Source organism: Miniopterus natalensis, chromosome 9, assembly GCF_054644295.1.
Source record: "Miniopterus natalensis isolate mMinNat1 chromosome 9, mMinNat1.hap1, whole genome shotgun sequence".
In the NCBI taxonomy this organism is placed as follows: Eukaryota; Metazoa; Chordata; class Mammalia; order Chiroptera; family Miniopteridae; genus Miniopterus; species Miniopterus natalensis.
In genome coordinates, this window is record NC_142089.1 from 16,019,371 (window position 1) to 16,288,624 (window position 269,254).

The 269,254-nt window shown below is 43.0% G+C and overlaps 5 protein-coding genes and 1 non-coding gene across 13 annotated transcripts; 2 read left to right on the forward strand and 4 right to left on the reverse strand.

Moving 5' to 3' along the window:
- The first annotated feature begins 5,984 nt into the window (after positions 1-5,984).
- Positions 5,985-32,326, forward strand: OPRD1 (opioid receptor delta 1). The gene is made up of 3 exons (XM_016219218.2): positions 5,985-6,240; positions 28,996-29,345; positions 31,788-32,326. The coding sequence occupies exons 1-3, from the start codon at positions 6,014-6,016 to the stop codon at positions 32,324-32,326; spliced, it is 1,116 nt and encodes a 371-aa protein (XP_016074704.2). The 5' UTR covers positions 5,985-6,013.
- Positions 32,327-68,806: 36,480 nt separating this feature from the next.
- On the forward strand, positions 68,807-186,111 carry EPB41 (erythrocyte membrane protein band 4.1). Of its 6 annotated transcripts, XM_087820253.1 has the most exons (23): positions 68,807-68,905; positions 113,065-113,542; positions 116,426-116,635; positions 118,915-119,019; positions 121,553-121,595; positions 126,723-126,798; positions 127,525-127,743; positions 133,378-133,465; positions 136,610-136,762; positions 138,793-138,890; positions 141,586-141,758; positions 145,320-145,525; positions 148,893-148,949; positions 149,114-149,155; positions 150,131-150,193; positions 154,779-154,955; positions 156,901-156,951; positions 176,115-176,564; positions 177,768-177,896; positions 179,519-179,620; positions 180,767-180,847; positions 183,708-183,812; positions 184,472-186,111. In XM_087820253.1, the coding sequence occupies exons 2-22, from the start codon at positions 113,072-113,074 to the stop codon at positions 183,804-183,806; spliced, it is 3,093 nt and encodes a 1,030-aa protein (XP_087676379.1). In that variant the 5' UTR covers positions 68,807-68,905; positions 113,065-113,071; the 3' UTR covers positions 183,807-183,812; positions 184,472-186,111. The 6 variants fall into 6 exon arrangements, with proteins under 6 accessions (XP_087676379.1, XP_087676380.1, XP_016072538.2 ...); XM_087820254.1 differs by lacking the exon at positions 156,901-156,951; XM_087820255.1 differs by lacking the exon at positions 176,115-176,564 and having other exon boundaries at positions 68,810-68,905.
- A 637-nt stretch (positions 186,112-186,748) lies between these two features.
- On the reverse strand, positions 186,749-189,108 carry TMEM200B (transmembrane protein 200B). The gene has a single exon (XM_016217094.2). It carries the CDS (start codon positions 189,106-189,108, stop codon positions 188,191-188,193), a length of 918 nt encoding a protein of 305 aa, XP_016072580.2. The 3' UTR covers positions 186,749-188,190.
- Positions 189,109-202,654: 13,546 nt separating this feature from the next.
- SRSF4 (serine and arginine rich splicing factor 4) lies at positions 202,655-230,081 on the reverse strand. 3 transcript variants are annotated; one of them, XR_015715016.1, is made up of 7 exons: positions 229,812-229,995; positions 213,571-213,713; positions 212,565-212,677; positions 210,602-210,816; positions 207,825-207,914; positions 206,431-207,574; positions 202,655-203,342 (listed from the first exon to the last, which is right to left on the reverse strand). XR_015715016.1 is itself a non-coding variant. In XM_016217105.2 (6 exons), exons 1-6 carry the CDS (start codon positions 229,916-229,918, stop codon positions 206,755-206,757), a joined length of 1,488 nt encoding a protein of 495 aa, XP_016072591.2. In that variant the 5' UTR covers positions 229,919-230,081; the 3' UTR covers positions 206,097-206,754. The 3 variants fall into 3 exon arrangements, 1 of the variants encoding a protein (XP_016072591.2); XR_015715017.1 differs by lacking the exon at positions 202,655-203,342 and adding an exon at positions 204,496-205,942; XM_016217105.2 differs by lacking the exon at positions 202,655-203,342 and having other exon boundaries at positions 206,097-207,574; positions 229,812-230,081.
- Positions 230,082-234,370: 4,289 nt separating this feature from the next.
- Positions 234,371-262,721, reverse strand: MECR (mitochondrial trans-2-enoyl-CoA reductase). The gene is made up of 10 exons (XM_016217116.2): positions 262,546-262,721; positions 249,666-249,763; positions 249,069-249,200; positions 244,322-244,465; positions 242,284-242,386; positions 241,140-241,242; positions 239,832-239,905; positions 238,527-238,587; positions 238,308-238,380; positions 234,371-236,935 (listed from the first exon to the last, which is right to left on the reverse strand). Exons 1-10 carry the CDS (start codon positions 262,719-262,721, stop codon positions 236,778-236,780), a joined length of 1,122 nt encoding a protein of 373 aa, XP_016072602.2. The 3' UTR covers positions 234,371-236,777.
- LOC148092372 (U6 spliceosomal RNA) lies at positions 261,081-261,184 on the reverse strand. The gene has a single exon (XR_015715130.1). It is a non-coding gene; the product is annotated as a U6 spliceosomal RNA (small nuclear RNA).
- Positions 262,722-269,254: the final 6,533 nt, after the last annotated feature.

A 269,254-nucleotide genomic window follows, 5' to 3' on the forward strand; every position in this document is an offset into this window, starting at 1 on the left:
ATTTCTCCACGTCACCTTCCTTTTTCGGAAGAGGGTGATTTCTTTCTTTCTTTTTTTTTTAATTCTCTTCTGAGGATATTTTTTCCATTGCTTTTCAGAGAGTGGAAGAGAGAGAGAAACATCGATGTGAGAGAGACACATCAATTGGTTGCCTCCCACACGTGCCCCAACCAAGGCCAGGGATCGAGCCTGCAACTGAGGTATGTGCCCTTGGTCAGAATTGAACCAGGACCCTTCAGTCCATGAGCAGATGCTCCAACCACTGAACCAAACTGGCCAGGGCTGAAGAGGGCGATTTTCATCTGTCTTTAGCTGATTCCTGGTCTGGGTCTCATGATGTTTCCTCCAACAGGTATATGCATTTACTCCATGAAACTCAGGTGCAAAAGCAATTTAAACATAAACAAACAAAACTGAACCCTGCCTCTGCCCACATCTGCCAGGGTAGGAAAATCCAGTGTCATTCACTGAACATGGGGTTGGGGTGGGTCTTGCCCTTCTCTTCCCTGGGGTTTGCATGACCCAGGAGATGTGGGGTGAAGACCTTTGGCATTTGATCCATCAAGGTCACCTCTGAGGTGCTTTTGTCCAAGTCCCAAGGGTCTATTAGAAAGTGGGAGACTATTTCTGTTCCCTTGACCCTGAACTTGTTGCAGAAAATTTCAGGCTCTTATGGCCCATCAAAGTCTTCACTCAAGGAACTTATAAGCTTCTCTGGCCTCCCCTTCTCAGGGAGCCCAAATTTCTGCTTTCCTCCTCAACTCCTTCCTCCTGACAGTCCCAGGTCTCCCAAGCAGCATCTGGGTGGGATGGTTTTCTAGGAACCCAGGACCTGACTGTGCTTCCAGGAGGGAGACATACCCTAAGAGAACAGACAATGTACGATAGAAACTAATCTGGGGGGGCAGGGGAAGAAGCAGCATCTCAGCTGAGACATGATGGTGGCATAGGAGTGGGGTAGGTGACAAAGGGGCTGGGGAGCCCGCAGTGGCATGTTCCAGGCAGAGGAGCCATCATCACAGTGACTGCTAATGCCTATTGAGCGCGGCCTGCAGGCCAGGTGCTATAAAGCAGATATTTCTGTTGTCCCCATTTTATGAAACTCAGAGAAGAAGTTTAGTAACTTGCCCAATGACGTATTGTAGAATTTTATTACCAGAAACCTGTTTAATTTTATTCACCAATGTCACCCCAATAAATTCAATAAACTTTTGAACAAAGCCAAAAAAAAAAAAGTAACTTGCCCAAGGTTGTGCAACCAGTAAGTGGCTGAGCTGGGATTTCAAATTCAACCAGTCTCACGCCAAAGCTCCCCCCTTACCCACTTAGATGAACCCAGAGGTGGCAGAAGCAGGTTAGTTTTTGGAGACCCATGAGGAGTTTGTTTTGGCTGGAACATGGTGTGTGAAGGGAAAAGTGGTATAGCAAGAGGGTAGCAAGATAGAAAGGGGTGAAAACCTGGAGCATCCTGCGGCCATGTTACTGCTGGAAGGCAGCAAGCCCGGCCACAGGGAGATCACTTCAGGGCTATTTCAGGAGTTTCAGCAAGAAAGGGTGGGGCATCCAACTGGAAGACGGTAGTAAGAATAAAGGACAATGGCAGGTTTCATGGGTTATCTGGGAAGAATGGACAGGACTTAAAGGTTGGTTAGAGGTGAGGGATTAGGGGGAAAGAGAGAGGGGAGTCAGGAATGACTCTCAGGTTTCTGGATTGAGCAACTAGATGGATGGTATCAATCCTATTTCTTTTCCCGATTTGCTGTGTATCCTTGGGGATCTCGCCCAGGCTCTCTAGATGTCTGTCTTCCTAGCTATGAAGCAAAAATAATGAAACCTGACCTTCCTATGTATCCAGATGGTGTCAAGATAAGATGAAGTCATCAATCTGGAAGTGCTTCGGAAAAGTCAAAAGTACTTTGCAAATGTAAGTGGTTATTATTTTATGGTTATTGTTAAGGTCTTCCCTCTCCTGGGGCTTGCAGATGGAGCCAGACTGAAAGGCGACCCAGGGGAGCTGCCTGCTTACTCAGAGGAGTCGCTGTGTTTTCCATCTATCTTTTTGGCAGATGGGAACCACATTCCCACGTACTAAATTGTTAATAGCTTCCCCAGGGAGTTCCTTTCTGCTCTGACTCCTTCTGTGATTTCTGTTTCTCCACCGCTGACACCTCCTGATGCCCCCAGTTGGCTCAGGATTTCCCATGCGTTTATGTTTTTGTTCTTTGCCCCTGGAGTTAAGGATGGGGAGGAGCCCCAAGCAAAACCTGGGTTACCATTCTATAAGCCAGCCGTGGAGGGCGGCGTCTACCCTGTGCTTAGCCAAGAGCAGTGGCGAACTCAAGGGGAAAACTCTGCCAAGCAGAGGCAGGAGCGATGAGTTCTTGTGTTTAATGGGGGTGACTTTCTAGTCTGCTCTGTGATGCAATGTGGTGTGGGAGTCAGGAGACTGGCTTCTGGAGTGGCGTCCCAGCTGTGGCTCGGGCAGGTAACCTAACCTCTGAAAAACGGCATAATAGTAGGAACTCACACCTCTGAGGCTGATGAGAATTAAAGGAGATAATCCACAGAGCACTTGGCCCAGTTCCTGGCACATCGCAAGCTCTCTCTAAATGGTAGGGTCATTGTGAGCTGTGACTACAGAAAAGAGATTGCCTTTTAAAGGTAAATAAACTAGAATGCGCACATCCAAGGGTTGATCTCTTCAAGGTACTCACTTTGGGAGGCTATTGGGGAATCTCCTTTAGATGTCTTTCAAATTTCCATTCTTACCATGTGTTCTTAACAGAGGCAATTCACATGCACTTGGCATGTGTTTTAATTCAGGCTGCTATACCAAAGTACCATAGACCAAGTGGCTTATAAACAACAGAAACTTATTTCTCGCCTGCCAGTGTGGCTCAGTGGTTGAGCACCGACCTATGATCCAGGAGATCTCGGTTCAAGTCCTGATCAGGGCACGTGCCCAGGTTGCGGGCTTGATCCCCAGCAGGGGGCATGCAGGAGGCAGCAGATCAATGACTCTCATCATTGATGTTTCTCTCTCTCTGAAGTCAATAAAGACTTTTTTTTTTTTTTTTTTAAAGACATTTATTTCTCACAGTTCTGGACACTGGAAGTCCAAGATCGGGGTGCCAAGTATAGATGGGTTCCAGTGTGGGCTTTCTTCTGGGTTGTAGATGGCTGACTTCTTGTGTCCAGAGCAGAGACAGCAAGCAAACTCTTGAAAGGGGCCGTCCATGCAGAGCATCAGCTGTTTTACCAGCTCCTCACCTAATCCTGTACCTCTTAACCTTATAGATGAGAAAACTGAGGATGAGAGAAGTGATGGGAATCTTTTTCTGTTTTTGCCTCCACCATAGCTACGGGTTTCCATCACAGCATCTCTGTACCCAGGAGGGACTCAAAGAAACATTGTGAAATGCAATTAAAAAAAATTCCCTTTAGCCCATTGTGGCTGAAGCATGCCATTGGGGTGGGGATAGGGGATGGAGTCAGAGAGGACAGCAATAAATCCCAGTTGGGGCCACACCTGGGAGAGCCCCAAATGCAAGATCAAGGAGTGAGGGTAGACTTGCTTGGTAATCGCCAAAAGCCAAGGGCGGGCATGGAGCTGGGATCTAGTATTTCAGTTCCAAGTAAGATGTAATTGCAGACTTTAAAGCAAAGGGTTTGAGTTGTTTAGAAAAATTCCTAGGTCTGTATTAAGCTCTGTTTGTCTGTTTCCCTCACCAAAATAAGAGCTCACCAAAGTTGGAATTGAACTTCCTGTTCACTCACTCACTGAGCACCAGGGACTGTACTGAGGTGGGGGTACAGGAGTGCACAAGACCTATTGTAACGGCGATGCACAAAAATCCAGTGACTGCATAAATAAATATGTGGGACATTCTGTAAAGAAGAGGCTATGAGAACAAATAACAAGGGGACCTGGTCTAGTTGGTGGGGTGGAGGGCAGTGAGTGAAATGATATTTAAGCTAAAACCTGAAGGATGAATAGCATTTAGCCTGTGGAGGTGGCTGAGCCTTCTGAGTAGAAAAAAACAGAATGTGCAAGTATCCTGGGGTAGGAAAAAGTTTGGCTTGTTGGAAGGGTGGGGAGGGGGCCAGAACTCCAACTGTCCCAGTTTCTTTCCCTCGGCACCAGAAAAGTCTGTGACTATCAGGCCCTGTAAGACAGGGGAGAGAGTTTTGGCAGCATATGTGACCACAGAGCAAAAATCACCTCTCTGATGAGTCCCTAGATGGTTAAGTGGGGAAGCCTTGGGGTGAGGAGTCTCCTGTAGCTGATCAAGGGGCCTGGACAGCAGCTGGGAGGGGCAAAGAGAATGGAGCAAAGAGGGTGAACTTGAGAATTCTGGCTTTGTTTTTTTTGGAAAGGGTATGAGCCTTGCAAATAGATGGATGACTTAAGCCAGAGAGTGATATGGATCCTTTCCCAGTCTCTCTCAGGGCCAAGAGCATCAACCCTAAGCCTAAGGCTCAGGAATCCAATATGGTCCCATTCCATTCCCCCTTGGGACCTTTACTTACCTAACCAGTATTTTCTGAGCACCCACTCTGACCCCAGCCCTCTACTGGGTGCAGAGATCAATCAGGCCTGGTGTCCCCAAGGAGGAAACAAACTCAGATAGAAATAATTGCCATATGGGATAATTTAGTGCCGTGCCTAGTCTTCTCGTCTGTGAAATGGGGACAATAATAATAGAACCTACTCTAAAGTGTTGATGCATGGATAAAGCGCTTATCACAGTGCCTGGTACAGAGTAATGGTTGGTAGAGAGAATGTTCTGGGAAGGACAGGAGCCCCAAGTAGGGTGGTTCTGGGTCTGGGAAGGTCAGGTTAGGGAAGGAGTATGAGAAATGCTCCCTTCCTGGTGGTCTTTGAGACCCTGCCTGCCACCTCATCCCATTCTCTCCGCGCTGGCTCCCTTGCCATCTCTTCCTGGACTCCTTTGAGACTCTCTGACCACTGTGTCTTTGCACATGCGGACATGTGGTTCCTTTGTCTGGAATGCTCTTTCCTGGTTTCTTCCCTAAGTTAGTTACTCCCCAAATTTCACATCTCACCTTAAGTATCCTTTCCTCAGGGAAGGTGTTCTGACCTCTGGGTTTTGTAGGCCCCACCAGAGGAAAGCATTGCTTTCCTTCACTTTCCTCCATCTGTAACCGTATCTTCATTGCTGTGATTTTAGGATTGATGTCTCTTCTCCACTGGACTGTAAGCCCCAGGAGGTAGGGGATGCATCTGGTTTTGTGCACTAGCAGATCCCCAATAGGACCTGGCTCTTACACTCAGCACTCCCCCACCCCAAAAATCTGTTGAGTGAATGAATGCGGTGAAAGAAACTACGCAGAGTAATGGTTATTTACGGAGCACTCACTGTGTGCGCTGCACTGAGCCAAGTTCTTTCTCGCATCATCTTAATTAACCCTGTGAGCCAGGTGGTGTGATTACCCTCATTTTACAGGCGAGCATAATGGAGCTGAGAGAGGTTAAGTCACTCGCTCAAGGTCACTGCTCATTAGTGCAGGAGTGAGCGGCAGGATTCACCTCCAGGTCCTTCTGGCTCCAAAGCAGCAAAGGGGTGTGAGTGTGCGTGTGTGCTGGGGGGTGTGGTGATCCCGGCTGGTGTGGGGTACACCCGAGCCCGCGGAGCATCTCTAGGGAGAGAGTGGGAAGCTTCCTCGGCCCGGCTCCAAGCCGGTGGTGCAGCTCCCGCCCCCGGTCGCGGGCGCAGACTGGAGGCGGCCTCGGGCCCACGTGGTGCGCGCGGCGGGCGCGTGGAGGAGCCCGCGGCGGCTCGCGGCGCAGAGCGCTCCGGGCGGAGAGAGCGGGCGGGCGGGCGCCCGGGGCGGGACCGGTGTGGGCGGCGAGGGGCGCGGGGAGGCGCGGAGAGAGCCGGCGACCGGTGCAGCGGCGGCGTCGGGGCCTCGGCCTCCGCCCTCGGCGCGCTCCTCGCCCATGGTCCCTGCGCCCAGGGCGCACGGTGGGGAGTAACCGGCGCCCGCCGCCATGGAACCGGCCCCGTCGGCGGACACCGAGCTGCAGCCCCTGCTCCTCGCCACCGCTTCGGACGCCTTTCCCAGCGCCTTCCCCAGCGCTGGCGCCAATGCGTCGGGGCCGCCGAGCGGCCGCAGCGCCTCGTCCCTCGCCCTGGCCATCGCCATCACCACGCTGTACTCACTGGTGTGCGCCGTGGGGCTGCTGGGCAACGTGCTGGTCATGTACGGCATCGTCCGGTGAGTCCGCCGCCGGCTGGCCCGCGGGCCGCGCCCGGCTGAGGGTGGGAACTGCGCTTGGGACCCTGGCCTCGGACACCGGACTCCCCGGGTCTCCCTACTTTTCTGCGTGGGGAGCATGGGGCCCGGCGGTAAATCACTTCCACTGAGAGCAGGACGCTGACATTTGATTCTCTGTGTGTGTGTGTGTGTGTGTGTGTGTGTGTGTAACTAAATAAACGTTTGCTCATCTGTTGGCATCCCCTTGCTCCTGCTTCAGGCTGTGTGGAACAGTTTGGCGACAGTTTGTGTATCTGCCAGTTTGTGGGTGGGTGATTCTGTGTTTGTGACAGTGCAAATGCACTGTACGTTTGGGCCTCTGAAACCCACCGGGGAGGGCAGAGATGTTTGAGGTGCCCTGGGCCTCTGGGGAAGCAGCCCTGGAGAGGCCGCCTGGGCAGGTGCGGGACAGGAGAGTGTGTGCGTGTCTGCACCGTGCCGATCACGGTTAGTGATCATCTGGTGAGGTTCCTGTGTTGGTGTGTGCCTGCCCCACACTGTCAGTTTGTGAATCTCCGTGTGAGAACGTGAAATGTGTTGTTCCTTGCCAAACTCCTGAAACCTCAGAGGGAGGGGAGCATCCAGAGCGCCCTTGGACACTCGTGTTTGTGCACTTGTGCGTGCATTTGCCAGCGGAGAGCCCATGGTTCCTGGATGCAGTGGGCGGCAGCGGTGGGCCAGCCAGTCAGCTCTTTGCTCCTGTCCCCAGTGGCCATCTGGTCAGGAGCTCTGGATGTGGTTTTGAGAGGCCTCAGATCCTCTTCACAAATGCCCTTCCCATTTTTCCCTCCTTTCCTCTAACAGTCTTTTTTTCCTGCTAAAGGCAGCAGTGGTTTCTTTGGGCCGGAGTTAGTGTTCTCACTTCAGAAGGTAAGGCTCTTCTTGGTACATGCGGACCCCTCAGAGAGTCCAAAACATCATTGGCCTGCCCCAGCAGCAAACCCCCAACCCAGCTCTACAAGTTCAGACATGGGCGAAGGATTGAAAGGAAACTCCTGTTCTTGTAACAACAAAGATGTCCTGGTTTTTATCGTTAGTTGAAAATAGGTCCTCTGTGCTGGTTGGCCAAGGGCACGGCCCCAAATCACCAGGCAGGGGGAGAGGGAGATTGTGGACTCAGAAGCTGGAGATGTGAACTGTGGTCTCAGCCCAGTTACCGATGCCCATCAGAGCAGGGAAAGAACCCCTCCCCCTGCCCCACCTCCCACCTGCCTTAGTTTCCCTGTCTGAAGGATAGAGACCCAGTCTCCTCGACTGGGAAGCATGGGGTTTCTGCAGGGCAGAGCGCAGTGCACTGTACAGTATTGGATGGGGGGTGTTGAGGGGGCTTTGGCATCGATGATCTCGGGGGGATCTTTGCTTCCCCAGGAAGAATGGAAGACACAAGAATTTCCTGTGTTTTCAATGGCTCATCACGAGCTACAGTGGAAACATTCCCCCAACATAGGTAGCACTGATCTTTGCTTTGTGCTTTGGTCAGTGATCCCCTCCACTTTGCCTTTGGAGACAGTGTGGGGTTTAGAGTTGGGCCAACCTGTGTGTGTCTTCATCTCAGCTCTGCCGTGAACTGGGACTTGGCTAAGTCACTGTCTCTTTGAGCCTCTCTTTCTTCATCTATAGAGTGAGGTCATAATAGGACCTTCCTCAACGGTTTTTGTAAGGTGTCGATGAGAGAGCATATATAATGCAGCTGGCCTGGTGCCTGGACCCAACAAATGGAAGCTCTCTCTGTGATGAAGGGGAGGAATTTTCCAGATCCTTTAGAACCCAGTGCCTATTAAAGAGGGGAGAGGGAGGGAGGCACTTGTCCTAAAGGGGGCCTGAGAGTAGCTACTGTTCTGAGAGTTCTGGGTTCCCGGCATCTACCCTTTCTTGGAGGGCCCTTGGTGCTCTAGTCTGGGAAAAGCTGAGCGCCAGTGTGTTCAGTCCCATTTCCAGCCTCTTCCCCAGGGTCTCTGGCTGGTGAACCTCACTGCCATTGAACTACGAGAAGGCCTGTCACCTCTGAGGGTCCACTCAGGGAAGGCCCTGGACTCTGCCTGCGAGGGGTGCTCCCAGCCAACCTTCCCCAAATCACTTTATCAGATGTGTCTTGATAGCAGGTAGCTAGCCCCCATAGGTCCCCACTTGGCTGAGACCATGGCCGAGTACCTGTGTGAGAACCGTATATCTGCGTCTGAACGATTTAATCCTTGCCGCCTCCCTGTCGGGTAAGCATTAGACTCCTTAACATCTCTATTTTACAGATTGAGGGGTCTGCGGTTCAGAGACAGGCAGGGTGACTTGTTTCCCTAAAGGCCCATGGCCAGCCTAGACCCGGAGCTGGAACCCTGGTCTCGTGACTCCCAGTCCAGAACTTTTTCCAGAGCTGCGTGGGATACGCGACAGTCAAACAAATGCATGAAAGGAGGGGGCAGAATCCTGTCCCTCCTCTTGCCCTAGAATCCTCAGAGAATGATGGAGACAAAAGGATTGTGATCCTACATGTTTTTCGGCCCATGTATTTTAGGCTGCTGTCCTTGGGGAGGGGGAATTAGGGAGGATTGAAGTTAGCCCTTCCCCAGTGGGAAACTAGGGACAGGGCGGCTGCCCAGGGCTTCACTTCTCCTGGCAAAGTCCCACCAGCAGTAGGGAGAGGGGAGCCCAGGACAGAGAAAAGCCTCTGCTCTGTCTGGCTCTCTGGCACCCCATGCAGGGCCTGGCACAACCAAACAGTTGATTGGTTGAATGAATGAATGAGTGAATGAATGAATTCTGCTTGTGAGTCTTGAGTTTATAAGAACAAGGGGAAGATTTGCAAGGGAAGATCCAGAGGACCCTTGGGGCAGGAAAGCAGGGTGATATAGTGGCAGAGCTGGGGCTCAGAAGCCAGACAGACCTAAGTTCAAATCCTGAGTTCAAAGCCACATCCTTGCTGTGTCTTTGGGCTTGTGACTTCACCTCTGAAGCTCATTTCTTTGCCTGTAAAGTGGGAATACAATGCATCCTGGGTTGTGAGGATGCATTAAATGTGATAGAGTGTTGTATCTGAGCCTTTTAAGCCCTTTGAGAACAGGGAGGGTCTCTGTGTGAAGGAATGAAAAGAATTAACTAATTCAAGAAAATTCTATGGATGCACTGTGCTAGATGCTGAGATGAAAGAAATGGCGAGGAAAAATCCGTGGCCCCTGCCCTTATGGAGCTTAGGGTCCGGTGAGAGAAATAGACATTCATTGGCTAGTCATCCAGCAAACTTAAATTTGTAGCTGTGGAAAATGTGGGGGCTTTGGTAGCTCACGATAGGGGGAGGGTCTCACCTGGGCAGGGAGCTCAGAGAAGGCCTCCGAGGAGCTAAAGGATGAGTGAGAGGCAGCTAAGTAAATAGCTGAGGGAGGAGCCTCTGATGGGAAGACTGACAGGGATAAGGGGCTGAAAAGAACAACACAGGGATCTCAGAACCTGACATCACGGAACACTCTCCGTTCCGTCTTCCCCCACATCCCGGGCCTCTCCCCACCTCATGGGCCTGCCTGAGAGGCCCACTCATCCTGCCGGGTGCAGAGGGGGGCCTCTGGGAATTGCACTTTTAGCAAACAGCCTGTGGTTCCTGAAGTGTGAACAGGATTTTTCGGGACATCTGGTCCCCAAGCAGGGCTGGCATCTCAGAGTTCCCTTTGGCAGCCCTCTGGGTAGGGTGGAGTGTGAAGAGCTTAGCGGGAGGCCCCCTCCCATCTCTGACAGGGGACTCCATCTTCCCTGTACCTGAATTTCCTGGCTTGCCTGCTCCAGAATCCAGGAAGGTGAATGGAGTTGGTGCGTTTCCACTTGGCTCTTGTCTGTTCCACAGCCCGCTCTGTCTCCCTGCCTCCACCTCTCCCTGCTCCTGGTTGTGGCAGATTTGCACCCTGCTATGTCTCTTACCACCCCCACTCCACCCTCGCCCTGCCCCCTGTCCCTCTTGATTCTCTCTTTTAGGCCGTGTGCTTCTCTGCCCCTTGATCTCTCCCTCAGCTCATGTCTCCTTGTATGAAATGCTGGCGCTGCCACCCACTCAGATCTTTAGCGAGTTGGATGGCCACTCTGCCTCTCAGTTTCTCCATTTGTAAAATGTGGGTCCTAGTGCCTGCCTCCTAGGCACCTTTGTCCTAAAGATAAGGTGATGTTGATAAAGCATGTGTTTCCCTTCCCATCCCAGGCGACTTTGGCACAGAGCTGGGAGGGGAGGTTGGGCCAGGCAGCAGGGGCTGGGGCAGATTGCATGGTCTGGTTGTCCCCTCTGTCTGCTACTGAGGTGCCAGGTGTTGCTGGGATAAGTGTTCAAGTGTCAACTTTGCAGGGTTGGAGCTCTGAGTCCCCATCTTGATTTTGGGGACCCAGCATGAGCTCCTTGGCTTTTGTCTCCCTCCTCTCTCTTGTGGCCTGGGTTGGGGTCCACAGACCCAGTACCCATAGGCCAGTACAGATCCCAGTGAGGTGGCACAATACAGTGGTAAAGGTCACAGCTCGGGTTCAGGTAGTGCCCCCAGTCTCAGTTCCAGCTCAACCACATCCTGGGCAAAGAGCCTAACTCCCCTGAGCCTCATTTCTGCATTTGTAAAATTAGGGTGATCGGTGTAGATTATTGGAAGGATTAGTGAGCTCACGCATGTGAAAGGCCACAGCCCGGCCCCTGGCGCATTGCAGGCCCTCAGTGCGGGCGAGCTGTGGTTGACCAGCGCCCCTGCAGCTGCTCGGGGCATGCACAGCTGGTGGCTGTGAGGCCTGACTGTCTGCACTTTCCACCTTGGGCCCTCTCCTGCTTGCTGCATCATCCACGCTTTTACTCACTCAACAAGCATTTGCTGATACTGGCCCCTGCCAGAGCCATCCAGCTCAGCTCCCACTGCCCAAACTCTCAGCTGAAGCCTCAGCCTGGCCATGCCCCTCAGGACCCTCGGTTAGTTACAGCTCCAGGGGCAAGTGCAGCTTGCGCGGCATTCCAGGCCAGGGAACAGCATGAGCAAAGAAAGGTTCAGCGATGTTCAAGAGCTGCAGAGGGCAGGAAAGTTCATCGTGGCTGAGCTGAGATTGCCAGGGCTGGGGTGGCTGTGATGACGGGGAGGCTGTAGGGACAAAAGCAGGAAAGGCCTTGCCAACAGGTGTCCTCCTCGCCGTGGTTGTCAAGGTGCCTGCTGTGTGTTGAGCTTTGGTCAGGCTTTGGAGCCAGTGATGAATCTACTAACTATGGCCTCTGCCTTCCAAAATTCCTGGTGAGGCCAAAATGTTAGAGGAACTCCGAGGATCAGCCCCAGGTAATCGGAGGGAGTCATTCTGGCAGGGAGGGGAGAGGGAGTCATTCCGGCAGGGCTGTGCTAGGAGCCAGAGGTCATACTGAGGCTCCAGTTTCAAATCCGGATAGCAGGAGCTGGGGCTGGACAGGTTCTCGGGTTCCACAGTAAGGTAGCCATGCTGGGAAATGAGGGAGATTTGGGTCACAGGCCACGGGGGAAAGGACTTTGGAGCAAACAGTCGGTCCAGAACGGTGTTCAAGAGGATGAGTTTGGTGTGGGTGGGTGTGAGATGGATTGGCCTGGGAGGGCCTCGATATGGGGAAACCAGAGAAGCCAGCGCAGGGTGATGGAAGAGAGTTGTGTGACCTTGGACTGGTCACCGAAACCCTGGCCTCGGTTGTCCCCTGAAGCGCTGTTGGACCTACAAGAAGGGAGGAGGCTGGGCCAGATGACCCGTGGTGAGGAAGGCAGGGAGAGTGAGTAGCAGCCCGGCTGGTGTTCCTGCTCTGCCTTCTGGCCTTGCCCCGAGCCAACACTTCCCAGGCCTTGGGTTCATTCCCTGGAGAGTGTGTGTGACTCAGACACAATCGACTGAGTCCAGAGGAGTCACAGAGGGCACTGAGGAGCCTCTCCTGAGCTTCGGCCACATGCCAGAGGCTACTCCAGGCCTCACGACGGCTCTGCAATGGGGCCGTAGATTCTCACTTATAGATGAGGGAGTAGGTGCCTCTCACAGCCAGACAGATGCAAACCCAGATCTTTCTGACTCCAAAACCACTCCACTTCGACTCTGCTACTGCTGTCCATGAGACACAAGAGGGATGGGGGTGAGAGCTGGGGGTATCTGTTGGAGAAGGGAGCAACAGGGCAGATTGTAAACCTCTGAGGCCTCTGCGTGGGGTAACAGCTGTTGAGAGCCTGGATATTGGAGCCAGATAACCTGGGATCACGTCCCAGCTGTGCCATCTACTAAGAGAGTAAGCTTGGGCCATATATACACAACCTCTCTGAGCCTCAGTTTTCTCATCTGTGAAGTGGGAGTAGTAATAGAGGGTGGTTATGAGAAGTTCATGAGGCATGATATGAAAGACTTCAGAACCAGGCATTTAGTAAGTAAATGTTTTCTATTTTTATGTCTTCTTAGAAGAGGAGTGAGACTCGCTTTTCATTCATTTGATTGATATTTATTGAGCCTCATAGGAACCAGAATTATTGGAGGGATACTACAGGGAAACTTTATCAGTTTAATATTATAAATGTTTTTTTACTATAAAGGGAACACAGTAGTTATTTCAGAGAAAAACTTTGCCATTTTGGTGTATTTCTTTCCCATCTCTCTCTTTTTTCTGCCTCTCTCCCCCCCTATGTTTTAATGACATGAGGATCACACTATGTTGAAATACTGATTACATCATATAAAATATTTTGTAAGCTGCCTTTTCACTTAACATTATGTCATGAGCACACTCTCATTGTATCAAACATTCTTTGAAAACGTGATTTTTTGATGGCCGTATTATATGACTGTTCTATTTGGGGTGACTTACATTATTTCTAGTATCATGCCAATCTAAATAATGCATCTGTGAACATTCTGGGACACTTATGTTTGTGCACATCTCGTATAATTTCTTTAAGAAATTTTGCAACTGTCAAAGCTCTCCAAGAAAGTATAGGCCACTGTGTAATGTAGGTAGCATTCCATCACTGAAGGTATGCAAGAGGACACGGGACAACCCCTGGCTGCAAGTTTGGCACTGCAGGTTTGGGTGGAGAAAAGATAAGACAAACAATTTCAGGCCCCTCTCACCATGGCTGAGATTGGAAGAATACTTCTCAGATGCTGTGATCTCAGATTGCCTTTCTCCCCTTCCTGGCAGATGATGCCTGGACTTTGAGAGGAAGGGGGCTATGCAAGGGCAAGGCATGATTTCATTAAGCTCAGAGTCCTGGGACCTCTAAATCCAATTGGCTACCCAGAACATCATACCATGCCCAGGAAGAGGGATAATCGTGGGGTGGGTAGAGCAGAAAGCCTGGCTTAAATGAGCAATTTAGACCCCATTACCAGCTGGGGGCATGGGGTGGGATGGGGCATCTGGGTTGTGCTCTGTTGATTTACAGCTCCCAGTGCAGCTGCAGAAATCAGCCGCTTTGTCTCTGGCCTGGGTGGGTGTGTATGGAGAGAATCATGTCTTTTGTCACTTTTAGAGTCATTCTTGATAAATGGAAAGAACTCAAACTTCAAAGTCCTTTGAGGCCCAAAAGCCCCATTCAATAAACACCACCCAGAGAGAGGTGGAAACAGCCTCGCTCATCTCCCTGCAGAAGTAACCTTTTTTCCAACATGGGATTTTGAATCATGGATGATGATTCCCTTTATTGAACACTTATTTTGTGCCAGATGCTCTGCTTAGAGATGTGCATATAGTATCCTGTTTAATCCTTATATCCTTATGAGGTGAGCCCCCATTTTACAGACGAGGAAAGGTGAGGCTCAGGGAAGTAGCAATGGCTCAAAGTCCCAGAGTCAGGTTGAAGTCAGGTCATTCCTATCTTAGAACCCATACTCATAACTACTGCCCTGGCTTCTGCCACCCTGTATGTCAAGTTCAGCCATCTGATGTACAAATGAGGAAACTGGGGCCTGGAGATGTTCTGTGTCTTTTGAACTAGTGGCCAAATCAGGATTGGAACCTGCCTTTCCAAATTCCTTGTCCCCTCATCTTGTATCTCTTTCCATGCTTGGAATTACCTGGCCTAGGGGAGAGCCAAGGGTAGCTAGAAACACTAGTACCTGGGAGCATGAGAAGTGGGTTCCTGCACAGGGCAGTCCAGCCTGGGTGCTAGTGACAACGCCTGATAGGCCCCACAGAACCCCACTTTTCCTGGGGCAGCGCCCATGGCTTGCCAGGCAGCCATATCCTTCAGAAGCAGAGAGATTGGGGTTCAAATCCAGGTCTGCTTCTTGCTGGCTGTTCACTCTTGGGCTTACCTCACTGAGCCTGTTTTTTCATCTGTGAAATGGGGGTGATAGAAAAACACTTGATGTAAATCAAGTGTGTTTGTCCAGAGCCTGTCACATAGAGAGAGGGAGACACACACAAAAATAGATGGTCATGAAATAGTGTTTTCTAATTGCGGTGTAATTGTTGCTGTGTGTGCCCTCCCTTTTATCCTGGCTGCTTCTGGAGGGCAGGAACCGTGTCCCATCTAATATCTTTCCTAGTTCTATCCCTGGCCCTAAGGAGCCATCACTAAGTATTTCTTAAATATCTAGTTGACATTTTGTTAATGAGATTCTCTCTCTTGAGTCCGGGTCCATAATAAAAATCCCCCAACTACCAGACAAGAGGGAAATAAAATGTGCAGGGACCGTAGGCCTCTTCTCTCTTGAATAACCCCTTCTCAGTTTAGGAAACCCTTCCTCCAGGGGACCTTCTCTACTCCCCCTCCTCTGTGTTCCCACAGTGCCCTATGTGGCCCCCATCACAGCAGGGACCACACACATTTTCAAAAACGTGATTGCGCATCTCTTTCTCTGCCCCCCAAAATGAGCAGATGTGGGGTGGGGGAGAATCCTTTGTTCAAAGCTGGAGCCCCAGCCTAGGGGCTGACACTCAGATGTCAGGTCAATAGGTGTTTGAGGAGAGACATGTCCTATCTCTAGACACCCATGGGTTGACAAGTCACATGTCAGGAACTCTGCTTTCTTGGGGCCTCCGTTGTGTCCGGCTGCCCCATCCCTTGGTCCAGCCATCCTTAAGCCAGAAGCAGAGCCAGGGTGATGGAGAAGAGCTTCTCTTCCCTGGTTTCTATGAGCATGTTGTGGTTCTTGAACTGAACTGGACAAGGAGTCTGCCCTGTTCATTGCTGACCAGGCCGCCTCCCTACTCATGTTCAACTCAGGGGCCCTGTATTTCCATATTCCAGCCCTTAATCTTCTCCTGTGACTCACTGGGTCTCATTATAATTAACCACCTTCCTTCCTCAGGGCTTTGCCAAAACTGAGACAGCTAATTAATTTCTGGCCACTCGCCATTACTGTTAAATGGTGGGCAGGGATGTAGCTCACAGCCCTTGCTGCTCAGCCACCTTGTTTTGCCAGTGGGAGGAGCAACCACCCTTTGTCTGCAAATAGAGGGAGCCCCCCCTGGACCCTGGCTGGCTGGCGGCTGCTTTATTTAAGCTGTTCCCAAAGGTGGGCAGAGCCTTTGTGATCGCTGCTGTAGCTGTGCCTTGGTTTCCTCATGTGTAAAACAAAGGGATTGAACCTGACTTGCTGAGAGAGAGAGAGAGAGAGAGAGAGAGAGATGAGAGTGTGGTAAAGATTAGAGGATGGGTTCTGGAGTCAGAGGGACTTTGGTGAGTAACTTTACTCCTCTGAGCCTCAACATTCCTCATCTGTAAAATGGGGCTACTAACGCTCGCCTCCTGTGGTAGTTGTGCAGATTCAGTGGGATAATGAACACACATGCAACTGGCACCTAGTAAGTGCTCAGTAAATACTCTCACCAGCCATCTTTCCTTTCAGTGCTAACATTCTATATTCCTGATGAAAAAAGCCTTTTTTTGGGTACAGATCTTGTGACCTAGAAACCCACACCCGAAACCTATATGTTCATGTTAACCATTGTTACCCCGATAAATTTAATAAAGTGAAAAAAAGAAAAAAGCCCTTTCGGTGGGAGACCTGGGGAATGGAGCAGTTTTAACAGACATTGCTTCTGTGTTTTAGGCCACGGCTGGGAAGATGGTAAACCCCTCTCTATTAGTTTTCTTGGGCTGCCATAACAAATTACCATAAACTGGGTGGCTTAAAGCAACAGTTTAGGAGGCTAGAGGTCCGAAACCAAGCAGGGCCATGCTCCCTTCGAAGGCTCTGGGGAAGAATCCTTCCTTCCGAGCTTCCGGTGCTCACTGGCAATCCTTGGCCTCCCTTGGGCTTGCAGCTGCGTCACTCCAGTTTTTGCCTGTTTTCACATGGCTGTGTTCCTTCTGTCTGTGTGTCTCTGTGTTTCCTTTTATAAGGACACCAGTCATATTGAATTTAGGGCCCACCCTAATCTGGTATGACTTCATCTTGATGAATTTAATCTGCAACCTCTTTCCAAATAAGGTGTTGCATTCTGAGGTTCCCGGTAGACGTGAATTTTGGGGGCACCCATTCAACCCAGTGCACTCTCCAAGGCTCCCTTTCCTGCTGTGTATGGGGGTAATAACAGTAGCAATTTCATAGGGTTGTTGGAGCGATTAAGCAAGATCATGTATGTAAACATCATGGTAGAATTCAGTAGACTGTCAGGACCGTGTAAGCACTGAGTCTGTGGCTGCTGTGATGGAGATGGTGGCAAAGATGAAGGCAGTGATGGGGACGGTTCTATCCATGGACCTACCCTACCTGGGTTAATCATTGGACATGGCACCTAGAACGTGGGCATCTACTAAGAGCCCAGGGCTGCTTCAGGAATTCTGATGCCTTGGACAGGATCCCCCTTTTCCTCTGGCCTCAGCTATCTTGACCCTCATCTGGGACTCAGCTTCTGGGAGAGCAGCTTGGAGAAGTAGAGCTTGGCCTTCCAGAAGTTAGGAGAACCAGTACTCTATGTAACCTTGTGCCTTACGTCTTTCCTTCTCTAGGCTTCAGTTTCCCCATCTGTAAAGTGGGAGAGGAGTTTTGAATTCACTGTGGCAGATCAGAACCTCTTCCAGTGCTGAAGTTCAGCCCAGGGCACTGTGTCCCACCCCAATGGGGGCAGGTTACCAAGGGCCAGCACAGGAGTGAAGTTCCTGGGACTCCCAGAGCAGCTCAGCAGGTGTTATTCTGGGCCCATTTTCCTCATCCGGACAAGAAGAGACGCTCCTGTTATATGAGTGCTCCTGCAGTGTGCTAGGACATCTAGGCATGAACTCACTCACCACTCACCACACCCTCATGTGGTAGGATCATTATATCCACTTCACAGAGGAGCAAACTGAGGCTCAGAGATGTTAGAACTCGCCCAAGGCCAGACTGTTAGTTAGAGGCAGAGCTGGGGCTTAAATCTAGTGTGTCTGTACTTCTCTCCGGTTTGCACCTTTACTATATTATGGGCTGCCATAACACATTACCACAAATTTGATGGCTTAGAACAACAGAAATGTATTTTTCTCAAGTTATGGAGGCCAGGTCCAAAAAATGTCTGCAGGGCTGCACTTCCTCTGAAAGCTCTTGGGGAGAATCTTCCCCTGCCCCTTCCGGCGTCTGGTGGCTCCAGGCATCCCTTGGCTTGTGGCTGTATCGCTCTGGTTTTCCTTCCGTCTTCCCATGGCCATCTCCTCTTCTCCCTGTGTGTCTCTTACAAGCACGCTTGTCATTGGAGTTAAGGTCCACCCAGATAATCCATCTGGGATCCTTAACTTAATTACATCTGTAAAGATCCTTTTTCCAAATAAGGCCACACTCACAGGTAGTGGGGGCTGGGATGTGGACTTGTCTCTTTCAGGGCTACTTTCAACCCACCACAGTTATTACAGCCTCGGTGGTAACAGCATCTGCTGAATCCCTGGCACACGACGTGGAGCTGCAGGGAGTGGGGAATTTCTGGAGTGGTTTAGAAGTAGAAGGAGATGAACAAAGTTGTGATTTGGGGACGCCGATCTGGGGGGCCATGTGTGACAGGGTGCTGTTTCAGCCGATGTTCTACTAGCAGTGATGCCAGTCAGGTAAGAAATACATGAAAACCACATCTGGGTATGGGTGGGTGCAGCCAGCCACGGGGCAGAAACCTGGAAACCTGTCCTCAGGAGCCACCTGTGCTAGCTGGGGCATGAGTCCACATGAGTGGATTGAGATTACAGATCCCACAGAAAAGGGATCTGGCCTCATTTTCTTGCCTAGAGAAATGCGAGAAGGCCAGGCCCCAGCACCATCTGTGTGCCTGCGATGTGATTTACCTGCATCATCTCGGGTCCTCCATTCACCTGAGAGGTGGTGTCATCTTCACTCATAATCACGTCAATGGATACCTGAGGACAAACCGCGACGGGGCTCCAAGAATGGCCACACAGCGCTGAGATGGCAGCTAACCGACCAGCCACAGCAGCTGACACATACCGAGCCCTTGTGTGAACTCAGGCCTCCCCAGAGCTGCATGAAGTGTGCACTGTTAATGGCGCCATTTTCCAACACGTGGAGGGGGAAGGGTTAGGTTTAGATTCTGTGATTCCATGGGCAGAACCAGGAAAACAGTGCTAAGAAGGGGCTAACAGTGGTAAGAAGGAGCTAGTCTTTATCCCCTGCCCCCCACCAGAAAAAAAAAAAAGAGAAAAAGAAAAGAAAGGACTTGCCTACCCTGTGAGTTGGCCCAACAATGGGCTGATCGTGCCTGCAGGTGGTGGGCTCCCTGTCTCGGACACACTCAAGTAGAAACTGCACAGCCATTTGACGGAGTGCCGCAGAGGGAAAGCCCTCACTGTGAAGTTTCCTTCTAGCTCAGATTCTAGGATTTTTCTCTAGACGACCATCAGAGAGCTGTGTGCATGAAGATGTTTGTCACAGCATTATTTACAATAACAAAAAGAGAAGAAACAACCTATATATCTTTCAACAGGGGATTTATTAAGTAACTTTATTTGGGAGCTTTAGTATCTATAAGTGAGACTAGATCTAACCTGAAGTCTGTTTTTGTGTGGTCCTTGAGCTAAAAATGGTTTTTATACTCTTAAAGCGTTGTTAGAAAGAAAGAAAGAAAGAAAGAAAAAAAGGTTATGCAACAGAGACCTTATGTGGCCTACAAAGCCTAAAATATTTGTTCTCTGAATCTACAGAAGGAAGTTTGTTGACCTCTGGACTAGAATAACAATCAGTTCGGTCACCAAAAACTATATTAATTTGTATCTATGGTTATAGAAAGATGGTCACAGCATAGTTTTGAGAGAAACAAACAGGTTATATAACAGTATCAGAGTAAGATCCCAATGATGTAAAACAGGATTTGTGTGCTTGCATGTGGTCTGTAATATTAGTGATGGTTTTTAAACATTCTTCATTAAATGATTCTGTATAGTTTGAACATTTTATAGTTAGCAGCTATTATTTTTGAGATCTCAAAAAGCATTTGGGATTAAAATTAATTCTAAATACTCCAGCAGTCCACACCGTGTGGGACCAAATGAGTTTTGATCTAGGCTGAAGCCATTTCGTTCGATTTGGTTCCTCAGGTACCACAAGGTTGATCAGACTGAGGGTGATGCTCTTATCTTATTGCTGTTGCTGTTATTGTTTTGGTTTTGAGGTCTCTTGCCCTGACTTTGATCCACATAGGCTTTTGTGCATAAATGGAAAAAAAAATTCCCCTCAGGTTAGTTGAAAACAAATGAGCTCCTTTGGATAAATGATCTGACAGTATTTCCCTTTGCTGCTGTGGAGCTGAGTCACTTCAGATTCAGGGCAAACTGGGCCAGGCCCAGATGTCCTTCAGGGAACCTGGGCTGGTCCAAGTGAGGACAGAAGGCAAACGGGGAGAAGGAAGGAGGGGGGGGGGGGAGATGTCCCAATTTAAGCTCTTCACCCCATGACTGGTTACTTCCAAGGGTCAGGGCACCTTGACTCCTCTGTCCACAGGGGGTCCTCCAGTGAACACTCTGTCCCCTCTGTGTAGCATGAAGGGGACACAGTTTCTGCCTGAAGGACGTCCCAGTCTAGTTTAGAAGACGGACTCATGGACATTCATTCGTTCACCGCGCGTTTGGAGCGCCTGCTTTGTGCTAGGCGCTGCTCTAAGTTCTAGACGCATAGTGGTGGCCAAGACAAACACCATGCTTTCGGGGAGCTTATGTTTTAATTGCCAAAGAGAGTATGTGAGGGGCGCACACAGTACTTTGGGTCCACAAGAGAGAAGCTGAAACTGAAATCAAAGGAAGGCACTGGGGTTTCAGGGAAGAGCACTGGGTTTGAATCTCTGCTCAGCCGCTTTCTGACTGCAACCTTGGGCACATTCTGTGTAACTTGGGAGTAACAAATACTGTCCACCCCGTAGGGGATCCTGGGAGGGTTAAATGATGCAGAACGCTTTCCCAGTGCCTGGTTCTTAGTCAGTGTCCAACAAATGTTTATCATCTGTTTAAAAAACAAAACAGCCCGGCCGGCCATGGCTCAGCGGTTGAGCGTGGACCTGGGATCCAGGCGATCGGGGTTCGATTCCCGGTCAGGGCACATGCCCGGGTTGCGGGCTCGATCAATGACTCTCTCATCATTGATGTTTCTGTCTCTCTCTCTCCCTCTCCTTTCCTCTCTCTGAAATCAATAAAGATATATTTAAAAAACAAAACAAACACAGGTTTAAGGAATGCATGCAACAATGCCTGAGAAGACCTTACAAATAGTTGTCCATAAATACTGGTTGCTGCCCCCTCGTGACCAGGGGTGTATGTGTTGTGCTGAATTGACCACTCCTCCTTGCCCATTGGGCCCCATCATTGTGCCTGTGATATTGTTCTGGTGTTTATATATCTGTCGCTCCCTGAACCCACCTGGATTGTGAGCGGATTGTCTCCACACCTCCGGACATAGCAGGGTTAAGGAATGTGTGAAAACCAGATGGATTCTATGGAGCCAGCCCAGCTCTGGACCAGTTTACTGCACTCAGTCCTGGCCTCGGATTGGGCCCCTCACCATGGCCAATATTTGATAAGGTAGTGCAGGTGACAAGGAGGCCAGGGGACAGGGAACAGCAAAGCACAGCCCCGAGGGGTTATGAGCGTGGGCTGTGGAGACCAGATGGAAGTTTGCATCCTGTCATGTCACTTCCCAGCCATGTGTCTTTGGGTGAGCCCTCTAACTTGGCTCATCTGTAGAATGAGCGTGGTATTGACACTCAGGGTTGCAGCGAGGGTGAAGTGAAATCATGCGTTTGCTGCTTTTGGCATAGTGCCCGGCACCTGAAAGAAAAGGCACTCAGAGAATATTGCAGAAAGGAAACAACCCATACGAAGCTGTCAGACCAGTCCCATCGAGGCCTTGCACAAAGGAGGGAATGTCTTAGCCTTCTTCTGGGCGCCGGGCATTAAGATGTCAGCCAGTCTCACCAACTGCCCTGGCTGTGCCTGGGGGAGAAAATTCTTACAAGGAGCTTACTTGTCATCTGAGAATTCCAGCTCTTCAGAGGCTCAGGAGGGTGTGTGGATTTAATGTGGCCCTGGCTGTGCTTCAGTCAAGAGCACGCCTCATCTCCTTCAAAGTGAAGGCAAATTAGTAGAGGCGAGGGTGATCTTCCCTGACAATGGGGCTGTTTGACAGAAGACAGGAGGGCTTTAGAGCTCAGGAAGCCCCGCTGAGGACTGAGATGTTTGGGAGCAAATTTCTAGCAGCTGCATAATTCAAGATGAGCTAATGGGATTTGACTTAGAAAGAAAGCAAAGGGTTTCCCAGTGCATCTCAGAGTCAACAGAGGTTCAGCCAGAGCTTACCGTCCTCACTCCCAGGGTTGGGTCCAATGCTGAGGATTGAATCCTGTGAGAAAAAAAGCAGAAAAATATCAAGAAAAAAATCCCCAAAGAGCTGACAGTTCTTGTCTATATGCTGACTAGTACGCTTGACATTTTCACATGTTTTTGGCTCCTAAAAAGCTTGATTGCACTGAAATTACCAATGAGAAAACAGGTTCAGAAAGGTGAAGTAATTTACGCAAGGTCACACAGCTAAGTGTGGCAAGGAGCCAAGATCTGAATGCCTCTAAAGGACTCCCTCACTGCACTCTCCAGCGTGGAAAATAGACTGCGGCAGCTCTGGATTATCCGCAGCCCTTTCCCCCCCCCATTGTGGTAAAATACACATAACATAAAATTTACCATCTTAACCCTTTTTAAGTGTGCAGCTCTGCGACATTAAGCACATTCACACAGTTGTGCAGCCGTCACCACCATCCATCCGTCTTCAGAACTCTTCTCATCTCTCCAAACCGAAGCTCTGTTCTCATTAAATAATAACTCCCCACTCCCCGCTCCCCCAGCTCCTGGCAGCGCCGTTCGACTTTCTGCCTCTGCATCGGACTCCTCTAGGTACCTCATGTGAGCGGAGTCACAGAGCATTTTCATTTTGTGAATCGCTTATTCCACTTGGCACAGCGTCCTAAGGTTCAGCCGCATTGTAGCATGTGTCAGGATTTCCTTCCTTTTTAAATCTGAATAATATTCCGTTGTACGGATATACCACATTTTGGTTACAGACACTTGGGTTGCTTCCAGCTTTTGGCTACTGTGAATATATGTTGTCTTGAACATGTGTGTACCGATATCCGAGATCCTACTTTTAATTCTTTTGGGCATATATCCAGAAGTGGAATTGCTGGATCATATGGCACTTCTACTTTCAGTATTTGAGGAATTGCCATACCGTTTTCCCCAGCATCTGCACCACTTTAGAGCACAGAGCACAAGGGTTTCAGTTTCTCCACATCCTTTCCAGTACTTGTTATTTTCTGTTGTTTTTTATAGTAGCCATCCTGGTAGGTATAAAGTGACATCTCATTGTGATTTTGATTTGCATTTCCCTAATGATTAATGATGTTGAGCATTTTTTCATGTGCTTATTGGCCGTTTGTATATCTTTAGAGAAATGTCTGTTCAAGGTCCTTTGCCCTTTTAAAAAATCTGATTTATTTATTTATTTTATTTAAAAATATATATCTTTATTGATTTCAGAGAGAGGAAAGGAGAGGGGGAGAGAGAGATAGAAACATCAACGATGAGAGAGTCACTGATCGAACCCGCAGCCCGGGCATGTGCCCTGACCGGGAATCAAACCCCGATCGCCTGGATCCCAGGTCGATGCTCAACCACTGAGCCACTCCCGGCCGGGCAAAAATCTGATTTTTTTAAATTGTTGAATTGTAGGAGTTTTTTATGTATTTTAGATATCAATCCCTTATCAGATATGTGATTTGCAGATATTTTCTCCCATCTGTGGGTGATCTTTTCACTCTGTTGACAGTGTCTTCTGAGAGTTTTATAGTTTCAGCTCTTTAACCCATTTTGAGTTAATTTTTTAATATGGTGTAAAGTAGGAGCCCAATGTTATACCCACAACTTTTTGAAATAGGAAAAAAGAAAAAAGAATTAGAAATCAACAGTAGGATTTTAGGGGGAGGGCAATAAGTACTTTATCTTTCTAGAAAGTTCAGTCTTTTGCCTACTCTTGCTCTGCCTTCCATCTAGCCTCCAGACAATAGTCAGAGTGACCTTTTAAGAAACACACATAAACCTGGCCAGCGTGACTCAGTGGTTGAGTGTTGACCTAGGATCCAGGAGATCGAGGTTTGACTCCCAGTCAGGGCACATGCCCAGGTTTTGGGCTCAATCCCCAGTAGGGGGCGTGCAGGAGGCAGCCGATCAATGATTCTCATCATTGATGTTTCTATCTCTCTCTCTCCCTTCCTCTCTCTGAAATCAATTAAAAAAAATACTTAAAAAAACCGAAGAAACACACATAAATCAGACCATATCACTTCTCTGCTTAAAATCTCCAGTGATTTCCCCTTGCACTCAGAATAAAATCCAAACTTCTTGTTATGGCCTGAAGGCTCCGGGTGATTTGACCCTGCTGACTTCTGCTGCCTCTCCTGTTTTTTCCGCTCTGGCTCACTACCCTTTAGTCGCACTTGATTTCTGATTATTCCTGCAGCTCGCCAAGCTCGCAGGGGATTGATTATCTATAGAGGGAGCAGTGAGACCCTCGCTCTTGGACCCTGCACAACCAGGTGACTACCCCTACTCTGCAGGAGGTCAAGGTTTTTTCCCTAGAGAAGTTAACCTGGAGAAACTCTGAACTCAGGGCCAGCAGACACAGAAAGGGTCAGAGTGAGATACTGAATGGAAAATGGAAGGGTCCCCAGATACCTTCTGTCTCTCTGCTACCGGAATCTTGACAGCCAGATGTGTGTTGCCAGGCAGGAGATAGGAGGATTCTTTTCTGAAAGCCCTAGAGAAGAGAATTTCAGACATTGATATTTAGCTGTCCCCCAGTGTAAAGCCAGATCTTTGCTCAGTCCCCCTACAGGCCCCCCCCCCCACACCTGTCAATTAGTTATTTAGCGCTTCACTGAAAGATGCACCGTTAGTCACATATCACCAGATATTTGAAGGAAGTCTCCAGGGTAGAAGAGAAAGGCCAATACAGGCAAATAAACAAAAAAGGTCTGAAGCAAAAAGACAATGCAGAGAGCAGAAGAAAATACAAAAAACAAAAACTATTATACCCTTAGAGAGATAAGAGAAGATATTGTATCCATGAAATAAGATGTTGTAAGAAGAAAAGGCACTGAGAAAATAAAACACAAGAGCTATAACTTAAAAAAAGTCAATATAAAAGTTGAGGGAAAATGAAAAGGAAATTTCCCAGAGGATGTACCAAAAAGACAGAGATGAAGATAAAAAAATTAGAGATCCATCCAGGAGGCCCGAAGTCTGACTAACGATTGTTCAGGGATTCCAGAAAAAGCAGAGAGAGAGGGGATGACCGACCTAGTAAACGATATGAGTACATTTCATACTGCAGGACATGAATCTCCAGACCGAGAGCGCCCAGCGAAATGAAAAAGAACCGCCCGAAGGTACATCATCACAAATGTCAGAATACTAGGGATAAAGAGACAATCCTAAAAGTTTCAGGGTAGGGGAGGACAGCTTACATATAAATCACTAGGAATCAGAATGGTTCAGATACCTCGGTGGCAACATGGAAGTTAGAAGATGAAGGAGCCAGGCCTTCAAAATTCTGATGGAAAATGATCTCCAACCTACTATTCCTTATACTGTCAAAGAAGTCATAAATAAGGATAGAAGAAAGACATTTTCAGACATGCAAGAGTGTAAAAATTTTACTTCTATGAAGTGTCCTTTCTTAGGAAGTGACTAAAGGATGTGCTCCACCAAAATGAGGGCATAAACCAAGATAAAAAAAGACTTGCAAACCAGGAAACAGGTGCTCTAACACAGCAGGATAGGCGTGCACCTGGCCTGGAAAGAAACCACTCACAGATTGAAAGGAGAGGAGGGCGGCTCCAGGAGATGGATCACTAGGAACACAAAAGGAACTGGTATATTATGTGACTGCATGGGAAAGGCATTTTACAGGTCCGCGGGAGTGTTTGAGGAGATTTAGCAATATATACACAGAACTAAGGAAATTTAAAAAAGGAGGCAATTATTAATTCCAGGAAAAACAAAAATCTGTAGAAAATAAATGTAATTATAGCATGCCATTTGGCTCAGCAGTGGACAATATCATAAGAATGTAAACCTTAAAAAAAAAAGGTAGAAACCTTGAATATCAATTTAGCTTAAAATTTAAAAATTGTGGTAAAACTATATTGGGAGAATGGACAGGGAGGTGGAGTTAGGTAGTGTAAGAGAGTTAATCATCCACCATAACAGGGAGTGGTGGGGGAATTTACTAACGCTCACTAATATATGGTTTCCCTGCTTCTAGGCACGTAAAAGACTGTACTCCTCAGCCCCTTGCGGTTGGCTAGGGCCACAGGAGTAGTTCTAGTCAGTGTTAGTGGAAGTGCTATGCTGCGGCTAGACCAGAGCTTAGACAACCCTATAGCTGTCTCTTCTCCTTCCCTCATGGTGAGCAAGGAGGCCTCAGGCAGAGCCACAAGGCTGCAGCAGGCTGGAATTACCTCGTGGAATATAGTCCTGGTGGCACTGAATGGACTCTGCAAGCGTGAGAAAGAAACCTTTACTGTGTTAAACCTCCGAGATTTGGGGATTATCGCTGCATAGCCTGGCTTAAGCAAATGCAAACTTCAGCAATGACCATCTAAAGTTGCTACATCAAGAAATAGCCATTTAAGCATATTGTTTAGAATTATGGAGATAATCACCATAAGAAGAACTAAAATGTGAAAGTGGTGGCCTCTGCAGAGCAGAACAGAGGAATGGGGAAGGGTCAGGCAGAGGGGCACCTATTTTCACGATAGTAACATGTAACTTTTTATACAATGTAATTGTATTACATTGGCAGAAATACAATTTTATAAAAAGCCATATGCATATATGTGGTTTGGAAGGATTCCCACCAAACCATTACAGTGGCTGTCTCTTAGGAGGAAGGGTACGCAAGATCGAATGTCTGTGGAACTACAGATGTGGCTGGACGTGGGAAAGGAGCCCGCGCAGATGGAATGTCCATTTGAGGAGGTTGGATTTTATCCAGGTGGCAGTGGGGAGCCACAGAAGGGTTGTAAGCAGAAGAGTTTCCTGAGCAAAACCTGCCTTTGATCGTGAGCACCCTGACCTATGGGGATGATGAGTTGTGGGGTGGAGAGGCTGCTGTGGTGGTCCCCGTGAGAGCTGATGAGGCCCGAACTAGACAACAAGTGTCTGTTGAAAGCTTGCTACTTGCCAGGCACTGTTGGTAGGGCCGATGATACAGCAGGGAACAAAAGACAAAGTGCCCTGTCTTTAGGGAGTTTACACGGCGAGAGAGGCGAATGGACAGAAAAGAAGATAAACGTTAAGTCAGGCAGTAGTTCGCGCTATAAAGAAAAATGAAGCAGTGTTAGGAGATAGAGAGTGACGGCGGGGAGAGAGTATTTTAGAAAGGGAGGTCAGGGCAGCCTCTCTGAGATGACATTCGAATCGAGTCCTCAGTTAAGGGAAGGAGCAAGCCATGCAAAATTGGGGGGGTCGAGGTTTCCGGGAAGAGAGTAGTCCAGAGGCCCTGAGGGGGCCGTGGGCTCGATGTGTCCAAAGAACAGGGAAGAGGCCAGGGGGTGGGGGACACCCATCACCGGGAAGGTTCTGGGAGCTGAGGCCCGAGAGGTGGTCTGGGCCAGTTTGTGGAACGTGGGGAGAACTTCGGGGCCTTGAGAGCAAGAGAGCAGCATGATTTGTCGGAGGAGGCCAACCCCACAGGGCGTGCGGCCCGTTAGCTGTGGGGTGGGGAGGCCTGTGAGGAGAGGAGCCCCTGGCGCTCCGCCGGCCATCAGCGCTGGGCCTCTCAGCCCTGCCTGGATCAGCTACAGCAGCTTCGTCACCCACTTCCCAGCATCTCAGCCCCCTCTGGGAATTGAAGGATCCTTCATAAATCAAAATAGCAGGCAAAGAACAGCCTCTAATTGTTCTGCGTAAAAGAAGCGAAATTAGACGAGTCAGCTGTGGGGTTGAGACTGCCTCCCACACAGCTGTGATCCCGCACCCCACTGAAGACAGACTTCCCAAGACTTGCAATTCTGCTGTCTTCGAGAAAACTTTTTGCTTCTCCAGCTGCAGGGCAACTGCCATCTATTTTGGGAGGGAGTGGGACAGATGCTGGCTCTGGAGGATGAGTGAGTCAATATTTTTTTTTAAACCAAATAGAACAGTGACTTCATGAAGGAACAGCCTTAGCTGGTAGTGTTCATTCAGTCGTTCAAAACACCTTGAGGGCACTCATCTGTCCAGGGGATTCCAGCCTAGAGGGGAAGAGGCAGAAGTGTGGTTCCACTGTGGGGCAGAGTGGAGAGAAAGCATTCTCCTGGGAGTCAGGAGGTCTAAATTCTTGACTTGGCTCTGCCATTGTGTGACCTTGGCTCAGTTTCCCCATCTCTCCTCAATAAGGGCTTTTTAGGCTACATAGTGTTTCTCAAACTTTAGGGTCCATAAGAATCACTGGCTGGGGGTGGGGGTGGGTTCTTGTTAAAGAAGATTTTCAGAGATCAAGATCTAGAAGGTCTGGGATGGGGTCCAAGAATCTGCATTTCTTACAGGTTCTTCCAATGATTCTGAGGGAAGTCCTTGGGCCACACTTTCATACAATCACTTCCCCTCAACCTCTCAGGGCTCTTCTGCTCTGAAATTTGTGGAGTCACTCATACAATTCTTCTCTGGGTTTCTCAGATCACTCCAGGTACATGAAAGCAGTCCCTACCCCTGCCTCAGTGTACCTGTCTGTTTCTATGATGATCACACTGAACTAGGACTGTTTCAGTGTATGCAGCCCAGAAGGCCAGGTCAGTGGCAGAGGGTCAGGTCACTCTGGTCTAGCCCCAGCTTCATTCTTTAGATATGAAGAGTAATAACAGCTATCATATACTGAGCAATTACCATGCTTTTGGCTTTGGGCTACGTGCTACATCATCTCATTAAATTTCATAACAAGCCTAGGAGGTTGGTAAAAGTATCACTCCAATTTTTATAGTTGTGGACACCAAAGCTTAGAGGGTTCAAGTTATTAGCCCAGAATCACTCAGCTGACAAATAGTATAGGCAGAATTAGAACCTAGACCTGTTTGCCCCTGGAGCCCAGCTTTATTTTTAAAAGGTAAGGGTTTTTCCTAAAATACCTTCTGCCAAAGTTACCCCCAGCCAAAGTGATGCTCTTTCATCTGTTAGAGTGGAAAGGAGTGATGCTGAATCAGATAGGTCAGGGTTCCAGTCCCTGAGTTTCAAGTGAAACTGAAATCTGTGAAATGAAACAGTTATATATGCTCTCCCTTTTAAGGTACACTAAGATGAAGACAGCCACCAACATCTACATCTTCAACTTGGCCTTGGCAGATGCCTTGGCCACCAGCACGCTGCCCTTCCAGAGCGCCAAGTACCTGATGGAGACATGGCCCTTTGGGGAACTGCTCTGCAAGGCTGTGCTCTCCATTGACTACTACAATATGTTCACCAGCATCTTCACACTCACCATGATGAGTGTCGACCGCTATATTGCTGTCTGCCACCCTGTCAAGGCCCTGGACTTCCGCACACCCGCCAAGGCCAAACTGATCAACATCTGCATCTGGGTCCTGGCCTCGGGTGTTGGTGTACCCATCATGATCATGGCTGTGACCCATCCCCGGGGTGAGTGACCACAGGAGACAGCACACAGGCCTCTCTGGGTTTACAGGCCACTTACTAGGGTGGAGGTATGAATTACTGATCAAGGAAAGTGTGGATGACTGGCCAGTGGGAGTATGGATAGTCAACCAATGGGAATGGGAATGGGAATGGCTGGCCAATGAGGAATGTGAATGGTTGACTGTAGTGAGGATGAGTGACCGGTCAGTGGTCATATGGGTTGCTGGCCAAAGGAAATTATCAATGGGATTATGGATGGCTGATCTATGAGCATGTAGCCGCTGGCCAGAAATATGTGGATGACTGACCTTTGAGGAGATAGGTGGATGCTCAGTGCGGTGAGGGTGTCACTGATCAGTGAGCAGTGGAGGCCACAAGATCTGCAGTCCCATCCCAAATTCCTTTCCACCCCAATTTGAAATCATTGGCCCAAATGACCAAAGCAATGCTTAGAGATTGGCCTTCAGAAAATGACAGATACGTGCATTTCCTCAGAGTAAAATGGTAATTATTAGTATAGCAACCGCCTGTATCAGTCAGGGTAGCTGCTCAGTGGCTTAACATAGTAGAGGCTTATTTCTCACTCATTACAGTTCAATGTGAGCAAGAAGAGGAGGGTCTTTATGCCACACAATCACTCAGGGACCCAGGCTCCACATGATGGTTTTGGAAACTCCCACTGCTGGCATCTGGCCAGCAGATAAATATGAAGGGGGAGTGGTGAGAAAGCACAACCACTGTTAAATGTTATGAGTGACAGCATTTCTTCCTAGTGATAGCTGGTCACTTGACTCCAGCTTGATGTAAAGAAGTGGGAAAAGTAGTTCAGCAGGATGCCAAAGACACTGGTCACTAACCTATCTGAACCACATGGGGTGTTGAGAAGATTAAATGAGGTTATACGTGTAAAATACTTAGGACAAGTCCTGGCTCATTCCCAAGGCCCAATAAATAGCAGTTATTAGAATGAGTAAGCCTATGAGATAGACAAGGCAGGGACTCCTACCTCCATGGTTTACTTAGGGTCACACAGCCAGACATTTGGTGGAATTTGGCCTAAAACCCAAGGCTCCTGCCCCTGTATCTGTTGCTCCCTTTGTACCCTGCTGTGAAGGTTTGCAGATCATCAGTGCTGTGGTGGAAGAGGGGAACAGGCTTGGTGGGAGGTTTCTTGGCCATCACTGACTCTTACAAGGGTGGAGCCCTTATAAAGTCTCTGAGCTATTGGTCTTGACTCAGCAGCTGGGCCCCATTCCTCACTGTCAGCCTTCAGTTTACGCGCCATTAACTGCAGCCCTGCTGGGGGCTGAGCCAGATGGGCCTCCTCGACCCACACACTCACACACAGACACACACACACGCACACCTACACACCACTTTCCCAGTGTGAGCTATTGGCACTTGTATGCCGCTTGCTGTGTAACCTTGGACAAATACTGTTCCTCTTTGGCCTGGTTCTGCCATCTGTACAATGAAGTCCTGGGACTCAGTCATCCCTGTGGATCCTGCCACCCTGATGTCCTGGCTTCACTCTGTCTACGGATCCCAAGCCCCCTTCTCACAACTCTGAGGCTCCAAGTCCACTGTGTAACTCCTCAAATTCCAGAATTCCAAAAGACCTTGGGAGTCTCCTGGTTCCAGCTGCAGCCCTGTATCTGTATCTCACAACATTCCGTAAGGTGCTCATCCAGCCCAAGCCCACATACTGTAAGAACAGGGGGCTCATTCCATCCTGGGTGCCCCTCTCATCTCTGGACAAGCCTGGCAGTCAGAGAGTTTTTGCCATTAAGCTGAGATTTGCCTCCCCAGCCCTAGCCCTGACCTTTGGACTCCCACAGGTATCTGCCCCTCTGCCCTGTGAGTGCCCAAAGAGCTTGAACCCCACTGTGCTAAGTGCTTTACATGCCTTGGCCCATGTAATCCTTACAACAATCCTATGAGGTTTAGGTACTGTTATTAGTCCCACTTTAGGGAAGCTATTGAATTCTGAATAATTTGCCCAAGGACACACCACACAGTTAGTAGAGTCCTGCTCTTAACTCACACTCTCTGTGTGTCAGTTTAGCAATATTGTCCCCACTGAAGCTGCTTTGGAAATGTGTGAGCTGTTCTGAGTTACAACAACTGGCATTTAGTGAGCTTGGGCTAAATTACATCATTATTGTTGCCCATGGACTAGAGGCTTATAAAGGGACTGGGAGAGAATATAGGAAGATGTTTTATATTAGGGCCAATCCTGCTGGGGTCTTGAAGGATGCGTAAGAGTTCACCACACGCGGAAGTGAAGGAAGACATTCCAGGTAGAGGAAACACCCTGCGCAAAGGCCAGGAGGAGGCAGTGGGGCTTGACCCAGCCGAGAAGGGTGGGGGGGCAGGCAGGCGGGGTCCCTCAGGCCCCTCAAGCCCTCTTACCCCGCCTGTCTGTCTTTGATTTCCTTGATCCAGACGGGGCAGTGGTGTGCACGCTGCAGTTCCCCAACCCCAGCTGGTACTGGGACACGGTGACGAAGATCTGCGTGTTCCTCTTCGCCTTCGTGGTGCCCATCCTGGTCATCACCGTGTGCTACGGCCTCATGCTGCTGCGCCTGCGCAGCGTGCGCCTGCTCTCGGGCTCGCGGGAGAAGGACCGCAGCCTGCGGCGCATCACGCGCATGGTGCTGGTGGTGGTGGGCGCCTTCGTGGTGTGCTGGGCGCCCATCCACATCTTCGTCATCGTCTGGACGCTGGTGGACATCGACCGCCGCGACCCGCTGGTGGTGGCCGCGCTGCACCTGTGCATCGCGCTGGGCTACGCCAACAGCAGCCTCAACCCGCTGCTCTACGCCTTCCTGGACGAGAACTTCAAGCGCTGCTTCCGCCAGCTCTGCAGCCCGCCCTGCGGCCGCGCGCAGCCCCGCAGCCTCGGCCGCGCGCGCGAAGCCACGGTCCGCGAGCGCGTCACCGCCTGCACCCCGTCCGACGGTCCCGGGGGCGCCGCCGCCTGACGCGCCCGGCCGGCCCGCCGCGCGCCCCTCCGGAGTGACCTGGGGGCGGGGGGTCACGCCGAGGTCAAAAGGGGGCGGGGCCACGACGGCGGAGGGGGGGTACAGGCAACCCCTGTTTTGGGGGGGGGGAAAATGGACCCAGGCTTGAGATGAGGCAGGGACGGAGAGATGGGGCGCCCCTGCTGTGGGTGGGCCTCTGGGCCCCGGCAGAGGGCAGCACGGGGCTGGGGTGGTGCCTCTGGACCGAGTCTGCGCTCAAGGGCTCCGGGTTGGGGGCGGGAGGAGAGGCTGCCCACGCCAAGGGAGTAGGACCCGTGGCTCTAGAACCGGGCGGGTACGTAGGGCCTCTGAGTGGAGCAGGGACTCCACCTCGGGACAAATTCAAGTTCTGCCCCTGAGCTGGGCTTGCCCGTGGAGATGCGGACTGAGACCTGAAGATCCCGGGCCCAGGAGGGGCAGTGGTGGGGACAGTGGCTTGAGAACTGAGCTGCAAGATTGGACCTCTGTGTAGAGAGGAGGGGGGGGTCTCTTCTCCCGCAAAAAGCAAAGGACAGGACAGTGAGGCACGGCTGCTGCTGCTCACAATTGGGCCTCAGAGAGAGGGCCTGTGTGCAGGGGATGGGGGCTCAACTTTGGGGTAGAGTCCCAGCCCTGAGTTCCAGTAGGAGGTGGGGCTCAAGGCTGGGCTTGTGAAAGTCCAGGTCCAACTTGCCATCTCTATAAATAAAAAGAAAATAGAGAGGAGAGAAAATAGATACCTTTTCACTCCTTGACAGTCATTTCCTTGGAATGGGCAGGGAAGTAGTGGCCCCAGCACTGCGTCTCAGTGAGGGTTGGGACAGGACCCTGGAGCAGGGCCCGGCTGCTCCAGGATGGGATAGCAGAGCAGGGCCTCAGTTGGGGTGACTCCTCAGCCCTGAGTCCCTAATGGGGCTCAAAAGAAAGGATTGAGGTCTCTGCTTCATTTCCAAAACCGAAGCTGCTGGTCAGCCTCTGTGCCAAAGGGGGGTGGTGGGTGGGCTGAGGCAGGAAGTGGGGGGTGGTTCTGCTTCCAGGTTAGGTCCTGAAGCCAGAGGGCAGGTGCTTTTGGGGGGTCCCCAGGACCCTGGCTTTTCTGGCCCAGGTGCTGGAGGGCAGAGGACCATGTGTTAGAGCTCCCTGGAGGGTAAGTGCCCCTGGGACTGGCTGGGGCATCAGAAGCACCAGTGCAGACTTCCCTGACCCTTGCTTGGCATCTAGGGCTCCTGAGAAGAACCTCCAAGAAATCTTCTTTCCCTTCCAACATCTGACTGCACCCAGTGTATCCAGTGAGCTGGAACTGCCCACATGGGGACCTGACACTGAAGGAACTGGGGGAAGAGGCTTTTATAACTATGATGCTACTGTCCCTGTGTGTTCTCTGCCTTCTCCCCGGGCTCCCAGGTCCCCCACCTGCTCTCGCTGCCCCCTTCAAGCTGCTGAGAGGTGGGTCCAGCAAGATCTAGGCATAGAAGTATTTGTTTTTATTTCTTGGGCATTTTATTCAGGCAGGCCCAGGTCTTTGCTTCCCCCAATATCAGGGTCTGTCCTTGGTCCCTGTGCCTCGCCATGCTTCATCTCCCCACCCCACCCCACCGCTTTGCCCTTCCTCACAGACGCAGCCTCAGTCATACACCCTGACTCCCTATTGAAGCAGTGTTCTGACATCCTTGTAAAAACAAATTTAATCTTCCCTTTTTGGGACAGATGGAAAGAAATTGACGTCTTTGTCTCAAGTGAAAAGAAAAAAAAAAGAAACAATATACTTGTTCTCCCTTTGACAGTCATTTCCTTGGAACAAAAGCCTTTCCTCTGGGAGGCTGTCACTCCAGCAGGGGCTGAACTGACATTCAGAGGGGTGGGGGCTTAGGCACCAGGATGGGCTTTGGGCAGGGATACCCTTAGTGGGCAAAGCATAGTCCCCTTTTCAGGATGAGGTCCCCAGAAGCTGCAGACCTGGGGATTTTCTTCCTCCAGGAAAGGCTCCTCTGGTGCCCTGGGGAGATGTGGGGCTGTGCTCAGCACTCAGATCTAGCCTGCTAAGCTATTCAGGCCTGGGGTCCCAGCTCACCCAGATCCCTGCCCCATCCAAATGGAGCCCATGACCATAGAGACCTCTGTGTCTGAACGGGGGTGGGTATAGCAAGGTGGGAACACTCCTGGACACTCATCACTTGCAACCCCTCCTGCAAATGCCTTGGGAAGATGTCAGAGGAAGCAGACAATTTAGGAACTAGGGAAGACTCCTGACGGAGGTGACGTTGGAACCAGGGCTGTTTATTTTCCTTGCAAGGACTGTATTCCCTTCAACCCCTCTAGATCAGGCTTGTCTCAAGGCTGCTCAGGGTCGGCTCACTGCCATTTTCTGTGGCTATAACAGACTGGCTTCCTTTTACCGCTTCTCATACATAAATTTGTCCTGGGGGTTGGCAGGTAAAGCAAATTTGTATTGAAATCTACTTCGTGCCAGTCTGTGTGCACGCTGGGTACTGGGACTCGGGAATGAGTCAGGTACAGCCCTGCCCTCAGAAAATTCGAACCTGTGCTGGGAGACAAAGCATACACAGATCATTGCATCTCCCTGTGATGGGTGCAGTGACAGGGAGCCCCAGGGAGGGTGTCACAGGGAAGCACCTTTTCTAAGCTTTTCACGGAAACATATTTGTAGCAATTCTGGAAGAGGTGGAAAAGTGTCAGAGGCCTTAATGGATGACTAAGAGTTGGCCACCAAGTGCTTGGCAAAGCTGAGAAGTTGTGTGCAGCTGGAGCATCGGGCTTAACTGAGTGACATCCCTGGGGGGACGTGGTAGGGGTGGTACCAGTACCTTTATTTTAGACAAGAGGTCAGGCTCAGAGAGGTCAAGCCACTCACCCCTAGAGAGCTTGTTAGTGGTAGCAGAACTCAGGTCAGTGGAACTCCAGGGTCCAAGTTTCCAGGAATTTAATGATGAATTCCAAACATAATTGTAGTAGAAGAGCTGTAGTAGCTGGAACCCTGGGGTGGGGTTTTTGAAGACTAAAAACCAAATAGAAAAACCTAAAGGAAAAGGGCAATTTTCCATGAACTTTCATTCCTCCTGGCACTCTCTAACTTCATGTTTTAAAATGTACTGCACATGATGCATTTTTAAAGCTCCAAATTGACAGTGTAATTCTAGAGCATCACAGGGCTCCCAAAACTAGAGTAGGTCTGACTTCACCCCAAATTTCCACTCTTTCTTCAGGAGGTGGGAGGGAAGAAAGTTTTTGCCTCTGGTTTCAAAATCTCCCACGATTTCATATCTCTTGCTGTAATAGTAGTAGTTGAGGCTGGAGTCAGATCTTGGCTTTCCCTCTCTGTGCCTCAGTTCCCTCATCTGTCAAATGAACTTCCTTCATGGGGCTGTGCGGATTTGACGAGTTAATGTACGGCAACTCCTCCCTTAACATCATTTATACTTTCTTGGAAAGTGCAACTTTAAGTGATAGGACATATAACAAAGCCATTTTACGTAGGCTAATTGACATAAGCAAAAGTTAAGTTCCTACGGGCTATTTCTGGCCTCAAAAACATCACACGGTTTCTAAATAAAGACCCAAAACACTTCTAATATTAAACATTAAAGTCAATGTGAGCTATACATACACCTAAGAAAGAGCAATAAAAACAAGTAAGATAATTATTTTCGAACTCCCTCATTCTAGTACAGGGTCGCAGGCGGCCAGAGCCTCTCCAGGCTCAGGGTGCAAGGCTGGACCCATCCAGGATGGGATGTTCTTCCATCACAGGCCGCACCACACACACACACACACACACACACACTCAGACAATGTAGACATGCTGATTCACCACACGTGCACATCTTTGGGATGTGGGGGGAAGCCGGAGTACCCAGAAAAAGTCCACACAGACATGGGGAGAGCATGCAAACCCCACGCAGACAGTGGCCTCAGCTGGGAATCAATCCCCCCCCCCCCCATCAACGTTATAATGAAACAAGGTTGAACAACAGGGCCCAGCGCATAAGTAAGCTCTTAGCATAGGGTGTGTCACTTCTTATCTAAAAGTGGAGCTGCAGTGCAGGTTCAGCTGGAGACCTAGATGAGTTTCCAGGGGCAGTAATGAGAGGAGAGACTGGGGACCTAGCCTAGGGATCCCTGTAGGCTCAGGAGCCACTGCGGAGAGAGAGAAGTTGCAGGAAGCTGGAGGAGGGTGGGGAGATGTGCTGCCATGGAAACTGGAGGAGGAGGGCGTTCCCAGGGGGAGGGAGTGATGGATAATGTCAAGTGTCATATAAGAGAGGTTGGGAGTGGGGAGGGCAGGAGGGTGATGGGAGTAAACCAGGGTCCTCAAGTTCAGTCTCCTGCATGGCCTGGGAAGCCCCGAATCTGCATTCAGATCTCAGCTCTGAAGCTGACTGTATGACCTAGGCAAGGAATTTGCCCTCTCTGGGCTTCTAAGTCTTCCTACATCTAAGTCCAAGGAATGGGTCGGTCTCTAATGTGAGGCTTAGTTTCATAAGAATCCTGGTTTTGCTGGATCTTGGCCACTTGCTGGCAGTGTGATCGTAGGCAAGTCACTTTACCTAAGATCCCCCTGGGGGCTAGAGAGAATGCAAGTGAGGTGCTTACCGAAGGGCCTGGCACAGAGCAGACCCCTAACACAGGGTTATTCTGTAGCCCAATGGGGGTGCCGGAGGCAGCTGTCTAAGGAGGTTTGCTTGGTTTGGAATTTGAAATGCTTCTCAAGGTGGAGAGAAGCGGCCAGCATCCTGAGAGGACTTGGAGGAGCAACAGCCCAGGCCGGGCACCTGCTGGGTCTCCCACCAAAGACCAGCCTTCTCTGCAGCAGCAGCTCCCTAGCAGGGGGTCTGGCCTCTCGCTGCCTTTCCTGCTTGGCAACTGCAGACCCACGTGGGAACCGGCTCCAGAGGCCCTAAAGCCCCCAGGAAGTGATGCCCCTGGGTGGAGGCCCCAGCACACACACACAGAACACACTTTTCTCTCATCATTTATTTATTCCTTTCATTTCTGGGCATGGAGCACATAGCGCTGGGAGCTGGGGGGAGTGATGGGAGAGAGCCAGGGCCTGGTCCTTCCACTCCGAGCTTGCAGATGTTGGGAGACAGGTGACTAGGACAGCTGGCTGTGTGGTTCTGCCAGCAGGCAGCTTGGGAGTTCAAAAAGGTACTGGTGAGGGCCTTTGAGATGGACATCCTGATGGAATGGAGTGCTAGGCCGGGGGTTGCTGGGGTCTGGCTCTGTCATCTCCACTGGCCATGAGCCCCACCTGGGGCCCAGCTCTTCCCGGAGTGCAGAGCGCTTTCACAGCCATCTCAGTGCGAATGAGCCCCTGTAATTAATAACAACAGGTAATACACAGCAGGTAGTGCTCACCATTGCTCTAAACACTTTACATGGGGTAATGCACTTAATCTTCACAGCTTGACTTTGAGGTAGGCATTATTATTATTATTACCCTGATTTTACAGAGTAAAATGAGAAAACTGAGACTCGGAGAGGGGAATGACTTGTTCAAGGCCACATGGCCTGTCAATAGCTGGGCCAGAGTGGTTGCCATCTTTGGTCTGTCAAGTCTCTTTCCTCTGCTTTCTTCCTCCTGTGTCCTGAGAGGAAGCTGTGATTACACAGAGGACACCAGGGAGACCTTGCATCCAGCTCGCCGGTGTGAACTGAGCCTTCCCAGTGCCAGGTTCCGTGCCTCATCACCTTGGCAGCAGAGCCACATGCCACCCACCCAAGAAACTGCTTTGACCCTGGCAGGTTCCTCTCACCATCCATTTCTCCCTGCCTTGGAAGACCTGCTGGTTCTGTAGTTTTTCGACTGCCTGCCATGACTTTGCTGTATGACCTTGGGCAAGTCACTTCACACAATCGTGGATGACAATGCTTACCTGTAAGAAGTTGTGAAGATTTAGAAAGAGGCTGTGAGTGAAGGACCTTGTCTCTTTTTGTCAAAAAAGTGTTCCCAGCAAATGGCACTGCGCACAGTACTTATTCAACCCAGTGGGTGAATAAAGTGCCTGGTGCATAGTAAGTGCTCAGCAAGTAGAGCTTTTTAATTTTATGCAGTGTTGTAGGTTACACATGTTCCGACCCATGTCTCTTAATGCTGTAGGTGGGTCAGGAGCAAAGGACTTCCTCTTTTAACCATCTCCTTAGGGTTCAGAAGGTGGGACAGAATGCATTGGAGAAGAAATTTTCAAGAGGATGTCTTCTCCCCAAGTACCTTCTACATAGCTGCCCCCCTTTGTTCTCACCAGGCTGCCCTCCCGAGGACCCAAGAGGTGAGCACAGCCTGGGAGGGAAGAAAGATCCCTGGGTGGCACTGCTTAGACCTTCTGGCCTGAACATTTGAGTCATGGGGATGGAGTCCTTTGGTAGGTGTCAGTGCAGGTGACATCCATCTGAAGGGACTCATCTCCTAGAATCTCCTCCAGGAATGAGTCCCAAGCCAGGAGACAGGGACTGTGGGTTTGACTCTCTGTCTTCCACTTCCTTGCTGTATGACTTTGGGCAGGTCTCTGTCCCTCTCTGGGCCTCTACACAATGGAGGGACATAGAAGTTGATGGGTTCTGGGGGTTCTACCATCCTGGGAGAGAACACATTTCCTTCCTGTTCCTTGACCCAATAAACAGACATCTATTGGTAAAATCCCCTGGGCATCTGCCCAGAGGCTGGGAAAAGGACGCCTGGGGGTCTGGTGTTTGTAATTGGAGCCACTCCGCTTTGGGGATGGGGGAAGCAAGCATGTCGCACATGAAGCTTGACTCAAACACCTGGCTTTTTGCCAATCCCAGGTCCCATCTTGGTACCAAGGCCCCAAACTTCTGTTTTCCCAATAAAGTGAACACTATTCCTAGTGTCCTCATTCCTGGCTGTTTCTTTTGCTCACCTTCTGTGATTTCCTTGTGTGCGGGGGACACACACACACACACACACACACACACACACACACACATGTAGTTTGGGAGACCTGCCTGCTCACACTGAGTGAAAAGTACAGTCCTACCCTCAGGACCTGTCTTGGGGGTAAATACAACACTGTCCCTTAAGAACCCTATCCGATGGAAGAGACAGACACACTAGCCAGCTGTAGCTAGTTTTAGAGCATGCCCCAAACCAAACTAGGCCTCTGGGCCTTCCTCCCCTCCCCTCCCTCCAAATTGGCTCCTCCTCTTCCCTTTGGCCCACCTCCCTAACCTAAGTCCCCTGTTCCCAAGAGCCCTGCCCACCCACATGCTTTTGGAGGCTCCCACTAACTCCCCGGTTCCCTCCACCCTCCTCTCACCTCCCTTTCATCCGGGTCCCACAGTGACCTTGCCTTTGGGCGTAGAAGCCCCAAACCTCTGTGCATTCAAGGCAGCTCTGGGGGTGGGAATTAGAGCCTGATTCTCCAAGAGACCCCATCTCCTCAGTGTTTTCCTTCTCAAATAGTTGTTGGCCCTGATGGTTAATAAGTAACTCTCTGGAAGGAAAACTTCCTGATCCGGGATCTGCCTCCCAACCACGTGTGACCAGGTCCTTAAAAGGGCACCAGGGCACAGAGCCCCTCTTCCTTTTCTGGGGCAACCTTCCTTCAGAGACCCAGAGCCTCAGCCAGAGGCTCCCTACCTGGGGCTGGGCTGGCCTGACCCAGACTGGGATCTCAGTCCCTCTCAGCTGCAGACTGTGTGGGCAGCGGCCTGGGCAGGGCTACCAGACTTCCCAGGGTGAGGGGCTGGGCTTGCCTGCTTGGCCTCGACCTACTCACAGAGAGGGACTCAGGTCAAGGAGACTTCACAGACGCCTGGCAGGTCCACCCAGAGGCAGCTCCACCCAAAGCCAGCTCCCACTGAAGCTGGGAAGAACATCCCTGAAGGCGAGAGAGTGTTTGCACAACATGCTCAAGAGCACCTGGGTGTTAATGTGAGTACACGTGTACGGGGGATTTCTTATTCCGCAAGAAAAAGCAAATGTTTGACCACTATGGGCATCACTTTCCTCTTTTGTAAAAACGGGTGACAATTATTATAACTAACTTACCAGGACTCTTCTGAGGACCCAACAAGACAACAGCTGTGCATGGTAACTAGGGTACACTATTGTCATTGGGGAAACACACTCTGCCTTTAGCCTTCAATAGCTGCTAGTTGTTTAAAAAAATCCAGATGACCTCTCATGCCCCTTCCCAGTGGGGAATTCTAGGATTCTAAATTCAGTCTTGCCTGCCTGTAACCTCAAACTCCCTAGGAGGGAGAGGGAGACCCTCTATGGAAGAGGACTGTGGAGGCCCAGCCCAAGGGCAGGCAGTTCCCAGAGAAGTGGAGTAGACAGGGCAGACTCCTGTCATGTGCTAACTTCATCACCCTTTTTGGTCAGCTTCTCTTCCTCTGCCTCCAGGAAGCCTTCTCTGATTGCTCTGCACTGACCCTTTGCCCTGGTTGGATGCACCACAGCTGCTTTCAGGGCTTCCCAACACTGAGCAAGACCTGCTCTTTCTCAGCTGGCTGCCAGACCCATGGGAGCTGCACCATACCTTAAGGGGAAAAGGAAAGACTGCCGGAGGAACAGTAGTTTTTTTCTTTAATAATGTTTATGGTTATTATATAATGCTCAATATAGAAACCTGATGAGCTTGAAAAGAAGGGGAGAAACCCATCGTTTCCCATTCCATTAACATTTGAGTGTACTCTCTTACCCAGGGGCATCCCTAGGGGGTCCACAGGTGATTCCAGAGCCGTCTGAAGTAGAGAATGCACTGCGTGTCACCATGTGCCTTGTTGCGGGATTCATTGGAGGTGCCAGGGTGGTCCACACAGTCACATGACACAGACTTACACTGACCCAGAGGCCACACACACACACACACACACACACACACACACACCTGACTGTGCATACAAACATCCTCCCCACACAGTTCTTCACATCATCAGGTACATTCTGTTCTCTCACCTAGACTCCTGGCATCTGTATACATATTGCTCATGTGTGTTCATATCATAGATATGCACATATATGCACATGCCCTTCTTTGTGCACACACCTCCTACCAGGGCAAACACTCATTCATACAACTATGTTCATGCACTGGAAGATAGCCAAATAGCTTGGCCTGGGAGAAATTTAGGTGAGGAGGCCTGAGGACAGGCTTATTTCACGGACGCTTCTGCCACCTACTGGCCATGCCTAGCATTAGCACCCTTATTTAATTCCTGCGCCTTTCTTCCCATCTGGTGTCCCCAGCTCACCCACCTGCCCTGCCCTCTTCTCATCCCTGGGAGCTGTGGACTGAACCGGGTTCCTGAAAGGGGGTCTTGAGTGAGGGAAGCATTCTGCTGGGAGACACTAGGTGAGAGTGGGCTGGAGTGGGTGGGGAACTATCACTGACTCACCACCATTATGTGTCAGGCAGTGTTGTATTTTACAGCTATTATCTCATTTATTCTCTCAATCCCATGTGCCTTATGCAATGCCTGGAACATGAAAAGTCATAATAACTATATCAACTGAATAATAAAAAACACTGTAGCCCTGGCTGGGCAGCTCAGTTGGTTAGATCATCGTCCCCATATGCCAAGGTTGCAGGTTCGAGCCCCTGTCAAGGGTGTATACAAGAATCAACCGATTAATGTATAAGTAAGTGAAACAACAAGCTGATGTTTCTCTCGCTTTCTCAAATCAGTTTTTAAAAATCCACTGTAAAGGGAGTATTTTTAACAAATGAGGAAATGGAGGCTCAGATAGGGGAAGTGACTTTCCCAGAGTCACAAAACAGCTTCCTCTGATAGGACATTGTTCTGAAGAGAAAGAGAAGGAAGACACAGAAAAGCTGAAAATCTTGAATAAGATCTGCAGGAAATCCAGCCCCGATCCCAGGAAGGAAAGTGCCCAGAGGTGGATAAGGTCAACCTGGAGGGATGGGATGATTTCCCCACCCAGGAAGGTTCCTCTACCCTAAGTTGCTGCTTTGAGTTCATTTATTCAGCTAACATATACTGAAAGCAGTGTGGCAGGCTCTGTGCTCAGGCTGAGGACAGCAGTGAATCAATAGACAAAAGCCCATTCTCTGCTCTAATTCCAGTGTGGGGACTCCAAAAGGGCCCCTTCTTTACTGTCCCACTCTCATGGACCCTGGGGACCCCTCTGAACTTCTCTTTGCCATTCTGTCTGTGTGGAATGGGTGGAGAGATAGGAGTCAAGGATGGGAAGAGTTGGTTCAGCCCCAACTGTCCAGTATTGAGGTTGAGCAGAGAGCCTCAAACCTGGAGTCAAGCAGATCTAGGTTTGAATCCAGCCTCAGCCCCTAACTTGTTTTGTGACCTTGATCACATCTCTTACCCTTGCTGGGTCTGTGTTAAAGCAAAGGGCTTAAACTTGAACAGTGATTCCAACTCATAGTCCCTTAGAAGGGCTGGGAGAGGCCAAGCAGTAGGTAGGACAGGGGGAGGCCAAGCACATGGACCTCCCCGCACCCCTACACATCCACAGCTTCCGTCTGTTTCCCACATTGGGCTTTTCAAAGAGTTTGACAATCACCTGGACTAGTTGATCTCTAAGTTATTCTTAACCCTAAAAGTTTAAAAATTCAGTCCATGTCTTACCTGACCACCAGACTGTGAGCTCGAGGAGGGCTGGGACTGAGTCTGAGTCCTCTCTCTGTCTTCCACTGCCCACCCCCGAGGCCTGGCTGCAAGAGGAAGGACTTGGAATGTGTCCATCTGGACTGGCTACATGTGGGCAACATCAGACTGATAGCACTGTAGGGACTCAGACAACAACTTTGTACTGATCAAGGGCCTCTGTGCCAAGCAGAGTGCTGGCACTGCCTAGGGAGGCAAAGGCAGTCAGAGAAGGCTTCCTGGGGCTTATGGGGTTGGACCTCAATCCTGGAAAGCAAAGGAGGGTTCAACTGGATGGAACAGAGGATCCCTGAGCAGTCCTGGCTAGAGCCTGTTAGGATGTGGCCGCACAGAAGCTATGGTGAGTATGGACTCAGTTCCAGGTGGGAAGCCCTGGAAGCTCTGAGTGGAAGGCATGCCTGTCAGAGGGGTGGGAGGGGTGGGGGTGGTTGGGAGACACGATCCCAGATCCTGCTCTGGTTTCAGAATTCTCAAATCTCCCATGGGGGACCTCATACTTGACTCCACCAAGCCTAGGGGCGAATTCACCATGAGGCTTATGTGTCAATCAAAGCCTCGTATTTGCATAGGCACTAGGAGGGACCCTGCCTTGTGTTCACAGAATCATGTGTTTCTTAAATTTGAAAAAGCAAAATACGTTCACTCCAATTGGTTAAGACCACTGTCTCTTTCCACTCTGACTTCCCCTCCTTCCCACTTGTGTCCTCCAGCTTGAGTGGCTATAGACACTTTGTGTTCTTAGCTTAGCTTTCTTTTTCTTAAAGAGGCCCCCAAATAAGCTTCCAGCTCCACAGTCCTGGATCTTACCATTGGGTCCTTGGTTTTCCCAGCTGCAAAGATTGCATGAAGGCTGTGAAGGGTCTTTGCAGGAGTAAAGACTCTCTTTTAATCCTTTCAAAGGCCCCAAGAGAAGAGTTGAAGAGCAAGGATAAGAGACTTGCCTGGGGTCTCACAAGTTGTGGTGAGCTGGAGTTGCAGTCCAGGACAGCCCCACTTGAGAGCACATCCTTTCACTATGACCCCCTGCCTCGGAGCTGACACACATGCACCCGAGGCAGCACCCCTCTCCCCGGGGTAGAGCCCCTGGCACAGCTCCCCTCAGGCAGCCTGGACTGTTGGGCTCTGCCATGATGCCCAAGTGTCTCTATGACCAAAAGGTGGCGGCAGACACCTTCTTTCCTTCTCCCTGGAGCCTGTTCCTTGCACGTTCCCTGGCCTCACAAAGCTAGAATCTTAGCTTTCTCTACACCTCCATCGACTCTTGCCAGCCCTCTCAGGAAATAGGGAGTGCTGCCTCCAATTCTGGCCTTGCCATTTACTGACTGGGCAATCGCCAGCAGATCACTTTGCCTCTCAAAGCCTCCTTTTACTCTTCCATAAAAGAGGGGTATCTGCCCAGCAGGGCGTGGCTCAGCGGTTGAGCATCGACCTAGGATCCAGGAGATTGGGGTTCGATTCCCGGTCAGGGCACATGCCTGGGTTGAGGGATGCAGCAGATCAATGACTCTCTCATCATTGATGTTTCTCTCTCTCTCTCTCCCTCTCCGTCTCCCTTCCTCTGTCTGAAATCAATAAAGATATATATATATTTTAAAGGAGGGTATCTGATGGGAACAGGTTAGTGGTACCTGACAGAAAAATAACAAGCCAATCTTTGGTACCCACTGCTGTTTTAACAGGGGCTTCTGGAGATGACACTCTCCCTGGGGAGGAATTCTCCTGGTGGGATTGGACACCTCTCCACATTGCAGCAAACTCAGAGGAACTCCTGGACAGTGGGGTCTTTCAGAGCCTTTAAATGTTCACTGATGGACACACTCTGTGCCCTTGCATGGGCCCCTCCCTGGACTGGGGCATCTGACTCAGTTTTTTCTCCATCCTTGCCAACACCCACCTCTCCTTTGAAGGGGGCTCTACAGCCTCTTGCCCATCTCAATGTTACCCTGCAGATCTGCCCCAGGCTTCAATAAGTTCTCCTGGGGAGGGGTCTCTCTGAACTGTCCACCAATTCTCCCTCTCCTCTCAGCTCCCTCTCCCCCCCCCCCCCATGACTGCCACACCCCAGCCAGAACATGGCTGTCTCTACCTCAGAGACTCCCTGGCTATTTCCAAATGTCAGTATCTCTCCCCACCCCACCTGCCCTTGTCTTAACCTGGCATTTAAGGCCTTCCACAATTTGCTCTCATGCTCCAAATATATTAGACCATTTTCTGCTCCAAGAGCACATACATCTTCACCATTCTACTTCCAGGCCTTAGTGCAGGCTAATCCTCTACCTGGGACACCGTCTTCCATTTTCATATAGTAAATTCTACCTTAAAAGTCTAGCTGGAAGGTCACCTCCTCCAGGCACTCTTCCCTAATGCCTCAGATGGGATCTTTTCCTCCCTCTGGGCTCTGGGCTCTGGGTGGAGTTGCTTTAGGGCCTTCTCACAATAGGAATGTCCATTAAGTATGGAGAGCAACTATCAGTTTACAAATGGCTTTCCCTTCTAGTATCCTGGAGTCAGAAAAGGCAGGCAGGGTGAGCACCATTATTACCTCATTTGACTGATGAGGAGGCTAGCTGGGAGAGAAATATGACTGGCCAGGTCACAGGCCTTGTAAATGGTGGGGTTTGAATCCATACCTGGTAACAGATTCCAGCCACACCCCCCGCCTCAGGCCTGAGCCCCCCCCCCCCCCAGTCTCCACCATTCCTTGTGGCCTGGTCTGGTGACTCTTCTCTCAATACTGAGCAAGGTGGTGGTCAGTTTTTAATCGTGTGCTCATTAAGTTTTGTTGGAGGAACAAGTGCTCCCATTTTGACCTCTTCCTCCTTGCACCCCCAGCTGGTCTCCAGGCCTCTTTATCACCCAACTCAAGACTCAGTCACCCAATCGAAGCTGGTGGCAGTGTCCAGGCTCTGGAAGGATAAGGATTTGGCTGAAGGCCCAGGCAACTCAGAAGAGGAGGAGGGGGAGACACAAACAGGTTCCTTTCCCTGCCCCCAAGCTTATCAGTTCCCCCACAGGCCCTAGGCAAACTGGTGCCCAGCTTAAGAGGAAGGCCTGCCTCCTGCCTGTCACATTCATGCCCACCGTTACTTAAGTGCCGTGTGACCTTGGGCTGTCACTTCTGTTCTTCGAGTCTCACTCTTCAGAACGCTTTTGGCTATAAGGATTTGGTGAGATCAAATGAGAGAATGCATGTAAAATAGTGATCACTAAATGTCAGTTGCCTCCTCTGGAGGTCTCCCTTCACAGAGAGCATCTCAGGTACCAAATTGCTCCTTATATTCTGGGGAGGGAGGTGGAGATTTCACAGGCAGAGGCAGTGGGCCAGGGGCAACGGCACCCCCACCCTCACCCTCATCAGAGACCAACAAGGCCACATTCACCCTTACAAGTACACAAGTCACCTCAGCAAGAAACAGGCTGTCTGGACAGAGAAGCCCCTGGGACAGGGCTGACCTCTCTAGGTCCTCAGGGCCTGGAAGGGGCGTGTGTGTGTGTGTGTGTGTGTGTGTGTGTGTGTGGAGGGGGTTGTTTATATGATACACAGAGAGACAGACACAAACAGAGTCACACCCTCTATGCCAACTCACCAACATATGGGCACACCCTCACATACACAGATGCACTCCCTTACACACACACACAAGAGAGACACACACAAGATCAAGGTCATGAACACACTCTCACAGGTACTCCTCACGCACAAACTCAGAAACAGAGCCTACCCTGGCCACCCCCAACACGCACGTTCACAGGCACACAGCCCTTATCGGGCCTCGCAGGCGCTGGCCCTGCTGAGTCACCCACAGCAGCTCCGCCCAACTGAGCCGCAGCCACGTGCCCGCCCCAATCAGGGGGAAGGCGGGGCCTGCAGCGGCTGCTTAGCGGAATCCCAGCCCCTCCAGGGATTCTCCGCGCCCCGCCCCTTCGATTGAACGCCAGAGTCAGAATGTGGGGAGCTGGAGAGGAAACCCCTGTGCTAAATTGAGGCATTCTCTCCTGGGTGCATGAATACATGTGGGAGCAATTAAAAAATAATACCGGATCCATTACTGGGTGTTTGCACATACATTTTCACATAACTAATTTTCGAAACAGCTCTATGTTGAGTTGGGGCTATAATTAGTCCTATTTTACCCCAGAGAGAAGGTGACTTGCCCAAAGGCACAAAACTGGTAAAATGCAGAGCCAAGACTCAACTGCCACCGAATCCCAAGCCCTTAACCACGGGGCAATGTCACCTGGTGGGCCAGTGAGAATGTGGGCAGGTGAAAGGTGTGTAAATATGCTTGGGAGTCTGGGTGTCTATGTCATCTTTCCCCAGGGTCCACAGGGCTAGGGGCTGAAAGGGTCTCAAGTGTCCAAATTTCTGGTTAAAGGACCTAAAGCTTCTCTGCTCATCCATTCATATCAGAAAGCATCCCTCAGATCAAGGGGCTCAGGCAGACCCTCCTCTGCAACACTGTGAGCTTCTTGAAGGCAGGGACCAGAGCCTAAAATAAGACCTGAGTCAGAGGAGGCTTCAGCAAATTGGGGGGAAGAAGGGGCTATACATGAATTTATGACCTTGATATAACATTAACATCAGTAATCATAATAAATGCAAACACTTTTTAGATGCTTACCCTGAGACTGGCACTATTCTCAGTACTTTACATGGATTATTTCATTTAATTTGCACAACAAACCTTGAGAGAAATTTTTTTTTAAAAAAGATTTTTTTATTGATTTTTAGAGGGAGAGGGAGAAACATCCTTGTGAGAGTGACACATTATCAGCTGCTTCCTGCACCTCCCCCACCAGGGATTGAACCCACACCCTGGGCATGTACCCTGATGGGGAATCAAACCAGCAGCCTCTTGGTGTCCGGAAGGACGCCCAACCAATTGAGCCAGGCGGGCCAGGGTGAAGAAATACTTTAACTCCATTTGACAGAGGAGGAAAGTGGCTTGGAGAGGGTTGGCTCACCCAAAATAACGCACAGCTAGTAAGTGGCAGTATTGAAGACTGAGACCCAGTCTACAGAAAGAGCACTGAACTCAGGAAGTTACTTGCCCACAGTGGGCCTCAGTTTTTCCAGTTTTCCCTCGAAAAGCGATTAGCTCTCATGGCCCTCAGACCTGAAACATCCTATGATTTTATGATTCTGTGATTCCTCTACACAGAAGAGGGATTACGTTTGTTCTCTACGGGCAGAACTCATAGAGGGCAGATTTGGCTTTAATTTTATTAAGAGCTTTTGAAGTCTCAGGATGGTTTTAAAATAAAAGAGGCCAGCCCAGGAGGTGGTGAGTTCCTGTTATTGGTGTTCCCTGAGCACAGGTCTGAAATGAGGTAGAGGTGACTTGGATCCCTGACTATGTAAGCACCTCCTAGCACTGAGACGGACCAGCAGGAGGCAACATGGGGATGAGAGGAACCTACTGTGTGACAGGCCTGTGCTTGCTGTATTGCTGATTCTCAGAAGACATGGTAAGATCTGTAGTTGAGGAAACTCAGATTCAGAGAAGTGACTTGCTCAAGGTCACATAGGACAAAATGGTGGGCAGGTAATCCAGGTGTCTCACCAGGGTCACTTTCCTAGGTCCCGTAAGACGACCTTACTTCCTCCCTTACTGCCCTCAGGGGCAGCACCACGTGGCAAATTGCATCATACTTTTGCCATATGACGTCAAAGACCATACTGGCCAAGCCAGGAGCTCCCTGCTCAACCCTCCCTTAAACCCCCGGGGTTAACACGCGGCTGCCTAGAACTAGGCGTCCCGGTCTGGCCGCACCTGCAGCCCCCGCCCCTTCCCGGTTACGACGCTCGCGGTCCCGGGCCCAGTCCTCCCCGCCGCCCCGCCGATTGGCAGTTGCCTGCGCCAATCAGAAGGCCTCCCGGGTCGGGGGCGGGGCCTCAGCCAGAGTTGCCCTTTCAGTGCAGGTGGAGGCCCCTAGCCGGGGAAAGTGGCAGGAACCTCTTAAAGGGAGAGAGCGGCGGACGGAGAGAACGCGGTCCGGCTCGGCCCGGCCCGGCCAGGTCCCCGCCCCGTCTGGCCCAGGTGAGCCTGTACCGCCCGCGGGAAGACCCCCGGGTCTTCGGGAGGGACGGGGTGAGGGACAGATGGACCCACCCCCAAGGGCCCGGGCCGTCCCGGTCCGGGAGACACCAGGGTCTAAGGGTCAGGGAAGTGGGGGTCTAGGGGCCCCGGGTTCTAAGTTCCGAACTGAGGACCCAGAGGGTCCTGGGCATCTCGAAGTTCAGGGTGCGGGGAGGGGCACCGGCGACCGGAGACGGGGACCGGGAGCTTGGGTCCGGAGCTGGACACTTGCCGCTGACGGTCCGGGGCCTGTCTGGGGCGGGGGTCCCGGGTTAGGCGCCCGCGGGCGGGTCTTTGCGGAGTGGTGCAGCCCAAGGTCCGCCCCCCCAACCCCGCCCTGTTCGCCCCGCACGCTCTGCCTGGTGATACGCAGCGCGGGCCGGAGCCAGCGGGCGGCGCGCAGCGGGAGGGGGCCCCCGGCCGGGAGCCCCGCGCCCCGCTCGGGTCCTTACGTAACTGACTTTGAGTTTCCGGACTGCGGGGACCCGCGAGCTGGGGCGCCGGCGCTGCCCCACACGCTGCCTCCCAGGCTTGGTGCCGGGGACTTCCCTCTGCCTCCGGTCTCTCCCGAGTCTCCGTCCGTCTCGGATTCCTGCGCGCTCTCTCATTCCCCGATCCCCTGTGCGTCTCCGGCCTCTGGGCTGTGTAGCCCAGTTTCTCCCTGCCCCTCTCCTCTGTCTTTCCCCTAGAGTTTTTTCTCGCCCTAACCTACACTTTCTGGCAGACCCCACCTCTTTAGAATAGAACAGTTCCTCCCTCCAACAAATTGGAGTCGGGGACCTGTCCAGAGAGACCCCAGCCCAAGTTTGCCCCAGAAGGGGGAGGGGAGGACTATCCTGGTAGGGGTGGGGGAGGTTATTGCTTGGCCCACAGCTTCACTTGGGAGGGCGTGGCTGGCCGGAGGCAGCCCCTTCTCGGTGTCTGGAGCCCTTTTCTCCAGAAGGAGGAAGCTTGGGGAGAGTCTGACGGGGGCTGGTGCTCAGGGCAGCTGGGAGTCCCTGTGAGAACTGCCTAGTGTCAGGTCAGGGTCAGATCCTCAGCTACGGAAGGCGGGAGGGCAGGGCCAGAGCACTGGCACAGGGCCCCTGAAGTTTCAGCAAGCTCCCCACCTTCACCCCAGTTACAGGCCTGGGGGCTGGTCTTGGCAGGAGGCTGGGGATGGGGAGATCAACTGGAAGAGGCCAGAGGGCTTTTGCATGGGGGGGGAAGGGGAGGGTGGAGATAGAAGTGACAGACTATAAGGTCTAAGGAGCACCTACTGGGATCGCCCCCTGCCTTCAAGGCCTTTCTGTGTATCAGAGTGACAGACAACTCAGAAATAACTCCTGCACCCTGCTGCTGTCTGGTGCATGTAAACAAGGTGTTATAGCAGCCATGAGATGGGAATTTTTAATTCTAACTAGGAATGGGGGAGGAGAGACTTTACAGAGAGAGGTGGAAGTTTTGGGAAGAAGGGGATCCAGAAGCTGTAGGAAGCAGAGAGGAGGAAGGGAAGGGGATATCCCATGCCCTGTAGGCTTTGCATGCAGCAGAACTGGGTTTGAATCCTGGCTCTGCCACTTCCCTGCTGTATGATGTTGTTGCATGAGTCATTTCACCTCTCTCAGTCCCAGGTTTCTCCTTAGTCAATAATACAGATCTCACAGGCATTAGCAGAATCAAATGAGGTAATGAGTGTGCAGTGACCAGAATGGTAGCTGGTCTGGAAGCAGGCCAGTGGGGGTGTTTTAAGAAGGGAATGGAGTGGAGAAGCTTGATGTTTCCTGTATGTATATGGGAGAGTAAGGCAGGGCCTGCCTGGTCTCAGCAATGTAGGATGCAAGTGGAGAGCCTGGGTGTGTGGCTGATACTCAGGTGAGGCAAGGAGGTACACACCCGTCTGTCTACTGATCAGCCCATCTCTGCATTGCCTAGACCAGACTGGCCTCCCTCCCGTAGGCCCCAGGTGCCAATAGAAGCTCTCAGGGCTCCCAGGCTGCCTCACCCTTAGGCAAGTGGGGGTGGGGCCCCTGGCAGGGCAGGGTTGGCGCCCCCTCTGCAGAGTGGATCTTGGCCAGGAGCCTGGCTGGCTGTGCTGGGCAGGAACATCCCAGCCTGGCTGGGAAGATGCTGACACTGTACAGGCCTCTGGAAGCCCAGAGCTCTGCTGGCTGGGGTCGGGCCCAGCTTATGGGACTTGGGCTGCAGGGTGAGGCTGAGGCTGGGGTGAGAGTGACAAAGGGAGATACAGGGACAAACCCCTGGAAGGGGAACCTGAGAAAGCTGTGGAACCAGAGAGGAACTTCATGGGGTTATGCCCTAAGCCTTTCCTGAGCACCTACTGTGTGCCATATGCAGGTTTGCTAGCCACAGAGCTGAACAGGATACCCATGAAGGGCTCAACATAGAGGTCATGGTGGACTGAGATTTGCTAGAGGTTTGCAGAGTGCGTCTTTATGGTAGCCCTTTGGGGGGGGTGCATTCAGAATTTCCTAAGGGCCTAAGATTCAGATGTTTATGAAAGGGGGCAGGATTTCACTTCCTTATAGTCTGTTGACCAGTCACTTTTCTCCCTGGGTTTCAGTTTCTCTTTCTGTGAAATGAGAAGGAGAGCTTAGAGTCTCTAAAAGTCTTCCAGCACCTACTGTTGTAGTCTCCAGGACCTGTTTTGGGACTTAGTCCACCCCCTACCTCACCCTACATGAGGGAGAGTGGACAGAATGGGGCAACGGCAAGGGCAAGGTCAAGGAGTTCAAGGAGGTGAATTGACTTGACCAAAGTCACATAGCTAGGAAGTGGCTGGGCTGGTATTTGAACCTAGGTCCGTCTGACTTCAAAGTCCAGATTCACTAAAAGGGGGATCCTCTACCCTATAGGTACTTCATGGGGCTATGCCCTAAGCCTTTCCTGAGCACCTACTGTGTGCCATATGCAGGTTTGCTAGCCACAGAGCTGAACAGGATACCCAAGAAGGGCTCAACATAGAGGTCCCCTTGTGCCCACAATGCACCCACATTGCCTACCTCTATGTGTGGAACCTGCCTGACCCCTGCTGGGTGAGCTCAGATATACAGGCTGAGGAGCTGGGGGTCAGGATATACCAGTGCCCACTGGGCCTGGTATGGGGGAAAAGGAGCAGAGGGACCAACCGCTGGGTCAGGGTCCCACCAGAAGTTTCCCCAGATGGTCAGCTGTACTTGACTATTGTTCAGGTGCAAGAGCTGGGCACTGGAAAGGCAACTTCGGTTATGTGGCTGACTTTGGATTTCAGTTTCTCCATCTGGAAAACTTGAATTTTATTATTTATTTATTTATCTATAATATGTTTTTATTGATTTTAGAGAGAGAGAGAGGAAGGGAGAGGGAGAGAGAAACATGGTGAGAGAGAACCATCAATCGGCTGCCTCCTGCATACCCCCTACTGGGGATTGAGCCTGCAACCTGGGCATGTACCCTGACTGGGAATCGAACTAGCAACCTCTTGGTGCATGGGACAATGCTCAACCAATTGAGCCATACTTGTCAGGGCTGTAAAACTTGAATTTTAATAGTTGAGTACAGACATTTCTTGGCCCATGAGTTGGTGGCTGAAGTCAACGATGGGGTAAAAGGTTAGAGGTGGGGTTAGGGTAGCAGTGCCTGAGCCTGTGAAGGAAGAGCTTGGGTCAGGAACAGCCTGGATCCTGGACTGGCTGTTTGACAGCTATTTCAGAGGAAGGGGCTGAGGCTGGAGAGGTTCAAAGGCTTGTCTGGGGCTGTGCAGCTAGTGTTGCAGAGGCTGAAAGGAAAAAAGCAAGGGAGGACCTGGAGAACAAAACCCAGGCAGATGCCAGTTGGAATCCTGCCTTGGCCGCTTAACTAGGCTTGGAGATATGAAGTGATGTGCCCAGAGACACACAGAGGAGTCCCTTCTCACTGTCCTCATCTGTAAAATGGGAATAGTAATACTTTCACCTTTGTCCACCTCCTGAGTTATTGTGAAAGTCAGAGGAGGTGCGACATTTGTAGAATCAGGTGAGAATGTGGGTGGTGGGTATTTTTCAGTCGAAAGCTGCAGCTCTAGGGGTGTGTTTGTGGAAAGAGGGCACTTCCAATGGTTCCCCTGCTGAGATGCATTACCCTGGTGATGTGTGGAGAACAGCCTTAAGAATGCCACCACCATTTGTTGAATAGTTACTATTTGCCAGACACTGGGCTCAGTCCTTCACCTCTCATTGTCTCCTTTAATCCCAACCTTGTCAGGGAGGTGGTGGCCTGACCCATACTAGGTCCCTTTAAAACCCATGTCTACAGGTCCCTATAATAATAGTAGCTAACACTAATGGACAATTTACTATGTGCCAAGCATTGTATAAGATGTTTTACATATATTCACTCATTTAATCTTCACAACAACCCTGGAGGTGGGTACTAATGTTATTCCCATTTTACAGATGAATAATTGAGGCACAGAGAAGTTAAGAAACGTGCCCAATGTCACAAAGCTAGTGAGTGGTAGGGCCAGTTCTTAAGTTTCCTCCTTGAAGCACTCATCACGGTTGTAATTCAGCTAGTATAATATGATTGCCTCCTCACTGCACTGTAGGCTCCACGAGGGCAGGGGCCATGTCTGTCTACTTCATACTGTATTCCCAACACCTGGCACATAGTAGGTGCTCAGTTTATGTTTGTCCACAGGGATCCTGCCGCCTCTAGTGGGCTGGGCCCTGGGAGGCCTGATGAGCTCAGGATAGATTATCAGATTATCAGATTGCTGACTAACAGGGTATCTGCCCCAGCAAAGTACCAGAGGCAGAGGGAAGGCAGAGTTTCACCCCCGGCCCAGGCCCAGGCTGAAGAGGGGCCCCAGAGAGCTTGTTTGTTGGTTGTGCTTGTGTCTCACTACTTTCCTTTGCTTCCATGTGCCACTGTGGTGATGGCTCCACGGCTTCTCCCTGATTGGCTGCGTGACCGATGGCTGCTTCTCGGTGAGTACTGGGTTGGCTAAATGACTGCCCTGTGGACTCGATTCTAATGCATGTCCTGTGGTTCTGGGGTCACTACGGGGTGTAAAGGGAGGGCCAGGGGCGGGGGTGGAAGAACTGAGAGAGTACTCTGTGAAGTCAGGATCTTACCACAACCAGCTGACTTCTCTCAGATGCTTAACATACTGATGTGATTTTTGGGTCACATGGTACAGTGTAAAGGTCTCTGGAACCAAACTGGTCTGGAATAAAGTCCTTATTCTGCCACTTGTAGCTGGGTGAATCTTTGCATCTCAGTTTCACATCTGTAAAATGGGAATATTAACACATACTTAACATAGGTATGTTTGTTCTTTTCTTCATATAATCCCCATGAAGGCAGGGATTTTTGTTTATCTGTTCACTGTTGTATCCGCAGCACCTAGGATATACTGGCATGTAGTAGATACTCAATGTTTCTGGACCTGTTTATTCATTCAGTATCACTATGCCCCATCAATGTACTTTGTATTGGATTAAATGGCTAATGGATATAAAGTGCCCAGCATCATAGGGGCTCGTGAATGTGGGTTTCCTCTTTGTTCACTAGAGTGTGCATTTCTGGGGCTTGGGGCAGGGCTCTGTTAAGTGAGCTCTGAGTCTTCTGAACTGAGTGTGAGGCCAAATACCAAGCACATCAATCAGGAGAGAGAGGCCTAGGCAACTAGATGCAGAGCCTCTGCGTAGAACTGGGGAGAGAGAGCCTCTAGGTTTCATCAGAAGGGAGGAGTGGCTGGGGAGGTCTGGGGCTGAAGGTGGGAAGGGTGAGGAAGGACTCGGCCTCCCAGTACTTCCACTTTCCCTTGTGCGACCTGAATCTTGGCGACCTCATCTTGACATTCGTATCTTAACACTTCCCCCACATGGACATGGGAAGGAGCCAAGGAGAAGTGCCCAGCCCAGGCCCCATATGATAATTGTTGGTTTCCTCCCAGCCCTGGGCTCCTTCTGGGCTGGGACCAAGTAAAGTGTCCCTCTTTTGGCTCCTTTCTCCTACTTTTAACTTCCTACCTAGCTGGGACTGGAATCTAGGAGTCAGAAGGCCCGGACTCCTCAGTAGCCTGGCCAGGGCCCTGGGATAAGGGCTGGGCTCTGCCCAGCGTAGAAGTAGCTCAGTGGAAGTCTCAGCTTGGCCATTCTTTTGGTGTGTGGCTTGATTTAATAACCCACCTTCTCTGGGCCATTGTTGCCTCACCTATAAAGTAGGGTTAATAAAGGACACTTCCATTGAAGAATTATTTAATGAGGAAATGGGTGGATTAGGCATTAACATTGCTATTACTATTTGGATCTGACTGAGGAGGCTCCAGGGAGGGCCCTGGAGAATTACATCCCATCTCAGCCTAGGATCCTGAGAATCTCTAGTCTCCATATGTATTATTGCCCCTCATTGGATATTTCTTATATGCTGGGCTGGTGGTTTATGCTACTTTAGATATATTATCTCATCTAGTCCTCCCAGTGACCCAGGCATGAGGGAACTGGTGCTGAGTAAATCAAGTGAGTTACCCAGAATCACATACTTATTTAGGGGTAGAGCTGGGGCTCACACTCAAGTCTACTCACCCCAAAGCCTAAATTCTTAGTGTGAAACTCTCTTATCTCCCCCAGGGAGATAGAGACTGTGTTTGAGTCATCTCTGTTCATCTCCAATGCCCAGCACAGAGCCAGTGGGAACTGAGCTGTTTGCTGAATGAACAAATTCTCTCACACACACACACACACACACACACACACACACACACACACACAGTACCTGCTCCCAGGCCTGCTGCTCTAAGAATTTTGAAGAGAGAAGACCACAGAAAGCTGGAGAAAACCAGACACTATAGTGTTTGAGAGTCAGACAGACCTGGCTTTGAATCCTGTATCTATTGCTTACTTATTCTGTGACCTTGGGCAAGATCTTTAACTTCTTGGCCTTAGTTTCCTTACCTGTAAAATGGGGATAATAAAAAAAACCTACCTACCTCCTACATCCTAGAGAATTCTTGAGAGGATTAAATAATGCATATGAGGCACATGGTGAGTAATCAATGATAGTAATTATTGTTATTATTATAGTTATAATTATGAGTGTTATTTTGGGATTACAAAGATATCCCTCTCAGGACAGTGGAGACCAGATCTGGGAGGGGTCTGCTGGAGACAGGCAGGTAGCAACCTAGTCTGACAGGTTCTGAAAATCACCTGTAAGGTGAAGGGAGGGAGGAGAACTCTTAGAAGGTCATCTAGTCACCTAGTCATCTGTTTTCACTATATCATCTGCTTTCACTAACACCTACTCTTTGACAGGGCATGGCACACAGAGATAAATCTGTGTTGTCTCTGCCCCCTACCTCCCCAGGAACTCAGAGTCTAATTTTGAGGAGAAAGACACGGAAACCACCAATTCCACCTTTGATCAGTGCACTGAAGCGTGAACTGTGACTATCTTCTCAGGCAAAGACTGGGAGAAAGGGCATTCCTAGCTGAAGGAACTGCTTTGCCAAGCTATAGAGCTGTGACCTACACTCAGGGGAATGGGATTGGAGAGACAGGCTCAGGAGAGTTAGGGGACTTGACCCAGAGGCAATGGGGAGCCATCAGATATTAAGCAGGGGAATGACATGGTCAGGCTTGTATTTTGGGAGGATCACTTGTTGTGGAAGACAAATGGCAGGGGAGGGGCAGAGGCAAGTCTCCAGGTGAGAGATGCTGAGATATAAAGCAAGGATTGAGTCATGGGATGGGGAACAGTGGGGTGGATGTGAGGTCTCTTTAGGAGGCAGAGCCAGCAGGGTGTGATAGTGGATTGCAGTGGGCAGGCAGGAGAGGAAAGAGATGAGAGAGAGAGGTCTGGGGTCTGGAGGGTGATGGGGCCTTCTGGGGTCTCTGGGTGAGGGACATACCTGGAAGGAGGAACCAGAGCTGGGTTGGGGGTAAAAACGCCATTTGTTTGCTCCTTGCCACCTTCTGCCTAGCTTCTGTATCTGAGCTGGACACTGGGCAAGGCCTCTGGTCACTAGGGCCCATGCCTCCCACTCCTGCCTTGGGGGTCCCTTGTGGTGACCCTGGCAGGTCTGGCAGCAAGGACAGCTCTCTGGGGTGGGGGTCAGGCAGAGGTGCCCTGGGTTCCAGTGCTACCAGTGTCACTGAATGTGTACGTGCCCCTGAAGTTGCTCTCTCTCTTGCCTTCCTTTTCCTTGCCTTGAGAACGGAGATAAGAAACCTGTTTTGCCTGCCTCAAAGATTCAGTGATAAAATGCAATCATTTATTGGGCACTGACTGTGTACTATGTTATAGAGGGCACAGAGATGATAGACAGGGTTCCTACTTCTTGGGAAGCATGAAGCATTTCTGAGCAAGCCCAGCTGAGTGGGTAGTTAACTCTTTCTAGGCATCAGGGGAAGAGATCAAATGGAATTTGAAGGATTAATAAGATCTCTCTAGGTGGGTAGTGGAAGGAACAGATTTCTAGGCATAGGGAACAGCATGTGTGAAGGCTCGTACCCATATAATGTGCTCAGAGCACATACGTACTGTAGTTTGGTATGGCCAGAGCATAACGGGAGAAAGAGGTGGTGATGGGAAGTGAGGTCGGTGGGGCCCAGACATGAAGGGCTTTGAAGATGGTCATTTTGCAGGTGACCCTTTGCTACCCTATCCTCACTGCACCTTCATAGTTGCCTGTTCTCACTGAGACTGCCAGGGCCCTTTCCACCCTGCTCCTTACCCACCTCTAACCTGGGTTCCCTACCAGCCTGCTACTTATAAGTAGTGTGGCGTGCAGTCACTTGTCCTCTCTGAACCTTTGTTTCCACCTCAGCGAAATGGGGACAGCAGGCCTTCCTCACAGAGAAGGGTGGAGGCTTCGATGAGATAATCCCCACAAATGGCCTTGCACAGGTAATGGACACCCATAGAAAGGATTAGATCATGATTTGGACTGCTCTGTCCCCTTGGTCCCACCCACTGTTTCCCCTGCTTCTCCTGGCAGCCTGATCTGGTCAACAAAGGAAGGAAAGGATTAAGAAACAAGCCCAAATCTCCAGAGGGGGCCTGGCCCACTGCCAGCTTGCCCCCTCCTGCCCCATGCTCCCCTTGGCCCCAGGCCCAAGGACACTCAGTCTTGAGGTCTGGGCTCCTCCCAACTCCCTACCCTAGAAGCTTCTCCCTGGCTAAAGGCCAAAGCCAGCAGCAGTCTTGAACAAGAGACAAATACTTTGAAAAAAAATGTACCTTTATTTTTTTCCTCCCTGAAAGCCGGTAATAAGGTCCTTTTTTCTGGGTGACTGGGAGAAGAGCAAGTGTGATATCCTATATCTGCAGGAGGCCCCATAGTCTGGGAAGAACTGGATCCCTGAGCCTCCTGGATTCTACGGCAGAGGCTGGTACCAAAAGAGTATTGATGCAGAAGCTCAAATCAGAGCAAGGTGGCTAGTGGTACAAGGCCATGCAGCAGAAACCTAGGTCTCTGAACCCTTTTCTATACCATCCTATGAATGGGTCTGATGTGATGACTGACTTTGGCTGTCACTGTATTTCCCTGGTCCTCAGTTTTCTCTGCTGTAGAAGGGGCTGATTTTACTGTCGAGGATTGGCAATAATGTAGACAAAACACTCACAGCCCAGTACTCAGCACTATCAGTCCTGAGTGGTAGGTAGCTAGTGTTACTGCTATTGTTAACTGCTGCCTTTAAGAACCTTCTCAGTCCTTCCTCTTTCCAGGCTAGGGACTTGGTGTTTTGATATAGTTTCTTGTTAAACAAATGACACCCAATAAAGCCATTTTAAAGCCAGAGGCTCAGCATCTCCCCCTGCTCCCGGCCCCCCCTCCACTTTCCCCTTTCCTGGTTGGCTGGAACACTCTAGCCTTACCCTCGGCCTGATTTTGGCCCCTGCCCCTACATGATCTCTGCCCTCCTGGCTCCAAGCCTGCATGGCCTGCATGGTCTCTCTTCCAGAAGTCACACAAGGACAGTTTCCCTCTGCAGCTTTCTCTGATTAAATGCCACTGCAATCACTTTGGAAAAGCAGAGTCAGGAGGGTCCTGTGCCACTTACACCTAGGCTGAGGAAACAGAGGTAGACTGTGAGCTCCCTGAAACTATCTTCAGGGAGCTAGGACAACACAGACTTTTGCAAAGGCCATGAAATAGGCCTAAAAGAGAAAACCTGGTCGACAGCCCCGAATGTGGTAGAGTGGCAGGAATACCAGACTGGGGGCTGGAGGGCTTCATCCCTCCCCCAGCTTTTTCTGCCCACTCTGAGCCTCTGCCTTCTGATTTATAAAAGGAAGGGGATGGATCGATGTCAGAGGTTTCGACTAATATTATAGGATTAAAAGAAGGGATTTGGGAGCCCAGACCTCGGTTTAAATCCCAGTCTCACCACTTGCCAGCTGGCGGACCTCTGCCAAGTTGTTTTACCTCAGTGAGCTTTTAGTTGTTTTCACTTATAATAAGGGGAAAATATTAGCACTTTCTCTTAGGATTACTTAAAGGCTAAACTAGATAATTTGGGGAAAGTTCTCTGTCTATAGCCTGGCACATTGGAATTATTGTTATTCATGATTGAGTAAAGACAAGAAGAAATCAGACAAGGCCAATCAGAAAACAGTTCCTCAAGAGGGTAGGGCTTGAGACACGTGCAGCTTCATTCATTCACTCAACAAATAATTTGAATTGGGATGGACAAGACACAGAAAAGGAGCCGGGAGGCTGGAGAAAGTTGGAGTTAAATAGGCCTGCCTATTCTAGCTGTTTGATGTGAGATCAATTACTTCTTTGGGTTTCAATCCCTCCTCTATAGAATGGTGAGAACAGTGAGCATAATCCTTACCTCTGGAATTGTCCTAAGGCTTAAAAGAGTTCAAGTACACAGTGGGTGATCAGTCTGCCAGATTTCTTTCCTCTCTCAGTTCTGTTAATGACTAGAAGTATGATTTCAGGCAAGTCCTTGAATATACTAGGCACACTTCTGCCCCAGGACCTTTGCACTTGCTGTCCTTTGGCCTGGAACACTCTACCCCCAAATACTTTCATGACTGTTCTCTCGTCTCCTTAATTTTTTTGTTTATGCCCCATTCTCAGTAGAGCCTTTTCTGACTATCCTATTTAATATTGTAACACCCTTTCCTGCTGCAACACCAACACTCCCTATCCTCCATCCTGGCTTATTTTCCCCCGTAGCACTTATCACTCTTTGACATAGTATATTTTATTGAATATTTATTTATTTTTTGCTCCCCTGACTGGAATGTAAGCTCAGTGGTAACAGTGACTTTTGTCTGTCTTGTTCAGTTTTATATTTCCTGTACCTAGAACAATGTGTGGTTCATAATAGGTGCTCAGTAAATATTTGTGGAGTGAATTAATGAATAAATAAAGCCTTTTTTCTCTGGGTCTAGCACTGTGCTGAGCACATAGTAGATTCTTAATAAATAATTGTATGAGTAGTCATCACTCTCTCCATTTGTCAGATAATACTTTGGGCTGGGTCAACCCTGAAGCCCTTTTGCTTTTGACATTTTCTGCCAGGGCATCAGTTTCAGTTAGAGTGCCCAAATCTTTTGTTCCTGAGCCTGAGCTATGCAGAATTTCTAGTTGAGGCTGTTTGGCTGTTGAGCCCACAATGGTTATTATGTCATTATTGGTAATTAGCACTTAGGCTCAGAGGATGAGCTTTTGTTTTTCAGCAGAAATCACAGCAGAGAGTTGTGCCAGCCACTGGGAACCAGGCCTAGAGCAGCTTCCTCTGTAACTCCCCCCTTCCCAGCTATGGGTCCATGGCTTAGGGAGCCCAAGATGGAGGTACCCACAGCTAGGGGCACCTGGGTGACCAGCTCAACAGCTGTCTTCCCCAAGCAGTATTTTGCAAAATTTCTTCCCCACACCCTTGATTCTCCATGTCTGGACAATATATGTACGGGTTCCTACACAGAGGGGGCTCCCCATGCCCCTGGGGGTGCTAGATATAGGGTTTCCCAATGTCCAGCAGTCAGGGGTATTTTCTGTTGCTCAGGTTTCAGGTAGTATGGGTGGAGGAAATAACCCTGGGTTCAAGACTTGAGCTTGGTTCAAGTCCTTGCTTAGCTGCTTTGTTGGGTCACCTTAGGCACACACATCATTTGCCTTTTGCTGGGCATCAGCTTTTTCATCTGCCAAATAGAGATAAAGGTACCTTCTTGGCTTCTGGAATCAGACACACCGGCTTCCCAACTATACCCCTTTCTAAATGTATGACATTAGGCAAATCAATTCACTTCTCTGACTTCAGTTCTGAAAGCTATAAAATAGTACCCACTCGATAAGGTTGTTGTGAGAGCTAAATAGGAGAGTGCAGGTCAAGTACCCAGGCACATAGCAAGTACTCTATACATCTTTGTTGGTAGTATTATAATGGCCATCATGGAAATGCAGGTAATCTGTAAACTGTAAGAATAGTACTAGCAATAAAACCAGGCAGATGTGAGTTTGAATTCTAACTCTGACACTTACTAAGTGGGTGATCTTGGGTAACTTCTTCTCTCCTTTCAGACTTTACTTCCTCATCTGTAAAATGGGAATTCTAGTCGTACCTTTGTCCAGGGGCTGTTGTGAAGGTTTTGACATGTTATATATAACGTACTACTTGATACAGGGGTTGACACATGCCATCTCCATTTTATAGATAAGTATGTATAAAATAGATATCTCAGTGGTGACGCTTTGACTTGAACCCTTGTTGGCCTGCCTCAAAAGTCCACCTTCTTTTTACCTCTTCTTGCCATCACCATATATGGGATGATGATGATTATTCTTATGGCTACTGGACTCATCTCATCATTCTGTGATCCCAGTGCCGATACAAAGGAGATGCTCAATAAATGTTTGTTGGATGAAGAAAGGGGTACCAGTGTGTCCTTACTTTTAAGGAGGCTTTTGCCTTGGGGTTGAAGAACTTTTTGGCTTGGTTGACAGCCGAACTAAAAAAATAAAAATAAAAATCATGCAGTGCAGGTGTGAGCTTTGTAATCTGTAGAACCGTTTGCACCCCTCACATAATTTGATCCTTCTTGCTACCCTGTGTGGCATCCTAGGTAGGTACTGCCACCTCTGTTTGACTGGTGAGGATATGGGAGCCCAGAGAGGGTGTTATGGGCTGAATGTTTAAGTCCCCCAGCCCAGTTCATATGTTGAAGCCTTAAACCTCACTGTGTTGGTATTTGGAGATGGGCCTTTGGGAGGTAATTAGGGTTTGATGAGGACATGAGGGAGGAGTTCTCATGATGGGATTAGTGCCCTTATAAGAAGAGACACCAGAGAACTCACTCTCTGCCACGTAAGGACACAGAGAGAAGGCAGCCACCCATAAGCTGGGAAGAGAGCCTTCACCAGAACCTGACCAGACTGGCATCCTGATCTCAGACTTTCAGCCTTCAGAACTGTGAGAAAGTAAATTTCTGTTGCTTAAGCCACCCAGTCTGTGGTATTTGTTATGGCAGCCTGATCTGACTAAGACAGAGGGTAGGTGACTTGCCTGGAGTCACACAGTGAACTTTTGGCAGAGCTAAGACTGGAAGTTATTCCCAGTCTCTGGAAGGCTTAGAAGCTAAGACGAGCTAAATGCTAGACAGGCAGCTCAGGGTCTGTTTTGCCACAGCAGCTTTGGAGGATCTTGTGGCAAGTCAAACCCGGGCCATTTCTGGGTGCTAAATCCCCCCTTCTTCCGTATAGCTCCTCCTCTGCCCTCTCCCAAGATGAGGGGTGGGCCAGGCTGACTTTACCGGTTTTAGAAGGGGCTCAACTAGCTGATGGCAATGAGCCTATCCCTGTGTTTCTTGGGAAATTCTCTAGCCTAGAGGGTTCCCTGCCCGAGGAAGAGAGAATTAGTGGGTTAAGCTTGAGTGAGCTTGAGGCTTTACTGGATCAAGGTCATTAGCCTCACTCCAGCTGGTGAGAGAAGGGGGTTGGGAGGGTCATGGAAGGCCAGATCCTTGGACCCCTCCTTGAATGTCTCAGGGCTACAATCAGAAGCACTCACAATAGCCTTTCCGTGGGGTCTTGGGACAGATGTTTTGTTTTGTTCTGATTTTTAGAGAGAGAGAGAGAGAGAAACATCAGTTTGTTGTTCTACTTACTAATGCATTCATTGGTTGATTCTTATGTGTGCTTTGACCTGAGATTGAACCTGCAACCTTGGTGTATTGGGGACAATGCTCTAACCAACTGAGCTACCCAGCCAGGGCTGGGACAGTTGGTAATGTTGTTCATTCATATAATTTCCAGACTTCTTTCTTGAGAGTGGTATGAAAGCAATATGGAGCAGAGGATAGTGGGATCATACAGACCTAGTTTAAGCTGTGTAACTTTAGGCAATCACCTGACATTTCTAGGCTGTAGTTTCTATAACTATAATTGAAGCTAATAATACCTTGCAGGGTTACTATAAGGCTGAATGCAATAGTGCATCTAAAGTACTTAGTATGGCCCTCGCCGGTTTGGCTCAGTGGCTAGATCGTCGGCCTGCGGACTAAAGGGTCCCCAGGTTTGATTCCGGCCAAGGGCACGTACCTTGGTTGCAGGCTCGATCCCGAGCTCCAGTCAGGGCAAGTGTGGGAGGCAACCAATCGATGTGTTTCTCTGACATTGATGCTTCTCTCTCCCTCTCTCTCCCCCTTCCACTCTCTCTGAAAAGCAATGAAAAAATATCCTCGGGTGAGGATTAAAAAAATAATAATAATTTAAAAAAAAGTAAAGTACTTAGTATGTGCCAGGCACAGAGTAAATACCTCATAAATGTAGCTGTCATTATTTTTATTTTTATTTATTTTTATTTATTTATTTATTTTTAAAAAAATATATCTTTATTGATTTCAGAGAGAGGAAAGGAGAGGGAGAGAGAGATAGAAACATCAATGATGAGGGAGTCATTGATTGGCTGCCTCCTGCACGCCCCCGGCTGGGAATCGAGCCCACAACCCGAGCATGTGCCCTGACCGGGAATCGAACCCCGATCACCTGGATCCTAGGTCGACACTCAACCGCTGAGCCACGCCCGGCCGGGCTGTCATTATTTTTAATAATAAATTATTTCTAAAGTCCCTTCCAGCTCAGACATTCCTAGGTTTTATGGCTGTAGAATTTAGCCTGGCCTCCAGCTTTGGAAGGGAAATGTAGCTGGACTTAGAAGAAGGCAGCAAACAGAATCCTGTTGTAGGGTTGGAAGACTTGGGTTCAAGTTTGGGCTCTGCCACCCCAATACTGTGTGACTTTGGGCAAGTCCTTTCTAGTTTCTGGATCCATTTCCCAAACTGTTTAAAAGTTAGCAGCTTGGGCTTGATGATCTCTAAGGTCCTATTCAGTCCTAACATTTTGTGAATCTAGGGGCCTAAAGGAATACCTTAGCACCTGTCCACCAGGTCTTCTTTTACAATTTCAACATCCATCCCTTCTGCTGATTTTTTGGAGCGTCTGCACAGCAGAAAGGACATAACTTGTCAACTTGAATACACTTATTTTACTTACACTTAGTTTTTTGCTTTTACTGTACACAGAAAACTCATTAAGACAGAGCTTAATGTAATTTTGTAAGCAAAATGCATTGTATCAAAGAGCTCAAAGCATACTCTGTGTTTTCAAATAGTCTTTCATTGCATCTGATTTTTTCTTTTTTTTTTGCTTTTATCTCAACCAGAACAGGTAGGCTTGCATGCTATAATTTAAAAAAAAAGGCTGCAGTCAGTGCATCCTAAAAAAATAATCATGGGTATGATTTAGATAAAAGGATGTTTTTCAGGTAGCGTATAAAAAAAAAAAAGGGGGGGATGGTGTGGGGGGAATAATCTAAATGTCCAACATTTAGCTTTAACTAAATTATGGTATATCCACTTAATAATAATAATAATAATAATAATAATAAAACAGGGCACTGTTAAAAATGGTGATGCAAATGTCATACTATATTGTTAGGTGAAAAAAGTTGGTTCCAAAACAATATGATCTAAATTTTAAAAAGCATATGCAATTTGCTGACATTTGACCATTTTTAACCTATAAAATCAGCAATTTCATATGACTTAATACATATAAAAAGAAAAAAGTGTATCTGTAAGAAATAGTACTTGAAGGAAGGTCTCCCACCAAAATATTGATGGTGGCTATTTCTGACTCGTGGCTTTATGGTGATTATAATTTTTCCTTTTAATTTAACTACATATTTTTTATGAACATTCAAGTCCTACTACTAAAAATAATCCCCTAGAAAGATATACCACTGTATGAACAGTAATTTTCCTGCGCTGTTATAACTTGCTTGATTTATCATTTGTGTTTAATAGATCTAAAATGACTACAATTTTATGACTATAGGCAGGATGGAAATCTCTACTCTTCATGTACTTTTGGTACCAGGACTGATTTTTATTCAATAGTTACTGTTCAGAACACTTTGCTGGTGGGCTCAGCTTTTCAAAGCCCTCTTCATCTCTTGCCACCTCCCCACAACAGACAAATGTTTTCCATGAGCCCTATCATTGGGGTGTTAGGCCAGCTGTGTCCCTAATCCGCCCATGTCCCAGATTTGGGAATGGCTCAGACTCCAACTGTGCCCCCACTCTACCCCTACTTTCTTTCAATCTCATCTCTTCCAGGTCATTGGAGGCCCCATCTACCCTCCCTGGCTTTCCCCACTGGTCACCACCTAATTTCACCATCTAATTTCACCCTGTTCCATGCAGCTGGTGTTTGCTTTTGCTGGAGCTCAGTTTGCAGTGGGGAAGGATTAGGACCCTTTCATGCTGCCTTTTTTTCTTTTTGTTTTTTTCCTTAGTGGCCTTGACTGCTCCTGGGGCTGACAGGCAGCCAGCAGGGCCTGTATTCCCTAGGAAGGAACAGGAGGGGTGGTGGGGGAGACAATGGTGGGCTCAGCTGGCAGGCGGGATAGAGATGGCCCCTAGAGATCCCATCCTGGGGCTTGGAGCATGGCACAGCCACCACCCAGATGTGAACATGGAGCAGGCAGGGCTGAGTTTCTGCCTAGATGATTAGCTTCAGAGATGGTGCTTGAGATCTTTACCCTTGGTACCCAGTGGCAACCATCACTCACCCTCACTCTGCGGGGTGAGTTGGGACTCAATGTGTGGTTTGCAGAGGCTTCTTTTGAGAGGACAGATGGGCATATGAGTAGGGGTAGTTTCTCTGCTTTCAGATTAGGCATTACTTACCTACCCCCTATCCCCAGTTATGTGTTGGGCCCAGCTATACTCAGGACTGGGCATTTAACATAAAAGGTGATGGCGTGCACCTAATTAATAACAAAAATTCCCCCTGTGTGGATGGTCCTTTACAGTTTACAAAGCTCTTTCATCTTCAGGCTAAAAGCCAGGACTAGAATTTAAGTCTTTCAAATTCTAAAGCCTGTGCCAACAGTTCTTGGTGTGCTGTTGCATGGCACTCTGAATTTAAGAGTGGTTTACACCTGCCTGTGTCTAGCCATTTTCTGCTAGCCTGAGACCCCTACTTTTTTCAGGGTAATGTTTATTAAATACTGTACACTCCATGCATCCAACCAAGCCTCTTTAATATGATATGCCATTGCATAGCACTTTACGGCATAGAGAATATTGTTTTTTATAAATCTGAATTTGGTGGTAGTGGTGAGCTCTCTTGTGGTTGATCTTTGGGATTTATCCTTCATGGTAGCAGATTTCCAGGTCTAGGTGTAGGAAGCCTCTGAGGCACAGGGGTGGTAGGTCTAGAGCTTCCCCAATCAAAAGCATGGCTCAACTGGAGGACCTAAGACAGGGGACCAGAGTATTCAAGAATAGGTGTTTCACCCCTAGTACACAGCATGATCTTGGCCAAGTCACCTGACCTTATAAGCCTCAGCTTCCTTATATAAAAAATAACTTGTTCATTAGATGAAAAAGAGGGACAAAGTCCCTGCCCACCTGAAGCTTGCAGTCTACTGGGTCTATACTGCAGCAATTTATTGAGAGGGACAACAAATAAATAGTACATATATAGTAGAGTCAGGTAGAAGTAAGTACTATGAAGCAAAATTAGAGCAGGGCAAGGGAATGTGAGTGGAGGCAGTTTTAGATAGGGTAGTCAGGTGGTCCTCTAGGGGTTCTCAGGATGTTTCAAATAGATAATTCATATAATGTGCTCAGTACAGGGCTGACAACAATTGAGTGCTTAACAAATATGTTATTATTATTTAAATATATCTTTATTGACTTCAGAGAGGAAGGGAGAGGGAGAGAGAGAGATGGAAACATCAATGATGAGAGAGTAGCCATTGATCAGCTGCCTCCTGCATGCCCCCAACTGGGGATTGAGGTTGCAACCCAGGCATGTGCCCTGATCAGGAATCGAACCACGGTCTTCTAGATCCTAGGTCGATGCTCAGCTGCTGGACCACGCCTGGCCAGGCAATACGTTATTATTATGTTAATCAGCTCCACATCTCTCAGTCCATGCTAGTCTCCAAATAGCAGTAATAATTAACACTTATGTAGCTCTTACTATGAGCTAGACACTGCTGTAACACCTTTACATATTTTAACTCATTTAATTCCTATAATAACTCTTATGAGGTAGAACTATTATCCCCTTTTATGGAGCCAAACAATTAGGGAGGGCTGGAGTTTGAGAATTGAACCTAGGTAGTCGATTTCTAGAGGCTGAGCTGAGATGTGAGAGGGCTATGATTAGATACTAAGGCAGTGTAGCTGGCATGTACAGGCTCTGATGTCAGATTGCCTGGCTTCTTATCCTGGCAGGTCTAAGCTTCTCTGCTTGGGCTTCTTATTCTCTAAAATGGGAATAGCAGAGCCTGTCTTACTTTATAGGGACCATGCTTAAAACAGAGCCTTCTTTCCTGCTCTGCGCGGCCCCAGCCTGTTCAGAAACCAACCTTTCAGGGAATGTGAAGGGTCAAGGGGCCTCTGAAACTTCCGAAAGGAAATAAAGGCATACAAGGCAGTTGTCAGAGCAACCCTAAGTTCATCTAGGTTTTTATGATTTTGAGGGTGCCAGGGCAGAATTAGATCATTAAACACAGAAGACAGCTGAAATCTTGGTGCGGCCACAACACTCAGCTTCCATTTCAGGCCTTACCCAGCTGTAAGGAGAGGTAAAGTCTAATGGAACGTCAGGATTAGAATGGCATCTAGAGATGGTCAACTTACTAGAAGGGGAAACTGAGGCCCAGAAAAGCTGAATGACTTAACCAAGGTCACTAGGTGCATTAGGGGGCAGTCAGCTGGAGGAGCCTGGCAGCAATTTCAGCTTTCCCTGAGGATTTCAAATCTCAGCCTCTTACCTGGCCCTCCTCCAGGTGGAAATGGCCTCACCTTCGTCCTGGGCACTAGTTGCCTCATTCCCCACGTGGGTGCTGCAGGGGCCGGAGCACCTGGACTTGCGAGCAGGTTCGACTCGCGCGTGCGCACTCGTGGCCAGCCCCTTGCCTTTTCCCCTCTTTTTTTCGCCCTCCCCATTCCTTACCGGCCTTGGGGAGTGGGGAACCAGTGGAGCCAGAACTTGGCCTCAGCCAATGGGCTGACGGGCCGCGGGCCCAGCCCCCTCCTTCCCTCCTGCGCCGTCCAATAGAAATTTACTACAATGTTGTGGCGACCAGAGGGGGAGGGGCGCGCGCGCGCGGGCGGGCTGGCTGCGGGCCGGGCCGGCCCTGCCTCACAGAGGAAAGGCGGGAGGGCGCGCGGCGGAGCCTCTTGCTCGCTCACTTGCTCCCTCCCTCCGCCGGTGGGTTAGTCAGTCAGTCCGCCTGCAGCTTGCGAGCCCGCGAGTCGCAGAGGGCCCGAGCCTCGGACGCCAGCGCCTCCTCCTGCCATTGTTCATCCGGCAGCTGCAGCGGCAGGCGAGGGACCCTGGTCCCGGTTGCCACCGGTGAGGCAAGGCGGCTGCGGCGTGCGAGCTGGGTTGCGGGAAGGCGGGGCGCGGAGCTGTCCCCGAGGGGACGGTCCTGGCGGCCGCGGTGGCGCCGCAGCCTCTTTGTCTCTAGCCCGCTGCAGGCCCCGGGCCCCGGGCTGGGGGCTCGGGCTCTATGGCCCCCGAACGCCGCGCCGGAGGCTGACGGGCTAGAGCCTGGACGCGGCGGGCCTGAGGGGAAAGAGGCGGGGGCTGATCTGGGGGAGCGTTTCAAAGTTCGGCTTGGGGTTTGTTTTTGACGCGGGGAAATCTGTACGGTCTGGTCCATCAATCATTGCAGGAGCCTTGGAAGGAAACCAAATGGGGGAGAATTGCACGTTTTGGGCGATGAAGGTGTTGGGTGCAGCTGCAGAGCTTTCTTCCCAACGAGGTAGCCGGCTGTCTGGAGAAGACGGCATGATCTGAGGGGTGGCGGGAACCCTGCGAGGACGTTGAGGCCTTCCCGCCATGCACGTCCGTATCATTAGAAAAATTCGCCAACACCGAGGGCTCAAATGCGCTCCCCCTTAGCCTTCTCGGTTCCCGTGCCCAAAGGGTTAAATCTGTTCTCTCAGCATCGTGACCTCCTTTTTCAGTTCGCGCATCTGTCGGCTTGGAAATATTTCCTCCTGCTCGCTGGGCTTTTTTTTTTTTTTTTAAATACCTGTGGAGAGACTAGATGGAGGCTCGTCCTCCAAGATTCGTCAGCAGGCTATTCTTCCTGATGAGGGTTTGCCAAAACTGGTTTATTCTTCCCAGGATCATGCATTCTCTGGAGAGAGAAAGTGATCTCACGTGAAACATTGCTGACGGATTGGTTTCTGGCCATATGATAGCGACTGTCATCCTGTTGTTTCTCTAACGTACCCTACCATAAATGACTAGTCTGTGGAGACTTGTCGGTTTTTGGCATGTATTGCTGATTAGGAGATAGTGGTGGCTTTTTTTTTTTTTTAAGAGATGCTGAGCTTTTTTTAGTAGTCTGGGTGATTTCACAGCTGCTATTTTGTTCTTTCTGTTTTTAGGGAAAATTGCAAGAAATGGTTATGTCTTGTATCTTGGATATTATTATAGTGGTGTTATACTCTCTTGAGGATATACTGTACTCAGTGCTGTTAATCATTACTGTTTTCAGCATTCTCAGTCCTGGCGAAAATTTTAGTTGGTTTGATCCTTTAAGTACACACACAAACACACACAGAATTTCTTACGTATATCTTCTTTGTATAATTCTTCTTATCCCAATTTTGTGAGTGTAACATTAACCTTTACTTTTTATGGAAACTTAACTATTCTTCACTTTCCTTTTCTGTAAATTGGAAACATACAAGTTCTTTGTCAGCTGTACAAGTTTTGGTTTTATAAAACAGTTTTTTTGGGGTGTTATTCATATAATCCATGTAGAATATATAGCAGAATATCTGGCACACAGGAAGGACTCAACAAATGACAGCTGATAACTGAACATCAGACTGCCTTGGAATGAAGGTGCTAATTCAGAGTGCTTTCTATAGGAAGGCTATAATTAAGGTAAAGATAGGCATTATTCATATCCCTGGGGAAACTGAAGTACAGTATCTTTGCCACCATTCAAAGTGAGCTCACTTGTAGACCCAAGCTCAGCATGCTAACCTTGCTCCTTTCTCTTCTAGTAACAAAACTACACTTTTTTCCTTGTATGGTTGAATTTAGGCTTAGAAATAAATGTTTCTAATCTTTAGGTCTCACCAAAATTCTCTCAACATTTATACTAGTGTTTTATACCAAATGCCTTATAGGTAAGTCCTTACACAATATGGCCCCAATCTACCTTTCCACCTTTATTCTTCTTCATTTTTTTTTTTTCAGCTGCTTAAAACAACATAAACTTATTTTCAGTTTCTGTAGGCATTCTCCTTATTTTATTTTCCAACCAAAAAGAACTGCTCAGTAATAATCCATATTTTCCCATCTCTGTACCTTTGGCCATGTAATTTCATCTATGCTTGTCATATATGTATATTCCTCATGACTATTTTCAGTTGTTTTACCTTAAAAATATTAACTATATTAGTAATTTGAAGTGTGGGGAAAAGTTCCCTATGTTGAAGGAACTTGATGGAATTTTTTGTTTTGTTTTGAATTTTCTTTGACTTTCATTAGTATGGCCAGCCAGTTGAATTTTCTTTAACTGGTGTTCATTAAAAGGTTTTGGGTCCTAAGTGCCACATAAATGTGTGCAGCCTTTATGATAGATAATGGATGATAGTAGATTAAGAAAAGCTCTTAGGCTTCCATTCTACTCAGAGCTAAGAATTCCAATTAATGCTTGGAAACTCTGGTGTCAGCAAATAGTTTAAGCCAGTAAAGAAAATTTTATCTTTTAGGTGGATCTCTGCTTGCTTTCTGCATCTCTTCTCTTTCTTGGTGGCCTAAGGGCCAACATTTCCTTAATGTTTGTTAAATACTCAAATCATATTTATTGCATTAAAGTACTAGATGTGAATAAACCTATGTTTTAAAGTAGGCTTATCCTCAATAGAATGTAGGAAATAACTGATATAATAATTTATATAATAGTAACAAAAAATACACAAATTTCCCTCTTTGTATATTTAAAAGTGTTTTCATTTCATCTCCTTTCTTTTTTTCTTTGAGAAACACTTCTAATATTTAAATCAACAAGTGATTAAAAAAATCCTCACCTAAGGATATTTTCATTGATTGATTGAGAAAGAGAGAGAGAGAGGGAGAAACGCTGATTGGTTGCCCTGATCTGACCAGGGGATTGAACCCACAACCTCCCCTACTTTTTTTTCCTGTTTTTTTTTTGGTGTACAGGACAATGTTCAACCAGCTGAGTCATCCGGCCAGGCTTAACAAGGGATTTTAAATGAATCCTTTCTCCTCTGAAAAAAATGGTTGTGGTATTTTGTTGAGATATGACCTATATATTTTTCCTGTTGTTTTCTTTTGTCAGGTTTGTGCTCCACATTTAAAGTTCACCAATGTGATGTTTTCTTGTGTGCAGCTTGAATTTAACATTTCTGGAAATTACAGAGCTAGCCTTCCATCTCATTCCTTAGTTTATGGTCTTGATTTTAAACAAATACATATTATGGGAGATAGTGTGCTTACAATGCTATTTGGTTTCCTTCCTCCTGTTCCTAAGAAAGCTTTCAGTTAAGCTTGTCAGAAGTGTTCCCCAGTAGCAGTCAAGGGATTCTTGAATTCTCTGCAGGTACTTTGATATGCTTACCAGTAGATTGTGATTTTAAATATGTAGTCTATAATTTGTGATATGAGTGATTTGGCTTGTTTATATTGTATTCTGAATGTTCAAATCCAATTTAATATTGGCAATATGATAACTTTAGAATATCAGTGACCATCATGGGCTGAATTTGGTTCTTAAATCAGTAGGAGTGTATGTTTAGACCACATACTCCTTCCGTGTTATCTAAGAAGCAGGCCAGCCCAAGTGCTGCCAGTGTATTTTTCTGAGAGTCTCATCAGATTCATGATTGGTCACATGCATATTCATATGCAGATTCATTGCTACCTCTAAAGGAGTTGTTTTCCCCCTATTGCTTGAGCATGGAATCACCTTATTTTGTTTGTGAGCTAAACAATAATAATTCTAACAACTTTTTTCTACTGAACAACTTTGGTTTTTTTCTGAATAATATCCCCAAAGATGAAACTTTAAAAAACTTTTAAAAGAGTTATCAAATTAACATGATGAATTCATCAGTTATGGGCCTTATTTATGTAGAGAATCTAGAATTATTGGAAGGTAATTGATTCATTGCATTTATAATAGGTTTTAGTTAGAGAAGAGCCAGATTCCAAATATATATGTTAATTTTTGTTGTCTATTTGAGTTTGTTGGTTTATCACTGGTGATTTACTATGTGTTGGTTTATCACTGGTGATTTACTATGTGTCCTTTTTATGAATGGGGTCGTGATTTGTTCAGTACAATGCAGTGTAACAAATACTGTGGTGGACACACTGGGTTAGATTAGTATTTGATACACTCTGCTGCTATTTAATGAATTCACCCTGAGAAGGATGAAGAGAACAGCTATAGTGATGAACAGTAGTGAGAAATTAGAGGCTTTAGAAAGGAGACCTTGATATTTTATTTTGAGTGCTGATCTTATTTAGAATTAACTACCCCACTGACATTACTTCAAATGTTCATTTTAGGAAAGTTTAGTGAGAGAATCTGATTATAATAAAAGTCTATTTACATTTATTTTTGCTAATTATTTTTATTTAAATGAGATTGTACTCATCTTGAAGTATTTGAAAATAAATTGGCTAGCTCTTTTTACCTTTAAAGAAAAGCAACATACCATGGGTGTGGCCAGTACAATCCAAGGAATGACTTGGAGAGATTTTAATACGCCCTACCCCTAATCTTCATCAGCTTTCCCTCAAAGTCATCTAAGTAAATATGCTACCCCTAAAAGTCCCTTTTATATAAAAATTCTAGAGTCATTCTGGCATCATGTTTTATTATTTATTATTTTATTGCATTTATTAATACTAGTTCTCATTTTGTAGCTATCTCTTATTATCTCCAAGATAAAGCCATATGGATTAAACTGTGATTGTTTATTAACTTGCTGCTCTCTCCCGTCCATGGCTGAAGACTCTTTGGGTCACTTCCACCTAGTTAATCTAGGGCCTCTTCTATCATTCTTTGTTTTCAGGGCAATCTCTATTTGCAGAAATTAAAATAGTTTCTGAGCTATGTGGAGTGGACCGTGGGTAGGGTTAAAGTAATCTCATAGAGTGGATAGGAAGAGGCAAGATTGTCTAATGAAATGAATAGGAACTATGACTAAATATTTATATTGATAAATAAGATTGGAAGAAGCAGTAGATGCTCTATTCATATCTATTCTATCTAAATTTAATATATATCTGTAGTTCTGTTTATTAATATTATCTATTAATAGGGATAGGAACACCTCACTGTCTTTGGAAATAGGTGGAAGTAGTAAGATAAAATAGGATATAATATATACTCATATATTTAATTGGGACTCATATATACTCATATATTTAATTGGGACATATACTCATATATTTAATTGGGACTTATAAATGCAACTTACCTGCTCTTTGTGCCTTCTAGCCTCTACAGAATTATCCTAATCCAAATCAACTTTTGGTAGGCCCTCTGTGTGTCTGAATTGTAGCACTGGACATAACATAGACTGAAGTTTAAATACTTTCTACATTAATGTTCACTTAGAAAACTTTTATATTATATTTTGATAATATCTGTATTGAACCATAAAAAAGTTATGTTTAAAAGTCTTGCGTGACATATGTGGAATATAATAAAATAAACTGATGAGCAAAATAGATCCAGAGACATAGAAGCATGGAACAAACCGAGGGGTCTCAGAGGGAAGGTGGGGGTGGGGGAGTGGGTGGGGAGAGATTAATCAAAGAACATACATGCTTATATGCATAACCTGGACACAGACATTGGTATGGGGAAGGCCTGAGGGTGAGGTGGATTTGGGGTAAAGAGGATCAATGGGGGGGGAAAAAGAACATCTGTAATACTTTCAACAATAAAGATAAAAAATAAATAAAAGTCTCGAGTGAGAAACTCTCAGTGATTTAACATTAAAGCATAGGGTTATTTTAAAATAGTTAAATTTAAGCCTGTGGCCCACAATGTAATAGAAATTTACACTTTTGGTAATTTGTGGATATATAGTACTATGCCAAGCTTCATTTGTGATTGCTATTTAGCCATTACTTAATGCTTACATAAATTAAGTAACCCTATTAGAATCATTTTATTTATTTATTTTTATTTAAAAAAATATATCTTTATTGATTTCAGAGAGAGGAAGGGAGAGGGAGAGAGACAGAAACATCAATGATGAGAGAGTCGCCATTGATCAGCTGCCTCTTGCATGCCCCTGACTGGGGATCGAGCCCACAACCCAGGCATGTGCCCTGACTAGGAATCGAACCTTGATTTCCTGGATCCTAGGTTGACGCTTAACCGCTGAGCTACGCTTGGCCAGGCTAGAATCATTTGAACACAATGCTAAATGCTATCTTATCAGTATATCTTTGAATACAAAAATAAAATATCATATAAAGAAGTGTTATTTTAATGATATGTCAAGTATGCATTTCAGTTTACCAATTTGATGTTCTACATATATTCAAGTGAAAACTGTTTCACCTTAATAATACACTTGGTACAGATTGTTGAAATTCATCTTCCGCCTACCCCCCCAATTTTGACCATATGGACACAGGCAGAACTGTCAAGAGCTCCAAAGATTTAAGCCCTCAAATTTTACCTGCCAACCATTTCAGTGTGCAACAGGGATGCATGGAAGGCAGTTTGAAGTGCAGGCTTTTTTTTTTTTTTTTTTGCTACCACCTACTTGCTCTTTCTTGCCCTTTTATCTTTTTAATGATTCAGAGAGTCGATACTGTTGCTAACTTACTACCTGCAGAGTCCTGCTAGTTTTGATGGTATTATGTAATTATATAAATCTTTGCATGGTGTCATATGATGTTGTATATATGTCCTCCCACACATGTGTCTTTAGAGTAATTTCTTTCCATCTGGTGTTGGAAATCAGCTCTTTGTGAGGTTATTTTTAAGTCTTCAAGCTTTCTGGCATCCTCAACGCTTGAAACAACACAATTGCTTCTGAAGGCAAGAATATTCAGATAGTATATTTAGCATTTTTCCCCCAGTGAAAATGTAAATAGTATTTTATTTTAAAAATCATAGCCTGTGTTCCAAACAGGCAAAACATATATTTTATGTTTAGATAGTCTCCAGATAATTTTGTTAGGTAGGAAATAACCAAGTAAGTTGTTGCCAAGTAAATAAAGGAGAAATACTTAAGGGAAAGGAGGCCAAGAATAAGAAACCTGTAAAAGGGAAGAGGTTTTAAAGATATTTTATCCTCTGAATGTTTATTGGTATCCTCTTCTGAACTCTTGCAGCATTTATTTGTGCTCTACCAGATTTGTCAAGTATTGTTTTATATTGCATATAAAATTTGTATTTCCCAATAAGGTTGTCAGCTTCTGGAGGGCAAAAGGTCAATGTCATGTCTTTCATTGGCTTCCCCATTCCCTCAAACACAAATATTGCTTAGTATAGTAGCTAGGTACATAACATAGGGGAGACACTAGACATGCAGAGGTATAGTGAGAATGTGAATTCAAGGATATATAATTAAGACTTAAGATTTGGGTTATAATTCTGACTCTGCTTCTGATTACCTCTCCCTGTATAAGTGTGTACATATGTCCTGTTTTTTTGGAAACTAAGGTACAGATATGATCCTTTACTCCTAAAACACTTCAGTATGCCTCTCCTAAGAATAAAGATGTTATCCTAGATACCCACAATACCATTATCCTACCTAAGAAAAGTAATATTTCCATAACCAATATCCAATTCATATTTTTTAAAAATTGATGTCATCTATTTAGCAAGATTTATCCAATAACTCTGTTTTCTCTGGATGCTATTTTTGTTGACTGATCCTTTCTAGTTGTATTATCTGTAATACGATTGTTAATGAACACTGGTTAACAAAAAATGTTCAATAGTTAATGTACTCCCTTTGGTGTTTTGTAAGATTAAAAAGACTTGCACTGTGTGAACGACTGCATAATGATTACAGCATCATATTTAAATAGATACACTAAAGAATATATCAGGTGACTAAAGGGCAAGGTGTGCTTTTTGTTTTTAAAAGATTTTTATTGTGCCTATTGAGATAGGCAGCCTTTAAGATGGCCCCAATGATGCCTTCCTCCTGTATTCATGTCCTTGTATAATCCTTTCCCTTGAGTTGTTGCCTGGACCTGGTGACTTACTTCTAATGAATAGAATACACCAGTGGTAGAATGTCACTTCCAAGATTAGGTTACAAAAGGCTGTGGCTTCTTTCTTGGGCACTCCCATCTTGGACACTCTCTGGCCCTCTCCCTGTCACTCAAATCACCAGCTGCCGTGTCCTGTGAATGTTCAGACAGCCTATGGAGAGGCTCACATGGCGAGAAACCAAGGTCTGTCAGTAACTATGTAAGAGCTTGGAGCAGATTTCCTGAGGCCTGACAACAGCCATGTGAGTGAGCTTGGAAGCAGATTATCCAGGCAGAGTAGAGTCTTGAGATGAATGCAAACCTGGTTGACTACTTGGCTCCAACTTCATGAGAGACCCTGAGCCAAAGGCACCAAGCTAAACTATGCCTGAATTTCTGACCAACAGAACTAAGATAATAGTTTGTTGTTTTAAGCCACTGAGTTTTGGGGTAATGTGTTATACAACAATAAATAACTAATACATCTACCATTTATTAATTTAATAACTATCGATTGTCTACTATTTACCAGGCACTGTCCTAAGTGCATTGGGACATGCAGTGAATAAAGTGTCTGATAATAAAATAAAGAATAGAATTATCTGTTCTCTGGGCTTACATTTTAGTGGGAGAGGACAAATAATAAACAAGTATACAAATCAGGGATAAAATATAAGATTTTAGTGAGGATCAGGGAAAGCAGGATAAGGGGACAAAGAGTGAGGGAGGTGGGGTGGGTATTTTAGATAGAGTGGTCAGAGACGACCTCTCTGGTGAGGTGACTCTTGAGCAGAGTCCTGAATGGTACCTGGAGGAGAGCATTTCAGGCAGAAGAACTACATGCACAAAGGTTAAGCATGTTTGGTGTGATTGAGAAACATTAAGTAAGCCAACATGGCGGGATTAAAATGATCTAGGGGAAAATGGTAGGACTTGAGCTCAGAAAGGAGAAAGAGCAGTTCATGTAGTACCTTGTTGGCTAAGCTACAGACTACATTTTTTTCTGAGATGGGACTTCTTGGGAGGATTTCGAGCAGAGGAATGGCATGATCATTCATTTAATACATATTATCCATATTATCCATAATGAGCAGGAGCCTGTGAGTGATTGTATGTTCTCACAAAAATATGGAAAGTATGACCCCTGTCTTAAGGAAGTTTAATGATCTAGTATTAGTAGAAATAACTGGGCATACACAAAATATTAGGAATAGAGGTACTGTGTCATAGAAAGACGTAGTTATGGGAAAAGCACAGGGTAAAACCTGGGTTTAAATTCTGGCTCTTCCCCTTGTTTTAATACATTTCAGCCTCTATGTACTGGGTAATATTATATGCCAGTAAAAATAAAAATGTTAGTGTTTATTGATATTTTATTATGAGCCAAACTCTGTGCTGTGTGTTTTATAGGTATGACATAGGTGTTGAAGGTGTGGACTCTAGGGCTAGAATGCCTGGTTTTAAGTTCTAGTTGTGTCACTCTTTATTTGGTGATCTTAGGCAAGTTACTTAACTTCTGTACCTCAGTTTACACATTATATAACATGGGGATGATAAAAAATAGTTACCTTTTAAGGTTGTTATGATGATTAAATGAATTAATATATGTGAAGTATTTAGAACAGTGACTGGCACCAGATAAATGTTAGACATTATTTTTTAAAATATGTTTTTATTGATTTTAGAGAGAGGAAGTAAGAGGGAGAGAGAGAGAGAGAGAAACATTGATCGGCTACCTCCTATTAGGAATTGAGTCTGCAACCCGGGCACGTGCTCTGAGTGGAAATCGAACCAGCAACCTTTTGGTGCGTGGGACAAGGCTCAACCAACTGAGCCAAACTGGCCAGGGTGATGTTAGCCATTATTTTTGCATTTAAGCCTCCCCACAACCCTATGAAGTAGGTGTGACTAATCTCATTTTACATTTTAAGTAGTACGTTAAAAGTTAAGTAATTTATCTGAAGCTACACAACTAGCAAGTGAAAATTGGCTTCAAAGCCACATTCTTTATTGCTCCACCTTTACTGAATATGTCCATGAGCAAGTGGGGAAGGAGAGATTTGGGTGCAGGACTTCTGTCAAAGCTAATGATTTCTTAGTGATTGTGATCTTGTGAAAGTACTTTTCTATGCCTCAGTTTCCTCTTCTGTAAAATGAGGATAATACCCTCATTACACAGAATACATAGTAATAACAAACAAAAATAAACTTTGCAGCACGCCTGTCACATACAGATACTCAATAAATAAATGTTAATTCCTTTTTCCCTTTGATAAAAATCTGACCTCATGGAGATGGGGAGAATAATCTTTGGTTAAGAAGAATAATTTTTGCATGTTGACCTATACCTTTTTCTACTTAAATTGGGTATTTATGCGTTTATATGATTATTATCTATAAACAGATATAGCTATATAGAAATATACTATTGGTTTTGTCTAGTGGCGATCTTTGGATTTGATTCAGACTTATACTGTAACATTTTTAAGCCTGCATGTCTAAAGACCCATTTCACAGCAACTCTGGCTTCACAGCTTCATTTCCGGGTTGGTAGGACATGGTCATGTGGTTGATGTCCCCATTGTTGCTTTTATCTTTCTCAGCAGATGTGAAAGTAAACATACAAGGTGAAAAACAGGAAGGGGTTTGGCTGATGTTCGTTGGGAAGGTATTTTTGCAGCGGAACTTGTATATAAGCCACCTGAAATTTGAAGTGCCTTGAATCTTTGTGACTTTTAACAGATACAGAAATATATTATACCTTATTGCCTTAAAGTAAATAAGAAAGCAAATGATTTTGCAGTTTAATGAATTCATGAATTTGCATGTATTTTTGCATTTAAACATATTGGAGAAGTGAGATAGTGTGTTCCCCTTTTTGTTTGAAAGAGAGAACTGATGTATAACTTTTATAGTTGCCACAGTTCTGGGTTCTTCTTACCTATAGAATATTTTTCAGTAAGGAAATGTGGAGTGTTTTGTTGTTGTTGGATATCTATTCTAATATCATTACACTTGAACTTTTTCAAAAGCTTAAACTTAAGACAGCATTTTTCTACACGGCTCTTGTATTTGTTCCTAAGAAAGGGAATTAATACATATCAAATGCTAGCTATAGATCAGGGACTTCTCTCTATATATGCTAAGTGCATATATTTAATTTAAATATTTCCATCTTTGACATTTAATCCACAATGAGTTTTTATGCTTTGCCGAAATCCCTCTCTTTCCTTTCTTTTCCCTTCCTCCCTCTCTTTCCACCTTCCACCTCCTTCTCCTCTTAAATAATTCTCTCCCATATTTTTGCTGAACAGTTTTCTATTTATAGTATTTCAGAGACAATGTGATGTAGCAGCCAATAAGAATACAGATTTGGAATCAAATAGGCCTGAGTTTACAGTCATGTTCATTTTTGATAGGAAAAAACTGCGTTCTATCTTAATAAATAAGAGTCAGGATGTTCCAGAATTGGCTTTAGAAGGAAATTCTGCACATGGTGTGGAATAATTGGAGTTCATAGCAAGGACTTTTGATCCCCTGGGGAATCCCTTGCTGACATTAGGGAGTGTTGTTTTCTCTTTAATTTTCTGTTCCAGAGGTGAGTCTTCTCTTAATACTCCTGTAGTACACAGCTGAGACCAGGCTGGAACATTTAGTACTTACTAAAGGCTCAGATATACAAAAAGGACATAAGCACAGAGTTACTGATACGCTTCTGTGCAATCTGACTCACAATCAAACTCTTCAATTTGTGGTCTTCTATTGGGATACCTGTTTCTTGACTGCAGCACATCTATCTGCCTTCCAGTGGCAGAAGCCATCTCTAACTCTTCTACCTGGGAGTGCCTCCAGCATATGCAGATTGTTGTAAACCCAGAGGAGAAGGCCCAGAGAAAAAAGGGGTTCTCGATCTTGCTAACCTATGGTTATATCTGAGAGAGGACCCACTTCTTGCTTGTGATCAACACCAGGTTGATCTCCCCCTTAGGGGAGACCACAGTTACCCATAGAATATCATTACTATTCACAGAAGAGAAACACAAACAGTAGAGGGGTTTTGGGGTAGATGTGTGTATGTTGAGGGGCTTCCTTTTAATCATTTACCTTAGACCATACAATCTCTGATTATAACTCAGTAACTTGGTGCAAAGTAGCTCTCAATAAATATTCCCTTCCCATTCTTTGATTCTTAACACCATTTGATACCTAAGGAGCTACCCTTTAGTTTGTTGTAATTCTATCTCAGAGTTTTGCTTGAGGAGATCCTAAGCACTTGGTCAGTCCAAAGTTTGGCTGAGGACAGTGGAGATAAACAGCCTGGTGTGGTCAAGATGGAACACTTGGTGCCTTGAGCAGGCTGAGTTTAAATGTTAAAGGAGGTGTCCGTTGTATCACAGACTGTTAATTATGGAAGGGTATAGAGAACCAGGCTCTTGATACGAGGTTCCTGGGCTTGTTTCTAAGGAAAAGAGTAATAAGGTCTAAGACCTTTGCAGTCACAGCTCTGGTTTAGAATCCTGGCTCTGATACTGATTAGCTGTGTGTATTTAGGCAAGTTACTTATCTTCCCTGTTTCTCAGTTTCTTCATCTGTTAAATTTATATAACATTTAACATCCTAAACTTACCTTTTAGAATTGCTGAAAAGATTAGAAATATATAATATGCTTAACATAGTACCTAGCACATAGTGGGCACTTAATGAATAAGAACTAATTATTTTAAATGATAGTTAAAATCCAGCTTGTACATATGTTCTGACCTTGGCTTTTTTTTTTATAGGTTTATTGAGATGTAATTAACATAGCATACAATTTACCCATTTAAAATGTACAATTCAGTGTTTTCTAGTATGTTCACAGGTTTTGCAGCCATCATCTCAATACAATTTTAGAACACTTTTGTCCCCCCAGAAGAAACCCCATATCCATTAGCAGTCAATCCCCATTTCCCACCCTGCAGCCCCAGCATTAGGCAACATTAACTACATCTTTGTAGATTTGCCTATTTTGGATATTTCATATAAGTGAAATAATATAATATGTGGCCTTTTGTGATTGGCTTATTTCACTTAGGATAGCATTTTCAGGGTTCATCCATGTGGTAGCATGTATTAATAGCTCATTCCTTTTTATTGCTGAATAATATTTTATTATATGGTTATATCACATTTTATTCATCCATTCATCAGCTGATGGACATTTGGGTTGCTTCCAGTTTTTGACAGTTATGAATAATGCTGCTGTGAACATTCATGCACAAATTTTTTGTGTGAACATGTTTTCATTCCTCCTGAGTATATGCCTAGGAGAGGAATTGTTGGATCAGATGGTGACTCTGTTAACATTTTGAGGAATTGTCCTTAGTTATTTTTTTAATCATTTTTTTCTCTTTGGTTCCATGGTCTCCTGTTTTCTGTCAGCCATCTTCACTGTTAGTTACCACCAGCTTCCTGAGTATTTTTGATTATGTTCTTACTGTTTAGCTGTATTTCATCTTGCCTAAATAAATAATATCACTGCAAATGAATCTGTTTTTCTATAAATGTACCACCTATCCACGAGATGTTCTTTTCCATTTCACGACCTTTTCATCACTATTATTTCTCTCTGGCTGAATATGATTTTAAGAAATAAAGGTCTGAATAAAATTCCACTGGAATTTGATCTGTTCCTTGGGAAATTGCACCTGGTTAAGCAGGTCTTTAATACAATGATATTAAAAGGATGAGGCAGGTTAAATTATTTCATCAATAGTCCAAATGCTTAGTAATAGGGGCTTTTTAAAAAAAGAAGAATACAAAATTATGAATACAAAGTTAGAGAAGAAAAATATTTAGAATGAGGAATCGCAACAAATTACATATTTTAAAAAGCTGGCCCTGGCCGGTGTGGCTCTGTTGGAGTATCATCCCATATACTGAAAGGTGGTGGGTTTGGTTCCCAGTCAGGGCACATACCCAGGTTGCTGGTTTGATCCCCAGTCGTGTCATGTATGGAAGGCTACCAATGGATGTTTCTCTCTCACATTGATGGTTCTCTCTCTAAAATCAATTAAAAAAAGAAAAGCTGAAAAATAGCACAAACATCACAGAATTCAGAAAAATAGCATAACATTTTTTATTAATTAACTGCCTGTTTCACTACTGTAATTTTTTCCCCTATTTTTTTTGGCTTTATACTCCTCTAAAGATTTGCATATTATGACTTTGTAATATAATTTTCTATAGAGACAATAGAATGATAATTCGGTCTTTCTTCTACCATATGGACTTGGCAATACAAATAAGGGCCCTGAAGCTTAAGTTTTTTTAGTTTCACAGTCAATCTACCTTTGCATAGTAAATAATCTTAAGATATTAACCAAGAGGTTATGTGCATATTCTGTATTCTAATCATTGATTGCAATTGTTTATTATAAGTTACTTCTTGTGAATCATTCTTTCTTGGATTGAATGTTCAATTTTAATTTTACTTGTGTACATTTCTATAATATCTTTTTTTCTAGGCGGGTGCAGTACTAATTAGTCATGCTTGACTGCCAAACGCTTTTTTTTCCCACCCTCTCTTCCCCCCAGTGCAGATATTTTTTTCCCCCAAGGAGTTTGTGTTAGTGTTAGTGTGGGGATAAAAAACAGACCAAGCCTGAGTTTGGTATAGCCATATATATTTTTAGCCTGAGATGTCTACTCTGTTCACTAAATAGTCTATTTTTTTAGGCCCTCAGTACATTTATTCTTTCATGTCACCTTTAATTCTGTTGATCTCTTCTCATATTAGTGTAAGTCAAATACAGTATTAAAAGACCATATGCTCTGCAAATCACTTAGAAGTAAATTTGCTTCATGAGAGTATGACCCTGGTATCTTATTAATATTATTGGTTATTTAGAGTTTTATTTTTGGAGTGACTTTTTGGAGGTCAAGGGTCTCCAAATAGGACAGAAAAATATGAGAAGTTAGTGACAGTAGAACTAAGCTTTTTCTCCAAGGCGTATACTCCTATTTTATAAACAAAAGTCTAGACATTTTGTTAGATTTTTAAATACCTTTTTTTGACAGTTTAAATATCGAGAGCACAATACAGTTAGATTTTGAGCTGAGTATATTTTGTATATTTACTTTTTATATAGTTGAGTATTTAATATTTTTCCAGTTTTTAAGAGCTACTGTATCTTCTAATCCAAATTTAATTTTGGTCTGGTAATTTACTTCTTAGGGCATTATTTTGCATAATATACCATATTTTAAAAATTAAATTTAAAAATTTTAGAAAGAAAATGAGTTCTACATCATATTGAAAATTATCTGATATGATGTGTCCCAGTTGAACATATGAGCTTTTTTGCTTTCTTTTGTTCTTTATGTTTTGTTTTATTTTAAACATTTGAGCCTTAATCAGTAAACGGCAGCACCAGAAAAACATTTTGGATCAAAACATATTTTCTGTATTCATTATATTTTGATGATGAATAGATGGCAACATGCGTCTTTGAGTCTGTCTTGTCCTGTTCAAAAAGAAGGGAAGAGGTAAAGAAGATTTATTGAGTATCCTGTACTAAGGACTTTACTTAATATTCTTACAGCAGTCCCATGAGTCAGGTGATGGTATTTTCCTTGAATAAAGTAGTGAACTGAGGCTAGGAGAGGTGAAATAACTTGTCTAAGGTCATGCAGCTAATAACTGGGGTACTAAGATTTAAACCCAGGTTTAGTTGACTTCAAAACTGGTTTATAGCATGATGATTAGATTTGGTACTCCTATTATGGGTGGGGTAGTGGTAAACTTTCATTTTCTCCTATTCTGATTTTCCCAAGTCATCATATATTACACTCTAAATTGTTGAACTTTTACTGTGGCTTTCTTACGCAACATTTTTGAGTAAAAGCATATTAACATTAATTATTCTCTATTTCAGTATTTCTTAACCCTTAATGTGCATACAGATCACCTGAGGATCATGTTTAAAAACAGATTCTGATACAGTGGGCTGGGATGGGGTCTGGGATTCTGCAGCATAACATGCCCTGGATGTGTTTGTTTTGATGGTGTGGGGGCCACACTGAGTAGGAAGGCCCTGATAGGTGGGAGAACAACTGTCTCCATTTTAAGATGATAGAAAGGAAGAGTGAGAGTCCAAGTATAGAACAGACAGATGGGACATCTTGTGTTTTCATATTTTTTGTAAGGATGGCACTGAAAGTCTACTGATGGCTTTGTTCTAACATTACTGGGCATTGGCACTTTTTGTATTTATGTATACGTAAGAAGAAGATGCAGTCTTACTGTAGTTAAGGAAGAATCCAGAGCACTTCCTGCTACATATCAGACCCTGCTTTGAGTGCTCTTCTTTGAGATTTTCATCATTGATTTACTTTTTGGAATAAATAAACTTTAAATAGTCAATTTTAACCAAATTATGACACTCTTTATGTATAGAATTGACTTTTGCCTACATACATCAGTATCTTCTGCTTGATGAAATACTTGACTAACTGAAATATCTATGCACATTCCTTTACCTATTCTAGAGGGAATTGTTACCATTAATATGTAGCAATTTAGTTTTCAAAATTGTGAGTGTTGGGAGCAAGGGCAGGGGGAGAGGAAACACTTTGTGATTAGATTTTTACAGTTATTTAATTTTGAGGTATAATTTGTGTGTGGTGACATGTACAAATCTTAAAGTGAACAGTGAGTGCTGCTAAGTGCATAAGACTTGTTTAACTCACATCTCTTATCAGATGTAGAACATAATATAGAAGAGTAGTTCTCAAACTCCAGTTTGCATTAGAATTACCAATATAGAAGCCTTGCAAAGATAGTACAGAAAGTTCTTATACCCTTTACTCAGCTTCTCATACTGTTAACATCTTTCATAATCTTTCATTATCAAAAATAAGAGATTAACATTGGCACAATATTATTAATAACTGTAGACTTTATTTCAGTTTCCTGTTTTTCCACTATTGTCTTTTCTTCTGTTCCAGGCAGAATTCATTATAGGATACCACATTGGATTTAGTGGTCAGGTCTTTCTTAGTCTCCTCCAATTTGTGATAGTTTCTCAGTCCCTCCTTGGCCTTTCATCACCTTGAAACTTTTAAAGAGTACTGGCCAGGTATTTTGTAGGATGTCTCAATTTTAGTTTGTCTGACTTTTTTCATGATTTGATAGGTTGTGCATTTTTGGGAAGAATATCACAGATGTGTGTCCTTATCACATGTCTGGATATATGATATCATTTTTATTATTGATTATATCCGTTTTACTAGCTATATCAATTATTATTGGTTAAGGGAGTATCTGCCAGGTTTCTCCACTATAAAGTTAATATTTTTTTCCTTTTCATATTTTTGTCCTAAAAGAAGCAAGTCACTAAGTTCAGCCTACATTCAAGGTAGAGGGAATCAAGCCTCATCTTCTGGAAAAGAGAATATGAAAGGATTAATGGATATATGTTAAAACCACCACAATAATTAATAAATATTTGGGGGAGATACTTCGAAAGTATGCAGATATCTTCTCTTTAATATTTCACAGACTACTTTAAAACTGATTATCCCTAGAGTTTCTGATTCAGTAGGTCTGAAGTGGGGCCTGAGAATTTGCACTTTTAACAGGTTCCCAATGATGTCAATAATGCAGGTCTGGGGATTTGAGAGCCACTGGTATAGAGTATTATCTTAATCTCAATAAGTTCCCTCACATTCCTTCCCAGTTAATCCCTGCCTACCGACACCCTTTCAGGACACAACCACTGTTCTTTTGATTTTTATATAATAACATTATAAATACACTGAATCTCTTTTTAGGAAAGCTTAATTTATGAAAATCCAAATTTTTAGATAGGTAAATTAGGGAGAATTGATTCTTGTCAAAAAAGAATTCCTTTTCCCTGGCCGGTATGGCTCAGTTGGTTGGAGCGTCATCCCGTACACCAGAAGGTGGTGGGTTGATTCCCAGTCAGGGCACATACCCAAGTTGTGGTTCAATCCCCGGTCAGGGTGTGAGTGGAGGCAACTGGTCGATGTTTCTCTCTCTTTCTCCCTCTCTTTATCTCCCTCAATCTCTTTCCTCTCTAAGATCAATTTTTTTAAAAAAAGAATTCCTTTTATTCTTTTCTGAAAACTTACATTTGTATGTGACATATCTTACACTGCCTTGTATCATTTTACCTGTACTGTATATGACATTTTCCCAGCTAGGTTATAAATTTAAGTGTGAGGATTTAGTCTTCTACTTTGTCATATTTCTTATGGCACCTAGAAATCTAGACATGGCCAATACATATAAATGATTAGTTAAAAAAAGATCTTTTTTGTTTGTTTCCCTTGCTCCTATTATTACTAAACTTTAAAATATCCAAATGGCCTGGCCGGGTGTGGCTCAGTGGTTGAGCATCCATCTAGGATCCAGGAGATCATGGTTTGATTCCTAGTCAGGGCACATGCCCAGGTTGTGGGCTCAATCCCTAGTTGGGGGCATGCAGGAAGGAGACAGCCAATCAATGACGACTCTCTCATCATTGATGTTTCTATCTCTCCCTCTCCCTCCTTTCTCTGAAATCAATAAAGATACATTAAAAAAAAAAATCCAAATTGTTTCTTATTTGTATTTCTCTTTTATTTTATTTTTAACCATATAGAAAAGCAGGTATGACAAGTGATAGATTACTGATTCTCATCAGAGATATGATATGCTAAAATTGTGACCAGGACAGACTGGTTTTACTTTAGTGTGTATATACATTGGGAAACTCTTTGTCTTTTTCTCTACATTTCATTTTCATTTCTCTAAGATTTTATTGATCTTTAGAGATTTTACTACTACCCGAAGCAGTTGAATCTAAGAATTACATTTTCTAACCCTGACACCCATGTTCCAGTCTGTCTTTTCACTGTCTGTGGGATAACTCCATTTGGATATTTTATGTCATCACCTCTCTTCACCTTTTGTTTATCCAATGTCTTATTCTTTGCTAGTCACTGTACTAGGAATAAGGATTTCAGAGATGGACAAGACACAATTCCTACCCTCAAGAAAACCACCCGTCAAAGTGGGAATAGCTCTGTAAGGAGATATGCACAGGGTATTGTGGGATTACAGAGAAGAAAAACCAAGGAAGGGAGGTAGAAGTGACTCTTTTCTTTTTTTAGAAGTGACTCTTGAGTAGGTTTTCAAAGGACACATAGGAATAAGCCAGTTCAGCTGGAAAGGAGTGTGTGTGAAAAGCTTTTCAGACAGAGGAAACTGTAAATAAAAAGGCATGAAAAGGTGAAACATGTTTGGAGAACTTTGAGTAATTCTCTATCCTAGAGTACATGATGTGGAGAGAGATGAAATGAGAAATCAGATCATGAAGAATCATGGAATGCCATTACTAAGGGGTTTAAACATTATTCTGAAACATGGTGAGCTATGAGCAGATTATATTATTGAAAGATTATTCTGGTAGTTTTGTGGATGACAAATGGGAGAGGACTGTAACTGGAGGCAGGAAAACTAAATATAAGTCTACTATGTTAAATAAACAAAAATTATTGGGGCCCGAATCTAGACAGTCACAGTGGAAGAGGTGAGAGATAAGAGATTTAGGCGTTAAGTTAAATTTCACTTGAGGATGCATTGACTGTGTGAAGTGAGGACAACTAGGTTTTTTGTTTGAGGGACAGGGCTTCTGATTAGGTTTGCTTGTTACGTAACCTTAGCATTCTGCACTTCTCTGTAATACTCAGTACCTTTGTAATTTCTTTTTTAATTTCACACTTCCTTGCTAGACTATAAGACTATGCGGGCAAGATCATATCTGTTTACTCATGTGACCACTTTGTACTGGGTAAATGAATGAATGAAGAAATAATGGTGTTGCCTTTAACCAGTACAGGTTAAATATAGGAGGAGGAATGTGTTTAAAGGAGGGGAAGAAGGGAGATATTCAGTAGGCATTCTAAGGCCAGCCTTACTTTTCCAGTCTTATCTTTCCTGTTTCATTGTTTGTTTGTTTTTTGTAATGGCAACAATATTTTCCCCTTTCCCAGGCTTGAAACATCTGTTTAATATTCCACTTCTTTATCTCCTTCACCCATCATATTTTCTTTGTTATCCAGTTCTGTTATGTCTTTCATTTTAATATGTCTTGTATTTGTCCTTATGTTTACATTCTCGCTGACAGAGCACTGACTCAGACCAGGGCTAAATTGTTGCATTAACTTTTTAAAAAATATGTGAACTTTTATCAGTTTTAGATATACAGGATTATTGTGAAGGTTATACAGAATGTTCCTCTTAAACCCCACACCCAGTTTCCCCTATTATTAATAATCTTATATTGCTATTAAACCAATATTGACACATTATTATTAACTAAAGCTCATACTTTATTCAGATTTCTTCAGTTCTTTTCCTATTGTCCTTTCTGTTCTAAGATTCCATCCAGAATACCACATTACATTTAGTAGCCATGTGTCCTTAGACTTCCCTTGGTTGTGACAGTTTCTCAGACTTTCCTTATTTTTTATGACCTTGACAGCTTTGAGTATTACTGGTCAGCTGTTTTGTAGAATGTACCTCAGTTGGGATTTGTTTGATGTTTTTCTCCTGATTAGACTTGGATAATGTGGTTTTGGGAGGAAACCGTAGAGGTAGAGTGCCATTCTCATTACATCCCAACAAAGGTACATATTGCCAATATGACTTATTACTGTTGATGTTAACCTTGATCTTGACTTGAAGCAGATCAGGTTTCTCTACTGTAAATTACTCTTTTTTACCCCCTTCCTTTCCATACTGTACTCTTGGAAGACAGGCATCATGCACAGCCCACGCTTAAGGAGTGGAGAATTATGCTTGCAGAAAAGTATTTACTTCAGTTATTTGGAATTCCACACCAGAGATTTGCCTGTTCTCCACCATTTATTTATTTTATTTATTTTTATTGATTTTAGAGAAAGGAAGGGAGAGGGGGAGAGAGAGAAACATTGATTGATTGCTTCCTGCATGCTTCCCTACCAGGGATTGAACCTGAAACCTGGGTCTGTGCCCTGACCAGGAATCGAACCATTGACCTTTTGGTGTCCAGGACCCATGCTCAACCAACTGAGCCCTACTGGCTAGGGCTCCCCCGTTTATTTATTCAAACATTTATATATATCAGTATAGATTCATATTGATATGGGTATTTATTTTATACTTTGGGTTATAATTCACACTATTTATTTTGTTGCTCAAATTGTTCCAGCTTTGGCCTTTGGAAGCTCTTTTAGTTGGCCTCTAGATTCATTTCACATGCCCTCATTATGCGTGTGTGAACACTTTCCGGCACCACAGTATGCTCTGTGCTTATCTTGCCCGGCCCTAGAATCAAGAACCAAGGAGCCCTGGTTCCTTTTATGGGAGAATAATATTGGGAACCAGGATCTGTGTATTAATTATTTAGTTGCTCTTCTTACCTTTAGTCTTTTTTCTTTCCACTCTATCCTGCCATATTTATCTTCCTTAAATAGAGCTTCCATGGAGTGAGTAATTTCTCTCCTTAAGAGTTATTGTAGTTCATTACTACTTTTCTGATCAAATATCCTTTGCTTAACTTTCTTGGCCACATCTAACTTAATTTTCTCATTATTAAATGGTTTATTTCTCTTTTATTTCCTTCTTAGGCTATTCTAAACTTAGCATGATTTGTCCTTTCTTCTCTAACATTCCAAGTCTAATTCCTACTTTCCTTATTCTTTTTTTTTTTTAATATATCTTTATTGATTTCAGAGAGAGGAAAGGAGATGGAGAGAGAGAGCTAGAAACATCAATGATGAGAGAGTCATTGATTGGCTGCAGCCCGCAACCCGGGCATGTGCCCTGACCAGGAATCGAACCCTGATCGCCTGGATCCTAGGTCGACGCTTAACCACTGAGCCACGCCCTGCCGGGCCCTACTTTCCTTATTCTTATCTTCGGGTGCTTTAGGGTTTTCAATTGTTAGACTTTTATGTTTATCATATTTGGTAAGTAATAGTCAAAATTAGAAGTTAAATCCAGAAGAGACTCCAGAAATCATTTGGCCCCTCTCCTCATATAGAGATCAGGAAACTGTGGCCCCCAAATTTGGAGTGACTTGACCAGTTCATGGCAGAGACAGAACTTGATCCTTGGCTTTCTACCTTGTACAGTATTCTTTTCACCATATACAACTGCTCTTTCCATATCCTTTTTGAAAGAATGAGATATAATTTACATAACATAAAATTTACTGTTTAAAAATGTAAAATTCAGTGGTTTTGAGTGTATTCACGTATCATGATTATTTTATTCTAGAACATTTTCATTACCCTAACAGGAAAGTTCTTATACATTAGCAGACTTTGGCAACTATTCTATTTTCTGTCTTTATGGGCTTGCATATTCTGGATGTTTCATATAGATGGAATTATATAATATATGTGGCCTTTTGTATTTGACTCCTTTTACTAAGTATAATGTTTTCAAGGTTCATCCATGTGCTAGCATGTATCAGTACCTCATTCCTTTTTATTGCCGAATAATATTCCACCATGTTGGTATACCACATTTTGTTGTCTGTTCATTAGCTAATGGATATTATATTTATACTTTTGACTATTATGAATAAAGCTGTTATTGATGTACAAGTTTTTGTTTGAATACCTGTTTTCAGTTCTCTTGGGTGTATACCTAGTGGTGGAATTGCTGGGTCATATGGTAATTCTATGTTTAACTTTCTGAGCCATTGCCACACTGTTTTCTACAGTGGTTGCACCACTTTACATTTCTACCAGCAATGTATAAGGGTATCACTTTCTCTACATCATCACTAACACTTGTTATTTTCCTTTTTTTAAAAAAAAACCTTAAAGCTGTCCTAGAGGGTGTGAAATCATATCATCCTGTGGTTTTAATTTGCATTTTCCTAATAACTAATGATGTTGACCATCTTCTCTAGTGCTTATTGGCAGTTTGTGTATCCTCTCTGGTGAAATATCTATTCAAGTTATTTGCCTCGTTTTAAATTAGGCTATTTGTCTTTTTATTGTTGAGTTATAATAGTTCTTTTTATAGTATTCTGGAGACTAGACCCTTATCAGATATATGACTTGCAAATATTTTCTCCCATTCTGTGGATTGTCTTTTCACTTTCTTGATTGTGTCCTTGGAAGCACAAAAGTGTTTAATTTTGGTTAAGTCCAATTAATCAAATTTTTTTCATTCTTGTGCTTTTAGTGCCATATCTGAGAAACCATTGCTTAATCTAAGGTCATGGATATTTACACTGATGGTTTCGTCTAAAAGCTTTATAGTTTTAACACTTAAATCATATCTTTGATCCATTTTGAGTTAATTTTTTATATGGTGTGAGGCAGAAGTCCAGGTTGATTCTTTCTCATGTCCCAGCACTGCTTTAGTTTGGTTAACAATTACGTTTAAGTTATTCTGGTCCTAAATAGGGAAACCAAAATATCCAGAGATTGGTATGTTGTGTAACCAAGAGAAAATGTTTACAACTGTCTGACGTGTGATTTGCCAAGAAATATGTATTAGGATATTCAATGTGTTGCTTGATAAGAAAATGAAAGCATGACATTTACTTTTCTTACTGGGGACTTTTCGTGTCTGAAGGTCTTTATGAGTTACCCATTACCCTGAAGTATGGGATATGAAAAGCACATAGAAAATCACTAGATGGTGATTTGGTTTTCAGGATGTATTTCACAGTTTTTGATAGAATACCAGATTATTGTAACATTTAGTGTGGAGTCAAATGATGAGGAAGAATGAGTTGTATGTGGTTATAAACAAGTCTGTTAGATGAGTATCCTTTGGAGAAAGAATTGTTCTTAATAGCCTATACTGAGTTGTAAGAGATACTTGTCAAAAATTACCTAAGTTGTGCTATTGATTTATCAGCAGAGATAGTTTTTCTGCAAAGAAGATCCATAGAAATAAATGACTTAAAATGCCTTTCACCCTGATTTTAAAAGTAATAGTTGTGGCCTGGCCAGGCATGGCTCAGTGGTTGAGCATCCACCTAGGATCCAGGAGATTGAGGTTCAATTCTTGGTCAGGGCACATGCCCGGATTGCAGGCTCAATCCCCAATTGGGGGGCGTGCAGGAAGCAGCCAATCAATGACGACTCATCATTGATGTTCTATCTCTCTCTCTCCCCTCTCCCTTCCTCTCTCTGAAATCAATAAAGATAGTTTAAAAATAAATAAATAAATAAATAAATAAATAAATAAATAAATAAATAAATAAATAAATGTAATAGTTGTGGAGTTTTGGAAAATTTGGGCAATAAAGAAAAGTATAAAGCCAAAACTAAAAATTACCCATAATTTTATCAAACAACAGTAACACTGTAAACATTTATGATACTTCTTTCTGAACTTTAAAACTTTTCATTTGATGAGGAAATATGGAGCTTTATGGATTTCATACCCCCACTCTGACTCCATATAGTTTTAGTTCTTTGTTCTTTTAATTCTAATAGGAACATTAACTCAGTTTATTGGAAGAAAAAGAAAAGAAAAATTCCTTTCTTATTATGTACGAGGAGTATAGGTTTCAAACCTGGTGGGTGGGACAAACAATCTGATGTTAGTTTGGTAAAAGCTTTCTATAAAAGCAGTTTCTTTGATTCTAAGGAATAAAGTCAAGATTTCAAAACTAAACTGAAAAAGCAGAATGTAATTCTATTTATAAGTTTACAAATTTGGGGGTAATAAAAATAGTTTTTATTAGTGATGATATAAACTAAATTGGCTCGGCTTATGCTATAGTTGACTTTGTGATTTTGTGACCATGTAGTCCCTCTTGTTACCTGGTTAGTTATCTGGTGATAATCGTATGCAGACAATTCTTGGATAATATGTGTACCTGAGGAAAACCACCTGGGACATAAAGCGTCTCTCTTTTTTTTTTTAAAGTCATATTGATAAAGATGATGTGTATGTCTTTTTAAGGATATGCCTGTCACATAATAGTTCAGTTAATGTTTGTTTATGATGGTGAATCCTTGGCTTCTGCAGTTTAGAAATTTTAAACTGATGATTTTTAAAGTACCTATATCACAACCCAAAATATTATAAATGAGAATAGATTTAAGAAGGTATCTTCTACATTGCAACATAGTATCACTCTAGAGTTTCATAACTCTAAAGGAAGGAAAGGTCTTGTAGACCAGTAGAATGTATCAGGTATATGTATTTAATGTTCTGTTTTTCTTTTATTGTCTTTAAATTAGAAAATGGGCTAAAGTTACTGGATTGATGTGCATTGTGAGGTTATTGTTAGAGTATATGTTAACATATCATTAGAATACTATATCTTTACATTTTAGTTGTCTGTTTTAGTATAGTTATTTAAATAGATTTGACAACAAAATTAGAAAGTAAATTTGCTTTCAATGATACAAATCCTGTTGGACTGGCTGAATTAGATTGACATCTAAAATTAGCGAGAAATGTTGTAGTAGTGTTGATTAATATAATCTGATTTTGTTAGATGGCCTCAGGCTGTGTTTATACTTGTAAATCAGTCAGAATGTCCATTGTGACTGTGACAGGAGAATGGATATGGTATGGTGTATGGAAAATCTATCTTTGAAGAAGATGAATTTGTCTTTCAAATAGATATTGTGAATGAATGTAAGAATAAAAATAGTGCTGACACAGATTTGGGTTGTTGATAATGTGTAATATTTTATTCCATTCATAAATGTTTGTAGCTTTTTACTAATGTATATAATTCTTTTATGCTTGAAATGAACCTTAAAGTTATCTATTTTAACTTCTTATTCGAAACAGAAATCTCCCCTGCTGTCTCACCTATCCATAGCCAGTTGAATTGAAACTTGGCAAAATGTGGACATTAACAATTCAGGATGGCTAGGCATTGATGTGAAAATTTTGGATATTGATATTTTAGAGCCCACTTTTTATTTTGGTCTGTTGATTTCCATTAGATGAAATTTTTGGAGTGTAATGTGTAAATAATTATAACTTGAATAATACTTGATCAGAATTTTACTTGCAATAATGGCTCCACTTTTCACTTCATTAAGGTAGCAACTGCATTTTGTTTCATGCCTATACTCCCTCCTCTCCCCAGTACCCAGCATGTAACTTTGAGCAATAAAAATAATGAAGAAGATATTTATCTGGTTTAAATCCTAGAGTTCTCTGGCCTACTTCATGCTATTCGATGTATTCAAGACATTTATAAGGATAAACAGCGTTCATGAATACTTCAGGTGTTTTGTGTTTTTAATGTGGAATGAAGTAAACTCGCACAAAAGGAGAGAGATAGAGAAGCCTACATCATGGCTGAAAGGAAAGATCCTGTGTATGGAGAGAATATGCAGAGTGTGCTGGGAAAACAAAAAGCAAGACGATGGAGGGTGAATAATTATTCAGGAATGGGAATGGAGCAGCTGTGGGTATGTGCAAAAAGGAAGGCCAAATTAATAGATAAGTGTAACTTTAAATTCTTTGCTTAATTATGAATCTTAAATAGGCCTCTTAATCCCTCGAGGATGAATGGCTCTTTTTTGTTAGATGCAACTAGGGACTTCCAGTGTTTGGATGCCATTTAAAATACAGTTATTTTAGATATCCTACAGAATAGGTTGGACATCTTAACACATTGTATGCGGGAAACGTGTTTATACGTTTTACTTTGACTGGTAGTAGAGCGCGCGATGAAAACTACCCGCAAACAATGTGTTAATGTTTAGCTTTAGGATATTTCATATTAATTCTTGTTAACTAGCAAAATTGTTTCAGTTATTTTAGTATAATGACTAAAATACACTTTGGATTGCTATAAATTGAAGTTAATAATTACAAATTTTTTCGTGTTCTCTTTAAGCATTCCCCTGATTCCTTATAAGACATACTTGTGGAAATTGTCACATCTTAGCTTTTATACTGTTCATACTGTAGAAATTATATTTTGTATGTCTCAAATCATAATAGAAATTTTATTTCTTCAAGAGAAATTTGACATGTACTCCAAGAGAAAAAAAACAAATCAACAGTTTTTGGAAAGCTGCTAAGGACAGCACTGTATTTACTTGTATTAAGGGGTAAGAATTGGTTATTGAAACTGAAGCAGCAACTATTTGAATGTAGCAAGAATGGAATTTCTTTTTTATTTATTTAAATCAGCATAGTATCCTTATACACTATTTTTATATGCTTATTTGACTTTTGATACATTAAAAGAGTATATAAAACATAAAATGTAATTTAGGAAGTATAATAAAAGAAATATCTATAATCCTACTGTTCATCATTAGGATTATCAATCCTAATGTCCAAAGAACTAGGACATTACCAGTACTATTAAATCTACCAGTGTTCCCCTCTCCCATCCATTTTCCTGCTTTCCTCTCAGGGATAACTGCTGCTATGCATTTTGTATTTTACATTTATTTAAAAAATAACTTTACTGTATACATGTATACATATATATGTATATCCTTAGAAATATATCATTTAATTTTGCATGTTTATGTTATTACATGTAATTATAGTCAGTTCACTTTTACTATGGTATAATATTTCATTGTGTAACTATTCCACAATTAATTTGTTCATTTTCCTGATGATAGACATTGCAGTGCTTCAGTGAACATTGCATTCTTGTATATGTCTACTTGTATGTGTGAGATGTCTCCGTGTGTGTGTGTGTGTGTGTTGGATATGTAGGCATGTATAACCACATCAAAGTTTCTCTAGGGTAGATATTTATGAGTAGGATTGCTGGGTCATAGAGTATACCTGTTCAACCTTACAAGATAATACCATGTATAGTACTAAGCATTAGAATTTAATAATCAGAACAACCCTAACTATGAACAGTTTAATAAAGAAACTGTGGCATAGAAATGTTAAGTGTCCAAGAAGCCACATAGGTAGCAAGTTGGCTGAACAGGTTTAGATTCGTGTTTAACTTTAGAACCAGACTCTTAATCAGTAAATTGTTTTCCCTTTCTTTGGTAACCAGATTTTAGATATAGTATAACTGGGATGCTTTTTAGTGTGAATGTTTAAGCCACACTATTTTAGAGAGTAAAATCTGTATGTATATTAAACAAAAACCTTTCAGAGTCCCATGAAATTAGGGAACTAATTTCATTCTAAATTATGTTCTGCCAGCCTTAACATATGGCTTCCATTTTGAAGGTCATAAGACTGCATACATCCCTGTGAGCCATCTGCGTTCTAGTCAAGGAGGCATTAGGGGGAAGGGTAGAAGGCCAGAGGGCAACGACTTCCATTTATAACCCACTGGCACACTCTTTATCTGTAAGGGTAGCTGGGAAATGTAGCCTTTTAGTTGGACACATTGTGCCCTTAATTTTATGGGGATTTTGTTAATAAGAAAAAGAGACATCTTTGGTAGGCACTGAGCAGTTTCTGCACATTTATATCAAGGCCAAGTGAAGAAAGTTGTACCTCTTCAATTTACTAAGGGTGGTGGTATAGTTGTTGGTTTTTAAGTATTGAGAAAATGCATTTATAAAAACCTACCTCTACCTCTACATGTAATTAATAATCATGTTGAACCTGGTATCAGTTTGAACATTAGGTTGAATCACGTGAAATTTTATTTTTACATTATCCCAATGTATTGGTGCTTAGAAATAGGGTAGGGACTGAGCAAAAAATATACTAAAAATGAAGTGATTTGATATATGTTGGAGGAACTGAAGCAGGAGACTGAAAGGAGTACAATAAGAGAGTAGAAACAAATCAGTTAGAAAAAATTTGAATGAGAGGATAACTTCTAAGGGGATTTGGTTTAGGCAGACAGAAGTTGTCTAGAAAAACACACACTAGTTTATGGATATTTCTTGAAACCAGGAGATTTCAAAGTAGGAAGTAATTTGAAGATTAATGTTATCTACCCTTTGAAGTAAACCTATGGAAAAATAAACAGAGGTGGCCTTGTCTCTTCACTGATGAGTACTCTTGAGAAAAAGATGTCTAGTTCATATTGGAGATACAAGCAAGGATAAGGGTAGAACAAAAACAAAATTATAGCCTGTATTAAGTTCGTCGAAATTGAATTGTGTAATGGGACCTGTAATTTGCTATATAATGTGGTGAGATAAATTTTCTTCTGACCCTGGAGTGGAGGGGCACTTTTTCTAAATCTTAGCTATCAAAGTGATACATGCTCATGGTAGTAAATCTGGAAAATACTGAAAAGGAGAAAGAAAGACATCCCTCCATAGAAAGATAACCACTGTTATCTTTAGTATACTTCTTAAATAGTATATTTTAAAATATACTATATCCATATAGTGGTGTTAGAGTATCAATTATGTATATTATGTACATTTTGGAGGATAAGTATTTCCAGACAAGGGCTGCTATCTTGAAGTTTTTCTCTTTTGCCAATTTCTTATTTTTTGAAATAAATTTCTGTGTAAATTGGGATGAAGATAAAGATTTAACTTGCCTTTTCATGGAAACATTGTGACAGATTTTATGCAGGACCTCAGCTGTGGTTCCTCTATCACCCCATTTAGGAAGAAGTTGAGAGCATGGCTCAAGGGAAGAAAGCATATGTATACACTGTAACCATTTAATAATGCCTTGGGCAGCTGAGGTCATCAGTGTAATTATCTGTACAGACCAAACACTGGGATGGTAAAATACTGGTCATATAATTCTTTTCTTAGAGAATTAAAAATAGTTGAGAAAACTGAGCAGCTCACAAGAATATACTTTAGCCATCTCTTTCCTTAAATTGCAAAGTACAGTATTTAGATTTGTGTTTTAACTCTAAAAGTATAAATAGGCTTATTTTGACTCTTTTCCTGATTTCAATATTTCAGGCAATCCATGGAACAAATCTTACTGTCACAGCTTTGCCAATCTCTTTGAACTTTATTTAATTTAAAACTTTATCATTGTGGATAACTTTAAACATATATGATAGAATAATTGACAGTATACTATAACGCACCCCAAGCACTCATCACTCAGCTTCAACAGTTAGCAACTCATGGCCAATCTTGTTTCTTCTCTATCATCTACCCGCTTTTCTTCCTCTTATGTTATTTTGAAGCTGATCCAAGACATATTTTATCTGTAATAACTTGGTATTTCTTTAAAGATAAGTATGCTTTAAACATAATTATAATACCATTATTGCACCTAAAAATTAGCAGCAATTATTTAATGCTAGATATCCATTTAGAGTTCAAATTTCCAATTGTCTGCAATACATTTAAAAAAAAATTTTGAGTTAGAATCCATTGCAAGTGATTGCTATGTCTCTTAAGTTTCTTTTAACCCATGGGTTCCTTTTTATCTCTCTCTCTTTTTCTTATAATTTGTTTTTTGAAGAAATCAGGTTGTTTATTCTGCAGAATTTCCACTTTGTGTGGATTTTGCCTATTTCACTTCCATCGTAGGGCTTAACAGGCTTCTTTGTTCTTCGTATTGTCTATAAATTGGTAGTTGTTCTAGACATCATTTAGTCTTAAAACAAAGAAAGAAAAACCATGTATTTTTTCCCCATCTCAAGATTTGCAATCAATAACTGACTTGAAAAACTCCTGCTACCCGGGACCAAATGAAGAATAGACAAAATAGCATGTTAACTGTGGATCTCTTGTCTAATGCTGGGCACATTTATGTTTAAAAAGGAAGCCTGATCCAAGAACTTGGCAAATTGAACCATTTTCTAATGAAAGTCACATTAGTGTTAATTTACTGATTCATTAAGACACACCACATTTTTTTAAATTAAAAAATGCTTTAAGTGTATTTGTATTAGTTAAATCTCATTTTCATCTTATGGAGTTAATGAAGAGGGCATGGACACCATGGTCTAAAGCAGAGGTTCTCAAACTTGAGCATACATCAAAGTAACTTGGAGGTCTTGTGAAAGCAGATTGCTGGGCATCATCTCTAGAGTTTCTGATTTAGTCAGGGGGGAGTCTGGGAATTTACATTTTTAACAAGTTCCTAGGTGATGTTGATGCTATGAATAAAGGGACCACACTTTGAGACCCTTTAGTTTCAAGTTTAACCAAAAGTCTGCATTAGAATTACCTTTGGAGCTTTTAAAGAGCAACAACAACAAAAAACCCAACACTCTTGAAGATACTCTGCTGGGGCTGGGCATCTATATATGTATATACACACATATATGTATTTTTATTTTTTTAAATTTTCACCTGAGGATATGTTTTTATTGATTTTAGAGAGAGAGGAAGGGGGAGAGAGAGGAACATCAATGTGAGAGAGAAACATCAATCAGTTGCCTCCAGTATGCCCCCTGACCAGGGATATAACCTGCAGCCTAGGTATGTACCCTGACCAGGAATCGAACCTGCAACCTTTTGGTGTATGGGACGACACTCCAACCAACCGAGCCACCTGGCCAGGGCTAGGCATCTATATTTAACATATTTCACAGTAATTCTGATGTGTACCCCCGATTGAGAACCGCTATTGTAATTGTTTAATTTATCCCTTTATATTTTCTATTATGTACCAACTAATGCTCATTCCTTTTCCATTTTATGTTATAGGCTTTTGATATTGTTATAAATGAGACAAATGATTAGGAAAGATTCATTGTTTTACACTGTGCTATTTATTGTCACAGTAGAAGGCAAAGTAAAAAAAGGCAAAAGTAAAAAACAAACCCGTTGGCACCTGTCCTTGACAAATCAGCATTGATGCTTTTGCTTGCTGCAAAGCATAACTATTATTTCGAGATGATTAATATTTCCCAAAGGGAGATTGAAAGTAGTTTGATCTGAGGGACCTCAAAGCAGGGAACCCCTCTGTTTAGCGTTAGATCCTGAACTTTTCATTAACCATTATGTGTGTGAGTCAATGATGAGTGATGACATCTCAATCACATTTAGAGTAGAATCTTACAGATTAGATATGCCAGTTAACTTGGTAAAAAAAATTTATTCTTGAGTAACATATTCTAAGGAGAGGCTGTAACTTCATACAATATATTTCTATTTTACACTACACAGGTTTAAAAATTTTAGGGTTTTAAAATCCTTTACCAACTTGAAAAACATGCAGAAGGGAGATTCAGACTCCCCCATGTTGAAGCCATGTTCAGGTTAGTTTAAAAGCACATTTATTTAGTAACTCCTATATGTTACTTGCTGGCAGCAAAAAGATGAGTTATATACAATTCCAATTCAAGGAGCCAAGCCTCATGAAGTGATTTTCAACCTTAAGGTTGAGATTTTCAACCTTCACTCATCTTTAATTTTCAGTCTCAATGAATAACCATCAGTTATATAGACTCCTTTTCAGGTAAAATATTTTAGTGGATCTTCATGTGATAGTAGCTATAATTTTAGTAATTATTAACAACAAAATACATGACAAAACTATTGTTGTTAAATGTTTTAAATATAGTTTGATTTTATTAATCATAGCAGCATCTACGTGCATTTGAAAAATAGTAATATATATGGGAACCATTATTTAGTCTACGGACAATATTGGTGCATATAGCTTTTTGGACCCTTTGTTATAAACTCCAAAGTCTCCATGCTTGGCCCTTACTTTCAATGAAGTAAGTTGGTCATTATAATTAATAGTAATAACACTTACTAACGCAAGCACATAGGTCAGTTACAACGGTTATTTGTACATGAGTGAAGGAATTTTCAAACATATTGCCATAGTGGAGAAGGGACAAGTCTTTTATCCCTACTTGAATTTTAGTTGTAAATTAAATGTTTAACAAATGAGTTGTCTTTTTCTTCAGTTTGATAATGTATTCTTTTACTTGACTCTCCTCCATTTACTGAAAGGATGTGTTGACAAGGTTAATGACAAGCTGTGGAGAAGACTGAGTGAAAGGTGATGCAGGGTGGGAGTCTGAGGAAACTGGACAGCAAAGGAAATGGGGAACAGTATCCAGAGCCTTCATATATATGCAGTCTGTCTGAGTATCTTAAGAAGCACTAATTAATTTGTCTGGCTGAAAACTATGACTTTATAGCAAAATCACAGTAAACTGTCATGTAACACACCACAATTTTGTAGTAATTATATACATATGTATATATATATAAATCTTTATTGATTTCAGAGGGAGGAAAGGAGAGGGAGAGAGAGAGAGAAACACCCATGATCGGGAATCGAACCTCGATCTCCTGGATCCTAGGTCGACGCTCAACCGCTGAGCCACACCCGGCCAGGCTGTAGTAATTTGTGAAAAAAAATTTCCTTGACAAATGTGGTTTACTTACTAAGGTCTGCTTTAGGACCTATATCCATAATTTTACGTAGTCTCAACTAGGTTGGTTCCCTTCTTGCAATTAGATTGTGTGTGCAGTAAGAGAAAGGATGAATCAATCTACAGTCAGTGTTGAGTCAATTGCAGCTGCCATGTAAAGTGCTCTCATTTAGCTATTGAAGGCTTGCATGTGTAAAATATTCCTAATTTGTTAGGAACACACATGGCTGTGTGTGTATACATGTCATTGTGCTGTAGGCTGTTCTTTATTAGAAAAATACAGGTCCCTGTGGGATGCTAATTATGGCTTTGGCTAGCAAGCTGCAGAAAGGCAAATAACAAAGGCAAGGGAAAGTATAGAGGAGGGGGGAGAGATCTGGGCTTTGCTGTTTTACACTTCTAGTATAAATACAGAAGACATGGTGTGAGTAAACACAGCTGTATGGAAAAGTTTGTTTCAAAGAATTGAAAGTAAGTAACTGCCACTCATTTAGCAGATCTACACTACAGGTCTCTAAGAACAAGAACTTTTTCTTGAGATTTATAGAAAGCTGTCACAGATTGAGCTGTTCATTTCTTGGAAAGTTGCTTGACAACTTTGTGTTGGGTTGCAATCAGTATTACTAATACTATCTTTATGCAACATATAACCACAAATAAACATTAGGAATTCCATGATTAGAGAATTACATTAGGAATTCCATGATTAGAGAATTGTATGTAAAGGTTTAATATTTACATTACTATAAAAATAACTCACAATAGGAATCATCTAGAATATTATTTATTGAGAACCTACTATTCAACTCTTATTAGGTCCTGTGGGAAATACAGACATTTAGGATATAAAACCTGCCTTCAAGAAGCTTGCAGTTTAGTAATACACATGAAATAATTGCAGAAGCAGTATTTAACGAAATACTAGGTAATGTGGTATAAACAAGCTCTCTAAATTTCAAGGAGACAAAGACAGATGATGGAGAGCTAGAGTTAAGGAAAGGCTTCCTGGAAGAGCTGCAACTTGAGCTTGGCCTTGAAATAGCAGTAAGAATTCTTTTTTTTTTTTTTAACTTTTAAAAAAATATATTGATTTCAGAGAGGGGAAAGGAGAGGGAGAGAGAGAGACAGAAACATCAATGATGAGAGTGTCATTGATCGAGCCCGAAACCCAGGCATGTGCCCTGACCGGGAATCGAACCCCGATCGCCTGGATCCCAGGTCGACGCTCAACTGCTGAGCCATGTCCGGCCAGACAGCAGTAAGAATTCTCTAGGCAAGACATGAAGAAAGCTTTGCTTAAGAAAGACTAAATAGTATATAGTGTGAAGAATGGATACAAGTGTGGTTGAATCTGGAGTAAGTCAACCTTTAAATAGGAAGCTTTTGCATTAAAGTTGGGTAGGCAGTGTATTCTATACGTATGGCTTACATCTGTCAGATCTGGTTTTGGCAGGATAGAACCACACTATATAGCAAAAGCCTTTTCCATGAGAGATACTATGTAGAGAAAGTTAGAGAACATTAGAAATAGTTTTTCGACATCTTCATGGGGATGTCCATTGATTTTGCTAATGACTGATTACTTCTAGATAATCCATTTTCCCTTCCCTATGTGGAGAGACTGTCAAAAAAAGAAAAAAAAGAAAAAAGAGAAAAGAATGCTCAATTTGCCAAACACAGCAGGAATATATGTTTTTTTCTCTCTCTCTCTCTAAAAAATAAAAAAAGAATTAAAAAAAAAGAATAGGTGTTAGTCTGGAGACTATCAAAGAGAAAGAAGAATGAATCAGATGTTGATATAGAATGAGTTAATAGTGTTTCTGGTATCTAGTTTGGTGCACGGTCCTCTTGGCAGTATTGAAACACAACCTTATTTTTTCAGAGCACATGTAAATGAAAAATGACCTAGAGGTTAGGTAGGAATGGCTAGGCCTACTTCTTTCTGTACTCAGACTCCTGGGAACTGACCTAGAACTGTGCACCCTGGGGAATCTAACGTTATTACCATTTGCATTGATTCTCATCACCCTGATTTCCTTTCAGTGTTACCTTTGTTAGAGACTATCTGGACTATACAAGAAAATATTTGGAGTAAGCTTGAGCATTTTCAAGGTCTTGGCATATTAATTTCCTTTTGTGGCTAGGCAACACAATAATTTAGCTGATTGTTTTATAATTAAATTACAAAAGCATTCTCCTTGTGAGTGAATGTTTTTCTTTAAAATAGTATTTATAAGTTTTAAAAAAGCTTTAGAAGAGTAACATAAAGTTTCTGATATTGATTATTGCCCATCATCAGTTTATTTGAAAAGGAGTTACAATATCCACATTTGAAGTCTCTGAATACCATCGATATATAAATAAGCCTTTTGTATTCTTGACTATGTCTGGACTCTGAATTTCTTTACCCTTCACTAAATGACTTGTGTACATCTTTTATCATGAGGAAAATAGTTTGGGGGTATTAAGCATATCAAGATCAGTTTCTTTTATTCATTGGCTCATTTATTTGTTCAAGTGATATTTATTGGTGCAGCATTCTAAGTGTCAGATATGAAGTAATGAACAAAACAGGCAAAATCCTTTACTTCAGTGGAGTTTACATTCTAGTGGGACAAACAGACAAATAAAATAAGGAAAAACTACATAGTATGTCATTAAAGAATAGTAAGTACTGCAGAGAAAATTAAAGGAAAAGGAAAAAAGTACAGTGGGGGCTCCAGTTCTAGGTAGGGCGGCCAAGAAAGTGATATTTGAATAAAGACCCCAAGGGAACAAGCCTTGTGGCTGTCTGGGAAACAGCCTTCAAGGCAGAGGGAACAGCAAATACAAAGGCCCAGATGGAGAGTGTGCCTGGCGAGTTTAAGGAAGGGTGAGGAGACCCATGTGGCTGCAGCAGGAGAGGTGGAAGAAAAGATTTTGGCTTTTATTCTGAGAATTCACTTCAGTTTTCAGTTCAGAATTAGGTTATACAATTGAATTCATATCAGAACTTTTCTGATTTCAATCACTTAGGAAAATGTATTTGATTCCAAGTATCACATATGAAAGAAAGATTCAGATACTCTGGAATCTGTTTGGAGAAGGGCTAAAATAGATTTCATAAAATCCATGTGTTGAAGTTATTCCAGTAAGGTGAGACATTGGCCTTACTCTTTCTTAGCACTTAACTCTTATTTTAGACACAGTTTTAACACAGTTGGCTATTAGCTTCCTAGTCAATGGTAGATTAGCAAATAGCAGATTAGAAGAGGAGATGTTGGAAGCTACTTGTTGGCAGGCCACCTTGACATCAGCAAGAAATGTGAGCTAATTTTGCAAATGGACAAACAGGAAAACTATTAAAGGCAGATACTAAAAAAAATAAAAAAAATAAATACTGTACTCAGGTATTCTCATGGCAGAACTTACTTTCCCTACAGACTTTAGTAGTCCTTGAGGACATTACTTCAACTGCATAGTAGTTGAAGTTCACACTGATGACTAAATGAGTAAAGGTTTAATTATGTTCTATAGGTTTTTAAAATGAAACAAGAAAGCATATAATTTATTTTGTAATGGTTTCTATTCAGAATGACTAAACTAACACATTTGACACTTAAAAGAAGTAAAACTCAGTTCTATGGAAAAAGTTTTTTTTTTTTGGTCTCATATCTTTCTGTGATGCCTAGTAATTATAGGGGTAGTATATTCTTCTGGGAGGGCCTGGGTGGGATTAGATTATGTCCATACATTGTCTCAGTACAAGCTTGAATTCTATAGAGATCTTTTTTTTTTTTTTTTTTTTTGGTCTTAGAAGGAAATGAGTAAGAGTTTGTTTATTTAAAAATATCTCTGGCCTGGCCGGGCGTGGCTCAGCGGTTGAGCGTCGACCTGGGATCCAGGCGATCGGGGTTCGATTCCCGGTCGGGGCACATGCCCGGGTTGTGGGCTGCAGCCGATCAATGACTCTCTCATCATTGATGTTTCTAGCTCTCTCTCTCCCTCTCCTTTCCTCTCTCTGAAATCAATAAAGATATATTTTAAAAAAATAAAAAATAAAAAAAAATTAAAATATCTCTGAATGAGTTGATTCAATGGTGTTAGTCACCATAGAAATGACTTAAATTAAAAAGCAAGTTGTTGAAAACAACATGTTCATGCTAAGTGACATTCTTGGTTCACCCAGTATCACAAGTATTCTTTATTTTATTTTTATTATTTTTTAAAATATATCTTTATTGATTTCAGAGAGAGGAAAGGAGAGGGAGAGAGAGATAGAAGCATCAATGATGAGCCCACAACCCGGGCATGTGCCCTGACTGTGAATCAAACCCAATCACCTGGATCCTAGGTCGATCGATGCTCAACTGCTGAGCCACTCCTGGCCGGGCACAAGTATTCTTTAAAAGTCTACATAAGGAGTAACTTAAGGTCCAAATAATTTTGGGAAGATAGAGGGAGAATCACAAAGAAACTTTTGTATATTTTAAATTACCATTTTTATCTGAAAACCATATAAGTGGTTATCCTATTTTTCTAGAAGTGCTAATTGTGTACTTAAATTGAATTATAAAAGAAAGACACTTTCCTGTGGTTTGGAAGGAATTGACTTTATCGGAGAACAAACTATTTTTTAGCATACTTTTTGAAAATTCAGTGTTTGAACATTTTTTTCTTTCTGTCTGAAAGAATGCCACTGGATTCTGTTGTCTGATTAGAGAAGCAAAAGGGACTTTTACACCACCTCCCCCATTACTTTTCTAACCTAAATGGCAATTCTGACTTTAAAATACAGCCTTTAAAAAACAAACTATTGCATCACTCGCGTAATGTCCCTTTTGTTTTAGTCCTTACTTTCCTTCCTATAAAATTTTAGCATTGGATGGACCCTTAGAGATCAGTTAATGTAATGAACCACTTCATGGAAGAACCCTTTCTCTGACATCCCTGACAGATCACCATTCAGCTTCTGAGTGAATATTTCCATTGATAATAAGCTCACTATTGTTCACTTAATTACTAGATATCTCTAATTATTTGGCATTTCTTTTATTTTATTGGGATGAAACCTGTGTCTGTAATTTCCACAGACTAATCTGAGTTCTGCCCTTAGTAATCACATAGAATTTGGCAACTCTTGAGATTTGTGAGGACAGCAAGTCCCTGCTTTGGATTCTCTTTTTAGGCTAAGCATTCCAATATGTTTCAATTATTTACCTTATTATTATGTGCTTTCAAGTTCCATCATCTTCTATCTCTTCTTCATACAGATTCTAGTTTCTTTTAAATAAACTACCTAGAACAGAATGTAAGTTTTAAGATATAATATAAATAATGAGAACTGAAGGATTGTTACTTTCCATGATCTTCTGCATGGACAGTGAAGCCCAGGAAGCCAGGGACTTTGTTTGTCTTTCTCACTGTTGTAGCCCCACTAACCATATTGTATAAAACATCATAATGTTCTCAGAAAATATATGTTGAAGAGTCAAATGAGTGCTCTGGTTACTATAAATCTGGAAATGCAGCTAAAGATTGTTAGCTGTTTTAGAATTTATCTCTGGAGCATGTTCAATCAAGACCTTAACATCCTTTTCTTGTGACCTATCATCAAATTGTATAACCTCCATCCTGTACATGTATAATTGATGTGGTTCAACCTAAATTATTCTTTTTCCTTATATTAATTAATTTACTGAACAGATACTTATTGAGTACCTACAGTGTTCTGTGCTAGGTACTAGGTATACTGTGGAAGGAAAAACAGATCTTCTGTCCCGGATATTACAGTGTAGATGGTAGTGGTGCAGTGGGGAAGACAGATATTACACAGGTAAGCAACAGGTATGTTCTTAGGCACTGAGAGAAGTTCTGTGAAGAAAATAAATAGGTTCTGGAATAGAAGACTGGGAAGTGACTTATATAGGTGTTAGGACGGTCAAGGAAGATTGTTTGAGGACTTATTCTAGCCGGAACTTGAAGTAAAAGAAGAAACCAGACTTGTTGCAGGGGAGGGGGTGCATTCCAGCCTAAGGAAATGGCATGCACCAATGTCTTAAGGCAGGAAAGCACTTGGCTAGCTTGATTAGAGTATAGAGGCTAGGGGGAAAGTAGAACATGGGGAGGTTGTTGAGATTGTTCAAGGACCTGTAGTAGTTCAGGTGAGAAGTGAAAGAAGCTTGCACAAATGTGGTAGCAGTAGAGAGAAGGGGAGAAGTGAACTTGTTCTAAATGTATTTTGGAGGAAGACTCTATAGGACTGACAAATGGATTTGACTGGGAAGGCAAATGGAGAAGACTGAGACAAGGATGGTGCTTGGGTATCTGGCCTGAGCTACTGGATGGTGTAATTGAACCACTTTCTGGGATAGGAAAAGAGAGACAATCAAGAGTTTAATTTTGGACATGTGTATTGAGATGCCTGTGAGATACCCATCTCTTTTCCCTTCTCTTTTCTATTTTGATTATATTGCTATACTTCTTTTATTAAGCCGTTTATCAGAGTGGGTCAAGGAAGGTATATTATAAAAATGACTTCAGGCTCAGATATGAAACTACCTGGGTTAACGAGAAGCATGCTAATGAGAATAAGCTAGAGAAACTAAGGTCGACAGTAGTTCTTAAGCTTTGGTTGCAAAGGCTTTTCAAATTTCTCTGCCCAGTATTGGTTTCAGCTTCCCTAGGGACTCCCATTGTGAATTTATTCACTGATAACCTGAATTTACCCAGCCATTTGCCGCATTTCTTTCTCTAACCTCTCCTGCCTTTGCTTTGTTTACCCACTTTACTGTTTAAAAACCTTCAGTGGTTCTCCACTGCCTTCAGGATAAAGTCCAAACTGTTAAGCATGTTATTCAAGTCCTTTTTAAATCTATCCTCTTTGCCTGTCTTTCCCTGTCTCCCCATTCCATCTTTACATACATTCTAAACATTTACAGGTGTTCAGTGAGCTAATTTGAAGAGTATTACCAATAAGTAAATCGTTAAACTTTATCCCTAAGTAGTGATTGTAAGGGAAATTTTCTTAGTGATGCCAAACTGTAGTGTTTTTACAAAGTTTTCCACCTAAGAAGCATTAATGGAGTACTGACTGTCCTAATGTTAGAGATAGAAAAAAGATGAAAGATAGCGTCCAGCACTTGCAATCTGCTCAGTATCAGGTTTTTAAAGATCTGATTTGCCTGCAGTCAACAGATGCACACTGTTAAAACAAGTGTATCTTTGATACCAGATGGGGTATAATTCCTAGGGTTTGGAGGATTAGGATTGAAATGGAATGGGAACTCATTACTTTGTCTTCAGTGCCATGCTGATTTTTTTTAAATCAAAAGACCTCTTTCAGACATTACATAAACAGATACCTCCTTTGGATTTTGTATCCAGAATGAAAAATAGTATTATTTACAGAGGAAGGGCCTATTTGTAGAGCATTTATCCTGTTTTTACTGTTTGACTTCTTTGTATATTTTCCTCTGGTTACCCATTCTATCATTTTAATGTGAAGCATTTGGCTGTATGTATAATAGATTTGTCAGGATGAGCTTTTAGTAAATGGCCCATAGAATTTTTCTTTTTGCTATTTTTAATTTTTAAAAAATTCTGATCAACCTCAGAGCTAACTGAAGATACTTGCCTGATTTTTGGTTTCATTTTACAATTTCTCTCCCCTACCCTACCTATCTACTAATAGATTGCTACCCATGTGCATAGCTGGAAATAATATACATAAAAACCATCCTTAAATAATTTATTTTTATCTACTTTTTCTTGCATAGATTGAATTGTAGCATTTCTGCCGAATACTTCATTGTCTGATTTCCTAATTGTTGTCTTCCATTTATGATATTACCTGAAGTTGGTTTCAGTATGTTGCAAAATAATTCTTTTGCCCTCTGCTTATGTAACTGTTCTTTATATTGTGTTGTCATCTGTTCTTATGTTCAGCTTGTTTTTTACATATGTCCAATTATGTGGCAAAATGTATTCTCAGATTCTTTGTTCATATGTCTTGATCATTTCTTCCTAAATGTGGCAAAGAGATCATATCAATGAAGATAAGAATACTGACTGGGCAAGTGTCATGGCTACATGTACAACTTGGAATTGTCACAGCTCTATGGTTAAAAATTTCAATTAACTTTTTATTAAGTATTAAATGAGTTCTAAAAAAAAAGTTAATGGTTTAGCTTCCACATTTACTAGTTGGTTGCATTCTTTGCTGTGTTCATTAATTCAGCAAGCATTTGTTGAGCATTTATTGATTGTGTCAAATATTTCTCATTGTTCATATCCTACTTTCTAAAAATAGCTTTTTACCATCTTTGTTTCTCAGGCATTTTGAGTATGTTCCCAAAGTAATAGTGGTTTTCTCTGTCTTGCTATTCAAAATATGGTCAGCGGGCCAGCAGCATTGGCAACATCCAGGAGCTTGTTGGGATCCTAGTCTCAGACCCTATTCCAGACCTGTATTCCAGAATGTGTATTTTAACAAGATTGATAGGTGATTTGATTCACATTAAAGTTTAGCAAGCACACATATAGCATATGGATTGTTACTAAAGTCATATCTGAAATCCATGAAATAGTGCTACATCCTCAGCCTGTCCTCTGTTTATTTTTGCAAAAGCAGTATGAAGAAATTGTTGCTCTCATATCATTACTCTTTTAGAATAACTGATGGTTTGATATCTAGATTTTCTTTCTGGGTCACAATTGATTACTTAGAGATGAAAGAAAAAGAATTTTGTAAAAATCAATTGTCTACACCTAATGTAAGGAGGAATTGAAGGTAATTTTATTTCTTTTATTTAAGTACAAGTATATTTCACTTAGGGTAACAAATTAAGAATGTATATTGGTTGGTAAATGTTTTAGTGGGGTTTATAAAGACTGGATTACATATTAGTGCAGAGTAAGTTTGATAACTTTAGTAAATGAGACTAGGAAATGTGCTTCTATAAATATTTTTATTATATTACTTAAAATATTTTTAACACTTAAAACAATTTGAGTAGATTAGCAGTAAGAGCCAACATAAAGGCTTTTTCTTTTAATATAATACCTTTATTTAGTTCAATATCACTTAAAGTGGTTCGTTTGTCTCCTACTAGCAGAATGACCTGGGGCAAGTTCCTTTCTGAGTTTCAGATTTCTTCAACTCTAAGATTAGGTGATTCTTCTTTCCCTTCCAGGTTTGTCGAAAGGCTTAATTGACATAACGTAGATAATGTCCCTGACATGGGATGCCTGGTACAGAAACAGTGCTCAACACCACTAGCTTCCTTCCCTTTTCACTGCTTTGGTTCCATTTATACACAATCATTTAGATTTTGCTTATATTGTAAATAAGATTTCTCTTGAATATTTTTCATATTGGTTAAAGTTGAATCAAGAATATAAACTCCATAATGACATAGACCTTATTTGTTTTGTTTTGTTTACTGTTGTATCCCCAGCACCTAGCATAGGACCTGTACTAGGTGCTTGATGAGGATTTGTTGATGAATGAATATAATGCATATGAAGCAAAGTTACTTGAATAAATTTAGAGAATGCCTTTGCAGTTTATATTTGTCAGGTATATTTAGTTGAAATTAATTAATTCAACAAACTTTTATGAAGGCCTATAATATGCCAGGTATTCTGTCTTCATGGAACTTACATTTTAGCTGAGGGGAGGGAAAAGGAGAGGACAAATAAGGTAACAGGATAATTGTAGATAATAATAAGTGCAATAGTGTGAAGCCATCTGGAGGAGTAAGGGCCACTACTTTAGACAGGATGTGTGTGGGAGGCCTTTCTAAGGAAGTGACATCTGAGCAGAGACGGTAATAATGAGAAGAGCACCAGCTTTGGAGAACGTCATAAGTAGAGAGAACAGCATGTGCCAAGGGCCTGAGGAGGGAATGAGCTAAATATAGTTAATTAACTGAGATTGTTAACATCCAAATAAAATTACTTCACATAAATAGTATGGAGCAGATGTAAAGACAACGTAAATGCAGCTTTTTGAATGGAGTACTTTCAGGTATGGCAGTGAATCAAAATGTAAGATCATCAGTAGTCAAGTTCATTGCCTTGTGTCTCAAAAGTTGCCTTGTGTGTCGCTTATTCTTTAGTAAACAAGGTGTGACAGTGCTTTTTAGCTGTTTTTGTGAGGCTTGATTAATAATACTGGGATTTCGAGATCAAGAGACTAGAAATATGTGAGGTCTACAGCCTACCTTCTCTTCCTCTTCTACAATTGAATTGTTTGCTTTCTAAATTTTTCTTCTCTATTTTGTTTCTTTATTTTTCTCTGTTATTTCCCTACATTGTAATAGTTTAACTGCCTACTCTTAAAAATGCTGAGCATTCAGAATCACATTTGTCAGAAGGAAGAAAAGGTCTTAAAGAACTTAAAGAGGGATACTTCTGCAAGAGCCTGTAATTTAGTATTGCAACATGAAAAACTAAGTTTTTTTGTGATTCTTTTAACTATACTTATCATTGCCATTGTCAAGTTTGATAAATGATCAGAATTCTGAATTTGGTGTTCTTAATAGAGAAGTCTATGCATTCTAAGAAATATAGGGAAAAAAGAACAATAGAGGGTTGGGGGACCTTTTAATCTCATCATCTTTTTGGAGTATAGAGGAGTAATTCCTGCAAACCTCGCATTTTCAGGTTGATGCCCTCAGAGGACATTAAACACATAAGATCCTTTTTTTAGTCAGGATAAAACTGTATTTGCTATGTACAGTTCTGAGCGTTGAATTTAAAATATACATTTCATAAGGCGACCTCAGGAGGTACTATTTTAAGCTAATTTCTCTATGTGCATATCTTTAGCAAGTCAAGGCATTAATAATTTATTCAGGATGTGTAGGTAAATATTTTTGTGCTTTAATGGAAAGCCTCGTATTTAATGGACTAGAGTACTGTCTGTCTGTTGGTGATTAAATACCTAAATATCTTAATTTTAGCACACTTGACCTGATTTAGGGCTTCGCCTACAGGAATGTGTTTTGCTTATAATAGCCTCTTTTTCCAACTTCATTTTAATAGCAACATCATGACAACAGAGAAGAGTTTAGTGGCTGAGGCTGAAAATTCACAGCACCAACAGCAGAAGGAAGAGGGTGAGGGAGCTACAAACTCAGGCCAACAAGAAACTCAGCTGGAAAAGGCTTCTGAAGCAGCAGCTGAGGGAGATAATCAATGTGAGCAGAAACTGACAACATCTAATGGAGACACTCCTACCCATGAAGACTTGACCAAGAACAAGGATCGGACGTCAGAGAACAGGGGCCTGTCACGGCTGTTCTCCTCATTTCTCAAAAGGCCTAAATCTCAGGTCTCTGAGGAAGAAGGCAAAGAAGTAGAGTCATCTAAAGAGAAAGGTGAAGGAGGTCAGAAAGATATAGAATTTGCAGCAAGTCTTGATGAAGAGATCATTTTAAAGGCCCCAATTGCAGCTCCTGAACCTGAACTCAAAACAGACCCATCTTTGGATCTTCACTCGTTAAGCAGTGCAGAAACACAGGTAGGGGTATGTGAATGTGTGGGAGGTGGGTGTAATGAGGCTAGGTTAGACACTTTATTTTTCATTTAAGAACATTTGGTTTTATTTGTTACTAGCCAGTTAACTTGGCATTGATAGTAGTAAGTAGCATGAAGTGTTGGAGTTTCTGCTCTAAAGAAATGAATGTAGTCATGGGGCTGTAAAGTACAGCAAAGAAAATATAGTCAATAATATTGTAATAACTATGTATGGTGCCAGGTGGGTACTTGAAATATTGGTGGCACTACTTTGCATAGTATATGATTATCTAACCACTATGCCATATACCCAAAACTAATACAAAATAATATTGAATGTAAAGTATAATTGAAAAATAAAATTTTTAAAAATAAATTAATGTAGTCAAGGGAAACTTGATTTTTAAAAGGATACTTATATGGCATAAATCAAAGAAAACAAAATGAAAGGAAAGAATTTTATCAAATGAATGTATGCAGCCTATATATCATTTTACTATAATAGTGGAACAAGCCCATAATATTTAATAAAAGGGAAAAAAGAATTCAGGTGGTTTAGAGTTTATTTTATTGGAATTATTAGGAGTGGGATAGTTAGCAGCAGACATGATTCTTTTATTGGAAATCTTATAAAAACCATGTGATTCAAGCCATCAAGATTGTTCAAATCATAGAGAAGTGACACTTTTGCTTCATCAGTTTCTTCCTCTGTACAATGAGGATAATAATATCTACCTCATTTGGCAATTATGAAGATTAAAAGAGGTAAACATGTGAAACCTTACTTAAGTCATTGCCTGTCATATAGTAAGCATTCAATCAACGTCAGTAATTGTTGCTCATTTAGTAAACATGAACGATAAAGGCAAAGAAACCCTACATATCTCAATATCATTACTTTTATTTTAAGAATACCAACAGTTAAATTATACCATCTTTCAGAAAGCCTGGTACTTTCAAGAGGTTTTTAACTGCTTTTTTTGTCCTCTGTGTTATGTAGGGAAGAATCCGTATCTCATTCTAGTTAACGTTTGAATCAGGGTGTTTATTTTGTCTAAAGGTCATAGTATTAGTACTGAAGTTGAAACAGGTGACAGACAGAATTAATTCTAGATTTAATCAAAATCTCAGTCATTGAAACTTCATTAATTCAGAAGTGGCATAAATTGTGTGCAGGTATTTATTTACATATAGAGAAAAGGAAACAAAGTAAATAATAATATTTCAAGGGGATATTGTTTAAAGGAGCACATTTTGGGGCTTTTTAGAAGCTAGTATTTTCAGTCACAACCTTGTGGGTCAGAACCTTGTGAATAAAGGTTTATGTGCTTAGTCATATTTCTTACATGTAGGAGAAATTCATTTTAGTGGTTCTTTTCTATCCGGGATTTTTAACAAAGTGAGGTTGCCTTATAGGACTGTACCAGTTTTCATCTAGAGTGCCTTAGATTTTTTTGGAAGCCATGTGTCAGTTTTAATATTTATTTATTCATTAAACAAATATTTATTGAAAACCTACTATGTGTACTAGGCCCTAAGCTGAATATACATTGGTAAATAAAAACTACAATGTGGTGAAGAGGTTTGAGATCATGAATTTTGGAGCTAGACTGACATGTGATTTATTAACTGTATGATCCTAAGCAAGTTACTTGAACTTTTCTGGCCTCAGTTTCTTATCTGTCAAATGGGGATAATAATAGTACCCTCCCCAGAGGTTATTATAAGGATAAAATGAGTTCATAGGAGTAATGCTTTTGCAGTAACTGGCCTGTTGTAATTGCTATGTAAATGTTTGCTTTATTTTTATAAAACAAACATCATCCCTACTCTTGATGACTTTATATTTTAATGGAGGAGACAAAAAAGTAGTAAATACAAAATAATTTATCATAATAAATGTTATGAAGGCAACACACAAGGTACTGATGTGATGTGAAGAATGGTATAGATAAGATAGCTAATGAAGGCCTTTCTAAAGAGGCTACATTTAAGAGGGTCATGAGGTTGGGAGGGAACCTTTTAGACCTCTTCTAATATGTAATGCAAGAGCTAAATAGTTAAATCCTTCCTAAATGTCAACCATGTATTCTTTTAAAAAGAAAGAATTATTGAGTTTTAGTTAAGAATCTTCCAGCAATTTTGTTGTGCTTGAAGTAAGAAAGTCTGCCAAAATATTGTTCCACTTACCTTTATCGCTTTAGGATGTAAATGTAAAATATATGAAGTTTCATTCTAAGATGGATAAAGATAAAAAATAACCTCATAACGGTTCAGGCCCTAGGAGACCCAGATTTCAATCTGTTTCTTGCTTCTTTGAATCTTTGCATTTATCATGATTGATACCTGGTATCAGTTAATTGGTCTTTACAGTTGTTAGCCTACTATATATGTTGCTTTATGCTCTAAAATTGGTCCTAAGAACCCCTCTTAGCTATTCATAAAATTTTGAATATGTGACAAATTACATCTCATTTTGCGGTTCACTGAGCAACCTTGCTAAAATTGAGCATGGCAGAGAGATGTTAAAGTTTTGATAGGCTTTAAAATTATATAATGGCATACATAGTCAGGAGGAACATATAATGCTGAAAGCAACAGATTGATGTCCTCTAGTATACCTGAAACCTTCATTTATTGATTTAAAAGATGGGATTCTACCTTCTATTATGAAGTTTTAAGAATAGTGGAGTCTGTAGATCTTTTGGGAGATTGTAGTATCTTTTATAGAAAGATAATTATTTAATCTTAGTATCACATATTTGTTTCAACAGTTTTTCTTCTTCAGTTAGTGCTTTTATTGGTAGCATTATTATAGGTAGAAGTGTATACTTCATGTTTTATGAAATGTCTTTAATACTGACTCGGTGATGTTATGCACATGTAGCCTGCTCAGGAAGAACGCAGAGAAGATCCAGATTTTGAAACTAAGGAAGGAGAAGTTGAAGAGTGCTCTAAAATAGAAGTGAAAGAAGAAAGTCCTGAATCAAAAGCAGAAAGTGAATTAAAAGCTTCCCAGAAATCAACCAGAAGACACAGAAACATGCATTGCAAGGTTTCTTTGTTGGATGACACAGTTTATGAATGTGTTGTGGAAGTAAGTGCATTTTAAGTTTCAGTAGTTTGCGACCTTGGGCATGTGCCCTAACTGGGAATCGAACCGGCAACATTTTGGTGCATGGCATGACACCCAACTAACTCAGCCACAACAGCCAGGGCCAAAACAATTTTGTTTAAAAAGAAAATAGGTTTGTTATTTATAGAGTGACCTTCCATGACTAAATTTCCTTAGATAGCCTCAATTTCTGACATTAGATCCAGCTATTCACATAATTGTATTTGTCCAAAAAAATTACTATCTGTTCATTTCTGCTCTCCTCTCTAAACCATCATAAGCTTTATTTTATTTAATGTATTTCTTTATCCCCATGAGATAGGATATAAATTATTTAAATCAAGGTAATGACATTTCTTAAAATTCTTTATTATTATCTGAAAGAATAAGAAATTGAATCAAGATTGAATAAAAATAGGAGTTACTCAGTTACTCTTTTGCTCCTTCAGGACAAGTTAAAATCCTTAAAAATCTATTAGCTGTTTTTTAAATCAGAGCAGTAATTGTCAATTATATGCTTGATTTAAAGCAATTGTTGTAATTACTAATAATTATTACTAATTATAGCTTTTATTAATAAAACAATTCATATATACTTGTATCTTAGGTTTGTAACAAATTATTTCTGAATTGAATTATTTATATGCAAATGCAAATATATCAAAGCTTAAATAAGTAGTCTAAAATATACTATATTTATTAATAGGTATTCCCTCTCCAAGTTTTAAAAAACAAATAAAGAAAAATATACTGTTGCACTTTGAAAATAGCTACTACACCTGATAACTGGAGGAGACCTAGGGTCTGCTCTTTCTGCTTCTCACCACTAGCTAGTTTAGTGATGAGGGAAGTTATTCTATACTCATTCTTCCCATTCAGACCAAGATCCAGATATGGGTCCCTTATATCTGAAACATTTGGGAACAGATGTGTTTCAGAATTCAGAATATTTTGGGTTTTAGAAAAGCAGTAAGTACATATTCTGCATATTTCATAACATACCCAGTAGGATGTGTAGCAGTCAGACATTTTGGTCAAACACATTATTTCTGTGGTAAAATATATGAAGATTCATTCTTAGATGGTTAAATAAAGATAAAAAAATAGCCCCATAACACTTCAGGCCAGAATTTGCCTCCAAATAAACTTTGACAAAAACAACCACCACTTAACTTCTAGATTTGGAATTATAAACAAGGGAGTAGGAACCTATACATTCCCAAATCATCTCTGAAGAATTCCCAAATCATCATTTAGAGTGAAAATATAGGTGAGAAAATGATGTAATATAAATAGTTAAGTCTGAAGGTGAATTAGTATCTATATGAATTACTAATAGTCATTAAAAATAACTCAGCTGATTGAGAGGACTTGTGATGTATGTGTCCCAAAAAATTATTTCTAACTTTTTTTGAAATTTAAAAAAATATATTTTATCAGAAGGCATTAACATGTTTGGTTTTCCCCCCAACTATTCTAGTCAATAGGTAGGACAGGTGTAAATACAAAAGCTAATGTTCAGAAAGAATGATTGAGTAGATTTGGGTTATTTAGCTAGTATATGGAGGAGTCAGGATTTTTTACTCTAAATCTCACCTTCCAAGTTAGGGCATTTCTTTCCTGTGAACGGGAATCAAGTACCCAAATTTGGCAGTGGTTTATTTTCTAGGTAAATAGACATTAAGAAAATGATTTGTAGCACAACTGAAAGAGTAACTGCAGTAGTTAATATATGCAGGGTATCTAGAATTTTACACTTAATCCATTTTTTCTGAAAGAGATTGAATGGACTTGAGATATAGTTTATTCTCTTGGGACATTTGGTCTGAGAATGATAGAGAGTCTAATGATTTCCATAGCCACTAATAACTATCAATGTCAACAGTTGGTTCAATTAATTCAGGTGGTCATGATGACTGACAGTAGCCCATAGCAAGCTTCAGGAAATATTGCACCAAAAAAATAAAGAATGTTATGTTTAGGATGGAAGTGAGGGGGTGGTGATAGATGGAGGGAAGCTGGAATTTTGCTTTGAATTGTAGCACTATTTCCAAGCCACTATAAGTGTGTTGCATATTTAAGTTGACAAATTATGAAGCAAGATTTTTGTAGCTCACATTGTTCTACTTATACTGTGTAACCATTTGAAAGTGTTAGTAACCAAGGATAAAAGAGGAAATTGGAAAATGACATTTTATTTTATTTGGTGATGAATACAGGAATAAAAGGAAACCTCAACTAAAGTATGTATATCTTTGCAGAAACATGCAAAAGGACAAGATTTGCTTAAACGAGTGTGTGAGCACCTTAATCTTTTGGAAGAAGACTACTTTGGTCTAGCCATTTGGGATAATGAAGCCTCCAAGGTAAGGAGACTGCTGGTACTGTAAGAAGCTGACCAAAAAAAATTGCTTTAATTCTTCTGTTGTTAATTAATGTATTTATGCCTGCCTCTCCAAGACACGGTGTACTTAGAGTTATTCTTGTTTCTCTAGAATGAACTTTTTTTTTTTTAAATATATCTTTATTGATTTCAGAGAGAGGAAAGGAGAGGGAGAGAGAGAGAGAGAAACATCAATGATGAGAGTCATTGCTCGGCTGCCTCCTGCACACCCCCGACTGGGGACTGAGCCCGCAACCCAGGCATGTGCCCTGACCGGGAATCAAACCCCGATTGCCTGGATCCCAGGTTGATGCTCAACCTCTGAGCCATGCCCGGCCAGACTAGAATGAACATTTTAAAGAAAAAAATCATTGCTATTGTGTTCTTTCATCATTGAGAGTATCTACTGTTTATTATTATTTTTAAAATATGTTTTTATTGATTTTTAGAGAGAGAGGAAGGGAGAGAGAGAGAGAGACAGAAAGAGATTGGCTGCCTCCACATGCCCCCACAGGGGATCCAGCCCGCAACCTGGGCATGTGCCCTCACCCAGAATTGAACCAGCAACCTTTTGGTGCATGGGTTGATGCTCAACCACTGAGCATTATAGGATAATTATAATATACAGAGGTTGACAAAAGTAGGCTTACAGTTGTGAGTACACAAAATAGTTTATTCTTGTATTATTATTTATTCATTATTGTATTATTTTCCATATGAACAACTGTAAACCTACTTTTGCCCACTCCTTTTTGCTTATAATTTGAGAGTAACATTATAAAAGAGAATAAAATCCCAATATTGTTGAAACACTTATACAATGAATTTGAGATTTTCTTCCGGCCTAAAAGAAAACCAGTAAAGTTAATTGAAGGAAGTAAAAGGAAGTGTGAGAAATGGAGGGGGGAAGAAAGATTAAAAGTCAAGTATTTACTTCAGAAAACTTGAATTGTTTCCTGGGCTAATTAACTGAATTGCTAATATCTAGCTCAGAAATGAATGATGAAAACTTTAGTTCAGCTCTGGGCCACTGAGGCCTGAGCTGAGGCCTGAAGGGTAGTAAAATGGGAAGTGAGTGGAAAGAGGGTGGCCTGGGGTTGAGAGAGTGGCGCTGGAGGAACTAGGAGCCATCCAGCCTAGCTAAACGTGGGGAGTGAGGAATAGAGTAATAGAGGAATGTAGAGCACTACACAGGGGCCAGGTTATGGAGAGAGAGTCTTCAGTATAATGTGTGTGAGCCATTTTAGTTGGTTCTTTTTCCAAGATGACTTACATTAAGAGAAGTTGAGGAGCAGCAGCCTTTAACAAACTGCAAACTGTCGATTGGGTTATTTGAGTTGGATAGTGCATCCTAGAAGACATGGAATTACCCTTTGCCTAAATAAGACCTATTTTGTAGAATACAGTGTTAGTAGTTACTTAGTAGTTTGCAACAATTTGTTCCTTCTGTGAATGACTTGATTCAAACAAAAGAAGTATGTCTACCAGCACTAGGTTAATACATTCTTTAAGGATTTAACCTTTACTTTGTCTCCTTAAAGGCCCAAGCCAAACTGTACTGAAACCTCTAATTTCCATTAGCAAGAAAAGATTGACGGTAACTAAAACACAAAACAGTACCCGCAGAGCTGCTAGAAAATTCTCCCAAGAATCAGGAAATACTCTGAAATGTATTTTATGTTATACTCAGATAAAATTGAATATTTTTATATTGGGGGGGCTAGGTTGATTTGAAAGTAATTAAAAAAGACTTGAATACTTTCTTGTTTAATATAACTGGAAATAAAATCTTTTAAGCAATTCAATTTGGAAATTTCTGTCTTTAAATGTTTCCTAAGGAGCTTATGAAAGAGGTTAAGGGTGAGGCTTTTTTCAAGTACCATTATTTTGCATGATCCACTGCAGTGGTGTGCAGATTCTAAGTGGGGTTGGAGAACAGTGAAGGGAGAGATTAGTGTGGACAAGAGTAGTCGGGGGAAACAAAATAGTTGTTCAGTGAACATTAACTGAGTACGAATCATGTACCAGATGCTGTGCTGACATAGAAAGCTGAACAAGACCAGAGGTCAGAGGTGGAGGGAAAAATAAGATCTGGGTGATATCAATAATCCTGGTTATAGATCTCTACTGGTCTTTATAATGTAATAAAAACAACAAGTGCTTATTTAGCATTTCTTGTTTACTAAGAGCTTTACGTATATTAATTCATTGAATCTTCACACTAACTCTGAGATAGGCCCTACTATTAATATCTCATTTTATAGATGAGGAAACTGAGGTACAAAGATGCCTAAAGACACTCAGCTAGGAAGTAGTGGAGCTAGGATTCCAGCCCAAATGTCTGGCTCCCTATTTCTCTGCTCAAAATTACCCTGCTATGTGAAATTAATACAAAGAATATTGGAAATGTAGGTTGACCTGGAGGCACTATTTGAAGATGGTCCGTAATCCTGCTTCTAGTACTCTCTTGTTTATGTTTTGGAAATCTGTGTGAATGCCTTTTCTTCTTTTTACAGACATGGCTGGACTCTGCCAAAGAAATAAAAAAGCAGGTTCGTGGTAAGTAAATATTGCCTTTTTTATAGTTCTTTCCTTTAGTAGGTCAGAGGATTTCCAACCATTTTCTGGCTGTGAGTCACTTTAGAATCCTGACGGTAGCAGATGGCTTTGAAATTGAGATAAAGCCTTCCCCTAGAAGGGGGAGATTCCATAACAGAAAGGTACAGCAACGGTGGATGCTGTGGAGATGTAGGTCAGATCTTGATTTTTTTGTTTTTTGTTTTTTACAACTAGGTAAAGTTGGGGAAGATAGGAATGGTTGAGAGAAACAAGGTGGAAAGGAACAAAGATGAAAAGAGAAAAAGGATATGGGAGTCAGTTCTCAAAAGGGGAGTGATTGAAACTGTAGTAGCAGCCTTCACTTAGGAGTATGCTGCCTGATTCTGTTCGTTTTAAATCGTTCTGGGCTATTGCATTCTAACCGTCTCCATGTTTCCTTCTCCATAGCTCTTTTTGTCCTTTTTTGACATTCCTCTTCCAAATTGAAGTATAAGAATAGATAATAAGAATTCCTTTCCAGTGACCCTTTTGACATTGTGGCTTTCTCCTAGTGTCGAACCCTCTAGAATATACTGCTGCTGCGCACCCTGCTCCAACTATTGTCTAGGAATAGATATTTCTAGGTAAAAAATATATATATATAGATTAGTATTTTCTAGCCCCAAGCCCAGTGGGCTGGCTAAAGGGCTGGCTAGATGTCCTTTTAGTTTAGTTTATTTTGAGGAAACTTCTAGGAACTGCAAAGATGTTATTCATCATGATTAGTAAGTTTTAACTTTACCACCTGAAAACAAATTTTATTTTTTATTTGTTTCTTAAAAGAAAACACTTTTATTATGGTGGACTGTTTACCTGTAGACCCTCTTTGTAATTTATATATTTTAAGACAGAGAAACAAAAGGCTCCTTTAAACTGGCAACTTTCCATATTTGCTCCCAGCCTTTATAAAATCTTGTTTTAAAATGCACATCAGTAAAAAGTGTTCAGCGTATTTGAAACATGACAAGAAAAACATAACTCCTAGCCCCTTTCAGTGAAAATACTTTTAATATTCAATTTTACTCAGGAACAAGTTATTATATAAGAAAAGTCTCTAGGAAGACGCATTAAAACAGTTTATAATGAATAGAGAAGACTATCTAGTAGATGATCTTTCTGGCTATAAAAAAAGTCTTTTGCTAAGAAATGAACTCTTGCCCGGCCGGGCGTGGCTCAGCGGTTGAGCGTTGACCTAGGATCCAGGCTATCAGGGTTCGATTCCCAGTCAGGTCACATGCCCAGGTTGTGGGCTGCAGCCGATCAATGACTCTCATCATTGACATTTCTGTCTGTCTCCCTCTCCTTCCCTCTCTCTGAAATCAATAAAGATATATTTAAAAAAAGAAAAAAAAAGAAATGAACTCTTAAGTGTCTTTTTTTAATCTTTTTTTAAAAAAATATATCTTTATTGATCTCAGAGAGAGGAAAGGGGAGGGAGGGAGAGAGATAGAAACATCAATGATGAGAAAGTCATTGACTGAGCCCACAACCCGGGCATGTGCCCTTACCGGGAATCGAACCCCGATCGCCTGGATCCTAGGTCGACGCTCAACCGCTGAGCTACGCCCGGCCGGGCTCATTTTTAATAAAATACAAAATAATAAAAATCTTTACTTCAACATAGGAAAGAAAAACTGTGTCCCTAACACAGACTTTAATAGGGAATCAAAGTATATGCATTTCATTAAGCCAAAGAGAGAAAAGACGTTTATCTATTGCACAAGTTTTTAAAAAATATTTTTCATTATACAACTAATATCTACTTATTATGAAAATTTAAACATTATGGAAGTAAATCATGGGAAAAAAATGAAAGACCTCTCTGTCCTCTAGATTTAAGCACAATTAAATTAGTATAATCTGCAAAATTTTTTTCTAGGCATATGTAGATTTTACCTTTCAAAAATACAATTATGCTCAGACTGGTGCAACCACTATGGAAAACAGTATGGAAGTTACTCAAAAAATTAAAAATGGAGCTGCCTTTTGACCTAGTGATCCTACTTCTAGGAATATATCCTAAGAATCCTGAAACACTAATCAGAAAGAATATATGCACCCCTATGTTCATAGCAGTGCAGTTTACAATAGCTAAGATCTGGAAACTGCCCAAGTGCCCATCAGTAGATGAGTGGATAAAAAAGCTGTGGGACATTCACACCATGGAATACTATGCAGCTATAAAGAAGAAGGCTCTCGTACCCTTTGGGACAGTATGGATGGACCTGGAGAATATTATGCTAAGTGAAATAAGCCAGGCAGAGAAAGACAAACATCACATGATCTCGCTTATATGTGGAATCTAAAGAACTTAATATGATGAACAGAATAGATTCAGTGACATGGGAGCATGGATCAGACTGACAAATCTCAGAGGGATGGAGGAGGGTGGGTGGGTGGAGGGGGAGAGATTAACCAAAGAATTTATATGCATATATGCACAACCTAAGGACATGGACAATGGTGTGGAGAGGGACAGGAGAGGGGGATGGGGTGGAATGGGTCATTGGGGAGAAAAAGGGACATTTGTAATATTTTAAACAGAACATAACCAAGAAATACAATTATGCTATACATTGTTATGTATTATGTATGCATTATGCTATATGTAGTTTTTAAAGTTAATTTTTTAAATAGGTGATATAAAATATATGGTATAAACTTGGTGTAAAATGGTATAAGATGCAAATGGAATAGTACAAGGTAAATCTCCCTTCTACCTCTGTTCTTTAATTGATTCCTTATGTTCTTCCCAGAGATGTTTTGAGTGTCTATAGACACACGCGCACACAAATGTATATTTTAATATAAATATGTATTTACATGTATGTGTTTTAATACAAATATGTGTTTAATGTGTATATTTTAATACAAGTATTTAATATGTATATATATTTAATACAAATATGCAACCAATCTTTTTTATGTAACAAAATTTGGAGTATTTTTTATATTAACATATATACATTTATTTCATTCCTTAAAATTTTTTAAATGATTATATAGTTGTGACATAATATATATAACCAGTATTAGTGATGGACATTTTGGGTTAATCTCAGTAGTTTGCTATGCAGTGAACATATATTTTATTTATATATATATATCTGCACTTATATGTGTCTGTAGATAAAATGTTAGAAGTAGAATTAAAAAGTATGAATATTTTTAATTGTAATAGGTATTCATCAACAAGACTGTCCATATTTCAAAAATATAGAAAAGTATGGAGGCTAATATAACAAATACCCATGTACTCATTACCCAGAATGAACATGTGTTAATATTTTTAATTTAAAGTAGAATCATACAGGTAAGGTTAACTCTAGTTTTCCTCCTATTCCCATCCCCATTTCTCCTGATGCATAGAAATCTATTCTGGTTTGGGGGTGATTCCTTTTAGTCTGTGTTTTTATGTTTTTCCTTTGTGTATACCCATATACAATATATAGTTATTACTCTGTTTGATTTTTTGAAATTTCCCTCTGACCCAACCGTACCACCTTCTGAGGTTTATCAGTCTCTCTCTCCTGGCTTAATTTTTAACTTTCTTTAATTCCCTTGGTTCTGAATAAGAGAGATCTCCCCTACTGAGTCAGGCTAGCACCTCTACACCTTTCTGTTATAGCACAGAACAAAGGTAAGAAGTCCTTAGAACTTCTGTCTATATAGTAAAACACCAATATATAATTTACAGAAATTATGTTTTAAAAAAGTCTATTGCCCAAGTATGCCCCTTCCTAGACACATCCTTCTTTCCTGCTCCTGCAGAGGTCACCACTGTCCTGAATTTTGTGTTAATGATTCCTTTGTATTTTTTTAAAAAATATATATCTATTGATTTCAGAGAGAGGAAGGGAGAGGGAGAGAGAGAGATAGAAACATCAATGATGAGAGAGTCATTGATCGAGCCCACAACCGGGGCATGTGCCCTGACCGGGAATCGAACCCTGATCTCCTGGATCCTGGGTCGGCGCTCAACCGCTGAGCCACTCCCGGCTGGGCTTCTTTGTATTTTTTAATGGTTTTTATTACCTATGAATGTATACTTAAAAATATTTTACCTTGCCCTGGCTGGTGTGGCTCAGTGATTAGAGCGTGGGCTCGAGGACTGAAGGGTCTCAGGTTAAATTCCCAGTCAAGGGCATGCACCTGGGTTGCAGATTCGATCCCCGATCCCCGCCCTGGTCAGGCCCTGTGGGAGGCAACCTATCCCTGTGTCTCTCTCACATGATCTTTCTCTTTCTCTCTCTCTCCCTCCCACTCTTCCTCTTGCTCTAAAAATCAGTGAAAGCCTGGGGAGGGGGCAGAAGCTGGGAGGAGGGGGTCAATGGGGGAAAAAGGGACATCTGTAATACTTTCAACAATACTGATAGAATTTAAAAAAATCAATGGAAAAATATCCTCGGGTGAAGATTAACAACAACAAAAAAGTTATGTTTATGCTATATTGTAGTCTATTAAGTGTGCAGTAGCACTATGGCTAAGAAAACAATGTACATACTTTAATTAAAAAATACTTTATTGCTAAAAAATGCGAACCATCATCTCAACCTGTTGGGAAAATGGTGCCAATAGACTTGCTCAATGGGGTTGCCACAAACCTTTAATTTGTAAAAAACAAAAAGCAAAAACCAAACTCCCACACAATATCTAAAAGTGCAATAAAGCAAAGTGCAATACCATGAGGTATGTCTGTATTGAGAGATATCACAAATAAATAATGCCAACACCAAAAGAGAACATTCGTAGATCATTCAAATGACTTCTGAAGACCCACAGTGGTATAGAGATCACATTTTGAAAACTATTGCTGTAAATATGTTGTCCTATAAGATGGTTTCCTTCACGTTATTTTGCCTATATAGCTTTAGTCTTTTATAAACAAAACTATATTAGGTTGGATAAAAATAAAAAAAAGAGATCCTCTAACTTTACCTCAAGTGGTATCTAAACAACTTTTAAAAATATACATTTAATTCAAAAAGCATGAAAATAAAACCTCAGGAAAAAAATGAATATTTTTAGGTATTTCTGACAATCAGAAACTTGCATAAGCATAAAATACTTTTGCGTTTATTTTTACAGGTATCCCTTGGAATTTCACATTTAATGTAAAGTTTTATCCACCTGACCCAGCACAGTTAACAGAAGATATAACAAGGTAAACAATTTATTAATAGTTAAATATGTAATAAATAATTCTCATTATCATAAACTCTGGGAATTTCTCTTCAGAATTGAAGAAAAATGATGAGCTATTAAACCTAAGGTAGAACGTTTCTGATCATATGCTAGTGAAAATGTATCAATAATGTCGTCTTTGAATATGAAGGACAATATCTACACATTTGGCAAAGCACAGTGATAGAAAAAGGCCCAATTTCAGAGACAAACAGCCTTATTACTATGTAACGTTGAGCAAGTTTACCTTTTGAGGCTGGTTCCTCATTTTATAATCTAGCAATGATTCCACCCTCACAAGTTTTTTTGTGAAGGTTAGGTGAGTTAATACATGTACATATGGTCCTTAGTGCACTCAACAAAACACTAGTTTCTTTACCTCCTTCAGACTTTTCCCAGCTTTTCCTCTTTTCTTTCTAAACTTCTTTCCAACCATGACTCCAACATAATTACAGGTTTTTTAAAAAAAAAAAAAAAACATGGAAAAATTTTAAACACACACAAAAGAACAAATAACATTGCAAAGAGCAACCATAAACCCACTACCTGGATTGAACAATTATTAATATTATCTCATATTTACTTAATCACTCTTTTTTTCCTCTCTCTTTCCTTCCTTCCTCTCTTTCCCCTCTACTTTCTTTTCTCTCTGCATTTTGTTATTGTTGTTGCTGACATGGTAACATCTTTTTTCTTTTGGTTATAGATACTATTTATGTCTTCAGCTTCGGCAGGACATAGTTGCAGGACGTCTGCCCTGTTCCTTTGCAACCTTAGCATTATTAGGTTCTTACACCATCCAGTCTGAGCTGGGCGATTATGACCCAGAACTCCATGGTGCGGATTATGTTAGTGACTTTAAACTGGCCCCAAATCAGACCAAGGAACTTGAAGAGAAAGTCATGGAACTGCATAAGTCATACAGGTAAAAATCTCTCCAGGGTTTGTTCTGTGTTTGTTTTGGCAATAAGTTTAAACCCTTGACCTGGAATTGATTCACTGTTTCCCTTAGTGGGAACTGGTGCCATAGAAAGAGTCAGCATGAGCTCAATTCCCTCAAAATTCATTGAGTAAGTCATTTAAGTCCTCTGAATCTCAGTTTTCTTATCAGAGAAATGGGGTGTTGCATTGTAGGAGAAAACTAAATGAGCTAATATATGTAAAGCACTAAGCACAGTGTCTTTGGCACATAGTAGATGCTCAATAAATGGTAGCTATTATTATTATTGCCTTACTTTGTTTTTTCAAATTTTAAACTGATGTTGTGTCGCGTGTCTTGAGATCCTTAGTGCAGGGTTTCTTAACTTGGGGTCTATATACATAGACTTCAGAGGGCCCATGAAACCCCTGGAGGTATTTTTTAAAGTCTTTATTAAAGTTACTGCTTTTTTTCATGGAAATAATTGGTAATGTTGGGAGGTGTCATAACACATTGATCAAGAGCAAGGGCTTACAGTCATACTGAGCTGGGTTACATTTTTGGTTCTGCTTGGTCCTGGCCTTGGGACTTTGGGTCATTCATTTAATCTCTCTGAGCCTCAGGTTTTTTATATGTCTGATAGAGATTATTTACCTTAGAGGACACAGGGTGGTTGTTAGGATTATAAAAGATAATGTGTGGAAAAACTTAATACAATGTTTTGCATAGTAAAAATTCAATAAATGTTAGCTAATACTCAAGTGCCAATATAATTTGTGTTTCTTCCTACCATACATCCCATTGTTATTTAACTTGTTATAACTAAATTTTGCAGGCTGCTTTAGCATACTAAGGTGAATGGCTGATCTTCGCCTTGAGTTAGTACCCTGACCTATGTTAGCATGAGTTAGATTACAATGTTCCAGAGGGTCACACTGCTGAGAAATTCAGAATAGTCTTATGGACTTTACATGGTAGTAACAAGTATTCTACTTAGCCATTGAGCAATCTTGTTTTCCTTGGAGTGGTTCCAGTAGGATTGCAGGGATTGAGATGCTTCAAGTAAGAAAGCTTTAACTCAAGGTGCCCCAATTCTGGCTGCCTTATTGCCCCTGTAGGTTCCACTATATCGGTCATGAGAACCATAGGGTTTTTAAGTCTACAACCTACATAGCAATAGCCTTGTAAGAATCACTCTACTCTAAGGGGGTCACACTATTTCCAAAGAGGATTCTGCAGTAATATCTAGGACCTACTAAATATACCATTTTCAATTTGTTGATGATTGTGACTTAAGGATGTTGCATTGTCCTTAAATACATTTTTAATACTTATATTCTGATTATGATTCTAGACAGTTATATATATAAGATATATATTCACACACATATATCCATACAAAAGCAAGTAGTAGAAACAGTTAAAATTATTTGATTTGTTAGAATGTCAGGATTGTAGGGGAATGCTCTTTTTAGTTCCTAATAATTTAAAAATAATTTTTTTATTTGTAGGATAGTCTTTGGGCAATCAGTAAAATAGTAAAAGAAAATAGTTTAACTTCTGCTATGTAGCCAAACAGCAGATGGTGTCAGATTATGGTAGATAACTTAAATCTGTCTCTGATGATTCTTTTAGTGGTTTTCTAATCATAATAGAATCTCAGATTTGGGAGGACTTTATAGTCTCTTATCCAATGCTTGACTCTCCTTTGTAGCATTGTTACACAATCATAATAATTATAAGCAGCTAATTATTATTTGTCTATGATTATGTGCCAGATACTGTGCTAAACACTTTATATACAATATCACATTTAATCTTTATAACCACCCTTTGAGTTAGGCCAGCCTGGTGGTCTTCAGTATTTTTTTGAGATCAAAATTATTTTCATAACAGTACTAAGATGCTATTTGCCTTTTTCACTAAGTTGAAATGGGTAGAGCACAGATCAAGGCAATGACACGAAACTGTAGTAGTCATCATTATATTCTTTACCGACATGCACTTTTATTTTTTAACTTGCAATTAAAAATAAGATTAAAAGGGCCAGATCACTTAGAAATTTTCTTGATGAGGCAGTAAAAAGTAATAATTTTATTAAATTGTAAATACATTTCTATGTAATATTTTGTGTGATTAAGTAGGAAAAATATAGAAAGCAGTTCTGCTGCATACTGAAGTACCACAGTTGTCTTGAGGAAAGCACCTGCGTAATTGTTTTGAGTTGTGAGCTGAATTAGCCACTTTTTTAATGAACACCATTTTTACTTGAAAAAATTACTATGATTATTCAGACTTGGTTATTTGGAAGACATGTCCTTAAAAATGAAGGGAGTCGGTACTTTTAGGGTTAGTAAACAACTGACAGTATTTGTTGCTAATGACAAAATTCAAGCTTTCAAGTGAAAGTTAGAATTTTGGAAAACTTGTATTTGCCACCATGATATTGACAAGTTCCAAATACTTAAAGGCTTTTCTGATGAAGTTGGGATGATTTAATGATTGTGATTATTTTTCTTATATTGTACAATGAAATGTGTCAACATTTGGAAGACTTGCGTTACTCACTGAACCAATGATTGTCAAATATGAAGTGCATGATGTAGATCATGCATGGGTAAAAAAGGTCCATTTAAAATGCAAGAGAGCCCTGCCAGGTGTGACTCAGCGGTTGAGCATCGACCTAGAATCCAGGAGATCCTGGTTCGATTCCTGGTCAGGGCACATGCCCGGGTGTGGGCTCGATCCCCAGTTGGGGGCATGCGGGAGGCAGCCGATCAATGACTCTCTCTCATCATTGATGTTTCTGTCTCTCTCTTTCTCCCTCTCCTTTCCTTTTTTGAAATCAATAAAGACACATTTAATAAATAAATAAATAAATAAATTTAAAGTTTGATAAGGAATAGGATATTCAAAAGGTTTCAAGCCAACTTTACCTCAGGAACTTTAATTAAAAAGAGTGGGGGGGAGGTTTCAAAATACATTCTCACAAAATGCTATTAATTACAAAGAGATAAAGAGGAATTTCATAGAGGAGAATCCTGGTAGACATCAGTGATCAAATGAACATCATCCATGAAGGGACAGATTGAAACTATATACTACCTGGTAGGATGTGGTGAGAACACAGGGTCACTTCTGTGATGTTCCTGTCACAGATACATAATCTGAATCAACTCATGGAGAAACAGGCCCAAAAGGAGGGGCATTTTATGGAATAACTGGCTATAATCTTCCAAAGGTTAAGATTACTGTTCCAGACCAAAGAAGACTAAAGAGACATGAACTAAATGAAACTTGTGATGCAAAACTGGATCCTTTGACTATACAGAACATTTTTGAAATGCTAAACTTGAATGGGGCCTGGGGGTTAGATGACAGTAATGTATTAATATTTCCTGGTTTTGACAGTTATATGGAGGTTATGTAGGAGAATGTCCTTGTTTGTAGGAATTATATACCAAAGTATTTGGAAGTGATGGGTCATCAGGTTGACAATTCTCATGCTTCAGGAAAAAATTACTTGTATTATAGGTAGCTTTAAAAAAATTATTTTTTAATTACAGTTTACATTCCACATTATTTTGTATTAGTTTTCACATAGGTAACTTTTAAGTTTAAGAGTGTTTTGAAAATTTTAAATTATATTATTTTAAACTAATAAGGAAAGTTATAGCTTTAAAGTTAAAAATCTCTTCTTACTACCTGCCCATAATGCAGTTGTAAAGCATGCTTACTCAGCAAAGCATTTAACCACATAGTTTGAGATTTAAATCTGTACTCAAATGGATGGAGCCTGTTATTTTCCCTTAGAGTTGGGGGAGTGAGGATAGGGAGGATTTTATCATAATTCTTTCATTTAATGTTTTAAAATTTGTCTTCAGATTCAAGTGGGCAAAACTTTTATGAGATGCATAAGATATATCACTGTATCATCAGAAACCTAAGGTTGTAATAATAATAAACATTTATCTTTTACAAAGCAGTTTCACAACCATTACCTCATTTTGTCCTACCAGTCACATTCATTCATTCAGCAAAGACAAAAAGTCGTTGCCTATCCTAGTGTCTGAAAGTAGGCATTATTTTGATTTTTACTTTATAGTTGGGGTATTGAAGGAGACACCAGGTCACCACTTTTAAGTGCAGGAGCCAGGATTCCGGTTCAAGCAATATAACTTGAATCCTGACTAAATCCTGCTGCCTTAACCAAGGGGCCATAACTCGACCACGACTATGATCCCTCAGGGCCTGTTTCTTCAGCAGCAGAATGAAAGTGTTGGACTCTGTAATCTTCAAGCTCCATTCCAGGTTTAAAATCCTAAAATTAAAGCCATTGATAATAGCAACAATGAAAACCATAAAATGACTTTTATAACTGTGAAAGTGTATTAACTTATGTGGGGGTGGAAAAACTACAAAACTTTCCTGAGGTGTTTTTAATGATTTGACTATACAGATTTTTAAATGTCTTAATTTTTCCTTTCTCCTTTTTTCTCCTTTTTGTTTGTGTTCAATTTCAGATCCATTAATAAATAGAATTCAGGTGTGATAGTGTAATGCTTGTGAAAAGCATTTATTCAGGGAGGCTGAACATTAACAAACTCTGCTGCTTCTTTCCTGAGATTTTTTGTTGTTGTTATTGTTCCAAGGAACCCTTTGTTCTTTTTAATGAGGGTAAAGACAGATGGGTTTGGAAGAAACGTTTTCTTCCAGTTAAATGAATAGGCCACTGGTGCTTTGTATAGCTTGAGGCGATCTTATGGGAAATTGGCTTTTCCATGGTTTTTCTATGGGGGTGTGGGTGCATTATTGTTACTGTGAAGTTATATTTGATTGGCCTGAATTGTGCAGCACTAGGAGTGATATCTTTCTCTTCAAAGATCAACATAATTGCTCATGAGCACTTTTCAAGAGAGCAAAGTTAAAAAGGGTAAAGAAAGACCATCACAGTGAGTGTTTAGGCTGTGAGACTGATTGTTTTCAAACAAATAGAATTCATTATATGCCTAGTAATGAAGACATCTTAATAACAGAGAAAGCAGCCCCATTATCTACATGCTTCTATTAACCAATTTATTTTGTTTAGATCAGTGGGCAGGAACACCATCTGTTCCCAGAAATTTTTTTTTCATCAAGCCTGCCCCCATTAAGAGTCTCCAGTTAAGTAACTTCAGCTGCCCTCCTGTTTAATTTCCATAATAACTCAATTCAGGGGTATGGAGAGAAAGAGGCAGCTAAGAGGATATTGTAAATTGTACCATGCCCTCAGAGGATTTAATTTGGTCACTCCCTAAGCAAGAAAAATTAATGGGAGGAGTTTATATGTGTGAGAGAAAAAGGCTGAGGAGAGGGAGGGGCAGAACTGATGGTGGATGAGGCCGATTAAAGAAATTGTTTAATAGGAAATTTTTTAAACTCTTTTTTCTGATAGCTTTTTTGGTGGACTTTTTGTTTCTCTAAGCTCTCTTATTTCAAGAGTCATTTTGCATAATATTCTTTCAGAACTATGAACTGTATGTATATATTGGTATACATATTTGTTTATGTGTTTATATAAAATACAATTATTATACAAATGTTATTGTAAATGTTGACACTGTGATACCGAAAGAGTTTTAAATTTGTATTCTATCAAAGGTCCATGACTCCAGCTCAAGCTGACCTGGAATTTCTTGAGAATGCCAAAAAATTGTCCATGTACGGTGTTGACCTTCATAAAGCAAAGGTAATAACTTTGGCCTTTATTAACATGCATGTGTCAGACCTGTGTCATGTAATCCTTTCACCAACCTTTACCCTAGGGTATTATTCTAAAACATTCTAAAGAGATAGGAATTCTTGTTAGAATTTTAAGTCTATCAATTGAATCAATGTATCAAGTATATAAATTAAATTGCCCCTTTGCAATTCCACCATCAGAATTCAAAGTTTCACATCTAGGCTACTGTATGGATCAAAAGATACACCATCTAGAGCAAAAGAAATTATGTTTTCCTAAAATGCAGATACATTTGAAAATGTAGAGTGTTATCAATGCATGTTTCACAGCCAACATCACGTATGTCAGAATCACTTGGAGCACTTATTAAATATGCAGATTTACCCCAAACTCCTCCCAGATTTACCAAATTATTTTAGAGGAGAGGCTGAATATCCAGATTTAATAAGTATCCTAAATGACTCATCTATGCTTGGATTTGAGAACCATTGGCCTAAAGGTAGCAGTTCTCAAAGTGTGGTCTCTGAACCAGCTTTTAGCATTATCTAGGAACTTGTTAGAAATGCACATTTCTGGCCCCACCCCAGAATTACTGAATTAGAAGCTTTGTGGGTAGAACCCAGCAATCTGCTTAACCAAGCTGTCTAGGTGATTCTGGTGCACATGGCATGAACAATAGTGGCTCATTTGAGAACCACTGGGTTATGAAATTGGAACCTTGAGCTTTAACCCTAGCTCTGCCTAATACAGCCTAACAATGAATACTTAAGGGAAGTTGCTTGACTTCTCTCATCTTCAGCTGCTAAAATGGTTGGGGGGTTGAGGAGTTTGTGAGGGAAAGAGCTTAAAGGAGGATCAGAGATTCATTTAGAGAAACTTAACTAGGATGCATGAGGAGGGGACTCAACTGTGTCCAATGAGAAACAAGCAAAGGAATAGGGATACTTAGCCCACAGAAGAGAAAGTTGGGGAAGACATAATGTCTGTCTTCATGCATTTAAAGGATTGGTGTGTGAAATAGAAATTTTACTATGGCTCCAAGATAGAAAACTAGAGCCAGTAAAATGGAAACTACAGGGAAATACTGTTCAGCTCAGTTTGACAAATTCTCTAACAGAGCTATTCACAGAAGGGATGGGCTACCTCATAAGATAATGAGCTCTCTATCCCTGGAGGTATTCCGTGATAGGCAGTATAGCCACTTGGGAGGAATTTAGAAAGGGACATTCAAATATATAGTGGATGATTGGACTAAAACGGCCTTTCAGTCTTCTCCCAATCTGAATATTTAACATCTGAAGTCTCTTCCTTATTTAAGTTACGTTAACTTTATTAGAATTTCATTGCACATTAGTGGTTTTTTTAAAGATGATGCTCCAGATCGTTCTGGGCTGGGGACTGTAACTTGAATCTATGTAATCTATGAATCTGTAAAGTAGATGGTAGGGAATGTCAGTACATCAGATCAGCTATATTTCCAGAACTGAAATTGTTTGGTTTTGTTTCTCAGTTCCTACTGGAAGCTGGTTGTTGATTCAATAATTATCTGGAATGGATGGAGGAGTCAGGTAGCATGTTCCTTTCCCAAATGTAAAGCAGATTGTTTCTCTGGAACATATAATTGAGAGATATAGTTGTACCCACAGGCATTAAGAACTTAAGAGGGCATCTTCTGGGAAATTCTGTTATATAGTCGTTTAATTGGAGCTGTATATAATTTCTGCTTGTGCTTGTACATACACATGTAGGCACTAATATGTTTCTCTATACTCAGTTTGGGAAAAGAAGTAGTCAAGAAGCATTTAACTCTAGGTTTTGATTACTTACCTAGATAAGTAATCATCTGTTGAGATTAACTCGAGTGAAATTTAGTTTCCTTGAATTGCAGATGTAGATGATTAACGTATATTTAATTTTTAAAATTTTCGCTAAGAAAAGAGGCATGTAAATATGACTGTATTTTATCTTACTGTTCTTCCTTGATTTGGGGATAATATTTATAATTTAATATACTTAACATAATAATTGTAAGAATCTGCAATTCTCTCACACTGAGTTTATATAGGAATAAAGTTAACTCCTTTACTTATCATGACTTAAGGGGATGACCACTTTATCATTAAAAAAGAAAGAATTTAAATTGTGCATAATGTTTGGTGGTATATATAACCCTAAGCTCTTGCCTCCAGGAAGTCATGTGGTCTGCTGACTTAAACATATATGTATAGGATATGCAGCTACCATAGCTACTGTAGTAATTATTTGTTGATTATGATAGTGATAGGTTTGAGTATTTTAGAACTCAGAGGGCAAAATGAGAACATCAGTGTTTACTAGAATTTTCATATACAGACAGGCATGGTAAAAGTAAATTAGTGTCTCTTTTTGGATTATTAAGGAAAACCTTTTTGAGAGCTGAGGCTCAAAAGGCAGATAGGGTGAAAGCCCCATGAATTTTTTACATACATGTGTTAATTTAGTGATATGTAAATGCTTTTTAAAGATAATACATGTTTATTATAATTGGAAAGTATAGAAAACCAAAATGAGAGGTTGCTCATAATTGTACCCCCTAAAGAATGCCATCATTAGCGTTTTGCTATGTTCATCTTACTTCTATGTATATGTTTTATATTGTTGGGGAAAATTGTATATGCAGCTTTAATCTGCTTTATTTCACTTCACATTACAACATAATTATTTTCCTATTTATCTCTCAAATTCTATGTAACCATTTTAATCGCCACATTGTATTTCACCAAAGGCTGGACAATAATTTAACCCTGGTGCTTGGGTACTTAGGTTGTATCTGTTTTTCCCTCTGATAACATTCTGAACACTTTCATGTATAAAGCATTTTATGTGATTTGAATTATTTTCTTGGAATAGATTACAGAAATAGAATTGTGTCTGATTTGGACATTTTAAAGATATTCGTGACAGGTAATACTGATTTTTTAAAAAATGTGGTGGAGTAACGTTTTTACATAGACCGAATTGTCTCATGGGCTATTATAGGTTAAGCTTTATTTTCCATTGTATGCTTTGTAACTGTTTTTGGTTGTTGATATCTTCAGATTATGTAGAAATAGTCAACAGCGTGTTGAGCACTTTGCTCAAGACTGAAATGCAAATGCTTTTCTTTTTCAGGACTTGGAGGGAGTGGATATCATCCTAGGTGTCTGCTCTAGTGGCCTTCTGGTTTACAAAGATAAGCTGAGAATTAACCGCTTTCCTTGGCCCAAAGTCCTGAAGATTTCTTATAAACGTAGCAGCTTTTTCATCAAGATTCGGCCTGGAGAGGTACTGAATTTGTCTTTTATCCTTCCTGAATCAAACACAGACCGTCTAAAACATCTCTTCTTTCCTTGTTATGTCACCTAAGAGGTCTCTGTTTTCTAAGTCAGTCCTGTAATGCTTCTTTTCCTCCTTACTACTGGTTTTCTGGGCATTTCTCTTTAAGTAAGTAAATATACTATAGTCAAAAGTGAAACTTGCATTGATAAACTTGTTTCTTGTTTACTCCAGGTAAAATCTTGATGGAAAATAGTTTTAAATTAAGTAGCATGAGATTTTTTAAATTGTGGGGTTAAGTTGCATTTTGTACCACCAATCTCTTACTCATTTAATTAAAACATATTTGTATGTGTAGCTTCTAGTAGTTACTGGGAATATATTCTAGGGTCAAGTTCTAGATTTTTAATAGAGTTGTTTAATTTTGTGTCAGATAATTCAGTTATAAGTTGCTGGGCAAGTTTCAGGATATACTAATGCTGACCAAATTTAACTTTTATATTAAAGAGCCATCAAGGCATAGCAGAAAATTGTTTAAGCAGGAATTAAATTTTTAAAAAAGTTCTAGCTCCTACTCTGCCACCTACTAAGTAAAAGACCCTGGAGAAATCTAAGGCTCAGCTTCTTTATCATTCAAAGCATGTATTACCTTCTCTGTTAGGGCTGATTTGAAGATCAAAGGAGAAGACAGCTGCAAAAGGTCTGAGCCGGGAAGCATCATGCTATTGTAAAGTGGCTTTTGTGTGTATATATCACCATCTGCTGGTGAAAATGGCTCATTATTTGAGCATGGAAATACTGGATGTGCAGCTTTAAAAATCTCAGGTGTTATCATTGAAGCATGTATTTAGTACCACAATTATTAACCTGTGCCTGTCACAGAGCAATCACCATCTTCCATTAAGGAGTTTCAAATCCAGGAGTCATTCAGTAGACAGATATTTATTGAGGGCATTCTTTGTGCCAGCCACTACCTTGGGGCTAGGAACAGTGAATAAAAGTCCATCCCTCAACAATCTTACATTTTAATGTGGGAAGGCAGGGGAGGGGAAGGGATATATATATATATATATATGTATGTATATATGTACACACACACATTTTAATAAGTTTGATAATTGAATTCCTTGGTTTCTTTAAATGTCAACTATATAATATATACTAAAAATACAGAAGGCAATCAGAAACAAAGTAGGATTTCAAAAAGTGTAGAAGTATGACTACAGTAGATGGTTTAGAAGTAGCATGGTTTAATGGAAACCATGGAATTCTGGTCCTGCCACTTGATAGCTGTGTGATCTCACTGAGAAGTGAGAAGTAACTTGTATGGCCTCAGTTTTTTCACGTGTAGTACTATATAGTCATAGCGTATTGGCAATAATAGGCACTAGAAATGAATGTCAGTTTCCTTTCCATTTTAAAAAGTGTGCTTAAGGCAGAAACTAAGAGGCAAGAGACTAGCAGGACAGTGTTTGTGGCGGCCCTGGCGGGATACGGTTTGCTTCCATCAAAGAAGTATCGCGATAAATAATGACCAGTCAAAGGAAAAAAAGAGAAGGCAATTAATAATTCAAGGATTGATTTGAGCCGAAATCTTTAATCTTGAGTTCCTGTTACTAAAAAAAAAAAAAAAAAAAAAAAAAAGGATTACATAACAATATTGATTGATTGGAGATTGAGTGGTCTAGTATCCCAAGTACAGATGATGACCAAGGAAGACCTGTGTCTGGACAACCAAAAGGTGACTTAATTATGACTCAGAAAAATGTACAGTGTATGTGTGTGTGTGTATGTGTGTTTCCGAACAAAATAAGATGCATAAATAATATAAGATGCATTCCCTGGCTTCCTTGTGGAAAAAGCCACCTCAGTGAGTAAATTTCTTTTTGTAAGTAGGAAACACATTTCAAATATTTTATGTCTTTAGGAATGTTCTTTTTATTCTTGATGATCTTTTCTGTAGCACTATATTTCTCTGGTCAGTGTATCACTGTAGTCAAATAGTCCTTTATGTTTTATGTTTATTTGTGTTTTTATAGCAAGAACAGTATGAAAGTACCATCGGATTCAAACTTCCCAGTTACCGAGCAGCTAAGAAATTATGGAAAGTCTGTGTAGAGCATCATACATTTTTCAGGTATTGTTCTCACTTAAGTATTTTTCAAGGATAAATTATTTATGCATGTTTCTATTTTAAGACTGCTGTTAAAATTCCCTTCTTTGTATGGCTGGCATTCTTTTGTTTAGCTCAGGTAAGATCATCTTAAGCAAGGCAAAATGAATCCAGTTCTCCTTTGGGTTGAAAAAGATGCCTCAACATTCCCAGAACACCTTTCTGTGTACGGTAGAAATTGGAGAGATGTGAGGAATAGGAACCTATGTTTACTAGGGGCTCTGTGATTGCCCTAACTGGAGCTGAAATCAGTCCTATTAGGAGAAGGTACCCTGACTACCTCCACATGCAATTTCTCTAAGCAGTGCTTAACTACTTTCTGTGGAACTTTTAACTGGAAGGTGAAAGGTACAGAGCTGATCATTATCTTGGCTCTAATCAACCCCAGAAAGGGAGCACAGACAACCATCTTTCAAGCCCACTTGTATCAGATGATCAGAGGACAGAAGAAAGTTTTCTCTCTTCTGGTTTTCTTTCTTTCTTTTCTTTCTTTCTTTCTTTCTTTCTTTCTTTCTTTCTTTCTTTCTTTCTTTCTTTCTTTCTTTCTTTCTTTCTTTCTTTCTTTCTTTCTTTCTTTCTTTCTTTTTTTTTAATATATCTTTATTGATTTCAAAGAGAGGAAGGGAGAGGGAGAGAGAACATCAATGATAAGAGAGTCATTGATCGGCTGCCTCCTGCATGCCCCCTGACTGAGGATAGAGCCCACAACCTGGGCATGTGCCCCAACCAGGAATTGAACCGTGATCTCCTGGATCCTAGGTCGATGCTCAACCACTGCTATGCCCAGCCGAGCTCCTCTGGTTTTCAAGGGACCATATCATTAACTCCCTGTACTCAATTACTAGGCATTTTTTCTGTGCTTACCCGATGTGTAGGTACTGTACTAGGCACTGAGACTATACCACAGGATACTACTAGTCCCTGTCCTGATGGAATGTACAGTCTAGCAGAGAATACAGACCTCAGACAAATTACTTGTATAGAAAGAAGAATCAGCTTGTGATTGTCAGCTTGTCCTTCAAAGAAAATTTCTTTATTATGGAAAATTGCATACATAACAACAGTAAGGAGAATAATATGATGAATTCACCTGGTACCTGTCACCCAGCTTCAATAATTATCACCCCAAGGCCAGTCTTGTTTTATCTATAGCCCCACCCAGTTTTCCCCATTACTTCCCAGATTATTTTGAAGCAAATCCAAGACCTCATGATACGTCATTCATAAATAAACTTGATTCTGTACAAAAGACTTTCAAGAGAGAGAATCATGATATCTTTTCCTTCTATTTGTATTTTCATATCATACTTAGCACTATAGCACAGTGGACAGGAAGAAAAGCAAGGGAAAATAACGTTTCAATTCTCATTGCAAAGTAAAACATGAGGGTACATTTTATACCCAGTTTAAGAATCTTAATTATTGGCATCAAGATATTTCTTTATGCTTTCATCATCCTCTTTAAAATCAAACCAAGAAAATAGAATTTTTAAAAGGGTAAGGAAAAGTGAAAAAAAGTTATTTTGAATGTTTAATATCTATGGTATTTCAGCTGTAGCCAATGTATTTACTTACAGGATAGCATATTTAAATCCATTGCATCAAAATAAGAGGCTATATTAACATGTAATGCTTCATTACATAAAAGAAAGTCAGTATTTGCTGAATTAAAATAAACTATCCCCAAGGAAAAAATACTCTTTTTTATAGTATTTGAGGTAATAACTTATCTATTTATTCAGTAAAACATTTATTTATTTTATTTTATTATTATTTTTAATATATCTTTATTGATTTCAGAGAGAGGAAAGGAGAGGGAGAGAGAGACAGAAACATCAATGATAAGAGAGTCATTGATCGGCTGCCTCCTGCACACCCCCGACTGGGGATCGAGCCTGCAACCTGGGCATGTGCCCTGACAGGGAATCGAACCCCGATCTCCTGGATCCTAGGTCGATGCTCAACTGCTGAGCCATGCCCGGGGCGGCCAAACATTTATTGAGTGCCAAATTCATGCCAGGGCTATGCCAGAAGTGGAAACACAAAGATGAATAAATGGAGACCAGCACAAATTATTTCAATTCAGTGTAGTAAATGCTGTGACAAATAGAGCACAGGGTACTGCATAAGAAGATGGGGTTCCTAACTGAGTTGAAAATACACCAAATAACCTATTAAATAGGTTACCAGGCATTAATTGAGTTTGGAATGCATTTGACAAAATTATTCTATTAGAGTGGAAAAAGAGCTCAGACTTGGACTCTGTTACTGCCCAACCTCTTAACAGCTATGTCACCTTAAGCAAGAAACTTCTTTTTTGAGGTTCAGTTTCTTGTATCTATAAAATGATGACAATATTATGGGGATGTAGTGAAAATATTACAGTGCTATAAAAGTGTTTTGAAGACTGTAAGGCCTACCTGTAGAGATATAAATACTATTATTAATATAGGCCACAAGTAAATTATACATGTTGCTTGGAGAAATGACATAGAATTAAAATAATGATTGCTTGATGTGAAATCTGTCTTAGTAGCTATAAGGAAACTTTGAGAATTTTGAAACTTTAAAAAATCTAGGTTTTGTCTTTAATCTCACAGTCTCGTTAGAGTGAGATAAAATATGTAATATATTATCATTATGGCTTTTTTTCCCTCAGACTGACATCTACAGACACCATTCCTAAAAGCAAATTTCTTGCACTGGGATCCAAATTTCGATACAGTGGCCGAACTCAAGCTCAGACCAGACAAGCTAGTGCTCTGATTGATAGGCCTGCGCCACACTTTGAGCGTACAGCAAGCAAACGGGCATCCCGGAGCCTTGATGGAGGTTTGTATTGAATTTTGATTTCCTATGAACCTAACTCTTTAGAGAAAGATAATGGAAGTAAAGGTATCTATAAGAGAGCCAAATTAAAGATCGAACCTGCAACGAGGTATGTGCCCTGGCAGGGAATTGAACCTGCAACCTTTTGGTGTACAGGACGGTGTTCCAAAGGAGCCACCTGGCCAGGGCCCTTTTGAATGTTTTTAAGTAGTTATTTTCTCAAATAGAAAAGAGGAAAAGGGTCTGCCTCACTAGAGCAATCAGTTAAAAAGTTTAGATCATTTGTCATGTGGCAATTATATGCAGAAAAAGTCCTATTATTGGAGTCTCCAAATTTTGTTTAAGTAAAATAGTGAGGAAATAAATAAGTTTCGTGACTGTGTATTCTGACAGATCTGTCTGAATTTTTCTAAGTTAGTCTCAAGAATTTGAGAGCATTACTGAAATGAAGTAACAAGCCATATTCAGTTCTTTATGCCGCTAAAAATAAGTGAAAGTTCAGAAGGCAGTAACCAAAGTAGGGTATTGTTATATCTGCTGCTCAGAGCATCTGTGTCACTAGCTGAAGAAACAAAACTGGTTCAGATCCAGTTTATACAATAGACTGTTAAATTACAAGGATAGTTAATAATGATGACAAGGATTCTTCAACATATTTTTGTTGCCTTTTTTGCTTTTCAAGTCATTTCCACTTTTTCCTATTTAGTACCACCAACCATTTAGTACCAAGAAGCATTTAGGAATTCTTGTTTTACTCATGAGGAAACTAGGGCACAAAAAAAAGTTATATAACTTGCTAGGGTCACACAACCAGGAAGTTCATCCATTCTGTGAGTAGTAGTTGCAATGATTCTTGCCAGGGGAATACATCTGTCATTTTCGGAGCTTTAAAACAAATGTCCAAGCCTCACCCTTAGATATCTTATCTGTTTGTGGTGAACCCGAGAATCAGGGTTTTGTTTTGTTTTTTAAGATTCACAGATGATTCATGTGGGGTCCCTCTGGTAATGGAACCACTGATCCATTGCATACCTGTTGTACCTGTACTATACTAGCAGAAGTTGTGCTAGTAAGTTATAGAGCTAGAACTGGAATTTAAGTCGCCTTTTACTCCACATGATGGTTTTGAGTTTTACTCTTTATTGCTGTAATACATAAATGTTTAACTTTCTGTTGTCAGATGGGAGCAATACAATACTGGAATTAATGGGCTCATAAGATTATCAGCACTCTTTAGAAATGGGTAATAATTGAAATTTTCAGGTTAAGTGTTTTCTATATATACATCAAAATCTTGTAATAGTTAACAAATGAATTCATAAAACTGAAGAGCCAAAACATTTTAAAAAGTATTTACTACCTTCAACACTGTGACTATACTAAAAACATTGAATTATGCACTCTAAATGAATGAACTGTATTGTGTGTGAATTATAGCTCAGCAACCACAGTCACTACCATGATTCTCTGTTGTGATTCATAGTTTGTAGTTTTCTTATTTAGAAGAGGAAAGAAATTTGTTTCTCTCCAGGGCTCCCAGGTTATACTTGAATTGCATATCCATGTATACATAATTAATTTCCCCCCACATGCTCTTGAAATAATATTTACCCATAACAAAAGAAATGCAAACACATTAGAAGTTATTAATATTTAGGGTTTATAAAGTATTTTTATAGCCATTGAATATGCCATCCCCAGCTATCCTGTAGAGTTAATATCTTCCACATTTTACAAATGATGCAACTTTCTGCCTCTGTCTCTATCTGCCAGTTTCCACAGTTATACCTACTTTTCCACATGCAGTACAGATGGCCAGCACTAGGAATGCTGAAGACGTAAATCATTTGGCTCTGCAATATTAGTATTGGATTAAAACCAAGCGCAAGTGGCAAAATAACACATGGTGAAAGCATGGGCTATGTTTCTGTGATGCCAGTCAGAGTTGAATTAATTCTTTGAGAGGAGGTGTGAATACACATGTATAATGATACTTTAACACAACTGTGAGCAAAATATTTTGTCACATTCCCCTGTGTTGTTAGATTTGGTCTGCCATCTGCCATTCTTGCATTGACTGGCTTAGAGCACTGGTGAGTAGCAGGGACTTGCAACAGGGCACAGAGTTTTCATTGAAAAATAAAGTAGATTCTTATGTGCCTGCTGTATTTCCTGTGCATCCTCTGAAGAATGATTTCTTCCCCTAGAGATCATTATAGGGTTACGAGCATTTCTTTCTTGGTGTTATCTGTATGAAGTAGCTGTGAATTTCAATTTTTTATCTGTTCTGATTCATGGAATTTCTTTGTTTTACCTAATCCTTGCTGTTTAAAAACCTAAATTTATCAGGATAAGTTAAGCTCCATATACTCAGTTTAAGAAGGCAGGAATGTGTGTAATAAAAATTGTATAGGTTTTCATGCAAAATAATTAAAATTTAAAAGTCTCAGTACATGGAAGGGTGAATTGTTATCAGAAATATTAAATCATGTGGAAACACACTACAAAATGTATAGATGTTTTCTTTTAGTCCCTGGAAGAAGGACGATAAAAATCATGAGTGTGATTGTTTTGAAGTAAGCAATCTGAACCTTAGATACCAAATAATCTGAACCAAAAATCTGTGAAAAGTTCAATCTTTTGTCATAAACCTACATTGAATAGTCTCTCTAACAGGCTTGTTAACCTCAGCAACTTTGGCCTGTACACACTGGATGCCAGTACCCCCTTCCACTTCTCTTCCCAGTTGTAACAACCAAAAATGTCTCCAGACATTGCCATGCGTTCTGCGGGAGGCAAAAAGTACCCCTGGTTGAGAACTGATGCCCTAAATATATTAGAGAATAGGAATTGTAATACAAATTGATAGGACTCGAGGAGATGGTAGGACAGAACTCAAAAGGTTGAGGGGTATTGTTTTTAAAGGACTAACAGCCAAAGATTTTGAATTCATAATTATTTTAATCAAATGAGTTATTAAAAAGGAAAGTGTTTGGTTCAAAGATTTACCCTTGAACAGCATCAAAAGCCTACATGTCTTAAAAGATCCACTTATCAACTTATTTCGTAATCATTCCAAGGAGGATTCACAGAAGAAATCAAACTTAATCCTTTTTCCTAGAGTATATTTTTAGGTTCCTGAAGTTACCTATAAATGAATAGGTCTTTATTTCAAAAAGGCTTCATGGAAGAAATAAGATTTACTTAACCCTCTTTTCCCCTTCCATAGACTGCATTACAGGTTCTTAAAACGAACAAACAGATAACAAGGTTATACAATCTTGGTAACTTTTTAATAAAATGAGTTTTTAATTCTTTTCTTATTTTGATGTCAACGCCTCCACCCCGACCGCCATCACGAACATGATCACCGGCACATTTTAGTTTTTTCTTATTGCCATCAGTTAATTGCCTGGCAGAGCATTGCCAATGATTTATTTCTGTACCTTCTGTGTGATAACCCACTTGACATTGTAGCACTCATGTGGTCACCTAGTGACTTTGAGGTGGTACAGTGACTCTTGACTTCACTTGTTCTTCTCTTTTCCTTTTTTAACATAACAGCGGCTGTTGATTCCACAGACCGAAGTCCTCGGCCCACTTCTGCACCAGCCATTGCTCAGAGTCAGGACGCAGAAGGCAGTGTGCCAGGTGCATCTGTCAAAAAAACAGCAGTTTCTAAAGCACAGAAGGAAACAGTGAAGGTTGAAGGGAAAAAGGAAGAAGTACCATCTGAGCAAGCTGAGCCAGAGCCCACAGAAGTGTGGAAGGTATGTCCTAAGACCAGGTATCTGGCGAATTTGCTTTCTGATTTAGAGGTGTTAACTCCTTGACCATGAAGGCTTTCAAAGCATTGATTCTTACAGAATCCTAACGAAGCTATTTCTTCATTATTCTTTCTGAAAGAAGGTATCTCCCATGAACCTGTAAAATGCTTTCACAGAATTATGTCATGAAGACTATAATCTATCCCAGAAGTATTCATGTGACCCAACTTTTACCCAAGTTTTATCTAAAAAAAAAAAAAAAGTCTATAAAACATGACAACACTGTGATAGTCTGCTTTTAAAAATAAGTTTTACTCATCCAGAAGGAATCTCCACATTCCTTTTTAAGAGTAAGCTATGCTAGTATGATGAAAATATAATTTGATTTCCCTAAGTTGGATATGTATGCAACGTAGCCAGAAAATATCCAAGTATTACGTAAAGCACATCTATGTGGTTGTTTAAGCCTTAAGTAGCTTTGCAAAAAGGGGAAGATCCATTATGTGGAAGAGGTTATACTACTGACTTGCTTACAGTTCTGAGTTGATTGTGTCCGTAGTCACTGAACCTTGTTGAAAAATTACCAGCTTAATTAGCCGATTTCCCAGGAGTAACAGTAACTGGACCAGTCTTTTATGTGTTGATGAGCTTTTTAAACACATTTAAGCGGTGACGGAGTTGAGGTACTAGTTCAGATTTATTGAAGTAAATACAAGTCTCACTGTTGACAACAGGAATTAATAGACACAGTCTTTATAAGAAAAATGACGTTTTCATATGTCTGTTTAGAAATCTAGGACCATATAAGACCTTAGTAAGTGCTCTCACCTTGGCAGATGGATTAATCCTGTTCTTTTGGAGCCGGTTCAACATCTGGTTTATCTGTGGAGCAGAGGCCAATCTGGCTCTGTTTTGACGATATTAAAAAGAAACTGTTCAATATGACATACAATTTTTACTGTCCTTTGAGACCAACTTGATTCCAGAGAGGAAAAAACACCTGAATGAATGGTGGGTGTTTGCATTTTTGTACCTAGCCAAATGTGCATGACGTTAGTCATCCAGTTCAGTGTTAACAGGACCTTTTTTTAAAAAAATATATCTTTATTGATTTCAGAGAGAGGGAAGGAGAGGGAGAGAGAGAGATAGAAACATCAATGATGAGAGAGTCACTGATCGAGCCCACAACCCAGGCATGTGCCCTGATCGGGCATCGAACCCCGATCCCCTGGATCCTAGGTCGACTCTCAACCACTGAGCCGCACCTGGCTGGGCAACAGTGCCTATTTAATGTTAGGCTACCCCAGTTTAATGTTAGGTTATCTCACCTGGCACCTCTGACTGTTACACTAACTGGAAAGTGTTGGATTACTGGAGTTGGCAAGGGAATCTTTTTGAGTGGCTAAGATTCCTTTGGCTCTCTGCTAACATACTTGTTCTTTAGCCTATAAGCAGACACAAGTATCTTCAAGAAAGGTTTCTTTTGCTCTTGGGACCTCAGCAGAGTGGAGAGAGCACTTTCTGGTATATACCCCTATTTAAGCACCTGTAGGGGGTCTTCTTGCCAGTTAATTCTGTATAATCTTGTTTTGAGATACTTGTATTAAAATCAGACTGACTGAAAGCCCCCTCTGATAACCACCTATTACCGTAATAGTAGTAACAGAATTAAGGATGACTCTGAGTTGATTTTATTTGTAGCAGTTAGAAAATAATTATGGACTTTACCTGAACCATATATATTATATAAAGCAATAATAGTAATAAAGTAGCCTTATAACTGTGTAAATTTAATTATCTAACACTAATTTGGTGCCAGATAGAGAGCTTTTTGGCATCTTGAGCCATTTGACAAGACCTGTTTTGCAGGTGTGCACATCTTTATCTCATTTAAGATTCTATGTAGGGGCATACACAGAACTGCTGTTGCTACTTGGCCTCCATTCTTAGACTGAAGTAGAGACTCTCAATTTCTTGTTATTGGATTGCTAAGAAAAAATCATTATTTATTTACACAAGTAACTTAAACGATACAAAATAATTAAAAGCTACCATTTGCTAAGCATTCACAACTCCTATGAAGATATTATTCCCACTTTATCAATAAAAAACTTAAACTCAGAGAGTTGAAATAATTTTCTAATGGCCACACAGCCAGTATACTGGAATTTAGAGTAGAACTGACCCAAATTGTTAATTAATTATCCCTGGTAGTTGAAAATGCTATTGCTGGATGTGCTTCTGATTTGACGGGGTCACAAGGTTTGGTATTATCTTATGTTCTTCACATTCAGTCCTAGAGAAAACAGCACAATGACATTGTACTCCAAAGTAATGCTGCCAAGTGTGACTAAAAAGAGTATGCAAAATCACTGATTGATTTGGTTCTATAAAGAAGTTAATGATACAAAGTGATTGAGTTGACCCATAATAAAAACAGTTTTCTAATTTTGAGATATCTAGTGCATTAGGCATTCTCATTTTATTATATTTCCTCTTAATAGTCTGTCTAGTTTTGTTTTTGTTTTTTCACTTATACTTACTCCATTTGGGGTATATAAAATGTCTATTACTAAAGGTATTTCAAAGTGAGGCAGGAGGCCTTACTTATTCTCTTACTAGTATTAAGGATGAATCTTACCCATTCACCAAACACATGGGCTCCAACTGCCTAGAGAGGAGATTACAGTGTGTTGAATATTGCAGCTGAGCCCTGTATCTGCTTATTTATAAACCAGCCTTTGTAATAATTGCATGCATCAGTAACAGTTTGGATTAAGTTTATTTTGATGTTTTGTTGTCTAATAAATTTGAGGGTAAAACTACCTCCTTAAATGTATTGGTCAACTAACAAAATGTTTTGTACCTGCTTGGTGTTATATGTAGTTTATTATATGTGTGCTTTAACTACAAAGTTTTTCTTTTTGTTTCTAACTATCATGTATGTCATACATTGATATCTTCACTTGTAAATTTGTTTTAAAATGTTATTTAAGGTACTTCTAGATCATCAAAAAGCAAAACAAAAACATGTGGCTTATTTAAACCTAATTATTATTTTTAATAAGTACTTTTTTATATAAATGAGTATAAAATGTTTTCTTCATCAGTAGGACAATTACCTTGATTTTCTTTTTTGCTCATTTGGCTGTCTATATTACCTCTTCAGCCTTGACGATGTGATGGTGAACTAACAGGTTGCTCTTGAGAGTAATGTCCTTCCCTATTACACCCCCTAACGCTGCATCGTGATGATTATGTATCAGCTTATTTCACAACCAGCTTAAAGATGCGGCTTTTTTGGAAGCAATGCTATTCATAGAAACCTACTAACCTAAAATGTTTTTGCCACTTTATTTCTTAAATGTAGGTGGAAAAAACCCACATCGAGGTCACAGTACCCACCTCAAATGGTGACCAAACACAGGTTTGTGCCAGTAGGCCGCTTGTTCCTTTTCCCTTCTCTCCTCAATTTTTTTTTCTCCCCACTACCCTCTCCTTAAAAATAAAAATTCAAATGAAGGTTCTAACAAACTTCAGTGAGCCAATATTTTATCATTTTTCTTTCTTTTTTTAATAATGGCAAAACAGAAGCTTGCAGAAAAAACTGAAGATCTGATAAGAATGAGGAAGGTTAGCCTTTTTTCATTTTCACAGAACTGCATTAGCATCACCCATGCTGACTTTACAGTGCATTAAAAAGACAGTGGTCCATTCTTTTCATTGATTTCTCTTAATCAGAAATTACTTTAAAATAGCAGAGATATATGTATATATATGCATATATGCACACACATATGCATACAAAAGACATTATAATCCTATAGTATATATTGAAAAATTTCATTAAAATAAACTTTCCAGTAGGAAAATAGCTTCTGAAACACAGTGGAATAATTAGTAAAGGCCAAACCTATCCTTATTAAACTTTGTAAGAAATATTTCACAATAGCACCATATTCTTGAAATCAACAGTATTTTATACATATTTATTATGGAAACCATCATAGCATCTCTCAGTATTGTTAATAACTTTGGATTTGGCTGCTCTGTGCCTCTTTATTCCCAACTACAGAGTGGGATGAATCAGTTTCTGCTGAATATAATATTGAATGATCGTATATAAAATGCCCATAGATCTTTCTTATGAGAAGTATTAGAGATGTACATACTGCAATATTACTATGTATGAAATATGTCAAAAAAAACCCTAAATAATGTTTTAAAGTATTTCTCTACTCCATGGAACATGGAGTTTCAAAGTTTCTTAAAATCATGAATTTTAAGATAACCCCTCAAACAGCTCAATTTCAAAAATTAAAATAAAACAACTTATTATATAAGAAGCCAATGAAGCCAGGAGCACTGTCTGTTTAAATAACATCATCACATCCTTCATCATTCATGAACAAGGTCATCCATTTTCCAGTGGTAATTGTGTTCTCTGTGTGTCCTTGTGTTTCTGTGACCATTTCATGTTGGCATATGCTGTGCTGTGGACATTTAATTTGAAATAATTTTTGGTTTGCCAATTTGCAGTTTTTTTCCCGCAAGAACAATGTTTTAATTTTTTATGCTTTTCTGTTTTCCCCTCTTTCATTTTCACAGAAAAAGAGAGAGAGACTAGATGGTGAAAACATTTATATCAGACATAGCAATTTAATGTTGGAGGTTTGTATGAACTTGAAGTTTATTTCAGTTGGTTGCCTGTAACTTTCTGCATTCTTTGCTGATGCCCCTTTCTTCTTTCTGTGCTGCGTTTGGTTTTGCATGCCATTGCATGGGAGAATTTTAGGTTTAAAATGCTTTTGCATGTTGGTAAACATGAAGATATATAACCATCTCACCTGACTCTTTTTAGTTTCCATCTCTCATACTTACCTAAAAAATATATGATTGGGACTACCTTTGCTTCTTGTGGTGCCATTGTTTTACCCACTTTTAGAAAATTCTACATCACTGTTTAAAAAATTCCTTGAATTTTCCAAGAGTATAAACTGCTATATGTCCCAAGCATCAAATTTTTTATCTTCTGAACTGAGTATGGAAAAGTAAAAGAAATTATCACAATTCAAAATGGGCTTAAAATTTTGGGGATACCAGAAAATGACAGGAGGACATTCAGGGGGAAAGTAAGTAAGATACAGGAAGGAAAGAAGGGAGCATAGCATTTAATGAGTAGTTAGTATGACATAAGATAGTTTAATCATAAAAACAGGTGTGTGGGTATGAGATTATTATTTTAAAGATGAGAAAATTGAGGCTTAGAGAAGTTAAGTAATTTCCCTATGGTCACAGGGCTGGTAAATTGGTAAAGCTAGGGTTTGAGGTAGGGCCTGTCTAACTCTATTAAACTACATTTTTTTTTCCCCATTAAGAAATAGCAATATAATGTCTGCTATAGGAATTGTAAGGTCGTTTTCCCATTATATTCCACATTGGTGAGATTTTTACCAGAGTTATGTTGTCTACTTTATCTATTTTGGGGCTCCATATTGGATAGAGAAATATAAAACTAATTAGAAGACTCAAGGAACTCTGAGGAAAAATTAAGGAAACTGGAATTATTCTGTGTGGACAAAAAACTGAGGCTATGTTAGTTTAAACATCAAAAAACTCATATTAAAGTTGATGACCAAATTATTTTACAGTTCCACTCAAGACAGCAAAGGAAACGAGTACAGACTCTGGTATTGGGGATTTAACTTAGCTCTAAAGGAAATATAAATATATAGGAAGATGGTAAACATGTTATCTGCCCTTAAGCTTACAGTGTGGGGAAGTGGAGAGGAAACAGTAAATAAGTAAACAAATAGCAATAAAATGATTACAAGTTGTTATAAAAGTGATGAAGGAAATAAACCATATGCTGCTGTGCTAATAAAAGGGATCTACTCTGAATAAGATGGACAGGAAAATTCTCTGTGAAGAGACATTTTAGTTGAGACTTGAAAGATGATGAATGAATATTAAATGTGGTCAATACTATTAATCTGGAAGTCTGAAGAAACTTTTAGATAGATCTCTGATTTAATATAATGGTCTCTAATAATTACGTAAGCTCATCTTATTCTTTATCAAAACATATATTTTGAGTGCCTGCTATGTATAAGGTACTTTGATGAAAGTAACACAGGTTATGACCAGCCTTCATTAATCATGTACTGTGTGGTGGGCACACTATCAAGTGCTCTACATCCATTTACCTCATGTAGCATGAGGTTTTCCAACATATTTCAAATGTGGCAACTAGATCTCTTTGCTTTAGCCTATAACTGAAACTAGACCTGAATGGTTTCTCTTTAGAGATTAGGAAAAATAACAGATGTCAGTTGATCTCCTTGAACACAGCAATAGAACGTCTCCCAATTCCAAACATGCCTATTTCTTGGCTAGTCCATTGTTAGTGCTTCCTCTTAACTGGAACCTGCAGTACCAATCATATATTTGTCATTTGTTTCATGAGGTGTGTTATGGCTTCTGGACTCATAAAGTCCCTGTGTGTGATGTGTTTTCCCCCAGCATTTCATTGACAGCCATGAGAGGGGATTTCTAATAAGTGTGTGTTTGAAAATTAAAACTACTAACTACCTTTTGAGAATATTTTATATTTAATGAAGTGTTTGGTTTGATTGCTGCTAAAATTATAATATGATAGGCATCAAAAAGTGTCTAATCTGAAAACAGCCAAAGTAATTCGGCTAACCATCATTCTCTAGGTATTGTAAAAGTTTGGGGTGGGTTTTTTTCTCCTAAGGAAGTTCTCTCAAATTATCTGTCACTCTACCAGGTTTTTTTAAGCATCCCTCCTTCCCCTACTCCTACCCCACCCCCACTAATGCTTTGTTCTGGCACAAATAAGGTCGAGCTCATTTTTAGATGTACTGCCTCCTCCTCCATCCCCCAGAGGGAACCTGTAACAAGTGTCTGTGACAAATTCTATTTGGAACAGGTCCCTTTGAGATCTTAATTTTACTCTGTGCCCCCACAGGTTTCCAACAGAGCCAGCTAAGAAGGATGGAGAAAGCTCCCTCAGAAGCTGCTGATGTTATTGAAACACTTATTTTCTCAGGTTCCAAGCCAGAGAAAAGCTAGGCAAGACGAGTAACAGATCTCTCATGTTAAAAGGCTAACCTAGAGAGTTATGGTTTTACCATAGCATCTCTCACTTATTTTTGTTTCACTCCATTCACCTCTTAACTCTCCCAAAACGGTTAAGTTGGTCCTGGCCCAAGCAGATTTAATTTCCAGGCAGAAGCTGGGTCACAGGGCCTTTCAAGCCTGCTGGGCCTCAGTTGCTCAGCCTACCTACTGAGTCTAACTGAGCTTGTTTGTGCCCTTTTTTTAGCTAGTAAACATGCTTTTCTTGCTTTCAGCTAGAACAAAAGTGCAAACTGTTGTTTCCCTATGGCGAAACCCATGTTCATGAGCTATACTCACACTTCACCCCAGAAAGCAAGAGATAGCCCTATGGGGGAGCTACAGGATTGCCCTTTTGGGGTTAGTTTTCTCTTTGAATGATCGCAAAGCAAATATACATGATTCATTCTTGCAAAAATAAAGACTAGACTAGTAAATGAATTTCCTGAATGAATATCTTCAGAATCAAAATTGTGTCATATGCCTCACTTATTCTTTTTTCCTATGCTGTTTTCACTATTTTCCCTTTGACATTGCTTTTGAAAGAAAATTTAATTTAGTTAAAGCCTAAATAGCTCCAGAAAAAACTTTTTAAACAAATTTTTTTATTTAAATGAGTTCCAATTTTTTTTTCTCTCCAAAATGAGGCTGTTCCCCACAGAGTCAAAAAGAAAAAAACAACAAAGCTAATCCCAAAATTCACATGGCATATTAGGAGATATATTTAGTGTTATGCTTTTCTTGGATACTGAGCTGCCTTGATATATAATAAACACAGAATTTTTAGTAGTCATCAAGTGACGGGCTCCCATATATTTTGATCTCAAGCATAGATTTTTTTTAGTTTTTTTCAGAGAAGTATTTTAGACAAAGAACATTTGAGTTTTTGTCTTCAAGTTGTATTTCTCAGATTATTTCTGGCAAAGCCTCCCTTTTGAAAATTGTTATATACTTCCTGTTACATAAGCCTAAATATTTCTTATTATTTCTAGCTTTATTGACTTTAGTTTTGATCATTTCTCTCTAGAATATGCCCCTTAAGATCTTACCCCTAGTTGTCCAGTATGCACATCTGCTGGAACAGTTGAGGTATTTTAAATCATCAAGAAGGTATATAAGCTATTTGATGAACTCTTGTTAAATCATCTCGATTCATTGAAGGTTAGTAGAAGAGAGTCCCTATCTTGTACTAAGGGATGAAGTGAAGCTGTCAGAGGCTGGAAAGCATAGGCCTTTTAGTTTGTGTGAATAGTATTGGCAAAGAGAAAAAGCCGTTATATTACATATCCCTGAGTAATTATTCAGAGATAGTAACAACCTGCTCTGGAGGCTCAAACCAGGAATTTCAGTTTTTTTGTTTGTTTGTTTATTTTTGTAATCTTGGAGCCAATCACTTTCTCCCAGAGAAATGTCTTTTTTTTTTAAAATTATAGTTGATATACAATATTATATTAGTTTCAGGTGTACAACATAGTGATTCGACACTTATATACCAGTAATAAATTCTTATATCAAGAAAGGACTACTCGTGTTTACCAAAAACCAACAGCCACTAAATTAATAGGGAAGCAAAACTATCTCTAGTAGAAATGGAGGGATACTGTACAGTTGCAACCTCACCAATGCGAGGCAGCCAGTGATGGAAGCTGAATCTTTCACCATGTCCTTCATTTAACAGTTTCTCCTTGTCTATTGCTATCTCCATCCTGCCTGAGCTGAGCCTGAATCAGTTTATGTCAAGCTGAGTCTAATTGAGTTGTGGGATTTCCTTCTTGGGATGAGGAACTGGAGATCTGGCACTGTGTCATAATGGGAAGAAGGGTTGTAAAATTGAGTGAGCTCCTTATGGGTTATATAACTGCTAAGAGCTATGGGGTTATGATGCTTCACTGCTTCCAAGAAAAGCACTTAGTTTTGTGGGGTTTTTTTTTTTAAAGCAAGGAATTATACCATGTTGTATATTTACAGTTTGAATGCAACTTATGGATTAGTTATTTATTTGTATCCCTGGATGTGGTGTATTTTCTACCAGTGCCCATAGTTTGTGATGGGCTTCCCTTGTTGTCTTTTTTTTCTGAGTATTTATTGTTTTGCACCTTTGCCCTTTCAACTATAGGATTTAGACAAAAGTCAAGAAGAGATCAAAAAACATCATGCCAGCATCAGTGAGCTGAAAAAGAACTTCATGGAGTCTGTACCAGAGCCACGGCCTAGTGAATGGGATAAACGCTTATCCACTCACTCCCCGTTCCGAACACTTAACATCAATGGCCAAATCCCCACAGGAGAAGGAGTGAGTACTTTGTCCATGTGCCCTTACTATGAGAATGAGTGAAATAAATGTTTTTGTATATTCATATTCTGTATCTGAGAGAAAGTTTAGAGTTGAAATTTAGCTTTGGTGCCTCACCAGTTCATTGCAGCTTTAAAGCATTCATAATCAAACACTTGTTTTTTAAGTCATATGGGCTACCCAGTCTAATTATGGGAGCCACTTAGAACTACCAGTAGATGATTAGGGTCTGAGTACTCTCTTTCTAGCTGCATGCTTCTGGCTAGTGTGTGTTTACATATTGACCATAAGCCAACGGAACTTTATGTTCAAACTCTGCCTTCAAGGACCAGAGAGTTTACTAAATTTAGTAAGGTCAAAATTGGAAAGGAATAAGCATTTTTTAGAAACTTTATTTGAACATTTGCACAACTTAGAAATGTCTGGAATGGTTGACCACAATTATATAATAAACCTAGGAGGCCCCTAAGCCAGAGAATGCAGAATACCAAGTATTAATGATTGTATTTCAATTTTAGAAAAACTATTGATGATTTATTTTATCTTTATGAGTAATATCAAACTTCTAATACACTGTTTTATAATATAGTCACAATTAGAGGAAACCAGAGATACTTTTCAGGGACTGTTCTTCTTTAATTATTATTCTCATTATCTATTGTAGAAATTCTACACCTAAACAAATGAATCTGTGTAATGAAAATGTTTTAAAAGTTATCTTGAGCATAGATTCAAAAATTCTTTACTTAATCTTTAGCCAATCAGGCTAAATATTTATATAAATAGCCACAGTGACTCAATGAATGATTGTAATGATTTTGATTTTTATTTATTATTATTATTATTATTTTAAACATATCTTTATTGATTTCAGAGAGGAAAGGAAGGGGGAGAGAGAGAGATAAAAACATCAATGATGAGAGAGTCATTGATCAGCTGCCTAGCCTGCAACCCGGGCATGTGCTCTGACCAGGAATCGAACCCACATCTCCTGGATCCTAGGTCAATGCTCAATCACTGAATCACGCCCGGCCGGGCTGTAATGATTTTTAAATTATATGTTGTTTTCCCCCAAAAGCAATAGCGATTCTAGTTAAGAAAAGTAAACTGATATATCAGAATTTATGATAAACTATCCAACTTATTTAGTTTCTGGAATTGGAGAAGATAATAAAAGTTGGTTGACAAAGGATACTTTTTATATTTTTAAAAATGTGATTAAAATTGGCTAATGATTCTCTAAATTGAGTCAAATCTGTTTTACTGAGTAAGGGTGGAGAATTCCTGAGTGATGGGCCGCTAAATAGAGTTACCAGGGATGATAGGATGCAGTTGTACCTATTCACTGTCCTCTCGGCCTCCATGCCCTGATATACACGGACATTAGTTTTGTTTTCTAAATCTAGCGAATATCCCCTAAACTGACTTTTTTCTCGTGGAGAAAATGATCTGTTACTCTATCTCCTGGTATCTGCATATTTTCTAGAAGTTTTCTTTTTGACTCTGTGAAAATAATAAAAGATGCTCAACTACTTTGGAAAAGTAACAGTATTCTCTTGGATAAATTTGAATCAGTCTCCATTTCCAGAAAATATCTTATAGCTTAACAGAAAGCCTTCAGAAACTATCTCAGGGCAGTTTGGGGAATGTCTATGTCATTCTGTGGACTTTAAAGAAGTGACTGTTTATAAATTAAATTAGGTCAGTGGGGATGCTTGAGCAGCTTTAGCTTTATGCTTGTTTATATTACCCTCTAAATTAATAGTGGAATAAATAAGACTGTACTGTGATAATAGTTTATATAGGATAATTCCACTTTCTGGCATATCTTACTGTTTCTTTAATAATTAGGACAGTATTTCTGTTCTCTGGGGATACCTCTTCTACCTTTGACAGCATTGCTGTTGCAAAGCAACTGAATTTTATATAATTTGTGTATGACCAGGTGAAGAAAACCTCTATCCTTCCCTCGGAAAGAAAGGTTGGTGGGCCAGAGGTAAAGCTGCTGTTACGACTTGTGCTTCTCAACCACAGTTTGCTCTTGTCATGGCACTAAGCAGATAATCCCCCCAGAATCGAACAGCAGCTGCTGAGTAATTTTTTCTTTTCTTTTGGCTATACTAGTAAATTCACACCCACCGCCTTTTGACCTAACACATAACATTTCCACTGCTGCAGCTTTTGCAGCTTTCAATTTGCTTTTGTTGGCGCATGGCTGTTTGAAAAGCTGCATGCAGATGTAAATATGTATTCAGAGAGAAAATGAATTTAATTGTACCCTGTTCTTTTTATGTTGTCTTTCTTCACCCCTTTATTTTCTTTTAAAAATCATTATTATAATTTTGCATCCTTTCTTTTCCTATTTTCTTTTTTGCTGACCAGTCCCCCAGCTACTTTCTCCCTGATACATATCACTTAGGGGTGTGCAAAGAACCAGTGTCGAATTTTCAAACTGATCCAAGAAGGCTGGCTCAGCTGAGAGAACTTAGAGCCAAGTTTTTCCTTTCATAGATAATATGTGTCTTGACTAGATGGCAGAGGACAGAAATTGTGTGTCTGTGGGGGGGAACTTCACAATTGTACAATTGTAAAAAGATAACTTTTCTTAAAAGTGTCAAAAGTGTTTGCTTAATGTGATGTGTAAACCTTTGTGGTGTTCATTATTGTTAGTTTTCATCACAATTCCAAGAGAGAGGGGAAGGAAGTTTACAATTAAGATTTGTGGGACTTTTGTTTGTGGGGTTTTTGGAGGCACATATAAACTTTTATACATTTTTTCTTTGCAATCTTTAAAATGTATAGGATTAAGGTTTTTATTCCCTTGAGCAAAAGCTAATTGCCATGTTGAATGATTCTTAAAATCTATATGAAGAGATATGAGGATAAATTCATATTCTACCATTCTATTTGTAATAAGGTATCTTTTCTGATGGCAAAAAGAATGCTTCATTATTAGCTTTGCCCAATTGATCTAAGAGAAATTGGCAGCACCAAAGCAATGAAAAACGACCCAAAATTCTTTTGTGAATATCTTCGAAGGAGGAATAAATACTATAAGGAAGTCCATTGATTCCTTGAACTTTCTGGACTTCTAGTGTTCATTCATTCAAAAAAGTTATCTATTGAGTACTGTGTTATAAAAACTTTGCTGGGATAAATTTTCAAAGTAAAGTAAAATAGAGTGTCCAAAAGATCTTCCGAAATCCTTTGCACATCCCCAAGTATCATTTTTAAGCATTTTCCATCTGTCATTTTGTTCATCTTTCTCTGTCTTTCTTGATCTTCTACCGTGAAAGCAGACACAGGAACGTGCTCTGTTAGTGCAGGATGAAGAGAAAATTAAAAGGCAAGAGAGATCTACTGAAAGAGCTTTGCCCCAGCAAGAAAATGAAGAAATTCTTCCCAAGGTTTCTATTCCAATCCCTGAGGATCACAAGTCTTTCAAAAAGTGCCACCTCTACTCTAGTACTTTTCCATCTCCTCGTATTCCTTTCATGATGTCTTTTCTCGTGGTTCTTGCATTGGCTGTTTGGTGGTTGGTCTTTCTGTGATCGGAAAACAGGGTGCTCACCTGACATGTCAAGACTAAAACTGTTGAACTTTTGTCGTTGGCTTCTACTGTGTTATCTCCCGTATGATGCCCTCCGATCTTGATAGTTCACTGTCCTAGGGGAGCTCTTGTGATCATTTTTCTGTCAATAAAATGTTACTCTTTGTAGAATATGTGCCATGGGGTACAAAGTTGTAGGAGTGGATGGCCTAAGCCAGCTTTCCTCACTGAAGTGAGCAAGTTTAGACAAATCAGATTTAAGCATGTGGCAGGTTGGTACTTTCTCCAAAAGCTTTTGCTCTTTTATCCCGCATGTTTTAATTGTCTGTTGTTGCTATGTCCTCCTCTCTGTCTCACACAAAGCAAGATACTCTGTAGAAACATTCAATGGAATATTTTCCTAATCTTCTATAGTCATTTGTGTGGCACAGGCTCTGTAGGTTAAGAAAAAAAATTCAACTTGCTAACCTTTCAAAAGCCTTAAAATGACACATTTTAATCTGTGAATCCAAAATTACTCCTTTTCTCGAGATATCAAACCAGTATATACAAAGGCCCTTTTTGAAAAAGGGCTTTTGACTTCTGTGGCCTTCTTAATGTATATTTCTGAGATGTACAGGGACAAACAACTTTATCCTGCCTGGTGTAGAGAACAGATCTGCAAAGGCTAAATGTTGTCTTTTCACAAATAAAACGTTGATGGTTTAAGGAAAATGGTGCTGGTGTCCCTTAGCCTCCAGCCAGGACTGAATTTCCCAGACTACTCTGCCCATCTTTAAAAGTCCTGGAATACAAATTTATTCAAGATCTATACATAAACATACCGTCTTCTGAATTAAAATACTGTGTTACTTCTTTATGACTTAAGTAATCATATTGCTAAAAGCAATATTTAGCCATATGGTAAGCTTAAAATATATATTGATATATTTTGTTTTCCTGATATACTTTAGACATGTATGTTCTTACATTTGTGTTGAAATCAATTGTTTTTAATTGATGGCCTTGTGAGCTGTAAAGTTCTATCGTGACAAGTGTGTGCCCTCTGTTTGCATGTTGATTTTTAAGGCTTTCCTGAAGTAAATATAAGCGTGGTCTCTCTTCACAACACAACTCGGATGCCTAACCTGTTATTTTTTTACCTCTATTAATGAACTCTTGCATGTAGCTTGCTTTTTATGGGACTTGAATGTACCAATATGGATGATTTGGTTAATGTCTCAAATATTTGTTTAGAAATCTGAGTTCATACGGTCATCAAACTGAGATTATTGTACTTTGTTTTACTACTTAATGCTTTTCAGTTGATGAAACTGCTAAACAAGACTGTTTTTAAGATGACAGCTTCTTAGAGCAAAAAAAGAACAGTAAAGCCAAGAATCTTTTGTCCTTCAGCATTCACCACTATTCCTTTATTGTCTCCGTGGACATGCAGAAATAATTCTCTGGTATTCCTGAAAACTGCTCTTCTGTCATTATAGGTTTTCAAAAAAAAAAAAAAGTAGTGAAAAGAAGCAAAGAGCGGCTTAAATTTAAAAATCTGGTATGAGTGTGTATCTTTCATATCATAGGCTATGTCTGTTTACAGAAATATTTTATAATTAAGCATATTTATTGATTCACTCATAAAAAGAAAAAGAAACCTCAAGTCAACCTGAAATATTGCAAAACTATTCTCTAACCTAGAAGGTGATCATAAATACTCAGCTTTATCTGTGAAATAGACTTACAAGAGCTTTCCTTATGAAATAAACAAAACTATAGCATTGGTTTAAATTCTTTTTTCAAGGAACTAAAAAGGAAATAATCTTAGAATTTTATTGGTACTTCTATAACTGTTTCAGATTATACTTCCAGTTTTCATTCCTATACACAGATTGTTTTAAAAATACATGTTTTTATTGATTTTAGAGAGAGAGAGGAAGGAAGAGGGATAGAGAGAGAGAAACATCAATGAGTCATTGATCTGCTGCCTCCTGCACGCCCCCTGCTGGGGATCGAGCCCACAACCCGGTCATGTGCCCTGACGGGGAATCAAACTGGGGACGCCTTGGTTCATGGGTTGACGCTCAGGTCGGGCTTTATTATTGCAAACTTCACCTTGAATTTTGTTTCCCTTTGTATTTGCAGTTATTCCAAGTTCATTAAAAGTCTAGTGTAAGCCAACAATACTTTTCAGTTTTTTCAAGGGCAGCAGGAGCCTCACAGATCCTTACTGATGTTGGAGGAGAAGGGACAAGCCTTTGTTTGTATTGGACTAAGCTGGCCAGTGTGGGCTCAAAAGATACACCCACCACAATTATCAGAGGGAAAATATTGGACATTACAGCTTTGTATTACCTAAAGTTAATGCTGGTGATATTGGTAACGTGAAGCTGTAAATAGTTTGGTTTCCTTCTCATACCTCATTCCATTCTCAATACCAGAGACAGATCCAAATAACTGTGTATTGATTTTACCCTGGTGCAGTTTCTTAATGGCAGGTTAAGTAAAAACTATTTGGGCTAATGTTATTAATACAGACCAGTAAAATGTCTTGAGCTTTGCCTTAGTTTTGTTATTAATTATTTCTAGGGTCACTGAGAAGTTCACTTACTTACCTGGTGCCCAGATTTCTACCTAGTAATGCAGAGACAAACCTACCTCATGAGTACAAATCTATAACATGTTCCAGGTACCAGAAGCTCTGGTTATGGTTGAATTCTTGGTCTTTTGGGGACCAGGAAGATGGAAACTAAGAAACAAACATGCATCAACTTCTTGAAAGTTTTTATAGGAAAGTAAGCAATGAAGTAGCTGTGTATTTTCATCTACTCCTTATTGGTATTTGAACAAGCACTTAAAACTACTAAAGTTAAAAATGTCTTTCCAAATTCATTATATTCTTAAACTATTCATCTTATCCTTACGGTATACTTAGAGTGGGCCATACTTGTAAATAAAGCCAGCATCAATATTTTGGACCTATCTTTTAGCCATTTTCTGATGCTAATACTTAGAGTATTAAGGAGATTCAGTTTGCATGGGCCAATTTTACTACTTGTTTACATCTTTGGTAAAAGTTTTGAAGAGAAAAGATGCTGACTCTGTTTACTAACATTAGACTGGGCTTATCTGTGGATTAGATTTCCAGGTGATCCTAGATCCTAGTACACTTCTTTTAATTAATTAATATTATAAATTTTACTCTGAAATTTCTGTGACTATAAGTTAATTGACTTTCTCCTACATTCCTAACTCACTTCTGTAATACTTCCTACAGATAAGCCTAGAGGACACACTAGGCATTAGAGGTTTGGTTATTTTTTAGAAGACATTACCAATCAAAACTTATATTTGGGCTTTACTCAGTGATCACGTATTTTCAAAAGGAATCCCTAAGATTCAAAAATAATATGAGATGTTTTCTCACTGTTGCTTGTTTTTGCCAAGGGTACTGAGTATAGTAAAGATGTACTGAACTTCTCTACAGAGTTTCCTTCCTTTTTATTCTTCATAGAAATTACAAAATCCCAATCTTCCTCTACACTGCAGAGGATAGGATCAGTAAGTCTGCTCTCCCTTCTCCTGCTGTACCCCTCACGCCTTAGGATCTCTGTACTGCAACAGGAATGACGCAAAAAAGAAACCATCGGTGCAGACTTAGGAATGGGCTCCTGAAATGGTTAAGCAGGTATGGTTGTTACAGTGAAGAAGCCATGTGAAGTTAGGCTGGAGGAGGAAGAGGGGTGGCTATGACCAACAGTTACAAATTCATGGAGTATTTCACTTCATAAATTTCTATCATACTAGAACTTAAAAGACAAAAAGAAGAGAAAGTAGTTGATTACCCCCATGGATAGGAACTATAGACTAAAAGCTAAATAACTTTAATAATAACCTAACTAAATGTATAAGTGACAGATAGTTGAGGAAATGTATGCTTTAGGAGTGCTTTTCTCATCTTTTGTGATTGATATCCTAGAGGGCACCCTCCCCTTTATTCATAGTCTTAATTCTGTTGGGGTAAATAATAGACTAAATCTAACTTTTCAGAAACTAAGGGGAGGAGGAAGCATAGAGTCCCAGCTATCTTTGTGGGTCCTCCAAAGCAACAAAGGATGCAGTTTAGTCTTGTTTTCTCTTTTGTCTCTTTAAAAAGAGTTTTCATGTGTGTAGGATCCTATCTCAACAAAATACAGAGAATAAAAATTACAGGAAAACATGGTCACTGCTGTCCATTCATTTATTCATCGCCCACTAGGGTAATGAATTGCAGGGATGTTAAGAGGCAGCATTATTAGAATTTTAGGTTCTAACTCTCCTCTCCCTTACAATTCTTGACTCTACTATACAGTATCATTTAGCAATTTAGAGGCCAGGTGGTCTCCGAACTTGTGTTTAAATATGTCCCAAGATATAGCACATTACATCTTTGGACATCTCTGATTTTTGTATATAAGTCATTCTTATGTTAAGTCAAAATCTGTTTTCTCATAGCTTCCACTTCTTGGTCCTGAATGTAGGCATTCTAAAGAATTTTCTATCTTCCACATTATCAGCTCTTTATATAGTTAAAGTAACTCTCATGCTGGAATTAGTCACAGTTATTACCCTCAGATAACTTACTATTTTATATCCAGCTCTGTCCCAGTCTTCCCCCTAGTTGCCCTTCTGCTTTCTTCCCTGCTTTTTCTAGCTTTCCTTGCTTTATCACCTCTTTCTCTTTCTGGCTCTACTGCCCAGAGGTTGCTTCTCTGTGGTTTATTTAGTTTTATGTCCCTACCCATTGACTTGTCTTTTCTAAAAGAACATTTTGAAGTTCCTGGAAATCCCATCTTCTTCATAGATAACACAGGCACTGGGATTTATTTAGATCAAAGAGTGGGGGTGGGATAATTTTGTGGCTTTGGAAACTTCTTGTAGCCCAGGATCTGTTAGCAAGATAGTATCACTGTTATATTTTGAATAAGCATCCCACCAGAGATACAAAAAATTATATTTCCTGCACTTTAAGTTTGCTTGCTCCTCTGATAGTGTGACTAACTTTACATATTTTAGCACCCCAAGTGATCCCATTTATACCAGTGTGATCTGATAAAATTATGGAAACTTACTTCCTGCTTAACATTCTGATTATGATGTAGATCCCCACCAGAAAAAAAAAAAGATATTAAAAATTTGACATGTTGATCCATCTCTTTTAGTTTGTGCCTATCTCTTCAAAACTGTGAGGTTCTCAAAGGTGAGAGAGAGACCTTGTTTTATTCAGCTCTGTTTGCCAGTCTATCACCTCTACATCACAGATATATAACAAGTAATTAATAATTGTTAAATTGAACTAAATGATTAGTCACAGACGGTAATGGATCAACTCTAACTTTTCACTTAGACTCTCTTATATTGGGACATGGATGTATGCCAAATTAATCACCGTATGCCCAATCAGTATAGGCAGGTAGCCCCCAAAACCCATATACGACCCCGAAGCCACTGCCTCTTGTTAATTCTGTAGTATTTCCCTGTTTATTCAAAGAATCTACATGTACCTCTATGATAGATGTCAGTTCTCTAGTAAATGTCTCGTAATTTGGTTCAATGTAAAGCTCTTATCCTTTTACCACAGGTAATAATCAACTATTTTCACTATAGAACATATTATTGAGATTGGGATATGTTTCTGTATGTATAAATTCGTCTTGGATTGTAATATCAAAAAGGAAACCTGTTATTTGACAAGTTGTATTTATCCAAAAATACACTGCAGAGAGCAGTTTGATACATTTGTCTTGTGTTTTACATGATGTAAAAACAAGAAATGTATCAAACTCTTGTGATAGCAAGAGTTTTATATATCAGGTAGACCAGGGGTTGGCAAACTTTTTCTGTAAAGGGCCAGATAATAAATATTTTAGGCTTTGCAGGCCATCTAGTCTCTGTCAAAACTTTGCCATTGGAGAGTGAAAGGAGCATAGCCAATAAATAAACAAATGAACATGAATGTGTTCTAATCAGTCTTTACTTATGGACACTGAAATTTGAATTTTGTATCATTTTTATGTGTCATTAAATATTATTCTATTTTTTCCCAATCATTTAAAAATATAAAACCATTCTTAGCTCACAGCCATGCAGAAACCAGAAGAAGGCTGAATTTGGCCTGCTGGCTTAGTTTGCTGACCCCTGACATAGGTCTAGAAAACCGGAGAACTGATTAATTACATTTTCTGTTTGTGTACTGTTTTGAAGAGCTGTAGTTGCAATCTAACATTCAATATTGATGTATTTTTTTAAGTTTACTGTTGAAAGTATTACAGATGTCCCCCTTTTTCACTCCATTGACCGAAATATTTATTACCTTGTTTATGATGAGAAATGGAAAACAAAAGACAAGGTATTTGTTCCCGTTTATCTAGCAGTCAGGGTACACCTGAACGATATAATCTAAAACATCTGGAACCACCACAGGACGCCTGCCTTGGTCAGTTTTTCAAATTGTTCTCTGTTAACTATGTGTGTAACATATTCAGTGATGAATCTAGCTAACTTTTTTGGTGTTTTTTTTGTTTTATTTGTTTGTTTTTTGTTTTTTAAGGGTCTACCCCCATTTTCCCCTAAGGAATAAACAATTCCCCAATTCACCTTCTCTTTAGCCAAGTTTTAGACATTATCTAACAAACACGGTAAAGAAAGTGAAATGATTTTCAGTCACAACTTTTGGTACACCTTAGTTTGTAAGCAGGTGGGTATCTAGGAAAACATTTGAGAAGGATTCCTCTTTCAAAATAAAGAGATTTCTCTGAGAGGAATTCCTCAATTCAGAGCCTAATTGGGCAGTATTTACCAATAAGTCAGAATAAAATGACATTATATTCTTTCATAAGTGTCTTTGTTCCCAAGTTGACATGGTTGTGTTCTGAAGGATTCTTTGATCTGTAATTAGCTTCACGAGGTCCTTTCTCATAAACCCCTAAACCTATGTTCCTTTCGGTTCCCTGGTCCAGGATTCTTGAGCTCTGATACTCGGTTGAATAAACTGTTTATGCATTTAGCAGTTCAGCAGTATATTTAAGCCTAAAGAAATCTGCTAAGAACTTCTCTTTTGGAACAGTTTTTTTGATATTTTTCTTATGTTATTTGCTCTGTTAATATGTAAATTTATTCTGAATAAATCTTATTGCAAATCTGATTCTGGTTGATACTAGTCATTAAGGGAAATAGAAGCCAGTAATGCTGTACATAGTCAGACACACTACCAAAAAAAGATAAAGGAAGCTCTGCTTCAGTGGATCGTTCAGAAATCCTGTCAGCCAGTCTTTCCAGAAAAGTTCTCCTGGTTTTCCATATTTTTACTCTTATCCATGGCCCAGTAATTACCTTTTGCTCATTCCTAAAAGAGAGATAACTTGTCGACATGGTTCAGTTCTCAGAATAATTTATATCAGCTTGGAACTCATTTGACTTATTTATACCAGGTATTTAACTTTTTCTAACCAACTTAATCAGTCACTATAATGCACGTAATTGTCACATCTGTTAGAAGCATTTTTAATATGCTGAATATGTCTTTTGGTTGTGTGTGTTTTTTTTAAAGCACTCTACAAATTCGTAGTTATTAACCAGCCAGTATTGCCACTCCGATCATATTGAAGAGTGGAGTGGGTGTGGATATGTGGGTGTGAGGAGAGCTGCTCCTGTAATGTGAATGTGGAATTAACAGAAGGTATTCCACGTGGTCTCTTTCTTCACCTTGGGTAAACCTTCTCTCTCATTCTCCTCTGTCAGTTCTACATTCTATTGTATTATCCAGGTGATTACTTAAAACCAACACCCTACATTTTGAAGTGGTCTATTTACTAGCTCAAAGTAAGTACCTTGTGGAGGTGTGAGTAATATAAAAATTTTGCACTGTTTCTCCAAAGCCACATTCCTTTTAGGAATTTGTTGACAATGTTAACACAGAAGGCCATTTTCATTATTATAGGTTTTTTCAGGAAAAGAAGACACAGCTAGTTAGTATCTAATAGTTTTCTGTTGTACTTAGCTCTGTGGAATCAACATGCTATTTTCTAGATATCAAATAGGGACATAATATTTTTCTTAAGTGTTTACTGTGGCTTTATCATTTTGCAGAATTGAGACTTCTGAGAAATCCTGCCAAATATGTTTGTGTTCCATACTAAATGAATTTTGGTACTGGTTATAGCCCTTTCCATCTTCATCTCGCCACCTCACCCTTCTTAGTAGAATAAAATAAAATTGACCAACCAAAGGCTTCTGGTCTCCTAGATATGTTTAGTATAACCTTTAATATTTGCTCAATCACTTTGACTTCTATAGCTCTGTTCAAGTTTGAGAACACTCATTTGATCTGTGGAGTCCTTGCTGGTGAGTGCAGTATTAAGGCAAAATTTTCTATTATATAATAGTTAAAATTTTGCATCAGGCACTGATCTTGAAGCTGTTTGCTTTTATATTCACGTATTCTGGGGATAATCTAATAACAGCACTATTTAGGAAATTATAGAAACTATGCTTGAAGGATATGCCACTGGCAAATTCCATTTGCTGGCATTTGTGAAAGGCTGCATTATGGAGTGATTTTCATATAATAAGCAATTTTACCAACTGTGATTTAATTAAGGCCAACATCTTCCTCAATAAGCTCCTTTATCCAGATGTAATCTTTATATGCCAGAGAATAGCAATGGACCATGAAAATGACTCAACTTTCATGGAGAAGCTAGTGATCTCTACAAGGATGTATTCCTAGCTAGGGACCAATGGCATACAAACTTTTTTTTTTTTAATGGGGGAGGGTATAGTCAAGCGAGAAAAATTAGAATGAAGAGAAATGAATTGCATGATAAAGAACGGCACACTAGAGAGGAAAGATAGAATTTTTAAACCATCTTTTGCTGGCCACATGGTTACTCTGTTGTTAGTTTATCCCCATCTTGAATGTTTGTGATTCTAATGTCCTTTTTTAAACCACCAGTTGGCCTGAGTTTTCCACCAAAAGTGTACCAAAACTGATAATTATGAGGCTTTGTGGGGCAGGGGGCCAGGGGATGTTTTTCTTTTTGGTAATTTTTGTCCTTCTTTCTTCATTTCTTTCCTTTTTTGGCTGAAGAATGGGCTACTGCTGCTTGACTTGTCATCTTTATGTGCTGTTTATATATGGCTTTTACAGAAGAAGGCGTTACCACATCTGATTTATCTTTCATTGCAAGTGTCTATTTAAAAACATTTGTTTTAACTTGACAAATTTTAAAAAATCACCAGATTAATGTTCCTAGTGATTATTATATAACCAAGGGAACCACTGTTGTTATTAATTTTTCAAAATGGGAATAAGATTACAGATATTGGTGTCGCTTAAGTTTTGTTTTTTAGAACTTTTCCCCAAGGCCTTTAAAGCCATTCTTTGCTGAGACATGAACTTGCCATGTTTTGTTAAAGAGAAGAGTGTAGAAACAAAGCACTCGCAATTAACTGATCTTTCAGGATTGGATTGTACATTTTTTAGTTTGCATGTCAGAGACCATTTGGGGGTATTATTTAAATACATTGTTGATAATTTAAGTGACTGTAATATTTATTGTTTACTTCAGTTAAGAACCAGGAGCTGGACTCTTCTGCTGGGTATCTTCCTTTGTGCTAAGATAACCTCGACTCCTGCTGGTTCTGTGGGCATTTGAATGCAAGGCATTTCTTACTGGGTTTGCAAAACAAGGGTAATGTGCTCTGTGGGTGTATGTGTGTCTGTGCACACCCCTCCCCCTCAATCCCACAGCCACTTTCTGCTCACTCCCTTTTTCTTATCAAAACTTATTTTTAAAAATTATGCAAATCTTAGCCCTGGCCAGGTGGCTCAGATGGTTGGAGCATTGTCCCGTACACCAAAAGGTTGCGGGTTCAATTTCCAATCAGGGCACATACCCAGGTTGTGGGTTTTATCCCTGGTCCAGGTGCATATGGGAAGCAATCTATCAATGTGTCTCTCTCTTTCTCAAATCAATAAACATATCTTTGAGTGAGGATGGGAAAAAAATTATACAAATCTTGTTAAGAAGTATAATGAATCCCCAAACCTCCTATTTCTGAGGTCCAGAGACACTGATAAAAATTGAATGTATTAGCTTTCCCTGAGGTATTTGCATTTCCACAGGCCACAGAGACACTGCAAAGGTGATGGAGACATCACAAGGCCAGTCCTAATTCTCAGTTTACTTGATAGAATGGCAAAACAGAATGAAGAAAATATGAAAAGCAGTTGTGGTTTAGTAGATGTAGTGGATTTAGAGTTCCGTGTGTAAGTGACTACAGAGATAGTATGCTAAATCTCAGACTCTTTATGCAAAATTTAGTAAATTTCAGGAAACAAAATCTGTGGGTAGTAACATAGAAAGATATGCTTTGGGCTTAGAAATAGCAATAAATCTATTAAGCTTTAAAATAATTGTAAACTTTGTGATTAATCAGAAATGTTCTTCCTATTTTCTTTCTTAACAGTGTATCTCTCAAAACTATTAAAAATGGCCTACCTACTGTCCTTTATAAGGATCTTGGCTCAGGAATATTTATTAAATATCCTCATAGTGTACCTATTTTAATTCTTATTTTCTATCACAATTTATTTCTTCAAAATTCTGCCTGGTGATGTTCTCTAGAATATAATGAAAACCTGGCCCCAAACTTGCTAACCTGAAAGGAAGTCCAGCTTGAGTTAAATCCATAGACTTGGCCCGCTTCGTGTGCTCTAGAAACACTTCCATGTAGGGACTATATGTCTTTATTGCTCTGGTTCATGTTTCTTTGCAAAAAAGTAGTATTTTAAGAAATATAGGACAAAAGCAAATAATATTTAGTATTTTCTTAGCACTTCATTTTGAGCACTGTATACAACCCTCACAATAGCCATATCAGGTAGATAGTGATGTTCTTATGATAAAATTGAGTCTCAGGTTCAGAGACCTGCCAAGAAAAAGCAGCTAAGTAAATGTGAAACTTTTTGATTTGGAATATAGGGTTTGAGACTATTAAAGATGGTGTTGGTACAGTGAGGTAGTCAGGGTATTTATGCAGTTTAGAGAAAGAATTTGTGTTTTGGTCTGATTGGACTATGAAAGTTCTTTTTGCACTCATCATTTGTGTTTCCTACTTCTCAATTTAGTCAATTTGATAAAATAAAATGTTACTTTAGCATGTTAATGGCCCTACCTTAATATTTGTCTTGTGTAATTTCAGCAAGTAAGAAAACCCATATTTATTAATTTGTTTATAATGTCTGTTTGAACATGCATATAATATGAATTTAAGATTTTCACAGGTATTCTAAAGATAGGTCTTTGAAAACATTGAATAGAATATGAGAGAAAGCATTTTTTGAAAACTTAAACATGTAGTGATTCCAAGGCCCTCATTAGAAGTTAGCTTTTTAACTCACATGACTGTGTTTTCTTCTTTCTTTCAAAAATCTTCTCTCAACTATCTAATTCTGCTTGTGTTAGACTCAGTAACATTGCTGACTGGTTTATTTCAGTACTTAGTGTAACATTATAATAAGGAGAATGCACAAAAAATAATAAGACACTATAATTAAGCATAGAGACCTGCTCTAATAAAAGTTTGCCTTTTCCCCAAGGTTCTACCATTGCCACAACCACCACATGGCCCTGAGTTTATTATGTAAACATATTTAACTGCCGTCTGTACATATCATTGTCAATATCCTCATTCAACTAAGTCTATCCTGGAGATTAGATCACTGCTTTCCTTCATTTATCCCCAAATCACCTAAAAGGTTTCTCTTCTGAGATGGCAATTAAACCACTGTCTATTGAATTGGGTCAGTTCATTCTGATGTCTCATACTTGATTTTAATAAAACAAGGTCTCAGCCTGAGATGTAGGACACTCAGCCGGGGGGGGGGGGGGGGGGGGGGGGGGGAGGAGTGGGGGGGGAGGAGAGAAATATAGATCATTCTGATGGGAAGTATGATAGTGTTGATCTATAATATCACTAATCTAGAGTTATTGTTCAGGTCAAGTTTGGGGATACTTTGATCTTAAGTATTTTATATTTCTAGTTGCTATCATGACTTTGCCAAGAGAGTGATAATTTTCTTTGAGTGTCTTCACTGTTGCAGAGACAGGTATCTAATAAGAAAATTTACTTAGGAATTAAATCACAGTTACAATCTTATTTTTATTCACATCCCTGCATCTCTAAATCAGAAACATTAAGCAAAGTATAAATTGCTTACCAGACTCTTCAGGTTTTACAGACCATTTCATTATGAAACCAGATATAAAAGCTTGCATAAGAAAAGAATGTAATAACATTTCCATTAAATAAATAATGCATATTTATCTTAAGAAGGTTAGGAAGTACAGAAAAACACAAGGAAAGAAATTAAATTATTTGCAATTCTACCACTAGTGATGTTTTAGTATAGTATATGCCTTAAAGTCTTTTTCATGTGTATAATTAATTATACACATAAGAAAATATAATTGTTAAATGGCTAAGATATGAAACAGCACATTATCAAGAGGAGGTTTGGTCTTTGAAGTTAGCATTTTTGCCTTCTTTCCTCATTTCAACATCTAATCATGTCCTGACATGAAAGTACTTCCCGAAATCACCTGGCACTACTGACAGTGATAGTGCTGCTGTTCATTTGGTCTTATCTACCTACCCAGGATTTTGATATTAGAAAGATAAAAATGAGACAACACAGGTTCTTATCTTTCTTTTAACAGAGAGAGGATTTGTTTTTGTATTGTTACCCAAAGGTAAAGCAGGAACAAATGATCAAATGTGTGGGGCGGAAATCACTACAGAGGCCTTCCAGGAAAAAACTTACATGTCTTTTGCTTCTGTAGCAAAATTTAGAAAGATTTTCAGGATTTATTTTCATTGTGATGCTAATAGGATAAGATAGTTTTGTCAGCACAACTGTGCTTGTTTTGATAGTCTCTTCAAATATATAAATCCTTTACTTCAAAAATCCTTTACTGAAAAAAACAACTCTGGATTGCACTTAATGAAACGGCAGCAAAATACCTGTAAAACACCCATATCCTGCTCTTACTGATATCTGGAATCTAAGGCAAGAGAGAGGTAATTTATAACTCCCCAAAGTACATACATACACGGGGTTTGATAACCCTGAGACATAATCCCTTTGAACAAATAGTTTTCAAGAGAAAGTCTTTAGAAAAAAAAAATCCCATCTCTAATACATGCACATGCACACGCACATGCACACACACGCTAAAGAAAATATGAATTATCACACATAGCAGGGACCATTGACTTTTTAAGTAAAATTGAGAATTTTTAATCAAATAGTGTTCCTACTCAATTAAATATTTGTCTAACACTCTTTTCATAGTCTTGAAACAAACTAGGTAGCCTTGTAGTACTTTATACAAACAGTTGGTCTTTCTAATGTAGCATCTTTCTTATAGAGCCCCCATCAGTCCAGACAAGCAACATCTGAACTAACACCTTTGAATTACATTAAGTCTCAATTTTCTGTTCCTGTGGATGATTCAGACTCAGTCATATACTTATTCATGTCCCTGAGAATTTCCCTTCAAAGTTTCCAAACCAGTTTGATATTTACAGTTGTGCAGAGTCTACTATAACCCAGTGACGCTTGCTAATGGTCATAGCCAAAGACACAGCATTATCAGTTAAAATTTCTCACTGATGTTATATTCCAAATTTTGAGTGTCTTATGTCAGAGATTTTATGTCTTCTTTTTGCCTTCATCTTTTCTTCTGGCTCTCCAGCCTTCTCCTTCTATTTAAAAGGGTAGTGTTGGCCACTAAAAGAAGACTTTGGACAACCTTTGTATTTCTCAAAAGTATAGTCAGTTTTGGTGGACATGCCCTTGGTCCTACTTAAAATACTTTCTGTTGCCATGGGAAGAAATGGACTTTAGAACTAGAGACTGACTTGAGTTTAGATTCTAGCTCCATCACTTACTAGTTCTAAGTTGCTTAATCTCTCCATTTCTTCATCTATAAAACAGAGATAGTGACTTACCTCATAGTGAGGTGAAAAGTTAAATGAGGAAACATGTTAAAGTGACTCGCACAGTACCTGGCACATGGTGAACGTGTAATAATGTTAATATTCCTCTTATTTTACTGAGGTAGGAGGTAAAATGCTGGACTAGACAATAGGTCACTTTTTATGTTCTTTTCAGTTGTTGAATAGCACAGGGCAAAGCAGAAGTTCTCAAGTCACCTGGATATAGTATACTTTTAACAAGTTTTTACTGAACATCTATTATGTGCCAAAAACTGTACAAGAGAGTACATAGTAGCATAGTAAGTGCTTATCCCCCAAGGAGCTCATAGTCTGTTGGAAAAGGCTGGTAATTAGTAATGATAGGGTACAGTGGGAACAAAAGAGGAATGATATCTAAACATACTCTAGGCAGCCGGGGGAAACTTCCAGAAGAACTGAGCCTTGGGCTGAGCATGGACTTCCAGGCAGAAGGAACAGTGTTGACAGTATTTACAAAGCACAGAAGCAAAAGAAAGCATGGTCTGTTCTAGGAACTGCAAATAGTTTTGAATTAACGGAGAGAAGGATTTGTGTGGAGGTGTAGCAGGGTGAAACCAGAGAGAGAGGTACGAGTCATATTTTAAAGTATATTCTGTGTCTTACTAAAGGGCCCGGACTTTAACCAGAAGGCAGTGAGGAACCACTGAAGGGTTTAAGCTGCAAACTGGAATTTTCAATGTTTCATTTTTAGAAATAAACACTTTAGCAGCAGAATAGAGAATGTATTCAAGGAAGGTTTGAGATGAGAAAGACGGTAAGAAGAAAAACTGTTTAGAGTGCTAGTAGTCAGCCGGGTGAGGCATTATAAGAGCCTGAATGAAGATAGCAAGTGTGGGGATAGAAACAAGCAGGTGGGTAAGGGAGATATTAAAGTGGAGTAGAAATGACTTGATGATATAATCTATGGGAGGCAGTGGATGCGTGTAAGGAAGGCATTAAAGGTGATTCTTGGATTCTGGCATGGAAGACTGGTGAATGATGGTGCCATTACCAACGTAATAGAATTGATGGAGGAGGTTGGGGTGATGGGTCCAGACGGCAGCCGAGATGAGTTTAATTTGGGGCATATTGCATACCATATGCCTGGGAGGATGTCCAGTAAGTAGTTGGCTGTGTTGTCCAAGAGATCTGGACAACAGAGCCAACTGGAGAGGTGGATTTGACCATATGTGAGAGTGCTGTAAGTGGTAATTTAACCCATCTGTTACCAGTTTTCCTTTATTTCCAATGACTAACATATATTAGGTGATCAGTAAATATTTGCTGAATTGATATTACCATGGCTACAGCTTTTACCCTTGGTCTCTGTACATGCTTTGAAATAAATGATTGATCTCTCTAATTTTACTCAGCAGTAGGCAACTTTGAGCCAGGTGTTATAGGCCCAAACAATGTTTAATTCACAAATGGATTATTGATGACAGACCACCACTAATCACTTGAGTAGACTGGTACAAAATTGTCTCTTACTTGATTGATTATCTTAGGTATTTTCCTGGTTATTAATCAGCCTTCTCAGTTGTAAATAAATAAGTATGGGGGGGAGCCATGAAGTTCCTCTCCGTGTGAATAGGTTTGGACATGCTGTTCTCAGAGCTAGCATACAGCAATTTGAGAAAGCCTATTTGTTTATTATCAGTTATCAGCTTATCTGTTTTTGGATATCTCTATATCAGCTTGTCTAACCCCAAAGAAATGGTGAGATAAGTGCCCTAGAAAGTACAGTGTTAATATTACAACAAGTTTATTCTAGGGTCCCCAGGCCCCAGCATATTATAGATGCTCAGATAATGTTGATTGAATTACATGAATCTATATGATATTTTAGAATTTACAAAGTGCTTTCATTTAGATTATTGTATTTGATCTTCAGAATCCTATGAGTCCAACCAAGTATTATCCTCATTTTGAGTATGAGGAAATCATATACCTTTAGCAATATTTTATGGATCTCTGATACATCTGCAGAGAGAGATGATTTCTATTGTCATTTCTCAATTCAGTTTTTTTAATGTCCTAAGCCATATTTATAATCAGTCAATGAAAGACCTGCCTAATCAAAATTCAGTTTGTACCACCTTGTGATGCTCCTGACTCTTTCAAAATGGCTTAGAAGAAAAGTTGGCTTCCAGTTCCTGAGTGCATTGCCTCTTTTCTTGCTTTAACAGAGCACTGGTTTATATTCATCACAGTCTAGGCTCGTTTACAAGTAAAGGAGCAGCAGTGATGTGAGCACTAAAATGTGTAAGCTGGTCCAAGCACATGTGATTTACTTCAGGAACACTTTCTTAAGTGAGTCCCTGTCTGTGATTCAGTTCCTTTGTGGTACATCATATGGTAAATTGACCTCACCAAAATTTCAGGCCCAAGTGGCATATTTACAGCTTTCTGGTGAGCACTTGCATGTGTTACTTCCCATGACATTTGACTTCTGTTAGATTGTTCATTTTTTTTTTTAATATGTCTTTATTGATTTCAGAGAGAGAAATGGAGAGAGAAAGGGAGATAGAAACAATAATGAGAGAGTTATTGATTGGCTGCCTCTTGCACACCCCTAATTGGGGATCAAGCCCGCAACCCAGGCATGTACCCTGACTGAGAATCAAACCGAGATCTCCTGGATCCTAGGTGGATGCTCAACCGCTGAGCCACACTGGCCAGGCAGGTTGTTCATTTTTCAAATGGCTTGTTCTTTTCCTGCTAGTGTGAATTCCTTCTTTTCTTTCCACCCTCAGCGCCTTTCTTTAAACTTTAGGAATAGGTCCATCTACTGTGGCATTTTCTTTTCATACACGTTCTCTTGGAAGTACTTATTTTAGATCTGTTTTCCTGTGATGTGAGATGTTTAGCCTAAGAGGGAACTCTGTGTTTTCAGGATTCATTTCCCTTAGGGGCTGCAGATGTTAGTCATTCGTCTGTGAAGAAGTGACCTCAGCTGCTGGGTCACTTTTATTCTGTTTACAAAGAAATGTTTCACTACTTTTGCTATTACATTGAATTCCATGGGAATGATTGGATTAAGTCTGTGCCGGATGAACTCAGCTTCTATACCCCTGCCAACCAAAGTCTGGATTCTAGCTTCTGCATCAGGTGCTAGTATGATGGTACAAAGGGCTTGGAGACATGAAACATTTTTCAACCTGATCAGGCTCCTCAAGAGTATGTTTTGGTTGACTCATAAATTGTATTGTGCCCTGCGTGTGGTAATGAGCTGTGTATTTAGGAATGGCAAAGTAACCCCTTTATGTATGAAGAGTATGTCATACAGGGAAGACCAGAGTAATACAAAGTGCTTGGTACAGGGTGCGGGACATTGAAATTACTTCTCAGATTAACAGAATTCTAGAAATATGACCAAAATAAGGTTAACTGCTTAAGCTGCTTAATTCTTTCTGTGACGACCTCAGGAGCTAAGATTATTGGTTTATATGTGTATTAATATTTTTGAGGCCTCTTAGAAAGCATTGTTGATTCTCAGAGTTTACTACATTCCCCATTTATTCCTAATTGTCTTGCTTTTGTATGTGTTCGTTCATTTGTAGAATGTAAATGGCATTCGCACAGAGGAGGCGGCTGCCGTGACAAAGGGGCCATCTACCAACCCTGACTCTGAATGGGAGGGCCCCAAGCATTCAGTAATTCCTAGTAAGAGCCAAATGACCACCCCGTCGGAGTCTCCACAAAGCTTTGACTTTGGCTCCCTCTCCATAAGCAGCAAGGAGACAGAAGAGAAGGAGCAGGGGGCAGCTGGCTATCTTGATATTAAGGAAATGCCACAAGGCCCAAGTGGGGAGTGTGTAGGAGTGGAGGAGCAGGCCAGTGCCTTAAAGCTCTCAGTATCACCAGCTTCCTCTCAGCTGCAACTTGGTGAAAAAAGAGCAGAGAGTAGTGAAGACCATGTTACACCAGGAGAGCCACTTGGAAAGCAAAATGGATCATTTCTTGACTCTTGTGTGGGTAACCAGTTCCCCACCCTCATTCGAAGTTTCCAGGTAGTAACTGATTCACTGACACAGGTCTAATGACTCACTTTGGGAGAGGGCCAGAATCTGTTCTGTGGAGGAGGTGGAGGTGGTGGTAGTGGTGGTGGTGAGGGTAGTAGTCTCTGCTTTTTTCAAAATCACAGAATAAAATTGAAGCCTTTGATTACTATAAAGAAATTTAGTCAGAGGAATTAACTCCGTGAGATGCTTTTTCCCATGATGACTTAACAAGACTCTTGGGGGTAAATGCCAGCTATTAACCTTTATGAAGCTGGTGTGTGTTTCTCTTTTCCTTGCTCAAGTATGGGCAATGTGAAGAAATGAATTTCTCAGATTTATATGATGAGGAGCCTACAGTGTTCTGAGACCATGTCAAAAAATTCAGATACTCCTAATTAAAAGGGGTAACTGATTTTATTATGAGATTTCAGGCCCCCCCAAATGTATTTCTGTATTACAGCCACACTGTACAGGCCACCACTCCCACTGACCCCACTCACGGGGGCTTCCGTGATCATAGGCACTAATCTCCTGTGCTAAGGTGGATGGCCACTTAACTGTATCACAATCAAACAATAGTTTTGGGGTGATTTATAGTCTTGGGGAAGGTGAACTGATGGACAAGAAGCCTTTGATATTCCACTAATGTTCATTCTTCTGAAATTCTAAGATTAATCACCAGGTGGTGGTAGCACTGATTATTTTCTTTCCAGTTTTCCAAATACTGTTTCTTCTCAATCACTCCAAAGTGAATGTCTGACATTGATTTGAAAAAAGTTAATGAATTCCAGGGTAATGCATTTCAATGCCACTGCTGTTTCATGTACCACTTGAACTTAGTGGAGGAAATGTGGCTGATTTTCTTAATGGTACAGTTACAAGGACAAACAAAAGTGACTGCTATTTGGCAAATGGTTTTATTTTCAAATTCTGAAGGTCAGTCTGAAGTGTTTTATGTCATCAATCATAATTGTCTGATCTTACAGCTTTCCATTAAGCATATGAAAGGGATTTCAGTAATGCTGTTCTTTAATATCTGTCATGATTTGACACCTTGTCAGAGCTACTTTGGAGTCGTGTCCAAGTCTTGGGCAGAGATTGAGCTAGCCCTTTGCTTGATTAGAACTATCACTTTGATCAGATCAGTGTCAGAAGATTAGTTCCCCGCAGCCTTCTGAAGATTCTGGTAACTGTTTCTTTACTGCTTCACAGCCTCCCCTGGTGAAGACTCAGACCGTCACCATCTCAGATACTGCCAATGCTGTGAAAAGTGAAATCCCAACCAAAGATGTCCCTATTGTCCACACTGAGACCAAGACCATCACCTATGAAGCTGCTCAGGTAGGGCACCGTTTAATGTTTCAGAACCAAAGCCTGGAGTAAACACAATAAATAACCTTTCTTCACAGGGTTTCTAATTATTTGCTCCAAATAGTGATAGGCTTTTCTGGGGCGGTTCTTTTTAGAAGAGATCACTGATCTAAGAATGCCCCCAAATACTTTTCTTGTTAATCCTTACCCGAGGATATTTTTTTCCATGGATTTTTAGAGAGAGTAGAAGGGAGAAAGGTGGGGACGGAGGGAAGGAGAGAGAGAGAAACATATTTGTGAGAGAGACATATATCGGTTTCCTTCCACACATGCCCCAACTGGGGCCAGGGATCAAACTTGCAACCCAGGTACATGCCTTTGACTGGGAATCAAGCCTACGACCCTTCTGTGCTTAGGCCAGCCCTTTAACCACTGAGCCACACTGGCCAGGGCTCCAAAATACTTTATAAAATCAAAATTGTCTTGGATCTGATTGCTTATACCCACCCAATTCAGTCAGGGAAGGCAGTCTAGTGTAATGGTTAGGAACATGAGCTTTGGGTCAAACAAACCTGAGTTTAGATCCTGGCTTCTCCATTTATTAACTTAAGCAAATAACTGAACATCTCTGAGCCCTGATACCCTGCCCCAACCCCACCACGCATGATGTTAGTACCTGTATCTACCTCATGATTTTGTTATGAAGATTATATAAGACATAGTGATGCATGGAACTGACTTGAGCACCATGCCTGAAAGCATAAATAACAGCTCTAATAATTATAACCAATTTAGTACAATTAAATTAAATTTAATATCACATAAGAATTTAAAATTTTTGTTTGCATCCTACTTTTAATAAAATTTCTCTTTCATTATTGGCAATTTGAATGAGCTAAGGTTGCTTATGTTGAATTGTTTTTCTTTCCTTTTTTGTTTTGTTGATCCTCACCTGAGGATATTTTTTCCATTGATTTTTAGAGAGAGAGGAAGAGAGGGAGAGAGGGGGGGAGAGAGAGAAACATTGATGTGAGAGAGACACTTTGTTTGGTTGCCTCCCTCACATGCCCTACCGACCTGGGGATTGGACCTACAACCCAGGTACATGCCCTTGACCAGGAATCAAACCCGAGACCCTTTGGTCCACGGGCTGACGCCTAATCACTGAGCAAAACTGGCCAGGGCTGCCACTCACTAGTTTTGAGTTTTGGGGCAAATAATTCCTCTTCTCTGAGCCTGAATTTTCTTACCTGGGAGTGCTAATAAATCTCTGTTCTTTCTATTTATTTCATAGGGCTGTGTGAGCATCAGAAAAGATCCTGTTAGAAAGCCGTCTGTGAACTATAAAATGCTGTACACAGTACATAGTTATTGTCACTCTTGTTGAACCTGTGGCTACACTCTGCCTCCTCTTTCTGATCTACTCCTATTACTGACCCAATGCTAAGGGAAAATGGACCCATCCAGCTTTTTTAGAAGGAGCCATGTTGCCAGGGTATTTTTTAAAACTTATTTATTAAGAGATCACTGTAAAGGAATCAGGGTTTTGATTTAGAATGTACAGCTGAAGAGCAAAACTGCATCCTGCAACATTCGCCCACAAGGCTTCCTGCAAGGCATAATGATGCGCCATGTTTTCTTCCCCTCTGTAGACTGATGACAGCAATGGGGACTTGGACCCAGGGGTCTTGCTGACAGCTCAGACCATCACATCTGAAACCACCAGCAGCACCACCACAACTCAGATTACCAAGGTAACAGACCAGCCACTGCTCCCTTCTGGAATCCAGTGGCATGTTGAGCTTGCTGCCTCTCTGCAGGAAGGACCCTGATCTATAAACAAGGGTTTTCTGCTCCATCCTTACTGAGCCAAATTATCCCAAGTGTCCCAGGTGGAAGGACCTGCTGCTTTCCCTGGGAATAAACCTAGGGAGACCTGAGAGTGTCCCTGCCTACTTTATAGTTTCATAAAGTCACACATGGTTGTTGTCTTTACACATCCATCTGTCTCTTGGGTTAGTGAGTCTCCTATCTGGCTTTGGAGGTAAGTTTAAAAAAACCAGTTTAAGGGCAAGTGTTGTTGGTATTATTGTACAACCGTATTTTCCAAGCCAAAAAATCAGAACTCGGGGTCCAACAAAGAATTTTTATGTCATGTCCAGGATCAAGGCCATGGGAACTATAGTTTGGATCCTGAAATATTGGAATTATTACCATATTGCTTATGGGAGCAAGAGGGGCAACATATCTAAAATTGGAACTGCTCCCAGACAGTCAGGGGCAATCATGTTTGTTGTAGCACTAGAGGAAAATGCATTTTCTTAAAAGTAGGAAATCTAGATTTCTGACCAAGCTCTGTCATCAACACATGTACGGACTGGAAGCCAGTTACTTACCATGTCTACCTACACCTTTGTTTTCTTCATGTGTCAAGTCGGGAAACCTACCCATGCTGAGGGGATTATTTGAGGCTCTCTTGATACCAATAATATGAAAATGCTTTAAAATAAAGAGCCCAATTTCAGGCTGCATGAGACTTTTGGTCAGCCTTTTGATTTTTTTCGTCCTAAAAATAATCAAATAAAATATACAAGTGAAGAAAAAACAAAATATATTTATCTGTTTTGTTTACTCACTGAACTTCTGTGGTGTTTGGGAGGTAGAAAAGGGGAAAAGTAAATAGAGATTATGACTTTCTGTTTAACTTATTGAAGATTTTAGCAATCCAAGGGGATAGAGGTATGTTTATTTAGCAGGTCCAGCCAAGGTTTTGGACAAGTAGGTGAGAAGCTGTCCTATCCAGTACCCAGCGGCAGATTAAAATTTGGAGTGGAGCTTTCAGAATAATCTCTTGCTGTTTTTTCTTTCTTTCTCATATGACCACCTCCCTTTGGTTTCAGACTGTAAAAGGTGGGATATCAGAGACCCGGATTGAAAAGAGAATTGTGATCACGGGAGATGCCGATATTGACCATGATCAGGTGGGAATGCTGAGTAGATTCTGGGCATGGGAGGAGTCCCTGGGCAGGAACATTGATGGACGCAAAAGATACCTCTGCCAGCTTCACCTCCAAAGAGCCCCCTTGGCTACTCTAACTCTTACTCAAGAAGAAAGATGAAGGAAATCAGATCACAGAGGCCTGTGGGATGGGGGCTGTGAACTGGGGAGGCAGGGAAGTGGAATAGGAAGAAATAGGAAGGAATGGGAATAGGAAGACTTTAGACTCAAAACACCTGGTTTAAATCCTAGGTCTTGCCATATCCTAGCTCTTAACCCCCCAGGCTTCTGCTTCCTCATCTATAAGGTGGGCATTTTACACACATCACACATCAAGGTTGTTGTGAGACTGAAGTGAGAGACGGATGTACAGTGTGTGTGGCACACGGTGGGCTCCAAGTAACTGGAGCTGTTGCTATTTGGGGGATATCGAGTATGTAAGCCTGTGCTAGGGACAGTAGGTGGTATCAAAGCAAAAGGAAGGCATGCCTCTACTCTCAGGGCTGTCAGAGCTCAGGAGACAACTAGAGAGACATAGACCAGACTTGATTTCTGTCCTTGATCCATCACTCACTCACTGTGTGACCTTGGGCAAATCACTTCAGCTCTGATTCTTTTTTTCTTCTCCTAAAAGAGTACATTGATCTAGATCATTTCTGGGCCCTTCTGAGAGCTAAGTTCTATGTTTTTATGTTAATTAGGTGCTAATTGTGTGCTACAAGCAATTAGCAAATAATAAGGTCAGGATTAATGTTCCCAGTTCTCTGCCAGTGAGGTTAGAACAGTAACTGCAGAGACGTGGGGGCGGAAGACACTGCGTGCAGATGCTCTGGAATCATTGACAGGAGCACAGGAGCGCTGGAGCAAAAATTCTGTGGCCTTTGTGCTGATATGCTGAGTGCCTTAAACGCAAGAGAAAGAAAACCTGAGCTGCAGTGCTGGCAGCTCCCTTGGTAGCAGGGTTGAGACTTGCAGCTAAGAAAGCCGGGCTCAGGGTCCCAGCAACAGGCTGCTCAGCCCAAGTGAGAGGCCTGCAGCCTGTCTGTCCCAGCTCAGTGGATCCTGCTGCATCGCTGCCTGCACCCCCTTCCTCAGTCTGGTGTGCTCTGGGCCCCCACCACGTGCTCAGTCAGTGCTGGACAGCAAGAGCTATGGGCTGGGAACGTGTGTGGGGTTTGGAGTGAGACAGACCTGGGTTGAATCCTGACTCTGTAGCCCACTGGTTGTATGCCTTTGAACAAGTGATTTTACTTCTCAGGTATAGTTTCACCATCTATAGAATAAAGATAATCAGAGATTTTTTTCAGGGTTGTTGTGACAAAGGGACAAGCACACTTGACAGCTCAGATGCTCAGTGTCCCTCAGTTCTCTAGGTACTGAGGGCTGCACACAAGGGATAAGGTGTGGTGCTCTCTGGGTAGGGGGAGGGGAGCACTTTAAGAAGGACTGTTCAGGAGACATTGTGGGGTGCAGGGTTTCATAGAGAGAGAGGTGAAGGCCAGAGTAACCAAAGAGGGTCCTGAAGCACAAGCAGGCGAGTTGGGCAAAAAGAGATCAGGGAGGATGCGCAGGGGCCTGTAGTGGTGGTCATTCCAAGAATGGCTTTCGTGGAGTCAAGAGACCAAAAGAGGGATTTCCTTTCTTCGCCCGTCCCTCATGTCTATCTTAGGGATGGTTCTACTTCTTCTTTTAAAATAATTTCATTGATTTTTAGAGAGTGGAGAGGGGGCAGGAGAGAGAAAAGCATCGACCTGCTGCCTCCTGCACGCACACCTGCAATCCCCTACTGGGGATCAAGCCCGAAACCCTAGTATGTGCCTTGACCAGGAATCGAGCCTGTGACCTTTTGGTGCATGGGACAGTGCTCAGCCAACTGAGCCACACTGGCCAGGGCAGCTAGAGTTCTTTTTAATGGAGGGTGGGAGGGTGGGGAGAGCTATCTGTGAGAATTGCTGTGCTATCAGCCTCCAAGGGCTGCAGCACCTTGGGGTGCTCTGAGCTAGAGGCTCAGAGACTTGCAGCCCAAGGAGAGTAGTAGCTTCATCACTCTACTTTCCCTCTGCTCTCTCTGGCTTATCTAAAATGATCAAGACCCCTCCAGATGCTAAATCAGCCCCCTCCCAAATCTAAAAGACAGTATGGTAGAAAGTCCAATGGACTAAAGTTAAAACCCCTGTTGCATTACTTACTAGCTGTGAAACATTAAGCACTTTAGTTAACCACTGAATCTGATTCCTCCTTTATGAAAGGGAAATAATGGTTCTACCCTCATTCATTAACTACATAATAACTAGTGGAGATTAACTATATAGTAATAAGTAATGTGGTTAGGCTAGTGCATGACATGTAATAGGCCCTCCCACTCTTCTTTCTTCTCCCTGCTTTTGTCAAAGACATCTCTTCCTTTTTGCAGCATGCTGCTTTAGTTTCCTCTCCTGTTCTGAACTTCCCAGATACCATTTGTTGAACACAGATTTTGCTTTGTCCTTAGACTCACTTCTGAATGGATCCTCCCAGACCCACCCGGCAGGTGCAGACATCGCCCCTGAACTCCCTCTCTGGTTCCTTAAAGAAGTTCTAACCTTCTCTGTCTCTGTGTTTTTAGTCCAGGAGCCTCCCTGTGCAGGATAGAGTGGATAAGGTCATTGTCAGCTTGGTTTAGCCTAAATGCTGCCCCAGATGGGTAGCAGAGTTGCGCAGCGGAAGCGTGCTGGGCCCATAAATGCTGTCCCAGTACTGCAGACAGGATGGAATTTGCCAGAAAAATGCTGTCCTGTGACCCTGCCTTACTTCATTAGCCAGACTGCTTTCTGCCTGATGGGTGTGCTTCCTGTCTTTCTCAGGTCCTTGTGCAGGCCATCAAGGAGGCAAAGGAGCAGCACCCAGACATGTCAGTGACCAAGGTGGTCGTCCACCAGGAGACTGAAATCTCTGAGGAATGAGCTCAGGTAGGGGCTGCTGTTGCTGCGGTGGAGGGTGCTCCCTATCCTAGCCTCAAGCACTGGCCACTCAGGGAACCAGCCCCCAGAGGTGTCCACCCTGGAGCTGGTTCAGTGAAGGCAGGGGAGAGGTTGACGAGGGCTACATAGAAGGTTATTAAGTATTTGGCTCCAACTAAAAGAGCTACGTCTCTGTGTCCTCCAGCCCTTAGCAGTGCCAGCAGTGATGGGCTGAAGGAGATACCCCAAATGTAGATGCAACCCCCCACCCACCTCCTGAACTTCATGCAGCCTCCTGCTTCTCCACCTCACCCACCTTCCCGTTCTCTCTGCTGCTCTGCTCTCTGCTGTCACAGAGAAGGGCCAGAGACCAAAACCAAGAAAAGCAGGGCCAGGCTATCTGGAAACAGAGGGGTTGGGGGACAGGGAAGAAATGGCTCAAGTTCTTGCAGCAGAGTAGAGAATTGGGAGCAGGGTAGCTGCTTTTTGGAAGACAGGGATCCTGATAAATTCATGCCTAAATTGAAGATGCCATCAATCCCCAGTCAGGACTGGACCCTGTAAAACCGCTCAGGCCCTGATTATTACTTGTGGCCACAAGAACTTGGTAATGGAACTGAGTAAGTCTCCTTTGCAGGATTTATCGACTTTGCTTTTCTTTCTCCTAGGAATCGTTTACCCCCGACTCCCTGCCTGTCTCCCATCCAAGAGAAAACCAGAGAAATGATAAAGAAGCTAACCTGTAATAGCCAGACTTCAGACTTTCAAGATTATTCTAAACCACCAGAAAATTAATTTCATTTTCTATTTGGAGTTTATACCAACGGAGTCTTCTAGAGATCACTGACCTTTTGAATACCTTTTTCTATATTGTGATACCAGAACTGTTACAACTTTTCACTCTACGGACTGTTTTTAAAGAGCTTTTTGGGTTTTTTTTATGGGGTGGTTTGTAACCCCTTCAACCTAGCCTCTCCCCATTTATTTCCAACCCAGACACTGACAGGGTCCACAGAATTCTTCTGGAAAACCTCCAAAGACTCTGTCAGCTGTGTTGGGGGCCAAAGCCAGCTTAATGGGGCTGTCCTGCTCTCCCCTAGTTTTGTACCCTTTGGATGACAGCAGAAACTTTAGAAACCAGCCCTTTCTCAGAACCAATGACGTAACTTTACCAGAATGTCAGGCAGGGTGCAGCCCTGACTCACAGACCCCAGAAAAGTGTCCCTGTCCCTTTGTGGGGGGTGGTTTGGGTGAGGCAGAGACCTCTGCAAAGAATGTAGTGTTTCCTTTTCCTTCCTCCCTCCTGTTCTTTCTTTTTGGAGCTTCTTTAGATCAAAGATATAAGAAGTTGCTCAGCTATATCTGATACTGTGAATGTTTTAACAGATCCGTGGCCTTCACCTTCCTGTCCTCCCTCCCCTTTTACCTCATCAGAAGCAATGGCTCTGCTAAGTGCTCCCTCCACCTCCCATCTCAGGAGAGCAAAACTCACAGAAAAATAGGCACTTTTGGCTGAAAGCACTAATGGCACATTTTTAGTGGTGTTTTGGGCAAAGGAAATGAATGAAGTTTGTGAAAGGTTTTCTAGTTCTGGAAATGTGCACCTCACACAGGGGAATGGTGGGGTTTACCTCGGTCAGAGCCTGCTAAGAAGTACTTCCAGGTGACCATTCCTGGGCCTCTTCTGTAATCCCGGGATGATAGGGAATGTGACTTAGAAGGAGGCTGTGTTCCTTGCCTGTCTTCTTCCCACCAACACCCACCTGCAAACACCCTTCTGGAGCAAACAAGACCCCACATGCCAGGGGGTACATGTACCAGCTCTACTCCTTTCCACTCGCCATCTGAGGTCTGTCAGGTTTTGTAGCTTGATTTTTATGGTAGATTTGGGTTCTTTTGTTTTGGTTTGAAAATGAGGACTGATGTCCCAATTCCACCATTCCTGGTATGGATTCGGGGGCATTTTTATTCAGTGGGGCTTCTCTAATCTTCTAGCTTGCTTCCCACAAACATCTGCCTAATTCTAGGACAGAAGTGAATTCATGAGACAGACGGTGGGTTGGAGTCCACAATCACTGGGGGCTCAAGGGCAGTGAGCAAGAGAGAAGTCCGACTCCTCTGCTCCCACGGTGGGAGCCAGTGGCATGTGTCCAGTCTCTGCTGGCTGCGTTTTGTTTAGATAGACTCAGTTGGTTTGAACTGACAAGTGTATGCATTTTTTTTTTAAGTAGTTAGGTGGAATTATTACTAACCAACAGGCAGCTCTCTAGGGAGGCACAGGAAGAGCTCAGGTGGGTTGTGTGACAGGCTTGGGGAGGCTGTCCTGTCTCAGGAACAGACTTAGGCCTATGGGCATAGGGTAAATGGTGGGACTTCATGGTTGGTCCCCAAGCCTGGGTGGTGCTGAAGTTAGACGTCTAGCTCATATCCAGCAACCATATAATATGAGCTCAATTCCCAGTGGCCAGATGTCCTCCTGAAAGCCACCATGGCCCCCAAAGCTGTAACCTGTGGAATGAAGAGGGTGGGGGAGAGGAAGAGGGCATAGCAGTGCATTAGAAATTTGGCAGACTGGATATCCTGTGCCATTCAGACCAGTGTGGCAGCTTTCAGAGCACAGGACCATGAATCAGGCGGCCTAACCTTTCCTTCAGCTCTGTCACCAACTCCGTACACTTCTCCTCACTGCTTCCTTGTCTATAAATTGGACCAGAAAATCTATGATGCCCTTCTAGCACCGAGAAATCATGATTTGGACAAGCTAGCAAGAGGGGTGTCCTTCCAAGCCTCCTTCCCTCTCCTCCCTCTCTGGTAACAGATCTTGGGGTTTGGCAATAGTTTGGATTTTTTTCTTCCTGCAGTTGTGTGTGTGTGCATGTGTGTGTGTGTGCGCGCGCATGAAGAAAAGCAGACTCTGTCCAGGTGGAAATGAAGAGGGGAGGGACTTGGCAGCAGTTTTCCTAAAGTGACTCAGACACATCACAGTAACAACTCTCACTGCAATTTTATTTTTATTTCACTTGAGAAATAAAGACTTCCTGCAAGCCACATGAGGTCTCTGCCACCCACCCACCCACCACGCTGGACCTGCATTTATAAGCTGAGGGCCCACAGAGCCTGGCTGCAGGGACCGGTCAGGGCATCTTTGCCCCTCTTCCCAGCCCACCCCCCCGTGTTCTGCACGGCAGCTGAGGAGGAGGGGACAACAGTCCACCTTGGGAAATGGAGCCAGAGCTATGGCCTTCCCAACACCAAGGAATGCTCATAGGAAATGTCTGCCCAAGATCTCAGCCCCAGGCTGGTGGTTTTACAAATCTCTCTCAAATGTATTATTTTGGTGACAAAAATGAAGGAGCTTTGTAAAATTTTAAAAAATTATGAATCATATCAAGTAGTTGTTTACATTTCTTGACAAAATAGGAACTATGGCAGCAGAATCAAATTGGCAAAATCCTTAGATTAAATAGGCAATAATTAGTCTGCTGTTTTGGCCTTTTGTAGTAAGAGAAGTGGTTGTAGTGTTTAGATACGTGTTTGGTCTTGCTTCTTGTACTGCATTTTTCAATAAACTTAAAAAAAAAAAAGACTGAATCTGTGAGGATTGATCAACTTTTAAAGTTCTCTTCCCCTTTTGCTAAAAAGTAAGCTACCCACATTGGCCAAAATGTAGCTTCAATGTTGTATAAAAGGATTTCTGAGAACTGGCAAATCCTTTTTGCCAGCTGAAGGGAGAGTCTGCAGCATAGACCAGGACGAAGGAGAGAAGGGGCTTCTCAGACCTGTCGGGCGGGCCAGGCCCTCAGATGAGGCAGTGGCAGTAGGGTGGCCCTGGGAGGACAGACCCTGCATGGCCGAGAAGAAGGGGCTTGCGGTGGACGTCAGAGGCTGTCCCCGTCCCCGCTGGCAGGGAAGGGTCTCAGCTGTACCCCACTGCCCATCTTTCTGGAGGCCCAAACCCATCACCAGAGCCACCGTGGAGGGAGCCTGTCCCAACCTGTAACATCTCAACCTACCTTCCAAGTCTTAGGGGTCCTTGCCCACCACTTGGGTTTGCCAAGACACCGGGGACATCTCCCAATCACCCGGCCTGGACCGCCAGCCTCCTCAGGTGCCTGCTCAGGGCTAAGGCCGCTTTGGAGGCTGAAGGAATTCCTGAGGCCGTCATGCTGGTCTCCAGAATCCACACAAACGCCTTCCAGCTTATTGAATCCTTGTGCAGTTGGCATTTCTCTGCTGACATGCAAGTCAGGACGCCTTAGCCGCTGCGGGGGCCAGAGCATCCATTCCCCGGTCTGGGATGTGACTGAAGCATCTACTAGACATTGGGACTCCTGGTCCAGTTGCCACGGTCCACGCTGCAGCCTCATAGCAGGCTGTCCCCTGCTCCTCAAACCTGAGCCCCCAAGTCCCCTCCTTCTCCCAACTTGGCATAACCCTCCAGACTGAGGCGGTCCAGCCGCGGCCAGCTCCGGTGAGCACAGTCCCGAGCTGCGGGCGCACCGAGCAGGAGCTCTCCAAGGCCCAGATCCAGAGACTTGGAGTGTTCAATGCAGGACCCGGAGGGCTGCACGGTGATTATCACATGGCCAGTCTGAGTCCCTGGACCCCAAGGTGGAGGTAGCCCCGGGCCCTTCAGCGGATAACTGTTGAGCAGGGCAGGTAACCCCAAGCGGGGATTAGCAGGCTCTGAACGCAAACTCCGCACTGAGGGGACAGGGGAGGTGCCCCGACGCGGGGACAAGTCCCAACTCTCTGGTTCCACACAACCTATGGCTCGGGGAGTCCCGGGGCTGGGGAGGAGGGCGCAGTCCCAGCCCGGGCCGTCGGGGGGCCGGAGCGCCTGATCCCGCAGCACCCCCTCGCGAAGCCGTCTCGTCTCCAAGTCGCGGTTCTCGTAGAGCAGCGTGTTGGCGCAGATGAACACGAAGAGGCCGACGCCCATGACCACGGGCCCAAGGAGCCGCATCCGCTCGTGCGGGCCGTGAGCCCGGCCGGCACCGCGACCCTCGCGTCGCAGCTCGCTCACGGGGGGAGCGCTCGCATTGGCAGCTCGCGACCCCGGGGCCCCGGCACGGTGCGGCCAGTAGCCGGCCACCGCGATGCCCATGCCCACCAGTACCACGAGCGCCCCCAGCGCCGCGAACGCCCCCGACGGGGAGCGCAGCCGCAGCCGCGCCCGCACCCGCAGAGGCTCGGGAGGGGAGCGCGGGCGCCGGCGGCGGCCCAGGCGGCGGCCCAGGCGGGACACGCGGCCCTCGGGGCTCCTCCGCACCTCCGCGCGGTCTCCGGGACTCCCGGCCGTCATCTCGCCGTCGTCTGGGCGCTCTGCAGAGAGAAGCGGGAGGCAGGGGCTGAACCGACGGGTCTAGGGTCGGAGCGCCAGGCTGGGGACACAAATCCGGGAGGGGAGATCCGGCTGCCTCGCCAGGGACGCTTGGAGATCCCCGGCGGCCACCCCCGGATTTTCCCGGGCTGCCAGGCGGGGAGCCGCCCCCACTCCGGTTTTCCGCAGCGGTGCTCGGAGCCAGGGCCGCGCGGCAGAAGCCCGAGTTGGCCGCGCCTGCGGGCGGAGAGGAGGGAGGGGGGCGCCGGCTGTTCCCTGGCGCATCCTGGGCTGCGGGGCTCCGGCCGCCGACGCCCTCTTCTCCAGCCCGTGGGGTCCCGGGCCTCGGGAGGTGTGGGCGCCCCGGCAGAGGCGTCTCCAGGGTAAGTCCCGCCCGGGCGCGACCTCGCCCCCGCACGTGGCAGCGCCGTAGTAAAGGCGGGGGAGGGGGGCAGGACCGCCCCGGCCGCTGGAGTCGCGCTCTGGCCCCACTTCCCCTGCTGCGCTTCACATACCGCAGCGTAAGAAGGAGGGGGTGTCACTGACTCCAGCCTCTTCCTGCCCGTCCCCTCCTCCTTCCAGACCTCCTCAGTCAGCACTGAAGCTGCAGCAGGAGAGACTCGAGCAAGACTCCGGGAAGACCGCTCGAACCACGACCAGCGGCAGACTTCGCCCAGGATTTACTCAAACTCCGCGCGGAAGAGGCCGCCCCCTCCCCCAGCAGTCAGGGTGCGGCGGGCGGGAGGCAGGGGCTGCGGGGCTGCACCCGGGCCCTGTGCGGTGGGCTCCCCTGCTGGCGCTCCCCTCGGTCCGGACGAGGCTGTTTCCAGGTTGCAGCGTTTCCAATTCGGGCTCCTCGGGATGAATCATCCCCCTTTCCCGCCGCCTGGCCTCCTTTCCGGCCTCCTCCGCCGGAGGCTTCGGTGGCCCGCGGCCCGGCCGGTGCAGCACCGGGGTCCCGGCCGCGCGGCCGGTCCAGCCCTGCCCGCGGCCTGGGGGCTGGATTCGGGCCGGGGCGGGAGTGACCGGGCTGCGTGTGGTGTGGCCCCCACGGGAGGGAGAAGTGGGGCGCCAGCCCAGGGTGCCCCGGGCCGCAGGAGAGGAGGGTGAGGACCTCGCGGTCCCGCCGTGCGTCCTCACAGCCCCAGTCTGGTTTCTAAACAGCTCCAGCGCTGGAACCCGCCCCGCGGCCCCAGGGAGGAGGCCTTGCTACCCTACCCGCTCCCCATCCGCACCCCCAAGCGCAAAGCAGGACACCCGTCCCTGCCCCGGAAAGGACTGGAAGCCCAGGGCCTAGCGTGGAGTGGCGGCGTCTGCCGCGCCCACTGCCTGCTTTTCATCGATGGGAACTGCGGCCAAGAGAGGAGCCCGCCCGGTCACCCCGCCGTACGGGGCGGGGGCTCCAGCAGCGCCCGACGCCCGGCCTCGGGACCTAGCTCGGCGCTGGGCACTTCTCGGTCCAGCCACGGGGCGTCCGGCAGGAGGCGAGGCGCGTTACCCACTTGTGTCTGAGTGTGAGGTCCTCTCCCCAGCCCCGGGCCAGAGAAGTGACCACCCCGCCCCAAGTCAGAGCCGGGACCCGGTCCCTACTCGGGAAAGGTCACTCCGGAGCCCCGGCGCGCCCGAGGGGAGGGAGTCGGGGGCGCGCAGAGAGACGGGGACACGCTCCGAGACCCCGAGGCTCTGGAGGCGTGAGCCGGCGCTGGGGAGCTCAGCGAGGCCACAACTGGGAGACAAACCGAAGGTCCCAGGTCGCGGGGAGCTGCTGGGCGCTCAGAAATCCCGCCTCCGCTCGCGCCCACGCTTCGGTCCCGGAGAAAGGGAGCACCGGGCTCCCGACACCCTCCCGGGGCCTTTCCGGAGCGAGGAGCCAAACAAAAAGTTAGGAAAAGTGGGGGGTAAGCCCCGGGACCCTAGTTTTGCTCACCTGGCGCCGCCGCGCCCGGTGGGTCCCGGTCCGAGTCCGCGCGCCGATGCTCGCGGCACTGCCACGGTCTCCGCGGAATCTGGGCCCCGGGTCCCGCCCCCACCCCGCCCCGCGCCGCCCCGGCCCCGCCCCCCCGGAGCCCGGGGGACAGTCTGGCCCGAGCCCCGCCAGGCCCCGCCGCCGGAAGAAAGCGACGACTCAGGTCTGAGGGTCGCAGGTAAGCCTGGTGACCGGAGGGCCGGCCCCGAGTTCCCCGCTTACGTCGTTCGCAAAGACCTAGGACGGCGCCCTCTTCCCACGTGGGGAAACTGAGGCCGAGCCTCAGAGCCCCTGCCCAGCCCCGCAGTCTGAGCGTGCGGACGGGACCCGAAGGCCGCCCGCCCTCCCGCGCCTCTCCGAACCCCTCAGTCCAGGCGCCCGGGAGAGGGTTCCCCGGGGGCGCCTGAGAGCCCCTGATGCCCAGCGCCGTCCGGGGAGCTGCCCGGAGGAGGCGGCCCAGGCTCCTGCTTCGCCAGCCGTCCCTCCATCTGAACCTCACTGCCTTCACCTGTAAAATGGGCTTATGGTGTCTGCCTCGCATCCTCCGGCGGCGAGGGCGGGGTGGACACCCCTGCGCGCGCTCAGCGAATAGTAATCACCGAGAGGGGGCGGCAGTGGGGACGGTCCCGGTCCCCAGAGCTGAGGGAATCTAATGGGGTGTCGCGGGTGTTGCTGGGCCTCCCTAACCCCCCTGAGAAGATGCGTCCAGCCTGGGGGCGGGGGGAGTGGTGCTGGTCCCGAAGCCGAAGGACACCGAGGGCCCGGGAGCCCGGGCGGATGGGCCTGAAGGGGGCGGCCTGGCTTTTGTGCCCCGCCCGCCCCCAGAGGCAAGAATGTGGAGCCGAGCGCGGGGGTCGGCTGGCCGCCCAGTTTCCATGATGCGGGGGGCGGGCTCAGAGGAGGGGAGCGCGGGAGGGCCGCCAGGTTCCGCGCCCGGCCCCCGCCTCCCTCCCGCAGCCCCGCTGGGCCCCTCGGGAGGAATTTCCGGCCTGGGATTGATTAGAACGCGCCCCTCCCCCCGCCGCGGAGACCCCCCGGCACGCGGGGCGCGAGGGGGAGGGGGAGGGGAGGTAATGAGACCCGGCTGCGCGCCCCGGCGCGGGCGGGGAACTGGGGAAGTCTTCCGCCCGCGCCGCCCCACCTCCCCTCGCGTGGCCGAGCGGGGTCCCGAGGCCACGCGGCCGACCTAGGCCTCGAACGCAGGCTCCTGGCCTCCGGCTCGGTCGAGGGAACTGGGGATGGCGCCCCTGGGCGCCCCTCTCCCAGCCCCCGGGGACCAGGCATCTTCGGGAGCAACCGCGGCCGCCCCTGGCAGCGGAGCCTCCTCGGTGGACCGACCATGAAGGTACCGGCGTCCAGAGGAGGCCACAGTGGGTGAGGCTGAGCCTCGGCTCCCGAGGCTGCACCCCTGCGGCCCGAGAGCGAGGCCACCCGCGCGGGACCGAAGGCTCCAGCGGCCTGAGCTGGGAGGACAACGCCCTCCGCTCCGCGCCTGGGCGGTTGCCTGCGCGCCCCTGAGGCAGCAGCCTTCTTCCTGCCTCCTCCCGCCCCCTGGCTCCTGCCGTCTCCTTCGCTCGAGACCCCCAGGGCGACCCCGTACTCCGTCCACCCCGCGCGCACCGACCCGCCGCGCCCCGGCCTCCGCCCTCACAGAGCCTTCCTCCCGCGCCCTCAGTCACTGCCCTTCCTGGGGACACCAACTCTGGAGGCCAAAGCCCGGCTGTCTGGCTGCCCTTGTCCTTGGTACTCCATCTGTCCTGGTGTTTACCACTTGCTTTCCCTGCCTGCTCCTCCCAGCTTTCCCCCTCCCTGGCTCCCCAGTGTTGGGGCTCCTCCAGCCTGGGCCCGCAAACCCAGCCTCACTGTCGGCCAGACACCTCCGGGAAGTCTCCTGGGCCCAGTGACCGAGCCCGTTCCTGCCCTCCTGCCTGCCCCTCCCCCTCTGTGAAGAGCCTCACTGCTCCCCACCACCACCACCACCACACCAGGGGTCACTTTAGGCTCCTTCCTCTCCCCCGCCATTGAATTCACCAAGCCCCTGGACCCTGTTCGTGTAACCTGGAATTAGCCACCTTCTCCCTGCCCCAGGGCGCTGTCCTGCCCACGGGCTATGCCGAGGGGCCCCAAGCATCTCTGCACTGAATCTGAACCCACCACTCACTCCCTGCCTAAAACCCTCAATGGCTCCTCATTGTTCCGAATGGAGTTTAAAATCCCTCTCATCTCCACAACTGGCCCCTGCCTCTCTCACATTCCGCCTTCCCGGGTAGCTGAACTTGTTTCCACCCTCAAATCTTCTGCGCTCTGGCCTCCCCTGATCGTCCCTTTGGCTCCTACTCGTCCTTCACACCTTCTCTGTGCCCCCACCAGGCCGGCCCCTCCTCCACCCCTTCACTATACACCCTCACACAGCCTTCCCTGAGCAGCCTGCGCACATGCAAACTGAGGTCAGTGTTTGGGAACTGAGTCGGCTTCCCGTCTGTGTTCCCCCCTCATCTGTCTTGCTCACCCCTAGAGCCCTGTGCCCAGCCCGTTGCCTGCCCACAACTGGCCCTAGACTGGCCTGTGTCTCCCCCACCCCCAGACTCTCTCCTAATTTCCACTCTTGGGCCCCACTCAGACAGCAGGAGGAAGAGTCAGCTTCCCCATCTGTAAAAAAAAAAGGGAGGAGTGTCATATTTACCCCCCATTGTTGTTTTGAAGATTAAGAATACACGTTTAGCCCTTGCTGATTTGTCTCAGTGGTTAGAGCGTCAGTCCCGGGACTGAAGGGTCCTGGGCTCGGTGGTGGCCAAGGGCAGGAACCTCGGCTGCAGGCTCCATCCTTGGCCCTGGGCTGTGCACCAGTGGGAGGCAACCAATCCATGTGTCTCTCTCACATTGATGTTTCTCTCTCTGTTTCTCTCTACCCCCTTCCACTCTCTGAAAAGCAATGGGAAAAATATCGTGGGGTGAGGATTTAAAAAAAACAATACACATGTTTAGCATCTGGCACAAAGTGGATGCCTACCAGCAGCTGCTCCCGCCTCTGACCATGGGGTTCCAGGCACAGAGGACAGTGTTTAGGGGCTGTGGAAACGTTCCTTGGCGTCATTTGGGGTGGTGGGGGAAAGAAGGGTCCCCTGTCCTAGATACAGCCTCTTTTAATTCTCTTGAGAGTTCTAGGAAGTCAATGTTATGCCTAGTTTACAGATAAGGAAACTGGTTCAGAGAGGCACACCAACCTGCCCACAGGCACCCAGCCCAACTGCTTAGTGCCCTCCCACTCTTCAGAGCGATGTCCACTGGGCCTGCTTGTGTGGGCAGGAGTGACCTCACTATTGGGACACTGGTTTCCTCCTGAATCTGTCCTTGCCTCTGTGTGACCCAGGCTCTCACTTTTGAAGGAGGGGCCTGTATGAGTTGTCCCCCAGGGACCTGGTCAGCATTTCCCCCCAAGCTTCTCTGTGAAGGTAGGGAATGTGACACAGTGGCCCTTATGTCCCTGTCTACCTGAGGCTCCATGTTCTCTCCAGAAGCCATTCCTGCATGTCACTGCACACCCGCCTGGAAATTCACCTTCCCTCATCTCCACTTTAGGAACAACCAGGATAAGCTGCCCTGGATTTCCTGCTTGAGCCCCAGGGGTTTCTAAAACCATTCTTGTCTCAGGGCTGCCTGGGAGCACTAGGGACACAGCCCTGTGCCAGCATGGCTCCACTAGAGAGACCTCAACTGAGAGTTCAGATGCTGGTTCAGAGCAGAGAGCATGGCACGTAGATTTGTGCCGCTCATTTTATGCGTTCATTGATTGCTTCTTGTATATGCCCTGACCAGGGATCAAACTCACGACCTTGGAGTATTGGGAGGACGCTCTAACCAGCTGAGCTACTCCCCCAGGGCTCTGGGTCCCAGTTTTGATTATGCTGCTCAGGTGTTCCCTAGGTGACTTTGGGCATGTCACAGCACTCCCTCACAGCTCCTGCCTCTGCAATTTGTCCCTCACAAGGACTGGTGTTGCTGATTCAGTAAGTGGTTGGCAAATAGAATCCAGAACCTCAGTTCAAATGCTCCATTTTATAGGGGCAGAAACCAATGCCCAGAGAGGGAAAGTGACTTGACCAGGGTGACCCAGCTAGTGGCATTCTCACTGAGTTTCAAGGTCAGAAGATTGTCCCACAGTCACCAGTTCCCATCCAAGGCTCAGGCCCTCAGAGGATTCTGGGATATGAATATCAAGTCCATCTCCACTCCCTGAAAGCTCTGAGCTGGGCTCCTGAGCTTCCCACCTGGTGTCTCTGGGCCATTGGCAAAGCCCTTAGGGAGAATGAGTCCCAACTCCATTGCTCTCCCAAGCCCAGAAAAGAGGAAGCAGAGTCAGGGTGATGCTGGAAAGTCAAGGAGGTGAGACCCTCCTGGGGAACAGGGCAAAGCCAGCTTCCTGTCCTAATCCCTAGGCTGAGGGACAGCACTAGGAATGTCACCGTCTGGCCAAACTCTGTCGGCTACCAGGCCCTTTATGCCCATTACCTTGCTAAGTGTGCAAGACCACCCTGAGTGTGAGATGCCACTGTCACCTGTCACACGTGCGTGTGGGGACTGTCTGTCCATTTACCCATCAGTCACCTCCTCCTGCAGAGAGCAGCTCTCAGGCTCTCAGATCACATGGTCCAGCTTCTCCTACCCCTGCATGATCCCAGTTCAGTCTATAACATGGGGTCAAATGCCAGCTTCCAAAGATCTGAAAAGAGCCCTTTGTAAACGTAAAAACAAAGTAAGGAGGCCCAGAGAGGGTGAGGGGCATGCCCATAGTCACACAGCCTGATGACGGGTTGTTGCCCTTTTTTGCCCTTCCCCATCTCAGTGAAGCAGAATTCCAATTCTAGGGCTAACCTGCTGCCTCCGAGCTGTGCCGAGAGCTTAGTACCCAGACCCGGAGCAGTGGGCCGCAGGAAGGGCTCCAGAGACACTGCGGTAGAGACGCAGAGCCCTTGGACTCAGAGGGGCCAGGACCCCACCGGCAGGCGGAGCCTGCCTGGCGCCACCTGGCGGCGAGACCCCTCACCTGCACCCGCGGGCTCCTGCCTCCCGCTCCGAGGCCCGGTTACCCCCGGCGCCCTCTCCCGCCCGTCCTCCCTTCCCGGTCCAGAGCCCCGCCGCGTTTGCGGTAGAGAAGCGGGCGCCCCACGCGGGCGTCCTGGGCCGCACGTGTCCCCCTCGGGCCTCGGGGCCCCACCCCAAACGCGGGGTCGCCGCCTTCAGGCCTTACGGATGCGCTCCCTGGCGCACCGCAGGTTGCCTACGACAGAAAGGATTCTGCTTGGGGAGGTCGGGGTGCGGGGAGAGGGAGGGTACAAAACTGTGGCTGAACCATATGGGACGAAGCGCGGGTAGGGCGTGGGGTGCAAGGAGGAGTCAGATTGACCAGGGTGGGCGCCCCTGCAAGGCCCTGCTGGCGCAGGTCCCCTGTAATCCTCCTGACGGCCCAGAGAGGGCAGCACCACCCCCATCCCTGCCCTGCAGACAGGAAACAGGCTTCGACACGAATCTAACTGCCAGGGCCGGGCTGAACCCCTGGCCTGCCTGATCCGAACCCAGACTCTGGTCTTGGATGACTTGCCCCGGGCTCTGCTGTGCCCCACCCCCACCCCCACGCTCGCCTGGCCCTGTCCCTAACTTGGGCATTCGACCCTGGCCTGTAGAAGTTTGCCTTTTTATCAGTCACGTGTCCTTTGATGTTTGTGATGACTATATCAACATTGCGCGGGGGGAGGGGCAGGAGGCCCAGGGCGCTCCCTCACAAGCGCCCTCTCCTTCCCTCACTCCAGATGCTGGGCGAGGCAGAGAGCAGCTGGACCCAGGGACGTGGACATCAGCGCAGCTTTGCAGCTTATTTACAAACACGAGACCCAGGACTTGGGCGGGGGGGGTGCTGTGGGGCTGTGGGCATCCCCAGTGGGGGTGCCTTCCTCCCAGTATCAAGGCTCCAAGCCAGGGAAGGGGTACAGAGGAGGCAGCCCCAGTGGAAGGGCTGCTGTGAGGGCAGGAAAGGCATTTGAGGCTGAGGGCAGCGCTCCCTGAGCACTTACTCAAAGCCAGGCAGGTGTGAGGTCCTGGGCCTCATCTCCCACAGGTGAAGCAGGTACTGAGCTCTCTCTTTCCAGCTTCGGGGGTGAAATGACTCCACACCAGCTCCCTCGCACTCCAAAGCCTTCTCGACGGAGTTGGGAGATAGGGGTATGAATTTTACAGATGAGGAAACTATGGCCCAGAGATTTTAAGCAACTTGTCCAAGGTCACACAGCAAGAAGGTAGCGAGAGTCACACCCTTCCTAGAATCTCTCCTTTCCTCATCTGTAAAATTTGGACAACACACTGACCCTCCCAGGGCGTTGAGGACCAGGTAATTTGACATATGTAAGTCCCCTCCACTGTGCCTTGTGCGCGGTCAGTGTACGGCCAGTATTAGATCATTCCTTGGTCGTCTACTGGCATCTTCCAGGAACCTCATGAGCTTCATCTTATTCCAGTAAGAAGAGAGAGCCAAAAGGATGAGAAACTGTCCTCACAGTCGCAGGTCCTGGCAGCGGTCCTCCACAGGACACCAGCGCCTCCAGTCATTAAGCTAAGGTGCAGTGCCGGGGAGGGAGCTTCTGCCATGCGACAGTGACATTATTGGGTCTAGCACAGACTTCTGGTTTGGAAGAACCACTGAGGAAGTGCCAAGACTTTTCAAATCTCTTGCCAAGAGATGCTTGAGGGAAAACATTAAGGTGACTCAAAGATCATGGAGGGAGTCTACAGTCCACTTTATGCAGCTAAATGACAAAAACACCTCCCCCCAGTCACTGATGTGTGTGGTCCCGAAGCTTTCATTTCTTTTCACGTAAGTTGAGTCTTCCCAATAAAGGTGATTCACTGAATGATATTTAATATCTTTAAAAACCTTCGTAAGGTTTTTCATAGAAATAAATTCAGGAATGGGGGCGGGAACCGTGCATCAATCTGGGTGCAGAATGGCCCCTGAGGGGACTTAGGAGACTGGGTTTGGTGCTGTCCTATGGTCGACTTGGATGGCGTCCACTGTTGCTGTTATAAATAACAGCATATAAAGACCTTTGTACTTGGTGCTCTTTTCTTTGTTTGAATCGCCCCTCAGGGAGAATGCTCCCGATTTCTCCCTCATTCAGGATGATTTATGGCCACCCGGTTAGAACCAGTGGGGCTGCTGGGGGGAGGGGGTGGCTCCTAATAGATACCAGGTGTAAATAATACCTTACGGTTGTTCCAATTTGCATTTCTTTAGGACTAGCCTGAGGTTCTTAATAGGCTCTCGGAAACACCAGGGGTTCCTAGAAAGTATAACAGAAGGATAAGTATTCTATTTTATGAAGAAAGGAATTTGATTCCAGTGGGATCTGATTAAGTCTCCACTTGCCTATTGTGAATATAATGCACCTCCAGGAAAGTGCATGAAACCCAAACGTCTAGTTCAGTCCACTTGCATGAAGCAAACTCCCATCCAGTCCTCTCCTGGCGAGAAAGACAACAGGGCCAGACCCCAGAAGGCCCCGCAGGGTTTTTTCCAATCACTACCTCCTCCCTCCATTCAAAAGAGCGTGCTGTTCTGACCTCTAATACTATAGTTAGTTTTTTTTTCCCCTGCAAAAAACTTTGTTTCCATTTGGTCTAATGCATGGGAGCGGGCTCCAGGGCGGTTAAAAGAATGGCTAGGTGTTTTGGGGAGAGGCTCAGGTAAAAACCAGACCCCAGGGGATGCAGAGGGGCCCCTCAAAGGCCTCTGGGCTCCAAAGGCCCCTAGTGCTTGAGGGTGAGCTTTTCGAAGAGACACTCGCCCAGCCCAGCCTGGCGGCCGGCGGAGGTGCCCAGGTGTCGCCCGTCCTCTTGAGGAGTTTCACCTGCTCAGGAAGCGGTTCTCCCGGGGTCGGAGCTGAGGGCCTGCGCGGGTGGGACCAGGGCCTCGGGGCCAAAGGGCCTGGGCCGGCTCCTCTCCGAGGCCGCGGCGGCCTCCACGGCGGCCTGGGCTTTGCCCCGCTTCCTGGGGAGGCTCCGCACGTGCGGCAAGAGGCTCGGCCGCCGCGCTGGTGTCGCCTCGGTAGGATCTCGGCGCCCGGCTTCTCCGCCAACCGGAGGAAGAAGCGGCCGCGACCCCAGAGCCGCGCCACCGGCGGAAGTCGGGCCGAGAGGTGGGTGCGCGAGGCCCGCGGACGCGGGTGGGCCGGGCGGCGGCCGGCGGCCTCCCCTCGGGGGCGCCGCTCCGACGGGTGTGGGAGCTCGTGGCGGCGCGGCCGGGAGGAGGGAGGCGGGAAGAGGGCGCGGCTGGTCCCGGGGGCTGAGGCGGTTCCGAAGGTGGCACCGGGAAAGAGGCCGGAGGGAGGCCGAGGCTGGAAGGAGGGGCGGCCCGGGCCTGTCGTGTCCAAACACCGTTGAAGCGAGAGACGGGCCCGGGCCGCCCAGGGCGCTCCATAGTTTATTTTTAAACAGTAACATCTTAATTTGGCCTGTTTTAAAAGTTTATGTCCTTTGAGTGGAGTTGAAGCTTGTGCTCCTCTGCGTCTGGCTTATGGTTGCGCGTCGCCGCGTGGCTGTGTGGCCGTAGCTGGTCCGTTTCCTCTGGGAGTGCCTCACAGGACCGAGCCACCGTGTCCGCGCCACGTTGGGAAAGGCTCTTGGGTTGTTTGTAGTTTGGGGCTATTACAAATAAGTCCACCGAGTACAGCGGTGTATGTGCCACCGGGTTTGGTGCCCAGCAGGGCCGGCACGCCTCCGGTCTGTCTAAACAGAGGTGCAGGCACTGGGCTTGCATCTCTTTGACTTGCCTGGCATGTGGGTGGTGACATGAAGCATCTGCATTTCAAACCCTGGGATTTTCACCTTGTATAGCTGCAACAAGCAGACTAAGTTTATTTGGATTTTAGCATTCAAAATAAAGCTGTCTGGCCTGGCCGGCCTGGCGCAGGCGTTGAGCATCAACCCAGGAACCGGGAGGTCAAGGTTTGATTCCCGTGGGGGCACATGCCCAGGTTGGGGGCTTGATCCCCAGTGGGGGGCGTGCAGGAGGCAGCTGATCAATGACTCTCATCCTTGATGTTTCTCTCTCTCTCTCTCCCTCTTCCTTCCTCTCTCTGAGATCAAAAAAAATTTTTTTAAAAAAGCTGTCTGTAACTAGCTCAAGCTTCTTGAAGACAAGTTCCATGTCTGGTTCATCCTTTTTTTTTTTTTTTTTTAAAGATATTTTAGAGAGGAAGGGGGAAGAGAGAGAGAGGGAGAGAGAATGAACATCAATGGAACAGAGAAAAATTGACCAGTTTGGTCTCCCTGACCTGGGACCAAACCCAAAACCTGGGTATTTGCCCTGCTGGGGATTTGAACCGAGGGCCTTTCGGGGTTTTTGAATGTTGAACTAGTCTTGCATACTTGGGATAAATTGCAATTGGTCATGAGACATGATTCTTTGTATATGTCATTGTATTTGCTAATATTTTGTTGGGGATGTTTAAATCTTTGCTCATGAATATTGGTCTGTACGTTTCCTTTCTTGTAATGTCTAGTTTTTGGTATTGAGGTATTGCTGGGTTGGTAACATGAGTTAGGATTAATCTATAAGTCAATCGTTTTCCTATGTACAGCAATGAACAATTAGAATTCAAAATGAAAAACAATGCCATTGACATTAATACCCTTCAAAAATGCAGTACTTAGGTATAAATCTAACAAAATATGTATAAGATCTCTGGTGAAACAAATCAAAGATCTTGTATTCCTCTGCTTCTATTTTCTGGAAGAGATTGAAAATTGGTATAACTTCTTCCTTAAGTGTTTGGTAGAATTCACCAGTGAACTATCTGGGCCTGGTGCTTCCTGTTTTAGTTATTGATTCAATTTTAAAAAATAGATTTAGGCCTATTCAGGTTATCTATTTCTCTCTGGGTTAGTTTTGGTAGATTGTTTTTCAAGGAATTTCATCTAGATTATAAAATTGTGGGGATAGCTGTCCACAGTATTTCTTATCCTTTTAATGTCCAGAGGATTAGTAGTGATGGTCCCTTTCATTTCTCATATTGATGATAGTAATTTGTCTTTTTTTATTGGTTAGCCTAGTTAAAAGTTTATCAGTTTTCTCAAAGAATCAGCTTTGGCTTTGTTGATTTTTCCCTATAGACGTCCTATTTTCAGTTTTATTGATTTCTGCTCTAACTTTTCTTCCCTTTCGCTTACATTGGATTTAACTTGCTCTTTTTCTAGTTTCCTACGGCAGAAGCTTATGGTGATTTTAGACTTCTTTTTCAAGTAGGTGCATTTAATGCTAAAAACTTCCCTCTAAGACCTGCTTTTGCTGCCTCTCACAAACTTTGATAAGCTGCATTCTCATTTTGCTCAAACTATTTGAGACTTCTTCTTTGACTCATGTTATTTAGAAATGTGTCATTTTAATCTCCAAGTAACTTGGGATTTCCCATCTATCTTTCTGTTGTCTATTTCTAGTTTAATTCTGCTGTGGTCTGAAGAGCATACTTGGCATTTCTATTCTTTTAAATTTAGCATGTTTTATGGCCCAGAATATAATCGGTCTTGAATGTTCCATGTAAATTTGAGAATGTGTGTTTTGCTGTTATTTTACAAATGTCAATTAGATGAAGTTCATTGATGGCACTCTTCAGCTCAACTGTCCATGCTGACTTTCTGCCTGCTGGATCTATCAATTACCAATGGAAGAATGTCAAAGTCTTCACCTGTAATAGTGGCTTTGTTTCTTTTCCTTGTGGGGTTATCAGGTTTTTGCCTCATGTGTTTGATGCTTTGTTGTTTGGTGCATACACATTAAGGATTTTTAAATATCTTCTTGCAGAATTGACCTCTTTATCATTATGTAATGCCTCTCTTTAGCCCCAATTTTCCGTGCTCTGGTCTGCTTTGTCTGAAATTAATACAGCTAGTACAGCTTTCTTTTGATTAGTGTTATGATCTTCCTCTATCCCTTTAATGTGTCTCTATATTTAAAATGGGTTTCTTGCCCTAGCTGGTTTGGCTCAGTGGTTAGAGTGTTGGCCCTCAGATTGAAGGGTCCTAGGTTTGATTCCAGCCAAGGGTTGCAGGCTCAATCCCAGGGCCTAGTTGGGGGTGTGTGTGGGGGTGGGGGTGTGTGTGGGGGTGGGGGTGTGTGTGTGGGGGGGTGGGGTGTGTGTGTGTGGGGGGTGGGGGGGGTGGGAGGCAAGCCATTGATGTGTCTCTCACACTGATGTTTCTCTCCTCCTTCCACTCTCTCTGAAAAGCAATGGAAAAGATATCCTTGGTGAAGATTAAAAAAATAAAAAGGGTTTCTTTAGACAACATATAGCTGGGTCTTGTTTTTTAATCCACTGATAAGTCATCTACATAATTGACATTTGAAATGATTACTGAGTTTAGTATCTACATTTGTTACTATTTTCTATCATTACCCTTGTTCTTTTTTCCCTCCGTTTTTGATTTCAGAGAGGACGGGAGTCACTGATTGGCTGCCTCCTGCATGCCCCCTACTGGGGATGCTTGCAACCTGGGTATGTGCCCTGATCAGGGATCAAACCCCAACCTCCTGGCTCATAGGTTAATGCTCAACCTCTGAGCCACGCCTGGCCGGGCTACCCTTGTTCTTTGTTCCTATTTTGCCTTCCACTCTTTTTTTGGGAGGGAGAGGAGGAAGGCTAAGTATGGATGGAAGGGTATGTGTGGATTTTGAGCACCCAGAGGCAAATTGTAGTGCACCTTTGTATTTCTTCAGCTGCTTCCATTTTGGAAAATTCCCTATTGAGTGTTTTTCGTGGGCACTGATGCACTGTTTCCCAATGAAGCAGCTAAAATGTACCATATTTCTTCTCTTCACTCCTTGGCACCTAGGATGTGGAATGATGACCTGGGCTTGGAAAAATGGGCATGTCCAAGCAGGCCTTTGAGTGTTCATCAAATGCCAGGGCAACTAAAATTCATTCACAGCAGTGGGCTAGTGCCACTGTCCTGTAGCCACTTAAATTGTTGCTTAAGGAAAGTAGATTCAATCTTGTGGAAACCCTGCTTGACTTGAACCTGAGTTTAAAAATTCTATGTGAGTGTGGTTCAGCAGTTGAGCATCAACCTATGATCCCAATTGCAGTTGGATTCCCAGTCAGGGCACATTCCCTGGGTTGCAGGCTCCATCCCCAATGAGGGCGTGCAGGAGACAGACAGATGACCAACGACTTTCTCATCATTGATGTTTCTCTTTCCTTCCTCTCTGAAATCAATAGACATATTTATGAAAAACATATATTAAAAAGACGTTAAAAAAATCCTATGTGATTTCAAGCAAACATCTTCCCTATAACTATCATAAATGATGAAATTTTACAAAGCAGAACCAGAGAAATCTAGAAATTAACCTGAGATTTGTCACTAGCTGTGCTACTCTGGACAGAACACTTCATCTGAGTTTGTCTTCAACTTTTTTTTGGTCTTCATTGATTTCAGAGAGAGGAAGGGAAAGAGAAATGTAAATGAGTCACTGATGGGCTATCTCCTGCATGCCTCCCACTGGGGATTGAGCCTGAATCCTGAGCATGTGCCCTGACTGGAAGTCAAACAATAATCTCCTGGATCATAGATCAATACTCAACCACTGAACCATGCCAGCTGGGCTGTCTTCACCTTTTAAAACAATAAAGCACATAAAAGCACCTAGCGCATAGCAAATATAGGTAGGCAAATAAATCAAACTTAGGCCCTTCCTCTTTCAGCTTCCTGTCTTTCTTCCATTGGGTTGAGGCTAACCAAATTTTAGACCCAAAATTTATTGCCATCCTCTGGCTCAATTTATTGTCAAGGGACAATAGTGCAGGTACAACAAGCACTGCATTTAGTAACCACCTATTACTAAAGGGTGGCAGACGAGTTCCTTGCAGATTTGCTAGACAGTGAACACTGAAGGCACTCAGTACAGATACCATCATGGGCCAAGGCTCTGTGGGTCGCTTGCATATGCTATTTCCAGTGCCACAGAACAGAGCTTGGCTGTAGAAGGCACTCGTATTAAGCTACCGCTGTTGGGGGTGGGTAGACATTGCGCAGCAGCCTCTTCGCCTGCAATTGAACCTAACAATACTGATCCGAGGGAGGTGTGAGAACAAGATGAAAAATGTGCATGAAGGCACTAATCTCTGGTGCAGGTTTGGAACTCAACCGAGTTTCCAAATCATTCTCTTAATTTAATTTTTACCTCTTCCTTTTCAGAATCCAAGTATAAATGGATTTAAAAATTGCTGGGAAAAACATCTCTTCTATGTATACATACATGGAATTTCCAAACTGTTATACTTAAGGATCACATGTGCTAATAAATTCATTGGTTAGAATGTGCTTTAAACATCTAAGTGAGAACTTTCCAACACTCATAACATTACATGACAATTTATTAAGTTATGAAAAATGACATAACTGTGTCTAGAATATGAATGAATAGGAACAAAGCTTGGAAGAGAATTTGGAAAATAGTTGCTACGCTATAGTGAAGTTAAGCTCAATCTTTCAAAAGTTTCAACTTGTGAGTGAAAAAAATGCCCAAAGAACTGTCCCCCTCCTTACATGGATAAAATCAGGGAATGTTTAATTCTTGTCACCTACAGGAGACCACACAAATCTGAGGCAGTGGGAATTCCACTGGTTGGAGCCATCACCTTATCAGGACACAAGAATGGAGGGAAGCCCTGGGGAGGTGCAGGTTCCTGGGTCTGGCTGCCCGGTGTGTTCCTGAAATTGTTCCCAAACTGCCTCCCTCACCTCCATCCCCTCATTCCTCAGAAAGGCCCCCTTCTTGGATGGCCTCTGACAGCTCCTTTTTACAGGTCACAGGCTGATCTTTCCTTCTGCTCCCTGTGGTCACTGCCTTTGTTTAGGCCCCACAGCATCTGCAACTACTGCACTCCCTACAGCGCTGGGTTCCCTGCGACTGATCTCTTAGGTCTTCCTGCAGCACAGCTCTACCCGCATCCTCCTGTTCAAATATTCCCCCAAGCACAGGACAAAGGCCAAATCCCTCTTCCCGATATATAAAGCCCTCTGTGACCCAATACATCCAGCCAAACTTGCTCCTTTTACCCCCATTATCAAACTCCAGGTTTGCTGGGCACCCTGTTCTATGCTTTCCCAATTTTACGGTGCGCTGCTCACAGGTTTTTCTACAGGAATGCCTTCACCCCCACATCTCCAAAGATGCAGTCTAAGTGCTGATGCCTCCAAGACGTCTCTGAACTCTGATGAAGTTACAGTTCCCTTCTCTAAATTCTCACTTTATCCTAGTGGTGCTATCATTTGCAACCAGATCACAAACTCCAAGAGAACAAGAAACACTCTGGATTTGGCATCCCAGTGTGTCCTACAGGGTATGATCTATAGAAGGCGACAGGACAGAATTTTAAATCTAGGAACAGCCTCTCGTACATTCACAGGCAGCAGTCTGAAAAGTGGCTGTCTCTCCTCTCAAGCTTGTGACAGAGGGCCTCTGGCTTCTCAACAGTCCAAGGATGGAGACCAGATTGGAATCACTGTATCTCTGGTACTTCCTACAGAGCTGGGCCAGACAGGTAATGCAGAGAATGAGGGATGAAGCTAATCCAGCAGTTTCTCTTCCTGGTTTCTGATTAGTCCAAATCCTAAGGTGATGAGGCATGCTACTTCAGATTCATGGCCATTAGTTCAAACAGTGCAGAAGGAAGTTATGTTCATGAAGAACTCATCTGGTGATGCTCCAAGTTCCCAAACTGATTCATTTCTCATCAGCTTGGCCATATGCTTCTTAAGAGAGGAAGGACTATAAATTCCCGAGAAACTAATTCCTTTATTCTGTTGGATGAGAAAAATCCTTTAGGAAAAAGTGTTGGCTCCCTACCCATGATCTTAAGAAACCAAAGACCCATTATACACTGAAGTTTTTAGGCTACGAAAAGAGGTATCAAGAGAGATTAGGAAATGCAACTTTGATTCAAGCACCATGAAATTTTGTCAAGCAAAAATAGTCTTTATTCAAATTTAATGGAAACAGGGGTCACTATACTTTGCAAGACGGGGAAAAATAAAATTAAAAAAAATTCTTTTTTCTTTTTTAATATAAAACAATATAATCACAATACCAGAATATGGAACTCTATAGTTTATTTCCTATGGGTTACTGCAGGTATCAATTTTCCTTGACTGTGCTATTCACAACTTTGTTAAGTCCAAAAATATGAAACCAAAGTGGTAGGAAACTTAAGACTTAGCACTTTCACTAAATGGCATACATCAAAGGGAGTCAATTCAAGGGCAAAAATGGTTGAACTCACCATACCTACCTATGTCATCATTCCAGCCTTAGACCCATTCAGGTACTGAGCTCCCTGTAAGAAAGGCCAGGCCTGAAAGCCAAGGCATTTTGGATATTCTACTGTGGACCATGAGGAAAGGGGTTTTCAAAGAGATTGTTTTCAGTCGAGCAGGAAGGCCTGGCGCCAGGAGGCTTTACTGAGAGGAAGCACTTAGATTTAACAATTGTAGACACACCATTAGGGGAGTTAAAAATGTACAGCAGTGACATATGTTCTACTTCAATCACTTGTGCTACGGCTACCAAACATGTACAAAACTTCTCGGGTAGTTCCAGCTGTGGTCGTAGCCAGTTAGGATCTTGAGTGGGATCTAGATCGAGACCGGGAAGGTGATCTGGATGCAGACCTGGATCTAGACTTGGACCGAGATCGGGTTTTTGAAGCAGACTTTGACCTGGAGCGTGATTCTGACGGAAGGTTTGGTTTTGATTTGGAATTGGACCTTGACCGGGACCGGGTCTCCTGATTGGTGCCAGCATCTTTGCTCTCCCCTCCGCCTTCCCTCTGGCCGGACTCAGGCTTGGGACGTTCCCGCTCCTTTGAAGCCGAGCGGGACCGAGATCTGGACCGGGAGTGCTCAGCGTCTTCCCTCTTCTTCTTCTCGCTGCTGCCTGACTTGCTGTCTCGCTTGCTGCTGCGTTTTCTGCTTCTCTTGCTCTTGCTGCGGCTGCGGCTCCGACTGCGGCTCTCCTCCCGGCTTCTCTTCCTCCCCTTCCTCTTGTCCTTGCTTTTGCTACGACTCCGGCTGCGGCTCCTGCTGCCTCCCTTGCTCCTGCTCCTGCGGAGGCCTTTCTCCTGACTCCGGCTCTTCTCTTTGCTCCTGCTCCTGCTCCCGGGCTTCTCCTCCTCCACTCTCCTCTCTTTACTCCTGCTTCGGCTTTTACTCTTGCTTTTATGACGACTAGGACTCCTGCTCTTGGACTTTCCAGTGTTGTCATTGTTCTGAATCTTCTCTTCAGCTTGGTCTTTACTCTTGCTGCGGCGCTTGTCTGCACTGCGGCTCCGGCTGCGACTCTTGTCATCCTTGCTGGGGCTGCGGCTTTTCTCCTTCTTGCTCCGGCTGCGACTCTGGCTGCGGCTGCGGCTCTTACTCCGGGAATGGGAGCCGGACCTAAGAAGACAGTGATGTTGAAGTTACAAGCAACGTCACACTTGATGCTAATCATCAGATGGAAAGGCCAGAGGGACGTGGAGCTTTGCCCCACAATATAATACATGGCCAATGACTGCTTTCTGAACCCCCATGATTCCAGGCCAGATATGAGGTGAGATAAGACTGGTAACATGATTAAAATCAACGTGGCATATGGTATGGGTGTTTCCTACTCACCCCCTCCACTTATATACCAAAGAAGACCTACCTGGACCGAGATCTACTCTTCGAATGACTGCTTTTGCTGCTGCCGCTTCGGCTTCTGCTCTTACGAGAATGTCTGCTACGAGAGCGAGACCTACAGAGAGAAAACATTAAAAATATATATTAATGATAATTGCTGACAAAAGACTAGTGCAACAGAGTCAACTAAGAAAAAAAAGTACGGCACTGACTGTGTCCAGGGACAAAGTTGAGAGAGAACTCTTTCCCGTGCTCCAGGCCCACAGACCTAGTTGCTCACAAACTTCCTACCTGGATGGCCTACCTGAAACTCTGAGCAACTCTAACCCTGAACTCACTGCTGGGTCCCATCCTTATTTCCACAGATGCTGCTGCTACTTACCCACTTCCTCATGCCGTAACCCACAGCAACCCTTGACTCTCCTCATTCCTTCCTCCTCTTACTTATGATGATCTGGCCTCTTCTCCAGTGTATCCACCTCTGCTGCTGCCCCTGAGCAAGCCACTACCCCTCCCCACAGTTCCACAGCAGCCTCCCAACACACACTTTTGCCCTTTACCTATCTAATCTATTCAACTCACTGTGACCAGAGTGTATTTTTAAAATACACTCCAAACTTAAAAAAATGTTTAATAAACCAAGACTGTGGACTCTCTTTATCATTGCTACCAAAAGCAACTAGGGCTCCGTAGGGGAAACAACTGATTCCAGGTGTAGGGCAGGAAATAAGAAAATAGGCCTAGAACATCCCACATGACAGAAAGAGGAAAACTTTCAGATTCCTGGGCACCATCATCTATGAGAGAACTCTTGCCAAATATGTTGAACCTGTATCTCATCTCATTCACTCCTTTCTAGATCTAACTTCCAGATTACAGGAGCTCCAGGGGATAAAGTTCAAATTCAATGATACCAAGAGGAAGTAGATAAATAAATTCAGAATGTAACAAAGTATTAAAAGACAAAAAATTAAGGAAAGTAAATGTCACAGGGGCAAGAAGGTAGGAGAACTGCTTTAGACTGAAGAGACCTAACAATCCCTTGCAATGCATGATGACTGGACTGTATCCAGGTCAGGAAAAAAAAACATAGCTATAGAGACATCCATGGAACAGCTAGGGAAACTGGAACATGGCCTGGACATTAGATGACTTTACAGAAACATGATTACTGTTCTTATCCTCATTCTTGGAGACACATGCTTAAGTATTTAGGGGCAAAGTGTCACAATTTCTACAACTTCCCTTCAAATGCTACAACAAAGTAAATGTATAGAGTGTACAGAACAAATGTACAGAACAAAAAAGAAGGCAAAATTCTAATGACTGTTGAAGCTAGAAGGAAGGTATATAGGCATTTGGGAACTATTCTTTCAACTTTATGTTTGAAAATGATCACAATAAAAATTTTGGGGAATATTTAATAGAGCATATTCACACAAAAACCAAACCAAACCAAACCAAACGATACTGAAACAGGAGCCAACCTGAAGGGCTCCCAATGACCGAAGACATAACAATTTGAGCATAAAAAATTATGACTGCAATAGATGAAACATTAAATATATAAACATCCAATAATTCATTCAAAATAATACTAAACAACCACCCTTATTACCTTTGGGGGTTGCTAGGGTACATTTAATATTCTGAAAGTTGATAAAGTTATCAAACTTATTTTGCATTTCCTATAAAAAACTATTTGAGAGTAATAAAAGAATGGATGAGGGAAGTCATCCTTTACAGAATTATAGCCTTTAAATGAAGAAAGGAGAAAATCAGAAAGTCATCATTTTGTAACCACCAATGAATGGCTCTAGGTAATGATTATCAACAGATGCTCAAACTATTAGGTGGAATGTCGATGCAGAACTTGATAATGGATGGTGCAGGGTGAGAATTGAACACACTGACGCCTGTTACCATCATTCAAAGTGGGACATCCAGACACCACATAAGCGATGCAACAGGAAGTACAATGCACTAATTATTAAGCACACCTGGCTTCACTCTAAATGACTCAACATCTAATGAGTTTACAAGAAATGTGGGGGACAGGATAAAGAAGTGTGTTAAACAACACCACAAGGACCCAATTAGCAAAATCTCAACTATGGGGAAATCTTCAAAACAGATAACCATTTCCCCAACAACTAAATGCACGGAGAATAAAAGGAAGTGATTAAAAGGATAATTAAGAGACGTGACCGAAACACGTGGGCCCAATCTCTGCCCACCATCTCCAACTTATCCTTCAGGGCTTAGTTTCTACGATGTGTCCTTAGGTAATCCTTTGCCTGTCCTCCAGACTGGCTGTGCTGCACATTTCCTTGGACACAATGGTATACTTATTGGCTCAATGCCTGTCTTCTCCACTAGACTGAGTTTTGTGAGGGCACAGACCACATCTGCCTTGTTCACAAGTGCCTGGCCCATTTGCAGAGCAGCTGCCGAATAAGACAAAGTCTCCACTTTTGAGTAGCTGGACCATCTGGGAGAGTAATACAGGGACTAGTTAGTGGCCATGTTTGCCCTCAGTGAGGGTATGATCTGGGGCACCCAACAAGACATGGGAAAGAAGGTCACTGATTCCTGCCTCAGAAAAAGGACTTTACTTCCTTCCATTTGTACTCACGACATAAGAGTTCAAGAGCTTTACAAATAAATATTCAGTTCAAACTTCTGAGTTATTGAACCAGACCCAACCATGTTACTGAGAATTCAACAGAACAAAAATGGATCATCTATGTACTCATCAGTGAATTTACGGTGAACTCCAACACATAAAAATGTCAACAGTACCTGGAGTGACTCCGGCTCCTGGAGTAGGACCGGCGCCGTCTAGAACCAGGCTTGTCTTCGACTAATCGGATTTTTCTGCCATTGACTTCAGTTCCATCTAACTTTTCCAAAGCTCTTTTCATATCGGAGTAAGACACAAATTCAATCACCCCTTCATTTTTGCGTCCCTTGTGAGCATCTGCATACGTCACTTCTCCTGCCTGACGCATATAATCCTGAAAACGAAAACTGCTGATCAGGCCAAGACACATCTTGTTAAAGTAGTTGATGCAATCACAGTAATAAAAGTTTTTCTTTTCTTTTAGAAATGCATGCTAGCTTTCCTCAGAATAAAGTTTATCCTTAAAAGACTTACATCTTTACATCTACACACAAATCATTTACTGAGGTTCTTTAAGCATCAGGCGTTAGGTAGGTGGTAGAGATAATTAATATTTAACTGTTCTTTTAAATAAAGTTATGTGTGAATACAAAATTTTTTAGTTTAACTGTCACTTTCTAAATTTTATACTAGCATATTCTTTGTTTATAGAAGCGTAAGAAGCTCATATCATTACATTTAGGTTAGGACTTTTGCTGAGCCTAAACATACTCCACTCACTTTGCTAGAGATGACTTCTTTAATGATGGACTAAGAATAAGAAGACAGGAAATTCTGAAAACTCTTACCTTTCTCCTCCTAAAGACCACACAGGTTAAGACACCACTCAATAAGCTTTTCCTCCCTATCGAGACTAAAAATGCACACTGTTCTTAAAAAGAATGAGCTGGGCTCAGTACCCTGGATAGTCAGTACAGCACTAGACCTTAATTTTTTGACATTCAAACTTTTTCAGGATAGCCTGGCTGGCGTGGCTCAGCGGTTGAGCATTGACCTAGGATCTAAGAGATAGCGGTTTGATTAGTGGTCAGGGCACATGCCTGGGTTGCAGGCTCGATCTCCAGTTGGGTGCATACAGGAGGCAGCAGATCAATGAGTCTCTCATCACTGATGTTTCTATCTCTCTCTCCCCTCCCCCTCTCTGAAATCAATAACGATATATTTTTTAAAAAACACAAAAAACAAAATCTTTTCAGGATAAATATTTCATGAAAAACAAATGTCAGATAGCCATTTAAAAAAAAAATATATATATATATCTTTACTGATTTCAGAGAGAGGAAAGGAGAGGGAGAGAGAGAGAGAGAAAAACATCAATGATGAGAGAGTCATTGATCGAGCCCGCAACCCGGGCATGTGCCCTGACTGGGAATTGAACCTCGATCACCTGGATCCTAGGTCGACGCTCAACCGCTGAGCCACGCCCGGCCGGGCCAGATAGCCATTTTTACCAAAGAGGATCTACACTGGAAGTTGACATAAACTTGCATATTATAGCTAATGGTACAGAACACACTGATGGTTGTAACTTTTTCTTTAATTGAAAAAAAAAAAACAAAACACTACAAAAGTATCTCTCTATAACAGTGATTTTCAATCAGTGTGCTGCAATAATTTTTAAAACATGCAATACATGACTATTTAATCAGGGGCACTGACCTCTTTTCCCTTAGATTGTCAAATAAAAAAATAACAGCCAACACAACAATAGCTGTCTGAGATAAACGAATCAAAATTACACCTATTTTCTTTGTGAGATCGGCAAATATATAGTTTTATGTGCCATGAGATGAAAAAGGTTGAAAATTGCTGTTCTATAACATTCTCTGTGGAGGAAAATTTCATATAACATAGATTGCCTTTAGAGTAATAAATAGTCAGTCCCCTAACATACAGTAGGGGGAGATTCTGACATCCTCTGTACTACTGTGGAAGCTTTAATTGGAGAATTTCTGAATGCTTTGGGCAAGCTCTCAAACACATAACATCATGCATCCTGTGTACACCTGGGCCTGCATAAAATGACCTGTCCCAACCTAACGCCGGCCCAACCTTATCCCAGGAGGTTAACAGAGTCCAAACCTTTAGGTCTTGCCAGCTGCACCGACTTGACAAATTTTCCACAATAAGTCTGTATTCTGTGCGGGTAGGAGGGCCATATTTATCTCGCCCACTTCTTCTATAACCATATCCACCTTTGGAAGGTTCAAATAGACAAGATTACTTCAGTGGAAGAAAAGGAAAAAAATGATATAGCACATATTTCCCTTAAATATACCATTCACCCCCACCCCAAATAGCACATATATTTTAACTGTATCCCCACCCTCAAATCCAAACTAGATTTAAAAAAGCAATCAACTAAACATAAAAATTTAATTCAGTTTACAAAGTTGTAAGTATATATGTTCATTAATATTTATATTTAAAATTAACATGCATAAATTAAAAACTATTAACAATTTAACAATTTAGAAATAAGTAACCAAATTACTAAATCAGTTACTGGTGTTACTCACAGTGATTAAAGTTTTTGTGAATATTTTATATATATATATAAAAAAAAGATTTTCAGGCACCTATTTCAGTTTAATCTCATCTGTGTCTAACCCTTGGGATCCTCACCACCCAGGTCTAATGGGGAAAGGTTGCGGTCGTCACATGGCTTCCTGTTTTTGGTCAGCCAAGGGCCACAATGGTTCAAAGAGCCACGCATGGAAAGGTAACCCAAGGTCAGCAAATGGAACAGGCAGTCATCTTAGCCTCAAAGGATTCTTTTAATTAAAACATTGAGGTCTTTGTTAAATCTATGTTAAACAATTGCATTACAGAGAAAAAAACAACACAAACACACATCATTAAACATATTTATAAAGTATTAAAACAAGAAATTTATGCCATTAATTTAATTAAAATTAAACATTATCAAAGATGTTTATTTGCAATTTTACATTTAAAAGATACATATTTAAAAAGCAAATGGCTTAAATATCAATACATTTCAATGTAACATTAATTAATTACTTAAAAAAATGAACACTTAATAACAAAGGCATGTCATTGATACAAATGCCCTTTAAATGCTTACTGCGTCCAGAACCGTAACTGCCATCTCGACGTGGGCCGCGGGCATGCTCAACAATTACTCGCTCACCACAAAGGTCTTTGCCATTCAGTTCATAAACAGCATCATCTGCATCACGCAGATCATCAAACTCCACAAACCCATATCTAGAAGAGAGCAAACAAAATCCTGGTTGGCACCATTTTGACATCCAGCTTCACTACATTAAAGAGAAAGCAATGAGGTTCATGCTTAGCAAAGGTTAAGGTGGGGTTTGCAACTAAGGATCAATTTCCTCTTTTCTTTAGCAAAAACCACTTTGCTTTGTGCCAACACAGGCACTGCAAGAGGATAGGGAGACTTCTCAAGGTAGATTCCTGTCTTTCTAGTAGGAGACTGGCTAAATATAGAGACCACTTCTTTTGTTCCCTAGTAGTTGGTGGCAACTACAAAGACCTCCACAGGGATGCTTGGTATAACATATCAAAATATCATATAAAACTCATTGATTAGACCTACATTCAGGCACTGTGTCTTAACTGTTAAATCATGTTTGGAATAACATACCAGGTTAAAAAATAATCACAATATCTCAAATCTCCTTGGTGAAAGAATTTTTAAAAAAAGTTCCCGGTTCCTCTACCTAAACAAATTAGTCACAAATGAATAATTTTTCTAGAAATTATCAGTGAAAAATATTCGGAGCTCTTTACTTCCTCGTAATATTTCAAACTCATTCCCATGAAGTTTTAGGTAGGATGGAATTCTCTAAAACCTATCTACAACTGTGCAAACTTCTATACAAACTGTTGCTAGGAATTTCTCATCAAAGAGTTTTGGTGGTTTAACACATACCAGAAATAAAACACCCCCTCCCCATTCTATTAATGCCTGTTATAGAGTACAACTTATAAAATGAAAGCACAAAATTTGTAAAATATTTATAAGCAAGATTAAACAAGTGCCCTATAAACTATGTTATCGATAAACTTTTAGTTTGGTCTATCACGGCTGTGAAAAGTCTAGCTTTGTGACCACTGCCTATATCTAAAAACCAAAACCATCTTAATGACCGTATCTGATCACAAAGGAAAGTTACCAGCAATGTCTCAACTCTAACAAAGCTGTGCAGATAGGCAAACTTAGTGTTTCTCTGTGTTTAAACATCCTAGGAACCAAAAGCAGTTTACAAGATTTGCCGCAAGTTCATCCAGCCTGATCAAAATGATTCCAGCTTCTTTAGCATGCAATGCTATACTCAGCAACATGTTAAGTGAGAGAACTCAGACTTGCAGAATTCTTTCTTTACTAAAGAGTCCCTTTCCAAGAAAAGTCTCTCAAGGGACAATGTACAGCTAACAGCTTTGGAGGTTTTTTTTAATGCTGAAATGTCTGTTAATGGCATTCAAATGTTAATAACTAAATCTCAACTCCCTTAAAAAAATGTCACCCCCCCCCCCCCCCGTTGTTTAATGGGAACTATCTTGCAGTAACACAACTTAGAAGCCACCTGGCTCCCTTTATGGGCTATTAAGTCTTTAAATTATGGCTTTATAATTCCATGGGCTAGAACGGCTAAGCAGCTTAATGATTTTAAACATGATGTCATATTTGACAGAGCAAGTAAAGCCTCTCCAAATCACTGACTTTCTATGTTTAACAGATCATATATAGCCACTGCCTTTTCATTTCCAACAGTGGAGTGGGTCATGAGGAAAGCTATACTATCATTTTTTAGAGAAAAAAAATTGAAAAGCAAATTTAAAAAATGTAACTATTTTCTACTTTGGTTTATTTCTAAATAGATAATAAAGTACCCCACCACCCCAAAAGAACCTTCCTTAATTTAGTTGTCAAGATTGGTCATAGGTCTGCTTTATCCACAGTGTTACTGCTCTTAACACCATATGAGAGCCTGATGCCAAGTAGAGAGGGATGGGAGAAAACACTCAACATGGGCATGATGAAATAGCCTCCATGGCCCTCTGGCTCAGCACCATTCAATGACCCCAAGTCATCTAATATAATGGCAGAAGGAAAAAACTGACTCCTAAAGATTAAACAAATAAGTAAGAGGAAACTCTAAACAGTTCTGTTCAAAATAATCAGGGTTTACAATTACTTGGGGGTCAGAGAATGCAAGACCCTTTAGTTCTGCAAGTCATCCGAAATACAAAGCCAAACTTTTGTTAACAAGTGATGTGTATGTTAGACCTATGGGGTAGTGCATTCTCCCAGACTCAGAGATCATCCTGTGCATGCTCATTCTGTTTCAGGGCTTACATGCAGAACTCATGCTGACCTTTGGGGGAAAGTAAGGACAACCTGTTAAGTGGAGGCACAATGATCTAAAAACAAAAATTAATGCTCAGACAGACCTCTTTCTTTGCAGCTGAGGCTGAAGGCAGGCATACTTTGCCAGTAAGATTCTTCCCTGAGTTGGAGGGATCCGTTTGTGTTATTAGAGGATAATGGCTGCTACAATCCTTCCTTAATATTTACTTCTAGAAAGTCCCAACAGGTGGGTCATTTAGTAGTAATATTTTTGTGGGCTATCCAAGTCACTTATTAAAATAGCTGACTTAAGATCAAATTTATCTCATAGGAAAATTTTGGTTACCACTTTGTGAAAAGCCACAAAATCTATCTGGAACATTTTATTTTATTTTTCCTTCTTGGGATGAAGATGTTTATTTATTTGTTTATTTGATTTCAGAGAGAGGGAGAGGGAGAGATAGAAACATCAATAATGAGAGAGTCATTGATTGGCTGCCTCCTACACGCCCCCTACTGGGGATAGAGCCTGTAACCTGGGCATGTGCCCTGACTGGGAATCGAACCCTGAACTCCTGGATCCTTAGGTCAATGCTCAACCGCTGAGCCACACTGGCTGGGATATTTGGAGTATTTTAATGTCAAAGTCCAGTCCAAGGGTAAATCAGACACCTGTCACTTCTCTCTGCCACTGACATGTTGGGTAGGTTTGGAAGATTAAATCAAGTATCCTCTTATAACCACACACCATACCTGATAGGGACTCCTGTTCTAAGAGCAAAGTAAAGACCAGGTTAGTGTGGTTACTTCTACCACATCACTGTTTGTTTATATTTGCTTTACTCAAAGAATGACTTCATTCAATAAAGTAAAAGGGTTCCCAAATAAGGCAGGAAGATTACGTAATAATAAAATGTTACTTAATGTTAATTTCCATATACTAGACAATGTTATCTTATTTCATATCCACAATACCTAGAGTCAGGTACTATTACGCCTGTTTCACAGACGAGGAAACTGATGCATACCGTAACTATCAAGACTGAGCAGCAAGAACTGGCCTGGGGTCTAGTCCTCGTTCTGCTAAAACCAACTCTGAAAAGCACATGTAAACAACTTTATTTCTCTGGGCCTAGTTTATCTGTGAAATGAGGGAGCTATAGCTATAGTCTAAGGTTTCTTCTAACATCAGAAGCATGACAGATAAAAGTTAGCCCTCCTCTGGCTGAAGGATGGAATGGGGTAATTTAAACCAATATGGTGGTACTGGAGATATACAAGAGTAACAGATGGACAGGGATAAATTAAAATTTTATCATCTAAAATACTGTTTAAAACTACTTAATGGGTCTCACTTTTAGTTTTACTTAAACACTTTAACTGTCTCTGAAATTTTAGTGCCTTCAAGAAAGTAAAGGTAACTAACATCACAGAATCTTTCTAAATCCATCCTAACGTCCCTTTGTGCTTTGCAGAAAATAACATGAAACTAATCGCTGCTCCCCCAAAGTACCCTCCCTCCTTCTGATACCTTTGTCAAAGGAAGGAATGCTATTAGATACACACGTGCCTACATATCTCTGGTGTGACCTGAGAGTAAGCCTCCTAAGAACGCAGCCCAGCAGATGATACATTTCTTAATTCTAGCTGCAGACACCCTTCTTCTTCTGCTCTACTAACAACAAAGACCATCTTTCAATAATTCCAGTACGAGAATAAAGAAGATAAAGGAACTCTGGAGACGGAATCTAAGACAAATGTAAAAATGCCTCTATGGCAGGGATTGATAAAAACAAAAGGCCCTCTAACATTCCCCCTCCTGCTGAACTCCCAGATGTCATCCTCTCTCTCCAAATTTCCCCCCATGCCTATGTGAAAGAACAAACAGCTGGGCCTAATCATTAAACGTACTCTAGTTAACAATGGAAAGAAAAACTCCTTTCTTCAACAGTTCTCTGCTATTGCCTTTCCCCAAACTCTTTTCCTCAGGGTCATGTTTTATCCTGACAAAATGAGTCAAAAAATGATGGGAGGGGAGTTCGTATTATTTTCTTCCTAAAAAAAGTGGGCACCATGATTCTTACCAAGTATAGACAGGTAACTGGACACCACAAACAAAAGCCACAATGAATGATGAGGGCTGTTCTGAACTTTAGTCCTTTCTTACACCATTGACAATGCTATGGTCTTCCTCATTCAACACCTAATGTGGAGTTTAATCTCACCCCTTTTGGGATAGCTCAGGGTCATCTCTGTCTTCCAAACATCATCTCTGAAGAGGGAGACTGGAGAAAAGTCCTGTCTGAAATATGATGAACATGACTCGCTCTGGATATACTGATCAGTAGCTAACTGGGCAGGGACTGACTAAGGGGGTGTTTGATACCAGCTAACTGATAGGGAGTAGACAGGCATGGGGAGCAAGGGAAAGCAAGCCTCAATGCGTGTGCCTGAGATCACCCACCAACACTGTTCATTGAGGGGCATGCCTTGTACCTTCTCTCTAGAAGAAAAATTTGCCCCTTTCCACAGTGGATCTCTGCTCACCTTTGTCCTAAAACTGTGCCACATGCTTTTCTTTGTATGTGGACATGACAGTCCTCAGCCAACCATCAGCAGGATGTGAGCTTTGTTTTCCCAATGTGGTGAGCCATTCCCACATTCACTCATTTTCCTTGTAAGAACCGAACCTCTCCATGGCTGGTCAGGATTAGGGATGTTGCTGTAGCCAAGGAAAAATTTTCATCTGTTGAAGTTAACCCATGGGTTGGCTTGAACCCTCAAACTAGGGTCAACAGCACTGTGCATTAAGGGCAGAGCCCTTAGATCTATCCTGAAAGAAATGGCATTTAGTGAACAGGAATCAAACAGCTTCCTTTCAAAGCACTCAGTGCTGGACCTACGTTTCAGCCAGCTTGGTGTATGAGGTGAAAAACGTTAGGACACACTGGCAGGAGTAATAATAATAAAAACCAACCAGTAATTCCTGCTGTCTGCATCAAGTGCTTGGAAAACTGCAGATACACTTCTGCAACCAGCTCTCTAGTGCTCAGGTGAGGCTAACTTGGAGAAAAGCTTGCAAGTGAGAACTGTAACAGCCCCAGATTCCAAAGGTCTGCTACATTCCAGGGAAGCAGTGGTAGGGCCCTCAAAGTAGTAGCCAGTTCAAATTCACTTCTTTGGGTCACTGACTATGGTTTTAATTTGACTTTCCCAGTAACAGAGGGTTGTTTATAACCCACAACTAGGAGCTCCTACTACATGAAGTAGGTTCCTGAGATGCTTTCCTAATTTGAGAAAGGAAGAAGGCTTCTCTGGGTATTCTGGCTTTCCTTTCTGTAGCCTCAGAGGAGGGAGGGCCATCAAGGCCACCCGGAGAAGGTGGATGACTTACCCGTGCTCACTCAGTGGCAGAGCTGGGGTGCGACTTCAGGGCTCACCAATACCCAGTCTGGGGCTCTTTTCACGTCGGCAAACTGGCAGTTCCTGCACACCAAGAGCTCTCTGATTAGAGCTAGTGTGGATTCCTGGTCTGCAAACGTTGGCCACAGCTCAGTCTGCACTTGATCTTTCCTCACCTTCAAAGAAGAAAACCTACCTCATGATTTCTCTCTTCTGGATCCCTGACCATCTAATTCACTCCCCAAAACCTTGTAATCACCTTTGACTATTCCTCCCTGGTTGCCCATTCAGTCTGTTGCTTAGTTCTACAATTTTCTCATTCTGTTGAGTCCTCAGGACTATCTTTTTCTGTTTGACCAACTAACTTAATTCTAAGATATGACTAATTTTACTTAGTCAACTTGTCTCTTTACACGTAGCATGGAAAGTCAGCTACTTTATCATTCTTTTGCTCAGAGGTCTATAATGACTCCTAAATATCTGTTTATGCCATTCTCTAAATCTGAAATGCCTTGATTACAGAAGGTGAATATCAATCTTCTTCTATATACTTTCTCATGGGTCTCAGAAATGTGCCCGATTCCAATTATTTTACCACTTTCTTTAAAGTTTTAACACTTCTATTCAATTTTATGTTTAACATGACTTTTTTTGGTGTGTGGCCTTGAAGCCTTGTTCTTTTTTCTTTTGTTTACCCTCTCATTTGACTGAGCTCTTTAATAACAACAAAGGTTAATAGCATGGTGCCTGGCACACAGTAAATAATTCCATGTTTCATTCATTCCTCATATCATAAGTGCAGAGTATACTACTATTACTACTATTCTCATTTTACAAATGAGAAGACAGGTTGGAGAGGCTAAACAACTTGCTCATTGTCCAGGAGATCATAGTGGTACAGCTGTATTTGAACCCAGATCTGTCTGACTCTAAAACCCAAGCTCTTAACCACAAGGCTCCACTGCCTTTGTAAAAGCAGATGCGTCTTTCCACAGTTCTGAGTATGATCCTTTTCATTCAACAAATGCTGCTGCTTGACTTGACAATCTAACCTCCAATAAGTCAGGCTGTATTAAAGTTTTTTGACACACTGGGGTAAAGTCTCCAGAGGAAAAAAAATAAATTTATCTCTGGGCAGGGTGAAACACCTCCAAGCTTGGGGTATGTGACTTGGGGTATGACAACCACGTTACTTTCACTCTTGTCTTTTGGTTCCCATTAGCCAGTGTCAGCCATCTGGTCCTTCCGAAAACATGTGTGGGTTCAGAACATAACAGACTAGAAGAATAGAGGAAAAATAAGATTATTCTGTGCAATCTCCATTCTGGAGGTCCCATATCATCCCCCAGAATCAGTCTTTGGTTTTAGGCTCAGCAAAAATTAGACCAGCATAGAGACAATAGAGAGTTGGACCTAGGGGTGGTGGATGTGAGTGGATATTGACAATATTATGTATTTAAGAATGCATTTAATTAGTTTTGTAAGGAATGATGACTGGGACCAAAAATGTAAATATAAGCATGAGTAATGGGGGAAAAAAATCAAAGAATACTACAGAAATCAAAGAATACTACAAGGTTTACAGACCTCCAACTATACAAGAATTATAGCAACCAGAAAAGTACTCTGCAGATAAGCATTTAAGATCTGATTGAATTTCAAACTACTATTAACATGACTACTACAGCCCACACCAGGACTCTTTCCTTCTCCAAATTCCTTTATAAAAACTTTCAAAATTTTGACAATTACTGTAATCTCATCATAGATGAAGAAACTAAGACTTAGAGCATAGTTAAGTAACTTGCAAGGCTACCCAACACTGGGGAGTCTTTGAATCCTGGTCCTAACCTAACATCAACACTCCATCACCATGTTCTATTACTTCCTATACACCAAGGGAAAGAAGTGGTCGACAAGAGCAAACACAATGAGAAATACAAGCTCTAGGAACACAGAAAATCAGTTTCATCAAATTATGTGCTACGGGTGACAAAAACCCACGTGAATATTAGCATCTTATGAGAAAAATAAAATGGCAAGAAATACTGTTTCTGCGTCATATGTGTATTAAACTAGTAAGCTGTGAACAATAACTCTCTAGGTTACTAGTAGAACCAAACCTATGAATCAACTATGAAAATTTTAACACTAATCTAGGAAAACAGAAAGGTAACAAACCACAAAGAAAATACCAGTCCATCTCCAAAGGATTATTTTAAAGGAATATTCACATACTGAGTTGAGGAAAGTAGAATAGAAACAATCACTACCCTAAAAACTACACGATAAAACAGTTCCTCCAGAGTAGGAGGTAGAGAGGAATAGGTATCGAATCCAAATTTAGTCTTACTTTGTAACTGTCCTACCTATGTGCCTATCTGCCAATTTGTCTCAATTATCCGAAACTGTTTAAAAAATTAACTAAGGTTGCTAAGCTATTTCACTTTTACTAGGTTGCAGTCACATTTCTACCCTACAAAATGGGACTAAACTCAGAAAGCAACAGACCTGCAAATAGTTTGTAGATCACATGTGATCACAACCAGATCCTCCTGTCATAACTAAATGTTATTATTCTGACATTTTTAAGTCAACATGGCTGCTTTCCTTAAAGAAGGGGGGGGGGGGCAAGCACAAACCCAATTACACCTGTGTCCACTTCAATTTTCAGACACTTATCAACATTAATGGTAAATGAAATTAAAAGGTCTCAAGAAAAGGGGGTCAACTATTCCCTGCTGACACACTGAAGGTTCACGAAGGTACAATCAAAATAATAAACAATTTAAAAAATCCCTCAAGAGATAAAAGTCATAACCAATTTAATATAAAGCTCTTGGGATATGAGAGACAGTTATGGTTTAACTGTTACTTATACTTAATGGAAGAAAGGTTTACACTCAGCAAACAGCATTATCTGATTCCACACTAAAGCTACAAAGAAAACTGGTTCCTACTTCTAAAAGGACATCATGAGTGGGGGGACAGGCATTACAGGTTATGCCTCTAGTATCATCTTGGCTGTTCTCATAACTGCCCCACAGTCCCTGGGTTGCAGTCAGTTGCTTTCTCGTTTTCAGTTTTGGTTAAAGATGACACTCCCTGTGCTATTTCTTGGGGATGCCCTTCCCCTAAAATTGGTCATTTAATATTTTAATGAAATTCTTTTAACATTAATGGATAGCTTCATTTCATCCACATGAAAAAATGTTTCTCTAAATCAGGGTTTCTGTTCTGTGGTTCCTGACTCCCTTGCCTGAGCCTCCTGCTCGATTCCATTCCTGAAGGTTGAACTAAAACCTCCCTCCTTTTCTAGTCTTAGAGATCTCTGTTTAGGAAGGCCCTCTCATTCTGGTATCCAGGGCTAAAGACATGGTTGGGGGACTGGGTGGAGGTGGGTTAGCAAGTATCGTTAAAGTCCTTCTTCAGATACCATTTGCAGTTCAGAGACCTATAGACTTTCATCTCTATACAAAGAAAAGGTCATGTAGGGCACTTCCTCAAATATGGGCTTACAAATTCTGATCCCTCGTCTTCAGCATACTCGAAGACCAGACAGCCCTAGCAATGCTAACAGGACAGTGGTCATTTACTGCATTTACTTGCACAAATTCTACCCAGGTCAGCCTTAATAAAGCTGATACTATGATAGTACTGTATAGCTCTTCAAAGAGTAGCCTGAGGTGGAGAATCACTAGCAGTCTCTGTCCAGGGCCAATGTCGTAAAAGTACCACCTGTCATACTTTTTGGCAGTAACTTGTCAGCTTGTTGGAAGCTTCTGCCAAGAAACTAAGACTGAACAAGTTGTGGAACCTGAACCACCTTCTCACCCTTGGAGACAAGTCCCCAAAGGACAGGACGGAACCATCTTGAAAGAAACAGCGAAGCTTTGCCTGACACTGCCATGCTATATCTGGTATGTGAATAAGGAAGATCTTCAGTTTCCAGAATTATCAATTAACTCATTCTGTAACCATGGACCAGTCACTTAATCTCCCCATACCTCAGTTTCCCCATCAGTACAAACTAGAGAAAACGCCTGTTTGTGAAGTGCTTTAATATACTGTTAAAAAATACAAATCATACAAATGCACACTGTTAATATATTCTAGTTTTAAAATTCCAATGTTACCTTACAAATTTCTAAATACTACCTCTAATAGTATTGTCAGACTCTTGGAGTATCTTTCTTCCAAGAAGCTCAAAGTACAATTTTCTATTTAGGTTATCCGGAAGCATCCAAAAATACTGGTAACCCAGAGCATATTTTATCTAGTCTAAATCCTATGCCTATCTTTTAAAAAGAGACAAATACTTCATGCGTCCCTTTTATTCATATGCTACCTCAATGAGGAAGGGAAGCAAAATATATTAAACCGAGGAGTAGGGATTTAAAATGACTTGGCCAAATAAAGATAATGTTCATTCAGATCACAAACTGGGGAACCGGGACAAAGGACTGGAAGTGTTGAGCCAGGGCAATTTATGCTAGTAACATTTGGTCATAATTGCAGTATTGTATTGTCTTCTGGCACTGATTTATCAAAAGGACAAATTTTAAAAATTATCCATGTCTTAGGAAAAATAAAGTAACATTAATAAATTTTTCTGGAGGTAGGTTGACTTCAACAAGAGACTTCAGTACAAACACAACTTGGTCACATTTGTATAGGTAATATTACTAATGAGACTGCTATTTAATCATAGTCCTATTTCTTATTATGTCTTATTTGCTTAAGAAAAAGTTCTTGGTTAAAACACAAGACCATTTCACCCGTTAAATCAGCAAAGATTTTAAACAACATGGATGCTAAATGCTAGTAAGGCTGCCAGGATGGAGTTATCTGGACATTTGCATTGTCGGCCTAGAAAATGTTTACTCCTGCTGTGACACATGAATTTTACTTCATAGAATCTGTCCTAAGAAATGATAAAAATGCAGTTTTATGCACATGATATCCACCATAGGGATTTTTAACAGCAAGAATTTAGAGACACCTGAGTAATCGTTAGGTAAATCATGTTATAGCCATACAATGGATTTTATGCAGCCATTAAAAAGATATGTATGATAAAGATTTTAATGTAATAGACAAAAATACATGAGATGAGTAGAAAAAGTGGGACATAAAACTGCACACAAGACCATGCCTATGTTAAAAGGATTCTTAATATTTTTCTACTTTATGTTTTAGGTATTGTCTAAATAATCTACCATGAACCTACATTTATTTTCTAATCAGTCAAAAGTTTTTTTTTTAAAAGAACTTCTCGAATTTGTTATACTTGGTAGGCTAAATAGATGAGTCTTAAAGGCTTCAAGATAACTTCTCATATATCATTAAACACTCTAACTTTAAAAAATCATAACATTAAAAAATATAACGAAAGATAAATGAGAGTTCAAAAAAATAGGAACTCTTAAACATGGAAGGTGAAAATATAATACTCTTTGTTCAGAGAATAATGGAAATCAATAGGTAGCAAAAGCCTAAAAAATGTGTATATACTTTAACTCCAAAAGTCCACTTTCAGGACTGCATAAAACAGTGAAAAATCAAAGACAACCTAAATGTCTTGCAACATGGTTTTAATTATGTACATTAAATAGCATTTATGTGTGGGTATACTATGTAGCCATTAATAATTAGGTTATAAGAGAATACTTAATGACAAAGGAAAAGGATCATCAGGCTTTTAGCTAGAAACAGAAAGGTTACAAAACAGAATGTATAGTATAATCCCAAGTACCTTAAAAAAAGGCGGGGCAGTGGGGGGAGATAAGAAGTGAAAGAGAAAAGAGGGAGAGAGAGAGAGAAGGCACAAGTCTCAAAATGCAGACAGTATAATCTTTGGAAGATTATTATTTTTACCTCTATATTTAAAAAAATTTACACTAAACGTGAAATTTTTATAATCAGAAATAGGTGCTATTTTGAAATGCTAACTTTAACTATGTATGAACAGTTCAAATACTCCTTTAAAGAAAGCTGTTTTAATCTCTTAGATAATTATAAAATTAATCCAGAACCAAACGCTTTACTTTTCTTAACAAAGATTCAAAGCCTAGGACAGAGTGGGTTCAAATGTGACATTATTTTTGAGGGCAGAACTGCCCAAGAACTAAAAGATGGTGGGGGTCATTAAAGGGAGAGTTTTTCTTTTGTCATCCCCATCACCCATTTACTTGTAGCATTACCATAAAAAATAAAACATTTATCTGCTTTTTGGTGATGGATAAAGGTAATCTCCCACATGATTAATAAACTAAATGGTTCAATTAATCAGAAACCAATAACCTGGAACATTAAGCTAATTATATTTCCTTTTTTGCCCTTTTTAAAAAAAGATGGGGGAAAAAAACAAGCTCCCATCAATTCAGTCAAAAGATAAAATCCCTGTGTAGGTTCTGGGGTTGGTGGAAATTCATCTTAGTATCTGAGGCCTGACAATGCCTACAGTTCTCAGAAACAAACAGAACAAGGACTCAACTCATTGAAAAAGTTTTAACATATTTAAAAGATTAAACAAGGTGCCTTCTACTTGAAGGAATTTTTAACAAGAGTGAAAACAAAAACTTTCTGGTAATACTTAGATATCATTAAAATCCAATTAAACAGACCAGGACACCCCCTAAAAATCCTGGCTACTCACAATTTCACTGTAATATGAAACACAGGTTCTGAAATGTATAGCCAAGCTTCCCTGGAGAGTTTTAATTCAGGCCTTTAACTAAACAAATGAACAGCAACAAAAACAACAAAACAAAAGCCTACCACCTCAATGATTTGGGAGTTTACCTGTCCAGCTACTAGGCAAGTAAAATAACCTTAGGATGTGCTAAGTTTATTCCTTAATTAAAATATGAAGAAATTAAGATGTAAGGATCTATGGCTAAAACCACAAGATTTTGTGTTGCAATAGAAACTACTGTATTGCCTGGCCAGTGTGGCTCAGTGGCTATGAACCAGGAGGTCATGGTTTTATTCCTGGTCAGGACACATGCCTGGGTTGCCGGCTAGATCCCCAGTAGGGGGCATGCAGAGGCAGCCGATCATTGATATTACTATCTCTCCCTTTCCATTCCTCTCTCTGAAATTAAGAAAAAAAGAAACTACTATATCAAAAAAACTTCTACACTTTACATGGAGACTGATTTTATTAATAAAAAAGAAAGCCTATAGGATTCACAAAAAATCAAAGGCAGCAAAACTTACCATAGAGTTGGAAGGCTATAAACAGGTGCTGCTAATATTTTTGCTTCCTTGATCCCCATGGTGACTGTTGTTGCACTTAGTGGCAGGTATGAATGTCGGATACCCTGAAGGGGATTTGGAGTGGTCTCTATGATCTCAGGAGATCTACATGTTTGTGGTCCTAAACGGAATCCTCCTTCTAGGAGTTCTCTAAAACGAAGGCAATCTAAACTAGGGTGGCTTGGTACAATGAACTGCTGTACACATACCTCTTCTCCAAATCCCAAGAGGGCCTATAAATACCTCTCCTGGACACTAAAATTTCACTTGGAGAGCTCATTTGCTTAACTTTCTATTATAGCAGTACTTTATGCCTATGTAATTAATTCTGAACTTTACCCACAACCATTCAGCTTAACTTATCTGTCTACTGATGTTATCTCTTCTACAAATTTGAACTCTTTAGCTTTTCTTAAAAGCCCTATCCATCCAAAATCTGCTTTTGAGTTTCAATTACTAATAATCATAATCCATATATGTTCAGAAATACTTCTCAGGAAGAGCTACTATCCTTATTCTCCAGGACTGTAAGGTTACACATGTTACTATGTTATGCCATCTTTTCCTTTTGCACCTACTCCTTCCTTTCAGACTCCTCTGCACTTGTGCCACCTTGTCCAGACAATTCTTGCTTAAAATATATCTATACCATTAGTCCTTGGCTCAGTCATTTCCCTCTGTAATGACTCCTGAATGCTGCCAGGAGGTGTGCCTGCTTGGTGACTGTCACACCTGTCTTCAAATCCCCAAAATAACTTCCTATTCCTTTCAACCTTGACTCTCAATCACAGATTTCATGCATATCATGGTCTAGCAGCAGAACTGTAAGAATATATAGTTCCCCGAGAGGCCTAGATATTTAGGGTCCTGGAAGAATCTGTCCTTCCTGTTATCCCATTTCCAGTATTGCTCAATTTCCCCCTCCAGAGCCTTTGAATTCCTAATCTATAATGAGTTTTTAGTGTAAAACTTTATAGTTGTTGTTTCTGGTTTATGTTGTTAAATTTCTAGATCCTTCATGAGACTCAATCCAAACTAGATTATTACTTCTTAAAATTCTTCCTTACTGGGCCGCCTCATTACCCTTTATGACACACGCTATTCCCAGAGACTTCTTTCTCCATTTCAAACCCCAGTCAACCCATTCTTTAAAGCCCATTTCAAACAAACCATTCCAAGTTTAACATGGTTGACTTTAAAGTGAGAGCATTTCTTAACTCAAAGTATACATTTTATAACCATAAACAATTTATTCAAGAATAGAGTTCTTTTCTGTCTCCTCCCCAACTCATTTAGCACAGTAGCAGGCATCCTGTTGGTGGGTTATCAACGTATTTGTTCAATTAACCAGTTTTCCCATTAACATCAACATCATTTCCTGCTGTCACTTGAATAACCTTAGAAATCAGACCTCACCAAATATACTTCAAGCTGTCTCCTAAAGATCACCATCAAATTCCTGTGATTACAGCTACCATTTACAGTTATGAGCCAAATGCTTTATAATTATTATCTCTAATCTTCCTGGATGAGGAAACTTAGAATTTGAGAAGTAACCTGCCCACAGATAGTAAGTGGTGAAGCTAAGATTTGACCCAGCTCTGTCTAGCTTTAAAAACCAGGCTTTTGCCCTAGCAGGTTTGGCTCAGTGATTAGAGTGTTGGCCTACGGACTGAAGGGTCCCGGGTTCGATTATGGCCAAGGACACATATCTCAGTTGCAGGCTCAATCCCTGGCCCTGGCCAGCCCTCAGCAGGAGGCAATCAATCAACGTGTCTCTTTCACACCGATATCCCTCCCCCCCAAAGCAATGGAAAATCCTCCGGTGAGGGTAACAAACAAAACCCCCATGCTTTCCCCATAAAATTTAGTTATTCTGTCAACTTATTTGGGCTCTAAAGAAAACTGGGAATTTTAACTTGAAAACTCAGATGTATATATGTATTACAATCACAAAAACCCCCTTTATCTAGTAAATTCCTTAAGAACTGAAAGCTCTATTGTACAAAGTGAGTATTTTCCCATGTACTTTACTCTAAAAGAAGCCAGTATTCATACTAAATTTATTGAGGACATTTTCCCGGTGAGGTGATTCTTCCTAAGGATAAATTTGAAATGATTTTTCAAAACCCAGTCAACAATTTGAGTATATGGTAGCTACCAATTTTTCTCAAATATGCAACTTATATTTAGGTATCTTCCATAACTTCTCAAGTGTTAGTTGCTAGGGAGTAAACTGTGGCCACATTAGACCTGTTGCAAAGCAGGTCATAAAAAAAAAAAAAAAAAAAAGCGCTGACACCCAAGGTTCAGTACCCTAAAATGTCCCCTTTACTCCTTTTAACTGTTATAGCCATTTCTTGAAGTTCTACCTAACATTTCCTGGTTCTGACAGTTTTTCCTGTTGAGTATCTTCTCCAGACCTGACTCCTCAGCTGTTTTCCCTGAAACACGCAGCCCCTGCGGGCCCTGCTCTGCCAAAGTAGATTAGGAGTACGAGTAACAGACCATATACCCAGGGAGGCAGTAAGCAACGTCGAGCTGTGCGTCAACGTCTACATTAGCTAGTTGACGCACATGCTAGCCCGGGTGGCCATTATTCTCCAACAAATTCTACGACAAAGCAGTATTTTTGCAAGCTGGAGAACGGAAACCACAGCCTGGAAACTGTACGGAGTCTTAAAAAATAATGAATTTAAGACTTTAATATACCCGTGTAGAGCAAACGGTGAAGGCTTTCAGCACGGCAAGAAGATACTTTCGAAACTGTCACTAGACTACTCAAACCGGAGTCTCCCGCCCAAAAAAAGTGTGGCACATGGCAAGTCTAAACAAGGCCTCTCTCCAGAGCTCCTATCCCCGTGAAAGATGCGTTGTGACCGTCTGATTCATTGGACTGGGAAAGGGGTGAAAAGGGAGCAGGAAATCCTGTCTATTTCCAGCAGCCCTAAAAGCGGGAAAGGTCGGTCTCTAGCCGGAGAAAAACCGGGCCCCAGTCCCAGTGCCTGGGAAGGAAAAACCCAGGCCTCCGCGGCGCCGTGGAGCTGTGCACTCCCGCCTGGAGCCCCAATCCCACTCGCGTTTTTCTTCTCCCCGTCCCACTCGTAACCTCACCATTGCTCCCATTTCCCTCCACCACCCCCACCCGCGCAGGCGCAGTGGGACTCGGGGCCTACCAGCACCCCCGAGGCGCCGCGACTATGGCGGAGCCGGAGCAGGCCGGCAGCAGCTTCGCACCGGGCAGGCGTCCTTCTTTCGTCCCTGCGGCCTCCCCACCACCGCCGGGGCCCTATCCCCACACGGGCGGCCCCATCTTGCGCCCTCCTCACCCGTTCTTCAGATCCACCTCCAGGATCTTCCCGTAGCCCTTAAAGAAGCGCTCCACATCGCGCTCCCGGGCCTGGTAGCTCAGGCGGCCGATGTACACCCGCGGCATCCCGGCAACGGCAGCGGCAGCTTGGCCCGGCCCCAGCCCCCTTAGGCGGCGGCCGGCGAAGCAAGAGCGCGGCGACGGCGGCAGCGGCGACGGCGGCAACGGGCGGGCGGCGAGACCGACGCAGCTGAACCCCGGCGACGTACGCGAGCACGCAGTTCGCGAGCGCGCGCTTCCCGCCTCCCCCGCCCTCCCCGCAGGCGCGGGGGGGTTGTAACGGGAGGGAGCGCGCGTTCGCTTCCCGCCCAGCCGGGGGTGGGGGCGGGACTTGCCAGGGGCTGCGCTGGCGTGGGGCGGGGCCAGGTGATCGACAGGCGGCACAGGCGGTGCGGGGGCCTTTCGCCCCCCTGCACGTCCTCTCGCGAGCTCTCGGTCGCGAGGCCTGCTTCGCCGTCCCGGGCCGCTGGTTTGGCCGCCGCCGGCGGAAGTGCCCGCGCTGCCTCGCGGCCCAGCCGGCGTTGGTGCTTTTTGTCATTTGAACCCGAGTGGTTTCCGGGCTAGAGCAGGAGCTTTGGAATTAAACTTAGCTTGTATCTGTGACCTTGGGCTCGTTACTAGCCACATCCCTGAGCCTCGCTAGTCGTCTCTGTAAAAGGGGGATAGAAATGGCAACCTTCCAGAGTTGTCTTGAGAGAATTATTACGCAAAGCACTTTGTACTGTTCCCAGCACAAGTGCCCAATAAATACCAATATTATTTAAAAAATAGGACACTTTCCTTCAATAGAAGCAGTGTGGAAAGTGGAGAAGCCTGGAGCTTTGAAGCGAGATTAGGCTTGACATCGACTAAATTACTTGACCAATTTAACTTGCTTTCTAACTTGTAAAATTAGACTAACTTCTCCCATCTCAGTGGATACCGGGGTAGCTGAGTGGGGCGGTGTACGTGGGAGAGCTTGGGACAGCGTCTGGACCGTGGGAGCGCTCTAAAGGCCGGGTCCCTTCTCTCTAACCCAGTGTACCTAGAACCACAAGGAGGTATTTTTCTTTTTCCTGTTTGTATTTATGTTTTAAATTATATTTAGAAAGGATAATTCATTAACTGATTGAAGTGATACACAGTGAAAAGTCTTACCATCCTCTGGCTGCCTAGTTTCCCTCCCCAGAGACAATCAGTGTAATCAGTTTCATAAATGTCCTTCGGAGGTATTTTGCACACATAAAGCAAATAGCAGTGTACTGTACATACAGGTCGGCACTTAATATATTTTAAAAATCATTCCATAAGAGTACAGAAGGAGCGTCCTCAGGACTATTTTTATGGCTCATACCATTTTATACACAGTAATTTATTAATCAGTGCCCTAGTGAAGTACATTGAGATAAGTTCAAACCTTTTGTTATGTCTGTTGCAGTGACTAACTTTGTGTATATATGTATATATGTAGAATCTATTCCTAGAAGTACTCAAAGGGTGTGGGCAAATGTAGATTTGGTAGCTATTGCTCAATTCTCCATCTCCTCATCAACACCGTTATCAAACTTAATGATCTTTGTCAATCTGATAGCTAAAAAATGGTATCTTGGGTAGTGTAAATTGAAATTATCTTATTTGGAGTGGAGTGAGCCTTATTTCATATGTTTAAGAGACATATTTTACTTTCTGTGTCTATTTTTTGACAATTTTATGTTTTCATAGGAGCTCACAATATAATAGGGAAATCAGCTTTGTCAAATGAAGTGCAAATATTTTTCCCTAGTTTGATGACTTTTGACTTTGCCTAGTGTTTTTTGTCATGCAAAAACATTAGACATTTATGGGATCAAATTTATCCATTCTTTATTTTTCTTTGATTCTGGATTTTGTGTTGTAGTTTGAAAGGCCTTCCTCACTCTGTGTGTGTGTTTTTAAAAAATTTTTTAAAAAACCTCCCATGGTTTATTCTGTTACTTTTAGGGCATATTTTTGCATTGCAATCTTTGATCCATTTGGAGTTTAGTAAAGCGTGAGGATCATAATATTCTTAAAAACTAGCACCGTCATATAATCTACTCAGCCTATTGTACAGATGGGAAAGAGCCCCACAGAGGGGAAATGCCTGTCTCCAAAATCTGTTCCTCCTCTGGAGTTCCCCAACTCCGCGAGGGGCACCTCTAACCAGCAACGTGCCAAAGTTCAACCTTCAGCCACCACATTCGGTCTCTTTTAGTTTTTCCTCCTAAATATTCACAAATCTATTCACTTCTCTCCACTCCCACTAACTAAGCTAGTTCAGGCCTCATCATACTGTTCACACATCAGGGCTTTTAAGTGTGCTGCTCCCTGTCTGAATATGGCTGGCTCCTTAGACCTTCCTTCCCTACCTTGTCCTAAGTACACCCCCACCCCTACGCATACTATGATGCCACTTTTTTCTCGCACAGCAGTTATCACACTCTAATGACTTTTTTTGCTCATTCACTGTCTTTCTCCTCCACTAGAATATAAGTCCCCTAGTATCAGGGGCCATGTGTTTTTGTCTCCTGCTTTACCCCTGGCACCTACAACAGGGCTTTTTCACATAATAGGTGTTCAAAAGATTTACTGAATGAATAAATGAATGATCTGGACTCCTTCAATGGCCTCCTGATTCTCCTTTTTTTTCCACACCTCCCCATGAGACGTAGACTCAGGGAAGTTTGAAGTCTTTTGATTGACATGTTAATTATCATTCAACAAAATCAAGGAGTCCTGAGAAAAAGGAGCTCAAGGCCAACTGTGGGGCCAAAAGAATTGGTACTGACTGATACGGTGACCAGACAGGGTCAGGGGACCTGGTGTCTGGTGGCAGCTCTGCTGCCTGCTGTGACCTTGAGCAACTCACCTTACCTCTCAACGTCTTCCTCTTCAGTAAAGTGGTGATATTAAAATCTCAATGATATAGGGAAGTTTTAAAAATCAAATGAAGATGCAGGTCAAAGTGCTTGTACACTGCAGAGGATTAGGGACACAGGGAAAACTTTCTTCCCTTTGGGGGGGGGGGCAGTGTCTCCCTCCCACTTACCTTCCCAGGAGTTTCCTGCCTTCAAATGAAGGCAGATGCTATTCCATGACTAAGTCTCTCTTCTCTACTATCTCCAGCTGCTCTGGCTGGGCCCAGCATCCTACCCACATGCCAATAAGCATGTGGCTGACACTGCTGACAGCTTCCATGCACAAGGACAGGGACACCTGGCACACACAGGTTGATGCAAGAACCTTTTTCTTCTGGGCCTCAGTCTTTCCTTGAGGACAGCAGGCTTAATTATCTCATCTCCCAAGACACAAGACAGTCATCAATATGACAGCAGTGGCTGTGATTGTCACAGGGTAGATGCTCCCAGAAGACACCACTGAAAGCCAGAGTCAGGAAGTTTCCGGGCTTCGGGTGTCTCCAAGCTTTGGTTTAGGGGGTTGTGCTGGATTGTCTTCTTTTAGTTTCCTGGAGCCAAAGGTTTCTCCGTTAGCCATTAAAAATTATATTGTTTACTTAGTGCACCAGAAGAGCTGTCCCAACCCCTCAGAGAGATTATTCCACCTGAAAATTAAAAACAATCTCCTGTACTTGCAAACTGTGAGAGAAATGATCCATTTTAAGTCAGATTCTCTTTTGACATTGTTTTGTCTCAGTCTTCTTTCCTCTGCTGGCCTCTTAAATGTTGGTAATCCCCATGTTGGTCTTCAAAAATTTAGGAAGATTTTACTTATATAAAATTTAGAAGCATGGACATTTCAGATTTTATCTTTCTTTAGTGCCCTCCTTCTCCAAATTCTCCCTCAACCTGCTGCCAGAGGGATTTTTCTAAAGTACAGTTTGACCTTCTGGCTCAGAAAACTTTTCTTTACTGATAATGGGATAAAGTCCACATTCCTTAGCTGGGAATTACAAAACTGCCACCATGCACTTTTTCAGGTTCAGATTGATTGACTTGATTTCAATATAGATTGAATCATAGAATATGTAGCGGTTATGATTAGTTTCAGAGAAAGCCCAATCACTAGGGGATTAAATAACATAGAAGCTTATTGCTCATTTCATTTTTTTAAAAAAATTGATTTTTAGAGCGAGAGGGAAAGAAAGATAGATTTGTTGTTCTACTTACTTATGCATTCATTGGTTGATTCTTGTATGTGCCCTGACCAGGGATCAAACCAGTAACCTTGGCGTGTTGGGATAACGCTCTATCCAACTGAGTTACCTGACCAGAGCCTAGAAGCTTATTTCCTAAGTAAAACTTATTTCTCAAGTCCTGAGGTGGGCAGTCAGGGCTTCTGGGTATCATGGACCCAGGCTCCTGTGATCTCATTGCTGTTCCATTCTTAACATGGTCAAAGATGGTTGTGCAAATTCCAGGGATCATGTCTGTTTCCCAGCCAGGAGGAAGGTGGAAGAAAAGTTCAGGACAGATGCCAGCTATATTTTAAAGAGGGTTCCTAAGAAACTGACACCTACCCCTCTGCTTACATGACAAGGGACAGATCTCATGTGCTACAAGGGAGGCAGGGAAGCAGTGTTTATTCCAGTCTACTATGTGCCCACCTAAAAGTCATCAGTTTTGATTCTTAAGAGAATGGATATTAAGGGGAAAATCAGAAGATTCAGACATAAATGTCCTGCCTCTGTAACTTTGCTTAATCTGGTTCCTTAGTCTGTAATGCTTATCTCCCTTTCCTGAGGAAACAATAATTATCCATCAAAGCCCAACCCAAATGTCACCTCTAGGTCCCTAGAGGTCTGTTCTTAGGACATGTTGCCAGCCTCCAGGAGGTCTCTAACCAGGGTGTGAGGAAACTTACTCCTGCCTTTCTGCCTCTTGAGTCCACACTAGGGGTCTGCCTGCTCCTTCATGGCTGCAGGCTCATCATTCCCTCCAAGCCCAACAGTGTGGATGCCCCGAAGAACTTAATGTTCACTCCTACAGCCTTTGGGCAGCCCCTACTACCTCTCAGGCTTTTCCACTTGCCCACATGGGCCATCTATACAAATTGTCCCCTAGCCTTGAGGAGAGAGGACTGGGGAGAGGAGGGACTTGGATGAGTTGGAGCTGATTCTGAACCTAGGTGTATAAGGTGGCAAATCTTATCCAGAAGCACCTGCAGACAGACCTTTCCCAGCCCCAGGCTGAACCTGTGTGCTTTCTGCAGAGGACACACAAGATGCTCCCAAAGGCACAGGGTCATGCCAGGAGCCTGTGTATATGCTGGTGTGCAACTAAACCTGAGTGTACTCTGGCCTTCTGAGCATGTTTTCCACAATACACCTGGTCTTGAGGATAAGTCCTGACTTCATGACCCTTTCTGCTTTGACCCCTGTCTACCTTTCTCATCTGTCTTCCTTCATATTCCTCCTCAGGTCTTAGCAGTGGCTATACTTGCTTGTTGGCAGTTGCCCAAGTGCCAGGCTCTCTTGAGCCTCCAACCATGTGTGCTGTTGGCTTTGCTTGGTGCACCTTTTCCTGCCTTCAAAATTTGCTATGCTCTGGCCAGTGTGGCTCAGTTGGTTGGGCATAATCCAGTGCACCAAAAGGTTGCTGCCTTGATCCCTGGTAGGGGTGTGCAGGAGGCAGTGGATCAATGCCCCTATGTCATCATTGATGTTTCTGTCTCTTTCTCTTTCATTTCCTCCAAAAAATCAATAAAAAAAAATCTAAAATTTTTTTTGCTGTGCCCACACTTCCTCCAGGAAGCCTTCCTTAACCCCTCAGGCAGAGCTGCTGTGTCCCCACTGCCATGAACACCTCTGTATGTTATTAGTATACTGTAAAGATCTGTCCCCTGCACTAGGCTAAGGGCCAGCCCCACATCTCTCATGGGCATCCAAAGATTCAGGTACACACTCGGCACCCAGTAAGCACTCCCTGAATGAGCTAAGGGACAGAGAGCCAGGTGGTAAGGGAGACATTCAAAGTCTCTAGTTCTTTGCTTTGGGTGAGTGGATCATTAAGCAAACACCAAAAAGTCACCTAATGTCAAACTCTTCTCTTGGAATAAAACTACTAATTTTTCAGGGCCCACTTCCAAGCTTACCCTCAGGAAGGCACCCTGACCCCAGGCCGGGGACAAGACCTTAGTTCTGCTCTCATAAACTTCACGTGTCTTCTTTAGCACACTGATCACTATGGTCACTACTGTGGAATTATTGGTTTAATGCAGGGTTTCTCAATAGTGGCTGTATTTTGGACTGGATGATTCTTTGTTGAGGGAGGCTGCCCTGTACACTGTAGGATGTTTTAGCCACACCACTGACCTCTACTCACTAAATGCAGGTAGCACCCTCTCAATTATGACAGTGTCTCCAGACAATTATCAAATGTCCCCTGGGGATAAAATGACCTCAGGTTGAGAACCACTGGTGTAACTAACATCTGTCTCCCCATTTAGAATGGATGTTCTGTGAGGGTGGTCCAGCTACTGGAGGCCACATTTCCTCAGTACCTCAGCCTGGCATTCACTCCCTGGCCCCTGAACTGTGCACCACCTGAGAATGAGTCAACTTTCCTTTTTAGAAGATTCTCCTCTGTGGGCTAGGATGGCTTGAGGGCAGAGATTGTATCTCTCTGGCTTTTGTACCTGCCAGGCCACCCTGGCTGTACTTTCAGGGTGTCAGGAAATGATCAATGGGGCACAAAGGAAGGATAGGCAGGGGAGCTTCTAAGTCCTGGGAGGTGGCAGGTGCACAGTGATGGTCCTTCTCAACAGGGATGACTTCTATTGGTTTGTGTTTGTTTTCCGGAACTTCAGAATTTATTAGATACCCTGAGGCTGGCCCTGGGGAAAACCTTGGTTGGAAGTGACAGTGAGGAGAGGAGCAGCGTGGGGAAGGTTGAGGGCCCAGACTAAGGGGCCAAAACCAGTCCTGTTGATGCACATCCCTTCCCATTTCGCTCTGGCTCCTCTGGGATTATCACATGGTGAGAATTTGTTTTGAAGACAAGAAGGGCTGCATGGAGGTTTCCAAGGCACACTGGTAGTCCTGCAGTGGGACCTCGGAGCAGGTGGGAGCCGTGAGCTGGCCGCGGTGGATGAGGTCGCACAGAGTGAGGATCAGCTCCTTGAACTGGTCTGTGGGAGGTTGGAGGGAGTCAGACAGGGGTGCAGCAGCAGCAGGGCTTGGGGAGATGGCACATCACCCCTGCTAGTAGGAGCTGGTGCTGCACTCCAGAAAAGCCTCGAGAGCCCAAGGCTTGGCTTCCCGGTCCCCACCTGTTTTCAGGACAGTGAGAGGCAGGGTGGGGAGAGAAGAACATGGGGAGTGGCCCTAGGAACTGAGGAGCAGGCAGAGTGGTGGCTCAGACCCACAGAACCTGACTGGGGTGTAACCTGGAGTCTGAAGGGAGGGAGGCGCAGGATTACTTCCTGGCAGGGAAGCCAGAAGAGGCACAGAGAGGGAGAAGGGTGTGCCTGGCACACTAACTGATGTGGAACAGATGAGCTTTACTCAGGAAAAGGAGCTCTCCCGAGCCCAGGACTCCCTTGAACCCTAGGAGTTGAGGCCACCACCGTCCCCTCCCACTAAGGACCCAACATGGTTCAGTAAGATAAGAAGTAAAGGCCTTGGCTGAGAAGGGTTTTTTCATAGACCTCAATTCATTCAACATTCACATCTAATCATATCCCCTGCTTAAAACACTTCCATGGCTCCCTAATTGCCTTTAAGATAGAGTCTAAACTCCTTAAAAAGATTTATAAGGCCTTTCATAATGTGGTTACAACCAATCTGTCCAGCTTCCCACTTCCTCTAATGGGCTTTTGCACACGCTTGTTTTTCTAGCTGAAACCCCCCATGCACACCACCACTTTCCTCTCTTTCACTTGGATAGCCCCTCGTCATTCTTCAGTTTCAGGTTGGGGGGCACTCTCTGGGGAGCTGGTCCTCCAGGAGAGGAAGAATGGTGTCCTGGCTCAGGTTCTAGAGTCAGAGAGACTAGCTAGTCACATCCTGGCTGCCCCTCTCCCTAGGTGGGGTGACTTTGAGCAAGCTACTTAACCACTCTGAACCTCAGTTTCCTCTTCTGTCAAACAGGGCTAACAATAGTTTAAACTATTATGACATTTTAACTGAGACAGAGGCTAAGTAACTTGTCCAGGTCCCACAGCTAGGCTAGGCACAGCCTATAACCAGAAAGGCAGAACCCAGGCAGGCTGGTTGCAGAAGTGGTTTTCCTTACCTGGTTGTCTTCCATGGCAGTCTTCCCCACTGCCAGCAACTCAAGGACCAGGGCAATGTGTGCCTTGTTCAATGTTATGCCTCCAAGAACTAGCCCACTTTAGTCCAATAACTATTTGCTAACTGTCGCTGTAGAGGCTGTTTTCCTTTACCCTGTTGTAGGGTTGGGGGTCCAATCACCCATCCACAGCTCAGAGAGGCTGGCCACTTCTGCAGCAGGCACTCCCTCTTGTGTGACCCCTGGCAATGGGTCCACCATGCACTTACCTGTACTGTGGTCCTTCTTCCACTGGGACAACCAAAAGCCCCGAAGTTTGACATCCTTAAAAATGAGCAGGCTCTGTGGACAAAGGAAGGACATGCTGGGGTTCTGAGGGCAAGAACTTCAGATACCATATATTCTTCCCCTGGAAACAGGGGGACTGCCTGAGTTTACACAATTGTGGTATCTGGGCCCATTTTCAGGCCTGCCTTCCACCAGCTTACCACAGAAGCGATGACGGGCTGCTTGGCCATCCCCCCGTAGGTCACCATGGTTCCTCCAGGCCTGAAGAGTCAGAGAGAACAGAATGGGTATGGGCAGATCCAGAGCCTTTCTGGAACCCACCACAGCACTTCTATTCCAACCCAGAAGCCCAAACCTTGCTTTCAGAATCCCTGGGAAGGGTCCAAAATACAGATTCCTAGGTCCTACCCCAGACCTAATGAACCAGGAGGAGGGGTCTATATTAAAAACAACAGTCCCCCCTCCAGATGACCTGGATGTTTAGACAGGGATGGGAACCCACTGATCTAACCACCCAGCCAGGCTCTGACCTGAGTTCAGCCTTGCTCTACTCCGTCTATAGTGGATGCGGCACTGATACTGATCCAGATCACCCTCTCCCTCCTACAAGTGACACGGGGCTGCAGTTTGCCCCTGAGATTGCCCGGAGGAGGGCTGAGCCTGGCCCTGCCGCTTCCTAGACCTTGGGTAGGTGATTACACTCTCTGGACCTTGTATAAATGGGGATGGGAACAATACTCCTGGCCTAGGTGGCTGTGGGAGGGGTACCTCAAGCTCTCTGCACAGAGGTCAGTGCACAGTGAACTCTCATTGTTTTCACAGCTCTTTGACCACATGGCCCATCTTCCCATCTGGCCTGTGAGTGCGAGCCATCTCTATACCCTGTAGCTAGAGAGGGCTAGCAAATATGTACTGACTAACACTGTTTAGGGGATTCCTGCTGTAGCTGGGGAGTGTCCTCTCAGGCACACTCCAGCTCCAGTTCCTATTAAACGAAGAAAGAATGGGAGGCCACGCACTGTTAACTTTCTGCGGTGCGTATGCCCCTCGGCAGCAGCATGATAAGCAACTTCTGTACTTTAGTTTTTCCTTTGAACTTTTATATGCTTTCAAAATATTTTGTAATAAGCGTCATGTTACCTCTAAAATGAGAATCTATGTTTAAAAGCTAATAAAAAATTTAAGAGCTAATCAGCTGGGACTAAGTAACTTTTTAAGATGCCCTTAGGTTATGAATCCTCAACCATTCCCCTGGCAGAGAGAGCCTAGCAGTGGGTCCCTTGGAAAAGCAAAGCTGGATGGGCTCTCAGTCACCTTTAATGAAGGTGGCCGAGAAAGGAAGTGCCCAGAGAGCTAGGACATGACTTTGGCCCCAGTTTCCTACTCAGGGTCCTGTTGACCTGGCCTTGGCTTGCACTGGCCTCTGGGACTGGTCACCTGATGGTCGTCCCAGCTCAAGGCCTGGAGAGCACCGGTAAACTGGACCGCAGGGCTGAGGGACTTACGCTAACTGCCGAAGCAGCTCTGTGGAGCTTTTCCCGCCGACACAGTTGAGTGCGAGCCGCGGCTGAGGCATGTCCTGGAACATAAAGAACCTGCAGTGAGGGAGCTACCTCTCTACACGTGCGGTTTGAAGCTGTTACAAACAGCACTTCCCTGGCCCAAGTGTCAGAAGGAGGGAGTAAAGAACACAGGATGTTCTTGCTGTTTTTCCCTTGCCAGGGATAGCCTTTTCTTCACCAACCTCATTGTGTTATCTGTTTGAGAATTTCATCCGGAACTCACCTCATCTGGGAAAGAACAGACAAAGGGTATCTACAGCCCATTTCCAAGGACTTCATTTCCCCAAATGCACCTCTTCTCGGAACTCTGGACTCAGTTTGTATTACATCTACTGCTTCAGAAATGTTCTCAAGTGTTCCTGCTAGAGTGTGTGTGTGTGTGTGTTTGGTCCCTCTAGAGTTTAGTGAAATGAGGCTGAGATGTGGTTTGGTCACTTGCTAGGTGTGCTGGGAGTGGAGGTTCTGCAAGGTTTAGAGGCTATGGGTTCAGAGAGACCTGGTGCTAGCCCCGACTCCACCACTTAAGACTGTGTGGTCTTGGTCTAATCCTTTATCTTTTCAGAGTCTGGATTTCTTCATCTATAAAATAGATAGCACCTACTTTGTAGAGTTTTTGTGGGATTCTCAGATAAAACGTAAGGTAAGGCCCTGGCCGGTGTGGCTCAGTTGGCTGGAATGTTGTCCTCTGCACCAAAGCGTCTAGGGTTCGATTCCCAGTCAGGGCACATACCCAGGTTGTGGGTTGGATCCTAGGATGGGCTGTGTGCAGGAGGCAACCAATTGATGTTTCTCTCTCACATCGATGCTCCTGCTCCCCCATACCCTCTCCCTTCCTCTCTCTCTAGAATCAATAAAAAACATATCCTCAGGTGAGGATTAAAAAAACCCCCATAAGGTAGGTACTCAGGAAATGTTACTTCTTTCTTTTTCCTCTTTGTGCCTCAGTTTCCTCAGGTCCTCTCCCAGCTCTGAGATTCACATGGGCTGTGTGCACTGATGTGACTCACCACAAATATTCAGAACTGCAAACCACACGGGGTCTCCCAAACCCTGCCGTCTCTCCTGCCTGCCTCGCAGCACCTTCCTGCACGCTGCTCCCTGGCTGAGGGATGGGCTTTTCCTTCCGTGATGAGACGGAGTAGAGATATGAAGAGGAACACGGGAGCTAGTCCCCAGCTTTTCTAGTTCAAGTCACCTTTCTTCCAGGGGGTGAGCATGGAATGGAGGTGCAAAGTCCCTCATCCTAGGTACCTTAAAGATGTTTTTCATCTCAGGCTTCCTTAGTTCCTCTTCTGTGATAACATGCTCGGCCCCCAGATTCTTTAGTCTGTCGGTCAGCTTCTGGATGTCAGGTCTGGAAACCAAACACAATCCTCGGTCACATCTGCTCACTTTCTCTACCAAAGGCTGCTGGGACTGTTCTGCCACAGCTGTGAGGATGTGAGTTTCTTTGTGGGAAGCTGGGGTCGGGTTTAAGCCGGGCCTTGAACAGGGCCTGGCCACCCAGTTTCATCCAGCAACTCTTGGCCTCAGTTTCCTCCTTGGCATGAGAGAGCTGGGCTGGGTAGTTTCCACAGCTCCTGCCAACTCAGGGATGCTACAAACCATCTATGCCCAGGGAGAAGTAATTTCACTTCTTGATTTCTCCTACTGAAATGACAAGTTCCACTTCCTTTCCACCCCCTTCTCTTTTCAAGGGGCTCTTCAGAGTGTTGAGCAAACACACTCCAGCCGAGGAGTGGCTCTGGGACTCTTTGGCAATAATTTTTGTTAGCACAGCCGGGGGGGATAAAGAACTGATGCAAGAATCAATTCTCCTACTAAGAATGGACTTCGACAGACATGCCCACACTGGACAGTGAGGCTTAAGGAAACTGGCTGCTATGAGGGAAAGGGAACAAGTCAGGAAATGAAGCCTGCTACTGACTCCCTGTGCCTCCAAGCAAGGTGATTCCTCTCTCGGGAACTTCAGTTCCTCATCTGTAAAATGATGAACCTGCCCTGTCTCCTTCAATGTGTATTTAGTGCACTTCAAAGTACCACACAAATACAAGGAACAAAAAGAGCCCTGGGCTAGACAGTTCATAGGAAGAACAGCATAGTGCAAAACATTCCCAAATATGAACTCTGGTTTTGAAAACATGGGGTTATCACAAGTCAAGAGTTTCAAAAACTCCTAGTGTTCAGTAATGGCCCACCTCCATCCTGCCCTCCCTTTACATTTCAAATATTCACGCATCCTATAGCCAAAAGCCGCCTGGACTTCACTTCTCATGGTCTATGCGCCCAGCCCAGAGAGGAGGCCTGCTTATGCAAGGGCGCCATCTGGTGGACACACAGGGACGCGAGGTGGAAAGGCCCAAGTCATGATCTGGGATTCCGCCTCCCCACGCACCTGTCTCGGACCACATTGATGGTCCTCAGGCCCAGGGCTGCGGCGATCTGGATGACTGCTTGCCCCACTCCACTGTTGGATGCATTCTGGATGACAGAATCTCCTGTGGAGCCAGGAAGAGACTCAGTTCAAGCCCGCAGACCCGTAACAGGCAAGGGCTTCCAGCCTGAGATCCTACTATATAAGGCAAGAAATGGAGTGCTTAGGCTCAAAAGAGACCTGGGACCTCGCTGCTGAGCCTTCTCAGGCCTTGGAATGCTGCTCACTCTTCTCCCAGTGCCCCCCAAACTTCCACAACACCCATAGCGCCTTCTAAGACTCGGCAACTCAGAGTCTACAGTGGATGTAATTTAGACCCTGCTGTGTGAATGAGTTTACATCCTTCATCACCCTCCAATTTTTATGTCCTCAAGTCTCTGCTTAGGTTATTTCCTTGGTGTGCAATGCTTTCCTCTTCCTTTTTCCCTTCATTGTGAAATCCTATTGAAATTCTTTGAAGCGCAGCTCAAGTGAGGCTTCCTTCACAAAGCCCTTCCAGACTATTCCCTCTGTGTCCCTGCAGCACTTTGCAGGCATCTCTACTAATATACAGGGTCTGCCTCATCATACACATGGTTGGTTTATAGGTCCAATACTGCTTAATAAAAGCACGTTGCCTTGAAATGGAACTAGAGCCATACTGGAGAAACTAGAAGTCCCTGAAACAGGGTCCTATAGTTTGTAGTCTAAGCCCAGGCCTAGATTTGGAATTAGTCAATGGGGAGGCAGTATGGCATGTTGGGGAAAATATGGGCTCTGGGACGAGATGGACCTGGGTGTGAGTCCCAGCTTCACCACTGACGGTAACTGAATGAGACAGGGCAAGTCATGATCTCTGTACTTCAGTTTCCTCTCCATAAAACAGGAGCCTATGAGCATCAATCAGGATGCGCCTAATTAGAGTCAATGCTGTCATGTCCAGGAGGGTGCTCCATTACCCCTGAAATGCTATCTGGGTCTTGAAGGATCTGGTGCCAGAGACAGAGGACTTCCTGGAAGAAGAATACCCATTCTCCTTAGCCAGGGTCAGCATGCAAGTTGTCACTCATTAGTGGGTTATGAAATCAATGCAATGGGTTGCAAACAGCATTTTTTTTTGGTTTTGTTAAAATAGAGGAAAATAGAATAAAAAACAGCAGAGTACATCACACATAGTAGGGGTAAATATTGTTTCATGAAACTTTGGTTTCCATTATATATATATATTCATATGTGTCTATGTACTGGATTTCAATGTGGGTCAAGACCTGGTTTTGTCATTTCCTTACTGAATGATCTCATGCAAATAATTAACCTCTCTGGACCTCATTTTCCTCATTTATAAAAAGGAATGGTAATAAAAGCAGTGTGGTTACTGCACTGTATGTCAGGCCCTGTGCTAAGTGTCACATTGCAGTGTTTCAGCTAACCCCCAGAATTCCTATTCTCCATTTGGCAGATAAGAAACCCTGATGATGTGAGAAGTCAGCTCGCACAGTTAGTGCAAGGTGAAGCTGGAGTTCAGTGAAGCTAGGTTGTTAACCTGGGGCTTGAGCTCTTAACCAATGGTACCAACCTCACTGCACTGCTTTGCCAATTTGGTGTTCAATGTGGTAACGCTTGTAAAGGCACGTGTGTGAACTGGAAAGTAATATGTGAATGCCAAGTGGAATTACTAAGTGCAGCATTTTACTGAAAACACAGGCACTGTGTCTATCTTCTCTGGTTTGTGTCCCCAGAGTTTAGCACAGCTCGATCCGTTTTTGCTGAATGACAGGATTCCATCCCAGGCTCTGGGAATGTGATCTTTCAGTGGTTTTCCTGAGTGTATTCTTCATGAGACTTCAGCATCTTTTCTAGGAACCACGCTAACAACTTTCTAAGCAAAAGCAACAACACACTCACCCAGGTTAGAGGCTTATCTTCCTCTCTGGGAAGTTCCCATGGCCTCAGGGTCAGGATTTGGGTCTCACCCTAGTCCAGGGATCCTGGCCTGCTCCTCCCACCTGCAGGTTCCTACCTGGCTGCAGCTGCTCAAAGTCCATCAGCATCCTGTAGGCCGTGCAGGGATTGACACCCAGGGTGGCAGCACTCTGAAGAGGGATGTCACTTGGAATTGTGATCAGTGTTTCTTCGCTGAACACAGCCTCAGTCTGCCAGGTTCCTGAGTCAAGGGATGAGTTCAGGGCAGTGAGGAACCCCTCTCCACACTCAACCCCAGCCCACTCTCCTCAGTAAATGGGCATCTAGGACAGCAGACTTCAAAGAATGCTTAGAGGACAAAGAAAATCTTGAAGTCCTTTTGAATGTCTCTGAGTCCTCATGATAACTAAGTAAGGTGTAGATTTTGTTTTTCCCACATTAGTTACCATTAGATTTAGCTAATGTCACTCAGCAGGTGGCTAAGGATATCAAACTACTGGACTCTGAGGGTAAGACAGTAACATCATTACCAGGAAGATGAGGGGAAAAAAGCCTTGCCATTCTCTGGGCTTCACCCAGCCTGGTTTTCAAATCTTCATCGTCCTCTCCATAATCATCACTCCCTTCATTTTAGCCGACATTTACATCTACCCTGTGCCGAATGCTTAGTATACGGCTTTTATGTATGAAATCAAGGGCGTCTTCTACCTCCCCTAATGGCATGACAATGGAAATTCAGCCCTTCACGTAGATTTCTGGGGCCTGGCTGTCCCTGATCCTCTTCTCAAGGGGACCTAGGTGGGATGGGGACAGCGCCCACGGTCAGCCCCAAGGGCGTTCAGGGATTTAAAGGAGAAACCCTTAGGCTTTGGAGTTGGAGAGACCGGCTTAACAAGCCAGCTCTGCCACCCACTACTGGTGTGATTTTAAATTCTCACTTCACTTTTTCTGAGTTTCACTTTTCCTGATCTATGAAGTGCAGAGCAACACTCACATCGTAGTGTGAAGATTAAACGCGATGGCATTTGTACAGACTATCACTGTGCCCAGTACGTAGAAGGTGTGTAACACCCCTTGGTTCCCCTTACTGGTACTAAGTCCCATGCTCTTGCTCTGAGGACATCCATTCCTCACATGTTCAACTGACCCTTAACCATCTCCATTATCTAATGCAGGATCGGCAAACTATGGTCCATGGGCCAAATCTGGCTCACCACTTGTTTTTGTAAATGAAGTTCTATTGGAACACAGTCACACTTTTTTTGGTATTATTTATGGCTACTTAAAATGGCAGACTTGAGTAGAGGTGGTATGGCTTGCAAAGCCTAAAATATTCACTAATTGGCTATTTAAGAAAAAAGTTTGCCGACCCCTATATAATGCATACAGAAATTTAGTGTTTGCAAAGATCACTGCTTGTGTTATCTCGGTTGAGCAGAGTAAGAGTTAGCTGAGTTATGCAAGGCAATGACTATTAGCTCCATTTCAGAGATGAGAAAACTGAGGTTCAAAGTAGTTGTGACTTAAAGTCACACAGGGCAGATGGAAGAACCTGCATCTGATTCCCAGGCCCCACTCCTTCTCCTGCCCCATGCTCCCTCAGCAGGGTTTTCAGTGTTTCCCATGACAAAGTCAGTGTGCACATTCTCTGGCCCAGTCTCCCTTGGGACGAGTTGGGTTGCATGTGGAAAAAAGCTGGCTATGGCCACAGCAACAGCTGGGCAGCTCAGCACCATGAAAAATGACCAAGATTTGGCCAGCTGAGGAAAGTCTGCTTGCTGGTTGCCACTCTTACTAAACTATGGTCTTCACTAGAAGAAAGACCATGTCTGCTCACTGCTGTATGCTAAAGCCCAGCATGCTACAGATGTTCACAAAGTGTTTACTGAATAAACTGAGCTAATTATAGTCCTGATAATTAGAAAATCCTCATCCTCTCTGACTGGGACATGGTTTCAAAGACTCGCCTTTTCTCCAGGGAGAAATCCCTGCTCTGGCTACTGCCACCACCACCACCACCCATGCAGTTACCCATACACCTGGCAGATGCCCTTTGTTCTTCTCTCCGAATCTAATTACCAAGCTCTTAAGCCCGCCGTCTTCTCCAGGCCTGTGGGGCTGTCTTGCTCAGACACTCATCATCTGCCACCTCCTTCCTGGCTTCCTGCCTCCACGTGGCCTCTGCCTGTCCTGAGCATTCTCTGCACTGCACAGATCTGATCAAATCAGTCCTCTTCTTAACTCTTCATCAGGCCCCCTCTGACGGTGGATGTGAGCCCTCCGTGACTGGGCCCCAGCCTACCTATCCAGCCTCACCTGGCTTCTCCATCCCTCCCCTGACCCAGCTAAACCGAGCTACCTGCGGTTCTGCCCGTGCCTTCCCCCACCGCCAGACCTTTGCACGTGCTGCACTCCCTGCCTGGGGGGCCCTTTCTCACCCAGCCTGCTGGCTGCACTTCTGCTCAGTGTTCCAGATGGAGTTCAAGCATCACTTCTCTGGGAAGCCTTTCCTAAAGCTGCCTGATAGGGGACTCTTGCCTTTGCGTCCATCCTGTGATTACAGCACTTATTATACTGCATTGTATTAAGTGTTGTTTTTCTCTTCCCAGCCAAGAACACTTCTCAGGCAGAAACGGTCTGATCCACCATGTGAGCTCTTCACTCAGCAGGGGGCTGGCCCAAAGCACCACTCAGTATCCAGTGAATCCTTGCAGCTCTCACTTTGCTCACAGCTAGGCTTTCACTGCCAGGTGCTATAGGAGAGGGTGAGCCATTTTTGGCAGCTTTCCTGATCTCAGAGAAGCAGAGCTTCTAGTAGACTCCTGTTACTGTGTTTTTTTTTTCCTACCAGACACTTTTTTCTTTCCAGAACCACTCGTTCCTAACTTCTGGGGCTGTCAACCACAAGGCCCACCCTCTATACCATAGAGGTGGGCAAGAGACTCAACTAAGCAGTTGGAGTGGCCCAACCCCATCCCTGGTGATGGGTTCATGGACGGGCAAGGACCCAGGCAGAGTTGGTGACAGCCCTTCTGGGGGATGGATACGGTTGTGCTGAATGGTTTGTGGGAATGTGCTTTTCTGTTTGTTCTCAGGATGATGTAAACTTCAGGCTGCTGGTGGTCATCTATGAAAGGTATATGGCAGAGTGGGTTCGAGTCTTAGCTCTACCACTTATTGTCTAGATGACCCTGGGCAAGTTGCTTCATCCTTTACATTTACTATTGTCTCATCTGCAAAATGGGAATAACAGTATTTACTTCATGTGGGAATAATGAGTTAATTATGTGAAGTGCTTAGAACAGTGCCTGGTGCAAAGGGAGTGGTCAATAAATATTTGTTGCTATCACTGTATCACTGTGCAGGGAAATCCCATCTGAGAACTAAGGAGAACAAGAGAAAGGCAGAGCTCTGATATCACTGGGGTTCCTGGATCCAGCTCAGCCTGAAGCTTTCCATCTCCTGCACTTCCCAGTTCCACTCACCAATTAGCTTCTTTTTTCGGGAAAGCAAGTTTAAGTTGACTCTCCGTAAGTTATAACCCATAGAGCCCTAACACTGGCGGGTAGCGGGAAAAACAGAGAAGAGTCTGGTGAGCTCTCCTTGAGTTTGCTTTTTAAGTTTGGGCAAGGGTTTCTTCCTTTCCCTTTCCCTTTCCCTTTCCCTTTCCCTTTCCCTTTCCCTTTCCCTTCCTTTCCCCTCCCTCCCTCCCTCCCTCCCTCCCTCCCTCCCTCCCTCCCTCCCTCCCTCCCAGAGGATATTTTTTCATTGCTTTTCAGAGAGTGGAAGGGGGAGGGGGAGGGAGAGAAACATCAATGTGAGAGAGACACATTGATTGTTTGCCTCCTGCATGCACCCTGACCAGGGCTGGGGATAGAGCCTGCAACCAAGATGCATGCCCTTGACAGGAATTGAACCCAGGACCCTTCAGTCTGCAGGTCCAATGCTCTAACCACTGAGCAAACTGGCTAGGGCAAGGGTTTCTTTTCAAGCTTCAGTTTCTCATCTGTCCCATGGGATGGATAATGTCTGTTCTGCTTCCTGCTCGTGGCTGCTGTCAGGATCCATTTGTATAATGTTTGTGCTTCAAAAACCATCAAATGCTAAATAACTCAACAATGATGCCTAACTATATATAAAAGAAGACCCCAACTCTTAGCTTGGCTTTTGCAGGGCCTCCCCCATGTGGCCCCACCACCTTGTTGACCCTCTTTCTTACTTATGCCATCCTCTCCCATGTGTATGTCCTCTGCTGGGCTACACGGGATTTCCCACCATTTTCCAAACTCATCTTTGTGCTTCTGCTCATTTGTTTCCTCCAAATGCAATGATTTTTGGCTCATCTCCATCTAACAAAATTCATCTATCAAAGGTTTGTTCCAATGAGCCTCCTCCAGGAAGCGCTGATCCCTCCCTAAGACTGTCTCCCTCACCCACCCCCGCCACAGGCACAGAGAGTAGCCAGAAGTCTCTTCTGCTTCCTGTGAACTTGTAGCACCCCCTTTATTGGGGTTACTGGTTTGAAGATTTCTTCTATTAGATCTTAACCTCCTGGGGGGTCTTATTTGTGTTTCTCATTGTGCCTTACGGCAGGGATTTAAGGATATAGGGATTCAGAGAATCACAGCTCCAATCAACACGGGCCTAAGGAGATGGGAGAGCAGGCACATCACTTCCTGAACAAGAGACAGAATTTCTCTCTCTGTTAAGCTCCCACCCCTCCTGAGGGTAGGTGTATGGAATTAATAATAAACCCTGCTTTGCTTAGTTACACTGAGCCAATGAGCAAACCTCTATAATGTGGGTGAAACAAGGAAAGGCTGCAGATACCTGGAGAAACTCACCCAAACCAGCAGTTGCTGGAATCACCCAGTCTCCTGGCTTCACCCCAGTCACGTTGCTGCCCACTGCTACTACCTGCCCGACGCCTTCGTTCCCTCCGACTGCAGGCAGCTTGGGAAGGAGGCCATAATTTCCTAAGGGAGGAGAGACAGCAAGGAGGGTCATCCAACAAGGCTTGGCCAGTGAAATCATGGACTTTGGAGTCAGACCTGAGGCTGATCTGGGTTCTCTGCCTTTGACCAGCTGTGTTAATAACCAGCTTCTCTGAGCCTTAGCTTCTTCATCTGTAAAGGGGGACAATACTTTTGTATTCATGGTTATTAGGCAGATTGGCTAAGATAATGTATGAAAGGAGACCAGTATTTTGCAGGCACATCACTGTGGTTGGTTTACTCCTACTGCAATTTTCCTAACGCTGGAAAAGCCTCACACCCAGGGCAGGGAGGCCAGAGGGGCTCACACAGTTTGCAGATGGCACATCTGGAGAACAGCTGCTGCTAATCACAGGAACTTCACACCCACACCTGAGGAGGAATGAAAATGAGGCGGCAGCTAAGCAAAAAGAGCCAATTAACATAAGCCACAGAAACCAAGGTTACCTTGGATCATATTTATGTCAGCTGGATTGATAGGGGCCGCCAACATCTTCACATGGACGTCTGATCCGCCCACAGCCGCTAGCTCCAGGTTCTTCAGTCTAAGCACAGAGCCAAAGAGAGAGGTTAATGTCACCCAGGCTAGATGGGGCATCTTTTGCTCACATCATCTCCCCAGAGTAGGTCAGGCAGCAACATTTTTTGAGCTGCCATTGTGTGCCCAGGAATTTGGGTTCTGTTAGAAAAGAGAAAGGTGCTGTAAGGAATGAGCACAGGATACAGGTTAAATCTGTAATTAACTGCAAGGGGAAAATCCCTAGTGACCTCTCAACCTCACTGCCCACTCTAAGATGGAAAACAGTTAAAAATTCTGTTGGCCCAGATCAGCCTTGTGTTTCCCAAAACTCGCTTATTGATTACCTGGTGTGCTTACTAATATAGGTTCTCAGGCCCCAGCTGACTGCTGAACTGGAATCTCCAGGTAGGAGCACCCCAAGTAGTTCTTAGGGACAGGCACAACTGGAGATCCCTGGGCCGGCTCATTTGTTCTCCACTTTTTCCCCCTCATAATACAATAGGGGAGAGGAGACATTTCCTTTAGTTGCAGAGGGGGTGAGGGAAGTAGAGAGATGGTCTTTGTAGGTCTTTGTAGTCCCTGGGTGACTGTGGTTCATCCCCTGGAGTGATGCTCCTTCTGGATGAGAATCCTGGTCTGTCAGAAAGGATGCAGGACAGAGAGCTGAGCATCTTAGGTATGAAGCTCTGCTATGTGCTGGCTGTGTCACCCCAGGCAAGTTTCTTTCCTGCTCGAGGCCTCTGAATCTCCATTTGTAAAACAGGGGGAGGTGGTGGTCACTTCCAAGAGCATTTCCCATTTCAAGTTTTCGTGACAACTCCCTTTGGTCGCAGTGGGCTCTAGACACTACTGGAACTTTGGTTAAAGGGTAAAACCTGCCAAAGGGCTTTTGAGGAAGGCCTGGTGACAATGTCCATGTGCTACTTTTGTTTTTTACAAAGAGACCTTCCAACCAGAAAACACTGATCAGTGTACTAGACTGGTGGGCCCTTGTGACTTTTATTACCAGACCCCTTTTCCTTCTTCACACCCCTCAGACTTCATGTTTGCACTGCTTTCTCTGCCCAAATGTAATTGTTAAGCAACAATTATCTTCATTTTTACTTACTAAAGGCATGTGTAACTGTCAACCAGAGGCTCTTAGCATTGGGCAATAATGTCACCACACTGAACTGATGTAACTCTACCACTTCCTGTGAAATCCAAAGTTTTAAATTATATCTGAGGCTCCATCTTTGGGTAAAAGTGTCATTTTCAAGAAATGTCTTTAACTAATAGCAATAATGGTGGCAGGTATTTATTACGATGTCCTGTGCTGAGGGCTTTAAATACATGATCTGACTTAAGATGTAACACTCCTGTGAGGAAAGTATTAATATTTCCCTTCTTTATATATAGATGTTATCCTCACTTGAGGATATGTTTTGTTGATTTGAGAGAGAGAAACACTGGTGTGAGAAACAGCAACTGGTTGCCTCCCATACGAACCCTGACCCGGGACTGAATGCACATTTTGGTGTCGGGGACAACACACCAACCACCTGAACCACCCGGGGGCGAGGGCACTATTTCCATTCCATCCAGTAGGAAGTGGAGGCTCCCAGAGATTATGAAACGTACACCGGGTAAGATAACTGGTCCTTGGCAAGGTTTCTCCTTCAAAGTCAGCGCTCTTGTTGCCTTCCTCTGTATCAGCACCCTGAATTTAGTCTGGGAACCCCCCTGACTGCCTACAAGGACCTCTGGGGACCTGGGGATCCCAATCTGGGAATCCTTGTACCAGATTATGACCAAAGTAAGGGAGGCTATGCCTCCTCATGATTGAGAAACAGCTATAAAAACCGAAATAGAAATAGTCTCCACAGAAAGTGGTTAACTAGGAAGAAGTTGGTGACCGGAGAGTAAGAAAGGGATTCTTTCCCCCTTTTTAGGTAAATATTAAGGAATGCATGTACTTATATACAGCTGCAGGAGGGGGAGTCCTTGTACTGGTAATAATAATAACTACTGTCTGAGTGCTTACCAGTGAGTCACTCTGCTAAGTGCTTTCCATGCCAGCTTTCTACTATTATTCTGATTTTATATCTGAGGAACAAAGGCACAAAAGAGATAAATAACTTGCTCAAGGCCACCAAAAGTACTAAGTGGCTGATCTGCCTTGAACCTGGTAGTCTGATGCTAGAGAAGCCAGATGGTTAGTGGCTTACCCCCAACCAAGCAGAGGGTGGAAAGGTGAGCACCAGCCAGAGTGGTGTGTGGGCTCGATCCTCACTGGACCGGCCTGGGAGGCGGAAGGGTCAGCAGCTCCCAGCCTCCCCAGCAGGCTACGCCGGGAGGCATCTGCGGGACAGCGATGTTTCTCTGTGAACGCACGTATAAGTCTGCATTGCAAAGAAAAACCCTGCCCAGAGCACACGGACTGTGGACGAGTGGCCCCTTTGAGTTAACTTACTGCTTCTATCTTGCATTTTGACAGATAATCAGTTTTTCCGTAAGCCAACAAAGTCCATGCACTCAGGCTACTTAAAGACATTTTTTTCCTGCATTTTCTATATGCTCTTTCCTCAGCCTGGAATTTCTTTTCCACAGCTTGTCCACAAAATGAAAAATTCAATTCACCCTTTAACACCCAACTCAAATTTTATATCCCGAGACATCTTTTGACCCTCTTCTTGGCCCTGAAAAAAAATCACATGCTCCACCCTGCGTGCTCCCATTCACAGTGGTCACACCATGAGACCACCTTATCCGAGTTCATTGCTTTTTAGTTTATGAAATCTTTGCATACATTTTTTTCAATTGATCACGAGGTATAAGTTCACATTCCTTTTCCAAAACTCTTGGGGTGAGCTGTATGTACTCGAGAGTTCCGAACCATGTATTATCTACACCCCACGTGGGGGCTGGGGCAGCATCCTCTGACCAGACATTGTTATGCAGCATAATGTATGAATCATCACACTAAGTGGAATGACTAATGACCATATAAAAACTTCAAGTTAGAGACCACGTTTGCCCTCAAAAGAGTTATGAAGACAAAAACAAATAAAAAAACCCAAGGGTCAGTTTTCAGAGCTTTTTGGATTTTGGAGTTGCACATATGAAATTGGAATTGGATCCAGGTCTTTCAGACTCAGACCCGTGCTCTTTTTATTGACCTAGTTTTATAGTTAGAATGTCTGTGTGTTGTCTCCCTATCAGATTGTGAGCTCATGAAGGGCAGAGAACTTTCAGTCTTAGCACAGTGCCTTCGACCAAAACATTGCTCAATGCTTTCTAAAGAAATGATCCAAGTTTCTTTTCTAGAGGGAAAAGGTGCCATTAAAGTGTCAGTCATCTGGAGAACCAGAGGAGAGGCTCAAACTACAGGGACTGAGTTCTTGAGGCTTGTATTTGCTCTTCCTGGTTTTGTGCTGTTTAGGAAAACATGCTTGAAGGATGGGTGCAAATAAATAATGGAGATGATCCTGAAGAGAGTCCGTTCTAAGCAAAAAGTCATGGCTCTTTTCTTTACAGGAAAGTTCAGCTCGGATTTGCAATAAAATTGTACTTCTTAAAATCTAGTGACTACGGTCAAGATGAGAATACAGATAGACCTCAGTTCATAGGTGCAGGGTAGAGTATGGATTTGGATTGAAATACATAGTCCTGAGTTTGAATCTTGCCTTTGTCAGTTACCAGCTACATAAACCTCAAAATACTTGTCTGTGAAATGGGGAGAACACTAGAACCTCACTCACAGGATTAAATGAGCTAATGTACATAAAGCATTTGCTAGAGTACCTGGTACACAGTAGATGCTGAAGAAATGGCAATTGCTATCAGTTCAAGGAAGCCTTTGAAATAATTAGCTGACTATATCTCTGTGAGGAATCATTAAATCACTGAAAGAAGACAAATTTTTTTGAAAACTCAAGTATATTTAATTCAATAGATATTTACTGACAGTCCTACTAAGTGTAAGGTGGTACCAAGGGATTTAAAGATGAAAAAAGTAAAATCTGCCCAGGAGCTTGTGAGGACTCACACGGGAGAAGTGCTATCTCAGAGGCAGGCTTGAGAATTTAACTGGCTGGAGGAAGAAAAGTGAGCAAAGGTGCTTCAGAAGAAGTGATACCTTAGTTGGGGCTTGAAGGATAAACAGGAGTTTACTGGCTGAAGTGAGAGAGGAAGGAAGGCTTTCCTGCCAGAGGGAATGGCAAAGAATTCGACCTGAGAGTAGGCCAGGCAACATGTGCAGTCTGGGTAGGAGCTGTGGGAATGGGCAGGACTGGACATCCTAGAATCTCTTAAATAAGAAGTGGCAGTGATTCATTTGGTGACCAACTCCGAGTGGGGGGAGTGGGAAGTCTTTGATGGCTCCTGGGCTTCTGGCTTGGGTAACTGGATGGTAACATAGGGAGGAAGGAAGGATGGTTTGGAGTGGGGAGGAAGCTTGAAGCGGGTGGCCAGCAGTAAGGTACAGTATGGAGCAGGGGGTGCTCTGGGCTAGACATACAGAGAGGAGTCAGCTGTGTGCAGGTAGTAAAATATATTTACGGTAGTAGGTAAACATATTTTGGGCGATGACTGGACAATTAAGTGACAACTAATGTTGACAGTTAACAAAGCTTCAGGTATTGTGCTTAACATTTTATATACCCGATGCTGTTTAGTTCTCAAAACACCTATCTGGAGGATGCTATCAACCTAATTTACAAACAGGAAACTGAAGCTCAGAGAAGTAACTTGCCCAAGGTTAAATTGTTAGTAAGTGGCATGACTTGATCTGAAGCTTGATTCCAAAGCTCAGACTGTTGACCACTAAGCCGGCATCCCTCCACTGTGGTTGTGGATGGAATTCTTGTCCCTAGAGATATTAGGTATTCTCTGGGGTCCAATACGTTTGGGAAATGCTGCCGACTAAACTCCCTTTGTAACATTCAGACTGCACATTAGAGTCATAAAGGCTCTGAGAAGTCCTCCAGGAAAGAAACCCATGTGGTTTTGTGCATTCAGAGCTCCCAGACTTAACTCAGCTGGGAACACTATTTCCACAGCACACCAAATAACTGCCTGCCCCCAGACAGCAGTTTGAGAAGTGCTGTACCGGGCTACAACCCACTCCCCATTCTCTTCTCTGTCTTCTGGGCAGCCTAGCTGCTCTGCGCCAGGTGAAATGCACAGGAATGGGAAGGAAGGAGAGTGTGATGGGGACAAAGATCTGAGAGACGGAAAGTTGAAACTGCAAACACAGGTGGGTGAGGGCGGCAGGCAGGCCCGACATGCCGCTCGCCTGGGGGAAGGTGTTGGTCTAGCTGCCTCGCACCCGGAGACCAGCCCCAGCCTGCCCGGTGGAATGCCATCGATATCACAGACACTGCTGTTCCTGCAGAGTTCTAACAGCGTTGTCAAGGATACCATTCTGACGAGACAGGAAGGAAACCGGAGCGAGTCTGAATTCCAGGAGTTGGACCTCTGGTGTAATGATAGTAATTTCTTCCTTGTTTTTTTTTTTAACTTGCCAAAGGAACTGGTGGCTGTGCTGTGGAGTGCAAATGAGACACCCAAACACAGCCTGGCTAGATCTCAAGCCACCTCCCCTGGACGTGCAGGGCCTTCCCCTGTGAGTGTAATGGCGCCATGCAACTCTGCGGGATGTCACTGTCTCCACTCAACAGATCCCAGGCCGGATAAGGTCACAATGGCTCCTTTGAGGCTGCGGCTGTACACCTGTGATGCCATATGAACTACAAGGGAGACAAAAGCAGGCAGAAGAAAGAGCCTTTTGAGAGGGGAAAAAGAGGCCAGTGCTCTGGGGACCAGCTCAGCTATATTTGCTGTTGTAAGGCGGGCACTAGCCAGCGCTGCTAAGATAGCTTTCCAGCCTTCTGCATTTAATTAGCAACCATTTGTACTTATCTTGCATCTTCCACTCAGTCATCTCAAACTGGTCAATATCATTTTGAGCAGAAAGAACAGGCAGGGAGAGAGTCATGGAACACAGAGACTTTCTCATTGATCATTAGAGAGAGCCAAGAATGTGCGTCCCATCACAGGGCACCCTGGGTGAAGGTAACCAACACCCCATGTGGCTCTCCCCATTCTGTCACAAACAAGCCTCCTTCTGTGACTTGGTGAAATGCCTGGTGTGCTGGGTACATTGTTCTGAGATTTGATTAATAATAAGCAGAGCACAATTGGGAAATCATGGAGGAATGAAGTTCTTCAGCTCACAGCCTTTAACAGCTCACCCCCCAGGAGGGGATGTTGTGGCCTCGATTGGCAGGGTTCTAAAGGAGTCCTCAGCCCTTGGGGAAAGCTCCGTTCCCGGAACAAAGCTCATTCGCTCCCAGTGCTTGGTGTACCTGCTTGCCTCCCTGTGTGTCTCCTGGCTTCCCTGTCTCAAAGTAATCTTGCCCTCCTCCCATCCAGGACTTTCTGCACAATCATTTTGAATAGAAGGGAATCAGAGACTTAGGGCAACTTCTGGAAATTTCTACCCAGGTTGGTAAAGAAACCCTTTCCCTTCCTTCTCAATCCCCTACTTTCCCTCAATTAAGATTACCAGAAAGCTTGCAAGCCCCCTAATATTCTACCTCTGCTGACATCAGGACACTTGCCTGCAGGGAGTTGCAGAGTCTCAGTTGCTTAGTTTGCTGAGGCCTAACTCTCCTCGTGGCTCCAGAGAGCAAGACTAAGCCACAGCAGGAGGCAGTCACTGCCTGCAGCTACTTTGCTCTTTGTGACAAGTATAGAGGTGATCATGCAGCCCCTGCCTGGCGGGCTGCTGATTATGTAACTAACCAAGGGTAAAGGGGGCCCTTGGTGAAATCTTGTGTCCAGGACCCCAGTTTTCTAGCCACAGCATTGCTCCCTGGAGGTTGCTAGAATAACAACCTCCTGGCAAGCAGACAGTCCAATGCTTGCTTCAGTTTCATAGAATTGTCGGAGCTGTACAATTGTTGGATCAAAGAGGATTCATGTCTCCTAACAATTTCTGTGGCTGCAGAACTAGGTTGAAAAGGATGTTGAGGCCTCGTCTTGTCTTGGCAGGAAAAAGTATTGTTTGGGAAGAGTGGGGTAAAGAAGTGTGTAGGTTTTGAGGTATACAGAAAAGGGAGCTGTGAACATTTGTCACTGGCATGGAAGATAGGGGTGTGGGGACATCATGAACGCTTGTATTTACTACGGCTGACCTTGGTCAACCCCTTTATCAAAGAATAACTGAATAAAAGGAGACTAAAGTGATTTCCTCACTGTAATAATGAGTGGCAGAGTTGGGACTAGAACCCCGGCCAGTCCCAGTGACACATCCTGAACCACAGACTAACCTTGTGTCATCTTTGCTTTTCCTTCTCTAAAACGAGGACCCTACTACCCTATCCAGGGTGGGAAAGGCCTGGAACTGCATCAGAGCTGCTGGAGCTACTAGGAGAGGGCCAGCCAATCAGAGTAACTTGGAGTTGCACTGGGTGGCAGCATTGCTCCCAGGCACTCTGGACACGGGGGAAACCCTTCTATTGTGCAGATCCTCAGAGTTGCACCTGCTAAGTTTCACCCTCAGAGGCAAGAGTAAGGAAATGGGGGTAGAAGGGCTTGGCCCTAAACCCCACAGCCTAGTGTGAAGTCCAGAGGGAAGGTAAATGTTCGAGTGTCACAGGATGTGGAATCTGCTTGAGTTAGAATCCTGTGAGCTCAGGCTAGTCCCCTCGGAGCCTGTTTCACCAGATGCCTCCCTCAAAAGATTACAGATAGGCACTTTCTAAATATTGGTTAATCAGACACACCACATGCAGGATCCTCTACTGGGAACATTTCTACATTTTTTTCTCCTGGACTAGAATGTGAGCTCCCTGAGGGCAAAGACCACAGATTATTTGTCTCTGCATTCCCAGTGCCCAGCATTTACTAGGCCCTCAAAGAATAAATGCCAGCCAACTTAATGAGTTGTTTCCCCTCCTTCATTCATGACCACAATAAAGAGCTCCAGGAGACAAGACAATAACAAACAAAATCCCAGTTTTCAACAGAGTGCCAAACCAAAATGCTAATTTTTTTCAAAGTACTATAATTCTGTTTTAAAAAATCATGTCACCAGGATAGAGTTTGGGTTTTAAACACTGAAATCAACTGTAAAAAGAAGAAATTCCCTGAGAGTAAACAGTACCCTACAGTGAGAACTCACTACCTACACAGCCTGGCTGCCCACCACCTGCTCCCCCAAATTCCATCTTGGCTAACAGAGTGGGTATGTGTCCAAGGTTCCACAGCTTTGTTTCAATTTATACTAGCAGCAGGCAGGTGAGAAAGCCGTGAAGACCAGGATCCGGAAAAAGGAGACAGAAAATAGCATTCTTACCATCTTCCCCAGGGTGGGGCTGTCCTTCCTATGAAGAGTTGAGACTTGGGGCCACCTGAATGACCTATAATCTCATCTTCTCTTCTGACCTATCTTATTCCCAATTTTATCTTCCATCTTATTCTCAAAAAGTGTTTGGGATGATTGTCATTGTTTCTTCAGGTCTATATCTAGGTCAAGGACTCCCCCCCCCCTCCTTTTTTTAAATCCTCACCTGAGGATATTTTTTCCATTAATTTTTTTTAGAGAGAGTGGAGGGGAGGGGAAGGGGGGAGAGAGAGAGAAAGAGAGAGAAACATGGATGTGAGAGAGACACATTGACTGGTTGCCTCCTACATGTGCCCGACCGGGGCTGGGGATCAGGCCTGCAACCCAGGTACCTGCCCTTGACTGGGAATCAAACCCGAGACCCTTTGGTCTGCAGGCCGATGCTCTAACCACTGAGCGAAACTGGCCAGGGCTGTCAAGGACTTTCATTTTTTTAAATATATATATATATATATATATATATATATATATATTTTTTTTATTGATTTCAGAGAGAGGAAGGGAGAGGGAGAGATAGAAACATCAATGATGAGAGAGCCATTGATTAGCTGCAGCCCACAACCCGGGCATGTGCCCTGACTGGGAATGGAACCCCAATCTCCTGGATCCTAGGTCGACGCTCAACCGCTGAGCCACACCGGCTGGGCTCAAGGACTTTTAATGAAGTGACATCCTAGTTGTATGATCTTGGACAAATGACTTTCAAGTTTCTTGCTCTCAGGTACCTTGTCTGTAAAATGGGGATAACAATGACCAAACTGGGGTATTGTGTTTTAAATTCCAGAATATATCTGGAGAACTTAGCCCAATGCCTGTCACACAGTAGGTATAGAATGAATTAGAGCAGTTTTTACCATAAGACCCAGAGAATGCAAAATTCTGAAAGGGGACTCTCAGGAACCAAAGGAAAGAGAAGGACATCAGAGTATCTGGGAACTATCTGATAGAGCAGCAATTTTCAACCTTTTTCATCTCATGGAACACATAAATGAGTTACTAAAATCCTGCAGCGCACCAAAAAGTTTATTTTCTGTCCACCTGACAAAAAAATAGGTATAATTTTGACTCATTCACACTGGATGGCCATTATTATGTTGGCTGTTGTCATTTTTAAAATTTAACAATCTAAAGGAAAAGAAGTCAGTGCCGCTTACTCAATAGTCAGGTATTGCATGTTTTAAAAATTCTTGCGGCACACAGGTTGAAAATCACTGTGATGGAGAATCCAGAACTCTGCACAAGGGTAATGGCCATGGGGATCTCTGAAATTTCTAGAATGTTTGTCACTCTCCCATGCTGTCATTTTCTCCTGCACATTCTGTTTTTATCTTCATCCAAGGATATATATTTTTAATTGATTTTAGAGAAAGGAAGGGAGAGAGGGGAGAAGAGAAAAACATTGATCTGCTGCCTCCCATATGTGCCTTCACCGGGGATCAAACCCACAACCTAGGTATGTGCCCTGACTAGTAATCAACCTACAACCTTTTTGATGTACAGGACGATGCTCCAACCAACTGAGCCACTCCGCTAGGCTCTCCTGCACATTCTTACTTCATTTAGATCAGCAGTTCAATCCTTTAAATGAAAAAGGCCCAAGTATACAGGAGAGTCCACTTGTGGGAGGAAGAGAAACTCTAAAATATCAGGGAAAGACTTAGTAGAGGAGGGAGGAGCTTAGTTTGGGGGCACCAGAATTGAAGAGAAGATTCAGAATGTTGACATGAGACCAGGAGCTCCCTGGATGTCTCATTCTGAGAAATTCCATAACCCCTCAGACCTGGGCAGACTGTTCCTTATGCCCTGCCTGCTGCTCCCAGAGCTCTGGCCCACAGTGCCAGCATCATAAACCACACTAGTTTGGGAAACGCTCTGCTTGGACTCTTGAGAAGTTCCATGACCCTACCTTGTGTAACCTGACCCACATACCCAGTTATTAGGATATTTAAAGGACACCTGATTCTTTCTGCGACAGTGCGGTTACCCGAAACCTCCTAAGACATGACTACAAAAGAGAATCCCAGCCTCTGGCCTCAGTCCATACACGAACAAGTCAAGCTGCCTGAATCTGGGTCAGAAGGGAAAGCTGCCATTCGGAGGCAGAGCGAAAATTGCCTGCCTGCCTGGCAGTCTATATTCACAGGGCAATGGTTCTCAAGCCTGGCCTGGGTATCAGAGTCACTTGGAGAGCTTTAAAAAGCAGATTTCAGGGTCACCCTAGACTTACTAATTACTTCAGGGGTGATGCCTGGGAATATGTAGTTTCTAAAAGTGTCATAGGTGACTGTAATGTAAAGCGAAGGTTGGATACAATGCTTCATGGAAGTATCATGTTTTGAACTTCTGGGAAATTACTAGGGTTCCATACAAGGAGACAAGACAGTTGTCTTTTTTCCCAGTGAGTCTGTTCCAGCTTCCCTGGCTCTCCAAGAGGAGGTGATCGATCAGGAGGCAACTGCACTCAACTTCCTTTCCTCAGGGTCCCTAACCATTGGGAGATGCCGTCCTCATCACCACACAACTCAATAAACGGTGCACTTCTTACTGAAATCAGATACAGATTTAATAACATTTTTGGAGCACCTGTTTTGTGGCAGGCCCTGCACCAGACACATAAATCTCAAGCCTGTGAGAGGGGCACGGCATTGTTCCTGTTTGGGGTGCATTCCTGGAAAAGGAGTGTTCATCAGAGCTTTACCAGCCCATTCCAGCACAGTCCTCACGGTAATTTATCACTTATGATCAACATACAATTTGAGGTTTGTTGGTGATTTATTACTTGAGAGCAACATACAATTTGGGGTTTATTGACTGAAGAGTCTTCTCAAAATTCTTTTGGTCTCAACATTCTAACAGTGGATGTGGCTAGGCTGAGTGAATGACCTTGAATTTATGAGGCTTATCCCCTCGGGCTGTCAAAACACCCATCTTGTCTTTTTATTTATTTTTAAGTAAAAATTCAGAATGCTTCACGAATTTGTGTGCCATTCTTGTGCAGAGACCACGCTAATCTCTGTATTGTTCCAATTTTAGTATATGTGCTGCCGAAGCCAGCACTCTAGCCTCTGTTTTAATCATGAAAATAATTCCATTTGCCCAGTCTCTGGAAAACAATAAAATCGTTTGCTGGGAATCAAAGAGTTGTAAACAAGGACTGCAGGAGAGTATGTAGATAATTTTTGGTGAAAAGCATTAGATTGATCTCAGCTATGATTGTATTGTCTCCATTTTTAAAGATGATGAGACTAAGGCTCAGAGAAGCTCGGTAACTTGTCAAACACACAGAGAGCACAGGAAGAGCAAGGATTTGATCCCTGGTCTTTTGATTTCCAGATCAGTGCTTTCACCTTAGCTCCATTACAGTGACCCCACTAGCCCTTTTGAATAGCTATACAGGAGATATTTCAGGTTCTGTTCCAGCACGCAACAAAGTGAGCATAGCAATAAAGCGAGTCGTAATCTTATTGCTGGTATAGGGTCTTGCCTTCAATTTGCAAAACACTCAACATCTATAAAGTGCAATAGAGCAAAGCACAATAAAACGAGGTATACTTGTAGTTACTTATGTGCAGATTTATAACAGCTGACAATTCACATACTGTTTTTATCAGCCATATGCAAAAATCACTGATTAAGATTGAACAGAATTTTAGGAGGACATAATTATAAAAGTAATGAGGGCTCAGAGGGGCTGAGTGACTTGTCCACGATCAAAAAGGTCTTGTAATGGCTCCGAAATAGGAGCACCTTGTAACTAAAGGCATATATGCTGCACAGTGGAGAGGAAATCACACGAGAATAGGAGTCAGAAGCCATGGATTCCCGACCCTGTTTCAGTCTTTATTAGTATAGCACTTTGGACAAGTCCCTTGTCCTTTGTAAAATGGAAACAATGATCTCTGACCTACTTTACTGAGAAGTGAAGATCCAAATGGATGTAAAAGTATTCTGAAAATCCCCTCCAAAAAATAATAGAAGGTAAGAGCTCGGGTAGATCAGTCAGACCTGGATTCAAATTCCGACTCTGCCACTTGCTGGCTGTGTGACTTTGAGCAAGTGATTTTACCTCTCTTGTGCCTCAGTTTCTCATCTGAAAAATGGGACTACCTCAAGTACCTAACCCAAAGGTCGTGACGACCAAACGAGAGCATCCATTTACACAAGGATTGCCTGACACACAGTACTCGATCGATGTCAGCCACTACACCCGTGATAATGGTTCCTCTTGGGTGGTCAACTTCCTCAAATCACAGACTTCCTGAGTGACCAAACGTACCCTGGGCTTCAGTTTCGGTCTCATTCTCTGCCTTCTGCCTCGGACCCCGTCTCTTCCTTCCCAGTCCCCCCTTCTCCACAGCCCGTCTTAAAACCCTGCAAGAACCCCAGTCCCCTTGCCCCGTTTCGGCGCTGTCTCTTACTCGACGACCTTGGCCGGGTGCCCGTGGTGCCCATAGACCAGCGCCCGGACCCGCGAGGGCTCGGCAGATGCGGAGTAGGAGGCCGCGGCAGGCCGGCGGCCGCGGGAGGCAGCGAGCAGCCTCCGCCGCAGCGGGACCGCGGCTCGCGCCGCCCGGAGCGCGCCGCACACCCACATGCTCGCCGCTGGGAACTCGGAGTCGGACGCCCGGGTGCGTCATCTTCCCGCGCCTGCGCGCCGACTCCCCGCCTCGTGACCACGCCCCTTGCTCCTTTAAAGGGCCGCCCCCTTCCTCCCGCGCCGGCGCGGTGGCGCCTGGGGAGACGGCGCTCGGAGGCCCGGACGCGCGGCGAGGGGACCTGCGGGAGCCGCGGAGATGTCGAGCCTGCCAAAGTTGAGCTCCCAACGAGGAGCGTCTGAGCCTGGCCTAAAGCTAAGCCTGCAGTTTGCGACCTGCTGTTTGATTTTGGGGAAGACATTTCCCCTGCCCTGGTCTCAGTTTCTCCTTTCCCCCACCACATGCTGAGTGCTCGCTGTGCCCGGCCGGTTAAGACGTTATCTCATTGAATCCCCGCTTTTGTTCTAATAGCATAGGGAGGCAAAGCTGACTTCTCGACACTAAGCATAGTACGTGTAAGCTGCTGTGGAGACGGAGAGTACTGGGTTTGGAGTTAGAAGATTTGGGTTCAAATCCCGGCCCTGCCGCTTCCTTGCTTGGCCACCGTGTGCCAGCGACGGGAACGCGGCGTCTGTTTTCTCATCGGTACAAGGGGGAGAATAGACCTCCTTCTAGATGGTTGTGAGGATTGGATGAAACAATAGGATAATGTTATCGTGGACGGGAGAGCACCTTGTCAAATGCTAAGTGTGTTCAGATATGAGGGAGGGATCACAAGGAAGAGGCCCCCCTCTAAAAATGTTCGGTGTAGAAGGATTAAGTGGGACAATCGAAGCACTTTGTAAAAAGATGTAGCCCAGTAAAGACACTAGATCATATTTGTAGTGGGGTGAAGACATGAGCATAACTAAAACCCAGTTGAAATGATAAGAGCCTGAGAGAGGGCCCTGCTGGAGTCAAGGAGAGATGTCTGGGATGGGGGTAGGGTTGGGGATGTTGGAGGAGGTGCTGTGGGAGCCAGTCCCCTGACTCAAAATCTTCAATATGCATAAAAACCACCTGAGGTTTCATCTTAGACCTATTGCATTAGAATCTTGGGGAGGGCTCCAGGAATGTGCATTTCTTACAAGCTCTTAAGAATATTCAGATGCAATGGCCCAGGGAACAGGCTTTGAGAAACACTGAGCCAGGGCTTTGAAGGATAAAGAAGAGTTCCTTTCTTTGGATTTTATTGACCCAAAGCTCTTTAACTCAGAGCCCTTTTTCTGAGGAAGAGAAGAAAGCAAAGTGCCTGTGATGAGGGTGCAGGTAGTGGGTTCTGGCAAAGCTGGACTTGAGTCCTGGCTCAGCCACTTTCTAAAACCACTTCAAAGTGATTTTGGACAAGTCACTTGGCTTTTCTGTGTCTCCACTTCTTTATCCTTAAAAATGAAGGAAAGAATAGTGTCTGTTTCAAGGCTGCTGTGAGAATCAGGTGAGATGTTATTACTCATTCTGCGTGAAGCACTTAGCACAAGAATGCTTGGCACATGAAAGCATCTGATGAATGTTATTGGGGAGTTATTGTGAAGATTAAATGAGAAATATCACATGTAAAACACACAGACTAGGGTCTGGCTCATAGGATGTGCCCCAAAAGTGTTGGTACTTGCTTTTATTATAGAGCAATTTGGTGTCCCATGATGGGGGAAATACTTGGTCCCACACCGTGCACTCGCTCACAGACGCAGATGCAGATGCAGACGTAGACACAGACACAGACACACACACCCAGTCTTGGTTATCTTCTATTTTCACAGTGACACACAGGTTGACTTCTGTTGTAAGGCTCCCTAGGTGACATTGAGCTGTTGACATTATCTTCTCTACCAAATTGGCTCGTCTGAATTCTGTGGGCAGGCCGGGCAGGAAACCTGGAAAATCATCCAGTAGGTTCTTCCTCTTTGGGGCTGGACCTAGTTCCTGTCCATCCTGATAGTCCTCACCTTCTGTTCAGGCCATCAGCTCTTGTTTGAACTCTGTCAGCAGCCTTCTTCGACTCACAACGGAGATCCCCTCCCTTCTTTCTGCCTCCCCAGTTCCTTTAGGGAGAACCAGAAGCTACAGTTCTTTGCAAAACACCATGAACTATTGATATATTAAACTTAAAACTGTAAGCAAAACTACGATTCTGTGCTAATTCCATCATTTTCTAAAATGGACATACACTAAAGTCTTCAGAAAAATGTATGGAGGAAAAGCACCTTAAAACAACAACAAAAAATTATATTCATTGTAACTAATCTACATTCTTGCAAATTAGAAAAATATGACTGGTTAAAAGAAATCTTTTTAAATGCTTTTATTTATTTTAGAGGGGGGAAGGGAGAGGGAGAGAGAGAGAGAGAAACATCAATGAGAGAGAGAAACATCGATTGGCTGCCTCCTACACATCCTCTATAGGGGATCGAACCAGTGATCTCTTGGTACATGGGATCATGCTCAACCAACTAAGCCACACCGGCCAGGGCTGAGTGGTTTTAATTAAGTGGTGAAACCCCTCAACTTTGAGGAACACCTGGGTCCCCCCAGGAGCAAGTTTGAAAACCATTTCTCTAGGGGTTCGAGTCCAATTGTTCTGGCTTTGCATTCAAGACCTTTGCACTCTGTCTCCCACACTGTCTTTATCTCCTGCTGTTGGGCCATGCACAGCCTATCATTCAACTGTACCTGATACCCACCTTTCCCAGAACTTCAATGTCTCGTGCCTTTATTCAGCCTGTTCCTTCTGCTTGATATGCTTGCTCTTCCCTGCCTTGCCTATCTGGGAAACTCCAGGTTCACCTATAATTTCTTTGATGTTATTTCCCAAACCCCTAGAATGAGTCAACCCCTGCTGCTTTTGTGTTTTCTCTGGACAGGTGTTATGGCCTTTAGGATGCACTAATTTATTTATGTGCCCATTTCCCCCTCCAGGCAAGAGTGGAACCCTGTTTGGTGTATCTGCATGATGCCAGCACCCAATATGGGGCCTGGCACAGGGCAGGTGTCATAAATATTCCATGAGCTGAAAGGAATTGAATTTCCTTATGGCCTGGTCCTGCCTGTGGTGCTGTCTCCTTTTCCTTACATTTGGGTCACTCCAGGGCAGGACTTTCCTTTTCCGTTCCCTCTTCTCTCTAGGATTATAGAAGTTTGTGGTCTTTTCCAAGTGAAGCTGAATGTTCTCTTTTCATTTGTCCACCTGTTGTTTGTGTTCTTTCTCCTTCCATCACAGTCTCTACCCTGTAGCCTTCCCCCGCACTAAGAGCGGAGGGGTGTGGATTCAGTCAGGCCTAGGTTTGGGTCCTGGGCCCACCATTTACTAGCCATGTGACCTTTGGCAAGTGCCTCATGCTCTCTGAGCCTTGGTTTCCATGGCCAAAAAAATGGAATCAATGATATACCCCTGTCAGAGGCTCCTGTAAGACTCCTCTGCGAGTAGCAGCATTCTTGGTTGTTACTGCTGTTCGCCAGATTTCTCTCCTTGAGTTTCATTTTCTGGGTAGTACTTTCTGTCTCTTCTCTGCTCCAGCATCTTTCTGTCTCTGTTTCTTCCCCATCACCTTTTTCTTGCTTCTATTTCTCTCCCTGTGACTCTCTCTCTAATTCTCTGCTTCTGGTCCTTGTGTGCTGTCTTTTTGGCCCTTTCCCAGCTCAGCCTGGAGCTCATCAGTGCTCACAGGAGAGGAGACCAAGAGCCCAGGAGAACTCAGCCCTGCCTCCTCCAGGCCAGGGCAACCTCAGTTGTGCCAACCTCAGTGTAGAGCCAGCAGAGAGCAGAGGCAGTGCACAGGAAGGCCTAGATACACCTTGATCTGCTAGGTTCTGTTCAATGTACTGCCCACTATTTAGACCCATCTGCCCAGGGGTCTCTGCTTCCCCAGCCTGCTCTCCACTTGACTGATTAGGGGAGTTTGTTTTTTTAAAAAAATGTATCTTTACTGATTTCAGAGAGAGGAAGAGAGAGGGAGAGAGATAGAAACATCAATGATGAGAGAGTCGTCATTGATCGGCTGCCTCCTGCACGCCCCCAACTGGGGATCTAGCTCGCAACCCGGGCATGTGCCCTGACGGGGAATCGAATGCCGATCTCCTGGATCCTAGGTCGATGCTCAACAGATGAGCAACTCCTGGCCGGGCTTTTTTTTTTTTTTTTTTTAACAGAGATCAGAATTTTTTACTCTTCTTTTTTAATGCTTCGAGTATGACCTGCAGACCCTGTGAGCCTCTACAGCTGCATCTGCCTCCCTTGCCTCCCCACTCACTCCCTTCCAACCCCCTTGGCCTCCCTACTCTCAAACCCATCAGCTTCTACCTTTGCACAAGCTGTCTTTTCCAGCTGCACTGTTCCTCGCCAGTGATTGCATGAAGCTGGCTCCTCATACTTCAGGTGTCAGCTCAAACATCACCACATCACTTGCTCAGGGAATCTCTCTCGAATTATCTTAACTGAAGTAGAACCCTCCACCCCTCCAATTATCTGTCACAACACTCCATTTTTTTTTTTAGAGTACACATCACAGATTGTAATTATATATTTATTTGCATGTTTGCTATTGGTCTCTCTTCCTAAAATGTAAGCTCCATGAGAGCAAGACAATGTCTGTATTCATTCATTCATCCATTCATTCATCCATTCAATATCTATTGAGCACTAACTACATATCAAATACCAGGCTTTGGAGAGTCCTTGCCCTTAGGGAGCTGATATTCTAGGGGTGGAAACAAATAATATGTCATATAGTAGGTGCTCTGTTTAAAACTGCAATAGCCTGCTTCCCCTCTCACTGTTACTCTCTCCCATTTCTCAGGTGTATCATTGTCACACAACGGGGAATTTGCTGTTTTTAGTTGTTTATTTTTCTTGTTTTCTCATGGAATATAAGCTCCACAAGGGTAGGGATTCTTGTCTGTTTTATATCTCCATTTTGACACATAGCAATTGTTGAATAAATGAATCTAGTATCCAGTATTTGTTGGTTTGTTCTTGGTGGAAGGCAAGTTTCAGCCCCAATTCAATTCAGGCTAGATGACCTTGATTCAAATCTTGGTGCTGCTGCATGACTTTTGAAAAGTCACTTCTCTATCTGATTTCCTCAACTGCGTAGTGGGAACAATAGGGGTGAAGGTTAAATGAGTCCATGTGAGTTAAGCACACAGAAGGTGTCTAGTCTTACATAGTAATGGACAACTAGTTTGTGGTCATTGCACAAGGGCTTATACTGCAAAGAAGCCCAAATGATACTTAACCTGTGTTGCCAGAGAGTAGACTAGAACCAGTGAGAGTAACTGAGGGAGGTGGACTTTACAGAATGAAAAAGAAGAACTTTCTAAAAGTCAGCAATGCAAGAAGAGACAGATGAATCCACTATTATAGCTGAAGACTTCAACACCCCTCTTTCAGAAATGAACACTTTCAGCAGGCAGAAAATCAGTAAGGACATAGTTGAACTCCACAACATTATCAGTGAACTGGATATAATGGACATCTATAGACTGCTCCATCCAGCAACAGCAGGACACCCATTCTTCTCAAGCTCACATGGAACATTCACCAAGATAGACCATAGTCTGGGCCATAAAACACACATGAGCAACTTCAGGAGAATAGATCTCATACTATAATTGCTCTCAGACCACAATGGAATTAAACTAGAATCAATAACAGAAAGAGCTTTAAAATACCCAAATACGTGGAGATTAAGTAACATACTTCTAAACAGCACACAGGTCAAAGAAGAAATCTCAAGAGAATTTAAAACTATTTTGACCTAGTCTGGCAAGAGTGGCTTGGTTGAGCGTTGTCCTGTGTACCAAAAGGTTGCTGGTTAGATTCCCGGTCAGAGCACATATCTGGGAAGGCAACCGATTGATGTTTCTCTCTCTCTCCTCCCTTATTCTCTCTAAGCATGTCCTCAGGTAAAGATTAAAAAAAAATACTCTTTTGAACTAAAAGAAAACTAAATGAAAATACAACTTATTAAAATTTTTAGGATTCAGCAAAAGCAGTGCTTAGAGGGAAGTTGATAGCACCGAATATATATATGAGAAAAGAATAAAGATCTAAAATCTACTGTCTAATCTTCTGCCTTAGGAAACTAGGAAAAAAGAGCAAATTTAATCCAAAGGAAGTAGAAGAAAAATAATAAAATTAGAGCAGAAATCAGTGAAAGAAAACAGGAAATCAAGAGGGAAAAACCAACCAAACCAAAAGCTGGCTCTTTGAAAAGATCAGTAAATCAACAAGCTTCTTGCCAGGTTAACTAAGAAAAGAGGAGAGAGGACACAAATTACTAAGATCAGAAATGAAAAGGGGACATCACTACAGATCCCGTGGACATGAAAAGGATAATGAATACTATGACCAACTCTAAAAGTTAGCATTCCAAAGACCCAACCACTTACTCATGAAAGGTGATGAGCTCCCAGTCTTGGAGGTAAGCATGAATGCACATTTGGAGAGGCAGAGGTAGAAGGGATGCAAGCATCAGATATCAGACTGGACAGGGAGGCCAGGTGTCTTGGGTCTCTGTTCCTGAGAGCACTGTGTGAGAGGTAGGCGTGGGCAGTG

What these genes read in the sequence shown, in the direction of transcription:
- SRSF4 (XM_016217105.2), bottom strand. Translation starts at nt 229,918, where the DNA reads ATGCCGCGGGTGTACATCGGCCGCCTGAGCTACCAGGCCCGGGAGCGC. An exon ending in GAGGTGGATCTGAAGAACGG is followed by an intron (nt 213,714 to 229,811) that starts GTGAGGAGGGCG and finishes GCTCTCTTCTAG; the next exon opens with ATATGGGTTTGTGGAGTTTG. An exon ending in CAGTTACGGTTCTGGACGCA is followed by an intron (nt 212,678 to 213,570) that starts GTAAGCATTTAA and finishes AACCTTCCAAAG; the next exon opens with GTGGATATGGTTATAGAAGA.
- OPRD1 (XM_016219218.2), top strand. Translation starts at nt 6,014, where the DNA reads ATGGAACCGGCCCCGTCGGCGGACACCGAGCTGCAGCCCCTGCTCCTC. An exon ending in GTCATGTACGGCATCGTCCG is followed by an intron (nt 6,241 to 28,995) that starts GTGAGTCCGCCG and finishes CTCCCTTTTAAG; the next exon opens with GTACACTAAGATGAAGACAG. An exon ending in GGCTGTGACCCATCCCCGGG is followed by an intron (nt 29,346 to 31,787) that starts GTGAGTGACCAC and finishes TCCTTGATCCAG; the next exon opens with ACGGGGCAGTGGTGTGCACG.
- TMEM200B (XM_016217094.2), bottom strand. Translation starts at nt 189,108, where the DNA reads ATGACGGCCGGGAGTCCCGGAGACCGCGCGGAGGTGCGGAGGAGCCCC.
- MECR (XM_016217116.2), bottom strand. Translation starts at nt 262,721, where the DNA reads ATGTGGGTGTGCGGCGCGCTCCGGGCGGCGCGAGCCGCGGTCCCGCTG. An exon ending in CACCCGGCCAAGGTCGTCGA is followed by an intron (nt 249,764 to 262,545) that starts GTAAGAGACAGC and finishes CTCTGTGCTTAG; the next exon opens with ACTGAAGAACCTGGAGCTAG. An exon ending in GAAGAAGGACCACAGTACAG is followed by an intron (nt 236,936 to 238,307) that starts GTAAGTGCATGG and finishes AACCTCCCACAG; the next exon opens with ACCAGTTCAAGGAGCTGATC.
- EPB41 (XM_087820253.1), top strand. Translation starts at nt 113,072, where the DNA reads ATGACAACAGAGAAGAGTTTAGTGGCTGAGGCTGAAAATTCACAGCAC. An exon ending in TAAGCAGTGCAGAAACACAG is followed by an intron (nt 113,543 to 116,425) that starts GTAGGGGTATGT and finishes ATGCACATGTAG; the next exon opens with CCTGCTCAGGAAGAACGCAG. An exon ending in TCACCTATGAAGCTGCTCAG is followed by an intron (nt 177,897 to 179,518) that starts GTAGGGCACCGT and finishes TCCCCTCTGTAG; the next exon opens with ACTGATGACAGCAATGGGGA.